This window comes from Dermacentor albipictus, chromosome 1, assembly GCF_038994185.2.
Source record: "Dermacentor albipictus isolate Rhodes 1998 colony chromosome 1, USDA_Dalb.pri_finalv2, whole genome shotgun sequence".
NCBI lineage: Eukaryota > Metazoa > Arthropoda > Arachnida > Ixodida > Ixodidae > Dermacentor > Dermacentor albipictus.
This window is the reverse complement of record NC_091821.1, coordinates 255768241-256008240: the sequence shown is the minus strand read 5'-3', so window position 1 is coordinate 256008240 and position 240000 is coordinate 255768241. Positions and strand designations below refer to the sequence as shown.

General features: G+C 46.6%; 2 protein-coding genes and 2 long non-coding RNA genes across 5 annotated transcripts in view; 3 read left to right on the top strand and 1 right to left on the bottom strand.

The window, feature by feature from the left end:
* Positions 1-25046, top strand: part of LOC135901684 (uncharacterized) — a 74819-nt gene extending 49773 nt beyond the window's left edge. Inside the window, exons 2-4 of the mRNA XM_065431533.1 lie at positions 4026-4119; positions 11413-11627; positions 23998-25046. Of these exons, the coding sequence (XP_065287605.1) occupies positions 4116-4119; positions 11413-11627; positions 23998-24246 (468 nt within the window). The 5' untranslated portion in view covers positions 4026-4115 and the 3' untranslated portion in view covers positions 24247-25046. The remainder of the gene's footprint in view (positions 1-4025; positions 4120-11412; positions 11628-23997) is intronic.
* A 70975-nt stretch (positions 25047-96021) lies between these two features.
* On the bottom strand, positions 96022-111982 carry LOC135901703 (uncharacterized). The gene is made up of 3 exons (XR_010564229.1): positions 111926-111982; positions 99292-99417; positions 96022-96157 (listed from the first exon to the last, which is right to left on the bottom strand). It is a non-coding gene; the product is annotated as an uncharacterized lncRNA (long non-coding RNA).
* Positions 105282-217752, top strand: LOC135901692 (WD repeat-containing protein 86-like). Of its 2 annotated transcripts, XM_065431542.2 has the most exons (9): positions 105282-105383; positions 108416-108493; positions 146822-147333; positions 148854-149066; positions 159687-159827; positions 170649-170813; positions 175934-176069; positions 187572-187675; positions 217299-217752. In XM_065431542.2, the coding sequence occupies exons 3-9, from the start codon at positions 146869-146871 to the stop codon at positions 217488-217490; spliced, it is 1416 nt and encodes a 471-aa protein (XP_065287614.1). In that variant the 5' UTR covers positions 105282-105383; positions 108416-108493; positions 146822-146868; the 3' UTR covers positions 217491-217752. The 2 variants fall into 2 exon arrangements, with proteins under 2 accessions (XP_065287614.1, XP_070387279.1); XM_070531178.1 differs by lacking the exons at positions 105282-105383; positions 108416-108493 and adding an exon at positions 115894-115944.
* LOC139054327 (uncharacterized) lies at positions 208391-212653 on the top strand. The gene is made up of 2 exons (XR_011511146.1): positions 208391-208816; positions 210639-212653. It is a non-coding gene; the product is annotated as an uncharacterized lncRNA (long non-coding RNA).
* Positions 217753-240000: the final 22248 nt, after the last annotated feature.

The window sequence follows — 240000 nt, the reverse complement described above, 5'->3', positions numbered from 1 at the left end:
TTGCTCATCTCCACGCAGCCCGGCGTCATTAGCAATGTTATGAAACTTCATCCGACCAGTATAAACGACAGCGCTGAGGTGACACGAACTGCTCCGCACGGCGGCGCAAGGTGGATAAATGACGCAAGCAACCTACTGCACGTGGCGGCGCCAAGTGCACGTACTGATGAAGTTCCGATCATTATAAGACGTTCTCGCTCTTGAGCGCCTTATCGATCCGCGTCGAACCATTGTGATCAACCGTACTCCGGCGGCGGCTGCGTATGGCGCGGCCGCGCGGGCCATATATCTTGAAAGCGGTCTGCTATAGAGGCAGATAGAGCGGCGCGTACTGACACCTTCGTGCGCGCTGTGTTCTTGCCGCTTAGTTTGCGTTGAAGCTAGAGGCATCACGAAGGTGAATTCGCTCACTGCTGCGGGTCCTATCTTGAAAACGATAGTCTTACGGGACGGACGGACGGATGAGTGGTTTTTCCCGTTGGGTAAGCTTAGAAATGCTTATAAGCACTTAAAAAACATCTTCGATGGACATTTAACTCGGTTCACGTAGCAAATGAAAGGGGCGCTGCAAAATCACACGTATTTCAAACCACTACGTTAAATACCTGCGATACAGAAAAGAACCCGGAAACAGCAGCGAACTACCAATCTTTCAGAGACAGCTTCTCGCGCTGAGTATCAGGATCAACCAAGCGATTTGCTTTTCCTCAGAGCCAGAGAAGGGAGTGTTTTGCTTCATATATTCGAGGAAGAGCCAACTGTTGCTCTAACTTTAGTTTCCCACGACCTACAAAGCGCTTTCATTCGTACAGCAGGCGTTTGATCGTGCCGCTCGATTCTTTTCCTTCAAGCTCAGCGGGGTAAAGACGGCATACACAGGAATGCGTGCTTTCAGTTGCTTCCTATAAGATCGCACGCACCAGTGATTCCAACGCGCAATAAATGTGCGCCGGCAGGGCTGTTTGATTCCGCGAGGATACGGATTTGCATACTTTTTGCATGTGTGTCCTTTGTATATACGTACGTGTGTGAGAGGGCGGTTGTGTGCTACACGCCGATCGCTCAAATCGCAACAGAACGACACATAACCTTTGTTATGCCGCAGACCTCTCGGAAAACTATAGATGCCAAACCCACGGCAGGTTCGGAAGCAAGGCTTGGGTACGAACTAGTTGGTATTCCATGGTATCCATCGTCACTTACAGCGCATATATAGACGAGGGACAAAAAGGACGACGAAAACAAGCGCCGACTATAGGGTCCCTGCCAAAAAACATGGATCCGAATTCACACAAAGCCAGGCAAAACGCTGGGGCAAAATATGTAGAAAAATACCTAGCAACCAAGCCGAACATGGTATACACGGACGCCGCGGTGTATCCTCGAGATCGAAGGGAAACAGAACAAAGAGTCGTCGCGGCAGTAATAGAATCGGACTATGGGGAAATCACTTGCTCGTCGGCACAGGATTGTGCGGTAACAGAGGGAGAGGAAATGGCTGTTGCTCTAGCAGCTGTGGAGGGCTACCGCACAAATAGATCCCTTCTAATTCTAACAGACTCCAAGGAAGCATGCCGAAACTATATCAACGAAAGAATCGATCAAAAAGGTCTCCAAATCTTCCTCCGCGCTGGCCGACAGAATAAACGCAATAGACACACCATCTTTTGGCTACCGGGGCACACTGAGATCGAGGGCAACCAAAGGGTTGATAGGATCGCTCGCGAGCATACAAACCGAGCGGACCTAAACAGAGATCCTGAGGATTTCATGACAGTGATCCCAACGTACTCTGACATACTAAATTACCATAGAAGGACGAGGATCAGATATCCCCCACCCCACAATACACTCACTCAACAACAGGCAGTTTGCTGGCGAAAGCTGCAGACAGGAACTTTCCCTAATTTTTTTTTATATATACTAAGTAAAATGTTCTTAAGTCAATACAGGGACACATGCCCATGGTGTGGCGCAATACCCGCACTTTATCACATCACATGGGAGTGCAATACGAATAAGGCATTCCACAAAATAGAAAATCCAAGTGCGGAGCAGTGGGAGAGCGTGCTCTCCAGCGGCAACCCTAGCCTCCAACGGAGGCTGGTGGATCGTGCCCGACGAGCAGCCACGCTCTGTGGTGCCCTGGAATAGGGGCGCCAACTATGCAGGCCGGAGATCGTCATCAACCAATAGAAGATGAAGACATCCGGCCTGACCGCTGAATTACTCTTTCTAGAGCAATAAAGTTTACTTCCTCCTCCTCCAACTGATTTTTATATTGAGAAACAAACATATATATACTGGGACACCAAGACAAAAGCGCCCCCTACAAAGCATCAACCCGACATGACACATGTCACATGACACATGACACATTAAAAATTCGTGACCTAAGATGAACGAGAGCGCATGTGCGACCTCACAAATACCAGTTCTTTTTGTGTTAATGCAATTGATGGCTCACTAACTGAGTCACCATCGGCAATCGCTGCTGCTTCAATGATAACTCTGCTGCATTCATTAGAATAGCTAGCTAAGATAGTAGTTTTTTCAGAAAGCGGTATACAGTCGCATTGTGGGCAATGAACTCTAAGAAACCTTTTCAGTTGGAAAAATCAGAAGTCAGCGCTTGTCTTCGACGTCCTTTTTGTCCCTCATCTATGTATGCGCTCTAAATGACGACTGATATCATGAGATTCGAAAATCCGGAAGTGCTGACGCTTTTAGACTTGCATGGCGTTGCGTCAGGTGAGATAATGCTGGTGCCGCGACCTCAGCGATGCGGCGTCAGCTTTTTCCTTTGGCCAACTATGGTGGCATTTGGGCAATCGGCAAGGCTGAATATCAATGAAAACGCAATGAAAGCCTCGCGTTCTGATATTTCACCATCGTGGTGGCATAAAAATTCACATTGTGCACGTGCGAATGCAGCCAGAGAGAGAGAGAGAGAGAGAGCACAGGCATGCATCACGATTGCATTTTCACTCCACTATATCTATATCAACGAGGCTATCGCAGCGGTATACAATATCGACCAGACACGTTGGTGGCACCTGCCCATGCTGCAGGCTGCATTCTTATGACGAATGCTGCCGCGTGGGCGCCAAACCAGGCCGGGTGTTCTGCAAGTGTTCACCTATAGTTGACATGTTCCTTTCGTCTGCTGCGAAAGTGTTGAATTGGTGGGGGCGCCTGTCTTGCCTTCGCGCGTACCCCAGCTTTCAGTAGCATTTCAGAAGCAGTCGAAACGGACATGTCCGCTAGGTGAACACTTACAGAATCCCGCCCCAGGCGGTCACAAAGCAAGAGCTCCAGAGGAAACTTTACGAAGAGAACGTTGCAAAGTGCAAACTTGGTTCTATATTCTTCGCCATGAAGATATCAAATCAATGTGCCTCCTTTCATTACTAACTCAAGATGAAGGATAGGGTGGTTCAATGCCTCCATGCTGTCGTCATTTCTGGTCTAACAGCTAGGTGGGACATCACATCGTCCACCATTTGATTCTGTTTCGTCAGTATTTTAACACGAACGTGTTTTATGCCGTGATCCCCCGAACGTGTGCGCCATGTACGTACGTCACGCGATCATCACAACGCAAATCCGCGAGTTGGCGATACTTTGCCGTTTTGTGCCTGCCTAATAGTTATGAAGGTAGGCATAGAAATGTTGGAAATATTTACTTTATTAGATGAATCATGCTCTTGACAGCGTATATTTGTTGCAATGTGGATATTCACGTTTAATTTGCTTTATCGCTAAGTGATTCTGCAGAAAACATGACTTAGCCACAGCAATATGCTGGTTTCTTATATACTTGGGCCAGCATTATGTAACTACTATGTTCCAAGTCTTTCTCTTTTTGCGTTTCATCATTGGTCCGAGCGGCGCTCCGCGTAATATTATCACCATGCAGGAGGGATTGGTCGTGAACTTTGGATAATAACAAAGGAGCAGAAGTGCGCGAAAGGAAAGCTTAATTATGCCATCGTTGTTTGAATAAAGCGTGTGTCTTCTTGCAGGTGTGTCTCTTAGACATCGAACAGGCATTGTACAGGCACAGCGATTTGGTTCCGAAAGAAGGCGCTACCTGTGCGTTGCAGTCTCCAGCCATGGGTAAGTATCGAATTAGGCAGACCCCGTTTAAGTTTCCCGACTATCGCTGACGGCGGATGACTCCGTAAGCTACTCGGGATTGCGAAGAAATCTTACAATGAATCCTGCAAAGGCTGTTCTAAAAACGTGCATTCCCCCATTTTTGTTTAACAATAATTGATGGCGATGTACGGGGCCTTTAGCACTTTGACCTGTAATGTGTGCGAAATTGAAATAATCCCTGATATAATAGTCAAAAGCGTGCCTTCAAAACCGGCATTCTATAGTGTCCCACTTCCATTGTACCAGCGTGCCAAAAGACGTTTTGTCAAGCCCTTCGTTATTGGTCCCGATATTTCTGTATTTATTATTCATATGGATTTGAAAGTAAGGTGTGTTTATTGATTGAAATTCAGAGTATCGACGAGGCTCAAATCCGCAATAGTGTCGAGGCATTGCGGTCGGCAGATTCACAGGAAGATAAAAAAAAATGCTACGCAAGTCCCTCCCACAATTGCCTGATTTACATAAAACTGTTTATGGAGCGAACTTATAACAAAATTTGTTTCTTGTGAAACTTACTGATAACGTAATAGTGCTCACTTGAATTTTGTGCAATGAACAGATTTCTGTGCTTTCACAACAACGAAAGAATGTGCCAATTTTGCGATATTTGGAAAATTAAATTTGATTATACGAATACCTACCCATGATTATGTACATTTTTCAGAAGCGTTGTCCGTGGGTCATTATGAACTAGATTTTTATGCAAAGTAAAGAAAATAGGCCAACATGCGCATTTTCGTACGTTTTGTGCTGCAATCTGCGTATTCACGGGTTTTGGAAAATGTTTTACGTAATGACATTTGATAAAACACTTTCCTTATCGTCGTCCGACTAATCAGGCCTACTATATCGAAAGAAGCTGCCCAAAAGGACTAACTACTCCCGTTTTCCACCAATCAAGTCCATTTTACACACGCCAGTGTATACTGACCACGATACTCCGCCCAAATCGCTTCAACTTCAAATGCGCTTCCCTTCCCTAGGCAGCCATTGTGTTTCGTTAAGGGACCACCTGTTATCTGCTTTATCTATTAATTCAAAATTTTGCCAACTGATAGAAATGACTTATTTGTTCTACGCATTACATTGCCTTCTACATCCACTTATTCTTGATACACTAAGAAAAATTTTAGTAAAAATTTAGGAACTACAGCAGTTCCTACTCTCAAATACCGTTACTCGCTCCTTATTATTTACTAACACAAGAGCCCCACAGGTGCATAACGTCTAAGCTAGCCCAGGCTACTACCTCGAATTGCCCGTGATTTGCCATGTTGTGTGGTGGCTGTCGTAAGGCTACATTTAGATGAAACGTAGTTTCTTTATGTTCCACTAACTCGGGGTGCATATGTGCACACTAAACTCAGAAATTTGGGTTCATAACTTTATTTGATTTTGTATTATATCCTGCGTTGCAGTGTTCACCTTAATCATAATTTGTTCATTTTAGTTCAGTTGTAGCTACCCCGCAGATGAATAATCCTTGCAAACAATACTATTACAGAGAAATGCTTTTGTAACAGAAGATACCCAATTAGAGTCATGGAATGGGTGCTTATGAACCAATTGAGAGCGCCGATGCTGCAGATAATGATAACGCAGTTGCGTCAGTAAGGATTACCGTATAGCCCCATTAGTAATGGTTTCAACTTTTTCTAGTTATTAAATGTTACTAATGCTTCTGTTGTAGTGACTGCAATGACTGAAGCCGTACTAAATCTTGTGAGAAACTGTCGCTGACTCGTAAGCTGTAACTAAGTGATCGTTTCTTATGGGCGTGTAGTATCAGCAAGGGCATGACGTGTAGATTTGTTTGAAACCAAAATCTTTCTCTTATAGCACCGCCCGTAAAGACAACCCTTAGAGAGATGTAAGGTCGCAGAAAGACAACACTCAGCACAGCGCTAAGATCATCAGATCGTGTACGCCCGTTCATCTGTAAAATATGTCGGGACGTATTTCGCATCTGCTGTTGCAGCATGTGGTATCTGCAAAGAGTCGAAGAGGGAGTAAGCATCGCTGTCAGATGTGTGGCTGTGACGCGAACATGTCGCTCGCATCCGTTTCAACTTAGATTTCAGCGATTACAAGCGTAAATCAGCTGCATTGAATGCGCTTCTCCCTGGTTCAGTTTTTGTGTTCGTATTCTTAATAATAATAATACATTGTGGGGCATTGCGGGCCAAAACCACAAGTTTATTATGAGGCACACTGTTCGTATTCTTCAGACACTACAGAATTTTGTGTGTCGGCACTTGAAGTATAACGCTGTGGGGAGCGCAATGCGCCACAGTTATTATGGCATTTGGCATCGTCGTATAATGCTTAGAGCGGCGACAACTCCGCACCTGGTCCGTGTTGAACGCCTCCTCATGAATTTCGAGGGCTCACACGGTAATCAAAGCAATCGCTTCGGCACACTCGTTCCGCAGCCCCCCTTGCACTAGTACTCTCGATTTCGACAGCTTGATGCCCGTTAATGCGCTCTCCTGCTTACAAGTATGCCTATACACAGAAGTCGGGCTCTTGTTCGTTCCAAGGCAAGCAGAATGGGGCAAAATAAGTGGTGGTAGCAGTGCGCCGGTATACGGGGCGATCATTCTTAAGATTTATGGAATTTTTAAAGATAGCCTGCTGCAGATAACATCCTTAAGGTGGATTATTCAGAAAGGCGGACAATGCTTGCGCGAGAAATCGAAACAGACATTCAACTAATAACGAAATTTATCTTCTGAATCGATTAATTTACGGCAGATATTGCAATTTACGAATTATAGCCGATGAGTTTGCAAGGTCTATCCACTTGGAATGAATTTCCAGAATGAGGCCAGTTTAGAGGTATGCGCCATCAATTTCGCCGTAAAAAATGGACTGTCGTTCCACTTACTTTTTAGAGCGCAGGTCTTAGGAGCCTGCTCCTGGGGCGAGCGTCGGCGTCCCTCGGCGTAACTGAGTAAACGAGTGGAGCGAAGGATCAACGAGCGAACGGAATTAAAAATAATTAAATTATGGGGCTTTACGTGTCAAAACCACTTTCTGATTATGAGGCACGCCGTACTGGGGGACTCCGAAAATTTCGACCACCTGGGGTTCTTTAACGCGCACCTAAATCTAAGTACACGGGCGTTCTTCGCATTTCGCCCCCATCGAAATGCGCGCAGCGGGGAATGAAAGACGGCAACAGCCAAGAGAGCGCGAGGAGGAAAGCGGAGGAGGAGGGCATTAGGGATCGCGAGATTAGGCCGTATTGTAATCTTCGTTGAATTTGTTTAACAAAACGCCATTTTATGCATTGAAACTTGTATAGTCCTGGAAATTCATTTCAAGTGGATAGGTCTTGCAAGCTCACCGGCTGCGATTCGTAAATTGCAATATGGGCCATAATTTAACTAATTATGAAGTTAATTAGTGAATTTCGGTTAATTGCTTGAATATGTGTTTCGATTTCTTGTGCTAGCAATGTCCGCGTCTTTAAATAATCCAGCTCAAGGACAAGAATTAGCCAATCTGCCGCAGGGGATTTTTAAAAATTCCGTAAAACCTAAAGGTGCTCACCCTGTATAAGCGTTTCGAACACGCTTCGCCAATTTACCGACAGTTCCCGATACCTGGCAAGACGCGCACTGAATAAAGCGTTTCGCCCTTTTTTTCTTGTTCAGGTTTATTATCTAATTAGCCGAATCGCATATAAAGCAATGTGAGGCAAATGTAAAAGCTACCAGGAATTAATAAAGAGAATAAAGATCTGCTTGTATTTCGGCTTTATGTGTTATGAGCCTTGCAAAAGTAAAGCTTGTTTCTGCTAAGTGCAAGCAACGAAGTCCACATAAACAGAATGACTGTGTGTGAAGGATTTCTTGCATTCCTTAAAGAAAAGCTGTTTACGGCGGCTGTCGTGAACCGTACAGCCAGTATAGGTTATCCACTCTACGCTTTTCACCTTGGTTCTGTATCTTGTAAGAAGACCTGCCCACTGATTCCATTCGTATTTTTTTATGCCGGCCTCTCTATTGCCGACCTCGGTGACAGCGTAGTCACCGCTTTGTGAGAACCAATCACGAATGCCAAAAAGAACAGAAAGTGAAAAGAAAGTAACAAATTATGGTACCAAAAGCCAAATAAATAGAAAAACAAGAATAAAAGTGTATAGAAAGTTCCGGAAAGGGAAGGATGGAGAAATATTTCTGGCGTGGTCGATGAGCAATGATGTTGCTCGTCGCTCATCGACCATTGCTCATCGCTATCTCGTGCAACCTCCAAATCACCCTATACGTTTCTAGTTTCCCTGACTTCACTCGTGCGGACGACAGTTCCATTACTGATCTCTTAGCTGATCATGTCCATACGTTTTCCTCTCTGCCAGACAGACAGGATATGGATGGTTTTGTTAAATACTTTGAACATCTTGACAAGTCATATATCTAACCATTTGTGCCCATTAAAACTAAGAAAAGTAATGCCAGCCTACCCTGGATGACTCGCGACAACTTGCATTTATCTCGTCGTGTCCGTAGGCTTCGGCGTTCTAATCGAACCAACGATCCCATATCCCCGGACAGGTTTCACAAGACAAAAAATGAACCTAATTTGAAATCGCAAATGGCCAAAGATTTCTTCTTTCGCGCTCAACTGCCTGATATGTTAAGAACTAACCCTCGTAAATTTTGGTCTTCTATTTTACCTCACGATGCTTCACCCACTTTATTCAAAATTGGCAATGACGTCATCAGTGATCCTTCAGTAATATCGGATGCTTTCAAGAAGTATTTTGAGTCCGTATTTATACCCGACAACAACTTTATTGCTTCTCCCACCAATATAGTTTGTTCTGAAGCAACCACTGACATTCACATTAACAGTGAAGGAATTATGAACCTCGTATTAAACTTGGATACCAAGAAATCGACCGGCCCGGACGGGATACACAATGCATTCTTGGTTCGCTATTCCTTGTGGTAATCAAGATGTCTGACGGTCAAATTTAACAATCTTTATTTTCTGCCACTGTTCCTTCCTCGTGGAAGTTAGCTAAAGTGCTTCATCTTTGTAAATCCGGTGATAAGCAGTCTTTATTGAACTACACACCAATTTCGATATCACAGTCTTGCAAAATCTTCGAACATATAATTCATAAACACATAGGGCTTTTCCTGGAATCACATAATCTACTATCTAACATACAACATGGGTTAAGGCGCGGTTTTCGCACGACAACGCAGTTCGTTAACGCATCGCATTTTTCCTTAACCTTGATGTTGGCAACCAGGTTGACGCTATCTTTATAGACTTCTCTAAAGCGTTTGACGCAGTATTACATTCTAAATCCCTCGCTAAACATTTCGATGTACTAAAAGATTACAAGGTCTCTTAAGATCTCTCTGAAGGGGTGAACGGCGAAAGCCTGCTCTACCTCCTCTTATCATTCGCTTCTTTCTATTTGCCTCTTCTCTTTCTCTTCTTTCTTTTAGTCATTACTGCTCACTACTAAGCATTTTAGTCATATGTAATCAATTGGGGTCATTACAAGCCGTCGTTAGACATGGTCATGTCCTACTCATCAATAGTCATTGCAAGTAATTTCAGTCATTATTAGTCATTATTGCTCACTAGTAAGCATTTTTAGTCATTTGTAATGAATTGAGGTCATTACAAGCCGTCGTGAGACATATTGGTCATTTCGTAGTCATTAGTAGTCATTAGTCATTACTAGTTATTATTAACCTCTACCAATCTCTATTATAAGGTTATCATTCGCTAACTGCCACCATCAATAATTTTTCATTCTTTAATCTGTCTTCATATGGCGTGATGACGCTTCGGCGGACACTCCGGCGGTCAGGTCTGCTGACACAAGATTCACCATGAGCCTAGAAAGGCCTTTCGCCTTAATAATCCTCAACTAGTCAAGTGGACTTCAAGCTTTCTTTAGCTTCGCTCCCGGATTCTCTCTTACAGCTTGACCGACTCTACTGCTATTTATGTGACGTCTGGAGTGCGCCAAGGCTCCGTTCTTGGGCCACTGCTTTTATTATTTACGTAAATGATTTGCTTGCTAACATCTCTTCTAACATTGATCTTTACGCCGATGATTGTGTTTTATATAAAGTTATTAACAGTTCTAATGATCATTACCGCCTCCAAGAGTCATTTGCTAGGTTTCGCACTTGGCGCAACACCTGGCAAATGAACATTAACTTTGATAAAATCGTCCTAATGCCCTTCGGTAAAAAATATTATCCTCTTTTTAATTACTCTTTCAATAACCGCGCTGTGTGTCGAGTATCTTAGTATAAGTATATCGGTGTAATATTTAGGCATAACGTGTCATGGGCTACTCATATTGATTACATTTGTAACAAAGCACTAAAAAAATAGGTTACCTACGTCGTACACTATCCAACTCTCCAAAAGATCCTAATCTACTGTTATATAAATCGCTAATTCGTCCTGTTGTTGACTACGCATCTGTCGTTTGGAAGCCTTATAAGCAGTCTTAGATTAACAGGCTAGAAGAAATTCAGAAAAAAAGCTGTAAGATTTATATGTCACCGCTATGATCGTGACTTTTCACCCCTTTCTGCACTTCGTTCCTTGAATTTAACTTAGCTCTATTCACGTCGCCGTAGAGCATCGTTACGTTAGCACAGCATCGTCAATTTTTCCGTTAGATTTTCAAAAATCAACTGTACTAATCTCGCGGCAGAGTCATCGACGAGACGACAACTTGAACTTCATGTCCTACTTTGCACGCACTAATATGTTTAAATTCAGCTCTCGTTCCATAGAAGACTGGAATTCGTTAGCTGAGTCTATTCGCTCATGCTCACCCCGAAGTTTTCTATCTGTGATCCAAGAAAAAATGGTGCTAGCACATCACCCTCATCGTTTTATTGTATTTTGCGGTGTACGACTTCCCTCTGTTAAACCACTCCTGCTATAGCGCTTATTGCACTGCAGTATGTGCAAATAAATAAATAAATAAATAAATAAATAAATAAATAAATAAATAAATAAATAAATAAATGCATTTTGTTCAAACTGCAACGCCAAAGCTGGCCTCCAAGCCGGGGCCTGAGCCCGCCAGGTCACCCGGCGACCAATAGACGCCATGCGCGCCAACACTATATTTTTTTTTTTTTACCCTGTGACACGATCAGCTACGCGTTTTGTATTTGCGAAATTATGGAGCGTCGTGCGTCATCTTTTCGTGCCGTTTGATTCGTTTTCTTTTTATTTGCTCCCCTAAAGCTCACCGAACTTTGACGGCGCCTGTTCCGTGGAGCGGGCCGTCCACGAATGTGCCCCACCATCCCACGCAGCGGGCGGGAATCTACTCGTCCAACAAGTACATCTCCTTCTGGCTCCTCGGGTCCCTGAGCGTCGCGCTGCTCCTGCTCATCATGCTGCTCGGCCTCTGCTCCAGGCGCATCACGCACCGCGGAAGGCGCTCGTCCCGTGTGCAGGTGCGCATTCGCCGCAGTTGCATCCGCTGTCGGCATCTGCGGGCGGTTACCATAGAAACCTACGAACCTACCCTTTCTCCTAATTGTTTTCTCAATATTGGGGCACGAATAACCTGGGGCGGCTTGCACGAACATTTGAAAATAATAACGAATTTAAGAACGCGTTCCTAAGTGATCCGTAGACAACTCTTAGTCCCCACTACAATGCGTTCTTAAATTCAGAATAAAAACAGGAACAGCGCAACACAGGACAAGCGAGTAAAGAGCGCAAAACAGCGCTCTGTCCTGTGATCTTTACTCGCTTGTCCTGTGTTGCGCTGTTCCTGTTTTTGTTCTGAATTTAAGAACGCATTGTAGTGCGGACTAAGAGTTGTCTACGGATCACTTAAGAACGCGTTCTTAAATTCGTTATTATTTTCGTTATGAAATATTTGTGCAAGCCGCCCCTGCTCAGTCTCTTAAGATAGCCCAAGCGCCATAAGATATTGCCCACTTTTTTATCTTTGGGTCATTCCATCTCAAGTGTACTCGGTGTTTTATCGACCATCTGCGTTTCTGCTGAAAAAAATCATACTGTATTACCTCAAAGTGCGAAGTAATTATTCAAGCGATTTTTCTTGAAAAAAAAATTTCTAATGCCCTGAGGACGCTTTGAAGATTGCGCACACAAGTGAAACTGTGCCAGGTAGCAAAATTTCTACAAAGTTATTGCTTTGACCTGTTACTGCGAATATTTTTTGAAATAGTCGCCAGACGGTGCTCTTTCGTGACTATTGTCGTTTATTACTTTTTGTTTTAATTTACATAATTTTTAGCCGTAAGGAAAAGTCGACAATTGCCCCTTTTTAAATATTTTTTATAAAAGAAAGTAACGTTTCCACGAGGAATATATTGACAATAGGGGCTTGGTATGTGTGTATACTAGATGATAAAAATATTCGTATAAGAAATAAAGCCTAAGCTTTTGCTTAATGTCATGGTAAATATGAAAAAATTTACGTTCTGACTCAATTTGTGGCTTCATTTTCGCAATGTAGCGTTCCAAGTAAAAATATGGCATAGTCGGCATCGGATAGTATGCTTTGCTGTCTATCTATATACAAAGATTCAAAAGATTAAATTTTGTTTTAAGCGAGAAAAAAATTTTTGAACTGCACAATCACAAGGTTGCGCGGAGCATCTCTTTGCTTCGCCTTCACTGCATAGCACGTCGGCTGGTGTTTCAGTCTCGCTCATTTTACGCGCTTCTTCTTTTTCTTTTTGAAGACGAGGTCTTTTTGGCGACTTCAGGTTGATTTGCGGTTCGTGGGGACTGAGTTTCTGGCCATTGTCATCTTGTAAGATTATATAATTGCATGCCTTCTAGTGCACGTAGGACAACTAATAGGCGTCTGAGTTAAGCTTGGAACGCAAAAGATGCAGAAAGTTAGTGTGCTAATATATACGGAGAAGTTATAACGCGTAATTCTTAAAAAATACGGTGAAATAAGTTCGATCAACATGCCACCAGTCACTAAAAACACGCCAGAACAGGAACCAGAACTGTGAATTTATATGCCACCTGTGCCACGCAAAAAGAGCAAGAAACGTAATTCAACTTTACGGCCCCGTTTTTTCGTTCTCCTACGAATGTAAGGCTGGAATTTTTATGTGCATCCGGCAACACAATGGCGTTAAAATCACCCCTTGTCCTGGAGAGGAAATACATGAACTAGAGACATCGTGTAGTTTAAACGTGCCATGAATTATTACGCAAATCCATGTACCTGAATTCCCAGAAGCTGAAGACGCACCAAAACTGTCGTCCAGTCTGTCGACTTGATACATTTTCTTCACACCTCGATCATCGGAAAGAAACTGTAAACATGAACGCCGGTTTGCTTCTGTGACAGCTGTAGCTTTGCCTGGGATAAAGCGGAGCAGTAACAGACGACACACCTATCGTCTGCTCGTAATGCACGCTCCTCCCGTCGTCTTGACGTCGCTTTCCCAGCCTCGGTGGGTGGCATCGCGGGACGCGTTTACGATACGAATACGTGTTCCAACCAGACATTTAAGGCCGCTTCGCGGACATTCTAGGTATCAAGCCGGCCAGTGGCCTTTTTCGTTGTTTTAGGTTTAGCAGAACGCCACAAATCGCCTGTTCGTTGAATAAAGCCACAGTTCTGGTTCCTGTTCTGGCGCGTTTTTAGTGACTGGTGGCATGTTGATCGAACTTATTTCACCGTATTTTTTAAGAATTACGCGTTATAACTTCTCCGTATATATTAGCACAGTAACTTTCTGCATCTTTTGCGTTCCAAGCTTAACTCAGACGCCTATTTGTTGTCCTACGTGCACTAGAAGGCATGCAATTATATAATCTTACAAGATGACAATGGCCAGAAACTCAGTCCCCACGAACCGCAAATCAACCTGAAGTCGCCAAAAAAGACCTCGTCTTCAAAAAGAAAAAGAAGAAGCGCGTAAAATGAGCGAGACTGAAACACCGGCCGACGTGCTATGCAGTGAAGGCGAAGCAAAGAGATGCTCCGCGCAACCTTGTGATTGTGCAGTTCAAAAATTTTTTTCTCGCTTAAAACAAAATTTAATTTTTTGAATCTTTGTACATAGATAGACAGCAAAGCATACTATCCGATGCCGACTATGCGACATTTTTACTTGGAACGCTACATTGCAAAAATGAAGCCACAAATTGAGTCAGAACGTAATTTTTTTCATATTTACCATGACATTAAGCAAAAGCTTAGGCTTTATTTCTTATACGAATATTTTTATCATCTAGTATACACACATACCAAGCCCCTATTGTCAATATATTCCTCGTGGAAACGTTACTTTCTTTTATAAAAAATATTTAAAAAGGGGCAATTGTCGACTTTTCCTTACGGCTAAAAATTATGTAAATTAAAACAAAAAGTAATAAACGACAATAGTCACGAAAGAGCACCGTCTGGCGACTATTTCAAAAAATATTCGCAGTAACAGGTCAAAGCAATAACTTTGTAGAAATTTTGCTACCTGGCACAGTTTCACTTGTGTGCGCAATCTTCAAAGCGTCCTCAGGGCATTAGAAATTTTTTTTTTCAAGAAAAATCGCTTGAATAATTACTTCGCACTTTGAGGTAATACAGTATGATTTTTTTCAGCAGAATCGCAGATGGTCGATAAAATACCGAGTACACTTGAGATGGAATGACCCCTTTATAACACGGTACACGTAACTGATCGTTGCAAATGACCGCGCGGAATGGTGGTAAATAAAAGGGATCTATTTGCAACGTGATTTCGTCTTCTGGAATTGTACAGCACAGCTAACCGAAACTAATCGTCTTAAGAAGTGTACAGGGGGACACTACGTAGAAGAAAAAACACTGACTGCGTAGTGTGACGCAAGCTGGAGCGAAACGTCCGGTCACTGTTGCCCGGGAATGGCGAAACTAAAATGAAACGAGGAGCCGAAGGTCGTAAAACAAACGCTTTCGAGAGAAAAAAAAAGAAGAACATAAGGAGATCTAGTGATCTAGGAAAGCCGTGAGAAATTATGGACGATGCTGCGTTATTAGCAATACTATTTGCGTAATGACGAACACGGTAAACAAGACATCGGTTTCCTCAACATTATTAAGCAACGAGAAAGCATAGCGACTGATGCGAAAGATAGAAGCGGCGGTAACGACAATTATTTGCCCTTTCACAAGCTTGCGGCCCGCTGTATGCCGGTAATTACTTACGTGCCTTCATTTTGGCATATAACTACGCCGTACCCTTTTTTAATTTTAACTTTTAATTTTAGTTTTTACGGCACTGGAAGCACTCTGCTTCGACATTTATTGCACATTATGGAAATGAAATTTTTGTTCGTTCGTTTGTTTGTTTGTTTGTTTGTTTGTTTGTTTCTATTCGTTTGCTCGCGCTTGTTCGTTCGCTCTCTGTTTGTTCGCTCGATTGTTTGTCGTTTGCGGGATTCTCATTTGTTGCTTCATACAAGCTCGATGTAGTCGATACTTTTTTCGTTATTATAGTAGCGATGAATACAATGTTTCTGCTGAAAATTGGAAAAAGAATGCCATATCAGGCTCATGTGAAATGTACCCGCAGCTGTTGTAGTGATGACAGCTGGCTTTCTTTGAGACTGAATAAGTATTTAAACGAATAATTTGGCATAACTTACCACGACGCTTCTATACTGCAGAGTCAGCTGAATGTTATTGACGGATACATTAGAGCGAAAGTAGCAGGGAGACTATGAAGACAGCAATAGTCAGAGCTTAATTCAATAAAAAATTTGTTCCTGAGAACTGGCATATTTTCGCCGACCGCATTCGACAATGCCATGTTCGGTACCGAAATAGTCGAGCGCCTGTTATGACAGACTGCTCCAGTAAACAAACTGCTGTATATGGGCATCGACCTAAATTTCGCCTGTATGCCTAATGGCTTGAAGAAGGGTCCTGCGTTTTACGTTGTCACTTAAGAATTCATTCTGCAAAGCTTAAAGAAGCATTCTGTACATAACAACTCGAGGCACTTTTATACAAATGACAGCACATCTTGATCTTTCAGTTTCGTTCTTGAAACAAGGACACTGCGCCTAGACGTTTGTGACAGGATTAAGCATTCGAGGCCAAAATTCGAGGCCACTCCGCAAGTGCGTGCGATTTAGATGAGCCTGATGTAGAGCTCCTCCCGGGCGCGTAATTTTCCATTGCGTTACACGACTATATAAGAAAAATTACAGCAAAACGACCCCCACACATGTCAGTGCGTGTGTGCTCAAAATAAACAGGCCATTGCTTTAAGCGATTTCCCGTATTTATAATAAACTACGTCAAATATTTCCGTGCGCGAGTCATGTATGATGGAAGAGTTCCTATCCGTTTTATGTGTGTGTGACTTAGCTGTACGTATAGCAATGTTTTACGACAATCATGCCTGCGTAGCAGTAGTTGTCCGAGAATGTTGACGGTGAAACAACGTCTCTTTCCCGCTGAGCTTCCGCCTCTCAAAGTTTGGAGAGTTCCACGGGGTCTATTTAGACACATCGACAAAGCAGATCCCCGAGCAGAATATAAATACTCAATATTCGGCACTTGGCTTTTGACAGGTTACAGCGCAGACAACGCGCTTTTTCCAGAATGGTTTGTCAACGCAAAAGGAAAAGCGTGGCAAGCTAGAACTAAAACACAAAATATCAGCCCCGCTGCCGTCGAAACTAGTGACTGATGTAAACCGACGCCAGCGCGTGTCTGTGGAGCGCGAAATTGACATGTGCCGGTTACAGCGGCGGCTTGAGTGGGCGTGCAGCCTTATTTTGCTCCCGCGTCGACGCCAGGTGAGGCAGGCCTCGTTCTTACTTGTTTCTAGTACATCACTGTAGCAAAATTATTGAAAATAATTGCGCCCGGTGTACTATTTCCTGGTCCTCCCATTAAGGACTCGCGAAAATAAATCTATATAAGGAAAGTACGGCAAGATAATCAAACATGCAGCGCCCCTTCATTCCCCGAAGCTTCTTATCTTGTTGCGCGGAAGCTTGCCACGTGGCCTGAAAAGTGAATAACGAATAAGTGCAGCATGCGAAGTCTTCTTACTACGCCCTTGCAGGAATTTGTTTCGTTGGCGGCGGCAGAATATCTAAATTGGTCTGATTTTTCTTCTCGTTTACGAAGTTGCGCGCTAACAGGGTGACTAAAAATTTAGCATACGACACTGGAAATGTCATATTTGACAAGCAGCAGCACTAACTAGACGAGCACGAAAAAAGATCACAACACAAGCGCTGACTTTCAACTAAAGGTTTATTCGAAGACGACACGTGTATGCTATAAAACAAACGGCAATCTGGCTACGGCAAAACGCCGTGCGTGCACAGCAGAAATAAGCCCGGTACAACAAAAGACACGTAGAATAACACGTGCGTCGAAAATCCAAACAAGACAGAGAAAACACAAGAAAAAAAAAGGACATTTCTTGTGAGGACCGAATGCGACCTAACGTAGAAAGATTTCGTTTAAGAACCAATTCACATCTTACTAAGGACAACAGACGACTTGCTTACGCATTTTCCCCTTGGCCATCAATATATAGGACCTTCATAATCTCCATTGTGCGTCGGTCCTTGTGACGAAACGGAAATGGTTTTTATCCGGCTATCGGTTGGCACCCAGACTCACAGCAAAGCGCAGGCCCCCAAAACCTTTCCATGAAAACAAGCGTTCTTTTAACCTAACATCTAATCTTTTCATCTAACTTTTAATCCAACACAACGGCCGGCTTGGCCTACGTATACAAGTCTGTGTGAAAATGGCAACCTGTAAATAACACAAGTTTTGAAGTGAACGTATCAATTGGCTAACTTGCCAGAACACAAACTCCAAGCCATACCAGAAGCCAAAATCTCTTTTTACAGGGAAAGCTGTACATGACTAACCTTCCGTAGTTTTTCTGTGTCCAGCAACAGAAACAGACTTAAAACGCATACGGGTACAGGGCGGCGGCGCAGATGTCAAAATGCTGAACAGATTAGAATGCTCGCCGTGAACACTAGCGTGAAATCAAGGTTATCACAGCATATAAGCAGGAGAGGTATCGGCGCTAAAAGCAGCTGCGTTATCGATGGGGCGGACGCGTATAGTTCGTACACCCGAAGAACAACATGCGGACGAGGAGCGCCGGAGGTTACAGCAACGAGAATGTAAACGGCACCGGCGCGAAACGACCACCGACGAATAACGTTCCCGCGATGCTGAACGAAAACGACAATCGCGAGCCCGGGCCCCTCCAAACGAGCAATGACACCAGACTCGTAACGCAGAAAATGGAAATCATTCCACTTTGTGAAGATGGAGTGGTAGCGAAAGCATTTTGATTTTCATTTCAGAGCTTTGACTGCCGTCAGCTTTCCGTGCCGTTCCATCTTCACAGAGTGGAATGGTTGTCTTTTAAGGCGAAAGGATATTTAGGCTCAGGGTGAAGCTTGTGTCAGCAGACCTGACCGTCGGTGTATCCGCCGAAGTGTCATCACGCCATATGAAGACAGATTAAAGACAGATAAAAAAATGAAAATAATTTATAGTGACAGTTGGTGAATGATAACGTTATAATAGAGATCTGTAGAGGTTAATATTGACTATAGTAATGACTAATAATGACTTGTAATGAATACTAATGACTTCAATATGACCAATATGTCTTACAACGGCTTGTAATGATCACAATTCATTACGATTGACTAAAAATGCTTAGTAGCGAGCAGTAATGACTAATAATTACTTGTAATGACTAGTAATGACTACTAATGACCAATATGTCTAACGAAGAGCTGTAACGACTACAATTGATTACAAATAACTAAAAATGCTTACTAATGAGGCGAATGATAAGACGAGGAACAGTAGGTTTTCGCCGTTCACTTCTTAAGGGAGATCGTAAGAGACCCTGTAAATTGTTTTTCTTTTTTTTTGCAAACGGGTACAAATACTGGCTAGTTTATCGGAAAGCACCACACACACAGCCATGCCTATTTGCTACGTTCTTCTAGCAGTGCGATAGCTTATGTATACATGTGCCACAACTACTGGCCTTTGATAATTGCACACGTGATCTTTTAATTTTTGTACATTATTGCAGCCTTTCACCCACTTGATCGAATTATGACAGACCCTCAAGATTTCAGTATTAGCGTAGCCAGCGAACAGCAATCATTCACTCTGACTCGGGAAACTTTCCTTTAGCGAATGTGCGCATGTTTTCCGGAGCACAGATGCTCGATGCCCTTCGATCAATCGGCCTGTAAGGTATTGTGAATAAATGAATAAAAATAGGTGGCACGGGCGCCACCTCTTATATTGGCCATGCAATATAATTACTCGTGTTGCGCTGGCTGAGCCCACCCTATGCTAGCAAATTTTCATGACTCGTCACACCAATTAGTCCTCTGCCGTCTTCGACCACGTTTTTCTTTCTTTCGAACACATTCCGTTATTATCATACATCACCATTTATCTATTCTTGGCATTACCCAAACCAACTTCTTCCTCTTGATCTGAACCAAGATATCTACAACTCTCGTTTGCTCTCTCATATGTCGCCCCTTTCCTCTCTCGCAACAATATACCTGCCATGCGTTTTTCGTTTCTTCGAGAATAACGAGGATTTTATCCGCAAAATATTACACCAGAAAAGCAGATTACTGCTGGCTAAAGACCGAAATTGGAGTCACTAACTGATAAACTTGAGCGACCATACTTAGACAAGCAGATCATACGGGGCACAACCTGCCGAGAACACCCAAAAACGGGAGGTTGGATTTGTTGGATTCAGTATCAAAACAGCTTTGGTTTTTTACAATAGAGTCTCATGAAAAGGCACTTCCTCTTCGGAACGAAAACAAAAAGGAAGGAAACAAAAGAGCTTGGCATACATAGGTTAATTCAATATCTTTTCGTTCTCGCCAGACCCACACCTTGCATGGATTATGGTATGGGCGGAGACCGAACGTGCAGCACGGTATCTTTTAAGTCACTTTCATTTGTCTTTACCTAGTAATACGTTAACATTCTTAAGGTACTTCACGCACTTTCCAGGGGCTATAGATAGGTATGTTTCTCTCTATTTGTGTGTGCTTCTATGTGTTTTAGTATCTTACCGTTTTCCCACCTACCTGGGTCACTGGTTAGTTAGTAATCGAATGGGTAGCACATCGGGCTACTGTGCTAAGGTAACAGGGTTCGAGGCCAACCATCGGACCGACTTGGGTCACTGAATATGTGACACTGTGTACATGCGTGCCGCTCTTCGACGAACCTCTTTCACGCCGCCACGGATCACTGAAGACGCGGGGCTGGGCAGGTGGCACCATTCGAAAATCTCTGAGGCCGACTTGGAGCACTCGGTATGCGCCACTCGGTCTGCGTTGGTCCCTGATGAACCTCTTTAATGCCAACTTGGGTCACTGAGTATGTGCCAGCAGGTATATGTGCCACTCTTGAATGAATGTCTTCGACGCCAACTTGTGTAACTGGGTATAGGCCAGTCGGAATGTGCCGCTCTACAATGGCGATTACGATTCCTTGAATTTATCGGATGCTGAGCGGAATCAAACCCACGTCACAAAGGTTCTTTAAGGACAGCAACGCGACGCATAAGCAGGCTGCGCCACAGATGCATTGGCTACGTGCCGTTTTTCAATGAAGGCCTTTCCCGCCAACGCTTTAGCGAGCTGCGCCATGAATGCACTGGGTATGTGCCACTCTTCAATGAATCTCTCATCCAACTTGGGCCGCTGAGTATGTGCCACTGAGTGTGTGAAAAGCGCGGAAATAATTCTCCGCGTTCGCAGGCACCGGCGTGCCTCGCTTCTCATCTCGGAGGCCACGCGCGGACTTCTCGGCTGCGCCACTCGATGGCGCAGCGTGTCCAGAAAGAAGCGTGTCCAGAATGAAGGAAATTAGAAGGAAAAATCTGTACAATAACACGAAGGGAAGTGCCTTGCTATTTGAGGCTCGATCTGGTTGCCTAAAGACCAAAATATACCAGAGCAAGTATTTGCCACAAGATGAGGCATGTGTATGCTGCAGCAAAAAGCCCGAGACCACTCAGCACATCCTAATGTAATGCTAAGAGATTCCCCCAGTGATGTCCGTACGTAACGTGTACCTTCCAGAAGTGCTTGGATTTAAATTGGACGGAAGTATCAGCCGGTCAGCAGTCGAGATAAGCAAAAGTCGTTTGGAGTATTGGTGGAAAAAAAGCAAGAAAGATAGATACGACTAGATTCGTTACAGGCACAGGTAGTGGAACAAGGTATCTAGATAGAGAACTTTTGAGGAAGAGAAAAACATCAAAGAGATGTATACATACAAAAATGCTAGAATGAAAAGCATGTATAACATTCCTGAGCAACTCAAGCAAGCTAGGTGATTATTTGTCACCGCCCCATTTCGAAAGGGATGCTAATAAGTCATCATCATCAACGAGTGCGAGAGAGGAGCCAGGTTGCCGCATGACGCATTTCTCAGCGTCCGCACGCACCGGCACGCCATGCATTTCGGAGGCCACGCACAGGCTTCGTGGCGGCGCAGCTAGATGGCACCGAGTGTTCTTAGGCAAGCCCGAAAGGCAAGCCCACTACAGCACGCACTTTACACATAAAACCTTTCGACGGTGACAATGCAATGTTTCGCTATCATTATGCTAACGCATTTCCGTCGACAGTCATCGGGAGACGGGTTCTGCGCAATTTTTATTTCTGCATTTCAAATAAACGTAAGAATTCACTTCTGTGCTTTCTCTGGCCTCATTGACTGTCACTTCGTATATGACTGCGACTAACAAAATACCAAATTCCTTGGACACCCTTATTCTTCTTGCTGTTACATATGAACACATACAAGAAAGTTTTCAGTTCACAGCAGCAGTATTGCCCCTCTTTTCCTTCTATTTTGCGTGTTGCACAAAAGCTATGTTCAGGGCGTCTCCCATAATCACAACTACCTGGTTTCTTTGTAAGCAGACCTTTTTATTTTTTTGTCACTATAATGCATAACTAGTGAGTGCTACACATAGAATAGCACTGTTAAAAGCAAGGCACCCGCGCATTTCTTTTAATAGTTCTCTGCCCTCTATACGGTGCCTCTTTGTTTGTTTCTTTCTTCGTTTTTTATGATTAATGTGTACGTGTTCAAGGGAGATTGTTAAGATTTGCAGGCAGTAGAGTCAATAAAGCAATGTACACAGCATAGCGTTGGAAAGAACGACTTGGCCATGTGTTTCTTTGAAATGTTCCGAGAAGAGTATAGTGCATTCATCACATTTTATGGGGAGTGCCTGCAAATGTACCTCATACACCCGCAGTTTACCATTCACACTTGATAGTGCGCAATCTGTTATGGCCAGGTTCATCCTGGCCCATATATATTTTCTTCTGTTACTTGATGCCCTTTTGTTATTTACCGGATGGGTTGAGTTACCGGGCGTGTTGTGTTGCCATATGTACTGTGATAATCTTTAGTCCCTACTGCTCATGATGATATGATGCTCGGGCGCAACAGTCACCGGTAGCTACTACAAAGCTATGCCCACTTGCAGTAAGCAACACTCCACCTCTTCCCCCTCTTGCTTGCTAATATCTGTGTACAATATGCGTACGCCATTATGCATGATTCTACAGTATACGTGTGTGTTATTCGTGTGCATAGACTTGTCGTGCATAGTCGTGTCGTGCATAGTTGTCGTGCATACTGTGCATAATCGTGTGCATTTGTCTCCCATGCCATTCATGCCAGAAGCTACCTATAATTATCACAAAGTTCTTCCTTTCGAGCAATGAAATAGCCGGTTGCACTAGATGAAGACGTAGCATTTCGGAGTTACTTTCAGTATTTGAAAGCTATTTCAAGTTCTAATGATAATAAATGGCGTGATACAGGCTTCTTTGCCTGAAGCGGCACTTGCTACAAGCCCTTCACTGTGCTTCACTGACTGGAAATCATGTTCCCTAAGCACTTGACATTTTTGTTCGGGTAGAGAAAAATAGCCCATCAAATCGATACAGAGAGCGCCTCTTTTTCGAGCCTTAGATCTTTCTAAGCAGACATAGTTTCTTGCGCCATTGGTTGAGAGAGTACTTGACTCCACGAGAATTCCTCCAGAAACGTCACGGCAGATTTGTCCTCGCGTATCAAGGTTGGAATTCACAAACGCGCTATTTAGACAAGAGCGGTTCGTAAGAGCCCCTGACGGTAAATTGCGATAACAAGCACGCCGACCGATGTCAAGCCGCTCTTGAGTACCCAATCTTTAAATACTTTCCTAGCGGCAACAACATCTCTTCACAATTTTATGCAAAGTACCTAGGCAGTACGCTCTCCAACGAACTTACCGCGCATAAAACCAAGATTACTAACGACACTAACCGTACCTTAGGTTACCTCAAGCGACATCTAGCACATGCCTCTCCTTCTGTAAAATTACTAGTTTACAAAACACTAATCCGACCCAAACTAGAATATGCTTGTTCTGTTTGGGATCCTCCCGAACACTCTCTAACAGATCTCAGTGAATCAGTACAAAATCGCGCCATTAGATTCGTATATTCTGATTACTCTTACGCTAGCAGCGTAAGTAACCTAAAAGGACAAGTACGTCTATCAAGTCTTCAAGTTCGCCATAAAATCGCAAGGCTGTCACAGTATCAAAATTTTTTTTTCATGTTTTGCCTCATTGTTCTCGTCTCAATCCAGCTCATCGCGTCTCGCAACGCATCAGCCATGTTAAAGTTGCATACCCCTCCCCCTCTTTAGTACGCGGTACACCTTGCGAAGGCAGAACCGTTTCCATAGCGACCCTTTCATCTCTCCCTTTCCAGGCTCACGTTCTTCCAGGTGGCAACGTTGCCGCGAGAGCGGGCCGCTACCCGCGGCCTCCAGTGGGTGACCCACACTCGCGCGAGATCCTGCTCTGCGCGGCCTGCCGAAATGCCCAGGACGAGATGTTCCGGTTGGCCAAGGCCGCGCCTGTTCATGGCTCGGCCGCCCGCTGGAGTCCCCCACCACCCTACACTGCGCGGCCTGTGCCACCTTCCGATACTCCGCCTGGAACTCCCTCGCACCTATGACGAAACGACATTGCGAGCAAGTTCTTTGCTGGCACAGTGCCAATAGTCAAGACAATCATCGTGGCTCTCGTCACTGATGGAAGTGGCAAACGCTGTCTACTTGTTGTGTGAACGTTTTTTCCGCACACAAGAGTGAGCGTGGTGTTCTATAGCTGTCGTCCTTCCATCTCTGCTATCTGGCGCATCTCGGTTTAACCCTCCGGCAAGAGAGCCTGCGAGAAAATGCAAACGTCAACTCTCGTCTGCGGCCCTTGCTAATGTACACTTTTAAGCCGCTCTCACAGTTCGCCCCACCCACAAGCTCACAAGCAAGCAGAAAGTGCAGTGTGCAATATCATTATAATCGAAGCGATAATATAGACCATAAATTACCGGTCAGACAAACTCAACCGGTTATGCAACGATGTTGCGTTTTAGATGCTAGCACCATGATAACCTAGGATTTCTCACTGGACCATTGTAATCTGGTGCATGTGTTAGCCTTTCTGTCACTGAGCAATGACCATCAACGATAACTAAAAGGGAAGAAAAGAGGACGCGCCACCACGCGATGATTGCGCAAGAGACCTGACTAAAAACGTAAAGCCCACGAACAGACGAGGACGGCGAAAGAAGACGGGAGACGCACGCGCGCTAGCTTGCAGCAATTTTTTGAGAAACGCAAAACGGAATATAAAGACATGTCGTGGCCGTAGATCACGCAAGCGTAGCCAGCAAAACAATCAGTGATGACGCAAGTAGTGTAAACTCTTCGAAGATAAAGCAGTCGACGGCTTGGAAAAAATAAAATATCAATCATCTCTGCCTCGATGATTTCACGCGTCATTTGCACATGCTTCTCGTAAAAATGGTGCATTTTTGATAGATTGGCACGCAGCACCATTTCACACAGGGGTCTTCACGTTGACCGGAACTGGGAACAGCACTCTGGTCATCACTACCTTTGCACTTCTTACGGTACACATCAAGCAACCCTCCGCACTTGTCCGTCACATTTCTACTGTGTTCCTGGAAGTGATCATTTGTACAGCCCCACTTTGGCCTATGTGTCTTACCACAAGAAATCGGTATGCAGTACACGAAACGATCAACTCCGGGAACACCGTAGAAATGTGAGTGACAAGTGCGGAGCGTTCCTTGATCTGTGCTGTAGGAAGTGTGAATCTAGTGATGAGTGTAGTGCTGTTCCCAGTTGCGGCCAAAGTGAAAACTTCGCATTGGCGTAACATAACTCAGACTTCCATCGGCACGACTTTTACTAATATCGTTTAGCGACAAAAGCATTGCACCCGCCGCGGTGGTTCAGCGGATATGGCGTTGCGCTGCAAAGCACGAGATCGCGGCATTGAATTTGGCCGCGACGTCCGCATTTACATGGGGTCGAAATGCAAAAATGCCCGTGCACCGTGCATTGGGTACCCGCTAAAGAACCCCGGTTGGTCGAAATTATTCCGGAGCTTCCCACTACGGCGAGTTTCATGAGATCGTCGTTTTGGAACGTAAAACCCCAGAATTTAATGTAATTATTAACAAAAACATGCGTGAAGTTCCTCTTCAACCACTGGCTGACACATTTTATTTATTTATTTATTTGTACATACTGCAGCCCCTATATGGGGCTATCGCAGGAGTGGGTTAGACAAAAAAAAGTCATACAAGAAACCAAGTAAACAATAACATTAAACATTCACAAGAAATAAGGCAGATGACACAAATGAAACTCAAAATAGCAGCAACACTAAGAAAAAACGAGAATGAGTAAGTACACTGTAAGAACAAGAAAATACATAAAATCAGGTGTGGTTAACTTTTAACAGGAAATCGTGTAGTGGCACTGACCTAATTGTTCCGGGAATTAGGTTCCAGAATTCAATGGTAGGTGGGAAAAAGCTGTATTTAAATTTATTAGATCGAGCAAAGTAAGGCTTAATATTAAGGTTATGGTGACTCCTACTTGACCGAGGAATTTCTGAAGGAATATATATGGGATGTGAGACATGTTAAGAAAAATTGACGATGCCATGCAGAAACTTCAATGACTCAGTGTGACGGCGTATGGATAAAGGGGTTAGGTTCAAAGAAGATAAGGCACGAGAGGGTGAAAAATAGTGATCATAGCGACGATATATGAACCTAATAGATTTGCGTTGTATGCTCTCAATGGAGTTAATGTCGCACTGCTTATGAGGGTTCCAGACAGGAGAAGCATAATCTACGATTGGGCGAATTAAAGTTTTATACATTAGTAACTTAGTTTCCTTTGGAGAATTGTTAAAATTGCTCCTCAAATACCCGAGCTTCCGGAGTGCTTTAGTGCAAATGAAATTAATGTGTTGTGAGGAAGAACATACAGAGAAGACGGTTGCTGTGCGCATTTTTATGCGGAACTGTGCTGTGTGTAGGAGGAAAGAGGTGAATAAGATAGTGTCCCGCATAAGGAATGTTTCGTGTCTATCCCTTGAGCAGAGAAGTAGAACACAGTGATGACGACCTCACGCCATTTGGCCACTTCATTTCTCGAAAATTTTTGGATAGCTGCCTTAAAAAGAGTTGGAACACAGCACACTGTGGGGATGCGCGACTCTCACGCGTCTCCTGATGCTCTGCCCGCATGGCTCCTGTCTCTTGTAATCCGGCTTCGCCGTGTGGCTTTACGGTAGCGGTCGGTGCGGTTGCAGACTAGTACGAGAGAAGACGCTAGTGTTGCGCTTCTAACCCCACCTACCGGTGGGGTTACTTGGGCGCAAAAGGGAGAAGGCTGTTCCTCTTCCGCTCGGTGTCGGCTAGCGGCGCGGACGTTCCGCCCGTGCGCCGATCTATGCTTCTGCGAGATCGTCTCGCGAGGCCTAGGAGCAGGAAACCAAAATGGACGAAGAAGATCATTCGAAAGCGCCACCATTTCCACGACCGTACACGAGAACGATCAGGCATTGGTGTCCAGCATGGGGGCGAACATATTCGTTCGTTATCCGGTCGCGCTGAGTCGGACTTCCTAGATTTGTGGCGAGCCATTCGGCTAGCAGGCATTAGTGTATGAAGAGTGCAATAAATGCCCTTGTGATTGTTTGGACTATGGTGGTGCCCTTCCTTTGTCGCAAGAACACGGGTGAGACCCCAACAACGCATGCCATTGAAGAAAAACAAAAGCAAACCATGCACTAGAATGCCCCGCGTACCGCGACGAGAGACAATTTTTTGAGCACCAACTGGACATGATTTGCCACGAACCGTTAACGTTACCGAGTATCTTAGTTCCAATGCCCGGTCCTTGAAAACAGCGACGGGTTTTGGATATATTGTACAAATACCTGACAGAAATTGGTCTAATAGGAAAGCTTTAAAAATTGCACACTTCCTATACAAAAGCCTAAATTTACCCGCCATGTCACCTGTAAATATTAGTATCAGGTCCACTCGGACATTTCATATTTATTTTTATCCTCTTTTTCTCCCACTCCCTTCTGGAATATTTTAATGCCATTCCCCATCCCTATACAGAGTAGCATGCCAGCGGTTATAAACGCGCCAGAAAAATTCTCTGTTTTTCTAATAAAGAGCCCTCTCACTCTCTCTCTCAAACCATGCACTCTGCTCTGAACAAGTGGTTACATGCCCATCGCCTAAAAATTCACATTTCCACCTGCGTTATACATAACTGAGGTTACAGTTATGTCGATTCTCAGCCTATAATCGTACAGAATAAAAAAATCGAATCTTTTATCTTTCATTTTTTCTTTTCCTTGTTTGCAGCGTTCAGGGTACAAGCTTTCGCTGCTACAGGATGCCTTGACTGCAAAGAAATCCTACCATGACTGCAAGAATTCATAAAATCAATAGAGATTTGCATCAGTAGAACCTTGGATCTTGTAATTTAGGATGAATACTATATTTCATTCCGCTAACAACTCTCGCCTTATGTGTTTTTTGGACGCACGGATTAGTTGAAAAACTGATGAACGTTGTTCTAATACTGATTTACGGTCAATTGCGCTGCGGCTCTTTATCCGTATATACGGGAAGGATCGCGCATACGTAAGAACTGTGGACCCATATATAAAACAAAGAAAGCTGATCATGCGAGAACTGTTAGTAGGAGGAGCTACCAGCCAATCGTGGTGTTGGGCATAGTAACAGCAAAGGCGGTCTGCCAATAGCAAACAGCAAAGAAGAATATTTGTAAATTCGGCAGTTGTGATTTATATGTATCTTTACAAGGAAGCTAGGATCTGATTCTATCCAGAAGCCGGTTCAAACGCCTCTCAAAATGCGCATTGTAGAACCGCGCGATAAAAATGAGCAATTCTCACGAAGTTCTGTATGTCTATAGAACTATGGACCTAAAGAACTTCGTGAGAATTGCTCCTCAAGTACTGAAGGATATGCTGACTTATAGACTTCAATATCATGCTTTCTGTGTTCAGTTCTAAATAAACGTTCTTGTAACGGTCTAGGCAGCGTTTTCTTCCTCACAGTTCGAACTAATTTTATTGTTACATCAGTTTTTCTCTAAGATTGTCTAAAATGTGGAAACAGTAACGACGCGTCTTGTTTTTCACGGCACACAACTTAAGTGTAGACTATAGTAATCAAAAATCGGTTTATTTGATATTTCATTGAAGGACTACATTCAGGTATATATATATACCGGATAATACCCATGCTCTCCTACGAAGGGGAAAAGTCTCAGCACTGGCATTGTAATGCGTCGAGCATAACAGACAACTCAAGTTAGATGGGATCACCAACGCGTGAAGCACTAATGACAATAATAAAATTGCCAAGTTGGCTGTCTTTTGCGAAATTACCGTGGTATGTACCATCTACAATTAAAGTATGCCTCCTGCTGCACTTGCGGAAAGCGAAAGGTGTGATCGGAGAGCAATACAGTAAAACGTTCACGGATTACGACGAGGAGGCCAAGGCGTCGGCGTTTTCGTTGAGAGATGACGGTACGCAAAGGCACGCGCGCGCGAACTCGAACCATCACTGGAGCCCGCGCCGCTGCAGCGCACATATGGGTTCGCATTATCTGCCATTTTACCTAGAGATCATCACTCCCGGCCGTTCGAGTGCAGGCTAAACTACACGCGTACGCTTGCTGGCGCGTGAACGCTTGCGCCCGCCCGCCTTGCGATTGCCGCGCCTCGCGAGTAATGGCGCTTTGAACCTACAACACGCAAGCCAGCACGCGCACGCTTGGCTTCGCTTTTAAAATTAAATTATGGGATTTTACGTGCCAAAGCCACTTTCTGATTGTGAGGCACGCCGTAGTGGAGGACTCCGGAATTCCGACCACCTGGGGTTCTTTAACGTGCACCTAAATCTAAGTACACGGGTGTTTTCGCTTTAGCCCCCATCGAGATGCGGCCACCGTGGCCGGGATTCGATCCCGCGACCTCGCGCTCAGCAGCCCAACACCACAGCCACTGAGCAACTACGGCGGGTAGGCTTCGCCTTTGCAGACACCGTTCCGTATTTTTGTGAAGCAGTTAGAGCACCGATATTCGTCTGGAGAAGGTAGATAGTTTCAGAATAGCCTTTGTTGCCTTGTGTATATTAAACCCCAGCACCTTTGCGGGACGTGTGGGTGGGCGTCCCTTCAAGATATTTAGTTTAACGTACGGGGATGCAAACGCAAGCAAGCTTTATTCAGCTGGATTTTGAAAAGTAATTTCGCTCAAAGAGAAAATCCCGCATACGTGGAGCCTTTCACTTCCAGATCCAGTGACCCAGCATAATGCAACAGGTACGTGATGACAAACTCTGCTAGCGCTGATGACAAACTCTACAAACGCTACGTGATGACAAACTCTGCTAGAGGAAAGAAACAAAACAGGAGAGGCCTTGACGCCACATTTCTGAAGCCGGAAATGCAGCCATGTTGGTGTGCCATTTTCCTTTGCACCTGCAATCAGCTCGCCGGAGCAGATAGGCGGGAGCATTGAACTTGCATTGCTACGAGCTGCCAGAAGTGTGGGCTGCTGACGCGCGTCAGAACAAAGCCTACTAAACTTATGTAACAGGTTTAGTGAAGCAGACGCCCTCATTAGCTTTTCCGTGGCACGTTGAAGAAGAGGTTCGTAGAAGCTTCGATATATCTTAGCAACTTGCAAACACGCGATGACGGATACCTGTATCTTTTTGTTTAACAAACTGACGGCTACAGATGACAGTTTCTCACTCTGCGTGCTTTATTTGTTGCGTGCCGACTGTCACAAGTACCACAAGACATGCGCCGCTGAGAACCGTTGTACTGAGTGCAGCGCCACTTTTGCGTCATGATGCGGAGAAGTGGCGAACTACGCTCCAGACGGGTCGGTCATGTATCTGTTTGTCTATGGGTCGGTCGGGACACCTACTTCTCTAGCTACCTTGTTATACATTGCTATGCATTGCTATGCATAGCAATGCATTGCTGTGCGGACGCGTGAATGCATTGCTATGTGGATTCGTCTCGATGGGCCTACGGTCACCGGAATCGCAGAGCGGTCTTACAATCTGTACGCGTTAAGCGCTCATAACTAACGTTTAAGGTGAATTTAGAAAAAGCGAAAGCTCATTTCAATAATTCCTGGCTGTCAACGGGAGTGAGAACGTATTCATCATGAGAATTAGCGCTGAATCCAAGCCTCGACCAAGCCTCGACCATGGGGTAGGGATAAGCGCCCTTGGCGTCGTACTTTCCCGTAAAGTAGGCAAGGTACTAATGCGGATAGGGGCACGCTTGACTGCATCCCCCTAAACACCCGACAAGGTGTAAATAAGGAGCCGACAAGGATGGATATGTTTAGTCTTTGTTGTTCGCCTTGAGTAGCTAGTTACAAAAGAATTGCCGTCCTAATGATGAGTTAGTCACGCTGCAGACGAAAAGGAGGTAAAGAGAAACAATGATTCCCTAGAATTAACCGCTCGTCTCAGCGCCATCCATTCGTGGCTCCTGGTATTCGGATGATGCTCGGGGATCGCGTGGTGGACGCGGCCTGCCGTGTCGCCCTGTGCGCGGTGGGTAACGCAACAGTATAGCAGTGGTCCAGCAGGCGACGTCTGTAGTTGCGAACACTGCCGACTGCTTTCTCTTTGTCTTTGTGTTCTTGTTTTTTCGTGTTCACCACCTTAGTTTTCGCAGCACTGTAGGCAAGCTTATTCACGAGTACCGGCCTGATCTACGGCTGCCTCGTGCCCGAGAGCACTTTTCCAGATACACAAAGCCGAAAACCCGACGACCAAGTGTAATTTTCGTCCCAGGTGAGGGTAGGGGGAAGGCGATAAGGGAAAGCAGCGGAAGTTACAGGACGGTGCTTGTCAACGGCCACATCAAAACAATAGGCCGAAGCCAGTCAAGACATAAATGCAGGCAAAGATAAGCGGAGCCTCCTCATCATGGGAGACTGTTGGTCTTGGGAAACCGAACCTTGTTCAAATATTTATCCGAGTGTTTCTCAGGAGCTCCGGCAGAAGACGACCACGCCACCGCTGGGACGCGCTTAGTGCGTGCTCCTCGGGGCAGGCGCTCACCACAGATCATCAGTTCCGATGTGTATAGATTGCCTCATCGCATCGTGACGCTGTCAGACCGCAGACCACGAGGCAAAACATGCCTACGGTACTGCGGCATCCACCGAAAAAGGCGCGCTCAGAGGAGAAGCGCTGCACTGACTCCCTCAGCCATCGCACCTCTTCCTTTTCTTAAAGGTTCTGCACAATATGTAGGGGTGCGGCTATAGCCTAAATAAACCTTTAATTTTTTTTATTTATTATTTCCTGCCTCTCACAAAATGACTCGTATTCCATAGAAGCATGTATAGGATAATGTTAATGAGAGAAACATACGAATAGCCGGCAAGACGGTTAAAGAGAAAAGAAAAACTGGTTTGCTGCCTTACGCATGGGGGACAGTATCGAAGGAGGTAAAAAGAGGTACGCACATAAAATAGAGAGGTACACACATAACAGTGCAACGATCAGAGCCACTCATGATAACCGCACAGCGTTGACAGCAGAGAATAACAATTACCACCAATTATGACTAAAACGTCCATGCAGGTTTTTATCCTTTAGAATTGCTTAAATGAGTTCGTTGCCCTTTGCTGCAATGACTTTGAGGACGCCATTCCGAATAACTTGTTCTGGCATTGGTCTGTGATCAACGTGCGCCAGCGCAGCCGCGAATGATCGTCTCTGTACACTGTATAGAGAACAGTCATACACGACATGTTCAAGGGTCTCCTCGCGACCAGTCATCACTCATAGCATTATTGACCATTCCAATGCGGAAGGCAAAATGCTTCGTAAAGTCCACTCCTAGTCATAGCCAGCAAAGGAGGTAACCTCGGGTAGACAGACCCCAGATTGGAGCCGAAACGAGGAGTTCAACTGGTGCAGTTGGTTATCTTGAAATCTTGGGTGACTCGACGTGTCGTACAAGCACGAAAAGTTTTGATTCCAGTGCAACGTCTTGAAGAGCTGACCGGGCAACGTCATCGGCGGGCTCATTAAGTATGAGGTCGCAATCAATTAGAATGTGGTAACCTTTCTTGGCCAAGGTATGGATGAGCTCTCTCTGTTCGGACACTTGTACGTGTGGTCGCGCAGCATGGGGTAAAAGTAAAGATGTCTTGGAGTCGCTGAATCAGGACCATTTTTGAGGTTGTTCTTGCCTGACGAAACGAAGGTCAGCGCGAAGAGCTATAAGTTCCTCAGCCGTTGATGTGGTCGGGTGGCATAACTTGAAACTATGGCTCCGGCCGATGCCTGGAGAGTCACTGAGCCGTCAGTATAAATATGGACATGGTAGGTGTGTAGCTCGTGCCAAAGGAGCATTTGCAGTTGCTCAAAAGCAAAAGGTGAGAGCTCACTTTTTTTTTCCTGGTAAGGTGAAACGCACTCTTAGTCGAACCAACTAACCCAACAATGAATATGACTGGTAAGTACAGCACGGGCCTACCTACCACTATACGTGTCACTGGACTGTTGGAGGCGGCTGTGTTTGGTCATTACTTTCTCCACAGAAATGTGGCCCTTTACATTCCCTGAAGTTAAAGGTCTCCCGATTAGACGAATGAAATCAGAAAGCATCTGGACCCGTGTTCTCAAAAAGCTCTTACGATAGAATTCTTCGTAAGACCAAATTCCAGACACTCCCATGCCGGACATATCATTGAAGGTAGCCGACCAATATCAAATAACACTTACGAACGAAAAGCTTGGTTAATTCTACCCTTCAGCCGACAGCCACAACAAAAAAATTTGTGTTAGTATTATTCATGAGAGAAAATTCCAGTAAATCCTGATGCTCGATATGCGATTAACGATCATACTAGGCCTAATGTTCAACCAGTTGAGGCAGCAGTTTCTGAACCCCATAATGACCAAAACATTTAACACTGCCCTGAATATCTATCAATTGAAAAATTTGTTGATCTTGATGTGCTTTTTCTATGACCTGTGCACTCTTCCATTGCTGCAATTTCTTTTATTGTTTTTACTTTTTTTGAAAGATTTTTCTTTCTTAGTTTTACTTATGTATGAAATGGTTTCATGTATCAGCTACATTAGACTACGTAACTTTGTTGAAATTTCAAACAGTGTCTGTTTCATGGAGTCAAACTTCAAACAGTGTGGATACTGAACACCTAATGACATATTGGCTACTGGTGTCCATATTTAGTATTTTTTGAACACCTCAATTTTGTTGTTTAATTTTGTTTTTTACTGATGTTTACATCGTCACGGTGCTCTACCTTAATGCGGTTGCTTGCGCCCAGTCAAGCTGTTTCGCCCAGCTTTCTGCCCAAGAGCTGCGACCATATGTATGAAAAAATAAAATGAATTGAATTGAATTGACAGCGGATGGCCAATGACAAACAGCCCTTCAGAATGAGTGCCGGTACTCACAAAAGATCTTACGCTGGAATTGTTCGTAAAAGTAGATTCGAGACAATTGTGATGTTGGGAATATAATTACCGGAAGCGGTTGACCAATGGCAAGCAGCGCCTGCGAACGAAAAATTTTCCGAATTCGGCCCTTGTTCCTCATTTTTCCGTTAGAAGTTGACGGTGCTGCTGTCAGACGAGTGTATACCGTACATATAAAAATAACACATTTTACGTTAGCTCTCCGGGCTTCTGTGAATTGTGGGAAAGAAAGCGTTCAAGGCATCGCCAAGAAAAGTGATCCCAGCAAGTGACAAATTGATGGTCATGGAGTCGTGGCGAAGACAACGATGTACGCATATATTGCGGGATTGTGGCCTCTCAAGGTGGCCTCACGAAACGCTTCGCGCGCTGTCGTCCCGCTACGCTTTTATGAAACTAGAAAGCTTGCGCATTTTTCTTAATAAATGACTTCTGACAGATTTTTCTTGTCTCTGGGTCATTATTCGTGGCGCAAATGCGGTACTCGAACAAAAAATATATATTTTTTTTTATTTCTGGGGTTTTACGTGCCAAAACCAAGATATGATTATAAGGCGCGCGATAGTGGGGGGCTCCGGATTAATTTTGACCACTCAAAATTCTTTAACGTACACGAGCATTTTTGCGTTCAGTGCCTATCGGAATGCGACCGCAGTGGCCGGTATTGAACCCACCACCTCAAGCTCAGCATCGCAACGCCATGGCCACTGAGTCTCTACACTTCGTGTTCAAAGAAACGTGAATAATGAATTCAACATGAACTTATAGCTCATGTTGCGGACGACTGCAACGTAGTTCTATACATACAAATAAAGATTAACCGACACAAACAGTATATAACACTAATACCACAAAGAAATATTGCAGACAACGTGCACAGTAATGCTTGGACATACGTTTAATGTATGTTTTACCTATTGAATACGTTGCATTAAACCACGCAATAAATTACTGGTTGCTCAACTGCCCATTTCCCGCAAAGTAGCAGCTGGCAAAAAAATGAAGCTTTCATTGAAAATCTCATGAAAGGAATGGCACCTCAAGCTGTATCTACGAATGGCAACGCTTCTCGTCAATTTGAAGAGGAGAAAAATAATCGCGGTCTCGTGAACACGTGCCAAGATAATGGCGTCTTCACTTGCCATAGAATTTGATTGACAGTTATTTGAAAAATTATTTGCTGTAGAGCAGAAAGAAATAGAGTGACCGAGGTAATTTATGCCACAAGCTAATCACAGCAAGCCATTTGTAAGAGGAACAAAAATTATTATTAGGCATTTTAAGGACTTATCAAAAGCCCTAGAACGCGCTTTGCATATTAGATGGGTTAATTAATTTTATTAATGTCCCCACGAAGAACCTGCTGGTATTGGCAAGGGAAAGCTTGGTTACTGGAATAACATACACAGCCGGACAAGTGCCCGTTTGAGAGCTGTTGTTTTCTACATAGCTTGCTGTGGAGAGATTGAGCTGGATGGTACCTCGGTGACTTCATTTCTCTGTTACAGAGCAGGAATAAAAAAATAACAATAACAACAATAAAAATGACAATGCTGCAACGGAGAAGTCACTTGACGCCTGTCCATGCAGCTTCGCGAATGGTTATGTGTGTGTGCGTGTGCGCGTGTTCAGAGCATTGTTAGTGTAAATGACCCACATACAGAATTCAACATAGTAATAAATGTCCCGCAACACATAGAAGCATTAATTCACAGGCTTCGACTGGAAGCGGTATAGACAGATTCCTCTTCAGTATCGGAAATATGCCATAGAAAAAAAAATGGCAGTGGCTTAGCTCGGCTATGCCAGGATATACGTAGTGAAAGCTAAGGCATAGCATGGTTAGGCTTGGTTAATCTTGATTGAAAGTCCAGGTCAGTCTGGTTGTCTAGCTATGTTGCGGCGTTTAGCCAGTCGTTCGGCGCACTGTTCGTCTGTTTCCTGGGCGATTCGTTTCCTCTTCATCTCGTTCCGATGGCGTTCCATGCCTCCTCCTGCTTATCAGAATTGTCGCCGTCCATACTGCCGCCTCAACTGTGGTTGCGGCACAAGCGAACTCTCCTTTTCAATCCTCCGACATGTTATCAGGCATGCGACGCAGCTGGCGAAGCTGGCGGAGGCGAGCGCAACGACGAGGAACGCGTGTGACGTCATACCAAACGGCGGCGGTGGAAAGGCGTGGCGCTGTGCAGCGGCGGAACACCTGTGGCTCACTGCTACTAGTGGCGCATGCGCAGTAGTGACTAGGGAGCGAGCGAGAGAGAGAGAAATATCCGCGGCGAGGCGCGCGTTGTGACGTCATGTGCCTCCTCGGAGCACCGCCACGGCGAAATCGCAAGTTCACGGCCAGTAAAGCTTTCGCTTTAAAAACGTTAACGAAAAAACTAGGAAGATTGGACAAGTCACTCACACTATTTGATTGGGTGCATCGAGCAGGTTGATTCACACAATGCTACTGTTACTAATTGAGGGCAAAAATAGGTAGGCTCCATACATGCATCAAACAGAACAGTTTTCGAAGACTTCTCGTGAGATGGCACTGTTAGACGCAGCAACATAAATAAGTAGAAAGCAATGCAGAAGAACAAAAAGTAAGCAAGTGCCAAAGCCACGGTATGGTTATGAGGCACGCCGTAGTGGGGTACTCCAGAAACTTGAACGACCTGGGGCTATGTAACATGCACCGAAATGCAAGTGCACGGGTAGAAGAAGAAGAAGATTTGTCGTGTATGAGGTTTTGTCTTTGTACTCCCTGAAAGCTAAATATGCTTTCCTCTTACTGCAATCTTCTTTCATGGCTGACGCAAATAGAAAGTGAAAAGAAAAAGGAAACCGTAAGAAATTTACAGGCATACTTTCGCCTTTTCTCATCCTTTCTCATCTCTAGACTCTATTACTTCCTCTATATTATATTTTTTTGTCTACTGTCAAGAATAATGAAGTGCCCTTCTTTACACAGTTCTTCAGCCTAGGCTTATGGGGTCCTGAGATCTCTCTCTCTCTCTGTATTTTTTTCTTCTCTCCAGTTTTTCGGAAGAAAGAATATGTGTACGATCTCAATACGAATGTGAATTAAACGAAAAAAATGTCATTGTGAAAGCTCCTGAGCCATTAAAGACAACGTCTGATGATGAGGACTTGGCAAATATAGGTAGGCCAACACAGAGAACCCGCTGACGAAACAAATTCGTTGATAAAAAAAAATCTCGGAGTCATTAAGAAAAAGTCTGCTGTGCAATCGGTAAATTGCCAAAGAATTGCGAAACTATAGGCTGCCTGCTTGCACAATTTGGACAAAATAAAGCCGAAAGGGTTTCTAAACTGCGTTTGCTGCGTGTCGAAGCTTACAAATCCCACCTGAAGTTTGCTTGTTCAGTGTATCCACGTAAGCCGAAAGGGGGAGGGAGGGGAACGCCTACTCAGCCTTTGCTCGCAAGAGCACGGGTCCTACAAATCACAAAGCGAATTATCTGCGTTTTCTGAAGCGAACCCCGACAGTCCATTCTTAGACTGGAATTTGCAGTGAAAAGAAGACCGGCGGACGGGATTGCCGCGCATTTGCATGCTGAGTGACAAGTATTTGCGATAACAAGCGCCCGCACAGCCCTCGAGCGGCTGTACAGAAGTCGAACAGTGTGCAATGAATTAGAAAGCGTCGGACGTCGCAAATAAAGGAAGACGCAGTTTACAGCCCAGGTTCAACACACGTCAGAAAGAAAACTTCGAGCAATTGGCTTATGCTGGGCCTAAGTTCGATGTTTCCTCATTCCTCGACATCGTTATTGTCCCTATGCAGTTGGAGTGAAAAGGAAACACTGAGCGCACAATTGCCAAGTAGAGGAATAAAATTCTGGGTTTGACTGTGTAACAAAGCTATACTATAACTAAACCCTCATTACTAAACCCTCATTTTATCACTTGCTTTCGTGCATCATACGGGATTCATAGTTTGTTTCTCCGGTGTCCTCGGTGAGATAAATAAGGCATCTTCTTCATATATGGGAAAATTTCTAATTCTCTCTTTTTTTTTTTGCAACGGCCGTACCTGGCAAAGCTTTCTTTTCAGGACAAAGGTGCTCATTGATGAACACTGCGTTACTTTCAGAGAATCCTATTTCGTTGGCCAGGAAACGCTTCTTCTTTGTGGCTATTAACAGAGTGCCACGCTTTGTTCGCGATATGAACTTGACGATGACGTTGCTTTTTTTGTTTTTGGTTGGCACACGATGAAAGACGTCAGTATCTAAGGCAGCAGAAGCTTTATGTGGGCTAGTTAGTTTTGCATACTTGAAGAAATGAGCGCTACGAAGACGCGGACTAAAAGAGGAACATGTACGACGGACAAGACGCTACTTCCAACTAAATGTTTTCTTGAACAAACAGGATTTTATATAAATACAACCTAGAATAGCACCACCATGACATAACTACCTCCCTATCTCATTAGAAAAGCTATCTCTTTTTCGGTAAGCGTCACTGATGGGCAGATAATGCACGTGCCCTCGGCCTTCGCAACGTAGAAAGCTTCTAATATCTCCCGTTCTAGTCTATCTCTAGAACGTGCCAGAAACCTGGTGTCACGAAGATAAGGACAAAAATTGTGACGTTTACAGTGTTCAGCCAGAAGGCCCCCCGCATTGTTATTTACTGCCTAATTGTGCTCACGTGCCCTTTCATTGTGCGCAGCTTTTCCGCACAATGAAATTACCCTTTCCTTGTGCGGAGCTCTAGAGAAGTCGTGCTGACTTTTGAACAAGGGACTTGGAGTAATGTGTACGCGTTTTTACTGGACGTCGAAGACCTGTATTATGCGATTCCTCATGACGGAGTGCTCAGCGCCATTAGGAACAAGATCGAAGACTTTGGTGAAGTTAGTTTCAGTTGTGCAACCGAAGTGAATAGTGGCCAGTTTCTAGAACTGTCGAACTTTTATCTTCATTCCACTGTCGTTAGTTTCAAAAACCAACAGTATGTACTCTCCCCAACCTCGTTGAAGAATGGACACAGTGGTAGAGAAGGATTCAAAGCCCATTGTTTCAGGACCAACTAAGGGCAGTCCAGAGGACCCATGATGTCGCTGAAAGGCTTGGCCTAACAGAGCTAACGTGGGAGCGGTCCGCCTTGGCTTAAGAAGTCGAGCCTCCGGACCTCATTACAATAAAAGTTTTCACACACACACACAACGCAAGGGTATTTCCTCCCTCGCTCCCATTCTTTCAGACATCTTTCTTAGCACCTTTGACAAGTGTGTAAGCAGCATTCTGAATTACTCATGTGGTCCTTGCATAATGAGGTACGTTGATGACTACCTCTTGGTTAACGTGGTTACACGGTCGAGGCTAGATGACACTGTAGAATCGATAATTAACACTTTTAGAAATGCATCGGAGGCTCTAAACTTTACGTGCGAAAGGCCTTGTGATAACAGCATTCGCTTTCTGGACCTCAACCTCACTCTAATGAACGCGCATATCTGTTTCGAATACCAGCCGAGGCTGAACAAGCAGCTAATTTCATACGACAATGTGCACTCCAAGTTAGTAAAAAGAGGAGTTGCAATGACTTGTCTAAAGGAGGCTCTAAATAAATCTTGCATCCACAAAGTACAAAGCAACTTTAATAACCTGATTTCAAGGCTACGCCTAGCCGGCTTCCCTTCACTTTTAGTTTCTAGCGTCTGCGATAAGCTTCTTCAAAAGATCGAACAGGTAAGAGAGGGCATTAACAAAGAAAAGTCAGTTGATAGGAAGAGATTACATGTGATTCCTTATTGGCACAGGATGTCCCACAACCTGAAGAAGGTTGCGCAAAGGCACAGTGTTAATCTTCTCTTCAGTGCACCATGTAAGTTGGCCAAGCTATGCCCTATGCTGACAAAGGCAAAACCCGAACCATGCTCTAAGAAACATGCAGCGCAGTCCACGACTTGCAAACGTAATATCGTGTATGAGATACCCCTTAGTTGCAAACAGGTTTATATCGATCAAACCGGACGGCGTTTCAATGAAAGGGCACGTGAGCACAATTGGGCAGCAAATAACAATGTGGGCGGGGGCCATCTGGCTGAACACTGTAAACGTCCCTATTGCCGTCCGCATATTCGTGACACCAGGTTTCTGGCACGTTCTAGAGATAGACTAGAACGGGAGATATTAGAAGCTTTCTACATTGCGAAGGCCGAGGCCACGTGCATTAGCTGTCCGTCAGTGACGCTTACCGAAAAAGAGATAGCTTTTCTAATGAGATAAGGAGGTAGTGATGTCACGGTGGTGCTGTTCAAGGTTGTATCTATATAAAATCCTGTTTCTTCCAGAAAACATTTAGTTGGAAGTAGCGCCTTGTCCGTCGAACATGTTCCTCCTTTAGTCTGCGTCTTTGTAGTGTTCATTTCTTCAAGACGCCAGCGTCTGACAATACAATACTGACACCTACTTTGTGTCAAATTTCCCGAACCACTTCCGCCGGCGATTCGTTCTGGTTCTGTGGGATGCCCTTTATGTCTACATCGTTTTTCTTTGTGTATTGCTTTAGTTTGGTAAGTTTTGTCTTTGTACTGGCCAGAGACTGTGCCAGTCGTTCCTTTTCTGCATTTAAAGCACCATGCTCTCGTTTCAAATCATGCAGTTCTCATTTACTCGCCCAAAGTTGTCCAAAAGTTCTATTCACATGTGTGACACTCTGTTTCACGTCATCAAGTTCTTTTAGAGCGAAGCTCTATGTGGCTAGCCGATTCGCCCGTCTGTCCATCCGTCCGTTTATCGCCTGTACGGCGAAAAAAAGGTCTGGTGGTCGCTAACGTTATCATGTTTTATCTACATATAAAGTACATTACCATTTCCGCGTGATGTTATCAGTCGCGGCGGTCGCTTTGAATGTTATCTTATCGACCATGTCATGGCGCATGACCTACAGAAAACATGGCCATATAGAAAACGTGGGATGGCGGCGCTGCTTCGTTTCCATTGGAGGTTCGAAAAGCATAATAAGACGCAATAGTGTATCCACCAATCGTCGACTTAAACGCCGAGCTATAGTGCGCCCCGATGGCGAAAGAATTGTATCCTTCCTGTTGGAACGGTTAGGAATTGAGTGCTACACGGACGTCAAAGTGTCGACAACACGTTACCGGTTGTGTATAGATTTAACGTTTGGCAAGAACTTGCCTAGCACAGCAGTGCAACCAATCGCGGTGTACCACAGCGACCGCAAAGCTACGGTGACTGTGGTAACGAGTGTGACACAAGTAACGGCACGTGGAGCTTTGCTTAGGCAGTTTAGTAAAAGCAAGGTAAAGAAAGGTCCCGATCGAGTATTTTTCGCGAAACATTGTTGAAATCACTGCAATGCAACCACATGGGATGCATTTTTGATTAATAATAATGCGGCACCGCCTGGCGTCAGCGCGTTAATTTGGCGCTGCGCCACAACGGCGTTGCAGAAAACAGCCGAAATGCGTACTACGGGACTGCCCACATTAGTAAAAAACACCCTTGGCACTGGTTTAAGCTGGACTACAGCACGCTCATCTAAGCCTAAAATGTAGACGCTATTTATAAGCTGCACAGTAACAGCAAAACTGAAATATTATACCGCATGTTGGACTAGCTCTGATCATATATAATCCGGATCTTACCGCCAAATTAACCGGCCAAGTTTTCCTGGAGGTCTGGCCTTAAGTAAGTTTCGTGTAGTCCTCCCGCCATAATATTTTTTTATATAAATGCAGAGATATGAAATGAAATTTAGTTTAGTCTAAACAAAAAAGGAAGGTAGGATTTTTAAAATTTTTATAAAAGTTGCGGATATGCAGTTAGTGAGAACATCAGGGTTCAAAAGCTGTGAACAAACACTTCTGTTTTTCGAAACACAGAATAGCGTTTTGGCTATTTATGTGGAGGAACTGGAAAAGCTGGTTTGAATTTCCACGTAACGTAATGTGGGCTATTGTTGTATTCTCAAAAAGAAACAGAATGCTTATAGACAGCGCAAAGCCAACCCAAATGCCGAAATATCTTCTCCTTGCAGTGTTTGTCGAGTACGACACATTTGTTTTGTCTTAAAACAATGGATTTTCTCCACTACAAGAGTTGTGCTGTCAGCGAACCGAGGAAGCCGCTTCGAGACAAGGTCTCGGAACCACGTCCACGGCGGGTGCCCAGACCCACTAAAAAGACGCAGGACTCAAATCTTATTGATTTGAAAATAAAGTTTACGCTCTCTCTCTCTCGTCCCTACAAGAGATTGGGCAAGAAAAAGACAGTTTTACATGTGTTCGTGGGAGGGGGAGGGGGACTGCACGCACTGTGTACGCGCGTGTGTGTGAGAGAGAGAGACAGAGAGAGAGGAAGCATAGCTATTCTCAGGCAAAGCTACCAACGAAGGAATCATCAGTTTCTTTTTCATCAAGGGAAGGGGTTTTTAGCCCTGAGCACGGCCTACATGGGTGATGTGAGAGCCACTAGCGTGACGTCAGGGCTAGAGCTCTTTTCTGTCATCTGCTAGAGGCCGACATGCGTATTAGAGGGTCATTGGAGAGAGACACATATACCGTTGCACATATCCATAGACCCAAGTTGGTGTCAAAGAGGTTCCTTGAAGAGAACCACATACCCAGTGTTAAAAAAATTCCATTCTGGTGTTTTACGTGCCAAAATCCTGAATGTAGCCGCCGCGGCCGGGATTGAATCCCGCGGCCTCGGGCATTGTAGCGCAAGCCATAGCCATCACACCACCACGGCGAGTACCCAGTATTACCTACCCAGTGATCAAAGTAGGTCCAGTGGTTGGTTTCGAACCCCGTTCCCTCAGCATAGCAGTCCGATGTTCTAGCCATTTCACCATTGAACCAAGTTGGCGTGAAAGTGGTTACATATGGATGCGCAAGCAAACAAATAGACAGGCAACCATACCGCAAACTTCGGGAAGTTCGCCGTTTGAATGCTCATCGCATTAGAATGATGGGACCATCTTCATCACTTCATTGTACTTTGGATTGACGAAGTTACCAGTACTGATCATATTTGAGAAATCTCAGTTTCGCCCGAAAAGCGAAGCATCGATTGCGATAGCAAATTAGTAGACACCTTTACAAAGTAAGGATAGGGCTTTTATCGGCCGTACAAACTTGTAAACATTTACTTACTATCTAAATTAACAAGCATGCACGGTGCCACGCGCGCACAGGTACACAAGAACACAACTCACTCGATGACCGCGAAAACTCGTCAAAACGCTAGAGTGAAAAAGCACGGCTGCAGCAGCGAGCGAATTGGCCCTCGTACTGGCTCTCGCACTGGCTGTCGCTTCAATTTGCACTATAACCGGTGAAAGCACAGCGCATATGAAGCTACTAGCATTCGGCGCACTTTGTGCATATCGCCGATCGCGTTGATGTCCACGCGACCGCGCACTTTGTCCACAACGCAGATCGCTTTCAAGACAGCGCGCCCACGCGGCCTCACTGTACGCAGCAGCCGCCGGAGTAGAAAGCCCGTGCAACTTCATTCTTCTTCATTCTTCTTCTTCTTCATTCTTCTTCAAAGCCCGTTCATCCCCGTTCATCTTTTCATGCCCAGGTGCCTCGCGCGCTACGGAAGACGGCACGCTTCTTCCCCACTTTTCTCCCTCGCGCGCCTGAGACTGAGCCGTGATCATCGGGTGACCTTCACAAATTTCACTCGCACAACAGCATACGGCGCACGGCGACGATGTTGTCGTGCTTAGACTTTATGCGGAACATCACGGCGGCGGCGACGCCGACAGGAGAAATGCGCCTGGAGTGTCCGTATAATTGATATCGCAATAAAAGATAGTTCGAAACATTGCACTGCACAAGGTATCTTTGTTTTCCTCTTTGGGCAGCTCAAGCTCGGCTTTGCTGCCGATCATCATGGTTTTGGCACGTAAGGCACTCCAACTGCGGTGGTATTTAGCGCATAATGCAGAAGCTTCGCTTTGCTTGCGCTCCGCATTGTGTACGTATACGCTCGGCAGACATATTGCTGATTAGAAAAGTTATTTATCGAAGTAAATAATTTCATAATACCAGCCTACGCTGTGTGGTATTTGCTAAGGTGAACGTGGGCTTCGGGCAAGGATGCTACGACAAGCGATGTCTGATACAAGTATAATCTCGTGTTTTGTTCACCACGAACGGTCAACAGAAAATAAAATTAAATAAAATGGCTAGGAAGCATTACAAAGAGTTACCATAAATCTTTGAGCATAAATTTCAGAAGCACTCCGATGGCTGCGTGATTACGCGTTAACGCAAATTAGGCCCTGCAGGCTTCCCGGCTAGCCGCACGCAGGCCGGCGGTGGATATTCTGTAAATTGCACGAGTGAGGTACTTCTCCGCTGCCGGCGAGTACGCTGATCGGTCTAGTTGTCACGTATGCCGCTCATAGTAAGCCGCTGCCGATAAACTGAAAATGCACAATTTTGTCAGCCATTTGTCGACTCCCGACTGCCGCATGCATCTCGGAAGCGCTGCATGCGAGGTTGCAAGCACACGTGCTACTTAATTTGCAACCTGAATTGCACTCTGGATTACAATATATATATATATATATATATATATATATATATATATATATATATATATATATATATATATATATATATATATATATATATATATATATATATATATATATATATATATGTGTGTGTGTAGCTGCGCTTATTTTACATTTTGGGCTTTAAAGAGAGGAAGTGTGACATTGTTCAATCTGCATGTATATAGTCTGGATGTTGCGAATATATTTATGCAGCTCTGTATTTCCAGCTGCATACACATCTGTGCACGCAGAGAGAGTTCACGTATGGCAAGTGCACGTAGAATGTCATTCCTGTCAAAATGTCTATCTCAGTTGTGTTGAAAATTATGCGTAAGTACGTTTTCTTAGCTCAGTTTCGCTTAGACAATAAATGCTTCCATCGAATGCGTTGCTATTTGTGTTGAAATTTTATGACTATCTTTATGGAGAGCATGAAGATATTTATTGCAATAAGATGGCGAGTTGGGCTAGTTGGTTGACGTTCATATTTGAATTGAGATTGAAGCTGTGGGGTCTTCGGGTCTCACAGGAGTACCGACCACCGCGGGTTCGAGCTTAGCGAGCCACAGGGCCGCGTCAGCCGTCAGCCTCTAGCGCCGCTGCGCGCGAACTCAGGCCACAAGGGGCTACCGAGCGACGCACGCAAGAAAACACAATATTGCCCTGAGTTAACTGATACCGTTTATTGTATCCGGCGGCACCCGACACTGCACAAGCGCCTGGTCCTGGGGCGGCGGGGAACCAAAGGGGTCCCGCACCAAGGGCGGAAAATACAGTCAGGGGCGCCTCTAGCAAGTCGCTGCTACAGCACAGGCTCAAGCTAGGACACGCCGCTAGGAAAAGTCCCGGCGGCTATGCTACTTGCTCTCGCGATGACCAATGGGCAAACTCGCGAGAGCTCGGGCAATTTCCTTCGGCTTGGGCCTCCGATAAGTGCGACTCGGCGTGGTACGACCTCGCGCGAGCACTAGGCACCCGCTCTTCGGCTTAGCGTCGGGATAGGATCAACACGACGTACGCGCTACCCGCACGGGCAATGGCACCGTGCGTGAGCTCAAGTCCTAGTCACAGAGGTGTCGGCGGACGAGAGGAAGCATGTACGTACCTGGCGCGGTCCCAAGAGGGAAGAGACACGCTACTGTCACGACAGTAGCCACCAGAGCAGGCAGTGAGGCGCAGGGATTGCAGAAACAGGTGAAATGCGCCCGTACAATGGCGCGTCGAATTCCCCAAATCCCCACAAAGCGCACATAAGACGGGGATACAGAAAGGAAGTAGACAGGACAGCGCTTAACTGCCGAACAATAAATCCAGTTGAGAGTCAAGTGCTGTCCTGTCTGCTTCCTTTCTGTGTCCTCGTCTTATGTGCGCTTGAATCTAACTTCAAATATGAGCATGAAGAACTAAAATAAGCTTCAGCTGTGTATCACCTAAATTCATTTTGCACACTGTTCCTTTATTTTTCAGGTCACATTTCGGAGCGAACTAACGTTTGGAAACAGGATTGATTAAAATGAACGAAAATTGAAAAAGTTCCTTCTGATCATGTCAAAAATACTAAAGTTTTCTGAGCCATCATACGTCGCTTGATTAAAATTAAAATATGGGGTTTTAGGTGCCAAAACCCCTTTCTGATTATGAGGCACGCCGCAGTGGAGGACGCCGGAAATTTCGACCACCTGGGGTTCTCTAACATGCACCTAAATCCAAGTGCTTGGCTGTTTTCGCATTTCGCCCCCATCGAAATGCGGCCGCCGTGGCCGGCGTTCGACCCCGCGACCTCGTGCTCAGCAGCCCAACACCATAGCCACTGAGCAACCACGGGGGGTTATACGTCAGTTGATACCGAGGGGCTTGTTTACGTTTTATGTTCCTTGGCGTCCTTGAAATGCGCAAGGGCTTAAAGCACCTATTATATTACATTCAGTGTCACCGGCGTCTTGCGCAACCTCTCTGCAGCATATTGAGCTTCTACTTAGCTGGCCTGCTGCCACTGCCATAGTGCCTTGGTCCTCGACAGTCTGCGCCGGCGAAGCAGAAGTTAAATAGGAGGACTGCGACGTGCTTCGCGAGCAAAGCGGAGAAGCGACCCAAGCCGACAAGAGCCGGTGCTTCTTTGTTGCCTCCCGCACAGGCACAGAAGAGGCGAGGGGGGGATGGGGCACAGTCCTCAACCCATTCCATTTCCCCCTCGGGTGATGTCTCTAAGTGTGGATAACGGTCACGCCATAATAAGAGTGGAAACAGAGCTCCCAGTCACGCCTGCTAAGCGTAAGGAGGGGCTGCTGGTCACTCCTAGCATGCGTGATTGGTAAGCATGGAGAAATAGCAGGCCTAGGTTAAGCGTGTAAAAAAAAACTGCAAACGCACGATTATATAAGCGTGGATTTCTTTAGAGCAAAACGTTTGTAAGCTAGCACTGAAACGTTCGTTCGGCCTCAGGTGAAATTCGCGTCATCGATCTGGACCGCCCCCCTAAACTAGATTTAATCACCAAGTTAGAACGTGACAAAAGTTGGTTGTGTGGCTCATTTCTGAAAACTTTTGTCGCAATTATAGCGTGACCTAAATTAAACTTGACATTTCACTCCAGCCTATTGATATTCATCGCTCCGCTTTCATCCTATGTCTGCTTCATGGATACATCTACCACACCAGGTCATCTCTTTCACTCCTGGAAATACCAGCGCGAATGCCTCGACGGTTCCATAATCAGCTAAGCATCAGGCGTATCTTTGGCAAGACACGGGCCTTTAACTTATCAGCATCGCCTCTTAAAATTTAGCTTTCGAACGTTGTTCCTAGAGACATCATTTTTATTACAGATAGCGATGTGTTTCGTGACCGTCTGCACACGTATTTCACGCCTAAATATTGTTCTAACTGCTCTGTACACCATCCCGTGCCTAATTTACATAGTAACAGTGTTCTTAGAACTGAGGTTAAACAGCGCGAAAAAGACGAGGACACAAGGAAACAAATACCACAGACGAACTAGCCAACTAGCCAACCAACTAGCCCTCATCAAGATCTTACTGACAGTGTTCTCTTTCTTTCTACAGCGAAGATGTGTATGGCTAGGATCCAGTGATTTCTTCGTGGCCTAACGTCGACAGAAAACTATCATCTATGGCTCATACCCCTGTCAGGCAGAGGCTACAAACATTCGGCAAAGCAAAGCGAACAGTGCGTACATTCTTAGAAATCACGCATACAACGTACAAAACGGTATGCGTTTCAACAAAGAACAAGCTCAAAACAAGCAGCCGAACCACATATTTGATAAGGCACTCCTGCGCCAATACATGCAATGCGAATCACGTAGCGCTCCCCGCATACGTTTCGCGGTAAAGACTACTGTTGCGCAAGCTTTTGCAGCGACGGAAGCTTGACTGGGGCCTACGAGGCAGGGAGTGACGTAACTACACTTTCGTACATAAAAGAACAACAGGCCTATAAAGTGATTTGCGTTGCCACAATGCTATGGGAAGGCTACTTATAGTGAGGACTCCTTAAAGAACAACGTGCATACGCGGCGCAGCGAATTTCTCTCCTCTCTGGTCCACTCTTTGCAGGCGCACGAAGTAGCGGCGCAAGCCAAGACGCAGGCCGTCGAAACGTCTTAGGCTAATAATTAGGTACAGCACATGTGAATGTCGCCACGTGAATAATTTCAACCTACGCTGCAATAGGTACTCGTTCTAGTTATCGTTTAAAGCTTCGCTGTCCAACCATCTTCACTGCAGCGTGGATTCCAGACCATTTTCTTTTTGTCTAGTAGTAGTTTGTGTCGTGTACAATTCTAAATAGCTTCAATTTCTCTTTACTATTTAAGTTCTTCTTTTACCACGGGCAATGTAAACATAATTTGCTCTTTACATTCCAGTCATTTTGCGCGCACTAATGTTGAATTCAATTCAGTTCAGTTTATTTTTCATTGATAATAATTTGTACAAAAGAACTTTTGGGCCAGTTGGCGAAGGCTACTGTAGGCCCATAGTCATATATATGTAGCAGCAGCTACAAAGTCAAGCGCATATCTAGTTATTAGTGATACAATCTATTACAGTTAGGTGAAGACATACAATTTCGGCGGCAGCGCACTACGGAGCCATACCTAAATATTGCATCTGCTTTTGCAGCCCGCAACCGGACTCGACCAACGTGCTGTCGCCCATTCTGACGTCTGCAGTGCCGCGTGTGTCTACACCACAACAGTGATCGGAATCCCGTGACCGGAGCTACTCTTCTGCGACTGCGCATAGGTCGGACGAGCGCAAAACCACAGCACAAAACCATCAACAGAGCGAGCAGCTGTCTCAGTTGGGCAGCAGTGCACTATGGAGCCATACCTAAATATTGCCTCTGCTTTTGCTGGTGAGCGGAATATCCTTATTTAGCCAATGAGTCATAGAATCTGTGCACTGCTGCCGAACCTATCAGCTTTCTTGTACTTGGTTGATTCTTGTTACTGGTGTTGTTAGTGCATTGACGTTCACTTTTGCTCTGCAATGTCGATAGAGGCTAAGGCCATTGAAGATTTGAGGCGGGAGCTCAGGGCAGACTTGAGGAGCATAAAAGATAAGTTTCAAGAGGTCACTGAGCTGAAAACAGAAATACAGCAGGTTCTAAAACTAAACCAGGATCTTTGCGCTGAGAATGCCAAGCTATCATGCAGAATTCAGGAACTGGAACAATACCAACGTTCAAATAACATTGAGATAAAGGGCATTCCACTTGAAGGCGAACTACTAATCGTTGTGAGGCAAATTGGCGAGCTGATTAAGGAAGAGGTCTCAGAGGCTGATATCGACATCTGCCACCGAGTGCTTACTGCTCGACATGATGAAGCAAATATCATTGTTCGGTTTGTCCGCAGAACCAAGAGGAATGTTTTTCTTAGCAAAGCTAACAAAACAGAATAGATACAAAGGCACTGGGCTTTCAATCGTCCTAAAAGGTGTTCGTAAACGAACACCTCACACGGTATGACAAACGACCTCTTGGTGACGCAGTAGAAAGGAAGAAGAAATTGAGATGGCGGTTCATATGGATGGCTGGCGGCAAGGTGTTCGTACGCAAGGACGACAATTCGCCAGCTGTTCGAATCGCCAGTATGGAAGACATTGATAAGATGACAACGTCAGCGCCATGGCTTACTTCTTTTTTCTTTTTTTTTACTATTAGTTTCATAGTATGAACTGCACATGTTATGATATTCAGTCGTTCAATAAATTAGTGTCTCATACCAGTAAATTGATAAAGATGTTTCACCTAACCGTGCGGAGCATAAAAAACAAAGAGGACAAACTGAATTGCTTATTTGGGTCAATCGCGCACAATTTTGATATCGTATTCTACTGTGAAACATGCCTTCGTGTGAATGATAACCCCCCGTACTGTGAAAATTACACATACCATGGTTTAGTAAGAGGAGTGCAGAGGAGGTGGCGTGGCTGTCTATGTTAAACAGTGCCTTGTACATGAGGTAATTCCAGAATTTTCACTTGTAACGAATAATGTAGAATGTGTAATGGTACGCTTAGAATATGCAACAGTTGTGTTTATGTATCGCCCACCGTTGGGAAACAAACTGACGTTCTTTGATTTCCTATAACAGGTACTACATTTCCTGAGCCATTCGTCCTCCCCCTTTATTATAATGGGTGACGTAAATATGGATACGTTGTCGGACGACCTATCATCGAAACATTTTGCTAGTCTAATCAATTCGTTCATGTGCACAAGCGTAATCTCGGAACCCATGAGACTAGCGGCGCAAACGGCTACCTTGCTTGATATATGCATAACCCATGTACACCCAACTGACTGCCTTGCGGGACTGTTATCCGCTGAGATAAGTGATCATCTGCCTGTATTTTGTTTCATTCCTTACGTGCATAAACGAGGGGAAGGACGAAAAGAAAGCACAGATTCGCAGTTTCCACGCAAGCGCATTGGAAAATTTCCGTGCTCTGATCCTATCAACAGACTGGTCATGTGTAATTGAAAAACAAGATCCAAATGCAGCCTACGCATTGTTCTTTTATAAAATGATTACGCGCTACGACGAAGCGTTTCCGTTGAAATTGTGCAATCAGAGGAGCAAGAAAATACGAAAACTCTGGATATGTGCTGCTTTGCTAAAAATGATAACAAGAAAAAACAAACTGTATCATTTGTTTGTAATATGCAGGAGTGCGCAATTGTTGACTGATTTCAAAAATACGGAAATAAGGTCAACGGTGAATTAAAGCAAGCAGAAATTAAGTACTATGAACGGTTATTTGCTAAAATAAAAAATGACCCTAGGAAAGTTTTCAGTGAAGTTAGAGACTTAACATCTACGAAAAGACAGAACGCGAGATAAACATAAAGACAGCCACTGGCGTGTTGACAGGCAGTGAAGCAGCAGCTGCTCTCAATGAATAGTTCGTCTCTAGTACCTAGTATCCCGACAGGGGGCAACCCACGGCCACATCTATAGTGAATAAATTCAGTCTTACTAAGTCGGTGATACTTACACCTCTTACACCTGCTGAAGTTGTGCAACTGCTGTTTAAAGTCAAAAACAACGTCTCTGCTGGGTATGATGATGTGAAAGCAGTACCAGTGAAATATATTGCAGATATAATTGCACCTGTTATTGTTCACATTATAAACAGAATGTTTGAAAGCGGCATATTTCCTGATTGTCTAAAAATAGCACGTGCATGCCCTATTTACAAAGGAGGTGATAAACATTTAATGACAAATTTTCGGCCGACATCTGTCTTACCTGTTCTATCAAAGGTGTTCGAGAGTGCCCTGAATGTTAAACAACAAACATTTTTCAGCAAATATAATGTAATCACTGACATGCAGGATGGATTCCAAAAAAAAAATATTGTGAAGCATCTTCTTAATATCTAACATAAAATAATATTAAATATTGAAAACAGAATCTATACATTAGGTTTATTTGTAGACTTTAGGAAAGCCTTTGATTTACCCGCCGTGGTTGCTCAGTGGCTATGGTGTTGGGCTGCTGAGCACGAGGTCGCGGGATCGAATTCCGGCCGCGGCGGCCGCATTTCGATGGGGGCGAAATGCGAAAACACCCGTGTACTTAGATTTAGGTGCACGTTAAAGAACCCCAGGTGGCCGAAATTTACGGAGTCCTCCACTACGGCGTGCATCATAATCAGAAAGTGGTTTTGGCACGTTAAACCCCATAATTTAATTTTAATTTAAGCCTTTGATTCAGTATGCCACAGTTCATTTATTAGCACATTGTAACAGTGCGGTGTACGAGGAATCGTATTGGAACCTTTACGACATTACTTAACCAATCGTTTTCAATATGTCAATGAATATAATGATGTTTCATCTTACGCGGAAATCACGACGGGTGTTCCACAAGGATAAATACTTAAAACTCTTCTGTTTATAATACATATTAATGATCTGTGTGATATCCCCGAGTCTTCTGAATTAGTTATGTATGCAGATGATACTAACATATTCTTTAAAGCTGCTAGTATAACAGAGCTTGAATTGAAAGTTAACAATTACCTGAAGCAAATCTGTTGCTAGCTAAAACATAATAAGCTACAAATGAATTCTTCCAAAACAAATATATGATATTTGCCCCTATTAATAAACCACGTAACTGCAATGCGGCTATTATTTTTCAATATAGGCTGATAGAGCAAATGTCAAAACTTTCTCGGAGTGTGGTTCCAAGAGGATTAGGCCTGGATCATGCACATCGACAAACTTCCTATGGAACTTAGTAGAACTGTTGGTTGCTTATACAGACTGAGTACTCTGGTTCCTCCATGGTTGAAAAGTTCATTGTACTACCCACTCTTTTATTCTAGATTAACCTACTGCATATTAATTTGGGGCACTACTTCGCAAAAAAATTATAAATTGATAGTGCTGCAAAAAAGAGTCTTACGTGCATTCAAAGGATATTACGGCTTCGTACAAAACTTTAGAACCACACCATTTTTTTATAAAACATTCTATGTTAATGGCAAACCAGGTGCATTATTACAAGTTGCTGCAATACATTAAACAAAACAAATCAGAGTTCATCTTGAATGTACCCACCAATCCGCACTACAGCCTTTAACAACATGACATGAGAACACCGAAAATAAGAACCAATTACGCAAAACTAGTCAGTTACCAGGCACGTTCACTATTAAATCGTCTACGTGATGTTGAAGATGAAATTATTGAATGTTCGGATAAATCACACAAAATTTTCTCATTCTGAACAATATTGAGTTTGTCTGATTAGAACCGCAGTATAAATTGTCGGTCTTTTGTTTCTTTTGTTTTAAATTTGTAGTTGGTCTGAAACAAAATGTATCGTACTTTGAGCATCCTGTCGGTTTCTCATATTTCTTGCAGACATGTCCTGCTTCACGAAAATAATATTCTGTCTCGCAACACTCCAGTTGACTTCGGTATGTTTGTATGATACATGTTGCTGCGTACGGCCTGCGTGCCGAATTGTTGTGGGAGCAGAAGCCTTTGTCAGGTCACATGGCCTTTAGCTTCTGCTTCTCATTCATTCATTCATTCATTCATTCATTCATTCATTCATTCATTCATTCATTCATTCATTCATAAACCACTAAAAAAGAAAACAGTGCATATCAATCACTAGTAATAAAACATAACTGTTAAAATACATACACACAAAAACAAAAAAAGAAATAGCATATTATACGTAGAAGTAACATATTTGCAAAGTTCTGTGCTCAAGTGTTTAGGCTTTCTGAATAGATTCAAAAGGAACAATTAGGCACAGCATGAAACAAGTGGAGAACCAGGTTGACAGAAAATCGCGTACTTTTTGATAGGTATAGCGTTTTTACAGCAGACACGAAATGGTTGGCCATTTTTACCTCAAGAGGTACTGTGTTCCAAATTTTGGCCCTATGAAACTCAAGTAGTCGTTGGCCATACGTGTTACCAGTGATTGGTTGGTTGAAATTTATATTTGTTGCACCCCTTCTATTGCGATTACGTGTAATAAACAGGCTTGGTGATAAGGAATGACTCCCACGTAAAATAGTGTTAATCAAAATGGCAACTTTCATTTCTCATGCCAGAGATAATGGTAATATACAGAGACGACCGAACAGCATGTCACTATTATCATGTGGGTTTGTGTATGTCATAATGCGCAGGGCCCTTTTCCGTAACCGAAAGACGGGATCTATGTATGTTTTATATGTGCCAGACCACGATTGGGAACAGTATATGATATGACAGTGAAATGTGAAAAAGTAAGCAACTTTGAGTACGCTAAGGTAAAGACATTCTCTGCATTTTATTAATAAATAGCAAGCCGAAGCTAATTTCGCGCATATACTAGATATATGTGGTCTCCAGTTCAAGTTGCAGTCCAATAATACCCCGAAATAATTCATGTGGTCGAGCTGTTCTATAGTTCCACCTAGAAGGTGAATTTGCATGCCTACTGTGTCACAATTTGAATAACGGGAGTTGAATACTGCGTATTTTGTCTTATCTTTGTTTAGTTTTAATTTATTACATGCAAACCAAATTGATGTTTTTGATAACTTATGGTCTCAGACAATAATCCTATGTTAGAGTGAATATCGTGTACATATGTATCTAATTTGCCATGTTTAGGGAATTTGCCACCATACGCACTTCAATCAGTAATGTAATGTATGTTCCTTATTGTATGCCTGTAAGTTATAAACTGGGAATAAATAAATGAATAGCTCCATGCGAAGCCCCTCGTTCTCGATGGCGGGTACTGAAAGATGCGTCTTCTGCTTGTCATCGCTGCAAGCCTCGCATGTCGCAGCCGGTTCCATGCACTCCGTTACTCGCCGGTAGATGTCGTGTAGGACGCGCTAGATGAGCTCGCCCTTGCCGTCGGAGCTTTGCAGGCCGCAGAACCTCAGCCTGTCCGCAAGCTGCTGCTAAGTAGCGGTAACCAGTATGTTTCTATCAACTGAGGTTAGAAGCGAATAGGCGGCAATTGTCTCGTATAGCGCGGTAAAGGTCTTCGTGCCGATACGGTCTTCTAGTGGTTCTTCAGGCCCACTGAAAGATATATTCATCGCCATGGCGCAGCCGTGTCACTGAATGCCTTGTCACACAATGATCGAGCGGCGATTCTAGAGCGCAAGAAAACCAACTCGTTTATTTAGTCCTAGGTTACGATGCTGCTGGGCAGCACGTAAGTTTCTCATGCTGGGATATATTGTGAGTGCTATAGATTACAATGAAGAAGAGAAAGTTGAGAAATCTTACGAAGACGTCTATGAGTATAGATATCTTTGATGATATTCTACTGTTTATATTATGCTTTTCTTTCAGTCGTAGTTTCTCACTTACTTCTAGAGCGCTAATTATGGATATATAATGTGAAGTTATGAACAAATCGTTCTCTTTTATAGCATCCGCCTTTTGTATTTCATGTATGAATGTACGGTTAAATTTCACAAAACTGGTCTCCTTCAAGCCCAACGATAACGCGAAGTATGAGATCACTCATAGTTGTGATAGAAACGTTTTTTTTTATCCCGACCCTGAATTCGCAGAGCACAGAAAGCAAACAACGTAGTTCGAATAGCGCTCTTCAAATAAGTACACGCGATCCAAGTGGCTGGCACCAATAATAAACCTAGACGTTAAACGCTCCGCCCCTCGCATGGAATTGAAATTTCAACGGCGCCCACGCGGCGGGCGCCGCGCGCCTTGATTATAGGCACGTGCGCACATTGCGCGTTTCTCTCTTTCTGGGGCAGAGATTTGAAGCGGAGCGCAAGCAAGCCTGATTGCAAAAAAAAAAGCCCGTCAAAATTTCTTAGCTTGTGCTTCACGCTGTCGAGACATCTCGCCACCTTCTGCAACGTGTCGCCAAGATTACTCATCCAATTCCACGAATCCATCATACGACAAAGCAGTGGAACAAAGATATGCGATTGGAGCTTTTGACTTGAGGTGTTCACGCGTTTGAGTTCTTGCGTAAGTTGTCTCTGCGACCTTTCCTTTATAATAAAATTTTAAAGGAGGACTAAGAAGCAGCCATCAATAAAGGAAAACCCCGACAACTGTCTTGCACAGAGGAGGACGCCTTAACCACGGCGGCAGGTGAAGTGAGGTGGAAAACAAGAAGGGAGACAGCGCGTAGCGGAGAAGTATCGTGAGCACTGTATGGCCAGCTCGATGGCGCAGTGACAACTCGAACGGCTGGAGTGAATGTCCGTGCAGCAGCCGCCTTCACGTGGGCCTAGCCAAAAAAAATATCACGGGGAACAAGGCGGACGTATAAAGAAAAGCTTGGGTAAATGCAAAGGAGCCTTTTATGCCTATCGCGAAGAGTGCTATGCGAACCAGTAGCCGCCATGAAACCCAGAGCGAGCAGTGAAATACAGGCAAATGCAGAAAAAAAATTCAGCAGATCCAACGCGTTGGAATCTACATAAGCGAAGCTTTGTGTGAGTGCACAAAGAGTCGAAACACGAGTGCACGCTCGCACGCGCACAAAAGCGTGGGCGCACACAAGTTATATCGAGCCATTTGTTAAGCGGATTTGGTGACTACAGCCAGTACGACGGACACCTTGAACGCACGATGGTTTCAGAGCCAGCATGCGCATAAGTACGGGACCTAATTCGCATTAATTCTATCCGAAGAAGCCTTTACTTCCTCATTACCGTGCAGCCGCGGAGGCCTAAGTCGAGCTTTCTGGTTCTATTTTGTTTTCGACACGGCCGGCGCTGCCACTTCCGCGGTGATGATGGCGATGATGATGATGGCTTATTGGCATCCCCTTTAAAACGGGGCGGTGACAAATGTCACCTATCCTGCTTGATTTAATCAGTTATGATATACATGTTTTGCATCCTAGCACTTTTTCCCTTCAAAACTTCTCTATCTGCCTTGCACCACTACCTATGTCGGTACATGATCCGGTCGTAACAATCTCTTCCCTGCTTTTTTCCCACCAATACTCTAAACGTCTCTTGCTTATCTCGACTGCTGACCGCTTGACGCTTCCGTCCATTTTAAATCCTAGCGCTTCTGGAAGGTGTGCGTTGCGTACTTGGGATGTGCTCAGTGGTCTCCGGATTGTTTAAGGTGCATGCACGTGCCTCATCGAATTCCGAATATTGCTGCGCTATATTTTTGTCCTTAGGCAACCAACTGAAGCCTCGAATAGGAAGGCACTTCCCTTCGTGCTATCGTAATTTTTTTTTCTTTTTAATTTCTTATTTCTCATTCTTGTAAAACTCCATGGTCTTTTATGCTTCTATTTTTTTTAATTGAATTCGCTGTCTCTGTTTCTCTCACTTTCTGATTCCTCCTGGTTGTCTATCTACATCTTCAATTACCCTGTAGTTGGATGCCAATTTTCCTGGCCTCTTCCTCAATTCTGTGTCCACGCTTTTTAGGTACGATAATTGTGCGCTTTACCCATCCATTTGTTTTGATCCATGTTCCTGAATCTTTCTTCGAAACTACTTTTGCTCTGCGCTTTTCTGACTTCAAACGAGGCGCAACACACGTCGCTTTACACTGCCTCATTTCTGGTTTTGCCGTGGGCTCCCAAATCCAACCGGTCCACCGATCTTTGGTTAACTTCCAACCCCGACAAGATATCCGATTTTAAGCATATAGGGAATGACATTAGTGTACGTTAGCGCTTGCACCATGACTCCTTTCCAGATCCCACACACCACTTCGTATTTATTGTGGCCTCAAAGTGCTCTATGTTTTATAATTGCTGCATTCCAATTGCCCTTTATCTTCGGACTATCTTGGTGGGTGCTTGAGTAAGTCTTTTCTTTGTTTATGTATACGCCAACGTATTTATATTTCTTGACTATGGGTACAACTTGCTGTTGAATCGACACCACGTACTTAGTTGTCTCTTCATTAAAACCATAATTCCCGATTTCTCTGTGCTAAATTTAGGGCCCAGATTTCTCGTTGCCTTGCTAGAAATATTAGCCAGTGTCTGTAAGCCTCTCGCATTGTCCGCTGGTAGCCCCGTGTAGACCTCATACATCAGTGCGGGTACTTTCTGTTGCACCTTTGTCCATTATGCGTGTATGGTAAATCAAATCCTAATTGACTGCTTTTCAGTTGTCTTTCTATGCCCTTTACATAAAGCACCAACAGTAGAGACAGAGGACATCCTTGCTTCAGTCGTTGGTGAATTTCCACCAATTAATTACATTTTCACCCTTCCCGTAGAAATTTTACTCGGTTGTCTTCATATATCTCCCTCAGCAGCTCCACGAAGTTGCCTATCTATGCCTTCGTGCTTGAGGATGTCCGATAACAACTCCCCGCCACGGATGCGAGGAGGCGAGCGCCACCTGCTGGTGAAAAACGGAACCTATCGGCGCGCGCGGCGCTCGTACTCCGCTGTGATTGGTTAGCCTATTCGGCAAAAGAACAGCCACGCCGCAGCCTCGGTCACGAAACCCAACGAGGTAAGTAATCATCATCAGCAACAGCAGCAGCAACAGCGGCAGCAGCCTATTTTGATGTCTTCTGCAGGGCAAAGGCTTCTCCCTGCGATCTCCAATTTACCCTGCCTTGCGTTAGCCGATTCAAATTTCCATCTGCAAATTTCCTAATTACACCACCCCACCCAGTTTGTTGCCGTCCTCGACTTCTCTTGGCACCATGTTGTAACCCTAATTGTCCACTGGTTATTCACCCTACGGACTACATGGCCTGCCCAGCTCCATTTTTCTCTTAATGTCAATAAGAATATCGGCTATCCCCGTTTGGTATCTGATCCACACCGCTCTCTCCCCGTCTCTTAACGTTACGTCTAACATTTTGCATTCCATCGCTCTTTGTGTGGTCCTTAACTTGTTCTCGAGCTTCTTTGTTATCCTCCAAGTTTCTGACCCATATGTCAGCACCGGTAGAATGCAATGATTATACAGTTTTCTTTTCAAAGGGAGTGGTAAGCTGGCAGTAATGTTTCACTTAAAAAAAGGGAAAAAAAAGAAGGCATGGTAGCTTTTTGGACTCGCCGCGCTGGCTCAGTGGCGCAGCATGATGTCATGGGTTTGATATCCGGCCGCGGGGGGCGCATTTAGAAAAAGTAAGAAAATGTTAATTTAGTGAAAAAAAAAGGTGCTCCTGTGCTTATATCAGGGAAACGTTCAAGAACTCCAGGTAGCCATGTGGTCAAAATTAATTAGGAGTTCTTCAATGTGGTGTCCCTCATAATCCAACGTGCAGTTTAGAGGTGTTACAACATAGAATTTAATTTCAACGTTTTCGTTCCGGCTACAGACACTTGGAAACACAGCAGTAGCAGTGCCTCCAGATCAAATTCCACGTAGGCGCAGCTTTTCTGAAATTACCGGATAAAGCAAATTTTCCGCAACTCTTCCCTAAATATCGAGCTGTCGCGTCAGGAGGACATTGCTCAGGATTAATTTCTTCACATTGGCTAATGCACTTAACCATTCTTAAGAGAGATTGGCAAAAATAAAAGTGTTGCCCGGAATTCTGAGCAGCCTTATATCGCTGTTTGCTCAGAGCTGTTGCGACAACAGTGAATAAAATTACATCCCATGACAGACTAAGTTTCAGCGCTCATCTGCAGTTGTTTGCAAAGAAGGCGACACGCACGTTTGTTTGCTTACCCTGGCGATCAAGTTAGCAAGTTAACGGCTTCAACTCGGGCTCAATCAGCCGGCTCACAGCGGACGAAACACGAGATGCTTTTCTCGCACCTCACCTAATTAGGATTCCACCTGGCCCAAATCGTTCCATTTAAGCATTGAAATTACGTAGAGCGGAGGGCATCAAGAGCCCTTGGCAAAGGGCTGCAGCCGCCCAACGTTTGCTGACCAGTGATTCCGAGTGTAAGTGTCCACCCGATGGCCGACCTCTAAATGCCTAGACATCTCTACGTTCTTCTGCCAGAATATCTTAAGCTCCAGGTTATTGATCGAGCGAGCCCTTTAACTTCCCAAGCAAAGAAATAGTAGTCAAACGGCTGCAAGTAATAAATGCTCATGGCGTTAGATTAATCATCTGGATAGTTATTGGGCGAATAAATTCGTGCACTGAGCAAAAGTTGCATAAGTTGACCTACGAAATTGTATTTGCCATTACTTTCAGCACCATCAACGGCACAGGGTTTTTTGCTGTGCCATTTAAATATGCTGCGGGTATTTCAGCCTGCATGAACGCATTCTTTTCCAGGCCAAGCTGCCATTGCTTAGCTCGCTCCAGTTTATTTGCAAGTTTTCATTTGCTGAGAAGCTAATTGTCCCGGATTTCGTAACGCTAAAGTATCATTGTTCGCACATTCACAAAGCTGTATCGTCACCTGTTCATGAAATATTCTTGAGCACCATTTATACAAACAGGAAACGGAGCGCAGTGCTGCTGCTATTGCAGAGTCGCGTGATATAGACGCGTGATATAGAACCCAACGTAATCAGTCGCTAAAGTATGTGTAAAGACCTACTTTCTTGCTCTAACTCAGTGACGTCGCGCTGTTACCATAATAATAGCACGCAGTTACGGTCTCGAAAGGAGCGAAATTTTGCTCCTAAGCGTACGCAGATGCATCGGCGGACTGCCTAATTATTCACAGAATGGCAACTTCGAATATATCAGTTTTACTAAGAGCAGCACAGGTTTTCTTTGTGAAAATTGAACTAGGGGGCTTTGTCACTGATAGAACCAAAAACGCGAATATACATTCTAAGAAAAATCTCGGGGAAAGCGGGACTAAAGGCTGTTTCACATGCTGCGACTGGAACGACGAGAATCGGTGCAGTCGCACGCGTCGCAATGCGATTTTTAGAGAGCCCATTTCACATGAATGCGATTTCAACAATGCGACTGGTGCGACTCCCAGGGTTGCTTACTGCCAGGTTTCGTGGCACATGCCGCATAATTCTTTCATTGTAATGAATAAAACGTTTACATTTTAATATTCTTGACTTTTCTTGATTAGGAGCAAATAATATGCACGTTTAGTAATTTAAAAACGTGTTATTTAAGATTTGTTTTGGAGCGCGCAACGGTGGTTTCTGGAGTTCAGTGCGATATGGCCCACATAAACAGCTGTTCGCAGGTGGTTCAGCGTTGTGTGTTGTCTCATCTGCCTCCTATGACCGTTTCGTTCTGCATGCGCTACAACAATCTACAAGATGACCTATCGACAAGTTCATATAGCTACCCGCACCGCATATGCACTATTCGGAATTCGGCTGCCACGAAGTCGTCGTGTCAGCCCAACAAGATCCTCGCGCTAGCCGTTCTCGGCGTCAGCTTCTGGAGAAATGATGTGTGTACATTGCTTGTGATTGCGCATATACGGTGCCTGCTCCTAGCCATATTCTTGCGCGAAACGCAACAACAAGCACCAACCCAAAAGCCCACGTGTACCCCTGAACGACGCCCCAAATGATCTGCCCCAAATTATTCATTTCGAAAGTGTTAAGCAATGACTGGACGTGGAATAAAAATTGTGTTGTGAAATTCAACCTTAGCGCTAGCCTGGATCGTCCATCGCCATGCGTGCGCTGCGGCTATATATATATGGGAGTCCTCTCCATATATTTCTAAAGGCGCAAAAGCCGACGCATCAAATGTTTTTACCAGTTACCGTCACTTTCGTAGAAACCTGTATGTTGTAACATAGCATTCTAAAAGACACGCTTCTCGTCCACTTTGCTGTCCTTTGTCTCGCGCTGGTAGTATGCTCGGAGCTTCTGACAAGAAGACCATATCAATACGCGCTATCATAATGTATGATCGTAGGCCCACGGCATGCGCACTTGCCGTAGGGTTTTTCAGCTTTCTGCTCAGCCTCACACGCCGCTCACGGTTAGCCTGCTTTGTGGAAATAAATATTATTGTTATATTATTAATGTTATTAGATATTATAGTTTATCCACTATAACTTATTCCAATCATTCAGATTTCTGAAGCTAGTCATGCATTTAACCTGTATTAGATCAACATCGTTACGACGTGCTTATGCGAGCCATCTCGAACTAGATTGCTCAGCCAGAGAAAGTACAAATGAAAGTCTCAATGTTCATTCTAATTTGGTATTCCTAAACAGATTACATTGGCAGAATTTTATGCCTGCTTGCATTGCGTGCAATTCAATGTTCAGAGCTGGAAAAACTGATTCCTTTTCTTGCTGCCGAAAGGCTGCTTCAATGTCGATAGCAAGCTATAATTATTCATTTCGAAAGTGTTAAGCAATGACTATATCTCTAAGCTTATCAATGGGTTTTTGTTCCACGAACACAATTAAGTTTTCTTTCTCCATCTCATTGACAGCCACGGAATGAAACTGTTCACTTTCAAGTATCAGGACGCAAACATTCTGGAGTTTATCCTGAGCATTTGTCTGCATCCTATAGTGTGCATGTTTGTATCAAGTCCTGGTGTTGCCATCGAAGTGGTGTACGCATATTTTTATATTGCAACAAACGAATTTATTTAACTTTGTATTCAAATCTACAATGTGGCCATGCAGTAACGACCACATTAATAAGCAAAGAAAAGCTGCATATTCAGTGCACGTGTTGGAATCTATACGAAGTGAAGTTTTTGCCAAGGGGTCAATTAAATGCTGTTAAACTAACTGCGATATATACAATTTATATATACAATTTTCATGCCGCCTTTATCAACGGTACAATGCGCTGCTTTACGTCCATTCGTAAAGCGGATCAGTGTCTTATATCAGAACGTGTTCCTTGTATAGCTTTAAATGGCGCCACATTAAGCTTCCGTGCGTATTACGCACTGAAAAGGTTGCACGTACATATAGGTAGATAACAATGCTCATAAACAATACACCGCGTTGTATAGATTTTACGTCTAGGTGTCAGTAAACGGCAGCAAATATAATAGCTCACGGCATGGATGTATCGAAAGATATAAAAACACTCAAATGCTAAAAAATGAAGCTTGGTGAGACGTGTCACCATTCAGTTTCAAAGTGGATGCCCAAATCATCACATCGTTATCATCACGACTGCAGAGTGGTTTGCAACAACGTTCACTGTGTTCAAAGTGTGTGTAGCATTAAGTTAATGCTGAAGCTCAAGCTGGAGCAGCATATATGCCGCTCATTTCAGAACGCACCGCGGTAGTACCTTGCTACAGCGTTTACACATGGCGCAAAACTGGATATATATCTTCCCGTTAACCTCCCTGCCTTTCGCATCTCATTTATCCTGTCTGTGTGTCTGCAATGGCGCATACCCTTCGTCCTAAGTAAGTCGGAGTCTGTTTCCGGAGAATGAGTTTCGCCCGTTAGCACCGAACACACGCCGGCAGCCGTCTCACGTTTCCGCTGCGCTTCCATGCAACAGACCAGTGTTTACGCGCACCTCGTGAGTCGACTGACGCGTTTTGATCTATACCCTACCCTGCGGCAATAATTTTTCATGGTTGCGCCAGCGTGTCTTGACACGGACAGGGTATACAATGGAAGTAACACCACACGGCGCTGACTATACATATATCAACTGAAGTTTATTTCAAGATAACACCTAATATGAAGATAAACCAACTCCATGAAGCTGCGCCAACTCGCCCGATTTTTCATCCTGCTCAATAAAGCGATGCGCATTCCTAGCGCTTTGCCGTAGTTTAGATACATATGCGATGCGCTAGAAAAGCGACGCAATGCGCCACTGCATATGAACGCAGCTTACATCGGAATGCCTCAAGTTTTAAAGGGACACTAACGAGAAACACTCAATTAGTTTATACCTGATGGAGAATATTCGCTTAAAACTGTCTTTTCGCTAATTTAGCGGTAATAAGTTGAATATTAGAATAGAAAATGAATGTCAAAATTGTGTTACGTTTATTATCCCGCCGAAACTCCAGCGGCATGTATTTCAATGTATCCTTTAGCATTCGAGCCGTTTCAGCTCAGGAAACCTTAAAATTTGGTAAGTTCAGTCCTGGGCTGCTTTAGGGTTGGAACACAGTGCAGTTCGTTTTTTCTGATAAAAAAACACAACTGCGCCCGAGCAGACGCCGTCAAAATCAATGACGTCACGCCGAGCTGGTGCCGGAACTCCCAAGCAGCGTCGCGACCCATCTTTCGTTTATATATGCGTCTTTGGCATTTTTTGATGTTTTACAGGGGCTATACTTACAAATACAGCTCAAATAATTTTTTTTCTCTTCGAGTCTCCATTTCAAGATAGTATAGGAGAAAAGCAAATGGACGCGCGGTGGAAAATACTTGAAGACGTTTGGTGTTATATAGGGTTAGCACAACGACGGCATACAGACACAGCAGGCTCTGCATTCGATTGCATGTACACCTTCTCACGCTGCTCTCAAATTCTGAAAGCGGCCGAAATTCTCCGACTCACGTTATGTAGATGATTACTAATGGTGCACTATTACCAAATTTAGTGCAGCAGCGGCGAAATAACACGGCAAACAGCGTCCTTTAGGCCACGTGACTTCAAACATGCAGCAGGCTGACGTGGAGGGAGATGTGCGACAGCGGCGGCCGGTAGATTGTGGCGAGCAAAAGTCCAATTAAACAAAGCCATCTGTTATTTCGATGGTAATTACACTAAGGCCCGATGCGCATTTGCATCATCACCGTTGCTGTCGCCGTTGTCGAGCTGTCCCGCTATTGACGACGCATGCGTAGCTTGCGCGTGGAGGATTAGAAGGTCTCCGGAGAAGCGCAGTGCATTTTGTTTCAAAAGCAACGAAATGAAGTAGTGGCACTTTCACGCTCCACTCAGTCAGTTCTAGCTACCGGAGCCAGGGCAGCTTTCCGGCTTCCGCCGCAGACATCAGTATTGGCCACATAGAGTATAGCGTCCGTGATAAGAAGCTGTGCGCGAACTACACCTCGGTCACCGTCAAGTTAAGTTTATGTAATCCTTTCTTTGGACGCTGACCGACACCCACGGTTTTCCTTGAATCCCATCTCGTGCACCATCGAGCTGCGACAGCTGCAACGCCGCTGGAACGCTCGTCGCACCAGCGTTCGGAGGCGCCTTCAGTGCAACGCTGAACCTTGCTATCGCTTTCAGTATACGCCTCCGGGTAAAACGCAATCTTTCAGCGTCTCCTTTTGCAGCGTTTAATTCTATCGCGAAGTGTCTGTGCGGGTACTTATCGCTGACTGGATCAGTGCTAATAATGTGCAATCAGTGTGCTTAAAATATGCAGCGATGTGCATTGATGTTCCAGATAATACGTGCCTGCATCTTAAAATACCGTGCGTGAAACTGTAGTGGGAACAACAGTACATTTCACGACACCTGCTCGGTCTGTGTTTCTTCAAACTGGCTATAAGCACAAAGTTTCTATCAAAATGGTATGCTATAAGCACCGGTTTGACTTCCAATCTGCAGTTCAAACATTCTATCTAACGGCTAAAATTTAAGAAAAGCTTATTATTAAAATATTATCCGCGAATAATACTAGTGCTGCACAGCATTCAATATTCCCGGTCGTATTATGTTAGAAAAATGAGCTAGCATAAAGATACCGCTGCTGAATAAATTTTAACTGCCTTCAGTTTCTCTGGATGTGTGTATCTTGTTATACGTGTATATTGTATCTTAAGATACACGATACTTCGTATCATGTATCGAAAATGCAGATACTGATACATATGAGTGGGCACGGTGGACCATCGACGGGCATGTGGCTTAACAGGCCATTCCTGTGCTTCGTGCGGGTGCTCGTTCTTGACCAGCCCGGAACGGATTGCATTATTATAACGGCAAAATCTATACAATATATACAACACAATATACAACGGCAAAGCCAGCAAAATCTGTCGGAACCTGCACGCGTATTCACGACATAGCTGCTTCATCACTGCCTTATCGTCTGCCTATTGACGTCACGCCGACATTCATCATGGAAACTTACCTCAAGCACCACCTGCATATCGTATGACGTCAGCGCATGCACTTATAAAGGAACAGCTGCAACCGTATACTTTCAGTGGGTATGGCGAACCATCGACGGGCATGTGGTTTAGTAGACCATTCTTCTGCTTCGTGCAAGTTAGTTATTATTCCACTTCAGTTAAGAGTGATTGCCGCTGCCTTGTGGCCTTGCCGTGCCCCTGGTGATGTGCTATTGTTGCATATGACATGTTCTTCACATTTCTACTTCTACTGTCTGGAGACATTGAATTAAATCCCGGTCCGGTTGTTGAAACACTGCTGCAAGAATTACTAGCATGGTAAAATAAGCTGGCTGAGGATGCATCGGCGCTTAGAATGCACCAAGAAAATTTCGAAAGGCTATTCGCCGATTTGGGTAGTCGTTTTTCTGGCTTAGAAAAACGCGCCGCACGAGGGGGTGACCTTGAACGCACCGTGAAATCCGTCGAAGCCAAAATAGTTGACCTGGAAGATAGGAGTGCACGTTCAAATCTGGTAGTCTTCGGCGTTTGCCAAGACGCCGCTGAAACAGAGGCTGTGCTTAAGGATAAGCTCGTGAATGATACATTTTCTCACAAGCTTAACGTACCCTGCCTCTCAATCGGAAGAATTCATCGCCTAGGTAAACCAGGTAAACAGGCCAGTCATCCTTTTCCTACAGGATTTCAATGAGAAACAACAAATTTTAATAATGCCCATAAGTTAAAGGGCCTGATGATTTACATCCAAAATGATTATTCATGGGATACTCTCTGGAAGTGAACGCTGCTGTGGGATAGTGCGAAAGAGGGCGAAAAAGTAAAGGAAAGAAAGTCAGCTTGATAAAGGACAAACTGCGCATAAACCAAGATTTGTTCAGATGGGACGAAGCCTCGAACACACGAATTCAAATTCATGACGTCAGCAACACTTCGAACAATGATTAACTTCATTCCACTAATTCCAAAGAACTGCGACTCCCAAATATCAATGCCCGCACTATTCTGAACAAGAGCGATCAACTTGAGGCGATTACTCTTACACACAACTCGCACATTGTCGTAATCACTGAAACGTGGCTGCATCACGGAATTGACAAGGACGGCATTCCCCCAAATTAACGGGCCTTCCGTCGTGACAGATCTGCGAGAGGCGGCGGTGTAGCGGTCTTGTAAAAGAAAATATTCCAGCAATACTCTTGTGTCAAGTTGATAGCATCGAGACCATCTCTATAAAACTTTCTTTGCGGAACACATCTCTGTTGCTATTTGCGCTGCACATTTCCTGCATGATCTACATGAATACATGGCGTCTTTTACACGCGAAAAAAAAAATGATTCAGTGATTTTAATCTCTCAGGAATTGATTGGGTACATGGCTCATTCAGTTCCATAATGAATTCACATGTTAATTCCTTGCATGGCATTATCTTGAAGCACAACCTATACAGCAAGTCGTGACACCACCGACACGAACTTGTGCTGAATCGGCCCCCATAGTTCATCTTGACTTTGTAAGTCGGTCCCTGGAACAGTTATCTGTTTCCGTTGAAAAAGGGATTTCTGATCAGGAGCTTGTACCTTTTTCTTGCTCCTATGAAACAACCCGAACTAAACAATCCAACGGGGTTACTTTCAAAGATTTCTCGCACGCCAGGGACAAAAGCGTACTCGACTATTTGGACTTGCATCTTAGTAGCTTCAATGGCTGTGAGGCCGTTAAGCTTTGGAATGACTTTAAAAACATTTGTGCCTACTGCATCAATAACTTCGTCGCTAACAAAACTAAGAAAATGTATAAAGCTACTCCCTCCATGACGCGCGAAATCTTGCACATCAAAAGGATAGTCAAGCGTTTAACACGGCAAAGTAGTTCTCGTCTCACAGTTGCTACATTTCAAACAGAATTAAACCAAGCAGTCAGCAATGACAAACTACACTACTATCAGTATACGTTGCCGAACTTCATTCGGACTGCTCCTAACAGGTTTTGGGGCTTTCTAAGCAGAAAACGCAAATCAGTCGACCAGATTGTGAACGACAGAATTCTTATCATCGAGGAACAGGAAATTGCAGAACAGTTCCACAGGTACTTTAACAGTATTTTCTGAACTCGTCATATTTCCCTCTTTCTGACCGCATCACACACAATTATGAACATGATATAGCTTCAATTTCTGGCCTTTTTTCGATGCTTTTAAATGTTAAAATGAAATCGACTCCTGGGCTATACAACATACCCAATGCTTTTCTTCATAGGTACGCTGAAGTGTTATCCCATTTCTTAGTCATAATATTTCGCGAATCTTTGTCTTCAGCTCTGCTTCCTAGAGACTGGCTTACTGCCCGTGTTATCCCGGTGCTAAAGAAGGACGATTCCACACTAATATCACTCACCTCCTTTTGTAAACTTTTTGGAGCGTATATTAGCTAATGGAACTAAGACGTTTCCTGGAGACAGAGACATTTTGTCACCCCTGCCTCACGGTTTCCAAGAGGGATTCTCTGCCGTAACGCAATTACCCACCGTTTTTCATGATTGCGCTAGTATACTAGGCAAATATGAACAAATTGACGTCATATCTTTGGATTTCGAAAAAGCATTTGACCTCGTCACACACTCAAAGCTAATAAAAATCTTCAGCTGCTCAATTTACCCAGGAGTATTATAAATTATATTACTGCTTACTTTGCCAATCGCAGGCAATTCGTTGTTACTGATACTTACTCTACGAGTGAACTTCCCGTTACTTCTGGTGTTCCTCAGGGTGGTGTCTTAGGGCCGTTGTTATTTAATATATAAATTAATGACACCACTGACCCTGTTACTTCGCCTGTAAAAATTAAATTGTTTGCCACAACTGTTTGCTCTTTGCCGAAATTGCTAGCCCTCAAGACCAGATCACAATAAATTCCAGACTTCAAAACTTGCAGTCATGGTGCGCTCGTTGGAATACGGAACGTAATACAAGCAAAACAGTCTTCATGAAAATTACAGAAAAAAAGTTAATAAGCTATCATTTGCGTCCAGCCTTGCATCTCAGCCACTTACCGAGGTTAGCGAATAATGATGCCTAGGCGTTTCATTAATCAATAACCTTTGCTGGAACTCCCACATTTCTTACTTATGCGACTCTGCCCGCAAACTTTGCCCGCTCAGACACAAGTTAAAACATGCTCTCGCTGAAACTCGTCTTATTGCTTATACGCCCCTAGTCCGTCCTAAACTGGAGTATGCAGCTACAATATGGGATTCTTATTCTCAACATAGCAATGACGCCCTACAGATACTTCAGCGTAAAGCAGTAAGGTTTATCTTTTCGAAATATCGCTTAACTGACTCCCCAAGCCAGCTAATGATTGAACATAATATTCAGACGCTGCATTTAAGAAGAAAATTTCACAGACTTAAATTTCTTTTTTACTTAGTAAAGGCAAATTGTCTCTACCCCCCCCCCCCGCCTTACATACATCCACTTCTTCACCACCATCATCATCAGCAGCAGCAGCAGCCCCTTCTATGTCCACTGCAGGACGAAGACCTCTCCCTGCGATCTCCATTGCCCCTGTCCTGCGCCAACCGATTCTAACCTGCGCATTATATAGCCTGCCCAGCTCCGTTTTTTTTTTCTCAATGTCAATTATTGGTATACCCGTTTATCCCAAGTATAGATACCGGGTATACCGGGTACCAAGGATACCGGGTATAACCGATACCCAAGTATCGGTTATACCCATTTGCTCACTGATCCAAACCACTCTCTTTCTCTGTCTTAACGTTGTGCCTAGCATACTTCGTTCCATCATTCCACTTACAGCCCGCAGAACAAGGCATCGTCACCCTGCGTAATTAACACCTTACAGTGCCAGAACTAACGTTTTCATGTATTCTTTCTTTCCTTGCACAAAAGCAGAGTTGAACAGTCTACCCATAGAACCATTGACCAGCATTGACTCGACTGGACATATATCGAATTAAATTGGCTGAGTTTTTCATGTTTAATTGACCTGTTCTTGAACCTGCTGCCTAATGAAACTGTTATTGTTGCTGTTGTTTTTCTAAGTTATGATTTACTTGTACTTTTGCACTACTGAAGCTGTGTTGTATACAATGATTTTGTATTGTTTGTATAATGTAAAATTTTCTTTCATTTTCTAGCGTGCTTGTCGCAATATATTTGTGTTGTACTTCGATTCTACGTGTACTGCTTTATTGTATATGTGCTTTACCCCTCATGCTTGGGCCTTCCAAGGCTTGCAGTATTTCATAAATACATAAATGTCTTGCCGAATGCATTATGGTACAGAAACAGGATACCAAAAAGGTATCTGAAGATAGTTTGTAAGATACATGTATCTTCGGGCCCTATAAAGTAAAACTATTCAGAACTGTTTTATTACAATCTCCTGACGTCAAATTTGCGTAACCACGGACGCAAGCATCGGGCGGTAACCCGGAGCGTTGTTTGAATAGCTCGATCAAAAGCGCTTTTCGTTTTTAGGGGGTCACTTTTTTGCTTTCAAAGTGAATAGCACTGCTTTCATTGAGCGGTATTTGTTTTCTAATTGGCTGACAAGAGGCGGGGAGCAGGCTGAAGTGAGGACTGTTTCGATGGGGCCAAGCCAGCACAGTGAAAGAAGATAACCGAATGAGGAGGGTGGTGCCGGCGTCTACGATTGGTTCGTTTCCCCATCCTTAGCTTGCGGTGGCTGGTCAAAAATGGGGCGTGCAACAGACGATTAAAAATGCCACCGGCACAGATGCTCAGCACAGAAGAGTTGGCAGAGCGATCTCGTATACATTCTGAAAAGGCTCGATAACGTTATGCTAGCTGCCACGCCTTATTTCTATTATACGCAAATACATCCACGCTCCCAGGCAGCTCCGAGTATATAGAGAGTGCCAGAGCGATTTGCGAGCAGCCACCTTCTATTACTTTCGGAACGGGGCCGTATCTGACTATTCAGAAGAAAAAAAATCCCTTTTGTTCGACATGTTAATGCGCCTTTAGCACGTACTCGTCACTTTGACGCGGTGAGTTTTCGCGGTTTTGTGATGTCGCATGACAGACAGGCGAAGTGGACGCAGCCCGAAAACCTTTGACCAATAGCACAGGGCTAATGGTGAAAAAGACGTTGAATCAGAAATAATTATTTTCCTATCATTTGATCTAATCATGCATAATCAATGTGCAGATATATCAGATAGGAAGTTTTCGCGGTTTTCGTGACGTCACGTAACAGACGGGTGAAGTTGGGGTGCTCCGAAAATTTTTTGAACAATCGTGGATGACTGATTGCAGAATTGCAACGTTATAGCGCCTTTCGATACTGCCCAGCCCTGATTGTGGACGCCACGCCGAACCACAGGCCGCACTGAAGCGTTTCTACAGCTAGCCATATCCCTGGCGGAAGACGGAGCTGTACATTGATGCCGATCCAAATATATATACTGAAACGAGTGTTAAAATGATGTTACTACTTACAACTATCAAACCCCAAGTTTGCGCACTTAATGGATACATGTCCACTTTGCAATACCCGCCTGTTTTCTATGGAAATGGGGCCACTGTTTATTTTCATGGCGCAGAGTTCAGAGGTTACAACGCGGGACGAACATGCAGTTGGGCTGTTTTTTTCTCATACAGCTGTTCATTCAATGAATTGATGCATGAGAAAAGACACTACGATGAATTATCATCGAAACTGCACGCTCGTCACCCACTTATGAGCGTTGCCATCTTTGAACGCCTGAGTGCAAGCCGCCAGTGAGCGCCTTCTTTCTGGCCCTTCCCCATAGCGGACGGCGTGACGAGAAAACGCAAAAGAGCATTGTTTTCGCTTTCTGGGTGAATTATTATTCGAGAATTATGCGAGACTTATTTGTTACGTAATCATTCTTTCTGCTTTCAAAGAGATCCCGCGAGATACGAAAAAAGAAACGAGCCTGAAATGCTCACTTGCGCGCCGTGATTTGCAGTTCTGTATGTGGGCTGGCTTCCGTTTTGCCGAGTATAGACAACTTGGGTCACTGGGTATGTGCCACTGGGCATCTACAATTGGCGTCAAATGAAAGTTGAACAGCGGAGGGCGTGGCCCAAGCATAAGTGAAGATATAGTGTGCGCCGTCCAGTCATCACCATTGACAAGCGCGCACATTCGATTTGGCCGCACTGCGCGATCCCCCTTGGGTGAGAAAATTTCGCTCCTGTCCTGGTTCTTGCATTTGAAAAGGAGAAAATAAAAAATAAAAAACGAAGCTAAAATATTGCAGTTTACGGCGAGTCTTGTCGCACAGATCGCCGAAGCCACAAGTGCTGTCAGCGCGAATAGCGGTGCGCGTGGTGCAGTTTGCACCGTCATCGCCTGCACCGCGCGGGCGAATCTACCTTGCGATGACGGTGCACGGTGCGGGCGATGACCGTGCAAACTGCACTACGCGCACCGTTATTCGCGCTGACAGCACTTGTGGCTGAATTCGCCGATCTGTGCGACAAGACTCGCCGTAAACTGCAATATTTTAGCTTCGTTTTTTATTTTTTATTTTCTCCTTTTCAAATGCAAGAACCAGGACAGGAGCGAAATTTTCTCACCCAAGGGGGATCGCGCAGTGCGGCCAAATCGAATGTGCGCGCTTGTCAATGGTGATGACTGGACGGCGCGCACTATATCTTCACTTATGCTTGGGCCACGCGCTCCGCTGTTCAACTTTCATTTGACACATATGTGCAAACGTGTCTGTATGTGTCAGTGTGCATGTGCCCATTCCTGGCCAATCCCCTAATATGGATGTGCCAAGGTGACACAATGGGTATGAAGCCCCAAATGTGTTTAAATACTGTTCGGACTTCTCTGTACACGCACCTCTCATCACCATTGTTCCCTCGACAAGCGCCATACTTTGCCTTCGCCCTCGTGACGGAGGCAACTTCAGGCGACGATGCTGCGACGCGTGTCACCACTACGTGGCTACTTCGCTAACTCAAACAAGCTTCGCGTCATTTAGGTTCGAGTATTGCGTCGCAGCTGCTTCGTTTTTATTTTTGGGCATCTTTAGGGTTACTATAGAGCGTAGTAGGCGAAAGAGAGCAACGTGCTGGTGAAAAAAATCGCACAAAAGTCACGTAAGGTCTCAATTTGGCACTCCTCGATGGGGAACATAAGCTGAATACAAGCCCGATGCCGTTCCTGGCAATTATTTAAGTGTCTCGCAATTGTTTTGGTTACTACCACATGCACATCCAGGAAAGAAAAAAGGAAAATGAGTTTACTAGGTGGAACACAACAGTATGCTATCTTTTTCTCCTTTTTTTCCTCTCTCTATTCCTTTCTTCTGGTGCAGAGTAGCAAACCGGACGGGTGCCTGACTAACCTCACTGCCTTTCGTCTCTTGTCTGTCTCTTTCCACTTAAGTGGTATTGTGTTTTATCTAGTAGCTAAATATTTTGGCAGAAATACCGGTCTGGATGGGTGAAATAATTACAAAGTAAATATCGTCTGTAAAAAAAAAACCTAATAAACTCGGTTATTTGGCGCCAACTAGGCTCCTTCTTTTATTATTATTAATACCTGCGTTCACGGAGATGCTGGTGGCTGTAGACGGCGCCGGCTATTGCTCTTAATTAGGAGGAGCGGACCAAACGACAAGGAAGTTTCACACAACAATTACAGAAAAAAATATCGGTAGGGAGAGGTGATCTAAAGTTACCATACACGCGCACAAGGAACCTTATTCAAGAGTTAAATGATGGATGGCGGTGGAGTCTAGCTTTATACAATACATTGATAATATGATGATATGAACGATGGACGCGTAAGACATAGGGCAGAAAAGGTGCCTAAGCCAGTGATTAGAGTTGGCAACGCTGAAGAACCTGCTGTTGGCATGCGTCGCCTCTTGCTTTTTGTCCTGGAGCTCAGGCAGTGAACGTATACGAGTATATTGGGGTGGTTGCTCTATGAACGATTGTCGGGTTCTTTGTGTACACTGACTCCAGTAGCACATCAAGAACTCATGTAACACAGCAAAATACTTTTTGCTTTCTTTATCTTCTTTTTCCTTTTTTTTTCTTGAGTTGGAAGGGGGAGTTGCGAGGAGGGATGGTGGCTCATTCCGAGGCACCATGAAGATACAGAAAACTTCTCACGACTTCCTACCCTAGTAAGGTAGAATTTATTAGGAAATACAATAACATTTAACACCACTGCACTCGGAAACGACAATGCAGTACATTCGCTATATCGTCCCGCTGAAACACGAGCACGACGCGACGGCTGAAAGCGTGTTCTTTCGCAAAAAAATAGGAACTGAGAGGCAACGGCAGGCATGATGACGTTATTTCTAGGCGGGAGGCACAACATTTCTGCCTTTGACGAATTAGCGCGACTACTACAAGAGAAGAGAGAGAGAGCAAATGATAAATGAAAGGTAGGGAGGTTAACCAGGACTGAGCCCGGTTGGCTACCCTACACTGGGGAAAGGGAAATGGGGACGGAAAGATTAAAGAAAGAAGAGAAAGTCCACCGGGGATATCGTTCAGTCACTCAGTCCGGATTACAGACGCTCACTCAATCCTGTATCTTTCAAATATCGCAGCAGCGCTTTTGTGGCCTTTTGTAGCTGCGATATACGAGGCCATGGTCCCAAGATCTTGTTCAAGGTGAACGGTTTTCTATCTAACTTGTTGAGAGCTGTGCAGAGATCTTGTCTTTCATTTTCAAATGATGGGCAGTAGCACAGTAGATGGTCTATAGTTTCTTCGACACCGCAGGCATTGCACTCGGCGCTATCAGCCATGCCAATCAAAAACGTATATGCATTCGTGAATGCGACGCCCAAGCGTAAGCGGCACAGCATTGTTTCCTCATTACGCGGAAGCCCTGGTAACAGCCGCAGTTGCATAGATGGATCGAGGGAATGCAATCGATGTTGAGTGAAATCAGGTGTGTGCCACTTCTCCAATGTCATACGGTGCGCCAGCTTGCCTAAGTGTTGGGCTGCGTCAGTACGCGATAACGGTATAGAAACAAGGGTTGCTCCTTCATGTGCTTTCTTAGCAGCGTCGTCAGCGAGGTCGTTGCCGGAGATACCGCAATGGCCAGGCAGCCACTGAAACACGACGTCGTGCCCTTTAGCAATCATGTGATGGTGAAGTTCTCGTATCTCCGATACGAGTTGTTCACAGGACCCGCGACGAAGAGATGACAGAAGACATTGTAAGGCCGCCTTTGAATCACAGAATATTGCCTACCGATTAGCCGGTTGGTTGCTAATATAATCAACGGCACCTCGGAGGGCAACAAGCTCCGAACCGGTCGATGTTGTCATGTGAGAAATCTTGTATCGGATGCTTAGTGATCGTGATGGTATAACCACTGCCCCGGTGGAGCTGGTCTGGGTGGAAGAGCCATCCGTATATATGTGGACTCGGTCAAAGTAGGAAGTGTGCAAACAATCCAGAGCTGCTTGCTTCAAGGCCAAGGTAGATAGGTCGGTCTTCTTTCTTATTCCTGGAACCGTAAGACGCACTTCAGGTTGTTTTAAACACCACAAAGCTGAGGTTGAACGTGCTGATGGTGTAAACCCCGATGGTAGGGAGGCACGATACTTGCTGACCTCGTTGGAGAAGGATGCCTGTGGTCGTCGTTCTGGCAGACAGGCAAGAAAGCTTGATTGAATCCGTGAAATATGACGAACATGGGCCCTGAGCGAGTCGGTGCTGATGTAAGTCGTGATCGGATGGTCTTGAGCCATTATAATGGCTCCTGCTGTTGAGGCGCTCCGCGGAAGGCCTAGGCAAACACGTAGTGCCTGTGCTTGCACGCTCTGAAGTTCTCTAAGATTGGACTTGCATATTTTAGCAAGCACGGGAGAACTATAACGTAGAAATCCGATAAAAAGTGCTCGATATAACTGTAGCATGGAGCCTATTGACGATCCTCATGTTTTGCCGGCGATGAACTTGAAGATGTGAACAATAGATGTGAGCCTCTTCTTCAAGTGGGCAACCCGAGGGCTCCAAGACAGGTCCCGGTCAACAATGACACCCAAAAACCGATGATTTTTCTTGTAGCTGATAGGCTGGCCATTGATATATACTGGATAACCAGACATTGCTTTTCGCGTAAAAGCGACTAACGCACATTTTTCTGTTGAGATGGTAAGGCCTTGTGTCTGAAGATAGTCAGATGCCTGTGTTTCTGCTTGCTGTAGCCTTGCGCGAACCTGCAGGCGAGTGACCGCTGATGTCCAGATGCAGATGTCGTCGGCGTATATTGAAACACTCACTGTTTCCGGGAGGGATTCAGCCAGCCCCAGAAGCGCGAGGTTGAAAAGAACAGGGCTTAGAACACCGCCTTGGGGAACGTCTCGGCATGTGTAGTGGTCGGTAGTCGGACCATCTTCCGTACGCACGAACAAGGACCTTTGTGTCAAGTAGTTTCTGATCCATCGATATACTCGCCCTCCTAGTTCAACTGTGAGAAGTGCGTCGAGAATGGTTTGGTGGGAAACATTATCGTAAGCGCCTTTCACGTCAAGAAAGAGTGCGGCTGATAATCGCTTCCGAGATTTTTGTTGTTCTACAGAAGATACCAGATCGATGACACTATCTATCGAGGAACGGCCTCGTCGAAATCCCGCCATTGAGTCAGGGTAAATTTTGTTGTGTTCAAGGTACCACTCGAGACGCATGAGGATCATACGTTCCATGAGTTTCCCGACGCAGCTGGCAAGTGCTATCGGCCGATACGATGCCAGTTCAAGCGGTGACTTTCCTGTTTTTAGTAGTGGTACCAGGCGGCTTCGTTTCCATTCCTGTGGGACGACACCATCTCGCCATGAGCTGTTAAAAAGGCTGAGGAGTTGTCTTCGTGCTTCTTGACCTAGGTGGCGCAAAGCACTATATGTTATCCCATCGGGCCCTGGTGAAGATGACCTCCTACAGAGTGCCATAGCAGCTTCTAACTCCTCCATAGAGAATGGAGCGTCCATACTTGTATCTCGTGGACCGGGGATGTCACCTGAAGCCATGTCAAAGGCTAAAACTGTGCCACCGGTGACTTTCGCACAAAATTCCTCCGCAATTTCTACCTCACGGCGGTTTTCATAGAGAGAAAGGGCGTTGAAAGGGTGTCGTTGCTCGGGGCTTGAGCTAAGGCCCCGTAGGGTACGCCACACACGGGATAATGGCTTGCGGGGGTCCAGTGACTCGCAAAAGCATTTCCATCTTTGATCCGCTAGCTTATCCATTCGCCGCTTTATCTTCTTTTGCATACGCCGAGCTTCTCTGAGGTCATGAATTGACTTCGTGCGCCTGTACCTCCTTTCAGCTCGGCGACGAAGTGCACGAAGCCTTTCCAACTCAATGTCATGCTCTGTACGCTTTGATGAATGTGCGAAGCAACGCGTGCAATCTTACATTGCGTCAGCAATTATTTCTTCTAATTTGCCTGCGATACGTTTCTTGCATGTGTCTTCTACACGAGCTTGAAAGACTGACCAGTCGATTTGGCGAGATACAACCGGTAATGCGGCGTTTAGTCCATCGATTCTCACATAGGTCGGAATGTGATCACTTCCATGGGTTTCAATATCGGTGAACCACTGCACGCTCGAAGTCAGGCAACGTGACACAAAAGTCAAATCAAGGCAGCTGCTGTACGTTGTTCCTCGCAGAAATGTCGGGCTTCCGTCGTTTAGAAGACATAGGTTGTGGCCTGATGCAAATGATATTAGTGACCTGCCCCTCGAGTTTATCCTGGAGCTTCCCCATATATGGTGGTGGGCGTTGAAATCCCCTGTTATTATCCAAGGACCGGGAGTAGCAGTCATAATATCTTCTAGTCGTTTGCTATTAAACTGACTGGTTGGGGATAGGTAGACGCCAATAAGAGTAAAAGACAGCCTCTTCTTTTTCACAGTAACACAGACGTATTGGTTACCGTCGTGTGGCGCTACGGGTACTACAAAGAACGCAAAGAAAAAGGGTGCTTGGTGAGCGAGATTGAACGCCACTAGTTTGCTCCATTACCGCCTGGAATAAGTGAAAAAAAAATTGCGCTAAGCCCCGGCCGGAACGTTTCGAAAGCAATGTTCCACGACATTTCGCTCGTTGTCCATAATGGCTGAAGGATTTTAACTCCCCTTCCGCGCATCAGCACCGAAACATGAGCTAAATCTTAGTCAAGGAACTGATCGATGCTTTTCATCCAACACACCTTCTTAAAGTTTATGCAATATGTCAACTGACACGGTTAATCTGTTTCTTTTTTGTAGATGTTTTGACGGACCTCAGGTGACATATTGCGGTTATTGTGTCATAGAATAATTGCTTCATAACTGGCGCACGCTCAGTTTACATTCTCCTCACTCAAAGAGCTCTGGCGCTGCGTCGTATTCCATTTTTTTCTTCTTCCTGCTGTAGCGTCTCTGAAAGACTGCATAATGAATAGTGAAAAAAAAAATTCAAGTTCTGTACCTCTGTGGCCGTTGCAAAGTTTCAACTTCATCTAATAATATTAAGCTGTCGGGCAACTTCCGTAGCTATCTGACTAGGTAGTACGTATACTATTATACAATATTACTATACTACATATATAGTAGTATACTACAATACTACTATACAATAGTAATACTACTAGTGCCTAGGTACTACGGAGGATAACTTTCTTTGCTCGTGTTGTATGCTTTGTATGGTGTGCTCCGACGTACCTTCAGACACAGCGATCATCAAATGGGGCGTCAGTGCCGACTGCTACACCTGGTTCACCGCTCCGGCAGCCAGCGCCGAAGCGTAAACAAACTCGCGCATGGGCGTGGCCAGCGGGCGACCTCCGCAATGCCAGCACGCCCAAGGACAAACGCTAACAAAACAAGGAAAGCTTCTCTTCCGTAGTCACAAAGTCACATATATATTCAAGGAGCAAAAGCCCCCAGATTTTCTCTCTCGTACCCGTTTTTACTCACGCCTGTGCACAAACATCGGGCGCCACCGGAAATGCCACGCGCCGCCGTACTTGCTAGCAACCGTAGTAGCAACCAGGCCATACCAGGACATGAATGTAACTGAACGAGTCAACGGCCTTTTTAACATCAATTAACACAGCCACAGCAACGTTGGCAGAGCTAACCTAGTGGCCAAAAAATGTTACCAAGTCAAAGATGCAGTCCACTGTACATCTACGTTTTTAAAACCATTCATTTGATCTGGTAGACAATCGCTGGATTCTATCCACCATTGCAGTCTAACATCGACCATATTATTTCGATAGAACCCGCCGTGGTTGCTCAGTGGCTATGGTGTTAGGCTGTTGAGAACGAGGTCGGGAGATCGAATTCCGACCCCGGCGGCCGCATTTCGATGGGGGCGAAATGCGAAAACACCCGTGTACTTAGATTTAGGTACACGTTAAAGAACCCCAGGTGGTCGAAATTTCCGGAGTCCTCCACTACGGCGTGCCTCATAATCAGAAAGTGGTTTTGGCACGTAAAACCCCGTAACTCAATTTAATTTATTTCGATAGCAATTATATGTACACTCCAGGCACATTTATGCCGTCGGCGTCGCCCTCGCCGTAATGTTCTGTATAAAGTCCAAGGGCGATAGAATCGTCGCCGTGCGCCGTATATTTACTGTATGTGCGAGTTAAGGCCGGGTTACATGGAACGTTTTTCTCGGCGAATTTCACACAGCAGAAAACGCCGCGGCGGTGTGACGCCCAACTTCCGCAGGCTGGGGATACATGGAGCGAAAAAGCGGCGGGTGCCGCCTCAGTGTGGCCAGACAAGGCAAAACTGCTTTCGCCAACATGAAATGCACAAATAAAGTTTATTGACCTTTGTCTTTTCTTTACAACAAAATACAAAAGAGAAACCCTAGAACTTTGTCTAAAGCTCCTTCAGTTGCTTTTAATACTGTATCAGCATATTTTGTGCCAGTTTAGCGGAGAGACTGCGTTGGAAATAAGCGGTATGGCCACGCTGTGCGTAATCGGAAAAGGTTGACGTACAGACGTGTCTCCGTCTTTATAATCTTCATAATCGACCCTTCCACTAACAATATGGGAAGCTTCTGCACCGCGCAGATAAACTTATCGTTAAATTCCACGCGAGCTGCCTTTGAAGTCATGGCCACGTCGCTAACACAAATCGCAAAGCCCGCGAACAGAGAATCGCGCGCGCGAAAAGCATGTGCCATCTAGGAAGACAGAAGTGACGGAGTGTCGGCCAGGTGAGCCATGATTTGCTGCGCTTGCTGGCCGCATCCGGCAGCGTCCAATGACGCGCGTCAAGTATCTGACGGGCCCTGATCGGCGGCGGCGGGCGTCTTTTTCGATGCCGGGCGTCGAATGCGCGCCGTCGGGCGAAAGTCGCAGATTTGCCGCCGCCGTAACAACCCTCCATGTACCTCGGCTTAGAGTGTACTAGAAGAGGGCGAGAGGGGGGAGGGGGGAACGCGCGAGGGTGAGCTGGCGGACGCGGCTCAAACTCGCGTGCGCGAGCGAGGAAGGCGGGCCGAAAGCTCGGCCTCTCCAGTCGTGCGCGAAGCACGGGAGTGAGGCGAGGGAGGGAGGGTCGGTGGGGAGGTGTTCTCCTCAGGCGGGTGCTGCTTACAGCGCGACCGTGCGGGCGCTGTATCTTGAAAGCATGGAGGAAGGAATTAATAGGAGGGAGCATGCCGCAACGTGATTGAAGCCGATATGGCGGCCCAACGCGTGGTAAAAACGTCAGAACGAGCGTGAGGTTTTAGTACTCCTGATTTCTTTCTTCCTTTCGATATACATTCGAAACCATTTGAAACTATTCAAAAAAAAAGGAAACATGGCTACCACCGCGGCACTTTCGCTTAATGCCGGGCTAAATTGTCTGGATTGCGGCATCGAATCGCGGTGTTGCGCTATGCGTGTCCGTTCGGCGAGCCGCATCAGGGAGAAAGCCTCTCAAGCCTGTCGGAATTTGAAGGCAAATGTTGCAGGCCTCTCAGAAAGGTGCGCGACGTTACTACACTGCTGACTGCTTTTGCGGTAAGTGTGCGCTGCGGTTCGTGTTGCAGTAAATCGCATGATAATGTATGTTGGCATTTCAGAAGCTAAGCACACATATCCTTCGCTTATAAAGGGAGGCTAAAAACAGTTTTGTAAACTTGTCAGTTCTCGTGTGAAGGATAAATAGGTCTAGTTTACGAGCTGAAGTGCACCTTTCTCTTTTGTTCGCCGATACGTGTTATGTTTTACCCGCCCTGGTTGCTTAGTGGCTTTGGTGTTAGGCTCGTAAGCACGACATCGCGAGATCGAATCCCGACCATGACGGCCGCATTTCAACGGGGGCGAAATGCGAAAACACCCATGTACTTAGATTCAGGTGTAACTCCGAGTGGCCCAAATTATTCCTGAGTCCTCCACTACGGCGTGGCTCATAATTAGATCGTGGTTTTGGCACGTAAAACTCGAAATTTTTTTCTTAACAAGTTCGTATGCGTCCGATGACCTACCACTTGTTCGTGTTCGCAGTACGTAGTGTTCGAAGCAGGGTCAGTGATGACCCGACCACATGACCCGGTCGTATATGGGTCTCAAACTTGTCGGGAGCTTGGGCCCTCCTCTGCAGCGTGCACGGGGGAAGCTTTTGAAACGCGCGCCAGAACAGCACTTATCGCATAGAGCATGCGTACCGATGGCGTTAGCATAAAAACTCGCTCGGGGGTCGCCGGGAAGGCGGCTGCCCGATAAGAAGGCAGCGGAGACGGCACGCTGGGCTTTTTCGGGGGGCGCGGGCCTGGTGAGGCGCTGGTGGGGCGTGGCCTGTCTACGTTTTTTTAGAGCGTGCTGCATAGCGAGGGAAAAACGTTTTTTGCATTGTGTACGCGTGAAAGAGTGCTTTTGTTGTTCGCTGTTTCGACTGTGTCTGCGCGCCCGGTTCGGTGCTTGCTTGCTTTTTCGCCTTACGAATTCTGTTATCGACCGTAAGATTCTGGTGGCTGATGGTTTGTAACGGCCGTTCTTTCGTCGCTTCCTTTTGCCTGTAGATTTGGTTGCCTCGCTCTTCTGCTGCATGCTTCTTCGCCTTGGTCGCGGCCGCGAGACTGGGGTAATTGTTTGAGTGCTTCGTTACATCATAAATTAAAGCTGTTTCTGTTCTTCGCGCCACTGGTCCTTTGTCGTGCTGGTGACGGCTCGCGGACCCCCTGAGCGAAGACTATAGGGGCCTTCAAATTCCAAAAGCTGGAACAAGCGCTGTTTGCAGTAGCTGCTGCTTTTCTTGGGAGCAGATAAATTGAAAACGCACCACGTTTCACGAGAAAAGATCATAGCACGTAGGTAGGAAATGCAACTCACCGTTTCTTGCGGGAGTCCGCGTCATCTGAGGCAATAAGCTCGACCGCGTTTGGCGTGCAAGGAAGAAGGATCGACATTTGGGCGAGTTGGTACTGGTTGAACATCTTGAAGGGGCAGCGCAAGAAGACGAAGACAGAAGACAGGCACTGTCCTGTGTGTTCCTGCCTTCTGTATTCGTCTTCATGCGCTGCCCCTTCAAGATGTTCTGCAAGGAAGACTCCGCTCCCTCAGTGCGATCAATAGCACGTATGCAAACCCTCATGCGTAAGATGCCACTGATCTAGCGACAATGCAAATCAATAAAGCTGGCATAACAGGACAAAGTACACACGGGCAAGGCCTCGGTCAAAAATGTGACGAATAGTTGCGCTTCTTATTGGTGTTGTGATCGACCCTTCACCCCGCGACAACCTCCTGTCCCGGATGACGCGATTATGGGAAACGGGCCGACGGCCTCGCCACGGCCGTTCTCAAATCGGATGTTGCATGGCCACCACTGGAGTACCTCGGTCAGGAGAGGTTTGGGCAATCAGCAAGAATACGGTCCATCACCTGTCCGCCACCCAAATTCGCACATCCACGGCGGAGACTCGGTCAGTCAGTCAGTGTACAATCCCCCTCCCCTGTTTGTGCCCAGTGATGTGCGCGTGTTTCCGACAAAACTCCCTTCGGAGGGAAATGGCAACAAACCTCCGGATTGGTGGGACCTGAGGTCATCGGTCTCCTGACCCCGGATTGGGAGAGGCGACTGAGCACTGAACACGCAAGGGGGAAAAGAGCGACGGACGGCTGGAGTCATCGGCTATACTACAATTTCTTCTTGAACTTTTTCTGTACTACTTTGAATTTCCTTGTGAATACGCAATTAAAACTTGTGTGTAAAATGGCTTGGATATCGGGCCCAGCCCCACGTTCCCTTACTCTTCCACGAGGAAAATATACTCCACGTCTTCGGACCCCCAGTCGCAACATCGCACCACAACGGCCTGTTTACTTCGGCTGAAGTATGCGTGTAGCCTAAATGCGCTGACGTTGGATTGTGAACTTTTCACAACTCGCCGGAAGCGCGGAACATATGCCTTGCAGGAAACGACCGAAGCGGAACAAGCATACAGAGAAAAATGTGACCAGAGATACAGGCAGAGCAGCTAAGCATCCACGGAGGCCTCCATCTGAGCAGCTAGCAGCTGCCGGCTACACTTTTAAAACGGTTGCACCCTTTGGGGTGTATATTTGTCCCACAACAATAATCGTCATCTGCCTTGCTTGCTTTTCCTTTCTTGAAACTCGGCGCTCGCTATATACTTTCCTGTCGAGAATGCTCCATCACACTGATAACGCGCATACCGTTCGTGACTGGGAAGTACCGGGCTCGCAGCGCTAAAGAAAGGAAACGCGGGCAAGAAAGATGACGATTATCGTTGTGGGACAAGATACGCCCCAAAGGGTGTAAATTTTTCTAAGAGTATGGTGCCGGCCGAGCGGGCCCCGAATAAAAACTACCGATAACCAAACGTCTCGGCAAATCTCGAATTTCCTCCGTGATCTCGACGCAAGGGGTGACGGGTTGGGCCACCACTGTGGCTTCTCAAAGCGTTCGCTTGTCAACACTCCAAACACAGTTGCATCCTTTGGGGTGTATATTTGCCACAGAACAATACTCGTCATCTGTCTTGCCCGCATTTCCTTTCTTTGACGCTGCGAGCCCGGTACTTCCATTGTCACGACCGGAATGCGCGTTATTAGCATGACAGAGCATTCTCGTCAGGAAAGTAATGAGCGCAGCGTTTTCAAGAGAGGAAATGCGGGCAAGACAGATAACGATTATTCATCATCATCATCAGCAGCAGCCTGGTTACGCCCACTGCAGGGAAAAGCCTCTCCCATACTTCTCCAACAACCCCGCCAAACGCACCCCAGCCCATTCTTATTCTTCTGATTATTTCCGGATCATGAGACAGAAATAATCAGAAGAATAAGAATGGGCTGGGGTGCGTTTGGCAGGCATTCTCAGATCATAATAATGATCTGAGAATAGCTGGTACTGGTAAGAATAAGAATAAGAATGATCTAAGAATAGCTGGTACTGGTAAGACGCAGCTGTATAATAGCTGCGTCTTACCAGTACTCACCTACGGGGCAGAAACCTGGCGGCTTACGAAAAGGGTTCTACACAAATTGAGGACGACGCAACGAGCTATGGAAAGAAGAATGATAGGTGCAACGTTAAGGGATAAGAAAAGAGCAGATTGGGTGAGGCAACAAACGCGAGTTAATGACATCTTAGTTGAAATCAAGAAAAAGAAATGGGCATGGGCAGGACATGTAATGAGGAGGGAGGATAACCGATGGTCATTAAGGGTTACGGACTGGATCCCAAGGGAAGGGAAGCGTAGCAGGAGGCGGCAGAAAGTTAGGTGGGCGGATGAGATTAAGAAGTTTGCAGGGACGGCATGGCCACAATTAGTACCTGACGATTATTGTTGTGTGGCAAATATAAACCCCAAAGGGTGTAAGTTTTCTTATATAGAGTGAAGGCTGGCTGCGTGACGTACTGCTCCGTGCTATCTTTTTCCTTCCTCCATGCTTGAAGACCAAGTTATACACCAGCATTTTCAGCTCCACAAACCACGTCGCGTGGGCGACGCTTCGCTCGGCGGAAATTCGACGCTCTACACTACAATAGGCTCCTACTGCACCGTGCGCACCAAGATCGCGCGTTGCCACAGCAACCATCTCAACGCATGCGCAGAGAACCAACACCGCGGACGCGCGCGGACGCTAAGATTTTTTTCTTTTTTTTTTTTTGCGCGAACGCGCATTTTTTCTTTACGCGCCAACCAGCAAGCATCGTCGCGGTCTTGGATTCTCCCTTTTCTTGCTTAGTAACATTGCACACCTTTCGAAGATGGCATGGAGGAACCCTGCACGACGGAAGCTGGTGCTGACATCGTTGCTGCATCGTCTGCGCCACAAGCGCAGGCGATGCAGTATTTCAGGTAGTTGAGCACATGTTATAACCCCGGAAGACTGGCGAGTTCCAGGACTGTAAAGTAAGATCCCTATAAAATTCCTGTGCTTGCAGTTTGCGAGTATATGAAAGTGCCGAAATAAGATCAGCTTTTCATTTCCTAACGCAGGATGACAAAGGCTTCTTTTGGGGAGATACTGAGTGATCTGGGACGTCGCCAAAGTGCGCGCCCGCGTGGGCCTCGTGTTCAGAGCGATCTGCGATGTTTAAAGAGCGCGTGTAATGCCGGTCGCTTCGTACGCGCTGTTCTTTCGAAGTTTCGATCGCGTCTAATCAAGAGGTGCACGAAGGTAAATTCGATCGCTGCTGCTTCCACGATTCCTCACTCCAGCACTTCGACAAGGAGTTTCCGCGCTCAATGATTTATTTATTTATTTATTTATTTATTTATTTATTTATTTATTTATTTATTTATTTATTTGCTACGTCACAGTACAGTGTAACAGGACGCGAAGGGAAAAGCCGTTCAAATGACGGCTTGAGGTATCCTTCGCCCCCTTTGTGAGCGACACAAGGTTTTACGTAAAGATCAAGCCATAAACGAAAACTGAAAACATAGTTTATACGTAGCTTATACAACAAAGAAAACTGCTTGAATCTTCTGCTCTTAAATAAATTGCTAGATAGTTTATACAACAAGAAGAGCCGATAATTCTGCAACACTTAAATGGGACACATCTGTAGTTTTGCTAGTGTAATGAGCGAGCTGAGTTTATGTTTACCTGTGCGTTCCTGATACCGTGCTTGTTAATTTAGTTAAAACGCGTTGACGGGCTAGCTGGTTTCAATCCACGATAGGATGTGTAAGCGCAACTGAACGAGGAACATAGAAACAGACACAGTCTCCGTGTGTCTGTGCCTTTCTACGTCCTCGTTCCGTCGCATTTACCCGTTATATCCTTGACAATTTAGCTAGTAAGCGAATGTTTACAAGTTTGTACAGCCGATAAAACTACTCTCCTTACTCGATATAACTATCTACCAATTTTCTATCGCAATCGATGCTTCGCCTGTCGGGAGAAACTGCGACCTTTTTTTTTCCAACACCTATGAAACACAGCTGGTTAAGCTGACAAGACCGAAATAGTCAAGAGACATCGTCCTTTTGCCAGATTTTAGCAACGGGACTACGTTAGCGATGTTCCAAATCTCACGAATACGTGCTTTCTCCCACATCTTCTTGAAAACGTAGAGGAGGGCGGACGTGCCTGTTGGGCCAAGGTTCTTCAATTTGCGATACCATATGTTGTGAGGACCAGTCGCTGTTCTTTGGCGTGTGTTCGAAAGAGCATGCTGCAGTTCTTGTAAGGAGAACAAAATATCCAACTGGGCATGAAGTAAACTGCAAGCAACTTCCACATGTTGCTGCATCGACAAGATATATTGATCTTGAAATGAGACAGGGTGTACGAAATTTGCTAGCGCTGCGCAGAGCGCGTTTGCGATTTCGCGTTCAGATGAGCGAAGAGCTGTAGCAAGTCTCATGAAAGGGCTACATTGTGACACTGTATGGTGAAGCGCGTTTATTAACCTCCAGATTTTGGGTAAAGGAGTGAAGGCAGTAAGTGACGTACAGAACTAACCCCGCCACTGCTGTCCCAGTTTTTGCATGTCCCGGTTAGATTATCGGTGTGCCCCTTGTCTCTCTTGACAATCTTCAAGCCGTCCGGAACGACGAAATCGATGCTCTGCTCTCCATCTAACTCCTCGGAGTTGTTCATATTCTGCGTCGACACTGTAATGGCCTTCTGGAATAGCTGTGTATCGGTAGCCCTGGAGTAATTATTAAGCACTATAAGCATTATGAACGTGTCCAGGTCATCAGTACCGCAGAATTATATTCTCGAAATAGTTGCCAATTATTAACTTTAGTGACTAAAAGATGTTGCCGGATGCATAAGTGAATGCGCTATGAGAATTGTGTAGTCGGCACTACCCCATGTCTCATAACTGTGCGCCATCTAATACAGATCGTACAGTCAGGGGAGGCTATATGTAGTAAGATCAAGACAACTAGCGAGATTGTAGTGCCTTAAAAATGTAATCGATCCATCATTAGGCACAAGAACGCCGCATGCGTCTATAGTCTTTTCCAAAGATCTGCCTCTTGAATCAGTGTGGCTGCTTCCCCAGGTAACGTTATGAGCACTGAAGTGGTCGCAGAATAGGATTGGTTCTTGAATCCTTTGAGTGAAATGCACGAAAGTTGACTCAGTAATACGCGATACTGGTTGCATATAAGTGAAAACAATGGTCACTAGCAGCTTTTTGAACTGAACTCTACGGACAACGAACTCAGGCCTATCAGAGTCGGAGGAGAAGCCATGACGGTAGATCCCGTCTGACGGATAACATTGTTCAGCTACGGCTCAGAGTTCTTGAACATAAGCATATTACATAGTTCGAGAGACGGAAATCACGTTCTACGCCGGCTATGTTAAGATACACAACGGGGAACTTGTGTTGCGAAACAAGCTTTCTGAAGTCTAGGGCGCTATAACGTAAAGCTATTCCAAACTTTTCTATTCCAATTCTTCAATCAGCCCTCCGCGATTGGCCACAAACTTTTTTGGACCACCCCCACTTCACCTGCCTGTCCCGCGGCGTCACGAAAACCGAGATAGCTCCCCATCTGATATGTCGTGTACACACTGATTATGCATGATTTGGCCGAACAAAAGAAAAATAGTCATTTCCGATTCAACGCCTTTTCGATATTAACCCACAGCTATTGGTCAAAAGTTTTCAGGCTGCACCCACTTCTCCTGCCTGTCCCGTGACGTCACAAAACTGCAAAATCTCACCGCGTAAAAGTGACGTGTACGCGTTAAAGATGCATTAATATGCCGAATAAAACGGAATTTTCTTCAGAATAGCCGCAGGCTGCCCCGTTCCGAAAGAAATAAAAGATGGCTGCCGCCGATCGCTCAGGCACTGGCTACTTGCACCTGCTGGAGAGCATGGGTTTATTCTCGTGTACTAAAGCTTTTTGCGTAGCCGCGCAATGTTTTTGAGTTCATTCGGCACCTCCACGACCTCGTTCTGCCAACTCTTCTTTCCTGAGGATCCGTTTTAGCGTCATTCTTAAGCTTCCGTTGCATGCCACCGCAATTTTCGACCAGCCACCGCAGTCTAAATAAGGGAAAGCGGACCAATCGCAGATGGCGGCACCACCCTCTTCATCCGGTTATCGATTTTCAGTGCAGTGACTCGGCCCCGTCGAAACCCTCTCCACTTGAGCCTGCTCCTCGCCTCTTGTCAGCCAATTAGATAAGACAACCCGCTCAGTGTAGGCATTTTTTTCCTTTTTAAAGTAAACAAAAGTGACCTCCTATGAACGAGGAGAGCGTTTGATTGGTCTGTTAAGACAACCTTGCACGTGACCGCCGGATGCGCAAATTTTACGTGAGGAGATTGGAATAAAAGCATATTGGAATAGTTTTACGTTATACGGCCCCAGCCATCCGCTATTGGTCAAAAACTTCTTTGGACCACCCCCACGTCGCCTTTCCGTCACGTGACGTCACGAAAACCGTGATAGCTCCCCATCCGATATAACGTTACACACTGATTATGCATGATTGGACGAAACAAAAGAAAAATTGTTACTTCTTATTCAACGCCTTTTCGCCATTCGACTTCGACTAGTGGTTCAACGTTTTAGGGCTGCATCCACTTCACCTACCTGTCACGCGAAGTCACGAAACCGCGAAAACTCCCCGCGTCAAAGTGATGTGTACGCGTGAAAGATGCATTAATATGCCGAAAAAAAAAACTGATTTCTTTTTCTGAATAGCCGCAGGCTGCCCCGTTCGGAAAGGAATAAAAGATGGCTGCCGCCGATTGCTCAGGCACTGGCTACTCGCACCTGCCGGAGAGCATACGTTTATTTGCGCAAAATAAAGCTTTTTGCGTGGCCGTGTAACGCTTACGAGCACTTTCGGCACGTTTACGACATTGCTCTGCCAACTCTTATTTGCTGCGGATTCGTTTTAGCAGCATTCTTAACCTTCCCCTGTGTGCCGCCGCGATTTTCGAAGAGCTACCTAAGCTAAGTAAGGGAAAGCAGCCAATCGCAGACGTCGGCACAACCGTCTTCATCTGGTAATCGATTTTCAGTGCACTTGGTCGGCCCATCGTATCCCTCTCCACTTGTGCGTGCTCCTCGCCTCTTGTCAGCCAATTAGATAAGACAACCGCTCAGTGTAGGCAATGTTATTCGTTTTTAAAGCAAAGTGACCTCCTATAAATGAGGAGAGCGTTTGATTGGTCTCTTCAGACAAGCCTGCGGGTCACTGCCCGATGCTTGCGTCGGCGGTTACGTAAATGTGACGTCAGGAGATTGGAATAAAAACATATCGGAATATTTTTACGTTATATGGCCCCTGTACTCGTAGATTGAATGCCGTTTGCATTCCATTGAAATGCGGTTTTCTTTAAAAAAACGTATTTGTATTTTTTATGAAAACCGTTACCTATTTGGCTAGCCATTATGCTATGTTGTAAGCCGATTGTGCAGTGCCAGCGGTTCTAAAGAAAGAACAACGCTCACCTCTGGAAGGTTGTTCGCCAAAGGAAACGCCCGCAGAATTTCTTTTAACGCAAGAAAGAGTATAGACACCGTCATATGCTGTTGAAATGATTCCGGTTCACGTGAGACATGAGCAGGTGCTTGTGTTCTGAAAGGGATGAATGCCTGTTGAGATTCATGTTGGCTGTCAACAACACTTAGCGACGTCTTTCCTTGGCTATCATTCCGGCTTGGTTTGTCTTTAATCTACTGTGAACGATTAGCCATCATCGCATACGTTTTCTTGCGCTCTTCTGTTTGTAACAGAGGAGTTGTTTTCACTGGGTTGACAGCATCTAAGTTCGGAGGAGGCAAGCCTTGCTTCGGGGTCCAATCACGTAATATTTCTTGTCGTCTCAGTAATAAAGCCGCTTGGTGCTTGAGACATCCGGCGTATAAAGCTGTGTGGTCTCCGTTGCAGTTGGCGCCCTTGAGTTGATTTTTAGAGGTGCAGGCTATATTATCATGCGCTCCAGCGCAGATCATGCATCGCCATTGGTCATGGCAGGACATTGCAACGTGGCCAAATAGATGGCAATTGTAGCAGCGCGTTACAGGATCTAAATATTCTTCTACTGGATGACTTGTGAATCCAAGTAGAACGCGTATTGGCAGTGGTATTGCAGACAGGAATTGTACGGTGGACGCTCCCGAGTGCATGAGTCAACTCAAGCAGTCTCGTAGAGGCAGCGAGAGCAGACACATTTGCGGAAAAATTACCTTCACTCCTTACACGAAAAGATTGTAGCTTCTCTCTTGCCGTGATAAAGATATCGCTGGCCAAGTTGTTTCGATTCCCTTTCCAGAACGACGCTTCCGGGTCAATGAGCTTGAAGATCCCTGGTATTCCAGCTTGGCGTGATTTCTTGTATGTAACCGCGGTAAACAATGTGTTCCGCTTCCATGTCAGTGGTTTCAACTAACGTGGCATCGCTACACGACTCATGATCGTGACTACGTGCCCTCTTTGGAGAGGTTGTCTCGAGGTCAGCATCCGTTGTTGCTCTAGGGTTGAAGTGGTGACTGCCAGCCGGTTGCACAGCGGGTATTTGCTGTTTTGCGGAGGCATTCATCTCTCTACCTTCACCAGGCAAGCTCTGGGAGGTACGTGGTCCGTTCTTTGCCAACTCCTTCGGTCTCTGTGCGAGCCGCTGGTACGGCTTGGAAGCCAAAAAGTCATCCCGCCTGGTGAGGCAGGAAGTCGTCGACTGAATTTTGGCATCCGAGTGCCGAGGTAAAGCGATGAAACTCACACATTAAGACGAACAAGTGGGTCCCTGAGAAGCTCACGTACGGTGGTGGCACTCCGTCTTCTTCTTCTCCTCTTCTTTCTCTTAACTAAAGATTGATTTTCGATATTTTATTCCGTAATCTCCTTTCGGTTTCTTGTGAAAATGAGCTATAGCGACACTGTAAATTCGTTCAGCGAGCTGGAGAGAAGGGTTGTGCTGTAACGTACGATCACTTTGCTCACAAGATTGCGCATGGTTACTCAATGCCATGGTGCTCGATTCTGGGTGCTCTATATAAAGTGCACCGCTTCATTGGTGCTGGGGTTAGAGGAAGGCGCTCCCGGTAAGGCCAGTGAAAAACTGAAACATCGTCCCATCGTCCCTAGCACCAACGTGCGAAGTGGCCATCGCTGTCGAGCCATAGAAGTGGCGTTCAGTTTGTTGGCCCTTCACTTATTAGCTATTTAGACTCGAATGCTAATTGTAACGGACGACAGCAAACGTTAACGTTCCTTCAGCGAAATCTGCAAACTAAATAATAATAATAATCATCATCATCATAATTTATTAGACACCTAAAGGCACCTTGAGGGGCATTACATAAAGGGGGGAGGGACATCAGTAAGAACAGCAGAAAGCATGATCAGCGTAAAGCGAAATGACAATTTGCGTGGAAGTGGTGTCATAAAAAACGTATGTACACAGAATGCTCGAAAAGTAACATAGTAATTACCTAAACGCTTAACCAGTTACAATAATTACAAACATACATGAATGTCACATATACATATATAAAAAGGCACATAAGCGTGGGCGGAGTAATAACGAGATTCTGAGCAAAAATGATTTACTATTAGTTGTTTGAGTTTTAGTGGGTCACGCTCTGCAACGATCGATTCAGGTAAAGTATTCCATTCCTCAGCGGCTACAGGAAGAAATGATTTCTTAAATGCTGTGGTTCTACCAAGAAGTCATTGAATGCTCATAGAGTTTAACAGGCGATCCGAATAGCGGGCGGGAGGTAGTAGTAAGGAGCTTATGCAAGTTAGGAAAGCAGTAATAAAATTTATGAAATAAGCAGAGCCGAGATAGCTTGCGTCAGACGTCTAGAGATTGCAGTTCGAGCGACTCCCTAATGCTATTGATGCTCGAATGGAAGTTGTAGTAAGACGTTATGAAGCAAGCAGCAGGATTTTGCACGGATTACCGTAGCTTAATTAGGTAGCTTTGATGAGGATTCTAAATGGATGACGCGTATTCAAGTTTAGTCCGAACGAAGGGTACATATGCTATTTGGCGGACTAAGGGTAGGCACAGGAACAACGTTCTTCTTACATAACCAAGTTTCTTTGGTGCATTAGACACAAGTTCCGTAATATGAGCGGACCACTATAATTTGCTATTGATTAGGATCACAAGGTAATTGTATTTGTCTACATGCATTAGGTTCGTTAAATTTAATGATTAGTCGTATTCCAAGGTTGAGTGCTTGCGAGATACTCGCATGCCTTTACATTTAGAAGCATTAGTGAGCATCAGCGCGAGCACCAGCTTTCTATCAAACAGAGATCGTTTTGCTGTAGTTCGCGTTCTTCAGTGGTGGTTATGCGGCGGTACAGGACACAGTCGCCAGTGAATAGTCGAATGGATGATGAAATTTCTAATAGCAAGTCATTTACATAAATTAAAAAGAGTAGATGGCCAAGCACTGATCTCTGAGGGACACCACAATTTACGGGAATAATAGCGGAGTCATACATATAAAGTTGCACATTAGTTAGCCCTATGTAATAATACCGTTCGCGTGTTACATACGCAAGAACAGGTATATATGACTCACGTATAATATATCAAACAGATACATACATATGCTTTTTAACGTGCACACTTTTCTGTCTAGAACAGAGAAGCCACTGACTGCACTTTAAGCGAAGAAGAATTAGGCAGCAACTGTTAGCAGGTATGAACGCCGCATTAAGGCGCTTTCAGGAAGCAGAGAAATAAATTTTATTTAACAGAAACGCTGAGAGATGGGGACTTCCAAGGGAGGTGTGCAAATCTGCAAGTCCGTCATGTTCAGGTGATCGAGATGCCGCTGCAGCGCGCCAGTTGTGGGAAGGAGCTAGCCCACGTACATATCTTCTCCACTTTGGACACTGCAGTTCCTGCCAAATTAAAGTACTCAAAGCTACTTCGCCTGTTACAGCTTGTTTCGTCAAAAATGTCCCAGGTTAAATTTCATTAATTACTGAAAATAGTAATTCAATTACAGTGAGCGTCACTGCGTAAACAAAGTAATCGTTAAATTACAAGATGACTACAAAACGTAACTGAGTGCAAGTAATCAATTACACGTAGTTCGTAACGTACAAGTCTGTCAGTGAGGTAGCCCGAGCCGGGTCGAGCTTCATGCACGTTCCGCATCATATACGACGACGAGTACGCTAGACTATTAAAGAACTAGGGCGTCAACGGTACGATTCCCCACCCAAACACTTCACCCGGAACGAAGCTGTCTCACTGTGACGGCTTGAAACTAATGCCTATCCCAGCCTCCTCTTTCTCCCCAGCAAATGCTCCGCAGCCAACGACTGCCCAGGCGGCAGTGCGCCACCGACGACGTTTCACGTCAAGGCGCAGTGTTGACGACCACAGACAGAGACCTCCGTCCTATACTCTCTCCGGCTTATCAAGGCGCTGTGGGAAGGGATCCTCCCTCGTTTCGAGCCCCGGGTTTAGCTGGTCCTGATCCGGCGAGCACGAGCAGTGGCGACACCCATTGAAGACCTGGACTAATAGTTTGGCGTGAATACTTTGATTATCATGCTTTCCATGAGTCCATCGTCCTTACGCTTTACCTTCAAACATTTTCGCGATATCTTTTCGAATCTACGATTACAGGAAAGAGCTTGCAATTTCCCGCCAGGAAGCCCAACCCCTATACACTATACGTAAAAATTTATCACCACAAGCGAAACAGCATATTACATATTTCCTTGCTTTAGAAAGCAAACAAGATGCAATGGAGACAAGAGAGGAGAACCCACGTTTCCACAGATAAATGTCGTTGTACAAGCATTTCAAAACACGTTTACACCTATTACAAATTGTGGACAGCATATTACGACGTCTCTACAAAAATAAGCGCGCTACTCCGCAGTCGTTTCCGAGCCCGACAAGGCGATGCCTAAGCTCGATCTGACCAATGAACAGCAGCGGAAGCAGCGGTGCGCATGTCTTAATTAGGGACTTAATTAAGGTGTTTTATGGTTGGAAGCATGTATACAGGGTGTCCCAGCTAACTTTCGCCAAAGTTTAGACATGTGCGAATCCCGTGTAGGTGGACAGAACCAAGGTAATGTTGCTTGCTGTCTCTTGGAGATGTTCAGATTATTTTTTAAAGTTCTACCTAATTAGATTATTAAACCTAATTAATTAAACAACATCTCAAATATTACAGCTAGATGAAAAGTGTCAACCAGAAAATTGTAGAGAAACACGAAAAACTCCCGAGACAGCTTTCTGTTGCTCAATACGTGCTGCATAAAAGTGTTTTTCCGAGCGTGAAAGGAGCCCGCAAATATAATGAATTGAATGAATTGCCTCGAGTACTCTACCTTACCTCCTCCTCAGATACAGGCCACATTGCGTACGACGTCAGGAGTGTTCCATGCAGAGCATGCCGGGATCATGCAGACGATAGCGACGAGAGCGTCGAGGAGTCGACGATCGTGAGCTAGGGCATGGCGTTCAACGCGATTCAGAGTGATGCAACGGTGCTTACATGCACGAAATCTGCCTGTTTTTATATCTTCTGACATTATATTGATGTCACCGATGAGCTGCTAGCACATATCTCAAGCGAACGACGAGTGGTCGCTGTACCTGCCGATGTAAACATATTCACCGTTCGGTGCTTTGGACTGTCAGCGGCGTTCTTGCGGGATACAAATGCGGAAATTCGTGCTCCACATTTCACAATAAGCTTCGGCGCGCTTCCCTGAGGAGGGGTAAAACACCTAAAATAGCAAGCAGCACGTCTGAAATCAGTGGTTAGGGCTAAGCTTGGTCTTCATGTTGGAGCACGTTATGTAGCGCACGGGCGCTGGCTGTCATGGTGGCGGGTCGAATGCGAACGGCGATTCGGGGCTATTGAATTCGTCAGAATCCTAACTGTCAATATTTGAGAGTTCCGAAGAGCTGGTGCAGCTGAAATTGTCACCCGAAGGTTCGGCGCGGTCACGAATCAGCTGAGCGTCTGCTATTCGCTGGTTTCGTTCGCACAGCAGGAGAGACGGGCACGCCTTGCGCGCCTTCCCCGCTGGGGACACTCGTGACGTCACACGAAGAGGTTCGCTCGGCTGGTCAGGTTTCAGTTTTGTTTTTGCGCTTTTTTGCTTATTTAAACTCATTTTCAAATTTGCTGAACAATTCTACTGTCAGACGCGTGACAAGGGGGTCTCGGGAACCTAAATATTCCATTACCTTGGCTTGACAGGGTGAAAAAAATCGCCGGAGTTGCCATTTAACGGCGAACTGCACCTCCGCCGCGGGCCGGCCCGACATTGCACTATCTTCGGGATTCTTTTCTACTCGCGGACATGATAGTGGGGAAAATAGCCCTTGACAGCTTCACTGTAAAAAAAATCTTGAGTCCAAGGCTGTTTCCCATTCTACAAAGCTTCCCAATTAGGCTGCAAGTTGTGCGGCAATCTTTATAGGCATAACAGCTCCATGACCTAAATTACAGGCGCATGCCGCAGCAGACATTTTACTGAACAGAGCTTTGGCTGAGAGTGAGCTCCAAAGTTTCAATGGTAGCAAAACAAGGTCTTGCACGTACAAGAACATTGCTCTGATACTCTAGGTGAAACTATATTAGAGCTGAAAAGAATGCCCAGCACTTTGAATTTGTCTGCAAAGAGAATATTCTCCAAGTCTGAGTCACGGAAGGCGCCGATACGTAGTGCCAAGTTTTTGTTTTATTCAGCTTTGCACCACAAATAGCTCCATAGTCTTGAAAAATTTCCAGATATAGCCGAAAGTTTATCATCTGTGAGATAAAGTGAAATACCATCTGCAGAAGCCGTCATCTTTAGTGTCTAGCTCTGTCATGAAAAACTGTTTATATGCGGACACATAGGCACCGCATGCGGTAGAGGACCTAACGACAGAATAAACAACGTTGACGACAACAACGATCCCTTTTCCCGATTTATTGTAACCAAGCTCGCCCATGCTGAGTCGTGTGAAATACATCTCAGAAAGAGCCTATAGCTCTACGTCAACTTTCTTGATCTTGGAAGAGCACTTGGAATTTCCTTTTGCTTCCTTTAATGGTGTTGTTGCTGTAATTACAAAGCAACGCCACAAAAATAAAGAGTAGATAAACATATGTTTTTCATCTAGCATCAGATAGGGTCATGTGATGACCATCACGGATTCCATGCTTCTCAAGTCAGCTGCTGTTTATGTTTTGCCATGATTAGCCACATTTTAACCTTTAAATGTTCTTCAATATATTTCCTTCTGTTTTACACCTCTACAAGTTGCTTCCTAGTAAATGCATAGAGTAGCAGCCTTATCAAAACAGAACACTGCCATGCCACGATACTGTACGCGAGACGCAACAAACGTTTGCTGCATTTTGAGGACCTCCTCAACCCGCAGCGTTTTTCATGCTATAGGGCAAAGTATATTTCATATGCACCAGGCTATAGAATATGCGATGCAAGTATAATAAACAATTTTACGAAAAGAATCGATTGATTCCTTTCATATGTATGGTTGATTGTTTGGTCGATCAAACGCTTTCGTTGCCCAAATGCAACAGCAGCTGGCTATGAGAAACGCCGCAATGGCAAGGAGCTGAACCCACGACATCGTGTTCAGTCGCAGAACGCCGTATGCGCTGAGCCACTGTAAATAAAGCTTGGTACAGCCTGTACTTCTAAAAAGCCCGTCTTCCCTCTGCAGCACTTCAGATTGCTTCTTAATTCGTGGAACAGAAACTGCCAAGTTTTAGGACGGAGGTTGAACAGCGCGAATAAAACAAGGACACGGGAAACAAGTATCACAGACAAGCGCTGTTTCAAGAAGGCTCTACGAGACCAAAAAAAGGCTATGACTTTAGGTGGCAGGACGCGTCTTCTCAGGTCCTAGTTTCATCTGTCCTTGTTTTATTCGCGCTTTTAAACCTCAGTTCTAAATATGAACCAACTAGCCCTCATCAATATTTTATTATTGTGAAGTTTTCGATGTCTTGCGATTCTTCAAAATGTGCCGTCAAAATTGAAAATCACGGCTTGTATAGAAGAATTAGAACAGATTGTTGCGCACTTAGTTTGTAGCCAATTATGCATTGAAAGATCTCGAAAGAAACTCGGAACAAAAAAGCATACAGAAAATTGCCAAAAAGACCCCCATCCTTAGCCTGACGTTCTAAAGCCAAGTTCGCAATTTTTTCTTTGTGTTGTGTACTTGCCCAGACAGTTGAGTTTACCTTATCTCCGTTACCAAGTTGTGTAAATAAGGTGTAAAAAGAACGAAAGAGTGGAAGTGTAACAATTTTTCATGCTGAAAGTCGGAACATAATGCATCCCGTACGCCACATTTTCTAGCTTGTCTCAGTTACAATGTTTTCATGCTGAAAAACAGTCGCGCGCTGAAAAAAAATAAGCTTGGTTCGAATGGGTGGAGGGATTTCTGTTCCAATGGGTGGTGAAATCTTGAAGTCAGAGGCAGTCGGGACTTCGCCTCCCCCCCCGTCTGACTATCCTTAACTGAAGACGCCCTAAAAGACACTGACGAGAAACGACAACTTAGCTTTTCTTGGTGAAGTATGTTTTCATGAGTAAATTTGCGTTTATTCCACAGATAACAGTTGCTTATTAGCGCAGAAAATAAAGGGCAAAGGTTCTCTTTCTGAATTCCTCTCCCGGCCCGCAGCACGAGCACGTTATTATAAGGTCACAGATTCAAAATCATTATCGCATGTACGTGCCATATTATTTATTTATTTATTTATTTATTTATTTTTATTTTATTTATGTTCAGCTTACTGCTAGCCTCTGAGGAGACCTTAAGAGGTGTGGTTAGAGAGAGAGAGAGAGAGATAAATGAGATACGAAAGGCAGCTACGGAGGTTAACCGGAAGGTAGATATATATAGTTTACTCCCCTGCACTAGCGAAGGGGTAAGGGGAGACAGAAAGATAAAGAAGAAAAGCACACACAGAGAAAGAGAGGGAGATGAATAAAAGATTGCTGGCTCTTTCGCAATCGAGAGCAGATGTAAACATGAATTGGTAACCGGCAAAACGGATTGGTTGGAGATGATACTAGCCACTATCTTAACGTGGGTGTTGTGCATGTTCGCGATGGCACATCACACCACACCACGCCATACTGCGCACTGGTTCATATCGACGCTGCCCAGTTAGAAAAAGAAAACCGGCTAAAGGGGGCACGTCAGGCAGCGGAAAACGCCAGGGAGACAGCGCACTGCCAAGCTAGAAAAAGAAAAAACCTAAACTAGGCTTAGAACGACAGAAAACTGAGCTAGTTGGTGAGGATTCATTATGCAAAAAAGGTGAGGCGTACAGACAGAACACAAGAGAAGAGAAGTGGACAACACGAAACCTAAACTAGGCGCCGCGCAACGTGGTGCCGTCTCTTGAGGCGACGCTAAACCCGTGCCGCGGAACTCACGGAACGCTGGCGTTCAACAGAGCGCAGGCAACCCTGTCTCAGCGCTAAAAGATGACAATGAGGCGTATGGTGGGCTGTATCTGCCTTTGAACGTCGCTATTACAGCTTCAAGTTACAGCTTGAGTGAAGTAAGTACAGCTTACACAAGTTACAGCTTGAGTGATATTGCGAACAAACATTAGGAAGACCTCGGAAGCAACAATAGATATACACAAACTCATACTGAAATGCCATAAAAAGAAGCAAACAAAGAGAAGGGAAGCATATTTAGCATCTTTCTTGGGGCTGCTGCCCCGCACAGTTACATAGAAAATGCACTGCATCCAGGGAAAAAAAATAATAAAAAATTGCGCACAACATAAAGAGTGAATAATTTCTTCGATAGATAAAATGAACAGGAAGTTGCTGGTGTTGCGCTAAACATGCATGACTGTGACCGCGATAACTGAACTAAAAAACCACTATGTTTAGTTGTTCATTGATATTGCGATATAATCGTTGTTTATTAACTAGTTACGAGCAGGCATTGGCCAACTTTCATGACATAGCGAAGAACTTCAAGCCTGTCTTTCGTTTCCGCGTATTTATGGGCTACTCAGTCTTACATTTCCGGTAAGACTGGCTTTTATAGCACTCCGGAAGTGTATGTCACCAATTCAGCTGAATACTCTTCCTAATGGTCATTCACACAGTCGTTACCGGTGGTTCCTAATGCCAAACATTTTACCCGCGGCAGCAGTACCAGTTACCAATCGCAGTGATGTTCATTATACCTGGCAGATTTCAGCGTCATTGGAGAGAGAAGTGTCAAGACGGTCCAGTTTTTCTCTCCAATACGTGAATTGAACTGGATCCATTTCCAACGCTTTCTTCCTGCTCTCTGAACACAAACTGGTTCGCTGCATTATAATGAGTATGAATAAAGATAATACTAGCAACAAAGACACAAGAAAACAAAAACTTTATAGCACTACAACGAACTTTTACATCTGGTAACACAGATAAAAAAGTGAGAAAAAGAAGTTATTTAAAATAAATTGGTGAAAGCATACTTAATGCTATCTAGAACCTAAAGCACTACCAGACCGGCGAGAACAGCCGCTGTTCGAATTATGCAGACATCTTCATACAAAAATGAGTGGGCCATCAGGGGCAACACGGCCAAACAGGGCTCCAGGAATTGGGTTCTGAAAACACAGGTGCACAAACACGACTGCGCTGAACTTAAAGACGAAAAAAAAAATGCGGGCCGGCATAGCATCAAACGCCTTCGCTATTGCTCTCAGGCGGAACCTTTAATCTTTCTCGAACAGCATCATTAAAGTTTCCATCTTCTTTTGATCTATGCAGAATGGGCCCGTGTACACAGTGGTGCGTTGGCAAAAGATCGAACAGCAAGAGAGATAATTTATTTATTCACATTACCTTACAGGCCGACTGAAGGGCATTGAGTAAGGGGGGCAACGTAAGTATATGAGAAAAATAGCAAAGTGCAACGTCGTCATACAATATTAACACGCAACAAATTCAGGTTATCACGGAATCTTTCACGATTGGAGATGGATGCAATGGGATCCGGGAGACTGTTCCAATGTGCAATAGCTCTTGGTAGTGGTGATGAGTTAAATGCTTGGGTTTGACCGTGAATGCTCATGAAACTAAGTGCGTTGTGAATGCGACGAGATGTGCGCACAGGAGCATCAAGCAGCAAACAGTGAAAGTTATTACTATAAATGTACCTGTGAAGGAAGAGAGGGAAAGAGAAAAGCAGAAGGCAGGGAGGTTAACCAGAATAATCTCCGGTTGGCTACCCTACACCAGGTTAATGGGAAAGGGGAAAACAAAGACGACAGGGAGAGAAAGGAGGGAAGGAAAGAAAAAAATTAGCGGTGAGTTCGCTGACGCGTGTGGTCTTATAGAAATTGCCAGATGTTCGCACAAACCCGTCGTCCTCAAGAAGCACAAAAGCGCCTTCACCGTTTTACGAGCCGACGAGCGATGGGGGTGTTGTTCCAGCAGCACCTGCACAGGAAGCGGCCGATTGCCCAGTTTTTGGAGAGCATTGGCAACTTCTTGTCTTTCTGGGGCATATCGTGGGCAGTGCCACAGCAGGTGGTCGATATTTTTTTCGGTGCCGCAGACCTCGCATGCTGCACTGTCAGTCACTCCAATTAATGTAGAGTATGCCTTTGGGAAGGCAACTCCTAACCAAAGGCGACAGAGAAGCGTAGCTTCACGTCGAGGAAGTCCGAGTGGAGGTCGGAGTTGTAGTGAGAGGTTTAATCGATGCAGTCGTGTAAGTCGTAGGTTTGGCCAGTTCTACTCGGCCAGTGAGAGACTGCGTACCAGGTGTCTGTCCTTGATTGCAGAATTGGAACGCTGTGCTCCTCTTGATGTGCTGTGCGAGCAGCGTTATCGACGGAATCATTGCCACTGATTCCACAATGGCCAGGTACCCATTGAAAAAAAACCTCGTGACCTTTTTGTTGGAAGTGATGGTGAAGCTTGACGATTTCGTATGTCAATTGATCATGACATCCGCGTCGGAGAACTGACTGCGTGCACTGTAATACCGGTTTTGAATCACACAACGCAGCCTATTTTCTAGGTCTTTCAGAATCAATGAATTCCAGTGCACGACGCAGAGCCGTTAGTTCTGCCGCCATTGAGGTTGTGACATGCGATGTCTTGAACAGCATGTGTTATTCCTCGCGTTGGTATAACCACCGCACCACCAGAACTGGACGCGTAGTCAATCCATCGGTATAGATGTGCACGTGGTTGCTGTACTTTTCATGCAAAAGAAGTAAGCTCAGCTGTGGAATAACCTGTGAAACAGACACAAAAAAGCAATGACGCGGCGATCTTCTAATGACTGAAATGCAAGATCTTGTTTTATTCGGGTAATGCTCGAATGATAGCCGTAGTTGCCAGAGATGAATCTGGCTGCCCTATCCTGAACGGCTTTCAACATACAGATTAGATAATCTTGATATGGTGACCATGTGGATGAAGCGTATTCTAGTTGTGGGTGAACATAAGTAAGGTATGCCGATTTTCGTACATTAGAAGGCGCGTTACGCAAGTTTCTACGCAGGTAGCCGAGGGACTGAGAAGCTTCGGATGAGACAGTTGCTACATGTGTTGTCCAGGACAAGTCCGAAGAAAGATAAGCGTCGAGACATTTGTACGATGGGGCAGTCGAAACTACGGTAATATCAATCGAATTGTGAAACACAGTTAGTGCACTTTCGACTAAACGAGATTAACTTGCATTTGGAGGCGTTAAGGGACATGTGCCAAGTACGCACCAGCTATAGTTTAGTTTAAGTTCATTTTGGAGAGTAAGATGATGATCGAAATATTTAATATTGCGATACATGACGGAGTCATCAGCGAACAACCTAACTGAGGATGAAAGGTTAGAGGGTAAGTCGCTAACGTATATTAAAAAGAGCAATGGACCTAGCACACTGCCTTGGGAAACACCGGACGTGACGTCGCAAAGGTTGTTGACCACTGTAAATTGCTGACGCGAAGACAAGAAGCTACATAGCCAAGAGAGTGTTAATGAATCAATACAAACGGCAGACCATTTGGAAATTAAACGGCGATGAGGTACAGTATCGAACGCCTTAGCGAAATGTTAAAGTGAAGGTCAGTCGTGAATTTAAATAAATGTGTGTCACATGAGTAGCCTTTTTTGAAGCCATGCTGATTAGAGAAAAAAATGGCTGTGGCTTAGCTAAGGTTAAGCCCAGGATGCGAAGCATACTAGCCTTTATTTTAGTTGTTGAACCACTGTTTAGCCTGGTGAACTGCTGTTGCTTGGCTATATTTGGTTCGGCTAGACGAAGAAACAACTCGTGCGTTACTCTGCTTCGCCTTCAAGAGTGGAACGCCCCTTACAAAAATGACTTTAGACTGTCTATAGAAAGTCTATAGACTTCTTATAGACGACCTTTCCTTTCTATAGATTTGGACTTTTGTTGATACAAAGTCTGTAGACTGTCTATAGACGAAAGTCGATAAAGTTTCTATTTCTTTTTGTCTATACGCAGTCTATAGACGGTCTATAGAAAAAAGTCGATAAGGTGTTTGCTCTTTTTTGCCTACTTCCCCTCTATGGACTACCTATAGACGAAAGTCGATACAGCTTCTATCTATTTTTGTCCATACTTTGTCTATAGACTTTCTATAGACGAAAGTCGATAAGGTTTCTATTTCTTTTGCCTACTCGCAGTCTATAGACAGTTTATAGAAAAGAGTCGATAAGGAGTTTGTTTCTTTATTGTATCCTTCCCCTCTATGGACTACCTATAGACGAAAGTGGATTACGGTCTCTATCTATTTTTGTCCATACTTTGTCTGTAAAATTAAATTAAATTATGGGGTTTTACGTGCCAAAACCACTTTCTGATTATGAGGCACGCCGTAGTGGAGGATTCCGGAAATTTCGACCACCTGGGGTTCTTTAACGTGCACCTAAATCTAAGCACACCGGTGTTTTCGCATTTCGCCCCCATCGAAATGCGGCCGCCGTGGCCGGGATTCGATCCCGCGACCTCGTGCTCAGCAGCCTAACACCATAGCCACTGAGCAACCACGGCGGGTATACTTTGTCTATAGACTTTCTATAGACGAAAGACGATAAGGTTTCTATTTCTTTTTGTCTACTCGCAGTCTATAGACAGTCTATAGAAAAAAGTCGATAAGGTGTTTGTTTTTTTTTTGTATCCTTCCCCTCTATGGACTACCTATAGACGAAAGTGGGTACGGTCTCTATCTATTTTTGTCCATACTTTGTCACAGACTTTCTAAAGACGAAAGTCGATAAGGTTTCTATTTGTTTTCGTCTACTCGTAGATTATGGACGGTCTATAGAAAAAAGTCGATAAGGTGTTTGTTTCTTTTCTGTCTTCTTCACCTCTATGGACTACCTATAGACGAAAGTGGGTACATGTCTCTGTCTATTTTTGTCCATATACTCTGTCTATAGACTTTCTATAGACGAAAGTCAATAAGGTTTTTATTTCTTTTTGTCTACGCGCAGTCTATAGACGGTCTATAGAAAAAATTCCGTAAAGTGTTTGTTTCTTTTTTGTCTGCTTCCCCTCTATATGGACTACCTATAGACGAAAGCCGATACAGTCTCTATTTATTTTTGTCCATACTCTGTCTATAGACTCTCTATATTAGACAGTTAATAATAATAGTCGGCTAAGGTTTCTATTTCTTTTTCTCTCCTGGTGTATTGAATGTCTATATAAGAAAGTCGATAATATGTAATGCCGAGTTCCCATACTCCCCGCCCTCTGCGAAGGCGATGATATGGCACTGGTTCATGCGCGACCGGCACCGCGTGCAACCCCGGCGCGGCGGGCAAACCGTGCAGACTGCTAGTCGTCATTCGGTGCAGCTGCACCGAACGAGGATCGCGGCGGAACAGGCAACGTCCGAGTCACAAAGGTCTTCCAGGCGCCCGAAGGCCCTAAACCTGGCTGCTTCCCGGACGTACACTTCGCGAGACCAGCTGGTGAAGGTGAGATGGTGATGATGTGGCAAAGGTGGTGAATAAGTCGCGAAAGCCGGCAGACCAGGTGGTGAGTCTGCCTCTGAGTTGTCGTGGTATTGCATGTCTATAGATTAACAATAGACAAACATCGTTAATCTGGGCCCAACCCGTGTACGCTGTAACCAAGCGCAGGTACCGGTGGATAATACGTAGCTGCGTTTGATATAAGCCACTGAAGTTGTATACTGCTGAGATTGCTGTAGAGCCTATTTGTAGACATTAGTATACACATAGTGTATACCTCCGCATTTGTTGACCACATGATATGATCTACGTAGTCGGTCTCGGCAATCCCAAGGCAGTCTTCACAGTTGTCGCATCACTTTTTCGGCAGTAGAATAAAGAAAGCAAAACGCCGATCCAATTGTTATAATAGTTGTTATGAACGCCAGCTTCAGCTACAAGTGTATTCCAAACAGGCATCGAGCTAACAGCAAGGACACTTGTAATGTTTGTAGCTGACAACGCGGACTTTGTGAATGTGAGATGAACCGATGTCGCGCATGTGGTGTTCGCGTTGTGTGTCGTCCGATTCTCGGATACTTTTCACATTTTCTTCATACCTCGGCTGCGTCACTAACATAGGGCGGCTTTTTGTTGACTGATATCCTGCACTATAAATCCATCAAAGTTTCTCATTCACTTAACATAGGTGCCAAATCATCAGAGCCCACCCAGTATTTCGCCGGCGGTATGCCTGGGCAGCCACGCATATGAGTACCTCAATGCTGTACTGATTGCTTTGACCTATCACCGGAACAGAAAATTAGCACTAACATACGTGCGGGCATCACATTTGGTGGTACGCTGGAAGATATGCTACAAGTACGCTGTATTACTAATCGACGCTGGAAATAATGCGTCTGAAACGTTTGAAGGGCCCTGTAATGGCTTTTACAAACAGCGCATTCAAGTTAGCGTTCCAGTCTCATACGATAGCCCACAGCGTTTGTCATACAACCTGCCAGCGCATTTCCTTCGTCCACGAAAAAAGATGAATAATGGTGATAAAGATGAATAAGCCACCCGTTCCGGCGCGCATGGCGCGCAGAGAGAGAGCGAAAAAAAAAATGAAGGAGGAAAAGGCGCTCACACTCCTCCGAGCGCGCGCGCCCTCGCGCGCGGAGCTCCTGCGCATGCTCGGAGATCTTGCGCATGCGCGGCGGTGCGCCATCTCAACGAGTGCGCCGGGCACGTAAACGGTTGTACCGGTGTGCGGTGTCCGCCTGAACGTTGGTGTCTGTGTATGCGTGTCATCTTTGTGACATCACACGTCAACTACACTGAACGGTAAGCTTTAGCAAAGATGTTTTGCGTCAATAGCTCATGATTATGTGAGCGCATTTCGTAGCGCGAAGCGGCTGCATGTAGCGCAGGCGACTCGGGTATAGTGTCGGTTTGTCGTTGACATGGTTTCATAACGCGTTCTTGTTCTCGCTTCTACTATACGGAATGTTTTACGGCGAGCGATCGCTCGGGCTTGTTGATTTTCGCATAATACTTTAGGTGCGTAAAGAAGGAAGCTACACCATGTTTTAACTTGATATTGAGCTACCACTAAGCGGATTGTGTATGTTGGGCAGCCAGTGTGGTAGATCTCATTTCGTGGCGCTTGATCCGGCCGCGATGAATGCTGCGCCGCATGTGTAGTGAAATTCTCGTGACACGCTTTACGTATATATCTCGAAATTGTGTTAGCATCAAGAATGTTCTGACAGACACGTATGGTTAAATAACTGCTAACGTACTCGGATGAAAGGCCGTGTTTGCGGGGCATGCATCAGCAGTGTGTGCACTGCCGTTTTCGCATTGTTTAAAGGTAGCAGTATTTTTAAGGTTTCTGGCAACCAATCTAAATAATTTTGGGAAGTTACCGCAAGCAAAACACGAGACTTGAAGAAATGTCAAGCGAAAATCTCTAGATTCACCCAATCAATTTATATGCAACCACAAACGCTTTTGGAGCATGAAACCTGCGATAAGCTCAGTCACTCGCAGCTTCGCAACTTAGCCGAAAAAATTGGAGCACAATAAATTAGTCGCTCCGGGAAGCGCCTTTACACGTTTCAGACTGAAGGCATTGCGTTTGACGGTAGTTGGAAGATTTGTTTTTTGTCTCTTTTTTAAACAGTTTAGCAGCAGAAGTTATCTTTCGAGCTATATGAAAAGCGTTAAGCGCCTTTCGATGCTTCGGGGTTATGCAGTTTACGTGCTCTTAATCTCTAGGCAGCTGCTGGCGCAGATTCGCATTGTGCCAGTCGTGCACGGTATGAAGCCCTTGTCGTGCACAATAAGTGTTCCGGTTTTCGTTACTGTTGCATGTAGTGCCGTCGTCTTGGACAGACTGCATACTATATGCGCTGTACAAAAGAAAAAAGAGCCAGATTATCAATTTGGTGGTCTTTTCTTAGTAGTTATAACGCACAGATTATTCAAATAATTCAGTGGACATTGCATTTGTTCTACCCTTATTAACACACCTGAGAGATCGTAACATGTTTTAGTTGATAAGTGACCTGATTAGTACGCCCCCATTCATGTTCATTCTACTGAAAGTGTGGCAAATGTATTCATCTCGAAGTATGAGAAAAGAGACAATGCAGACTGTTCTAAGCGGAAATAAATTGCAAATGTTAACGTGATTGTTCAAAACTGCAGTCAGTATGCTGAGCATGTTCAATCGGCACGGGCACATTGCATTAACACCTGAAAAATGTGCACAGTCCAGCAGGGTATCTTTGTTTCAACAATTATTATTATAGGAATCGTTTGGGATTCTCACATTTCTTTCATTTTTATGAGTACACTGTGTGTCACATGAACCTGTCTTGAAACGAAACGTACCGTTGCTAACACTGGCGACCATTATGGTTGTCTAACTGCTTATCATACTGTAATATAACGAAACATCATAATGGTACTGATTAATATTGCCATGTAGTCTTTAGTCATAGGTAAACAAAGTTAACTAGAGGCATAAGTGGTGAGAGCAAATTAAATAGAAAACTACTATTGAACCGTAAAAATAACTCATTGTGTAGTTTTCCCTCACATTGTTGCATTTGTTTTACGCGTGTCTCTGTGTCTTCCGTGCTGTACTCGTGTGGCCATCGATTACGAACTTGCCGAAGCCCTTGTCAGCTTTATTAAACAAGGGATTCAAGTCAGTTGCATCTAATACTACATGTTAAGTGACTGACGTGTTATTCGTTTTATCTAAATATTATGGACAGGCACTACTTGGCAAGCATTAAACCATAGTATTTTTTATTGCACTTAAGCTGCAGGCGTCATAGATTGCCAGAAAATTTTCATGAAAACAGCCAGGAAAGGCTTGGAAAAAGATTGGGAAACTTTAAATTGGCCACATAGGTATGCTGTCTTGTTACATGTCAAAGTTTCCAGAGAGTCTCTGTGTTAAATATATTTTTAAAACGTTTCACTTCATAAAAATTGAAGGAAATTCGTTCTATTTATTGAAAAAGAAAGAAAGTCAAGCAGACTGACAAAGCATTTCTTACTCAATATGTTTTTTTTGCGTTAACTAAACGTCCTGAACCTCGACAGCCTAGAAAAAATTTTCATCTTTCAAAGCACCTTAAATAATTTACTGTGATAGAATTCATTCGAACTATACTATCAGTTCTGTTTCCTAGGAGGTGCATATCTGTCGTGCCATGACACAAAGTGCACTCGTGTGGTATTTCGGGTGCTCATGTGGTATACCTAACTTGGAAACCTGTTAGCATGCCCACGAGGCCTCATTACCTGCAAGAAATTAAGGTACCATATCAATAAAATCAACCCATCTGCCATCTGTTGAAGTTATGGCCAATGACCCATTCATTTAAAAGTATGAGAAATACATTTCAATGTGTACTAAGCAAAATAAATTACAATCTTAGGCATGATACTGGGAATATTCCAGTCACGTCTTCTGAAAACATCCCTCTGCACGGGCATACTTAACTACCAGCCAAAAAAACTGTACAGACAGCCCAACTGGGTAACGTTTCCGCAATAAATATGGGGACCATTTGGGATAAGTACATTAATGCATCATATATGAACTTGTCATAAAAGGGAACATACTGTTGCTGACACGAGCAGCAGTTGTGACTGTTTAATTGTTCACCATACCATGCAATAGAGCATTGCATACAGGTACTGATTTGTATTGACAAGCAGCCATTAGTCATAGTTAAACTGCATTAAGTATTGACTTAGATGGTTTGAGTAAATATATTAAGCTGCTTAATGAACATACAAAGAATACACATCTGTTATTTTTGCCTCATATTGATGCATGTACTTATTTGCAGCATACACCTGCAGCACCTTTGGGACTCATGACACAAAGGTCAAGGCCAGCCTGGCGACCATGCTTGCCAAGGAGTAGTGTAAATATTTAATCTGTTTCCATAATAGCATAAGACAAGAATTTAAGGAATTCATGTATTATATCGAGCAATAGAAACGGTTAATGCATTGCCGGTGCATTTGTTTTATTTTTTGCACTGCATGATTCAGCACTATATAAATTCTTTCTGTTTATGCAACATATATGAAAGTACAGCTGGTTCAGGAGCTTTATTAATCTACTGACGGTAATGCATAAGTGCAGATGAAAAGGAACAGGTGCACATGCATAATATCTGCATTCCATGCATTTCATATCTATAAAATGAAATGAAATACATTCAAAACGTTTTGCTACCGCATGTAATGAAAAATGTAAACTAACTTGTAGATAGCCGCTATGGAGTTATGGCCTTATACACTCTTTGTAGACTTGTCTATAAAATGTCTGTGTCTATAGAGTGTCTATAAATTAATGAAAATGCATGTTTGTTGGCAAGTGTATGCAGAATGTCATAGAAAAAAGTGCATTGGATTATAAAGTTCTGTTTTTGTAGACTGAAGTCTATAGAATGTCTATAGTATATATACAATTGTCTGTAGATATTCCATAGACTCCAGTCTACAAAAGTAGAACTGTAAGCCTATACACTTGCCCATAGACATTATGCAGACAGCTGTCTACAAACATGAATTTTAATTAATCCATAGACACTCTAGACTCAGACTTTTTATAGACTAGTCCATAAAAAGTTTATGGCCATAAGTCTATAGACGGTCTATAGACAGTCTATAGACTCAGACTTCTTATAGACTAGTCTATAAAAAGTGTATGGCCATAAGTCTATCGAAAGTCTATAGACAATCTATAGACTCAGACTTTTTATAGACTAGTCTATAAAAAGTCTGAGTCTATAGATTGTCTATAGACTTTCGATAGACTTATGGCCATACACTTTTTATAGACTAGTCTAGTCTATAAAAAGTGTATGGCCATAAGTCTACAGACAGTCTATAGACAGTGTATAGACAGTCTATAGACTCAGACTTTCTATAGACTAGTCTATAAAAAGTGTGCGGCCATAAGTCTATAGACTGTCTATAGACTAGTCTAAAGAAATGTCTATAGACAGTCTATAAACTCAGACTTTTTATAGACCAGTCTATAAACAGTGTATGCCATAAATCTATAGACTGTCTATAGACCAGTCTAAAGAAATGTCTATAGACAGTCTATAGACTTCATAGACAAATGTCTATGGACTGTCTATGGACTTTCTATAAAAATTTTTGTAAGGGGCGACAGCGTTCCCGTCGACCCGCCAAGGGGTGTGAGACAATGGGCTACGGCGCAGCGACTACGCGCCCCGCATTGGACGCGGTGAGTGTCGAGCAACGCAGCGTTCGGCGCGGCAACGAAATGTGCGCCTGAGCAAGCGACGCACGCCTGAGCCTTAGAAACAGCTCGTTTCTAAGGCAACACCGCATTCACTAGAGGCGCTTTTGTACCGCTTTGAAGCATCGTACTCGTGGCTCAGTGGTAGCGTCTCCGTCTCACACTCCGGAGACCATGGTTCGATTCCCACCCAGCCCATCTTGCAAGAGTTGAGCCAAAGCCACCTAGAAACAAGCGCAGCTGCTTATATACCGCCGCGACGCCGCGAGCGACGGCGCGAGTTGGAGCCCCGTTTCTCCTCTGTCGTGACGTCACGGTGTCACGTGGTATGGCATGGGGTCAAAGGTCATTGAAGGCGACACCGCCGCGCCTGAGGAGCTGGGTTGAGCTCTCGTAATATGCTTCGCATAAAAGTTACTTGATTCAAGGTGACCGTACATATGAGAAGCTATAATAAGTTCAAGTAATTTGTAGCATATGCATGTTAGTGAGATGGGTCGATAATTACAGGGAGAGTGCTTGTCACCGGATTTCAATAAGAGAACTACGTTACCGATCTTCCAGTCCTTAGGCAGCTCACCTGTGAATACAGACTGGTTAAAGAGAAGACACAGAAAGTGACTGGAAATATCAGTATTCTTCAGTATTTTAGAGTTGATGTGATCAATGCCAGCTGAAGCAGAAGCTAAGATTCGTGATGAGGTTCGCGATACTTTCGGCAGTGATGGTGATCGGAGCCATGAAAGGGAAGGAATGTTCAGGAACAAATGGCACATTGGAACAGTCTTATTGTGTAAAAACAGACGCGAAATATGCATTGAAAGCAACCGCAGAACCTTCATCAGAAAGTGGAAATTGTTTGGATAGTGTATTATAATGCGAATAGAAGACTTATTATGGGGAGAAATTATTTTCCAGAATTTTTTAGGATTATGTCTAGTAAGTCAGAAGCAAGTCTTGCGGATAATATTTCATCTAAACATCTAAATAAGAATGTCTAAATAAGAACACAACTCATGTTAGTAAAAGACACAGATAAGGACGGTGACGTTAAATGACTCCGCTTACGCGTGCGCGTGTTAGCCTGACGCTGTCTCGTAGACAGCACAACTGCGTTGTTAGAATTATCAGAAACGTAGGTATTAGTATCAATGTGAAGCTTATCCACGGATAGCTTGAATGGTTTGTTTTGGGCCTTTGCGCATTCCAGAAGCTTTCGGTGGGCTTGTCGCGTTTTCACAGAAAAAGCTTCGCATATGTAAAAAGGGGATCCTACGTGCATTTGACAAAATCGGTTCTTTGTCCCTGAAAAAGGTAAACTTGGCGATGACAGGCCTTTGTTTATCCGTGATAAATCTGCCCAGCCTGTGCACTCGCTTTAATTGCGAACTTGTTGCGGAAATGCCCAGGTGACCGGAACAAAATTTCACTACCTTATCTTCTGGGACTGCCCAATTTTCAATGGGGTCGTCATCTAGGTTAAAAAAAAGAGAAGGTTAGACCAACGCAACCTATTTTCCGCATCATCGCACTTATTCGTAATTTTCGACAGCCGATACGGCACATCAAGTAAAACGTCAGCCGAACCAGAAGGTGCGGTCCCAAACAGAGAAGCATTGATTTCTTCCAGGGAATTCACCTTGGTGCTTAAACTTTTAATTTCGTTGTCATCCGCTTTCAATTTGTCAGGCAAGACACGAAGGGCGTCAGCAACTGCACCAGCCCCGTCTGCAAGACGTGCAACATTGGCTTTTTCAAGCATTTCTACTTTGCGCTTCAGCTGTTTAATTTCTATCTCGGCGGTAGCATGTTTAGAAAGTGAAGCTTCGTGGCTTTCCTTGAGGTCACGTATTTCATTAAGGGCAAGCGCGAATGCGTCGGCCTCCGACTTACTCATAGGACCAGGATTCCACTCCACATCACCCGCTAGCATTAATGAAAGTTCACGCATGCTACTACATACATACGCACGACACAAGAGTCGCTTTAACAAACCCTTAAGCTCTGGTGGGCACGACAACGAAAGGAAGCAACGGTTGCTACGTCTTATACAAGAAGCATTATTAAAGTAACTAACCTGAAAGAGCAGAGGCTGTAAGCGTGGCATAGCGTAGCAAAGGCCGTAAGCGATCCCAGACCGGCAAATGACAAACTGACGCTTGTGCCCGGTATTGCGCAGACCGTCTATCGTGACGGAAGAGGCATGTTGCCAAATGAGAAGGTCATTTCCATCCAAGGCTGGAAGACCAAGCGTCAAAGGTCGCAAGTGCAGATGCCGGGAATCGGGTACAAGCCAAGACGAGTCCGGTGTGCGCAGCACAGGAAAAGTCGGTCAACAAGGAGGAGTTTCAGTTTTGCCAGCAGGCGAAACAATTCACTGCGCGAAGATTAGGCGTCGAACACGATGATGCTGGACTGTAACAAGGCACAGGAACCGAAGCAAGCCAGAAGGAGCCCAGCAGCCCGCAGCACACAGCCCAGTAAACAGTGACCTGAAAGAGCATTGGTTGTAATCGTGGCATCCTCACCGCGGTGTCGAGCCCTCAAGATTACCCCAGTGATTTTGGGAAGGTTGTGCCGCAAGACGATTACGATGGTTTGCGCTAGATATCGTTCGCATTGACAGAAGTAGCTGAAGTGCAGGCGCCTACGTGCTCCTATTCTTCCTTTCGCGCCGAGCCTTGCAGTGAGAGCAAGAGGTTGGACAACCAGTATGACTTTGTATACTTACACTTGTAAACGTTTTTAACCCTCCCTTCTCCTCTTATGAACATTCGCATATAGGCTTCAAGACATTGCAATTCAGCGCCCTATAGCATTTGTCTATGCGAAGAACTGTCTTGCATAAATCATGTATCATTACTTGCAAACGACCTTATTATAAAACAACATTTCCTGCCTCATTGCAAATAATAATAATAATAATAATAATAATAATAATAATACAGCTTTGTCGTCCTCGTCGTCGTCGTCGTCGTTGTTGACTTATGACGCGGCCTTGCTGTCCACTCTGCAACCAGATTTATGTATGAGTTCGTAAGCTTGAAAGGCCTGCTGAGGACTTTGCCCTGTGTAATATGTGATTGTCACAGCTACTCGACCATGCTTCCAATGCTGGCGTATGTAGTCGCACTATTTGTGCGCTTGAAACAAGGTAGAGGTTCACAGGAAGATGAAGCCTGAGACATGCCTTTTTCGACCACTGTTGATATTCTTGCGCTTGCTTTCTGTTACTTTTTTCCTCTTGCCTATGTACCGTGTTTACAATTTTGGGATGCCGGGGATTCTTAAGGCTCAGCTTTACATTTTCCGGCATTGAAATATTTTAAACAGGGGGAAGAACTCCGCACGTGTCTTACTGACCAATATAGGGCTATGGGACGATGGAATACTCTGGCAGGAACGATACTGACCACGTCAGAATTTTCCTTTTTAACGCGATAGCGTTAAGGAGCTCGTGTCGCAGAAAAGCCGGTGTCGTCGGCGTCGGTGTCGGTGTCGGCGTTTTGCGGCGTTGACCATGAGCGATAAATCACGGCAGGCACTCCATAAATAAAAAGCAACTTCCAAGATGGGCTGGGTGGGAATCGAACCAGGGTCTCCGGAGTGTGAGACGGAGACGCTACCACTCAGCCACGATTTCGATGCTTCCAAAAGGTACAAACGCGCCTCTAGTGAATGCGGTGTTGCCTTCGAAACGAGCCGTGGAAAGTTATACTGTGGTGTATATCGGTAATTATGAACATGTAACTTACAGAAGTCGCAATTACACGAGTAGCGAAGTGCGTTTCGCTGCATTTCTTCTGCGCTTTCCGCACACGGAGAGCCATCTTGCGGCAAACACAGAAGACCCCCTCCTCTCCATGTACGGCGCTGCCCCGACAGATGGCGCGCCACGCGCGCATTGGAGCTGTCGCGGCTCGGACTCTCTCCCCTGACAACGCTTTGCCTTGCTCCCTCTGTAGAATAAAGCGTCCTTCCTTTCTTTAGATCACTATCTCTCTATCTCTCTGCCCGTGCCGATCACGGCGTTTGGCTGGCGTGCATCATTTCCCCCTCCGGGATACCGAGTTCTTTGGTTCGCTCCGCTTGCTCAGGCGCACGTTTCGTTGCTGCGCCGAACGCCGCGTTGCTCGACCATATGGCTCGACGCTCACCGCGTCTGATGCGGGGCGCCTCGTAAGTGATGGCTGCCCTGTAGCCCATTGTCTTACACCCATTGGCGGGTCGACGGGAACGCTATCGCGTTCCACTCTTGAAGGCGAAGCTTAAGCGTCCTCCAATTTTTTTTGTTGATGCTACATTCTGTTAATGCATATATGTTATTAATATTTGCTTTTAAATGCGATTAGAATCGTTCGATAACGATATATAGCAGTTTTCACACTTTTCTAAAAAGAACTAGAAAACTGATAAAGTTTACATTTTGAAGATATGTGGGGATTACTAGGGACAACTTTCAGGATAAGTCTTAAGTTCTTGTCTCAATTAGCAGTTGAACTAAAGTTGCTAAACTCTCATTTTTGCGCCGTGTAAAGGCGTTATATGAAACGCTTCAAACGTTTCTCCGCTTCTCTTGGAGTACCGAAAACGGCAGAGATTTTTCATATTGTGAAGAAATGGGTTTGAAGTGTCTATGCTAATTAGGTCCTTGGAAAATAAATACTGGTTACTCGCCCTTACACAATGTTTATGCGAAATGTGAGGCATTTAGTTGCTTTTACCCGCTCTCCTCGGAGAAGTGTGCAAGGCACGATGCTTATATTTCGCTAAAGAAAAAAAACATGTTGCGAGTGACGAGCGATAAATGGTTAGCCTGTTTAAGTTAATTACAGCCTATGTAGAAAGTTACTTATTCAAGCGTTCCCAAGTGTCATACTGCCACCATGTGCAATGCTTCCCTGACTCCTAAAATAACTACGAATGACAGCAACTTCAAATTCCCTGAATTTAGAGGGACGCTTAAGTGTATTGTGCGGCGAAACTTTCGCGATCTTGGCCTAAATTAAAGCGGTAAAAATAATTACCGAACCCTTGTTTTCTTTTTTTTTGTATTTTCATGTGTCATACGAGCGCCTTAGTTGGTTTCTCCAGTGTCGCCGGGGAACTAAAGAATGCACCTTGCTTTGTTGAAAATAAGGGGTAGGTTAGGGGTAACGTGTAGCCAAAGTTCGACATGTGGGGGTTAATTACGGCCTACTCTATAAATTACGTATGCAGGTCCTTGGGAGCGTTATGACTGTTTTAAGAACAACGCAGTATTCATTCCGCTGCCCTGGAAGAACTGTGAAAGCAACCGACATCATATTTATGAAGAATCAAGGGGGATGGGGGAGAGAGAGATACACTACAGCCAATGTTCTGGCACAGCAAATGTTTGTAAATGAGTTATAGCCTTTGTAAAAATGCCTTAACCAAAGCGTTATATGTAGGCAAACCTTCAAACGGAACATATAAGGCTAATGTTCTAAAGCATGTGATATAGTTACAGACAACTGAAACTTTTATTGCAACCGTTCGAAAAAAACAGCTTCGCTGAAAATTAAGTTGTGGTTCTGCAAAGTCGCACAAGTCTGCTGTCATTTTTTTTCCTGGCCATTGAAGCCTAACCACACAGAGAATATTACATCCTGCCTTCTCGGGAATGCGGTCGGGAATTGAACCCACGACTTCGCCATCAGCAGCAGAACGCTATCGCGGCCGAGTAATCGTCGGTAGGTGCATCGCACAACTATACACGACACCACGCGCGCCACAGGGCGTAACGAGGAAGTTCCGTCCCGTCACAGAACGCGCACGCAACAGTTTCGTAGGCATGCGTCGGTTGACCGCGGCTCCTGGGCATTTCGTTGACTGTCGCCGCCACAAGCGACGAGGCAGTTCGCCGAAATGCAGCAAAGGGCCGGCGCTACCGCGAGCGCGGCTGAGTTCAGCGGCGCGGAGCGCGGGTCGCAGTTCTGCATGGCTGCAGTTCTCGGACCCCCCGGTCGTCACAGCAACGCGTCCGAGGCCCTCTGCCAGAAAACCCACGCCGCGCCACCGAACCGCACGTGGCGACACCGAGCCGCGCCCCAGCTGCGTGCGCCGGAGCTTCAGGTGAGTCGCCTCCATCAGGTCGCGCCCTGGAGCTCGGGCTCCACCGATGGCTGTGGACGCCCGTTTCTTCCTTTTATGTCCTGCGTATTTGCTGCGTATCCTGCGTATATCCTGCGTAAATCCTGCGTATTTGCTTCCTTCTTGTCGCCGTGCTTTACTCCCGTGTGCTACGCACCCATTCAGATTGTCTTGCAAATTCGCGCAATCCTCGGAATCAACTTCTCGCTCAACGTTTTCTCGCTGCAAATCGCGCGGTTTACTTCTGTTCAGTGTTGTCTCCGAAAGGAAGAAACGTGAGGAGAGAGATTCACGGTACATGTCTTACGCTGTGCTCGGACCACCGAGAATGAAAGGCAGTACATAAATATGAACCTCTACATAAATTCAAAACTATTAAAGTGTATGCGTAAATGAATCATGCTACGTCGCCACTCAGCTTTTGCGGTCGCACTGGATGTCATGCTTTATCTGTCCTGCATAAACCTTCTTGTTTTAATATTTGTGTTCCATAACACAGAAAAGTAAGAGCCCAGGTTACGTATTAGAACAAACTCTGTACAGAAAGACATTTGAAACATAACTCAACGTTTCTTTCGGTTTATAATAAAAGCTTGAATCAGGGACGGTGACTTCGGCAGATGATTTTGGCTGCAGTGCTTGTCTAGGTAGACGTTTCTTGTTACGTGAAGAAAAACGACGTTACAGCTTTGAAAAAGAAAAGGTAGTACGTCATTCGATGGCATTCAATGAATTATCGTTGTCCAGTAATGAAACCTCAAGCTCCGACTTTCCGAACAGCTCCTCAGCCATTCAAAGCTGCCCAATCTAAAACCGTACAATGCTCGCTCGAAAAAGTTGCGTTGACTATATAGGGTGTGTACCCTTGATCTGGATCACTCGAAGAGCCCGACACTTACACAGAATATTGAAATACATAGTTGTTTCATTAACAGTGTTTCACTAAAAAAAGCTTTGAACTAGTCACTTCGGGACACTTTGAACCTGGCAAACTGGAGCCAATGTGTTCGCAAAAACATGTCCAGTGAGGCGCAATTCTAAGGCTTGCACTAACTAGTTTCTAGCTTTCAAATTGGACGGCGAAATGCACTTTGGTTCCAGTTAAATTTATTAGATACTGCTTAACAAGGTGTTTGTTAGAAGCACTGCATTTTGCGTCAACTTTGACGGTGGTTATCTCGGAACTGCGGGTAGTTTTGACATTTGTTCCAAGTAGAGGCGCCTTTAGACGTCACCGGCTTGAATTAGGAAATTGCAATATGTGCCCTGATGTTTTGATAAAATGTTATTTAGTAAAATTTTGCTAGTTAGTCAGAAATGGTCGTTGAACATCTTGTACAAGTAATGTCCGCTTCTTTTAGAGATCCCAGTCAACCAATAGATTCGTGCTATCTGCTACCGCAGACTTAAATGTTCTCATAAAGGGGCACCAAACAGACACGTTAAAACCGTTTATACAGATCAACTATCCTTTCAAGTTGCGCTTTCGTTAATTTTGTTGTAACAGGTAGCAGACAAAAGAATGTGAGAGGTCTGTGTTCTAAACTTCGTGCCGAAATCCTAGCGCTGGTATCTGAATGTGACGTCATGGGTGTCAATCAATTTTCTCATATATAGACCGCTCCTGCGCAGTAATGCTTATTGAAACTTGCCAAGTTCAGTCGTGGGTTCTTTCAGAATACAGCACAGTCGGTATTTTCTGACAAAAAAATAACTAGGCCCAAGCAGACGCTGTCAACATCCGTGACGCCATGCCGTACTAGTGCGGGAATTCCAAGATGGCGTCGCCCCCCGTCTTTCATTATTGCTTCTTTTCTGGATCTCCAATCCTGCACTCACGCTAAGAGTGCATTTGTTGGTATTGCAGAAGGGTAGTTTACAGCTCAAATTAGCTTCCCTTTAGGATTTGAAAAAAAAAATCCCTATATCCCGTATATGCGCCATTTTAAGATGTAAGATAATGTAAGCACGAGCTTCACCTTACAAAGGTGCATTAACCACTGTCGGACACATGGCGCCATAAAACAGGAATCAAATGATTCTTTCAGTCTCGAGTTCCACATATGGAAGGCCTGCTTGTCTGTTCCTAATGTCCCGTTCCATGAGATAACCGTGAAGTCATGTCGCGTGAAAATTAATCCAAAGCCCACCACTACGGCGAGCCTCATAATCAAATTTTGGTTTTGGTACTTAACACCCGCGAATTCAATTTCAATTCAGTCATGTCCGGTGAAATTTGTGGCATTCTTTCCTTTTTCTTGTTGCTCTTGCAATGTAATAAGTCAGTTTAACAGGCAACAAGGCGCTAAAACGTTTCATTTCATTTCAAAACAGTGCTGCACACAGTACGCGAGGAAGATGTAGAAACTAAAATCGGGGCCTTGTTGGCTTAAAACATATCTTCTACGTATTACGCCGTGCTCCGGTTTCAAACAACTCTTAGGGAGTTTCGCTACAACTAACGACAAAAATGAACATGCTTGTTTCATGTAAATACCTCTCAAGGAGAGGATAAACAAAGGAAGGGAAAGGAAAGTAAGTTAGCCAGCGTAAGCACCGGCTGGCTACCCTGTCCTGGGGAAATAGTTAAATGAAATTAAATGTGGTAGAATTACGCCTAAATTACGCCTAATACGCCTAATATTGCTTGCTTACCTGAAATTATTTTGAATCTTTAGGCATAGAATACGCGTAAAATCTTCGCATGACCGACAGGGTTCAGCAGACAAAGACCAACATTATCTTGGCAGGGCTAGAAAACGCATCAGAGTTGAGAATCACCAGAACATCGGACTACTTAAAGAAACACGTTTTCCTTCAATCCACGAGAAATATTTTGTTTAAGCACGAATAAAATTACTTCGTGCCACCATCACCTCTTCTTTTATGAATTTCAGTTTACTTGTATATGTAAGATTTATCTGTAAATAAATGTAGAAACTACGATCAACGAGATTACTATTACACTATTACACTACTATTACACTAATATCTCAGCCGTAGAACCTACTTTGTTCCTCATCCGAACCTCAATAGAGCGCAAGCACTAAGGCTCCGTCTACTACAAACGAATACGTATCCCAATCCGTCGCTCTTACGTAAAATCTTTCCGGATACTTACAGGATACGCATACCACCACTCCCGAAGAATATGCATCCCACTCACCACCAGGACAGGAGGAAAGACAGGGTTAAAGCGTTACAAAAATCACTAGATAAACAGCAAGGGGTGTTCTACACGGATGCAGCAGAATATGAAAGCAGACGAGGTTTTGTCTCAGTGACGACACAGGTTAACGGTGAGAACTCAAAGAGCTGCAGTACCCCGCAAAACAGTGTGGAGGTTGCAGAGGAGGTGGCCATAGCCCTAGCTTTGACTCAAAAAGGGGTGAAAATCATAGTGTCAGATTCCAAAACAGCTATCAGGAATTATACCGCAGGGAGAATCTCCAAAGAGGCGCTCAACATATTGGAGAAAGGACCAATTCCAGAAGAATTAGTGAACCTTATATGGACTCCTGCCCACGAAGGCTTGCCCGGCAATGAGAAAGCGCATGCATTGGCCCGAGAGCTTATTTACCGGTCCACCAATGCAGCCTCTACAGCCAGGGAGCCCCTACAAAAAGAGGAAGGTATAAACACTTACAGCGAAATTCTCGATTATTATAGAATGGGAAGGAAAACACTGCCAGAGGCGCATAAGAAACTAAGTAAGCAGGAAGAGATAACATGGAGGCAACTCCAAGCGGGGGTGATCTGCAACCCTTACATTCTGAAGAGATGGCACGATAGCATTGAGGCCATGAGTTGCAAACACTGCGGGGCAAAGGCGGACATGATCCACATACTATGGACATGTCCTAGATACAATAAGCCAGGTAGGGATAGACAATCCTGGGAGACTTTAATGACCAGCTCAAAGGAAGCTGACCAAAGAGAAGTCATCCGCATGGCCCTGGACACCGCTGAGCTCCAAGGAGCATCAGCCAGCTGAAAGGGGAGGAGTAAGCCGAGGAGACAGGAAGACTCTTGCCTCCTTGGGGCTCTTTTTGCGGGTGCAAATAAACGTTATTTCTCTCTCTCTCCGGATACTTACACCGATGGTACTTGCCACGATTGTGGAGAAATAGCCAGGTTAGAGCACATATTCTGGCGGTGTGCCCGGTCACGCTCTATCATCGATAACAGCTCGGCCAGATAGGAGGCGGTTCTTTGCAGTCCTCTTCTGGCTGACCAACTCCGGGCTGTCCAGCAGGCCCACGATGCGGCCGAGAGGCCTGGCCTTCCAGTTCCCACGTGGGAGCGGCTCGCTTCGTGATGACTCACGATCTGCAGGAGCTCAATAAAGTTTTGCCATACCATACCATACCGCGATCTTGTCTAATGTTTTCGGGCATTTTAACGTGTCAACAGAGTGGCCAGTGCTGGCGCTCCAAGCTATGGAGACTGGAGGACCCCCAAGCCATCCAGAGACTTGGAGCGCGTGCACCATATGTGACATCTGTCGCGGCTCCAAATGAGGCGCGCAGTGTTCTGCATGCACGCGCCCATAGCGGCGTATTCGATACGTTTCATCTTATTCGTGCCTGTACGTGGGAACCTGAAAGCCGTTTCGAAGTATGCTCAGGCGTAACCGAAAACATTTTTGGAAGGTTCCTTCGCCGCAATGACACGTCTTGTGCGGACAAGCCCACTTCTCTATTTTCCTTCGCAAAGCAATAGCTTGCGCGTTGGAAGCATTTATGCGGTAGTCGAAGACGTTATCATGGCAGCAGTAAGCGTCACTGAGAATAGTTTATGAGCATTAAGCAACGACGCATCAACGTACACCCAAATATGACCCTCTCGATTATGGGACCAGCGCTGACCCACTGCACATGGAGGACTTCCATCCCTCGCAATCTATCGACCTTCTGCCTCCGAAAGGGTGTCCTCTACAAGAAGTACAAGAAGCGACAAAGAGTATCTATTGGTCGTACCTGCCGCCCTCCGTGATGACATTCTCCTAGCCTGCCATGATGAACGCACGTCTGGACACTTGGGATTTTCACGTACTCTTGCAAGAGTACGCCAGACGTACTACTGGCTCAGACTTTCTACCACGGTGAAGCGTTACGTGCAAAGCTGCCGTGAGTGTCAACGCAGGAAATCACCGTCTTTGAAACCTGGGGGGTTACTCCAACCCATCGCACCACCTAGCACGCCGTTTGATCAAATCGGCATGAACCTTCTGGGACCCTTACCCTTGTCAGCCAGCGGAAACAAGTGGATTATAGTCGCCACAGACTATCTAACACGCTACGCCGAGACGAAGGCTGTACAACGTGCCACGGCCTACGAAGTTGCCCAGTTCTTTATCGATTAGATAGTCCTCAGACATGGTGCCCCATCATACGTCATCACCGACAGAGGAACTTCCTTTACAGCCCAACTGATAGAGGACATATTCGAGTTGAGCTGCACGCAGCATTGCAAGGCCACTGCCTATCATTCGCAGACCAACGGACTGAAGGAACGGCTAAACAAAACCATTGCTGACATGCTGCCTATGTATGTAGACGTCCAGCATAAAACATGGGATCAAGTCCTGCCGTATGTTACATTCGCGTACAACACTGCCATTCAGGAAACAACACGATTCACACCGTTCCGTCTTGTCTACGGGCGCGAGGTCCAGACCACGCTAGACGCAATGCGCCCCCACGGCAATGACGCATCACTTCCGACGCCGAGCAACTTACTCAACACGCAGAGGAAGCTCGTCAACTCGCGCGCATACACATCACGAAGCAGCAGAGTACAGACGCACGACGCTACAACCTTCGACATCGGCAAGTCGAGTACCAGCCAGGTGACCAAGTCTGGGTGTAGACTCCAATCCGTCGCCAGGGATTATCTGAGAAGCTGCTTAGTAGATACTTTGAGCCCTACAAAGTGATCCGCCTTAGTGCAGTGAACTATGAGGTCATTCCCGACGGTGCCCCGTCGCCTCGGCGTCGACAGCATCACCCGGAAATAGTGCATGTTATTCGCCTCAAGCCATATTTCGCGCGTGAAAGCGGCGCCAACCCGATGTCATACGACTTCCAACTTCCACTTTCTTTTAGTAAGCATCGCAGTATGGTAAGCATCGGGGTCGACGCTTTTCTTTTGGCGGGGGAATAATGCCGCTAGGTGTCACGCGCCAGCGCTGAGAAAGAAGTGACTGGAATGCGCGCTCGGCGAGAGGTGGGCGCTGAAGAAGAAGTAGAGGCTGAGGACGCCGGCTTGAGTTTTGTGTACGCCATCTTGTGCAACTGTCTGTCTCGCCGACGCCGGGTGCATCTTCATTTGTCTTTTCGTGACAATATATATATATATATATATATATATATATATATATATATATATATATATATATATATATATATATATATATATATATGTAGACTTCTGTAGACTTCCTTGACGTCACGATTACCATTGCCGATGGACGCCTAATCACAAAACTCTACAAAAAGCCAACTGATAATCATCAATTTCTTCATTTTGAAAGCAGCCACGTGCGTCATTGTAAGACTGCGATTCCATATAGCCAGGCACAGCGCTTTAAGCGCATATGTTCCGAAGAAGGCGATTTTAATTCTTGTTGCCAGGAACTCAAAAAGAAACTTCTCAACCGTAAATATCCAGAGAAGATGATCGATGACGCGATACACCGAGCGGCAGGATATGACCGGATGGACTTTCTTAAAGGCAGAAACAAGCCCAGTGGCTCCCAGTCGGCTAATTTGATACTCACACATTCCGCATCTAACCCTAAGGTCTCAGGCATACTCCGCAAACACTATAACATTCTTACCCAAAGCGACAGGTTAAAAGCCATTTTTCCTGAGCCACCTGGTGTCGTGTATAGACGTTCGAAAAACATAGGTGACATACTAACGTCCTCAAAAATCGCCACTTATAACCCGACCGGTTGCAGCCGCTGCAATAAACCACGTTGCAAAGTCTGCGCTCATATAACGCCTACATTGACTGTCACCAGTACAGCCAGCCAATTCATGTTCACTATTAAAGGCAGTTTCAACTGTGATTCATATAACGTAGTTTACTTGCTCGAGTACGGCACTTGCCACATGCAATACATAGGCCAGACTGAAACACCTTTCAGGATCCGTTTTAACAACCACAGGTCACATGCCAAATCCCAACCAAATCTACCACTCTCGAAACATGTTAACATGCCGGGCCACTCATTTAATAATCTCAAAGTAACAATACTCGAATCTGGATTCCGCACCAACCATGACCGCGAGCTTCGCCAATCTTATCTGATTCACAAATTTAACACTGTCTCGTCTGGAATAAATGAAAACAAAGGAAAACTAACCTGTCTAACTTTAGATTGAGCACAAATATACACTTCCCACAAAGTGTACACACATGATTTCAGCGCTTTTTTTCTGTCTCCTATTTTACATGTGGCTTTTTGACGTATGTCGCTGTGGGTCGAAGTTGTACGTTAACATATCAATTTTTAGATAATTCGAGGTTGCACTTAGAGATGCCATGTGCTAAACATCACGCCTTTGTATCTGCATGTGTAAGTCATTCTGTTTTCACTACACATAACCATTGTAACCACTGGCACTTATTTGAGAGTCATGTTTGTATGTATTGTATCGTGAACACATCTGCATTTCATTTTTTGTATTTTCCAAAATGCGTGTCATCGATAATCATTTATAATGTGCAATGATTATGATTTATGATGCGCAGTGTATGGTCTAGTCAGTGTAGATAGCGCGCCCTCTGCTCGTGATACGGTGCCTTTAAAGCTGTGTATGTGTTGTACATGCGTTACTGTACTCTGACGAAGGCTGGTCCACCAGCCGAAAACGTTAAGTAAAAGAAGTCTTCCAAAAAGTTCGTCGTCTCTTTCCTGCGTTTATATATATATATATATATATATATATATATATATATATATATATATATATATATATATATAATATACATATACGTTAGCCAGCCCAGATGCCTCCCCCCCCCCTCCTACGAGACCACGCATATTGATTCATACAGGTCTGTCACGTAAACAGGTTCGCTCTAGAAAAGGAAGGATGGGAGTAGATAAGGCATAAAATTTGATCTCATCACTCCCGCTGTTCAGCGCTGGAATTCAAACCACTTCCGTCAGACAGAAAATCTGCCACCAGAAAACTGTGAAAGGAACTTTCTAGGTGGTTACGAAACCATTAAGAGCTTCATCGTTACAGAGACAGCGAGTTCGTCCATTTTAAAGGCGCCGAGCTTTTATTCCCAGTTTTCAGTGCACGCGCCATGAATAGCGGTGTAAAGAAATAGCGCCTTGTTCTTTTTCTTCTTTTAAGTAGCAAAATATTGGAGGAAAAAAACTTGTTTTCATCGGGCTACCTCGATCACGTTCTGTGCGTTGTGCAAGAGCAGACAGCTGAATTACACATGACACACGTCCTGATGCTGCTCACTGGCGTGACACGTGTAGACATTAAATGGTGAAAGTGAAATAAGCTCGTCTATCGTAACATTTGAGACAAAAGTGACGAAACTGCTCTTGAGGCGACCAGTTCGGAAAAAGAATTTGAATCACGCTCTAGATTTACAGAATACTAGATTGATCACTTTGCTAAGCTATACGGGCTCACTGCTTGCACACTGTGCGCAGAAGGATTATGCGAAATGCTCTCAATATCGCCACTCAAGCAGAAATAATCGCTTCGCTATCGTGCTGCTCGCCACGTCATCGGACGGGCTCACTCACTTTTCAGAAAAGGCCGCTGTGGCTAGGAAACCGTTGTAGAGGTACGTGTATGCAACAATGATAGCAACACGCGACGCTATCTAGAGGAAATTTATGATCCCTAGATGTATTTGTGTCTATGTGCTCTTATCGCGACTTTGCCTTGCCGTTCGCCGGAATGACTTATAATTCCGAGGTGATTGCTCACGTGGGAAATTAAATAGTCAGCAAACAAAGCATCGAGTACTAGTACATCAGAATACAAGCTTCGAAGATTACCAGAACGCACACAACTCACGCGTGCATGTTGTTCTATTTTCTGCACCATATCACGTAGGCGCTAAATTTCCATAATTGACGCAATATCTTCGTTGATAGCAGTTCAAAAACTACAGCAACTTGAAAAAAGAAAGTCGCAGTTTCTCCCGAAAGGCGAAGCATCGCTTGCGGTAGCAAATTAGTAGGAAGCTATTCGAAGCAAGGATAGTGGTTTTATCAGCCGTACAAGCATGTAAACATTCGTTTACTAACTAAATTAACAAGCATGGCGTCCCGCGCGCACAAGCAAACGTTAACACATCTCACTCGATGTTTGCGGAAATTCACTGTAAACACACTCGAGTGAGGAAGCGCGGCAGCAGCAGTGAGCGAATTGACTTTCCTGCAGCCTCCCGCTTCAACGTGAATTAAGCGGCGAAAAAACAGCCCACACGAAGCTGTAAGCACTCGGCGCACTATGGCCCCATCCCAGATCGCTTTCGAAATAGGGCTCGCGCCATACACAGCGCGCGCCGGAATAGAACGCCCCCCACCCCACTCTCTCCTGTCCCCAGTGTATTGCGCGCGACGGAAGACAGCGCGCTTCCTCTTCGCTTTCCTCCCTTACGGGCGCGAGATTGAGCCGCCATCGTTGGATCACCCACGCACGCTCTCACTCGCGCATACAGCACACTGCGCGCGGCGACGATGTTGTCGCCCTCGGGCTTTATACGGCACATCACGCCGAAGACGACGGGGTTGCCGACGGCGACGGCAGAAATGAACCTGGAGTGTCCATATAATTGATCTTGCAATAAAATTCGGTCACTAGTGACGATTTCAGCCAATGTCTCCGCGCATCACGATAAAGCCATTCTAGAAGATTATATGTGTCTTTGTGGGCCTGGCGACAATCACGTTGTTGAATTGCGTCGACCTAAAGTAAGCCGTACGTCGACTTCAATAAGCGAATAATTACAAAATAGATTCGTACTCCTGGTATAACGATCAAATCATGTCCTTCTACACATGTTGCTCGAGGAGACCTTTAAAAGACGGTGCAGGTCGCTTCCTGATGAAAGGAAAAGATCGCATCTCTATATGGGCTTCATTTTATCATTATTCCTTTCCAGTACCACTCAGCTCGATGTTTTTATCGCTTTCTGTACGCATGTAATGGCGTCCCACCCGACAGCTGCGTTTTGGCGACGTGAGACAATCGCACGTTGCAGCTTACGCCGGGAGAATGCAGCCTCTGTATGTAAGCGTGTTGTGTGAATTGGCTGGTATTGATTTTATGCTTAGCTAATACGACTAATATCTAAGATTAAGCGCATTGTAATAAAAAAAACGAGTAATAAGTAGAGTAATAAGTAAAATAACACGTTTAGTCGAGTAAAAGCTATAGAAAATTCATCTATGACAGCTCTGTCTCACTCAAGTGAGTCCAGGGTTAGAGCAAGAACACAAAACGGGTGTCCATGTGTTATAGGGCTGCTTAATCCGCCAATAACCAACCAACTTCTGGGTTCCGCCTTTAAGGAGACAACGCAGCACAGAATTAACGCTAGCTAGCTCTAGTTATTTAGCTTTTGCACGGGCCTATACACATGACACTGCCTCGATCTTTGGAAGATACCGCAGCTACTGTAGACATAATCCAAAGACGAGTCCCAAGCCCCATTAATCTGCTTCCGAACATCACTATTTACGATGTCCTGGCATAGCTACTGCGCAATATAGCCGCTTCTCTTTCAACGCACGTTATATGTCCCCCCCCCCCTCTTTTTAGATTTTAGCTTTAGAATAGTAAGTTGTTGGGCTAGTTGGTTTGACATTATTTTTGCAAAGGGGAGCGCAGAGCGTCCATCTTTCCTGTCCAGGTCTCCTTTTTCCACAACGCTTCTGCACTCCCCTTTGCAAAAATCATAACGTTTAGCTGTTGTTCACCCAATATCTTGCCACGCCAAACAATCTAGCCGCTCCAATGTTCGGCCACCACAGATTGTTATTTTTTTTCAACATTCCGTAATAGTGATCTTGCACCCAGAATCATTCGTGCTCTCTCTGGACATGACCGATTGTCACCATGGAAATTAACAAGACAGCAGCCTGTTGCCGCCTTCAAGCGTAAGTGGAACGGCGGCTCTCATGATGGCGAGCTGAGGAGGTCTGCGACTGTTTTCGTCGTGAAGGGATGATTTCTTGAAAGTCGCGCATGTCTCTTTATTGAATCTCCGCGAATAAAGTCACAGCTCTTTACGAAGGAACGTCCATGCTGCTACAGCTGATAGCGCAAGTTATACATTAGGACGACTGCAACGAGATTGTCATCTAAGTATATGAGGAGAGCCCCAAATAACATAATAAGAGAACAGCAAGATACATCACTCATGTGCCCTGCAAGGTTAGTCCATAGAAATGAAAGAATAAACTACGCACAAATATAGGACACAAGCAGAGTTGTCTCGATGTTTTTTATGGTCTTTTGCGTTTGAGCTGCTTGATCACAAATATGGAAAATCGCTCAACGTGAAAGCAAACAAATATTACGTAAATTAGAAGAGCGACTCAGATGTTGACCTTCCCAGTTTGAACGTTGGCAGTAGCCATTCATTCCTTGGTCTCGAGACCACCTAAGTCACGCTATATCAGCAACTGGTTGTTACGAAGGCGTCCTTATAGGCAAATGCCCACTATGACATGCACTACAGTTTCATAAAAAAGAACGAGGCCGCTACCGCGAGCAACTCATCTTTGAGCCCAATTAATGATCTTTCTTTTTCAATTTTCCAACAAGCTCGTATATATTAAATTGAGGAAATTATGCACGTAGACATAAAGGACAACGCAATGATGACAGAAACCGGAAACAGTTAATGATATTCTGTTCTATACCAAACAAACACGACTTGGAAAATGTGATCTGTAAATACATTATGTGTGTCGAACTGCACACTCACCAGAACAAACTCTAGGCGCCGATGTCCACGACCAACCGGGGCAATAATTCTGCCCTCCCCATCTCCACCTTCTTTTTCTTTTTTTTTCCGCTGCAAGATGGTAAACGCTTTTCGCTGTAATTTTGGCTGCCAAGCCACCGCACTCATGAGTGTTGCGTCCTTCATCTGCTTGGCCACGCTCCGTGAGGTTCGTAGTTGAGGCGCGCCATGCCCCCACTTTTCACGACCCGTTCGATGGACTGAATGCACAATTGATTTCTTTCGCGAGAACATTTTGTAATTGGCCGAAAGGGCTCACTAACCGTATATGTTCGTTTTCCCCATTGAGCGACGCCTGCTTTTATGAATCACGTTAGCGTTCCAACGAGAACACAGGGAACTGAAGGGCCAGATTTTTATTAATCATATCTAAGAAGCCAACAAAGAACGACACCAAGGACGACAAAGGGAAATTACTTGTACTGAATAATTGAGTTACAGAATGATAAATTAATGGAAATGAAAATGGATGAAAAGGCGTACGAAGCGCTTTTTTGAATACGGGTTGATGTTCCTGAATGCAGGATCCGGTCCTGCGATCTGACATTCACTGTAATAGGACACGAACCTTACGCCACTATGCTATATGACATAAAATTCTCTATATATATAGGTTCGACTGTGCCCAGTTAATTGATATCGTTCTGGGCACGGCATTCTGCTCATTAAAAACGGGTTTCACCGTATACAGCGAGAGCGCCATCAATGACTGCGGGCGGCCCTTGAAACAAACAGCAATATGAACGCCGGCGAGCGAGCGCTCGTTCACAAGGCCATTAAATGAGCAATCGACGAGGCATTCAAATGAACCGTGTATCTCAGGTCTCAAGTTTTAGTTGTTTTTTTTCATTCTCTATACACGGCTGCACGCATACGGCTACACGGGCTGCACCGCAGGTCCATCGCATGGTGCGCGGCGCTGCACAACTGCGCACGCAATTACGCAACCTTAAATGCGTACTTATGGAACGTGCCGTCCAGGCTTCGAATTCGCGACCGACGCGTTTATGCGCCTCGTTACAACCTATTTGTACTTAGCGATGCGCGCTTGCTTTAACTACGCACATGAGGCCGAAATCTCTAATGACGAGCCCTCAATTCTACAGGCATATGCCCAGCCCTCTACGCGATGCTCTACGTAGGGAATGCTTAGCGTAGGAATCGTTGACGGGAAAAAGGTAGTGTGAGTGCTTGCGTGTGTGTGTTGGTCGGGGAGGGGGAGAGGGGTTAGATATAAAAAGACAGACAGACAGACAGACAGACAGACAGACAGACAGACAGACAGACAGACAGACAGACAGACAGACAGACAGACAGACAGACAGACAGGCAGGCAGGCAGGCAGGCAGGCAGGCAGGCAGGCAGGCAGGCAGGCAGGCAGGCAGGCAGGCAGGCAGGCAGGCAGGCAGGCAGGCAGGCAGGCAGGCAGGCAGGCAGGCAGGCAGGCAGGCAGGCAGGCAGGCAGGCAGGCAGGCAGGCAGGCAGGCAGGCAGGCAGGCAGGCAGGCAGGCAGGCAGGCAGGCAGGCAGGCAGGCAGGCAGGCAGGCAGGCAGGCAGGCAGGCAGGCAGGCAGGCAGGCAGGCAGGCAGGCAGGCAGGCAGGCAGGCAGGCAGGCAGGCAGGCAGGCAGGCAGGCAGGCAGGCAGGCAGGCAGGCAGGCAGGCAGGCAGGCAGGCAGGCAGGCAGGCAGGCAGGCAGGCAGGCAGGCAGGCAGGCAGGCAGGCAGGCAGGCAGGCAGGCAGGCAGGCAGGCAGGCAGGCAGGCAGGCAGGCAGGCAGGCAGGCAGGAGGCAGGCAGGCAGGCAGGCAGGCAGGCAGGCAGGCAGGCAGGCAGGCAGGCAGGCAGGCAGGCAGGCAGGCAGGCAGGCAGGCAGGCAGGCAGGCAGGCAGGCAGGCAGGCAGGCAGGCAGGCAGGCAGGCAGGCAGGCAGGCAGGCAGGCAGGCAGGCAGGCAGGCAGGCAGGCAGGCAGGCAGGCAGGCAGGCAGGCAGGCAGGCAGGCAGGCAGGCAGGCAGGCAGGCAGGCAGGCAGGCAGGCAGGCAGGCAGGCAGGCAGGCAGGCAGGCAGGCAGGCAGGCAGGCAGGCAGGCAGGCAGGCAGGCAGGCAGGCAGGCAGGCAGGCAGGCAGGCAGGCAGGCAGGCAGGCAGGCAGGCAGGCAGGCAGGCAGGCAGGCAGGCAGGCAGGCAGGCAGGCAGGCAGGCAGGCAGGCAGGCAGGCAGGCAGGCAGGCAGGCAGGCAGGCAGGCAGGCAGGCAGGCAGGCAGGCAGGCAGGCAGGCAGGCAGGCAGGCAGGCAGGCAGGCAGGCAGGCAGGCAGGCAGGCAGGCAGGCAGGCAGGCAGGCAGGCAGGCAGGCAGGCAGGCAGGCAGGCAGGCAGGCAGGCAGGCAGGCAGGCAGGCAGGCAGGCAGGCAGGCAGGCAGGCAGGCAGGCAGGCAGGCAGGCAGGCAGGCAGGCAGGCAGGCAGGCAGGCAGGCAGGCAGGCAGGCAGGCAGGCAGGCAGGCAGGCAGGCAGGCAGGCAGGCAGGCAGGCAGGCAGGCAGGCAGGCAGGCAGGCAGGCAGGCAGGCAGGCAGGCAGGCAGGCAGGCAGGCAGGCAGGCAGGCAGGCAGGCAGGCAGGCAGGCAGGCAGGCAGGCAGGCAGGCAGGCAGGCAGGCAGGCAGGCAGGCAGGCAGGCAGGCAGGCAGGCAGGCAGGCAGGCAGGCAGGCAGGCAGGCAGGCAGGCAGGCAGGCAGGCAGGCAGGCAGGCAGGCAGGCAGGCAGGCAGGCAGGCAGGCAGGCAGGCAGGCAGGCAGGCAGGCAGGCAGGCAGGCAGGCAGGCAGGCAGGCAGGCAGGCAGGCAGGCAGGCAGGCAGGCAGGCAGGCAGGCAGGCAGGCAGGCAGGCAGGCAGGCAGGCAGGCAGGCAGGCAGGCAGGCAGGCAGGCAGGCAGGCAGGCAGGCAGGCAGGCAGGCAGGCAGGCAGGCAGGCAGGCAGGCAGGCAGGCAGGCAGGCAGGCAGGCAGGCAGGCAGGCAGGCAGGCAGGCAGGCAGGCAGGCAGGCAGGCAGGCAGGCAGGCAGGCAGGCAGGCAGGCAGGCAGGCAGGCAGGCAGGCAGGCAGGCAGGCAGGCAGGCAGGCAGGCAGGCAGGCAGGCAGGCAGGCAGGCAGGCAGGCAGGCAGGCAGGCAGGCAGGCAGGCAGGCAGGCAGGCAGGCAGGCAGGCAGGCAGGCAGGCAGGCAGGCAGGCAGGCAGGCAGGCAGGCAGGCAGGCAGGCAGGCAGGCAGGCAGGCAGGCAGGCAGGCAGGCAGGCAGGCAGGCAGGCAGGCAGGCAGGCAGGCAGGCAGGCAGGCAGGCAGGCAGGCAGGCAGGCAGGCAGGCAGGCAGGCAGGCAGGCAGGCAGGCAGGCAGGCAGGCAGGCAGGCAGGCAGGCAGGCAGGCAGGCAGGCAGGCAGGCAGGCAGGCAGGCAGGCAGGCAGGCAGGCAGGCAGGCAGGCAGGCAGGCAGGCAGGCAGGCAGGCAGGCAGGCAGGCAGGCAGGCAGGCAGGCAGGCAGGCAGGCAGGCAGGCAGGCAGGCAGGCAGGCAGGCAGGCAGGCAGGCAGGCAGGCAGGCAGGCAGGCAGGCAGGCAGGCAGGCAGGCAGGCAGGCAGGCAGGCAGGCAGGCAGGCAGGCAGGCAGGCAGGCAGGCAGGCAGGCAGGCAGGCAGGCAGGCAGGCAGGCAGGCAGGCAGGCAGGCAGGCAGGCAGGCAGGCAGGCAGGCAGGCAGGCAGGCAGGCAGGCAGGCAGGCAGGCAGGCAGGCAGGCAGGCAGGCAGGCAGGCAGGCAGGCAGGCAGGCAGGCAGGCAGGCAGGCAGGCAGGCAGGCAGGCAGGCAGGCAGGCAGGCAGGCAGGCAGGCAGGCAGGCAGGCAGGCAGGCAGGCAGGCAGGCAGGCAGGCAGGCAGGCAGGCAGGCAGGCAGGCAGGCAGGCAGGCAGGCAGGCAGGCAGGCAGGCAGGCAGGCAGGCAGGCAGGCAGGCAGGCAGGCAGGCAGGCAGGCAGGCAGGCAGGCAGGCAGGCAGGCAGGCAGGCAGGCAGGCAGGCAGGCAGGCAGGCAGGCAGGCAGGCAGGCAGGCAGGCAGGCAGGCAGGCAGGCAGGCAGGCAGGCAGGCAGGCAGGCAGGCAGGCAGGCAGGCAGGCAGGCAGGCAGGCAGGCAGGCAGGCAGGCAGGCAGGCAGGCAGGCAGGCAGGCAGGCAGGCAGGCAGGCAGGCAGGCAGGCAGGCAGGCAGGCAGGCAGGCAGGCAGGCAGGCAGGCAGGCAGGCAGGCAGGCAGGCAGGCAGGCAGGCAGGCAGGCAGGCAGGCAGGCAGGCAGGCAGGCAGGCAGGCAGGCAGGCAGGCAGGCAGGCAGGCAGGCAGGCAGGCAGGCAGGCAGGCAGGCAGGCAGGCAGGCAGGCAGGCAGGCAGGCAGGCAGGCAGGCAGGCAGGCAGGCAGGCAGGCAGGCAGGCAGGCAGGCAGGCAGGCAGGCAGGCAGGCAGGCAGGCAGGCAGGCAGGCAGGCAGGCAGGCAGGCAGGCAGGCAGGCAGGCAGGCAGGCAGGCAGGCAGGCAGGCAGGCAGGCAGGCAGGCAGGCAGGCAGGCAGGCAGGCAGGCAGGCAGGCAGGCAGGCAGGCAGGCAGGCAGGCAGGCAGGCAGGCAGGCAGGCAGGCAGGCAGGCAGGCAGGCAGGCAGGCAGGCAGGCAGGCAGGCAGGCAGGCAGGCAGGCAGGCAGGCAGGCAGGCAGGCAGGCAGGCAGGCAGGCAGGCAGGCAGGCAGGCAGGCAGGCAGGCAGGCAGGCAGGCAGGCAGGCAGGCAGGCAGGCAGGCAGGCAGGCAGGCAGGCAGGCAGGCAGGCAGGCAGGCAGGCAGGCAGGCAGGCAGGCAGGCAGGCAGGCAGGCAGGCAGGCAGGCAGGCAGGCAGGCAGGCAGGCAGGCAGGCAGGCAGGCAGGCAGGCAGGCAGGCAGGCAGGCAGGCAGGCAGGCAGGCAGGCAGGCAGGCAGGCAGGCAGGCAGGCAGGCAGGCAGGCAGGCAGGCAGGCAGGCAGGCAGGCAGGCAGGCAGGCAGGCAGGCAGGCAGGCAGGCAGGCAGGCAGGCAGGCAGGCAGGCAGGCAGGCAGGCAGGCAGGCAGGCAGGCAGGCAGGCAGGCAGGCAGGCAGGCAGGCAGGCAGGCAGGCAGGCAGGCAGGCAGGCAGGCAGGCAGGCAGGCAGGCAGGCAGGCAGGCAGGCAGGCAGGCAGGCAGGCAGGCAGGCAGGCAGGCAGGCAGGCAGGCAGGCAGGCAGGCAGGCAGGCAGGCAGGCAGGCAGGCAGGCAGGCAGGCAGGCAGGCAGGCAGGCAGGCAGGCAGGCAGGCAGGCAGGCAGGCAGGCAGGCAGGCAGGCAGGCAGGCAGGCAGGCAGGCAGGCAGGCAGGCAGGCAGGCAGGCAGGCAGGCAGGCAGGCAGGCAGGCAGGCAGGCAGGCAGGCAGGCAGGCAGGCAGGCAGGCAGGCAGGCAGGCAGGCAGGCAGGCAGGCAGGCAGGCAGGCAGGCAGGCAGGCAGGCAGGCAGGCAGGCAGGCAGGCAGGCAGGCAGGCAGGCAGGCAGGCAGGCAGGCAGGCAGGCAGGCAGGCAGGCAGGCAGGCAGGCAGGCAGGCAGGCAGGCAGGCAGGCAGGCAGGCAGGCAGGCAGGCAGGCAGGCAGGCAGGCAGGCAGGCAGGCAGGCAGGCAGGCAGGCAGGCAGGCAGGCAGGCAGGCAGGCAGGCAGGCAGGCAGGCAGGCAGGCAGGCAGGCAGGCAGGCAGGCAGGCAGGCAGGCAGGCAGGCAGGCAGGCAGGCAGGCAGGCAGGCAGGCAGGCAGGCAGGCAGGCAGGCAGGCAGGCAGGCAGGCAGGCAGGCAGGCAGGCAGGCAGGCAGGCAGGCAGGCAGGCAGGCAGGCAGGCAGGCAGGCAGGCAGGCAGGCAGGCAGGCAGGCAGGCAGGCAGGCAGGCAGGCAGGCAGGCAGGCAGGCAGGCAGGCAGGCAGGCAGGCAGGCAGGCAGGCAGGCAGGCAGGCAGGCAGGCAGGCAGGCAGGCAGGCAGGCAGGCAGGCAGGCAGGCAGGCAGGCAGGCAGGCAGGCAGGCAGGCAGGCAGGCAGGCAGGCAGGCAGGCAGGCAGGCAGGCAGGCAGGCAGGCAGGCAGGCAGGCAGGCAGGCAGGCAGGCAGGCAGGCAGGCAGGCAGGCAGGCAGGCAGGCAGGCAGGCAGGCAGGCAGGCAGGCAGGCAGGCAGGCAGGCAGGCAGGCAGGCAGGCAGGCAGGCAGGCAGGCAGGCAGGCAGGCAGGCAGGCAGGCAGGCAGGCAGGCAGGCAGGCAGGCAGGCAGGCAGGCAGGCAGGCAGGCAGGCAGGCAGGCAGGCAGGCAGGCAGGCAGGCAGGCAGGCAGGCAGGCAGGCAGGCAGGCAGGCAGGCAGGCAGGCAGGCAGGCAGGCAGGCAGGCAGGCAGGCAGGCAGGCAGGCAGGCAGGCAGGCAGGCAGGCAGGCAGGCAGGCAGGCAGGCAGGCAGGCAGGCAGGCAGGCAGGCAGGCAGGCAGGCAGGCAGGCAGGCAGGCAGGCAGGCAGGCAGGCAGGCAGGCAGGCAGGCAGGCAGGCAGGCAGGCAGGCAGGCAGGCAGGCAGGCAGGCAGGCAGGCAGGCAGGCAGGCAGGCAGGCAGGCAGGCAGGCAGGCAGGCAGGCAGGCAGGCAGGCAGGCAGGCAGGCAGGCAGGCAGGCAGGCAGGCAGGCAGGCAGGCAGGCAGGCAGGCAGGCAGGCAGGCAGGCAGGCAGGCAGGCAGGCAGGCAGGCAGGCAGGCAGGCAGGCAGGCAGGCAGGCAGGCAGGCAGGCAGGCAGGCAGGCAGGCAGGCAGGCAGGCAGGCAGGCAGGCAGGCAGGCAGGCAGGCAGGCAGGCAGGCAGGCAGGCAGGCAGGCAGGCAGGCAGGCAGGCAGGCAGGCAGGCAGGCAGGCAGGCAGGCAGGCAGGCAGGCAGGCAGGCAGGCAGGCAGGCAGGCAGGCACTTTATTTAATTCTGAGGAGCTACTGTCAGGACCTCCTAACGGGAGGCCATTGTAGCCGCTGGCCGCGCCCACGTAAAGGACAGAACGCCGTGACGCTCCGCTCTTTCCTGGGCCCTCTGGATAGCCCGTGCTTGCTTTTGGCGTACCGTGCTTTTGATGGCCTCCTCCCATTCGGCTTCGCTGGAGACGAAGTCGTTAGGCAACGCGGGACATCGCCAGAGCATGTGAGCCATTGAGCAAAAGGTTTCACTGCAGTCGGGACAACTAGGGTCCACATTCGAGTACATTCTACTGAGGAATCCCCGCGACGGGAAACATTTCGTCTGCAGCATTCTAAGTGTAGCTGACTGACCTCTACTGAGCTTCGGGTGAGGCAGAGGATAAATTATCCGACCAAGTTGGTAATCTTTAGTAATTTCATTAAATGTGAGGAGTGGATCTTTCTGCTGAGTCCCTTCCTGCCCCTCCGTAGCCTCCAGACCGTCGCGGCGCGTAAGTTCTCGCGCACGGTCGTGGGCAAGCTCGTTGAGGTTTGGGAAGCCCTCGAAAACGTTCGTCCCCATGTGTGCGGGAAACCACGTGATATAATGAAATCCGGGGCAAGCCCTTTTCTCTAAAATAGAGGCCGCTTCTCGTGCGAGGTTACCCGATTCGAAAGCTCTGATTGCGTCTCTCGAGTCGGTGTAAATGTAGGAACGCTCTGGGTCAGACAAGGCCAGCGCAACCTCAATTTGCTCTGCTATACTCGTGGTGGCCGCTCTGACCGAGGCCGAGGAGCGAAGCAGCCCCCGCCCGTCTACAACCGACAACGCGAACACTCTCCTGTTCCCGTACTGCGCCGCATCGACCAAGACCGCGGAGTCTCTGTCATCGCTAACTTTCTTCAATATGGCTCGTGCACGGGCTTTACGTCTACCCTCGTTATGCTGTGGATGTACGTTCTGCGGGAAGGGAATCACCAGGTAGGTCGCCCTCGTTTCTCGTGTCAGTGTTATGCGCCGGTCCTCCATTATCCTAGGAGCCATGCCAACCTCGTCGAGAATTCGCCTGCCAGCTTGGGTCGACGATAGCCTAACCACCTGGGCAGGGACCTGTGCCTCTGTGATCTCGTATATGCTATTGTGGATACCGAGTTGATCTAGCCTGTCGGAGCTCGTGGCAAAAGGCAAGCCTTGCACTTACTTGATGCTCTTGCGCATGACTGTATTTAATTTGATCTTTTTCCGTTTTTGTCCGCACTAGAGCTGACGCCACATAGTTAATATGGCTCATGAGAAACTCGTTGTACATCCGAAAGAGGTTGTCTTCACCTAACCCCTTCTTTCGGTTGGACGTCCTAGCAATTAGCCGCAACATATTCTCCGTTTTGGCTGTAACGTGGGTAATTGTTCTGGCATTACAGCCCCTCGCGTCTATGAGCAGGCCTAGGATCTTAACTGACTCGACTCTAGGAATTTTCTGCCCATTAATCGCGTATAATACCACGGGTAGCTGGTTGAGGGGTGTCAGACCCCGAACCTCTTGCCTTGCGGGTCTGTAAAGTAACAGCTCCGATTTACTCGTAGACAGCTTGAGACCTGTGTCCGCGAGGTAAGCCTCCGTCTCGTCTAAGGCCGCTTGTAGAGCTTGCTCCATTTCAGCTAGGGAGCCCCCTGGGCACCAGATCGTGATGTCATCTGCGTAAAGTGCGTGACCTATGCCCTGGAGGACGCCCAGCCTATCTGATAGACCCTTCATGACTATATTGAAGAGCAGTGGCGAGATGACTGATCCCTGAGGGGTACCCCGAGCTCCCAATCCGTGCACGCTCGGCCGAATCTGTCCCACCTGAATAGTAGCAGTTCTATTCATGAGAAAGGACCTGACAAAGGCCTGGAATTTGACTCCCAGGCCTATCCCGGCCGTGTATTGCAGAATGTATCTATGTAACACTGTGTCGAACACCTTAGTGAGATCCAGGGCGAGAATCCCTCTCACGTCCCGGGTGCCGCTATCAAAGATTTGCTTCCTTAGCATTAGCATAACCTCCTGCGTCGATAGGCCGGGTCGAAAACCAACCATATTATATAGGAAGAGGTCTCTGCGCTCTATGTACCCGAAAACCCTGTTCAAGATCGCGTGCTCCGCTACCTTGCCTATGCATGAGGTTAGTGATATTGGCCTCATGTTGTCCAAATGAAGGGGTTTTCCTGGTTTAGGGATAAGTGTCACTATAGCCGACCTCCATTCGTCAGGCACCTGTCCTGTCTCCCATACCCTGTTGACCTCTTTAGTTAGTAGTTCCACTGCCTTATCATCTTGGTTTCGTAACAGCCTGTTAGAAACTTTATCCGGACCCGGAGCCGATTTGCTGTTTAAATTGTAGATCACCACCCTGATCTCCGATTCTGTGAAAGGTGCGTCCAGTTCCTCTACCGTCGCGCACTCGATCTGCGGATAATCCTCTTCCTGCGTCGGCCCTATAGGAAGGTATCTATCCGCGACCGCATTCAAAAGTGACTCTCCAGTACCTCCATCCTGTTTGTGCCGGTGTATGACTTTACTAAGTGTTTGCCTTTGATTATGCTTTGTCTGCGCGTCACCCAGGAGGTGCTTGAGGAGGTTCCACTTCCCTCCTGAGCGCATGGACCCGTCTACTGCCGCGCAGACCTCGTCCCATTGTAGCCTATTGAGCTCCGCGCAATATCTCTCGATCTCTCTATTAAGCTCCGCAACCTTTTTCCACAGCCTACGATTTAACATTTGTGTTTTCCACCTCATCAGAATTGACGATTTCGCCTCCAACAGATGCGCTAGGTGCGGATCCATTCTTAGGACCTCCGCTCCTGTTTGTACTACCTTAGTAGCCCTCTCGACGTCCTCCGTTAGCGATTCGATAGCCTCGTCAAACGAGGAAAATGTGCTCGTTCGCTCCTTCCTAAGTTTCCTGAACTCCTCCCAGTCCGTGACTCGAAATACCCTGGCCCGTCGGGCGTCCCCCCTAATGTTACCGCTACTATGAAGTGGTCACTGCCCAGGTTCTCCTGCTTATTAGCCCACGCTACGTTACCTACGTTCCTTACGCAGGCCAAATCAGGCGTTGTGTCTCGCGCAACTGACGTGCCCAGCCTAGTTGGGAACCCTGGGTCCGTGATTACCGAAAACGCAAGATCATCCAGGATCCTCGCCAGGTTCTCTCCTTTTACAGTCCGTCTGACGTAGCCCCATGCATTATGAGGGGCGTTAAAGTCCCTGGCAACTATCAGAGGAGAGTGTTTGGCTATCGACGTCGCCTTCCTAAGCAGGGAGTTAAACGTCTGTCTCTGGTCCGATGGCGGGCTATAGACACTAAGCACAAAGACGCTCTGCTTTAGACGCCCGTGCGATATAACCTCCACGAAAAGGGCCTCCATCTTACCCCGTCCAAATTGGATTGTATGTTCAATAAAGGCTAGATTTTTTTTTATCATCGTAGCTAGTCCTCTGCCTCTCTCGTTCCTGAACGGCACAGTGTTGAAGCCAGAGAGGGTAGGGTCGTTACATAGTGTCTCTTGTAATAACAAAATCTGCGATTTTTCCACCTCATTCGCCAAAAATTGCCGTAGCGGAGCCTTGCGCCTATGAAAACTAGCGCAGTTCCACTGCCATATTACCAGCTCTTTGTGATCGCCCGCCATGATGCTACAACAACATACCTTGCTCCACAGCCGGAGCAACCTCGGAGTGGTTGTCATTGAAGAGTCGCACATACCCAGTAGCACATAACCAGTAACACAAATTGGCGACAAAGAGGTTCACTGAAGTGCGACACATACCCAGTGTGACACGCCCAGTGACCCAATTTGGTCTGATGGCTGATTTTGAGCCCGGTTCCCTCAGCTCAGCAGCCCGGCGTTCTACCCATTTGACCATAGACCAAAGTAAGTGTGAAAGAGGTTTCATACGGGCAGACAAACAAACAGATATACAAACAACAACACCATGAAATGGATGAAGTTCCCGTTTTAAGGCTAATAGCATTAAAATGACGGGACCATCTTCGTCACTTAGTCGCACTTTGCTGCTCTTCTCTCGCGGTTGTTGCGATCTCCGGTCCGCACCGTTTCCATTTTTTATTTAGTCTTGCTTCGTGAGTCTTCGACGTGAGGAGCCTTCCCTTAGTCTGTGAGCTACCATGAGTGTCGTTCCTGTAGGTTTTGACCCGTAAAACGTCAGACCTTGTGGCCCGCGACAGTTGACGCTTGTAGAGGTTGCCTGTCTGAGCTACAAATGATGCCGATGGAGCGCACCATTAGCATCAAAAATGCTGGTAAAACTGGACGAAATAATATGTCGCCTGAATATTTGTACTCACAAAGTAACATTTAATCCAATTTTCGCATGATTTACACCAATGCAAACGATTTTATTGGGCCGATTCGGACCGTTCCTCTTTTCTTACAGCGCAGCTGTAAGTCTCTAGTTGGTCGGGATTTTTCGCGGCACGTCCTCACGGAAAAGAAATACCGCGATGGGGGCGAAATGCAAGAAGGCCCGCGTACTTCGATTTAGGTGCACGTTAAAGAACCCAGGTAGTCGAAATTAATCCGGTGTCCCCCGCTATGGCGTGCGTCATAATCATTACTGCGGTTTTGGCACGTAAAACCCCATAATATAAAGAGTATTTCAGCTAACTTGGGCCATGTATTAAAAAAAGAAACATAGGTGTGCAATTGCCGCAATATTGTTCTGATCCATATGGAGCATATTTTCTTTAATTTGCCAAGCTAGGTAATTAACAAAGATTGTTAAATTAACGTTTTAAACATTAACTCTACCGAAAGATTTTCAATACAAAAGTTGTAGCGCTTGTTCACAGACACCGGATTATTTCATCTGTATTAACTGGCCTGTTTATTTTTTTCGAGCCTTTCTTTAAAGTGCGTGAAGATTTAAAATTACCGCGTGAGTACTGGCTAACGCGCCGCGCTTTTAGTGTCCTCAAATGTAAGTTTAAAAAATTATCAAAGGTTCCTCCACGTACAGAGATCGATTGCATAGGCTGTCGGTGACTGCCATGGACGTTAAGTGACCACAGGGGCGTACCGTTTTAGGAAAACTGTTTTTCAACGAAAAAGGGGCTGCCATTTGCGAATGAGATATGGGACCGGAGGCAGCATTTGACGCAGCGCACGCATTTTATTCTGTTCTTTTCGGACCAATAAAGAAAGGCGATGATGGGAGCGAGGCTGACAGTGCGATCAAAGACGGAGATAAAATCCATGCTGCCTCCGGTCCATCGCAGTCCATCGCAGTTACCGACAGCCTATTCAATCGATCTCAGTGTGCGGAGCATCATTTGCTATTTCGTTCAACTTACATTTTAGAGCAATAAAAGCGCGGCGCGTTAGCCGGCAGTCACGTGCTATTTTAAATATTTCTAACATTCTTGACAACAGTATAGGATTGTTCCTTTATAGTACTACATCGCCGTGAAAAATACTTTATATCAGAAATACCAGACGTGTTAAATACGCTTGCCGCAGCTCTAATAGAGCCCTTTTGCTGTTCAACGCTCCCTCTCAGCTTTAAAAAGAAGCAGGTTTGGAATACTACTATTTTCGTCTGATGTCTTATTAACGTTATATATTGTTACTATCCACGCTTATGGAGCTACCCCGTGTTGATGTGAATTCCTCTTTAAGCTCCTGCATTCACATAACGAGCTTATGGCTGGCAGTGGGGCAAAAGAATAATAATAAACAAAGGAATCTGGCTTTTAAATGTACAAAAACATGTGTTAATAAAAAGTGTCTACATCAAAGCCTGTTACAGAATTTCCGGCAGCTCTGGATGGCACACAAAATGTTTCATTAACGTCTGTAAATGAAATTTTCACTGCAGTCCTCTTACAGCAATCCCAAATAAGTTAAGCTGCCATATTAATTCCCTAGAAGAAACTATTAGGCCAGAAAGATTTATGAAAGTGTACAGAAAGGATTTCCTAGATGGAGACCACCGTAAGAGCACCGGACGGCCCCTTTTCGCTATTACGGTCCTTGCCCTGACAAAGTTGCTGCAACGGGCTGTAAATATAAAGAATTAATGCGTTCGTTAATGGAGGGTTCCTAGGATATAGTTACTTAACCGGAGCCTCCACCGTGTGTTTGTGACAAAGCCGTTTGCTCTCTTTTCATGCGGCATTACTTCACGCACACAGGTATTTTCCTTAACGCAATTTATCCCTCGTTAAGCGTCCTTTCGCAGCCATAGAAAACGTGCCAGCATGCCGCAACACTCTCGTACGTGAAGTAAATTGTTTTGCCACTTGATGATCAAAGCCATCAATGGCACAATTAAGCCTATTCTGGGGTGTTTCAATATCTCCGTCCACCACGAGCATTTCTCATTTTTGATCCCTTGTGCCAGCTGCCAGGTAGTATGGCCTGTTGGAAGGAAGAATTCAGCTAGCATTTTTTTTCTTAGTTTTTTTTTAACATATGCATATGCTGGCGGTCTGCTTAGAAAAAAAACTTGGGTTTTCTGAGTAGCTTTTATGCGCTGTTCTGCGTTGTCTTGTGTGATGCCGCGCTGCTGCGCTGTGGTATACTGTGGTACAAGCACTGAAGCGTTGCAAAGCTAGCATCTGGGGCTGAATTCACCAAGCTTTTCGTTCGTAAATGCTCTTCGCTAATACTACCAGAATTCACAAGAATGCCGTTACGGATAATTCTAGCGTAAGAGCTTTTGCGAATACGTTCCCTGGTCATCTCAAACACGTGAAAACGCAGCAAAGCCAAGCTAAACGTGTTGAGCCTCGGCTTACAAACAGCATTCAGAATGTTGAAAAGCTGGCAAGTTAGAGGCGGACTCTTAGCTACAGCTGGGCAGCGCGATGGAACACATACATAAGACAAACGAAAACCTATAAGTGGGACATGTGGTCTACTCACAACCAATTTTGTTTTGTTTTGTGTTTTAGAGTGATATGGACACTCCTGGTGAATTTTCGCGGTCGTCGTGACGTTCCACCGCATGCGAGTGCAAGGGCAAGTATGCGAGGCCGAGCCGAGAAGGATGGCGGCTTCATTCGCGCCGTCTCTCCGTGCCTCCAGTGCTGGGGGTCAGGTGATCGAGCCTACGCCAGGGGAGAATAGAGCGCGTCTCCGCCTTTAGCCCGGTCGTGGGGGCCCGTGGCTGTTCGCATTGTTGTTGTGCGCCTCTCACAACTTTCTCGTTAGGTCTCGCTTTTTCCTTTCCACCATCGTAGGGTAGCAAACCTGGTATAATACCTTTTGCGTAGCTCCATTTTCTCCTATTTCTAGCTCTTTTTTGAAGCGTCGCATGAATGTCTTCACTGCTGTATTAGTGAAAGTAGACCACCAAGTTGTGCGGCATGCACTTCATACCATACACGTCCCGTCTTGCAGAGTGCCTAGAGACTCCTGTATCGAATATATATATATATATATATATATATATATATATATATGTGTGTGTGTGTGTGTGTGTGTGTGTGTGCGTGCGTGCGTGCGTGCGTGCGTGCGTGCGTGCGTGTGTGTGTGTGTGTGTGTGTGTGTGTGTGTGTGTGTGTGTGTGTGTGTGTGTGTGTGTGTGTGTGTGTGTGTGTGTGTGTGTGTGTGTTTATTCGTTCCAAAAGTCAGTCGAAACGTGCATCCGAAGTTAAAATTCACCGTTGTCAGCCCTTTCCAGCCGTCCTCATCGAGTTTGAGCCGGTGTCGATCCCGTTCAGTGCATGGATGTTAGCTTTAGAACAGCCGACGAGTTTGTGCCCCCACTACCGGCAGACCTCAACTAAAGGATAAGCAATTAGAACGAAGAAATCGGTTTTTTATAGAGTGTCATAGCAATTTGAAATTAACCACTCTTCACTTCTTGTGGTGTGCACACGAGCGAGAAGCGGCGACACGGCGCACTGCCAACATGTGACGGTATCGTTCTCCATCGAAGGCTGCCGGTCGCAATCGCCGTCGCTTGCATGAAAAGTGGCGGCTCTGCATGCATTATTGTGCTGACACATTTATTCGCCTTTTATGACAAATAGGCAACAAGGGGCAGCCCCTACTTTTTGCAGCGGAAACAAACGCCTCACTCAGTTGTCATGTGCACTACTACATGCAGGCACGGACATTTTCGTGTGAAATCTATGCGCGCAGTGGTTCCCTTTAACAATACATTATCGAACAGGCAAACTGTATACGCCTGCTGAAGACCACGGAAAGCGAGTGGGAACCAGTTATGAAACTGAGCAGTAATAGACCTGCGTATGTATGCTATGTACATATACGGTCTCCCAGCTAGTCACCATTTTCGAAGGGGCCCGGCCACACATGCATATCGGTTCGTCTGAGTGGAATGCCACGCTGCTCATGTGCATAAACGTGCATGTTTCGCAACATGTTGTCGTTATTTCATGTCAGCACAGCGTGCTTTAAGCCGTATTTGAAGCGAACGATTGGCATGGTGGCCGTAGGTGCATGCCGGTGTAAACAAATACGCCGCTCGGGTAAACTGGTTTTACGTCGTGGAATGTTGCACCCTAATGTTTCTTTCCGTGAATACGCGAAATGTATTTTTGAGAGAGCGACATCGATATAAAAAAAAGCGAGCAGCACGTGTAAAAAATACGCCGCAAAAATTCCACTGCAGCGGCGTTGGCTCGGGGCCATCGTGTCCTTGCAGTGTGACAATTGTCCCACTATCTGCAAAGGAGTCCCCTCATGCCGACGTGCTGTCGACGCCGCAGTCGGCGGACCATCTGCAGACTATTGCTGGCTGCGCAGTGTGACAGGGGCACCGACCCTACGCAGTCCGCTGTTGAAAACCAAAATCAGCGTCGTCTGGGGCCTGGCGTGACCGGGCCTAATGATTCCCCAGAATTCAAGCACGACCTCAGAGACTCTCAGCCAAATTATTGTTGCTTAGGGTTTTCACAACATAATTAATTAAATCTCTTATAGTTTGCAATATTCCACCTACAACTTCTAGGGCACAGGGGACCATGGAACAAACTTTTTTTTTCGGAAGTGTTATTTTTCACGGGCCGATCACCTTCACTAGTAATATGACCATCATAATGACTGGCTGGCATCTAGTCTTACTAACTATCCTGGCGTACACGTAGTTTTTTTGTGAATGCGGGCCCACACTGAAAGTTACGCTAATTAGCTTGTAAATGAATTGTATTTTTTGACTACCATACGTCATGCTGGTGGTCGTATTCAGCGTGTTGGCTTGTCCTTGCTCAAAGCCTCTAATGGAAAAACGTAAGACGTACGTTGAATTTCCATTAGATTTCATGTGACTTACGAGTTGAGACAGTAAAGTGTCCCAGTCTTTTATACCAAATTTTGTTTGACTATACGTTTTGCCTTTCCGGCACCAAAAAACACGCGTTTAATTGTCGCCATAACGTTACGAGAGTCTTGAACTCAGCGCTTTGCTTTTAAATGGCCGATAAGAGCGCGGACGAGCGCAAGTATGACATCAACACGGGATGCGCCCCGTGTTCTTTACTCGAAGCAAGTTCCTGATTCTCAATTTTTTACTGATACTACTCTTCACGCATTCCTTTGATGTTCGTCACTTTGATCTTCGCGTCGTTAGCGCGTTGCAGGGTCTCATTTGTGCTTCTCTTAAATATTTTATGCTGCACAAGACCTCGTACCGAAATCTAGTTGGAGGCAAACAGGTCGAGAACACGCTAAGTATATCTACGGGAATGACTGCAGCAGTCTTTCGAAATCTTTGTGCTAATATTAGTAAGCACGTATCGTTCTTCGAGATGTATACGGGAAAAAAGAGAGGGGTAGGTCCTATAGAAAAATCCTGAGCAATCTTCAAAAAGTAGCCTGTGCACGATTCGATTGAGCAATTCGGAGGCTCCGGCTAATCGTGATATGGAACTGTGTTTCACGAGTGAGCTGGCCACTGACATACAGTTCTTACGAACTGAGAGCCGAGCTCATAAAGATCTTCGTTTCTAAGTGTACTTAGCCAATGACCGGTTCTTCGCCATTGAAAAAAAGGAGTACTCGTGCGGATATTATTAGATTAATTGTGCACGTACTAACATTCCGCTGAAAGCAAAAAAAAATCATTGCGTAAATTTTATTTCATTTCGGAAGCACTCGTCAGTGACCTCTGAGGTTCAAGATTATTTTAATTGCTACGCTGACGAGCTGCTTTGTACCTGGTTGAAGCAACGAATGACATTGCATTACGCTATATTAACGGCAGATAGTTTTGGAAAAACAAGGGGCTGCCAAGGCTAGCAACTATTGGCAAGATCCATTGAACGTGCCAGTAGCGATTCGGAATATACTCAACACATCGCGCGAGACGCGGTGGTCTTTCCGTGTCGCCTTTACTTTTACTTATAGCCGAAATAAATTTAAGCTTATATTCCATGCATTATCTTGACAAAGTAAGGGATGATCAAACTCGCTCTTAATTCCTAAACCTGGATGTTCGTCGAGTTCTTCCTATGTCCAGAACAATTAGGTTATTTACCACTGTGGTGGCTGCACTCACTCTAAGCCCTTCTCGACATTTCCGGCACAAAAAAAGAAGGAAAAAGCGCAGATGTCAGCTCTTGTGCTAAGAAATTAAACGGTACTTGTAGTTCTGCATGAAAGGCATAGTCAACGCCTTCACGTTTACGGGGTCGGTTCTGGTTCCTCTAAAAGCTCAGCTGGTGTATATCATTATCTAATTCAAAACAACTAATATTACGTCATCGACGGCTGCAGAGCTCGTGTCTATACATGCTGCTCTGGAGATCGTTGCTCAGGAGTCATCCTAGTCATGATTGGTCCATCTTTTGTAATTTGAAGGCAGCCCTCCCGTATACACTGTCACGGTTCCATCACGGACCTACCGAACAGCTAATCGCAGACATCTGACCGCTTCACCATCGCGATGTGCTACTGGCTACCTCCCCTTCTTGTTTCTTCCTTCTCCTCCTCCTCCTGTCGTAGGGTCATCTGTACTCAGTTTCTCTCAATGCGTTGTCATTGCTTAGAGGGGTTATGGTAGTTTGCTGTCAAAGAGAAGCCTCTTTTCTTTTGGGGGATGGGGAGAATTTTTTTCTTCATTTTTTGAATATTCCTCTTAGCAAAATAGCATTGTGATTAACATTATGTGATAACCATTGTCTGTAACACTGTCAGGCATAATAAACATGTTTAGCACTCGCTTTGCCTTGAACAGCCAAGAAAATAAGGAATGCTCAATCGATCGATCAATCAATCAATCAATCAAGCAATCAATCTAGCGCCTACTCTCTTGTGCAGTTAGCGCTTAATATTTTTCCACGATGCATCTATTTTTAATTCTCACATTAGCATCTAAAAAACAAAGGACTCACAAGAAGATAAAGACATGAAATGATCAACAGCGGCCTAACAACATCGTAATTATAAGCCTGAAGGTTCCAGACTGACGATTCTCTTGTTCAGCCACTGTTGATCACAATAAGATCTGTTTCACAATACGGTAGCATTAACTCTAGTGTCCAACCTACCTATTATAACGTATATGCTATACATTGAGTTTGATACCTAAAAATTCAGATTTAAGCGCGGTGAATTCGACGCTTAGTATATACTATCGTTTTTGATACGCCGGAGCGAGCCTTAGTTTATGGAAATAACAATAGTCAATGAATTGTGATACTAATAGAGATTTTTAACCCAAGCAACATTTCATTTACTTTTTGTATAAGCGAACATTTACTTTCCACGCCCAGAAAGAAAGGTAGACAAGTGGCTCAAGCTTTCCTTAATGTGAAACAATTTTTGGACATCGCAGGGTAAATCGGCACCGCAGATGCCAAAGGTTGACTCGCTGTATGCATACGTGTGCCTTCCAGGGCGCCATCGGCAGCAACGAGCTCGGTGGCCCTGGCGGCTTCGGCTCATGGGCAGCGCTTGCAGCGTCCGCAAGCGCGGGGCCTCCAGGACGGCTGACAGCGCGGACTCGGCAGGCGTGCACTGGCCGTACCTGAGCGAGCGGCTGGAGCAGCACCGGGGCGGAATCAATTGCCTGTCGCTGAGCGAGGACCACTCGTTGCTCGTGTCCGGCAGCGAGGACGGCCGCGTGCTCATGTGGAGCAGCCAGTCGACGCCCGTCGAACTGCTCGGCACGCTGAGCGGCCACGAGGGCTACGTCACACACTGCACGGTGCACGGCAACTTTGTGCTCACCGGTTCCGCCGATGGCACGCTGCGGAAGTGGTCCATCGTGGACGCCAAGTGCGTGCACGTCTTCGTTGGCCACGGCGCCCGCGTCAACCGGGTGCTGTGCACGGGCGACCTGGTGCTCAGCACGTCACACGACAAGACGGCACGCGCGTGGCGCTTCAACGCCGACCTGGACGAACAGGTGCGCCTTCCCTGCTCCCCGCGAAGGGTCACGCGGGGGCTCTCTGAAGCTTAATTCCTTTGGCTCCTTGTGATTTCTTTTTCGTGCCATGCTATTTCTTGTCATACCTTGCTCTTTCGACGGAGAAGTTTATTTCTAGATATTATTAAATAAATAAGCTAATTTACCATATACTATATAAAAAATTTCACACTTGAAGCGCAAGTTTGGACATCGTCTCGGCTGTGCGCAATCTACAAGGCTGGCGTGGTGCTGCCCAACGTATGTTTGTGTCTTTTAGGGGTAAGACAGAAAGAGGGTAGACGATTTGTCGCCATCGGCTTCACCGTGATGTCCCCAGTAAAATCCAAGTGCGATGAGATTCAGCAGCCTGCTAGCCGCGTGTTTCGGGTACGAGGGCAGGCATGCGAGAGTGAGCCGAAAAGGGTGGTGGCTTGCTGCACACCGTCTTTTAGCAAGCCCAATGTTGAAGAGATTGCGCAATCGCTAGGAGAGGAGGGCGTGCGTCTCCTCCTCTAGCCCTGCCGTAGCTGTTCGCGCGTCTGAGCGCATGCGTTGTCCGCCCGCCGTATGCTGCAGGGCATCTGCGGAGGGCGCTAAGGGCGAACCGAGATGGCTGGCAGTTTCTTGGGCACTGTCTTCGCACCAGCCTAGTGTTGGAGATCATGTAATCTAAGTCTTGGAGATGCGGCACAGTTCAAACGCTAAAGCAATCGGTAGCACGAAGCATTCACTTTTGGGACTAGCACGGGCGCTCCACGCGGCCGGCACTCCTCGTCACGCCAGCCTTGTGACAGCGAGTGCTCGCGGTCATCGAACAAGTTTCGTTTGCCTCTGTGTGCATGATTGTTTAGTTGGTAAGTGAATGCCTGTTTAGTTAGTAGGTGAATGTTTAATGCAATTCATAGAGACTGGCGTCGTCCCAGCTGATGAAAGTTGATACGAGATAAAAGCTTAAAAACTCTAGAAAATGGCCACTGGACATCAAAAAGTCCTTCTGGAACCCTGTGGTACCGTATTTGTCAATAGACGGTTCCGCAACCACCTCTTCAGCCTCCCCTTCACACTCAGTATTCGGTTGAGAGCCCCGCCACCGCCACTGAATCGAACTCACACCCATGCGATATAATGGGCACTTTGGAGCCGGACGCTTTATCTATAGTGACTTCCGTGTTTGGTGAATTTCACTTTGATAATTGTGGGGTCTGTGCGTATACTTCTAAGTCTACTGCAGGTAATATACTATAGCGGCAATATTGTGTGCATCCCCTTGCCCCTCCCCCAGTACAGGGTAGCCAAGCGGAGGTAATCTCTCGATAACCTCCCTGTCTTTCCTTTGCCTTTCTCTCTCTCTCTCTCTCTCTCTCTCTCTCTCTCTCTCTCTCTCTCTTGTGTGCGTCGCAAAGATGCAGTTGTTCTTCAGAAGATGGCGGTATCCGTTGTGACAGCACACTGTTGTGGCAGTTCAAAGCCGGAGGAATTGAGGAAGTCTGCCGATTTTCATTTTTTCTTCTCTACAGGAAATGGAAGAGCAGCGGCTGCTGCGTCAAGTGGCAAGCAGCGGCCGCAGCAGTCAACACAGTAGCGCCACCAAGAAGCGGTCAGACAGCCAGGCAAGCACCGTAAAGAAGGACTCCGAAGGGGACGACACCTCCACCTCCTCGGGATTCTCGGAGGGGGCTGACTCCAGGTCGCGAACTCACAGAGTCGACGACCGCATCACCGTCTTTCGAGTAAGGAACAACGACACTTGCTCAATGCTCTCTCTATAGCAAGCGCCTGGGGACACTGCAGATTCGGTAGTCAACAAGGCGACCACCTACCAACTGGCATCGTATCAGTAAATATATCCAGCAGCAATAATAACATGTGGTCGCCGAAACAGGGAGAATTCGCAGCACAAGATTCCACTGTTTACCTTGGAATGTTGACACGCGCGCTCTCTGGACCGCTGTGAACAGGCGAAGAACACGCTGCCACTTTTTTTCCTGCTCGCTAGAGCGCACTCAGAACAGAAGACAATATGGCAACGCAAGACGTGTTATTCGACAGTTTTTTTTTCTTGGCAGTTCAAGCACGGAGTGTCCGAGTCAGGTGTTGTTTACTACATTCACACAATGCGAGGATACGCCACTCATAGCCCGCTATAACAACGATTCCTGGCTATAGCACTGCGTAAAAAAGAAAGCATGAAAGAAAAAGGCAAGCCAAAACAAGCTATAAGCATGTCACCGCAAGCCTACGTACAGTTCTGTGCCACGTATATCATGGAGAGGATATGAGCCATAACTTCTAAGCCATCAGCGGCTTCTTGAATTGCTCCTGTGGACCATGATATGGGATATCAGGATATACTACAACAGCGGCTGTTTGTTGTCAGGGGCAGAGGCGCTCTTTGTTATCAGGGGCAGAGGCGCCTCTGCCAAGAGGCACTCTTGGCAGAGACACTTGCTTTGTTTGCATAGCGTTGGTCAACTCAAGTGTCCATCTACCTGTGAACCCATTATCTAGTTTGAATTATAACGGAAATTGGGTTTTCCCCTAGTGTGCTTAACACGTCGAGTGCATAGTTAAAGCAGCTTATGAAATTAGGCCATACAGCACATATTCATGCAATCTAACGCGACAAAATTACCACACACAGGTTGGTTTTCTTTTTAAAGTTTCCTAGCTTCCGTGAAAAGCCTGAATGGCTGACTTTTTTCCGTGTTTGATCTTTCTTCACTATTTCTATACCAACTTTTATGTTGGGCTCCTCTTCATCGATCCAAGCTCTGCCGGATCGTTGGAGGCGAGGTGTAAGCTGCTTCAAAAAGCAATTTTACTTCCCAAAATAGATTAGACAACTCGTCATCATTAGGTTTCTTTTTCTATTTTCAGCGCGCATTAACACCAGAGGAATTCAGTGTAACGACAGATGGGAATGCCGCGGGAAAATTACTAGTACTGTACTTGTTGATTAAGCTGTTTGAATTATTTCCCATAATTTTGTATCAGGTGGTGAAAAAAGTAATCGTAAAGCGGAAGCAGGTCATTCCTCCTGCCACCAAGGTTTCCTTTTTTTTTTTTAATCGCACGCATGGACTATCAGGCATATTCTGCACGTGACCCATGTTCATGGTGACCTGTGCGTATGAAAATGCCCTAACCGAGCATTACACGGACCACATCCTTGACCTATCACTTCTTTTTTTCTTTTTAGAGGGGCCCTCACCCCTCGGGCTTGGTGAAATAACCTATTCCGCAGGCTGAATACGCTGCTGTGAATATCTCAGCCAAGTTTTGCTATGATACGTGGTGCATGGAGCTCGCAAGCGGAGCGCGAAGTCACCTTTTTCTCAAACGCTCTCTTTTTAACCAAAACCTGCTCCTCGTTCGTTTCTGGAGGCTTTATAACGTAATAAAGCGGATTCCCATACGCGGCCGCTATCGGTAGCCGTGGTCTGCTACGTAGCGGAGATACCGCGACTTCCGCGGGGTGCTGCCATGAGTCCACTGGTTAAGCGCACTGCGGCTCGCTGAGAACAGCGGCGTTTGGCTTACGTTTAGCGCGTAGCCACCAAAATCGGAAGTCGTGGCGTCTACTGTTGTGCCATTACCACAAGCCCGGATTCCGAATCTGCAAGATGCGGAATCTATCCTGCGAGCGCCCTAATTCTCCCTTCACAAGTCAAGATGCTGAGCCGTCAGGCAGCGGGGTCCTGCGGGAGAAGCCTCGGCGAGCCGCATGTTTGGACGTGTCAGCGTGTGCCAGACAGCCCGGCGCCGCACCTCCCTTTGCCTGGAGGTCACCGCGCGCGCGAACTTTGAACCGGGTGGCCAGCGCGGTCGCTGGTTGGACCCCTCGGACGACCGTCGTGTGCTGACTTTGTATTGGGCCGTTTGAGTGACAATGGTTCCTCGGGGATTATAAAAGCAGCGACGCGCTGCCTGAAAAACAGGATCCGCCGACCCACCGGGAGACAGTGTCGCTCCCGACTGGGGTGAGATGTGTCACGCGTTTTCGCCGGACGTCGTCGTGCGAGAACAGTCGCGTTTGTTGTGAGCACTCGGCCCCAGTGCCGACCCGTTCATGTCCTGTATGATAACCTGTATATAATGTATAAAGTCCCTTTTGTTATTCTCATCGACGCCAGGCTCGGAGTCTTCGCTACCAACGCTCTGTCACGAAACGGGTGACGAGCGCTACGGGACCACAAAGTCGTAATCGTGGTGCAGCGGTGCAAGTTCGTAACACTGCTGGCACCGGTTGGATGTCGTAACACTGGATGGCAGCTACGGGATTGACCGGCATCAGCTACCTCGGCGCGGTGAGTGCCTGAAGTTTACCTCAAGCACCAGACTTTCTCTGACAGAGGTTATAGTAGCTTAGGGAAGGATTTGGTGTGGCATTGTGATAACCTTGTGTGTTTCAAGCCTAGTAAGAGTGTTTTGAAAACCAGGGGATGCTGAGGGGGTAAACAGGGCAGTGTGTGAAATACTTTCATATGTCTTACTAGAAGTGTTATAGTAGCGTACGGCAGGTATATTCAAAAAGGGTAAACAGCAGGAGGACAGTGTGAACGATGGAGAAGTACAAGGTGAAGGAACTTCTCGAAATTTGTGAGGAGTTGGGCATTGAGTTGGGCTCAACCAAAAGAAAGAATGCGATCCTTGAGGTCATGAGGACTGGGGACGTAACGGCTGAGGAAGCCGCAGAGGCCTTGGCGGGTATCAATGAACGTCGGGAAAGGGAGGAGAAGGAACGTTGCGAGCGGGAAAGGAGAGAACAGGAACGTCACGAAGAGGAAAAGGAGGAAAGGAGAGAACAGCAACGTCGCGAGGAGGAAAAGGAGGAAAGGAGAGAACAGCAACGTCGCGAGGAGGAAAAGGAGGAAAGGAGAGAGATTCGTGAGCACGAGCTTAAAATGAAAGAGTTAGAGATCCGAAATAACTCGCCAGCGCCTAGTCTCACTTCTAATGTTCCAAGAATACGCGATCAACTTCCACCCTTTGTCGTCGGAGAGGATATGGCCAAATACCTCGTGAAATTTGAGCACGTGTGTGAACGGAATAGCATTGAGCGATCCCTTTGGGCACAGAATCTGTTAGCCTTGCTTCCTGGGGAGGCATCAGACGTAATAACTTGCTTATCGAAAGAGGCGTTTGAGAGCTACAGTGATGTGAAGGAAGCGCTACTGCGGAAGTACAAATTGTCGCCCGAAGCTTTCCGGCAGAGGTTCCGGTATGCAAAAAAGGGTAAGGAGTCGAATGTTGACTTCGCGTTTCGTCTAAAAGCCGACTTGGTGGAATGGCTGAAGGGCGAAGAGGTTTACGACGACCGCGACAAAATTGTCGAATGCATCGCGTTGGAGCAGTTCTACCGTTGCATTGATGAGGATGTCCGGCTCTGGCTGCAAGATAGGCTAAAGGATGTTAAGCTAAACAAGGCAGCAGAGTTAGCGGAAGAGTATTACACACGCCGCAGCTTGCACAGCAAGGCAGTGCGCGTAGAAAAAGCTGATAGGAGAGATTGGTTTTCCGGGAAGCCCGACGAACGGAAGCAAATCACGCGTCGCGAGTTTCGGGACGACGAATCCCTTACCAAAGAAACTGTAAGGGAAGGACAGAATGCATCTCAGAATGATGACGATGGTCCGAAACAGCGAAACGAAATGACGCGTTCTTTTGAAAAACGGAAACCGTTAACCTGCTACAATTGCAAAAAGCAAGGGCACATCGCTGCAAGCTGCCCAGAGAGAATTGCTTTTGCAACGATACAGGAAACTCACAAGAACATACGTCTATTGGAGCCCTATGTGCAGGAAATTAAGGTAAACGGCAAGAAGTGCCGAGCACTGCGGGACTCTGCAGCAACTATGGACGTTGTTCACCCGTCTTTCGTCTCCTCGAGTGATTTTACGGGAGAGTGCGTTAGGATACGGCAAGTGGCCGAGAAGGAGAGTGTCTGTTTACCGATCGCAACGGTTATCATTGAAGGAGAGTTTGGGAAACTTAACACCGAAGCCGCTGTGTCAGCCGCCCTCCCGGAGCAATTTTCCTACCTCTTCTCAAATAGCTCGGAGCAGCTGCTGAGGGATCAGGGCAAATCATTCTTTGCCGACGTGGCGTACATGGCCCCCACGCGATCCAAAGCGCGCCCGCTGTCGAGGGAACTTGACTTAGCGTCGGTGAGCGAAAGGCGGTGCGGCACACGGACCGATCACAGTAACTCGAGTGGCGAGCAGTCACGGGAGAGGCAGAGCTCGGAGGCTGGCCTAGACGAGCGGGTCCTGGAAGTGAGTGGGAGTGACGCGTGCAGTGCTAGCCGCGATATAGACTCGACGCCGCAATTAGGCGACGCGGGCTCCACACTCGCTCCGGTTTCCGCCAGCCGGCAGGAGCAGGCTGCAGCTGAAAGAGAAAGTCTGATTCGCGAGCAACAGGAAGGCTGTTCATTAGCGGATCTGAGGAAGAGCGTCAAACGGGGAGTGAAAAAAAAGAGGGTTTCATTTGGCAAGGAATCTGGCTTATTGTACCGCCGCTACACGGATAAGCAGGGTCGCAAATATAAGCAGCTTCGGATTCCGCGAAAATATCACCGGGAAAAATGAATGACCTCATTTGCTTCCTCAGAAGTATGTTTTCGGTCCAAGTGATTTCAAGGGGACCATTCTATTTGTAATTATTATTGCTGATTAATAATTGTTTCTATTTTGTTGTGTTGTTGATTTGAAAACTGATTGTTTGAGCCTTGTGTGCTAGATCGTACACCTGCCTCTTGTTGCAGCGGGAGCAAAAAGAGGGATAGCAATTTAGTTAGGTTGATTTGAATTATGGCCTTGTCTGGTGTTTGACGGGAGACAGAGGGCACTTGTTCGTGTTGGGTGTTGCCTTTTGCCGGTCGGTTTTGCAAGCTGCAGAACGACCAAGCGGGACCAGTGGCGAGAAGCAAGGTCTTAGGAACGACCCGAGCGGAGCTGGTCAAGGTGCCTTGGCGACGACGCGGTGAGCAGAGCTCCTGTCCTGGCGAGTCGGACCTGGGCACGTGAAGTTACCTGGCGTCCCGACACTGGACGTGAACTTGGACGAGCCTGACGAACGTGCGCGCCCGGCATCCGAGCCACGTGGAGGCAGCTCGTCTTCCCGGCGCCTTATCTGAGGGCGGGGATGCTGTTGTGCCATTACCACAAGCCCGGATTCCGAATCTGCAAGATGCGGAATCTATCCTGCGAGCGCCCTAATTCTCCCTTCACAAGTCAAGATGCTGAGCCGTCAGGCAGCGGGGTCCTGCGGGAGAAGCCTCGGCGAGCCGCATGTTTGGACGTGTCAGCGTGTGCCAGACAGCCCGGCGCCGCACCTCCCTTTGCCTGGAGGTCACCGCGCGCGCGAACTTTGAACCGGGTGGCCAGCGCGGTCGCTGGTTGGACCCCTCGGACGACCGTCGTGTGCTGACTTTGTATTGGGCCGTTTGAGTGACAATGGTTCCTCGGGGATTATAAAAGCAGCGACGCGCTGCCTGAAAAACAGGATCCGCCGACCCACCGGCAGACAGTGTCGCTCCCGACTGGGGTGAGATGTGTCACGCGTTTTCGCCGGACGTCGTCGTGCGAGAACAGTCGCGTTTGTTGTGAGCACTCGGCCCCAGTGCCGACCCGTTCATGTCCTGTATGATAACCTGTATATAATGTAGAAAGTCCCTTTTGTTATTCTCATCGACGCCACGCTCGGAGTCTTCGCTACCAACGCTCTGTCACGAAACGGGTGACGAGCGCTACGGGACCACAAAGTCGTAATCGTGGTGCAGCGGTGCAAGTTCGTAACACTACGTTAACATCCAAAATGAGATATGAACTGCGCGCCACGGTGACATTTAAGGCGGAGCGTTGTGGGCACACCCCACTACGCCGTTGCCTTCGCAGTGCAAGGCATTGAAGAAGGAGTGGAAGCACCATGGCGACCGTGTTTGATTGTCACAAACTCCGCTTCTGCTGAACGTATTGAAGTACTTTTCCCGGCAAGGTATTTCTAAAATAGCCTATTTTAATTTCAAATGCATTTCTCCACTTCGATAAAACGTAGTTCAGGGCCCCCGTTACCGAGTCCTAATTGCAGCGAAATGAAAAATCAGGCTCATGTCATCACATTTGACGTCACGATGTCCGCCTATATTATTCTATCAGTGCACTTGACTGACGTGACGTGTACATAACCCGGAAAGGGAGTGTGATGGCCGTTCGAAGCATCCCTCGATAGTTCTATGTGCTAGCCATTCGCTGCAATACTCTTGATTTCTATGGTACCGGAAATATGACAGACGAACAGGGCATGACCTGAGTGTCATCTACATTTTTAAATTGGAGCTTTCTTTGCCAACATACCCATGGTTTGGTGTGGGTCGTCGCTTTCTCACCAGGTATATTTGTGGATACGTATAAGAAGGTTAAAAGTGCTCACAGTGCAAGTACCTGCAAACGGGCTAGATAAGCCCTGAATGCAGATCACCAAAATATAGTAATAAGCTCACCTGGTCTTCTGCGTAACAAAAGAAAAACAAATTCCTACATAAAACCTGAACACATAATGTCGGCTCATAGGCATCTCTGAAGCACGCCGACCTCTTAATGGAATAGCACATTTTATTCAGCGGCTTCATTGACTTGCTTATATTCTGTGATTTTGCCATTCGGTATATGCTAATTAATAGGTGAGTGCCTATTCTTGGCTAATCCTCCAGAACGGACATGTGCCGCTCCAGAATGCGTATACTCCACATCTGAACAACAAACGGTGCCATGTTATAGGTTGGTGGCTACTGGAGATTGTGCGACAATAAACTGGACTAAAATTAAATTCTGGGGTTTAACATGCCAATATCACAATACCAATATCACAATCGGATTAAGCGCCACGCCGAAGGGAGCGGCTCCGGATCAGTTTTCGGCACCTGGGCTTCTTCAACGCGCCCCTAAATCTAAGCACACGCGCGCGTTTGTGCGTTTCGCGCCCATAGGAATGCGGCCGGCGCAGCAGAAATCAAGTCTGCTGATCCCGGAGATCTCGTGAGGAAAAGTTGGCCGATCCCGCAGACAGTGAAATCCGCGGGTCGCGTGCTGGTGCTTTCCGCGTCTTTCTGATTTTCCGAGCAGGCACAAGGCCGCTATGCTGCAAAACGCGTTGGAGAAGATGAACGGTTTTATAGCATTTCGATAACCGTCTGCCGAGAGCTTTGCCGAGTTTGCAGGGAGTTCCATATGTGCACCGTCTGTCCAATCGCCTCAAGAAGGTAGCCGAGAAGTGCGGCGCACACCCGTCGAGTTTTCAGTGCCAGATAATCTTGCCAAAATGTGCCCCAAAGTAAATAACGGGGAATGAAAACTGCTCCGGCTATTCAGAAAAAAAAAAATCAGTTTTGTTAGGCATATTAATGCGTTTTTAAAGCGTACACGCCATTTTGACGCTGTAACTTTTGGCGGTTTTGCGACACAAGCGATGTGGGCGCAGGCCGGAAACGGTTGTTCAATGGCAGAATATTACGGCGAAAAAGGCGCCAAATCAGAAATAATTATTTTTGTTTCGTTTATTTGGTCTAATCATGTATAATCAGTGTGCACGCATCGTTTTGGACGGGGCGTTTTCGCGACGTCACGGAGAGACGGGCAAAGTGGGGGTGGCCCGAACATTTTTTTACCAATCATGGAGGACTGATTGCAGAAGTGGAATAGAAATATTTGGTATAGCTTTACGTTATAGCGCCCCTGGTCGGCGAAAAGGTGCATGCTACGAAGTTATTGACTTAGGCAACAGGTGTGTTATTTATGAGATGCCGCTGTCCTGAGAAAAGGCTTATATCGGACAGACGGAGCGCTGCCTCAACGATTGGCTCAGGGAGCATTGCGCATCTGTAAAGGCTCAAATGGCGGGTGGGGGGGGGGGGGGGGGTGGAGGACACCTAGCCGATCATTGCCGAAGATGCGAGTGAACTACAGTGCTAGCAGCTATTCGTGTACTACGAAAATAAGAACATGAATCAGAAAGAGAGAAATCCGAGACGTTTAGTGTCCACTAAGACGCAGATATATGTGTAAGCGTTGCCTCAATATCGCCAACAGACAGGTAGATATCGTATCTCTGCGAAACCCTGCCTAGTTCCCATGCAAATAATAGTCTGTTGTGTTGATTTTGTTTCACGTGTTTTATGTACTGAAAATGACGTTCCTTCCACACACTTGTACATTAAGTAGTTGAAAGTCTAGCGGTTTTCCTTTGTGTATTTAACCTGCGTCTAAGCTTCTTAGTCTAGTAAACAGGCATCTCACCAAAAACTAGTTGGCCAACTTATTACGCTTACTGTCTTGACACCGCATATACACGGTAAATATACTTAGACCTATTTCCCTTTTTTTTTCTATTTACATATAAACCAAAGCTATGCAGCACGAATCACTATACGCTTGTACGGAGGTAGGATTCGAGTTTCTCCATTTCTTCACAGAATAATTTCAAAATGTGCATTGGATAACTACATCCTTTTTGTTTTCTATGAAAACAAAGAAGATGCATTTTCTATATTCTGCCAAGTTTATCCGGTACTGAAAACTCGACAGGCGTGCCGCACTTCTCGGCTGCCTTCTTCAGGCGATGAAACAGACGGTACATATATGGAACTGCTACAGGCTTAGCGTTGTCCCGGTATCTATTCATCCCTCCCCGTCCCTCACCTAGCCTTACCCCTTTTGCAAGGGTTTCACACACCGAGACCACCAATTCCTTCGAGTAGTCTGCTCTCTCCAACTGTGCTACTTGGTCATGTACTCTGTTGGCCCGTCTGTGCGGACAAGACCTCTGGAGCGCATTACGAATGCAGTGTTTTACAATCCACTTTTCACGAGCTTTGACTGGGTGGACTCATAGCTTATAGACTGTCTTTCCTACAACGGGCTTTCAAGAAGCAGGACACAATTGATAAATTTTATGGTTGTAAATAAAATCCAAAGGTTCAGAAACCACTGGCATCGTTAGGCCATTTTCTGCGCGAGGCAATTAACGGCTCGACAACGACGCCTGCGGTATAACGACGACGTCAACAACGAAGGCGGCTACATGACAACAGTGGCGACTACCGCAACGGCACGACCACCGCACTTCGGTGACGGACATCCGAGGCAACAAAGAGCTGTATGAGTTGAACGCTGAGTATGTGTGCTGCGCTGAAAACGCCCGATGCGAGGATTACCCTTCACTTGGCCAAGCAAGTCAAAGCATGTGCCCTTATATAGCAAATAATTAGTTCTGTGTCTTCTTTAGCAAATAATTATAGCTGTGCCGATTATCCACCATCGTCATAATTTGCAAATCTCATCTCCAGTAGACGGAATCTGTCTCTGGCAACGTTATCTCCGCCTCTTTTTTAGGTTGTCCATGGGAACAGTTCAAAGTCCGCACGTTTATCGTTAGACGGCAACGTTACAAATTCCATATAAAAAGCTACTAATTATGCCCATGCATGCTGGAACACCTAATCTTCAGTTCCCCTGTACTTCATGACTGATCTAACCTCTGCATCTCTGTTACTCTTCACGCGCACTGAGCGTTTCATTATGAACACTCAAACTCGGTTTTGTAAGTCGTTAGTGCTTCGCGCAGGAAAAGAAAAGTCGCAGGTTCGCCCGAAAGGCGAATCATCAATTGCGACAGCAAATTGGTGGACAGCTAGCTATACGAAGTGAGGATAGTAGTTTTATTCAGCCGTACAAACTTGTAAACATAGGCATACTTATTAGATTAACAAGCATGGGGCCACGCGTGCACTAGCCAACATGAACACATCTCACTCGATGACCGCGGAAACTCACTGTCAAAACGCTCGAGTGAGGAAACACGACAGCGGCAGCGAAGGAATTCACCTGCATGCTGCGTGTCGCATTATCGCGAACGACGCCGCAAAAACGCAGCACGCGGTGAACTCTGTCCCCGTGGCAGATCGCTTTCAAGATACAGCAGCCAGGGCAGGCGCCCGGGGCCGCGCGGAGTCGAACGCGCCTCCCCCGTCCCTAACCTCCCCCTGGATCCTTACGTGTGACGGAAGACGGCGCGCTTCCTGCCCTCTTTCCTTGCTTGTGGGCACAAGATTGAGCCGCCATCGCAGGCTCACCCTCGCACGCTTCCACTCGCACACACAGCACACGGCGACGATATTATCGCGCTTGGACTTTATGCGGAACCTCACGGCGACGCCGACGGCAGAAATGCGCCTGGAGTGTCCATATAATTGGTATCGCAATAAGGAAGCAGCAATAAATTGGAATGCGAATTCAACGCTGAATGTTTCTAACATTGCCTGCAGCGTCTGACCGTAATATGTTTCGTTCCAGGGCCACACGAAGAGTGTCTTCCCGGTGATATTCGTGCCGACGGATGGACTCTCGGATGCTGACGCCGAGGACATCGTTGTCACAGGCTCCCACGACTGCACGGCTCGAACCTGGGGCCTTTTCTCCGGTGATTGCTTAAAGGTACTCCCTCCCATCTTTCTTATTAATATGGTTAAGCTCTAAGTGCGTGCAGCGTCATTCAGCAGAATTCAGTCAAGACCTGGCATAATCTCTAGGTCCCAGCAGAGCCTGGTCGTCACCGTCAGTCTGTAAGGGCTTTGCTGACATCGCACAGTTTCGTCGATGTCGCAGTCTCGCGAAACAGTACCAGTAATCCGCCTTTTAAAGCGAAGCTTTCTTTGCCTCTTTCTTCGACTTTGACGCTGCTGCTACTGTTACTGCTGCTTTTGTCTGACATGCCGCGTCGAGGGTGGTTCAGAACGTACATGGCAGTAACACGGCAGAGAGGAAAGTTGACGCGAGAAACTCGTTTGGACCTTTCCATCGCGTGGCATGTCCACAATGTCCTCTGGAGCTCCCTGGGTTTTGCCACATTAGCCTCTTGACAGCTGTAATTATCCGTGACCCCTCTCAAAAGCATTGCAGCAACTTCAACGCTTACCTTGCTACTAACGTGTAATTCTAAAGGGGACGTGGATAGAACTGTAAGGAGGAGGGGGAGAGGAGGCAGACAATGGGTAGAACCAACGTAGACTCTAAACGAGTGCATAACATCTTTGCCTCTCTCGCAGTTCCCATGCAGGGAAAAAGGGCGAGAGAGGGAAAAGAAAAGCGGTTGCGGGCAAACTGAAGGTACGGTACGGTACGCTTCTGCTATATCTGAAAAAAGAATACCATGCACATTTGTCAAGCTGACAAATGACGTACCGCGTGCAGATGCAAAGCCGCATTAAAACAGCGTAGGGTATAGGCGACACTGCGGAAGCGGTCGCACGTCTAATCAGCCTTTCTGTGCCCGAAGCGGTAGCTTGACGGCCATCGTATTGCTCGAGGCCACGGATTTAATCCTGACCATGGCAGCCGCATTTCAGCGGGAGCGAAATACGAAAACACTAGTGCACTTAGATTTAGGTGCACGTAAAAGAACACCAGGGTGTCAAAATTAATCCAGAGTCCGCCACTATGGCGCGCCTCATAATCCGATCGTGGTTTGGTCACGTACAGCCCCACAATTCAATTAACATTTACCACTTTTGCCACGATGCGACGTGCAATGATAGGCAACGATAATGTCCAACCCTCTCGAAGATTATGAACAATGACGCACAACAACGCCTCAAGGAAACATGCCTTCCTGTGTTTTCTGTGTACTGCGCAGACAAACAGCAGTGGTGCAGACAAGGTAACGTTTAATATCGTCTGACCACTATCATATTGGACCAAATGCTGAAGAAATTACATCATCGCCGTCAACATCACCACTAATTATCGTCAATCAAATCAAACAGCACAGAAAGCTTCGTTTACATCGATTCTGTCCGCATATTTTTTTTTATTTTCCTGTACTGCCCTCTGCTGCACTTAGTCGGAAACGTTTTGGAAGGGTGCCGAGGCTTTATCCTGGGCCGCGATTTCGTAGCGTCGCCTTTTCAGTCATTCATTCATTTTATTTGTGCTTCAAGTACACATTGTGAATGGAGCCAAGGGAGAAGGCCGTATACTTCATGGCATGAGGAAATCCTTGGTCCAGATTTTATTTTCCTTTTTTTTTTCTTTGGCAGCCACAGAAACAATATAGTCAATAAATGAGACGAATAAAACAGGTGAACACTTTGCTAGAACACGCTTTTGTAGTGGCTGCACGTCTACCGATAACCTACACGTGCGCTACTGCGACACGCCCCTTTGATAAGAGCTTATATACCGCGGCGCCGAGCGTAGCCGGCGCACTTCTTCCCAGCTTATCACAGTCGGCGGCCCAGCTGTGCTGGTGCTCGCCAGTCACCTTGTGTGCGATCTTGTACGCGTTCCAAAATAGAACGGAGGCGGTTCGTTCCACCGAGCCAAATATGATTCGTCAATTTTAACCGTGCCGAACGCCGTGACGTCAATTGTGACGTGATATCTGCTGTCAGTCATTCCGTGTCGCCTGCTATCGGACGAACGGAACGGAACATAGCGCCTATTTCGTGACGTAAAGAACGAACCGCCTCCGTTCAATTTTGGAACGCGTACAAGATCGCACCCCTTGTCAATGGAATAAATCAATTCCCTTTGCGTACTGTCCCTGCAACCGCCTGGTTCCTGCCTGCCTGGAAGAACACCACAGCTTTACACTGCGACATGAAAAAAGAAAGAAATATAATAACCATAGACATACGATGGAAGCCCATGAAGAAACATTATAGGCGAGATTTGGTGTAGACTGGAAATGTCAGCGATAACACACATGTCACTCGTGTCACTTGTTTTAACCAGTAAATAGCATCGCTAATTCTGTGAAACTGAAGTTTGCGATATCGATTGAAGATTTCCGGTAATGATCATTCTAGGGAAACAATTTCGGAGCCTCTTTATGCCGTAGTTAGTTCCACAGTGTGTGATTATCCACTTATCGGTATTTCTAGCATGTTGCATAGGATGTCCGATGCTACTCCTTTTCGCGCTTTTTGCGCTTCGTCAGTGGTCAGAGCGGCGCTCCGCCAGCGTCATTGTTGGGGTCAGCTGGCCATTGAACGCTGAATAAAAAGGGAGGCGTAAAATCGAGTGGAAGGCATCGCTACAAAACTACGGCCCGTGATTTGTGTGTATACGCGTGACCACAATGTTGAATGTGCGTCAGTTATCCGGTTCCTTGATCGCGATTAATTAATGCTGTGTCCCCAGAGGCCAACATGTCGTTCCCGAAAGCTATTTAGCGTTGACTGATTACTGAGTGAGTAGTCCTGGCCGCGCTCTTGTTCAAACAGAGTGGTCGATAAAAACAACCCACCGATTTCGGCATTACCGACGCGGCTGCCATGAAATTTGTTGTCACTGATTTCTGTACGTGCAGCTCGCCTTTTTTATTCGTTTTACCCATTCTCTATGAGACATTTGGCATATTCGCTTATTCGCTTGAAGAAACCTTACAGCGCAGCTTTCCATCTCTGATTACCGATTTAGATGCAGAGCGGTGCTTTTGTTGACATCGGCATATATGGCCACCGCTCATCGTTTGCTTAAAATTGAATGTGGGCGAATATAAACTTTTTTCGAATACGAATAGCAAGTATCGAATACCAAATCGAATATTAAATAGTCAAATGCAAGCGCGTAGGTTACAGCAGAAATATTTATTTCGGTCTAGTTAGGTACCATGCCTGTGCTGACTATAGTGCAAAAAAATATCGCTTTGAAACACAAGATTGTAATCGTCATTAAAAAAACTGCAAGAATAAAATAGAATTTTGGGCCAGTTGGTGATGCATATTTGAGTACGGTGAAGCGCGAAAGACGGGACAATGCGAGGCGAGACATACAGGACAAGCGCTGTGTCCCCCGCATGCTTTTTGGCAGCTTATAGTTCGCGTTGATGCGATGCAAAGCGCGCAGGTCAATTCGCTCGCTGCTGCTGCCGCGCTTCCTCACTCCAGTGTTTCGACAGCGAGTTTCCGCGGTCATCCAATGAGATGTGTTCATGTCTGCTTGTGTGCTTGTCCTGTCTCGCCTCGAATTGTCCCGTCTTTCGTGGTTCACGGTACTCACGAATAGCTTCTCAAAAGTTTAAGGCCTGATTTCAAGCAAGCTCTCCAAGAATGAATGGCTGCCATATATGACTAGCTTTCTAAAAAGACTAATAAATGGTTACCAAAAAAAGATAAATAGTTGTGCGGGGGAAAAGTTGCCGAAGCTCTTGTGGGTCACAAACACACGTAAAAATTAACATTAAATTATGGGGTTTTAGGTGCCAAGACCACTTTCTGATTATGAGGCACGCCGTAGTGGAGGACTCCGGAAATTTTGTCCACCTAGGTTTCTTCAACGTGCACCTAAATCTAAGTACAAGGGTGTTTTCGCATTTGGCCCCCATCGAAATGCGGCCGCCGTGGCCGGGATTCGATCCCGCGACCTCGTGCTCAGCAACCCATCACCATAGCCACTGAGCACACAAACACACGTAAAAGGACCCCTTGCAAAGGAAACATGACAGGTTACTGCGTGAATGGTGATGACTGTCAAGCACACTAAATGACAGTCTATGCAAGCAAAAATCACGCCTCTCATTGTAAGCTTCTGCTGGGAAGCCGCTAACAAAGCTGGCCTTGCCCATTCTATTTCTGCGTTGCTTCGAGAACTTAAGTGATTGTTTCACTTCTGATAATCTGCGATATATTATTTGGGAGATGGAGAACAGTAACCAGACTTAAACATTCGCTTGTTGCAAAACATTTGGTGAGTCTCGATATTCGAAAATACCAAATACTTCCTTTTCGAATATGAATACTTAGTGTGTACTATACGATGCGTATTCGAAACTTCGAGTAATCTCCCACGCCGACTTAAAATATATTGAAAACAGTGCAGCGCTAATACAAATGTCAAAACGTTGCAAAACATACATATTTACGCATATGAGCCGCGTACAGTCACCCTGAAGCGAGTCGATATGAGCAGCCAAGCCCCACTAAGAACGGCGACCGGAAAACCATATAGTAGAGGCTCTTATACTACATCGCTGATTATGCTCATTACATTAACTTCATCATACTTAACAGTTTGGGCATTACGAAAACATTGTTAGAGGAAGTTGTGCCCGTATAAGTGCTCATTTATAGCGCGTGTAATTTTCTCAAGAAAATGCGGACGCCAGTGCTCACTCCGTTATTGGGAACTCAGCGAGGCGACTTTCCACGCCGCTGTATACCGTATAGGCACCCTCACTTGTTTTGCGTTTGACATAAGAGGTAGACAGTGCACCTAGGGAATTAAGAAATGTGTGAGCATAACAACGCATAGAGACATCGTAGTACAATGTATACGTATACGCAGGGTACGCGCCGGCGTGTCGCGAGTGCAAGTGACAGCCACCGAAGTGTGACGCATACACCGATGTCGGTACCGCGCTGTGTTGCCGCTTCCCGTTTATTGTACGCGCGCCATACAACGAAATGAGCAGTGCTTTATTTCAAGTGACCAGAGCAAAACTGAACCATAAAAGTAGTTTCCTTCGTCCTAGCTGCTTACTTTTTGCTCAGCTCCATCAGCAGCGGGTGCGCGAACTCGTCGGCTACCGTATAGGACTAAACCTTCGCTGAACGAGATCCACATTGGCTATAAGTTAATTTGGACGGCTTGGGTGGGCTGAAGTTTGTGCATTTCAATTGTAGAAGCATGCTCCGACTCATTTTTATGCGCGAATAAACATACATACAAATTCAGGCACTGTGGCTATTGCGTTGTCGGTTCGCTCAGAGGCCTATCGCACGGGGATCGGTCGAACGATGGTGGGCAGATTGGTTTTGTCGGAGTCGTCGGCACGAAAGCTCGTCACGCTACGACGACGAGGGCTCGTCGGTTGCGCCTTGGTCAGCCTATAGTATGATAAAATGATCTATCAGCGACATGGTGGGCTGACTAGTCGGCCGACCGTCGGAGGCGGCGTCTTTTCAATGTCCTATCGGACCAGTATTGCCGAGGCATGTGCTGTCCCAGCCACCAAAAGAAGGCCGACACTTGCAGAAGGCTCGGCCACTAGCATGATGTTTAATGAACCATTGTCACAGGATAACGTAGGGCTTTTTCGATCTATTTTCTTTCCGTAAGGGAAAGACGGCTGTACTACGTGGTTTCCGAAGAAGCCCACCCTGTTTTAAACGTAGAGTGGCAGCCGCACGCTGCTCAGGTTGTTTGTATCGCACCAGCGTGGATCTATGGGTGCAGCTGCAAAGGGGCATCTGGCACGCTCGCTTGCTACGGTACGCGACTCTGCGCATCCAGAATCGCTCACAGCCTTCCATGGCATCATAGATTGGAACGCACGCGCGGACCCTTCCTAAAATGTTCGAGAACTTTCCTCAATACATAGGGTTGCGATCATCTGCTGCCACACCGTGACAGTGTAACAAAACCAAGCAAAAAAAAAATCTGAACCACCGGCTGAGATAGAAAACGAAGCCTGGGCCTGCTACGGCACATCAGAGATATTGTCAGTACCAGCTTCCGGCATTCAAAAGAGCTATACTGCCCCTGGCTAGGTAAGTGGAGCATGTCGGAGGACGATGAAGTACCCACACCGAAGACGAAGCGGAATCGTGAGGAGGCCGTTGAATTCCGTAGTGACGAGATACACGCTGACGTTGAAATCAAATAAGTTCATTTCATTTCATTTATTTCTCACCCCAAAGGCCCGGAGGCAATACATAAGGGAGGGCTTTAATCCGTTTTTACGCACATCAACTATGACGATAAAATCAACAAGCGTGAGCGATCGCTTGCCGTAAGACATTACGTATAGTAGAAGTGAGAACAAGAGCGCGTTATCAAATCATGAAAATGAGAAACCGATACTATGCCCGAGTCGCGTGCGCTACATGCAGCTGGTTCGCGCTACGAAATGCGCTTACCTAATCATGATCCATTGACGCAAAACATCTTTGCTTAAACTTACCGTTCAGTGTAGTTGACGTGTGATGCCACAAAGAAGACACGCATACACAGAAACCAACGTTCAGGCAGACACCGCACACCGCTACAAGCGTTTACGTGCCTGGCGCACTCATTGAGAATTCAAATTGACGCGGACAGATGGCGCACCGCCATTGCGCATGCGCAGGAGCTCAGGGCGCCGGGTGCGTGCGTGCTCCGAGGAGACCGAGTGCCTTTTCCTTTTTCCTTTTCTTTCTCTTTCTCTCTCTCTCTTTCTCTCTTTCTTTCTCTTTCTCCTATCTTTTCCTTTTTCATTTTTTTTTCTCTTTCTCTCTCTCTTTCTTTCTATTTTTCTTATTTTTCCATTTTTTCTTCTTTTTTTTATAAAGGAAATGCGCTGGCAAGTTTTATTACAAACGCTGTGGGCAATCGTATGGAACTGGAATGCACACTTGGATGACTGCGCTGTTTATAAAAGCCGTTACAGGGCCCTTCAGAGGCTTGCATTATCGCCAACGACGATGAGTAATACAGTGCATTTGTAGCATATCTTCCAGCGTACCACACAAATGTTTCTGTTCCGATGATAGGTCAAAGTACACAGTACAGCAATGGCGCACTCATATGCGTAGCCGTACAGGCATACCGCCTGGGAAATACTGTGTGGACTCAGATAATTTGGCACATATTTTAAGTGAATGAGAAACTTTGATGAGGTTATAGTGCAGGATATCAGCCAACGAAAAACCACCCGATGTTAGTGATGCAGCCGAGATATGAGGACAACGTGAAAGGTATATGAGATTCTGACGACACACAATGCGCACACCACATGCGCGACATCGGTTCATCGCACACTCGCAAAGTCTGCGTTGTCTGCTTCAAACATTACGAGTCTCTGTGTTGTTAGCTTGATGCATATTTGGAACCCGCTTGAAGTAAAAGTTGGCGTTGATAATAACTATTATCGCGATTGGATAGGCGTTTTGTTTTCTTCATTCTACTGCCGCAAAAGTGATGCTATGACAAATGTGAAGACTGCCTTGGGATTGCCGAGAGCGACCAGGTAGATCATATCATGTGGCCAACAAATTCGGAGGTATACACTATGTGTATACTAAAGTGTACAAATCGGCTCTACAGCAATCTCAGCAGCATACAACTTAAGTGGTTTATATTAAACTTAGATCCGTATTATCCACCGGTACCTGCGCTTGGTTACAGTGTAAACGGGTCGGACAGAGATTAACGATTTTTGTCTATAGTCCATCTATAGGCGGCATGTAAACTTGAAGCAATAAGAATTTTACAGTATCGGCTGTTTTCTAGTTCATCTCTCGCCTTACCACAATCTGTATACGGGCTGTTAGTACAAGTTAACGTGACCTTTGGGGATGTCCCACCCTATGGCCTTCAGCGGCGGTGATGTAGGAAACCGTGGAGGATAATTCGAATTGCAAAGAAACATACAGGGTGTTTCACTTAATTTGAGCCAGACATTAAGATATGCAAATTCTACGTAGCTGGAAAGAACCTAGGTAATGTTGTTTGCCGTCGCTTAGAGATACTCGGATTATCTTTTTGCATTCCCCCTGATTAGATTAATAGTGTCAATGAATTTCTCAATTACTATAATTAGATGAGAAGTCTCAATGGGAAGATTGTCGAGTCAGATGTGAAACTCCCGATACAGCTTCCTGTTGCTCAACACGTGCTCCATAGACGTGTTTTTCCGATCGTGAAGAAGCCCGCGATCCGCGATTACACGCAATGTGCCTCGAGCGGCCAGTCGTGTAGCGATATATATATATATATATATATATATATATATATATATATATATATATATATATATATATATATATATATATATATATATAGTGTGTGTGTGTGTGTGTGAAGAACTACTTAGACTGGGAATACACAAAAATAATCAACACCTTACCAACTCTCGTCTATCGACAACGAATCTATAAGGCTAAATGAAGACTACATCGAATTTTGTCTGCAGGTAATCTATAGGGCGGAAGTAGACAAAACGAAACAAGCATCATATCGACATTTTTCTGTAGACCATCTATATAATGTGAATAGACGAAAACAAATAGAAACCTTATGGACTTTCGTCGATAGACAGCCTTAGACTGTATCAACAAAAGACCAAATCTATAGAAAGGCAAGGTCGTCTCTAAAAAAGTCTATAGACTTTCTATAGACAGTCTAAACTCATTTTTGTAAGGGGTCACCATTACGGCACCGGCGTCCGTCACGAAACAGGGTTTTCTTGCCAATTTCTCCTCAAAAATAGCACACCGGTGACCTTGGGTGATGTTCCTAAGGTCACCGATATCTTGTTATTCGCCTGCAGTGTTTTTTTATTCGACTTTTGATTTTAATGCATGGGTGCGCCAGCACTCCGACCATAATGTTCTTCCTGGGCACGTTAAATAAACATTATTATTATTATTATTATTATTATTATTATTATTATTATTATTATTATTGATATTATTGCTACTACTGAGAATTTGAAGAGGACGATCTTTGTTCGGACCAGTGGCGTACGGCCTGCCCAACATCCCCTGTCCCCCTCACCATCCCCGCCCCGTGCTTAGGTGGTGCCCTCCGCCGAAAAAATTTCTCTCTACGCCAATGGTTCGGACATGGCGTACTTTAAAGAAACCAAACCCTGAAGAAAAATGTCGTGCCCCAGCCTCTGCTGTACGTCTTTTTTACCATATATATACGACGCGCCGCACTTTTTCCTTTCTTTCTTTTCTTTTTTTTTCAGCCCGCTGTATACACCCATGGGAACTGTAGAACGATTCTTGCCGGAGGCTGCACGAAACTTTGCGTGTACGCAGGCTAGCCTTTTGCAAGTCGCACTGCGGCAGATTGCGCACGGCGCCCTCGACACCAGGGGGCGCAATATTTCACCGGCTAGGGCGTGTTATTCACGGCAGGAAGATGTCTGCGGCGATGACCCGCTTCCTCGGGGTTGAATGCCTCTTTCGGACAGGCAGCCACAAATCAACGGCTCCTCTCCCCTGCAAACCCCTTCCTGCCACGTCGGGACATGGGTCATCTGGTACAGACTTGTGGACGGAGAGCGCACCGGCAACTGAGCAGTTAAATTTATACCGAAACATTAAGCCGAAAAACACGGCTATTCCCCGAATCGCAACCTTTTTGCCACAGCTGTCCACACGTTGCGCTGCGAGATCAATTGCGGCAACGCGCGAGACACCAGCAGTAACGCAAGGGCTGCCGTTAGAAGACGTCGTGCGGCACACGCGCAAATCAGCGCTGCCCTGGCTGCTCTGCACTGGCGGATCGAAACAGCCTGCGTCGGGAACGGAAGCTTCCTGCGGAAGACGGTTAGGAATGGCCGGATGGGGGCACCGGACACGCGGGCCGCCGGAGGGCGTGCGCGGAACCGCAGGCGGCCGCGCTTTTCTTCGGACCCCCTCCGTCGTCGACGCGAGCAATTACCGCGGCGGCTGACACCACGCTCCATCGAATTGACGTTATTGGGTCGTGCTACGGAGCTTGTGGGCTCGCCACGCTGATGGCAGGCATCAGCCACGAATGCACAGGGAAGCGTACGAGCGTTTGGACGACCATAAAAGTCGTGAGTGTCTCGAGAGAAAAACCAATAAACACTCAAGCTACACATTTTCGCAGTCAAGCACTGTAGCGTTGTCCCGTTGGCAGTAGGGATGAAAAGCCTTGAGCCTGCCTCGCAGCAGCAAGCACGTCACACGATTCTGTTAACCTGCTTATCTTCTCGAACGCAGACTCAGCTATACCAGGCTAAAAGCGCGGTAAAATCCTAAATTCCTCTCCTGTCTAGTGCAACCCACCGACTTCTTATTTTCCTTTTTTTTAAGGATTGCGTGATGCGGTTACATGTGAGGAGACAACCCGTGGCAATTAAGACAAAGGCATGTATGCCGCCATTTTCCTTGTTCATTTCTCTGCTTCTCTTACTGCACTGTTACATGATCCGACGGCGATGGGTTTACTTTATGGTGATTGATTGATTGATTGATTGATTGATTGATTGATTGATTGATTGATTGATTGATTGATTTGATTGATTGATTGATTGATTGATTGATTGATTGATTGATTGATTGATTGATTGACTGATTGATTGATCATCGTGCCCGCCATGATTTTGATTTCCTGTTTTCAACTGCCAGCGGCGGCGACGTTCTGTTTTCTGCCACTTTCATTTCCTTTTCACCTTGCCCAGCTCACAGTAAAAATTAAAGAAAAAAATTATTTGATTCCCGGGCCGAAGTCTTGGGACTTGAAATGGATCTGTGCAGGCTGCCGTTCACCCACAGTCAAGTCGCGGCCACATTGCAGATTCTACGAGGCCACACAGCGCCAATCAACGCCATGGAGGTGGACGCTGAAGGAGTCTACATGTTCACGGGCGGCGCCGATGGTGTAATACGAAGCTGGCACGTTCGCAGCGGTGAATGCCAGCACGTGCTCACTGGACACCAGGGACCCATCGTCTGCCTGCTAGTGAGTTGATGACACTGACAACGCAAACCGCGTTATACTTCATTTCTATCAAACGTGCCGCTGCATACATGGAGGTAAAAGGACAGATTGATTGATTGATTTTCACTATCCGAAGGAACGCCGGGACAATGAGGGACGCCGTAGTAGAGTGCTTTGAAATAATTCTGACCAGCTCGGTATCCTTGAAGGATAGAGTTTCATACAATAATTACTTGAGGGAACTCTGACACTGGTGGCTACAGGAACTGCGATGAATACGGGAGCTACAATGAAGCATGGAAATTACGGGAAGTACATGGATTTGCCTAACCTTCGTCTTTCTGGCTTCAAACGGCCTCGCCATTGTGTAAACTCGTCATTTTCAACAAAGCAATGTGTAATAAATAATTAAATAAACATTATTAAATTGTCCGATGGTAGGATTGGAGCACATTGCATCTAGCACCGATGCCCGATAATGAAAGCATTACGCCACGGACGGATGCATTGACAAGCTGCATAAAACGCCCTTATGAATTTAGTGCGGGCAAGCCAGTGCCTTGAGACGCTTGGCGCGTTTCGATTTGCCCACCTCGACAAGCTGAACCGTTGCAATTAGTGTAGCGAGTGTGCGTGTTCGCAGCGTCTTCTGCACGTCGAAAAGTATAGATTTTTCTGAAATTTACGACAATGAAGGCATACAAAGTGTAATAAACAAAGCTACAAGCACGAAGATCAGACATACTCGTGTGCTTCCCATCGTTCCCATGGTGGCTGAATGATTGCAGTTCCCTCTAGTAACTATGGTAGGAAACCCTATGCTTTGAAGTGCACCAAGGCCTACGCACATGTTTTTTTTTTTTTCGCGTATGCCCCATAGGAATGTCGTTTGCGTGGCTGAGAATGAAACCCTTTAGCTCGCACGTGGCAGCAGAGCACTATAAGTACTACGTCAACACGGTGGGTTGAAAGACGTACGCCTAAAATGCAGAATATTGCCTACACCTATAGGCCATTTGGTATTCCGTCTCTCTACCTACGTGTCAACGCAGGCGGGAGGAAATAGTTCAATTTGCCGGGTCACCTTCTTTATCTGTTCCTTTTTCTTGGGTTGGTTTCACGTTTTGCAAAAACAGTGTGCTACTACATCTGTCAGCCCCATTTTTTATTTTGGATTCCCATGCCAGCTGACGATGATAGGGTAAGTGCTGACGGGGTAAGTAAGCGACGAACAGGGTAAGTGCCCCTTGTTATCCTTTGCCCATGTAGCAGCCCTTGGAGACAGTCAGTACAGATACCTGAAGGAACTCTTTCCACCAGCCCCACACGCGCCGTACAAAGATACCTGAGTGGGGCGCAAACACCAGGTATTATCCCGCTAGTTTGTGATACGCCAGTTGACACCACACACTTCATTATCAATGTAGGCACAAACAACCTCAACACACAGAGCACCACAGAAACGATCGAGTCTACGAATTCAAGCCGCTCGCCCAAACGCACACATAACCGTAACAACTGTTGCTCCCTGCTTACAAAACAAACACGGCCAATTAATCCACCAAACTAACGCACTCATGAAGCACAATGAAGAAACCAGCAAACTCAACTCATTAATTTTGAACTTACAGCACTTCCACGAGAACGTTGGCACAATGAACTACGCAGAAATACACGAAGCTCCGCCCGAACACCTAGCTTGGGATGGCTTCCACCTAAACCGCAGAGGAATACATACATTCTCTGGACACATCAAGTCCTTTATTAAGGACAAGTACAGAAAAACATTCGTTGAATCAACCTCAGAGACCACCCAACCGACTCCGCCGACCATGCCACCCCGAACAACACAATTTCGACAGTCACCTCAAGAACACTCGAAACACACACATCGGAATGTGAAATGAGCCACGGGACATACATTATTCCAAAGCCGATATCAACGGCAGTACAAACAGACACAACTGTACGCAACAGCAAATCCACTACTGAAGTGTTCACACAGACACCCACACACCCGCCTGCACACGCATAGAGTGAAACAGAAACCGAGCTGGAATTAAGTGAGGTGTGCGAAAAATACCTGCCAAACAGAAACACACCCCACGCAGATCTACCCGTAAAAAGACAAATAAATGACAGCCATCGCATAATAATGCCTGGCATGCATTATTAATCCATGCGTGGCAGTGAATAACTCTTCTCTGCCACGAAGACTAGAAAACTAGTCAGAATACAAAAACGTCAGAATACAAATTTCTTAAACCAAGCAACAAAAATGCCGGGCGCTTCGACCTCCTTCCAAAAATTCATAAATTTCCACCCACTGAACTATTCACCGCTAATATCGCAGGGCGCTTGATAGTATCAAACAACATCCCCACAGACACCATCTCAACATTCCTTAACCGCTTCCTTGGTGGCTTTCCACAAAACACTTCCGTCCTTTGTACAAGATACGCCCCACGTACTGAGAATTATGGAGGACATTAATACTATAGGCACACTACCCCAAAACATAATTCTTGCAACACTAAACGTCACGGCCCTGTACACCAACATTACAATTCCCGATGGTTTATCTTCAATAAAAGAAACGCTGTCTAAACACAATGCACAACACTCTATCGAAGTCTACTTGTCTCTCCTTGAATTAGTTCTAACACACAACCCCTTCGAATTTGAGGAGAGTTACTACCTACAAATACATGGGACAAGTATGGGTACGCCTTTTGCACCAACCTATAGGAACATATTTATGGGGACTCTAGAAACAGATTTCCTATTGCGCTGCACAGAAGAGCCGCACACATTCCTACGATACATAGACGATATATTAATAATATGGGGACATGGTCAAGACAGTCTTGATAAATGTGTATCCTTTCTAAATTCTTTTCACCCTACAATAAAATTCACATCAGAATCTTCAACGGAGAGCATAAACTTTCTGGACATAACAATATACATTGACGATGGGACAATAAAGACAACGCTATATAGGAAACCGTTCGACAAACAACAGTACCTAGAATATACCAGCCACCATCCCATACATTGCAAACAAGGCATCTTTAAAGGCCAAATCACACGACTACGTCGCAGTTGCGTTGAAAACCAAGACTACATAGACTCGGAAGCGTTTGCGTGCGAGCTAGTTGGTACAGCTCATTCATATTAAACAGCGGCAAAAAACGCAAGGACAAAGAAGAGCACAGGAGCAGTACTGACTGCCAACCATATCTTTATTAAAGTGCGCAGAAATATATACTATTTGCAACGGGCTGAAAGAGAGAAAGGAAGAAAGGGCAGGCGAGCCATCGTCAGTCAACTCCTGCTGCACATGCATCACAAACGTAAAACTATAGAAATGTAAAATACACAATAAGGACACAATAGAAAATGATGAAGTTCTAAGGAACTTAAATTCCCTATCGCAAATTCCTCCTAAGCCACAAATTGAAAAGGCCTCAAAGATTTCCCTGGCCATCTGACCGCCGTATCTTCTCAGCACACGCGTGTCCTTTAGGCAAGGTGAACAGCCACACTTTGCACAATGAACAAGAACACTACCAGTCTTAATTTTGACACAGTGCGCATGCTCAAGTATACGTTCATTAAGGCAGCGTCCCGTTTGCCCTATGTAAGTGCAGCCGCAAGAGGTTGGAATGGCATCAACTACATTAGTATTGCAATCTACGGGCTTGGCTGTATGTCGCTTACTACACAGTCCATGCATTCGCCGACTATCGTTGATTTTTTTGCGCAACCGTCTCAACTTGTTAGAAACGGTAAACACCACCTTAACACCCGCGGCGTTCTTGATGCGGTGCAACACACAGTGGATGTAAATACAGGATCGCAACAGTCTTGGATATGTCCTTTATCCCATCGTGCGGTTTCATGGGGGAACGACCTTCTTGCAATAAGACTTCCGTGCAGGATGACAGCAGCTGTGCTGGATAGCCACTTGCCTTAAGCCAATGTACTTGGTTAGCAAAGCTGCTGGACATCAAGTGGGGGCAATAGCGAATGATCAGCATTTCTGAGAGCCCCCAGGGCTATGGAGCACTTCACCACTTTTCATTGATTGGAAGTGTAAGGGAGATGTTTTTCGGAACATGATGAATACATCCAACACGTGTGCTCCTCCTGGAGGTGCAGTGCAAGGTCAAAAAACCGGATTTGGACATATTCAAGGAATTCCCTTGAGAACGTCAACCCTCGAAAAATGCTCTTGAATTTTTCAAGAACGTGGTCGAACAGAGAAGTAGCTTCATTTGTGCGGGCAGAAAATATAACCCAAAAATATCGTCAACGGAATGAAACACTTTCACAGGACATGCTGTGCCGAGGTGACCGAGGAGACTATCGTAGTGCGCCAACAATAAATCACTCATCGCTCCTACATCACATATCGGTATTGGATTCATCGATATACGCGACCTCAAGCGATATTTGCACGCTTTTCTTGATCGCTGCAATTCGGTTTCTTTATTATTTCTTTATTCGGCGTTCAGGAGGCGGGAGAGATGTATTGTCACTGAGCGAGTTTAATTAATAAGAATAGAAAGCGACAGTTGATGCGGGACTAACAGCAAAAACGGGGTGTTACGCCTATGATGGAAAAGCTGCATGCCTCGTAGACTGCTGCGCTTAACGAGTAAGAGCTTGCCACTTCAGTGTAGCCAGTCTTGGACGGTGATTAGAGAGTGTGAGCATGTGTCCTTCACCATACTCTCTACTACAAGGATATGCCATCCCTCTGATTGAAGCATTTGTCACCAGAGCAATTTCTTTCCGTCTACCGATGATTTTGTTCGTTATCTGCAATAACAGAAATAGCCATATCCAAGGTGTATTAGTCACCGCCTATCTCAAGTCTCTACCAATAAAAGGGCGTCTTTAATCCGTGTTGGTGACCGGAAATGTTCGTTCACCTTTTGAAAGATGTAATAGCTATAAACGAGATAAAAAATCTCAGCATTCTGGCTAAGCACTGCAGAACGTCGTGGTCACGGAACAGCTTTGCAGCGCTCTCAATGTTTCTCGCAGCAGTTCGGGTCGCATTGCACCTTCGCGCGACGGCTGGCTGTACTGTAAGAGTGGTGAAACGACGACGAACACTGCATTGTGCGCAGGCGCACAGCAAGATGCTCTACTCGGGCAGCTCGGACCACACCGCCCGAGCATGGGTCATGGAGTTCGGCGAATGCACCCGCGTCTACCGGGGCCACCAGCACACGGTCGACTGCCTCTGCTACCACGACCGGATGCGTACGTTTTCCTCCTTGACGGGTGCGCATTGGGAAAACAGTTTTAAGCTGTATCCACACAAAGGGGTAATTCTACTCCTAGTTGGATTCACACAACGAGCCCGGATCGCTGATTCGCACTACAGACGAGCATGACGCGGCTCGGATTTCACGAATCGCGAAACGTCGCCTTCGGCGTCCTCGTGAGCAGCGAGATTCCGTGGCAATGAGCTACGTCGTGCTTGCGCGCGTAATTCGGTGCGTCGTGTGAATCGAGCTTTATTTTGCATCTTCACGGATACAAGGGGCGTGGCCGAAAAGCCAGCACAGAAGTTGGCTTGGTTGATATAATGTAAATGTAGCACGCGAGAACAAATTAAGCACCCAGGTTACAGCAGAAAAAAAAGATGAATATTACAGTAAAAAGGCACAAATAAAGATATAGTAATTTTTTGCAAATAAAGCAAACTGCGGATTATATATCTAAGTGAAGCAGAAGTAACGCGACTGCCTGTCCCCTGTAATCCTTCGTTGCATGCAACGGCAAAAATGCCACAATTCAATAGTCACTTTTCATCGCATGCGAAGGACAAAGCACGTTGAGGGGACAGGGTTTCTATTAGAGCAATTTGCAAAAATAAGCACCGAGACATCCTCATAGTGAATGTGGCCGGCCAATCGCAGGCAGTTCCTGTGCACAAACTACTTTGTGAATCCAGAGGGCTGCTATCTTGTACGCGTTCGAAAAGCGACGTTCGGTTTCACCTCCCGCGATTGGCCTTGATTGGCCTAGGCCGCGATATTGGTGCGGCCTAGGACAATCAAGCGAGGCGAAACCAAACGTCGACTTTTTGAACGCGTACAAGATAGCGGCCCAGAGCATGAAATACAGTATTTGAGCCACAAAAAGTAGTGCTGCGTCCCTGGTCTAAGCGCTTATCGCGCTTCGCAAGTTCAGTCGAGACCGTGGAATGTACTAGTCAAATGTAATAGTTGTGCGAATCCCAGAGCGTTGACCGAAAGAGCTCGTTTATCCTCCCCCTGTGAACACAGCCTTCGCTTACATACAGTACGCGATCTGTGAGGAATCGCGATTCGTCCCTTATAAGGTGCCTGCCTCGCACGCACCGTGGACGTTGTGCACATAAGCACAAGAAGCATGCATAATACGGAAACGTGACAAACAGGAGGAAGAGGAGAAAGCACGGGAGAAGTGCAGGCATTTTCTCCGCTCACAAGTCGCAAAAATTCTCTAACTACAACAACTTGCAGAAAACCAATAGAAAACTACAAAGTTATCGTACCAGAAAACACGCCGCTCGAAGTACAATGCCAGCATAAAAACGGAATTACCTGAGGCCCAATTCGTAAAGCTTCTCGTTGGGAAGTACTATTTTCCATTGGCCAGCCGCCTACGCTAATAATATGTTCAGCATTACGATTGGCTGGAGAGAGATAAAGAGAGCGAGAGAAAAATGGGATGAGAAAGTTGGCGAGGTTCACCGGAAGACTTTCTGGTTTTTGCCCTGCACTGTGGGAAGGAGAAGGGTAAATGAAAGACGGATATAACAGAGGAGAGATAAAACAAAGGCACGAAAACAATAGAGGAGGTGCATGGGAAAAGCTTTTAAGAGCTATAGTGTTTCTAATAGGCCGCTCCAACGCAAAAACTTCAAAAGTTCCTTGACCAACTTGTGGTGTGACGTCTATATAGGCCAGCGCTCCAGAATTGTCTGCTTCGAAAGCAGATGGTCGTCAAGACGGGCCAGCGCGGTCGCGAGGGGCTGTCTGAGTTTGTTGTGTCGGGAGACAGCGGCAAAGAACGTGTTCATTTGTTTCCTCGCCGCCACAATGGTCACACGCTGCACTATCTTCCCTTTTGATGCGCAAAGCAAACGATTTTGGAAAAGCGGCGACAAGCCACGGTCGGCAAAGTACTGTTGTCTCGGGTCGGGATAGTCCAGGTAGAGTACGAAGCCTAAGGCAGGGGTCCGGCAGGTTCAGACGCGTGTGCTGGAAACTGTAGGTGTGTTCAAGAACGATTGTATGGCAATTTTCGACAGCACTCGATGCTTCGCTGCAGCGTCTGTTCTTTATAGCGGGATTGGTTCTCGCACGCCTTCTTCATGAGCAGATCAAGTAGCTTGATCGGCATGTTCGTTGCTCACTATGCCACAATGGCTCGAGTGCCACTGAATGTGACGTCGTGTCCTTGCTCGACGAGCGGATGAAAGAGCTCTCGGATTTCTAGATCTAGTTCTTCGTAGGGTCCATGGTGTATGGCAGAAAGCAAGCAATGTAGAGCTGCCTTCGAGACACTGGAAACACTCCAATTTTGACGGGGTTCCTCGCGAATCATGCGAAGTGCGCCACGAAAAGCAGCAAGGTCCTTGGCTGTCGATATTGTCTGGTGAGACGTCTTGAAGTTTCCGGCGGTGAATTTCGTAGGAAAAATCTGTGATCCTGCAGACCCGTCCGCGATATACATATAGTTGAACTATCAGTGTACAAATGGGTATTATCGTTGTATTGTTCTCACAGCAAAAGCAGCGAAAGTTACTTCTGGTGATGAGAGCTGTGCCTTCGTTAGAATTCCTGGTACTGTCAGTCCAACTTGTGGCTGAGTCAAACACCAAGGGGGAAACAAAACTCTTGCTGCAGCTGTGTGATCTGATGGAAGGTAAACACGATAAGGCAGTATCGTTTGACAAAAAGAGGCGCGTGGTCGGACTTCCGGCAGTGAGGCGAGATATAGCGTAAAGGGGCGTGAACAAAATGCCTGACGTGTGCTCTGAGTGCTTCCATAACAATGTGAATCGGGACTGGGTAGTCATGCGTAATTGCAGTGGTTTATGCTGTTGATGTACATCATCGCAGCCCTAGACAAACACTAAGCGTCTGGATCTGAGCCCTTTCGATTGAACGGATATACCTGCCGATTGGTTGGAATTTTTTGTTACGAACAATTCTAGCTTAAGATGTTCTTTTGAATACGGGCCCTGATTCGGAAGCACTCCTCAGACAACGGCCGTCGCCTAATTTCGCGGTAGCAGGTATGACCACGAGCCAGATGCCCTTGGTTGAGTTTTTGAAAAATCCTTCGTGGGTTGAAAGGTGTTTGGTCTACGGCCGTCTAAACTACGAAAACCGGTAGTAAGCTGCCGAATAAGAAGAAAGTTTTGTTGCGGTCAATATCACTTCTATCTGCGCTGTTTGCACCCATAAATTCACCGCGCAGACTATAGGCGCATTTCCCGTAAGTGCCTTTCGCCCGTTCTTCCTGCTAGCTGAACGCTTACTATTGCAGACTATATTGTCTTTATCTTCTCACATGCTCTTGCTTTCCGCAGCCCTCTCAGCTTTTCTTTCCCAGGATATCCGTAAACATTTAGAAAACAGACGGAGCGGTAGGAATATAATGAGTTGTCCTTTATCTAATTAATTACCGCTCGACAGTCACTCTTTAACGAGCACTATATTGTGCACAATCTCGAACAATGAGTGGGTTCGTCATCCAAAGCGCGGTCAAACGTGCTTTTTTTTTGTTCTTTTCCTGCTTTTTTTTCGCTATCGTGGCGACAGATGGATGGAGAAACAGTCCAAAGGCACAAGTAAGAAGACCGCATTGACTAATTCTTCGGCTCTCTTCCCTTTTGCCGCTACCGCCTTGCAACACATTTATAAATCGCAGTACTCTTGCAGCTCTCTGCTAGAGGAAAAATGCTGACGATTCTTTCACATAATATTTCTTCATTGCGAACCGTTCTCGGAAGCACGCCCATGTTTTTGTTAGCGCTTCCCCCAGGCGGCTCAACTTCTTTGTCCGCTTGCTTTTGGCTGGCTCGGGTGCAAAAAAAAAACGAATATGGTCATGAACGTTCCATTGTTCACACCAGCCGCGATTCCTTTGTCGGAAGCAGACCTGTACGAGGCTCAGGTCTTTGGGCCCATTCAGAAGTCCGTATACCAGCATCGATGGGCGGGATTTATTGTTCCCGAAACTATTAAAATCCTACTTCCACCCTATGACCACGTTGAATACTGCACAGTGAAAACCACACTGTGACTCTTGAAATTCTCAGCAAGATATATAGGATGTTAAATCAACCATAGTTACCAACTTCAAGACCCTTCCGTTAGCCAGCAAGAACCCAACTTCAATGTAGGCATAACAGTATTTCGCTTTCATCCGCCTCTCGATTATGCTCCTAAAATGTTCTGTAACAGCCGCACTTATTTCATTTCGATTTTGGAAGTAAATACTACCGCGCAATAAAACATAGCTGACCATACTAATTAAAAGAAGCACAAACTAGAAACAACGAAAAACAAGGAAACAAATAAAACAAAAGTAAGAGAAGCATATACCCTAATTCTTATAAAGCAGCTTTTGAAATAACATTATAGACCCCGCGCATTGCAGTGATGACCAAAAAATATATGAATTCCTCAAATAACCTGAGTGGATCGTAGGGGCACCAGGGTCCATAATTAACAAACATTCCTTTCATGTTTCATTTCATGTTCATGTTTCACGCCCCCGCTATTGCGAGGTATCCGCCACAGGTCCACGCAGGTGGTAAGAAATGCATTGAATCGTCAGCGGGAAACAAGGTCTCACAATGTGCGGCCCCGACTCGGGTGTTTGGCATTGCGCCATGCTTTTTTCTTGCTACGCAGCTTATACTGACGTAAATAGTGTGCCAAAGGCGGCCAAGCGTAAAATTAGGCGTGTCGTAACTGTGCAAATATTTATGTTTCCTCGTATAAAAATACTTTAGCCCATTCGGCTTGACGTCATAACACAGTCGCAACGCGCATGGCGTAATCACTTCGTATTTTTCTGTACTCTTTTCTTTACCATCTCGAGCAGCTCAATGCTTCAGTAAGGACCGATGGCTGGGAAGTAACACCATTCCTGCTACGGTATTGTTCGAACATTCAGAGTGTTACTAGGAATTCGTTTTGGCCTACGCAATAGCTGATGTTGAAGAAATACGTATTGTCTTCTTTCTTCCTGTTTATTATATATATATATATATATATATATATATATATATATATATATATATATATATATATATATATATATATATATATATATATATATATATATATAGCACGAAAATGCGGTAACAATGACAACACTGAGACCATACGCCTAATAAAGATGTTGGAGGCGAATCTATTTCGCGCAGAACGATGGCAAAAAAGTATTGCGAAGACCAATGTTATGAGAAAACTCATACGCAATGGTTGCGTTGCTTTCTTCCACGAACTACTTTAGGTCATTTCGGCTGACGCCGCAAGCATTAACACATCACTGACCACTTCGTGTGATCGGATCGTTGGCGGACTCCGCACTGATATGTGTGGTTGAAATCCACGGAGAAATGTAATGGTGGTGAAACTTTCTCCCAAATATTGCTTATACAATGCATCGTTTGTGGAGGTGGAGGTGCAGTTGCTATTTCTATATGTTATCATTCCTTATTTCAACCTGGGAGAAGGTTATTATTGACAAATTAACTAGCAAGCTTACCTGCTTTTAACATCGTGCATTTTATTCCTTGCGGCTTGACTGCTCACTTGAAGTAGTGCAACCTGGGAGAAGGTTATTATTGACAAATTAACTAGCAAGCTTACCTGCTTTTAACATCGTGCATTTTATTCCTTGCGGCTTGACTGCTCACTTGAATTATCCCTTGTGGTAGAGACCGTTCAGCATCGCCGACCTGAGTCGTCTATCATCCCCACTTGTTCATTTGTTTCCTCCCTAAGAGACGCCGACTAAATGCTGAAGTGTAATATTTAAGGCGTCAAGCTAGACAGACCATTCTAGAGGAGTCAATGTGACGAGTACACTAACGTGTACCGCCTGTTGTGGACTTTCCCTTGCAGACGACATATCTGGCAGCCCTTGCACAGACGGTCTGGCCTTCACGATGCGGTGTTGCATTCATTTTGCTAAATTGGTTTTTCTTAAATTGTGCCTTATGCCAGCCCACCTCAAGACAATTATATATATATATATATATATATATATATATATATATATATATATATATATATATATATATATATATATATATATATATATATATATATATTGTTACGGCTGAGATGGGTTTATTTACAAGATGATCGAGGGGGCGTAGGGACGAGATCGCAGGGAGTAGTTAGGAAACCAAAAGATTGGTAGTGCTTGATTCCGGAACCCTATGATGGTAGTGCTTCAGGCGGGCGACATGAACCACTTGTGTCTTTTGCGACCGGCGATTACTGGAGGTTAGTTTTGCTGACGTAGTTCACGTCACCTAATACTATTATACATATTATAGCATTCGCCCAAGGCAACCTGGTTACTGAACACCTCATCGAAAAGCACGCACATTCTCAGGCAAGGCGAGTGAATGAGGGCGTCGAAGACTGGTCGAGACACTACCAGAGGGTATATATTAATATTAATTACGTGAATATGTTCTCAGCCTTGCACATCTCAAAGTGAACTTCAAGAAAAGTGCCTTCTCCCAAGGAAAGGTGGTGTTCCTTGGAATAGTTTGCAAGAGTTAGGGGGTGTAATCAAAGAAGTCCGGAAGAGTGCAGTGACCAGTGCTGGATGCATGATAGAAGACGAACAAGTGGACTAAAAAATTTAAATTATGGGGTTTTACGTGCCAAAACCACTTTCTGATTATGAGGCGCGCCGTAGTCGACTCCAGAAATTTTGACCACCTGGGGTTCTTTAACGTGCACCTGAATCTAAGTACCACGGGTGTTTTCGCATTTCGTCGCTATGGAAATGCGGCCGCCGAGGCCGGGATTCGATCCCGCGACCTCGTGCTCAGCACCCAACACCATAGCCACTGAGCGACCACAGCGGGTAAATGGACTAGGGGAGAAGTGAGGACGTAGACGTTAAAATAAAATGGCGGATAACATCCGCCTCACTGAGATTATGTATTTTCTACTGCCGTTCTAGTTAAGAACACTACATTTTGGTGCAGCCAACAGTTTTCGAAGACCAGACATGCGGGTGACGTTTTTCGTCGACCTGGCGTCCTGATACCAAGTGCATGGTGAGCCAGCGATGGACCTTCCTCTCGAAGTTAGTTCTACCATGCTGATCAACGTGGTGCTGCGACAAGCTGCAATCAGCCGCCAAGCCCTGATGCAAACAGTATCGGTGACAGTGAATCTACAGCTCGAGACACTGAGCGAACTCGTTCTGGCACCCATACGACATGCCACTCTGAAAGAAAAAACGCCTGCCGGGAAGGTGAGTCCAGACTTGACTGTTATAGAACAACTGTAAACGCATATTATGCAACAGAATGACCTAATGAGAACTTTGGTACAAGCGCTTAATCGAGAGAAATAAACACGAGGTATTGTTGAACCGGATGTTCTTGAAGGAAACTCGCAAAGTGCGCACTACTGGCTGCGGTTTTTCGAGTACGCCTGTGACAAGAATATGTGGCACTCCGACAACACAAAGATTTTGAATATGCGTCGCTATTGGGCGCTAAAGCAAAAAATGGTATGATGTGGATCATACCATTTTTCAACTCATGGATCATGGAGCAACATGTTGGGAACTGTGGAAAAACAACTTTTTAGCGGCTGTCGAAGGCAATGCAGTGGAAAGATGGGATGCTGCACTACGATTCAGATATACATGTGGCTCTCTGCTTGGGTACTGTCTTGAGAAGCGTCGCCTATTGTATTCTGCAGAACCGAAGCTGTGGTCTCCGGCTGCTGTAGCTTTGATAACGCAAGGGTTGTGTATCGAGATCCACAGTCGTGTCGAGCTGAAAGGTCCAAGAACATTTGATGACCTTTTGACCTTTCCACAGACCTCAGTGCCAAGAATTACATTGAGGAGACAGCCAGGTGGTAGAACAGAGCAACTTGATTCTCGTAAGCTGAGTGAACATCTTGAGTCGTTGCCGTCATCTGAATGTGAACATAGCTTCATAAACAAACCCCTGGGAAGCGTCAATCATGACTGTGAGGATGGTGAAGAACCAATTGCCGCTGTTCACGACCAACTACTTCCACATCATCTGACTACCGTGGATCACAAGCCCCGGAAAAAGAGCTCCAGTGCGGCGGTGTATTTCGTGCCGTCAAGCTTACTGTATGCCTCCATTAAGGTAGATGGCATTGAAGGCTCTCGTTGGCAGTGGGGCTTCCGTATCAATTATGAAATGGCGACCTTACAGGCATGGTACAAACTTCTGGATCGCCAAGACTACTGTGAGGCATTCCAATTCGGTGACAGTGTGACTTTGCTCCGCTATCGTCAGTGTCCGACTTGCGTACACGACGTGCTGGCGCCCATGATGAAGTTTAACGAGGACGGCACCAACGCCCACACCGCTATAGCATCAGTTTGTATAGTCAGTAATGGCCTCTGGAACGAAATGGCGCAAGAGTGGCCCAGAAATTAGGAAATATTTCAGCTGACGGAACGCGTCCTCGCACCCTGTAGTCCATACGTACGGACTGTCTTTGTGGAGGAGGCACGTGAGTGGGTGAGCAAGTTGTGCGAAGTTCTTCATAAACCGACGGAAATACGAACACAGGCCAAGAAAACTTCTGAAGTCTTTCGCTGTGTGTGGTTGGCTAAAATCGCGCACTGCAGCGATCTTTTCAGGGTCAAGTCGTATGCCACCTTTGTCAAAACCGAGCACGAGAGCCTGACGTTCACCGAAGTGACACTCCTTCGAATTTAAAACCAGTCCAGCGTTTTGTATACGGTCCAGTACGATGCCAAGCCGCTATGATTGTGGTTCATCGAGATAGCACATGCCTATCTCCCACTTCAATGCCCGCATATATATATATATATATATATATATATATATATATATATATATATATATATATATATATATATATATTAAGCAGGAATACGCGTAATCGGTGGATTTCAGAAACTGGGTTTCTTAAAATCATTACGCAAACATTAAAAGTTTGAGATGAAGGCACTCCGGACAGAGGTGACTTTGCAGCGCAAAGACCGCCATAAAGTAAAGACTCTCCTTTCAATCGCTTCTGTTCTTTCCTTGTGATCCAACACCCACGCCTGGCCGATACTGTTGATACGTAGACGAAGTGCCATTCGGACCAACTGACGAAGCGTGAAACGGAAAATAATTAGAACCAACTCTAGGCCCAAGCATCCTCCACGGTGAAAGCAAATACGCGTGACATCCTACTGAACTGCTATCTTATATTTATTTCTTACGAACATGCTCGACACTTGTAATTGTGGAGAACGTTCTTATAAAGGTAGAAAGAAGTTAAATTAGCAAATAAGTGTTCCTTCATAAAGCAGCATTCGTATAATTTGTAAGAGCAGCCGTCATTTCCAAATATTCTTATTTTTTGTTCTTTTCCGCTCACTTAAGCTTAATACTCACTGCAGCGCACTCGGCTTTTCGTAGAGTCCGAACACAAACGCTGTACGCTTACCCACTGACCTATTTCAGAGCGTGCTCAGACGGCATGTGAATGCTGCCAAACTACAATTCAAGTAACTTCGCGTTTCCAAAGAATTTCAAGCCTAATTCCATCCTTTGTCGACTAACTCTAGTTCATGGAGAACGTATTCTTCTACCTGTCTTATGCCGGCGATCGCCGAAAGGAGCACACAATCATTGTGAAATATCCAACAAGCATGTCTAAGAAGACAAGGCGCCAACCAAAGGTTAATAAAGTCGTTCGTGCAAAGCGTGTGTGTGTGGGGGGGGAGGGGGGGGCGAGGGGCACGCTCAAGTGGAGAGGGCTTCGATAGGGCTGAGCCAGCTCAGTGAAAGTAGATAACCAGCTGAAGAGGGTGGTGCCGGCGTCTGTGATTGATCCGCTACCCCTACTTAACTTGCGGCGGTTGATCGAAAATCGCGGCGGCATGCCACGGAACGTTAAAAATTCCGCCAGAACGGATTCTCCGTAAAGAAGAGTTGGAAAAATGATGTCGCATAAGTGCCGAAAGGGCTCGATAACGTTATAGTGCCACAGAAATATGTTTATTATACGCAAATAAATCCATGCTCCGCAGCTGCTCCCAGTAGCTAGTAGCCAAACCAATCGGTTGGCAGCCATCTTCTATTCCTTTCAGAAGGGGGAAGCCTCCAGCTATTCAGGAAGAAATTCAACCTTGTTCAGCATATTAATGCTTGAACACAGCATATGAACACGTCACACAGTGAACACACAGCATATGAACACGTCACTTTGACGCTATGAGTTTTAGCGGTTGTGTGAGGTCGGGTGACAGACAGGCGAAGTGAGCGCATCCAGAAAACATTTGATCAATGGCAGAGTATTATGGAGAAAAAGCCGTCGAATGACAAATAATTATTTTTCTTTCGTTTGGTCTAATCATGCATGAACATTGTGCACACATCATATTAGCAGGGGCGTTTTCGCGGCTTTCGTGACGCAGCGTGAGAGACAGGCGAAGTGGGGGCGGCCCAAAAAATTTTTGTCCAATCATGGATGGCTGATTGCAGGATTGGAATAGAAAATTTTGGAATAGGTTTACGTTATAGTGCCCAACATGTCCTACATCACTATTGGATCGCACGAACGCTTTCAAAGTAAAAAGGTTTTGTGAATTCGGGCCCACGAGTCTGCCATTGTGCCAAGCATGCAGTTACTGCGGTTTCGGACAGGCTCCTCATCTGCGCAGATTTGGGTACAAATGGTGTCCAATGTGCGAATGCATGGGTAATTTATTTCGTCGATAACACGGGAATTTGATACTCCCAGAAGGCGACGTCATGTGAGGTTGAGATGGTCTGTGTAGCTGATGTCACGGATGGCGCCGACGTCTTGTCGAAGCTAACTACTCGCACATTATTAATACGATGTCAGAAAATAACCACTCTGATTTCGTAAATAAAGTAATTTATAATCAGGCACGTATAGGGGGTTTCAGCAACAACGGGCGCGAGCACAAGTAAAACACAAGTAAAACAAGTAAAACAGTACAACGCGGCACTTACAACTGAAGTTTTCTACGCATGCGTGGCGAAGATTTGTGGAATGTATTCGCAACAATCCTCAGTTGTAAGTCCAGCGTTGTCCTATCCGTTCCTTTTACTTGTGCTCGCGTCCGTACTTGCTGGAACCCCCTGTACGTTCACCATGCACAAACTGGCCCAGCTAACCACACTAATAATCAAGCACCTTTTGTGCGCGCTGCCTGCTGCAAAGGGACGGCCCACGCGTTTGACGTAAAGTTGCGTACCTGCAATGTCACGCTACCACGTAATGAGTGCCTCAGTTAGGATGGCAGAGAAATTAAGTAACGATTATTCGACCTTCAATTACGTTTTCTTTGGGCTAATGAGTCACCCTTCTGCGCTGAATAAATGCAGTCTTACGAAATAGTAGCGAAGAAGTGCAGCCCGAATTAGGTTTTCTTTTTTCTTTTTTTCACTCCCGCAACTTGGCGTCGAAAATTCTCTGCGCCTGCCTTCTTTTTTTTTCTCTCTCTCTCTCTCTTTCACAGTGTACACGGGATCCGGAGACAAGGTTGCCCGCATGTTCGAAGCCAAATCGGGCACACTGAAGCGGTCTTTTCGAGGACACGAACATGGTGTTGTCTGTATTGAGGTAAATATGTAATCTGCCACTAACTGACGCTGCCTATAAAGAATTGTAGACCGGTCTTGTGTAGAAGGTGTAACTTTAAAAACTATGAATGGATGGTTTGGTGAAATGTCTTCACGTCGCTCATAACATTTACTTATAAGAAAAATTACACCGGCTGCTTCCAGGGCAAAATTTTTAGAAAAAGGAACTACAAGGAATGTGACCCTTTGGAACAAGTCGTGCGTACAACGAATCATCAGTAAGCATCGACAGGCTCCGACTCTGCATAATAAACGTACACCTTAAGCTCGGTTATTAACTAGCTCGCAAAAATTTATTATGCAGCGAACTAATCGCTCCAGTGTACAGCACAAGTCTTGTCCGCTTCTCCACAACCCAGTGGTGAAGGTGGAATAAAGACATTTTGCCACACCCGCCCTGCTGGCTTAACGGCTATGGTGTTAAGCTGCTAAGCACGAGGTCGCGGGGTCGAATCCCGGCCACGGCGGCTGTATTTCGATGGGGGCGAACTGAAAAAACCCCCGTGTCCCCTGCATTGGGGGCATGTTAAAGAACCCCAAGTGGTCAAAATTAATCGGCAGTCCGCCGCTACGGCGCGCCTCATAATAAGATCGTGGGTTTGGTACGTAAAACCCCAGAGTTTATTCACATTTCTCCCTCTAAAGTCTTGAAATATCCTCAGAGACCATCTAAATAAGCTATGTCGAGAGCAGCTTCGTTACCAAGCATTAAAATAGAGTAGAATTGCAAAATGACACACAGTGCCGGAACCACCTGAGCTAGTATGGACATTACGAACGTTGCAGCATCGACCGGGTGCACGAGGCATTTAGGGCATAATGACGACTTCAGCAATGAGAATGATATTTCAGACATTACTAAATATATTTGTTCGGAATGTTTTACACTGTTTTTTTTATCCATTTGTCCTAATACTGCTCATTAAAAGCATCTCCAGCCTCTCAATGATTGACTGAATTCTGTTTTAATAACGACTGTATGCACGTACCAGATGGTGCGTTTTAATATTGGCCAGTGTTTCCACAATATTACCTATGAGTGAGCTTTTAGCACTCTGTGGCCGTTTGTTAAACTGTGACATCCCCTTCTCCCCACGTAGATAGCGGCGTAGCACGCTTAAATATTTGGAACTATGACGTCACACTGAGGATGACGTGGCCACACAGGAAACCACACTAGGGTAGCGTAGGCTCTGTGAAAGGAAGCAAATCAATTACTACAAGTGGCATGTAATGACATAGTACACAGAAAGCCTAAGGGCCAGACAATGAAATCTTCCTTACCTCAGTAAGGAAGCCTTCATTGCAGTGAGGCTACCTTATGTCACTCTGAAAGCTTCCTTACTGAGGCGCCCTCGGTGAAGGCTTCCTTGGTACTTCCTCAGCCAAACAATGAAATCTTCCTTACCTCACTAAGGAAGCCTTCATTGCGGTGAGGCTACCTTATGTCACTCTGAAAGCTTTTTTACTGAGGGGCCCTCGGTGAAGGCTTCCTTGGTGCTTCCTCAGCATAAGGTAGCTGCAAAGCTACCTTCATGCATCCTTACGCCGCTCCTGGCCCTGAACGAGCGCTTCACCTCACTGCTTAACCAAGTGGCATTCGCTTGCGCATGCGCGCTGTCGCCCACCTGCGGAGAAGCGCGAGCACGGTACGTCTTGCCAGGCATGTTCGTTTCAGTCACGCGTGCGGCATGAAAGCATTGCTAGGTGTTGCTAGGCGTTGCAAGACGCCGGCGTGCCAGTGTTGCTGGAGCACATCAAGTTTTGCACTGTAAGGCGCAACTTTTTCTTAACTTTAGTAAACAAAACTAGAAGAAAGCGTCCACGCTTCTCTATATTAGCTATTCAATTTAAAGATTGTGCAACGATACATTTTTTAATAGAATAATGGTGTTCGCGGAAAGATTTGAAGAAATAATCTCGAACCCAGGCACGCGGCCACCGCTCCTTAGGTGAGGATGGGTGAAGGGAGCTTTCAGAGTACGCTTGCTTCCTCCATCGCTCCTTCGCTGTAAGGAGGCCTCACGTAAGGTTAGGAAGCGCTCGAAGGAAAGGAACGTTTTATTGTTTGGGCCAAGCTACCTTCATGCGTCCTTACGCCGCTCCTGGCCCTGAACGAGCGCTTCGCCTCACTGCTTAACCACGTGACGTTTGCTTGCGCATGCGCGCTGTCGTCCACCTTCGGACAAGCGCGAGCACGGTACGTTTTGCCAGGCACGTTCGTTTCAGTCACGTGTGCGGCATGGAAGCGTTGCTAGGCGTTGCATGACGCCGGCGTACCAGCGTTGCTGGATCACATCAAGTTTTGCACCGTAATGCGCTACTTCTTTAGGTTTAATAAACAAAACTAGAAAAAAGCGTCCACGCTTCTCTATATTAGCTCATCAACTTAAAGATTGTGCGACGATACAACCTTTTTTATTGAATAGTAAGTAGTGTTCTGGTGTTCTGGTGTTCGCCTAAAGCTTTTAAGAGATAATCTCGAACCCAGGCATGGCGGCAACCGCTCCTTACGTGAGGACGGGTGAAGGGAGCTTTCAGAGTATGCTTGCTTCCTCCATCGGTCCTTCGCTGTAAGGAGGCCTCACGTAAGGTTAGGAAGCGCTCGAAGGAAAGGAACGTTTTATTGTTTGGGCCTTACTGTTGACTCTGCCATCTGAAGTCGCATGGTAATGGCCATGATTAACTTTTCAGCCTTCTGATGCTCAAAATGACCTCCGCCTGCCACAGAAACTCAACTGCCTGAATGACATCTGAGCAGTGGCAACACTTATTTATTTTTGTCGACGGTGACAAATGGCCATGGACTCCCCTTTCACTCCGAAAACAAATAAGTTTGCTATATTAAAGACGGTGGCGATCACCAAGTGGCTGTGCTCAGCGTGTAAGGTGATAGGTACAGTCTTTAGCATGCAGCTAAATATCATTTGTCATACTGAAAGCTGCTACCCTGGAATAAGTGCGCTAGATAAGTAATAGATATGTTTACGACGACCAAGTGTAGCGCCTTAACGTTTTAAACAGAACAGCGCGTATTTTGACAGGGACAAGGAGGGGGACATTACACGGACAAGCGCTGACTTGCAAGTGAAGTCGATTGTTTGGAACGAAGAATACGTACCAGCTCCAAACGACAGGAGAACCAAAAAAAAAAACATTCATAGATTCATAGTCAATCATACATGCCGCACTTAACATGGGAGATAACTGTAACTTAAAATTACGATGTCTAATACCGCAACTAAATCTGAACGTGAGTACGTGTAGGTCCGCACCATCGAACCTACACCTACTCATGTGCGCCATGTGGGGATATAGTGAAAACACCGGAAAGGGCGGGAGATGGTAATTCAAGCCGACGAGCAAAACGAGAATGAGGTAAAGGCGGAAGCCAACGCTTCGACAAGCGGGCTTGTCTTTCTTCAAGGCAAGTCCACCTGTCGTAACCTTGGCTCCCGCTTTTACCTTGTTCTCGTTTTGCTCATTTGGGGAATATCGAATCATTAGACCATTTCCTCATCTTTTGCCGAAAATACAACTCCGCAACAAAGACCTACTTAGACCACTGAAATTGACTTCTTACAGTTCCTGGTCTGCGAAGTAAAAAGAAACGTCAACGCAGCACGCTGCCACGTGGTTTCTGTTTCTCTGGTTTCTTCAAAGCAGCGGGTTCGCATCCGTTCTTCAGCGCGTACCTCTTGAAGGTCGTCTCATTCGCCCTGAATTCTTAGTAGGAGGGGGAATACATAGGAGCCGTCTCGCCTTTAATGCCCGCAATGGGCTCGTTTCTGATACTCTAGGAATGAAACACTGTTTTCTTTTTTTTTTCAAGAGGAGGAAGGCGCGCGGTCCCACATTTAGGGTTTAAAGCGAAAACCACTGAAACGCTGCATATGCCTCGTGTTAAGCAAAAGGAAGTTTCTTAATTTCGGGTGCTAAGCGTGGGTGGCAGAGCCAAGTGCGAGTGCCTTGATCCCTCTGATCAAGTGCGTTTCTCAACCCTTGCGCTCTGTGCCGATGCGTTCACTTGGACGGCCGTTCAACGTGTTTCGCACTTTGTTCCGCCGTCGTAGAGAACAAATTGAGACGCGTCATTCCCGCGTCTAATTAGGAGCGTAACGAAAAATAACGATCAAGAAAGGCACTCTCTCAGTTACAGAGGCGCAGTCTGTCCATCGCCAAGTGCAATTATCGACTTCATTTTTGTTTCCTTATATGTTGACGCCTGCAGAAAAAGAAAGTAACCCTATCCATTGACTGTAGTTCCTGCTGTATTAGTATAATCTTGTAATTTTTGCTCGTTAACGCAGGGATTCAACATTATCGCCACTCACGGCTAATCAGTTGTTGCTTAAGGTCCGAGAGGCGCCTCCACTGGTCAGTGCACTTGAAGGAATCAGCTCACTGCGTTAGCTGCCGCGGTTGCCAGCCTGTTGCTAAGGGACCCAATGTATTGAAACCGTAAGTTTATTTAATGCTGTGTGAATTCTCCGCTTGCCCGTGAGCCAAGATAAAACGTCGATATCCCTGCCACGACCCTTGTTCCTGCCTCTTCTTTTTTTGTCTTTTTTTATCTCTTGTCATGACCTGTCTGAGAAAATTATTAAAGTTTAAAAAACGTATCCCTCCAGAAAAGACCATTTTCTAGATAGTATTAAACAGGGCATGCACAAGACAATAAGGCAGATCTAAGCCCGTATTCGTAAAATTTCGTGCGCCAGGAATTGCTTTCAAATGCAAATTCCAGCAAATTCTGATGCTGGACATATTGTTACGTCTAGCTGATGTACAAGTCTATTTACAATATATTTACACGTAGACCAACGGTGGCAAAGATGGCGACGCCATATCAAGCGGGGGCCATGTCGTCTTCTTTCTCCTCAGTGCAGCCACACTGTGGCGGCTGTTCCGTAGCATCACCCCCGGCAGTAGAAGCACCGTCCCGGTGCTTAATCTACACATCCGCGGTGAAAGGTGTGTGGTATGGCTTTAGTCTCGCCACGTGAACGATGTCACTAGCAGCCGACGATGACGCTGAGAGGTTGGCGGGGATGACTTCATAGGTGACATCGGTCACTTGTCGCACCACACGGTATGGGCCAGTGTAGCGCGACAGCAGCTTTTCGGAAAGGCCCACACGTCGAATTGGGGACCAGCGAAGCACCAGAGAACCCGGAGTAAATTGTACGTAGCGATGGTGGCAATCATAGAGTCGTCTTTGATGCTCCTGCAAGGCCTCGAGACGGGTGCGGGCGAGCTGGCGCGCGTGGTCGGCGTGTGCGATCGCGTCGCGGGCGTATTAAGTGGCTGAACGTGTGGCCGAGGGCAACAAAGTGTCTAAGGGCAACGCGGTTTCTCAGCCATATAGGAGATAGAATGGTGAATAGCCGGCGGTGTCGTGACGCGATGAATTATACGCGAACGTCAGATATGGTAAGTGAAGATCCCAGTCGTGGTGGTCGGTCGTGACGTACTTGGATAGCATGTCGGTGATGGTCCGGTTGAGGCGCTCCGTGAGGCCGTTGGTCTGTGGGTGGTAGGACGTGCTGAACGTGTGCTTAGTCGAGCAGGAGCGGAGGATGTCCTCGACGACTGCCGACAGAAAGCTGCGTTCACGGTCAGTGAGTAATTGGAGCGGGGCACCGTGCACTAAAATGATGTCATAGAGCAGAAAGTCAGCAACGTCAGTAGCACAACTTGTCGGGAGGGCTCTGGTGATTGCGTACCGCGTAGCATAATCAGTAGCGACGGCTACCCATTTATTTCCGCAGCCCGAGAGAGGAAACGGTCCAAGAAGGTCTAGACCAACACGGAAAAAGGGTTCCGGTGGGATGTCGATTGGCTGAAGACATGCAGCTAGAGGTGTGGAGGGCTTCTTCCGGTGCTGACAGTGCTCACAAGCGGCAACGTAGCACCGTAGTTCCGTAGCAATATTATTAGCGATGGCGGCCAGCCAATGACAAAGATCTTACGAACGACAAGCTTTGTGAATTGCGCCCCTAAGTACTAAAAGGACAGAAACACACTTTGGTGTGCCAGAGTGACTGGAACCTATCCGATTTGCTGTGCCAGGCATTTATAAGTCAATCTCTTGACGACTTGTTCATAACCTAAACATTTCTACATATCCAGATAAGAGATTCTTCGTTGTTTTTTCTCGTTTATCGCGATGTTACGACGGCACCTTTTGAATTCTAACACTACTCGCAATCAAGAATACTGGGTCGAATGCACAAATACTAGTTCGTAAGTGATCTTTGCCATTGGCCAGCCGGCTTCGCTAATATGTGCAGCCTGAGGATTGGCTGAATTGTTTTTCTTCCGGATAATTCTAGCGTAAAACATTTCTTTCTTTTTTTTGTGAATACGGGCTCAGGGACGAATTCCCAAAGCTTTTCATTCGTGCTTCCAATGGCAAAGCGTTCACTAACAGAAAGCTCTCAGTTATGTACTTTTCTACAAATACGATACCTTTCCTTCAAAACACAACCAAATCCATTCTTGTTAAAACGACAATCCTATTTGATATTAAAAAAAGCAGAGAAACGAATGCGGCGGAGAAAATAGGGTACAAAACGAATAAACTTTTAGTTCGCAATTGCTAATAATATGTTGAGCATCAGGATTCGTTGGAATTTGCTGCTCTCGTGAACAACTCTAGAGTAAGAGACTTCGGGCCCTAAGTGCGTTTACGAATAGGGGCCCTAAGTGCGCTTACGAATACGGGCCCCTAAGAATACGGGTCCTAAGTCCGTTTGCGAATAAGAGCCCTAAGTGCATTTACAAACACGGGCCTTTACAAATACGAGCACTAAGTGCGTTTACGAATACTTGCCCTTACGAATACGGGCCCTAAGTGCGTTTACGAATACGGGCCCTTACATATGCGGGTCTTAAGTCTGTTTACGAATCCGGGCCCTAAGTGCGTTTACGAATACGGGCCCTAAGTGCGTTTACGGATATGGGACCTAAGTGCATTTACGAATAAGGCCCCTTACAAATACGGGCCCTAAGTGCGTTTACGAATACGTGCCCTTACGAATACGGGCCCTAAGTGCGTTTACGAATACGGGCCCTAAGTACGTTTACGAATAAGAGCCCTAAGTGAGTTTGCGAATAACGGCCCTTACGAATACGGGCCCTAAGTACGTTTACGGATACGGGCCTTAAGTGAGTTTACGAATACGGGCCCTAAGAGCGTTTAGGAATACAGGGCCTTATGAATACGGGCCCTAAGTGCGTTTACGAATACGGGCCCTCACGAATATGGGCCCTAAGCACGTTTGTGAATACGGGAGTCCTAGAGAACTAGGAGTCGGATTCCTGATTAATAAGAATATAGCTGGTAACATACAGGAATTCTATAGCATTAACGAGAGGGTGGCAGGTCTTGTGAAACTTAATAAGAGGTACACAATGAAGATTGTACGAGTCTACGCCCCTACATCCAGTCATGATGACCAGGAAGTCGAAAGCTTCTATGAAGACGTGGAATCGGCGATGGGTAGAGTGAAAACCAAATACACTATACTAATGGGCGACTTTAATGCCAAGGTAGACAAGAAGCAGGCTGGAGACAAAGCAGTGGGGGAATATGGCATAGGCACTAGGAATAGCAGGGGAGAGTTATTAGTAGAGTTTGCGGAACAGAATAATATGAGGATAATGAATACCTTCTTCCGCAAGCGGGATAGCCGAAAGTGGACTTGGAGGAGCCCGAACGGCGAGACTAGAAATGAAATAGACTTCATACTTTGCGCTAACCCTGGCATCATACAAGATGTGGATGTGCTCGGCAAGGTGCGCTGCAGTGACCACAGGATGGTAAGAACTCGAATTAGCCTAGACCTGAGAAGGGAACGGAAGAAACTGGTACGTAAGAAGCCGATCAATGAGTTAGCGGTAAGAGGGAAAATAGAGGAATTCCAGATCAAGCTACAGAACAGGTACTCGGCTTTAACTCATGAAGAGGACCTTAGTGTTGAAGCAATGAACGACAATCTTGTGGGCATCATTAAGGAGTGTGCAATGGAAGTCCGTGGCAACTCCGTTAGGCAGGATACCAGTAAACTATCACAGGAGACGAAAGATCTGATTAAGAAACGCCAATGTATGAAAGCCTCTAGCCCTACAGCTAGAATAGAACTGGCAGAACTTTCGAAGTTAATCAACAAGCGTAAGACAGCTGACATCAGGAAGTATAATATGGATAGAATTGAACATGCTCTCAGGAACGGAGGAAGCCTAAAAACAGTGAATAAGAAACTAGGAATTGGCAAGAATCAGATGTATGCGTTAAGAGACAAAGCCGGCAATATCATAACTAATATGGATGAGATAGTTCAAGTGGCTGAGGAGTTCTATAGAGATTTGTACAGCACCAGTGCCACCCACGACGATAATGGAAGAGAAAATAGTCTAGAGGAATTCGAAATCCCACAGGTAACGCCGGAAGAAGTAAAGAAAGCCTTGGGAGATATGCAAAGGGGGAAGGCAGCTGGGGAGTATCAGGTAACAGCAGATTTGTTGAAGGATGGTGGGCAGATTGTTCAAGAGAAACTGGCCACCCTGTATACGCAATGCCTCATAACGTCGAGCGTACCGGAATCTTGGAAAAATTCTAACATAATCCTAATCCATAAGAAAGGGGACGCCAAAGACTTGAAAAATTATAGACCGATCAGCTTACTGTCCGTTGCCTACAAACTATTCACTAAGGTAATCGCAAATAGAATCACGAACACCTTAGACTTCTGTCAAGCAAAGGACCAGGCAGGATTCCGTAAAGGCTACTCAACAATAGATCATATTCACACTATCAATCAGGTGATAGAGAAATGTGCGGAATATAACCAACCCTTATATATAGCTTTCATTTATTACGAGAAAGCGTTTGATTCTGTCGAAACCTCAGCAGTCATGGAGGCATTACGGAATCAGGGTGTAGACGAGCCATATGTAAAAATACTGAAAGATATCTACAGCGGCTGCACAGCCACCGTAGTCCTCCATAAAGAAAGCAACAAAATCCCAATAAAGAAAGGCGTCAGGCAGGGAGATACGATCTCTCCAATTCTATTCACAGCGTGTTTACAGGAGGTATTCAGAGACCTGGATTGGGAAGAATTGGGGATAAAAGTTGATGGAGAATACCTTAGTAACTTGCGATTCGCTGATGATATTGCCTTGCTTAGTAACTCAGGGGACCAATTGCAATGCATGCTCACTGACCTGGAGAGGCAAAGCAGAAGAGTGGGTTTAAAAATTAATCTGCAGAAAACTAAAGTAATGTTTAACAGTCTCGGAAGAGAACAGCAATTTACAATAGGCAGCGAGGCACTGGAAGTAGTAAGGGAATACATCTACTTAGGGCAAGTAGTGATAGCGGATCCGGATCATGAGACAGAAATAATCAGAAGAATAAGAATGGGCTGGGGTGCGTTTGGCAGGCATTCTCAGATCATGAACAGCAGGTTGCCATTATCCCTCAAGAGAAAAGTGTATAATAGCTGTGTCTTACCTGTACTCACCTACGGGGCAGAAACCTGGCGGCTTACGAAAAGGGTTCTACTCAAATTGAGGACGACGCAACGAGCTATGGAAAGAAGAATGATAGGTGTAACGTTAAGGGATAAGAAAAGAGCAGATTGGGTGAGGGAACAAACGCGAGTTAATGACATCTTAGTTGAAATCAAGAAAAAGAAATGGGCATGGGCAGGACATGTAATGAGGAGGGAGGATAACCGATGGTCATTAAGGGTTACAGACTGGATCCCAAGGGAAGGGAAGCGTAGCAGGGGGCGGCAGAAAGTTAGGTGGGCGGGTGAGATTAAGAAGTTTGCAGGGACGGCATGGCCACAATTAGTACATGACCGGGGTTGTTGGAGAAGTATGGGAGAGGCCTTTGCCCTGCAGTGGGCGTAACCAGGCTGATGATGATGATGAATACGGGCCCTAAGTGCGTTTACGAATACGGGCCCTTCCAAATACGGGCCGTACGTACGTTTAAGAATACGGGCCCTTAGGAATGCGGGCCCTAAGAGCGTTTACGAATACGGGCCCTAAGTGCGTTTACGAATACGGGCCCTCACGAATATGGGCTCTAAGCACGTTTATGAATACGGGCCCTAAGTGCGTTTACGAATACGGGCCCTAAGTGCGTTTACGAATACGGGCCCTTCCAAATACGGGCCGTAAGTGCGTTTACGAATACGGGCCCTTCCAAACACGGGCCCTAAGTGCGTTTACGAATACAGGCCCTTACAAATGCGGGCCCTAAGTGCGTTTACGTATACGAACCCTTACGAATACGGGCCCTAAGTGCGTTTACGAATACGGGCCCTTCCAAACACGGGCCCTAAGTGCGTTTACGAATACGGGCCCTTACGAATACGGGCCCTAAGTCCGTTTACGAATACGGAGCCTTGAGAATCGATAGAAAGACAGGAACTGTTTATTCGGATGTTTTCTAAACCACTTTGCAACTTTCTAATAGGAATTTCTTTCCTAGCTTCATTGCTTCAGTAGTTAGTTAATCAATCTTGACTAATTATCTAGATAAACAAAATACAAAAATAGCGTGACAAACGGCATACAAAAGTGAGCAACATGCAATTTGTTGCGTCATCTTAGAGTGCATCGGCATATTTTTAAACTCTGGCTAAAGTTATTTAAAACACCCTGTATAATGCGTCAAACAAGGAAAATAAACATGTTGCGCTATCACAGATTCAGATATCAAAGAACCCTAAGACACCCCAGAGTGCGTTAACGAATGGGGGCCCTAAGTGTGCTTACGATTATGGACCCTTACCAATACCTAAGTGCGTTTACGAATATACCCTACAATACCCTAATTGCGTTTACGAATAGAATAGCGGTGGCCATCCCGACGCGTCGTGGGCACTTACCGCGACAAAAATGTACGTGAGAGGATGAAAAGTGGCGACGCCAGACGCGTGGCCTGGGCCCTGTCAGCGTCAGTTTGCGCGTTACAAGGCCTGCATCGCTGCATCTTTGTGCCTCTGCATCTCTTTAAGGACTTACGAGGACAGACCCAATTATCCCGCACGTGTGTCCATCGTCTTAACTGTTGTATTTTCCTGTGGCGTCGACATTGGCGCAAAACTGCTCTGTAATCTTACAAAGCTTACTGCCATTCCTCGCAACGTTCTCCGCGTTGCTGGGTTCTACCGACCCTCTTATGCACGTATACCGTCTTAATCAGACCATAAGAGGCAGAAGTGCACGGCATCATGTGCTGCTAGGCAATATCTAATGGCTGTCAATGTTGCAGCCTTTGAGTATAACGTAAAGAGTGTTTTTTTCATCGCGCGCATCAGACCATGTGACGCTGCTGCTCTGCGACACATACCATTCGATTGAGCTGATAGTGCACAAAGCCAGGCGCTAAAAGTTGTTCCCTTTAAGTGCGATAACCCGTTAAGTGCGTAAGCAGCTCGGGGTTTTCAAAGTTTTTCGCTCGTAAGTGTTTTTTTGCCATTGGCTGGCCACGTTTGCTAATAATATCTCCAACATCGCGATTGGCTCGCAGCTGCTCTTGTGAACAGTTATAGCGTAAGAGCTCTTTTTGTGAATGCGGGCCCTAACCGCCAGCAATACGTACTTAGCGGTAGCATTTAACTGAGCAGAAAGGAGCAAAAAAAAAGTGATTTTTTAACGATACTGCAGAATGTGGGAGCACTGAAGCGAGAACAATGTAACCGCATGCGAAATTCGCAAGTAGTGTTGCCGAAAACTACAGGGGAAGCCTTTCCTGAAAAGAGCAGACTTCTCCCGGCCTACGTCACGGCGAACCAGTCACGTGATATTCGGGCACACGCAGGAGTGTTCGGTGGGCAAAAAGAGGACCGCACGGGCGGACAGACTCGTGTATCGTGGGTGTTCTTCCTTTTTTGTTTATGTGTTTTTTGCGTGTCTGCCGAGCCGTTTCGTCATGCCGGCGGTGCCCTATACGTATCGCTACGTGGCTATATAGACAGCTGCCGAGTCGCAAGTTCGGCCAACACTGCGGATCGTTTTTATTGCGATAGCAATTATATGCACACTCCAAGCGCATTTCTACTGTCGGCGTCGGCGTCGCCGTGAGGTTCCGTATAAAAGTCCAAGGGCGATGACACCGTCGCGGTGCGTCCTACGCTGTATGCGGGAGCGAAAGCGTGCGAAGAGTGCCGACTATCGCGGCTGCTCCACCTCGTCCGCCGCCCAAAAGCGACGAACGCGAAGAGGAAGCGCGCCGTCTCTCGCGCCCGAGGCACCCAACGTTGCGAGGCGCCGGGGAAGGGGAGGGAGGGCGGCGGCGTTCTCTCCAGCTTCAAATGCGCACGTGACGGCTTGCGCGCGGCCGCGCGGCGGTATCTTCGGAGTGATCTGCGTTTGGGGCAGAGTCTAGGTGTGTCGGCGGCTCGTAGCTTTGCGCTGATGCGATAGACAACACGAATGTCACTTTGCTCACTGCTGCTTTATCATTGAAAAGGAAGGCGTACAATCAGTGCATTTTACCAGTGCTGACATATGGCGCAGAGACTTGGAAACTAACAAGGAATCTTGAGAACAAGTTAAGGACCGCTCAAAGAGCGATGGAACGACGATTGCTTGGCATAACATTAAGAGAGAGAAAGAGAGCGGTTTGGATCAGAGAGCAAACGGGTATAGACGATATTCTAATTGACATCAAGAGAAAAAAAATGGAGCCGGGCAGTTCATAACCATTGGACCATTAGGGTTACAGAATGGGTACCAAGAGCAGGGAAACGGCAATCGAGGACGGCAGAAGACTAGGTGGAGCGATGAAATTAGGAAATTCGCGGGTGCTAGTTGGAATCGCTTGGCGCAGGACAGGGATAACTGGAGATCGCAGGGAGAGGCCTTCGTCCTGTAGTGGACATTAAACAGGCTGCTGCTGCTGCTGCTGCTGCTGCTGCTGCCGCTGCTGCTGCTGCTGCTGCTGCTGCTGCTGATGATGATGATGATGATAATTTTCACTGACGTTGTTGCATGTCGCACATTGAAGCACTCCACCGCATAACGTATATCAGTTTCCCTCCCCTCGAAGAAAGTGCGACATGTCTGAAGCGATGTTATTCAGAGCCCTTCTTCTTGCTCATTCAATCGTCTTTATATTCCTGTATTACAAAAAATATGCATTATTCATGTACATATTCAAAGCCAATTTTTTTCGAATAGTCGCATACGATGGCATTCGATTTTTTTTCCTTTAGCATTCGAACAGCCGTAATTCTCGCATAAACGCTCAGCATCCTCGAGCAAAAAGACCAAAAAAAATTATAAGAAGTAAAAAAAAATAGAAACAAATCTTTCCTGCCTTTTTTAGATCATTCGGGAGTTCAATCGTTTAGCGCGGCCGTACAACTTAGCGGCATGCGAATAACGAAAAGACACTCGAAAGCAGTACATAAGGGTTGAAATCTGGGCCAGTTGGTACATACTTGAACGAAAAAAAAAAAGTCAAAAACACAACGTGAACCTTTCCTCTTGTCATTTGTGTTTTTGACAGGTATTTTTTTGTTCAAGCAGTACGTACACACACAAAAATAAAAGTATATCAGTTGAGATTTATCACTAAACGCGAGAGGAATGCATTAACATTACGTCGCGACTCTCTGAAGTCCCGGATTCATGATTTAAACGGCGTTCACCATATTGCAAAGTGTTCTTTAGGAGCTCACTCGACACACGGCCTGCCTCTTCGAGTAGTGACATGCACCTGACGGCGGTCCGTAGCAGCATACCACCGCCAATTGCAACATATATATATATATATATATATATATATGTGTGTATATTCACTGTGTGACCGGTTACCGCCACTTCACACACGCACATTTTTTTTTACTGTGGCACTCCGAATGCTACTGCATCAACTAAATAAAAAAGGAGGGGGGAGGGGAGAGGTGCGTAGGCAAGGGCATTTGGTAAGCCTTTCTGCACAGCGAGGGCAGCTCATAGGCAACACTGTGTTCTCTATGGTATCAATTATTTCCTGGATAGCGCGCGGCTCTGCGCCTAGGCGCTTAATTATGAATCAGAGCGCGAAACCCGAAAAAGAGGTGCTGCCGCATGATCTTTCGCGGGTAAGCTGTTGCAGCGTATGTGAAATTGTTGTGAGGAACAAACAAGGTCGTTTGCAAATGACTAATGGTGTCCACGTGCCGAAGGCCTGAAACCCAGCGCGCCTCTTGCGTGCTGAAAAACTTTCTATGATAAATGGTACGAAAATGCCATTGGATAATGCTCGTTGTTTTATACCTTTATTTGCAGTTGAAGCTCGCCGCTATAATTTCTTAACGCCTGGTTGTGCGAGCACTCGGCGACGGGCAAAATGAGTCTTCACACCACTGCCACGCGTTAAGGAAACGCAGGAATCTCATTCACTGCTGTCGTGCTCTATCGTGCGGATTGGGAACCGTGCACGTTCCGAGCGCTGGGGGGGGGGGGGGGGGGGGGCACGAAACGACGGTCTTGAAGACGGCCGTGTGAGCTGAATAATAAATTATTAGCCAAAAAGGAAGATAGTCGCAACTGAAATATTCAACTAAAGCTTTCTGGCCAATAATTGAGCGTTGCAGTCGAAAGAGAGCGCAATCGCAGCCGACCATGCTTAAATACCGAGTTATTATCCGTGAATAAATAACGTAAGAAGGCCGCGAGTTTAGTATCGTATGTTCTAGGATTAAGGAAAGTTGATCCAAAGTTTCACTTCTTGTAACAATCCAGTGGCTCTTCTTTTCCAAAACAAAGGACACTTTACTGTTTCTTTTGAAATATTTAACGGATGCACTTAATGCATATTCGGAGAAGTTGAAAAGTGCAGGTCAAAGCTTCTAGAAAGTAAAGACGCAGACTGCTGCAAGCAGGGAGGACACTAAATATAATATTGCATTAATTAATTAATTAATTAATTAATTAATTAATTAATTAATTGATTGATTGATTGATTGATTGATTGATTGATTGATTGATTGATTGATTGATTGATTGATTGATTGATTGATTGATTGATTGACAAACCTTTACAGGCCTTGTTGCAAAATAGGGGTCCCGGTCTTGCCTCGACGCACCGCGACGTAGTTTCCGAAAAGCGCCAACACGTGTGTATAGGTTGAATGGTACGCATCACAGCGAGTTTTCTTGAAATGCTGTATGCGCGAGTTCATATCACGAGATGCACTGTTTCAGTAAGAGACCGCGAGTTGAGCGAAACGATTGCAATACTTCGAGGTCAGTAGAAAACCCCTCTTGTACGTGTTGTTCTGTATCCCAGCGAGCCGCCTGTACCCCAGAACTGGAGAACAAGTATGTTTGGTTCTTGCAGCGGAGGAAAAAATAATAAGCGCCCCGTTGTACCTCAACCCACGCGAGATCTACGAACCCGCGAACGACTGCCGCCGTAGGGCACAGCTGGTGGATGTTGTGTCGGCCTAGCATTTTTTTGTGCAGTGTCAGGGAAAACGTTCACAAGAGCCGTAGGCTCTGCTTTGGTGCAAGTGATCAAAGCTCGGCGTATAACTCAACGTCCGTGCACAAAACGCTAGATATTGGCCGGTGCTATTGCAGTCTCACTTTCTTGCTTTGGCGAAAAATACAACAACCTGCTTTGATCGACCCCACGACCGGCTGCAAAGTCTGCGTATACTTTCTTTTTTAATTTCCAACCAGCCTCGATCACTTTTCTTCCTTCCTTTCTATTCTTTTTTACACAGACCCGCAAAGAGTTCAGTGGAGATTCGAGACTCGGAGAAAGCGGCCTTTGATCCAAAAATGCCCAAGTCTAACTTGCATTAGCTAGGTTTGCCGGCTACCGCAGCTTTCCTACACAACCGTGCATCATCTCAAGATTTCAATCATCCAGCGTCCATCAATGGCTGTTCAAAAAAAGAAAAAGAACATCGATATATTACAAGCACGTTTATCCCGTCAGATATATGTTTCCCACCTGAATGAAAAATCTGCATCGACTGATTTTTGCATAACAAGGGCCGAACATGTGCTATCAGTAATAGTACCCTAAGCTCTCCTCTATCTTTTCTTCACCTTTCTGCACCTTTCTCACGGCCGCAGGACAAATCAGCTCTCCACTGAGGAGTGAGACACGATGTCCGTCGCCCTTCATTGGCTACCTCCTTTTCTCCTTTCACTCTAACAAAATTATTACTATTACTACTCTAAAGTGTAAGTCTCACAATTGATTTGTGCGACATGTAGTTCTTCAACATGCTAGAGAAATCTCATCACGACGCCTTCACTCCATCTTCTCCCTCTCTCTCTCTCTTTCTTTGCGCATTTTCTCCTCTCGGAAGGCAGCTTTTGGTGACGGGAATCCGACCCGCTTTATACACTATACCTTGGGTTCACCAACGAAACCTTATTGCCGATGAACTATCGGCACGAAGGTTACTCCGAAACTAACATGTAAAGTTCGCTTCGTGGTCAGCACAAAAGAACAGAGTTCACGTAGACATGCGCCACGCAATGTCAAAGCGAAGCTTTTACCTCTTACCCGGGATTTCGCATTCGTAGGCCTCTCCTCACCGGATATATTTGTGGACATACGTATATAGACAACTTGGGTCACTGGGTGTGCAAGTGTGCCAATAGGCAACTTGCTGCTGGCTGCTATCTGGCTTAGCAGACAACCTGGGTATATGTACCGATTTTCGACCAGTCCCCCCTAGAACGGATGTACCACTGTGACACAATGGGTATGACGCCTTAATTGTATTCAATTGTGCGTCGTACTTCTCTGTACACACCTCTCATCACGATCCTTTCCTTGACAAGCATCGTCTTCGTCCTTGTGGCTAAGCAGGTGTTTGTGTAATCCGCCACTGCTACGTCGCTCATTCAAGCAAGCTTCGCGTCATTTGGATGTCATTATTGTGTTGGGTCCGAGTGCGCCTTTCTTCTACAGAGTCTAAATCTATGGAAGCCCCGCATAGGCACCAAAAAAAACCTGAAAGCGAGCGGAGAAACACGTGTCCTGCGCCAAGGAGAGAGCATAAAATATTTATAATACAAGGAATTTAGAATTTAGAAATTTAGCACAGAAAATGTTTCGTGTAAACGAAGACGTGTCGAGGCTAGTTGCTTACAGCGGACTGTAGGCTTCAACAGCGGAATGCTGACGCTAATGGGCGTGTCCCTGTACGTGTCTGTACGGCGCTGCACGACTCTATACACGTACATGCTAGTCGGCTAACGCAATTGACTGTTTGCAGGCGTTGCGTAAACAAGGTCTCGTGATTAACGAGCGACAAGCAGCGCTTAAACCAGTGAACTGAAATTTTCGCGGTGACCGAGACCATCTAGAAACGCTTGGCGGGTCCCAAAGGCGCAACACAGGAGAGACAAGCACAAGACGCCTGTTTGCGACATTCTTTATTATTATTATCCTTTTGCCGTGAAAAACCAGGCATACCAGCCTAGCAGGCGAAAGTTCAGGGCTTCTGCGCTTACTGCAAATCACCCCAGCTGTCACACTTATGTGCAGGCTCAGGCTTTCTCCCTTTCGCAACGCATTCAACTGCTACTGAATACTCTGCAGATAGCTGTCTGGAGCGCAAACGCCGATTGCCTTTCCCTGTTTTGCCTGTAAGTCTTTTAGGCCATGACATTTACTTCTTCGAACAAGGCGGCAGGTTTACATATTCATGTGCCAAGCAGCCCTTGTGCACATACAAAATAGATACTGTTCCGCTGCTTTCCTGTAAGGCAACGAAACATCATGTATGTTTAACACAAGGCTGCCGTCACAAGCAGACACGCGAAAAAGGTGCTTTCAACACATTCTCATTGTGCCGACAGCACTGCGTAACGCCGTTGAACTGTACGTGCTACGACGTATGCGTTAAACTTACTAAACTGTCTTGTTGCACGTAACTACGTCCATAAACGAGTCGAGCGGTAGGCAGGCACTTCGGTGGGAGGCAAGAGCAGAAACATAAATGATTTACTTGAAGGCTGCGTACTCGAAAGCTAATACCTTCGGCGCATGTGCACGTTTCAAGAATATAATCTTTTGTGAATAACGCAGTGTTTTTCCTCTTGTATGAATGTCTGTTTGCGCAATCATTGTCAGTTACATTGCCAATCGCTGTGCCTTTCCAGCGCAGCCCTGTGAACCTACTTATAGTTGACTATCTTGTTGCACTGAACGCACCCACGCACAGTCGCGTTCAATATGACCTACAGAAAAGTAGCTGCGGTCTTAGGGGCTCCGACTGCACGACGGCGCCGGCACACGAAAAAGTGCATTAATAAATAGCGGTAATTCGAAAGGTGTTCTTCAGTTATTCGTAGGTCCGCGCAGCCGTGCGGTCTCTGAACAACTTCGACCACGGGCAATGTGTTCATATTGAACAAGCAAGCTCATATTCAACCGCAAGCTCAATATTGAGCAAGCTAATATTCAACCGGATTGTACCTCGCAGTCCCAATGACAGCAGCCCCCCCCCTCCCCAACCCCAACCTCCCTCCGCTCAACAAGGGCCGAATTCGCACACATTTTCGTTCGTAAGTGCCCTTTGCTATTTTGGCCGGCCGCCTTCGCAAATAACATTTCGAGCTTCAGAATTGGCTGGAATTTCTTTTTTGATGCGAAAAATTCTAGCGCAAAATGTCTTTCGTCTTAAATCCATGTGGAACGAATTCTGAGGATGGCACCGGTTTCGAGATATAAACCGTCAAACGTTCAGTCAAAATGCATTGCTGTTCTCTAACAGACCGCCATTGTATGTATTAAAGCGCAAAAATATAACTGGAACGCCAATATACGTATTTCGTCGCACACTTTGGGAATGAGTACCTAGAAACCGATGTCATCGTGAGAATTGCTTCCAAATGGCTACACTATGCCAACTCACTGGCTACAATTCGTAAATGACCATATGTGCCGCATAATATTTTGAAACTTGTTTAGTATAATTTTGTTAACTAGTCGAGATTATGCATTTCGAGTTCTTGAGAAAGTAATGTCCGCCTATTTAAGTAAATCAACTCAAGAAATAGAATTGCGCCATCAGGCACAGGCTGCCTTGAAGAGCTAGCAGGTCGTCGGCGGCTCGTTACCTATGACAGCAAAGAGGAATCAATGTCGTTATCATGGTCAGATACTGACAGAAAACTTTAAGTGCTTACACGAGACATCACGTTCTCCATGTGAAACACCCCAAGTTTTCAAAACAACTGGCTACACCCCCTATTCGCTCCGCTTTCGATAGACTGATATTCCCATTCGTTCCGCGCGCGCCCTCTATATTTCTTTCGCGTGCTTGCTTATTTCTGCTATTTCGTTTTTCGTTTTTCTTTTTCGGCTTACCCTTCCTACATTGTAGGGTAACAAATTGAAAGCTTCTCTACCGCTTGACATCTCTGCCTTTCCCATCTAATCTCTCTCTCTCTCTCTCTTTCACTTACGTCCCAACTGGACTCCACCAACGCGAGGGCCACCCTGCTTTTTCGGCTATGTCCAGGATTGGCCTTTACGAAATATATTGTTTTTCGTGTTGGAATGAGGCCTATAACGCTACGTGCGATGACTGTGGTCGCGCGGAGAACCTTAAACACGCTCTGTGCGACTGTCCTTGCTGTAGCTTGCTCGCTTTGATAACAGACCATTATTATAGCAAACCATTTTGTAATGCCCACCTCATAAGCTATCGCAGGAGAGGGGGACGAAGGAACTGCTGCACTTTTTGAGCACAACAGGCCCGCACTAGCTGCTGTAGCCTGAATTAATGTTCCTTGTGCGGCACGTGATCTGGTGCAATGAAGCTCTGTAGTGGCCGTGACCGGCTGTGATTTTGTGTCTGTGCTCTCTGTCTCTCTCTATTTTTTCCTTATCCTACTCCCTCGTTCTCCAGTGTTAGGTAGCAAGCCGGATTTTCCATTCTAGTTACCCTCGCTGCCTTTAAGAATCAAAATTAGAATTTATGATCAGAGTTTCAGTAATGTTACCAGCACTTAGTATACAGCAGGAGGTCCCATATTCAAAGACTGTACGGGACCACCTGTTCAAAAAAATTAACGAAGATGACAAGTCAAAGCAACAGTAGCATAGTATTGAAAGTGGTACGAGGAGATAAAAAAGCGAATTGAACAAAATTGATTACAAATAATAACAGCGTACCAAGATATAATATCAGCGTGAGAAAAATTGCATGTACATGAGAGAAAAGACAATAACTAACATTGCTCCAAGAAACTCATTATATATATACAATAAACATTATCCTTAGTCTGTCCATAATAAGTACCTTCTTACTTATCTTTTACCTCTGTAGAAAGATCTTACGCATTTTATTATGAGTGGTAGTGTGTTTATTATTCATATGGAAGTAAGTTCTATACTCTGCTTACCATGGTTCTTACGGACTCTCGACAAAATAAAATTGTTATTTAACGCGAATTCGGTCGTATTAAAAATCATAAGGTGAGACGGTAAGTTGCGATGGGCGGTGAATCATTATTCACAGATCTGCGGAAGAAAATACCCGTGTTGCATTTGATTAGCCCTGAAATCGTTAGGATATTTGTTGTATCCTTCTTTCTTGTTTCAGTTTCATTTCTTTCAGTGTACATATCGTCACCGTCATTCAATATGATTTCCTATATAAGTTGCTTTACTGTGACGAATAAAGGGAGTTGCAGACTGCGCTTGCGTGGTCCCGTGTCATGCGTCTGGTCTGAGCCAGACACCACATATTGGCGACGAGGGTCAGTATCGGAGCCATGCCGCTCGGGTGTTTCCCAGCACCGCCCCCTTTCTTGCCTGCACCCGGTGACCCGGCTGTACCTTGGCAGCAGTGGAAACGCGTATTCCTGAATTTCCTGGAGGCCATTGGCGGCGATGAACTGCAGCCGAAGCGTCGCAAGGCAATTCTGCTCAACTCGCTCGGGGTTGAAGGCCAGCGAATATTCTACAGCATCCTTGCACAAGGAGCAGACGTGACCGCGGACGCCAAGGCCGAGGACAAGGTGGACCAGTTCAAGGACGCGCTTGCTACACTGGATACGCATTTCGCAAGCGCTACGTATGATTTGGTGGAGCGGCGCCGGTTTCGCCAAAGAAGACAACTGCCTGGTGAGACCTTTCAAGCATTTACAAACAGTCTTCGGGACCTTGCGTCTACTTGCAATTTTGGCAGTGCTACCGATAGCATGATTCGAGACCAATTACTGGAAGGCACTTCGTCACGAACAAACCGTGAACGCATGCTTTATGAAGGGTCTTCGCTTACACTGCAGCGTGCTGTTGACATCGGGAAGCAAATTGAGCAAACGCAACAAGAGCTCGGGGAATTCGCGCATAGCACTGTGAACAAGATTCAAGATGTGCGAAAAAGGTCAGACTGAGCAAGGAAGTTGCTACAGGTGCGGCTCGTCATCGCATATGGCTAACTCGACTGCATGTCCGGCGAGGAACAAGCGTCGCCACTCTTGTGGAAAAATTGGTCACTTTTCAAGCATGTGCAAATCGAAGAAAAAGAAATATGCCGTTCGAAAGCCCGAGAAAGCCAACGCCGTCACGGTACTTCAGATCGGTGACCGTAATGCGTCGGCGAAAGATATTCGAGCCAACATTTCTATCGGGAAGATAAGATTGTCGTTGATTGTCGACACGGGCGCTACGGTTTCATTGCTCAGTGAAGAGCACTACCACAAATATCTAGCCAACACCTACTCATTGCGACCGCCGACTGCCAATTTGTGTAACTATTCCGGAGAACAAATCAAGTTAAGCGGTTGCTTTCTTGCTGACGTATCTTACAAGGGAAACAGAGCCAGTGTGCTCTTTCATGTCACAACCAAGGGCACTTCGCTGCTGGGGCTTGATGCCGTTCGGAGCCTGGGAATCACTATCAACGGCTCAACCTTGAATTGCTGCCAGGTGACATGCCCTGATTCACTGCCTTCAGAATTCACGCAAGAGTTTGCGCACTTGTTCACGGAACAGTTAGGGCATGTGAAAGGCTTTGTTCACCATGTTAAATGCCGTTCATCTGTGAAACCAGTCGTCGCGAAGCTCCGACGCCTGCCACTCACGCTACGGCAACAGGTATCGGTAGAGATACGACTGCTGGCCGAAGATATAATTGAACCTGTCGACGCATCGGAGTGGATTTCACCGATCGTCGTCGTTAGGAAGAAGGACGGTTCAATTAGGTTGTGTGTGGACCTACGTGAAGTGAACAAGGCAGTAATTGCCGATGCTTTTCCTCTTCCGCATACAGAGGAACTACTTCATGAACTAGCTGGAGGAACGTGCTTCTCAAAGCTCGACTTAGCGTCGGCATACCACCAGCTAGAACTGACTCCGGAAAGTCGGGGACTAACCACCTTTATCACACACGAAGGATTGTTTCGTTTTAAGAGAGTGTGTTTTGGCCTTGCATCTGCCCCTTCAGCCTTTCAGAGAATGATGCAGCATATTTTGAAAAATTGCAAAGGCGTACTTTGTTACATTGATGATGTGATTGTGTGGGGCAAGACACGTGAGGAGCACCACAAGAATCTACACCAGGTGCTAAAACGCATCAGTGATTCAGGTTTAAAGCTCAACCAGAAATGCACATTTGCTGTTTCAGAACTATCCTTTTTAGGGCATACGGTGAGCTCAAAAGGGCTTACACCATTGCAGTCTAAGGTTGACGCTATTGTCAAAGTGCCTGCTCCTCACGATGTTGCCACTTTGAGGTCATTTTTGGGTCTCGCTGGTTACTATGCTCGGTTTGTGCCGCGATTTGCTGATCTTGTCGAGCCACTTAGAAGGCTCCTGCGGTCTGGTCAACAGTTCACGTGGGATGATGAGGCTGAGCGTAGCTTCCAGCTTGTTAAGACAGCTTTGTCTTCAAGCCCAGTCATACAAATGTTTAACCCTGACCTTGATGTAATTGTTACGACAGATGCTTCTGATAAGGGACTGGGAGCCGTTCTTCAGCAACGCGATGGTGACAGCGTACGCACGGTGGCCTTCGCATCGCGTGCCCTGACTCCTGCTGAGCGGAAGTACTCCGCTGGGGAACGTGAGGCCCTTGCTTGTCTCTTCGCGTGCGAGCGCTGGCACGTCTACTTGTGGGGTAGAAAATTTTTGTTGCGTACGGACCATCAGGCACTAGTGACGTTACTTTCAGCTGCCGGTACAGGACGCCGACCTTTGCGTATATCCAGATGGTCAGCTCGACTTTTGTATTATAACTTCGACATAGAGTACCATAAGGGATCGCAAAATATCGTGGCAGATGCGCTTTCACGCCTACCTCTTGACTGTGATTCGCTGCAGACGATGCAGGAAGAAATTGTGTCCGTTGTATCAGAGTGCCTAACAAAGGAACGGCTGCAGGTGGCCACTGCTGCAGACAGCACACTGCAACAGGTTGTTGTACACGTGGTACATGGTTGGGCGCCTAGAAAAGCTTTGCCAGCAGAAATAATGCCGTACTTTAACGTGCGGGAAGAGCTTTCTTTCGTTGATGGCCTTTTGATGCGCGGCGAGCAGGTAGTTGTTCCGAGTGAATTAACCTCGCTCCTTGTTGGTTTTGCGCACGAAGGTCACCCAGGAATTGTGAGGACGAAGCAGAGACTACGTGATCTTTACTGGTGGCCGCGTTTGAATAAACAAGTAGAAGAAGCAATCCATTTTTGTCATATCTGCCAGGCCGCGGACAAGTCCGCTAAACCGTCGTTTGCACCGCTGCAGCCGGTGACGTTTACAGCGCTACCATGGCAGAAGTTAGCAATGGATATAGTGGGACCGATTGACTGGGCCCCTTCAAACTGTAGGTACATGATATCGCTGATCGATTATCATTCCAAGTGGCCTGAGGTTGCCTTTTCATCTACAGTGACGTCACAGAGCGTGGTCGATTTTTTGCAGACTGTGTTCAGCCGAGAAGGCTATCCGGAAGAAATTGTCACAGATAATGGGCCTCAGTTTAGATCGCAAATGTTCGAAACATTCTTGAGAGAGAGGGGTATTGTGCATCGTTGTTCTTCTCTGTACTATCCACAAGGAAACGGCGCGATTGAACGCTTTAATCGCGTGCTGAAAGATTTCATGCAGGTTGCCCGACTGGAACAACGGCCCCTCCAGGCTGCTGTGGTTGACTATCTCGGCATATATAGGTCGACGCCGCATGCGACAACGGGTGTGTCGCCAGCCAAGTTGCTTCACGGGCGCCAGCCAAGGACAAGACTCAATACAGTGGGTTTGCCGACAAGAGAGGGCGTCCATGCCAGTTCGAATAAGAATGTTCCTGCTAGGGTTAAGGCGAAGCAGACGTATGCAAAGCAGTATACGGACAGGAGGCGAGGTGCGAAAAGACCAGCCTTTTGTGTAGGGGACTTCGTTCGTGTACGCAAGCCAGCAGGCGGTGGGAAAGCGTCGGTAAACTACATGGGCCCTTTCAAGATTGTCGGCAGAAAAGGCAAAAATAGCTTTTTGATGAGCGACGGTCGTTGCTGGAACGCGTCTAAACTAGTTCGGGTTCCCTGCAATCAATCGCAGACAACAGAACAATGGGCATGGGAATTGCCTCACGACTACTCGGGTACCGCTGGGGCTGAAAGCCGCGCAGACGCTGAACATGGTGAACTGTTGCGATCGCCGGAAACAAGGGCTGAAGTTAATGAAGTGGTCGCTCCTTTAGAGGATTCGGCGGAGCAACCTTTGCGTCGCAGCACTAGGGTACGCCGACCTGTCGAAAGATTTGGGTTTTCTTTACCTGAACAATAAGTGTTTAGTTCGTGTTATTTTGGTTGTTGCAAATTACTATGTTGTATTTCAAGCGGGAGGTGATGTTGTATCCTTCTTTCTTGTTTCAGTTTCATTTCTTTCAGTGTACATATCGTCATCGTCATTCAATATGATTTCCTATATAAGTTGCTTTACTGTGACGAATAAAGGGAGTTGCAGACTGCGCTTGCGTGGTCCCGTGTCATGCGTCTGGTCTGAGCCAGACACCACAATATTGTTAGCACCTAATAGGAACTTGGCATTAGCAAAGTATGAATTGGATGCAGTAGTTTTACGGCTTCTATCTGAACTATCTGAAGAGATGCAAGTTGAGTGTGATAGGTGTTTCCCCAACATATTCTTCCATATTTAATACTCGAGTGAACAAAATAATTTTAAAGTGAGTGTAATGTGGCAAGTGCGAAGAATATAGGTGTCTTTTAATTAAGCTCTACATACCATATGCCATTTTCTTTTTCATATAAGCGATATGATCCTGACGTTTCAAGTCGCAATATAGTAGAATGCCACGGAGTGATGAACATGAACTTGGAGGAAACCAGCGGTGACTCAAAATGATAGCGGAATTGACCCTAAATTTCGCTAATGTGTAGTGACTATAACAAATCTAGTTTTCGTGGCAATAATAGATAACATGTTGGTATTACCTCCATTTCGTGCACTTTCTAGGCCACAATTTAGTCAATTAAAAAGAGATCACGTGCTGCTTTGCGCCCTTCTTGCATCACCAGCTGTGCATCACCGTGCTATGCATCACTAACTAGAATTACAAGTACTCCTAAAACGAGGTGTTTTTATGAAAGATAAATATAGTAGTATCATTAGAGTGCAGAATATGTCGTGAGGAAGAAAGAGTCAGACCAAACATAAATATTTACCAAAATATTGAAGTGATCCAAGGATAGTCTTGAGGCACAACCATATTAGTGGTTAGCTGTCTAGAGTAAGCATTATAAATAGAAGCCACTTGAACTCTGTCGTATAAGTATCTTTAGTAGCGAAAGGGCAGGATCACAAATGACAATTGTCTCGAGCTTAGCGAGTAAGATATTATGGTTTATGGTATCTAACGCTTATGTAAGGTCGATAACTATCAGGCGTACAAGAAATCGCTTATCGGCAATTTTTTTAATTGTTCATTACGATAGATTAGTGCCATGTCGATAGAATATCCACGACGAAAGCTGAACTGGCATGAAGAGATTATATGAGGGCGAATCAGAAAGTCTTTGCCCCTATCTTTTATTAGCCAAATAAGGTACATACAGGTAATTACAAATATACGTACTATTCTACATACCTTACGCTATATTTCTCCATGTCAATTCGTCAGCACCAGCTCCTTTTCCATGTGGTTCTCTTTCATGCACTTTTCTTCTTCAAATACAACCTCGTAATTGCCTTGGAAATATTCGGCTGTTATTCTTTCTGAGGTAATTTAATGCCGCTTCCCCTTCCAGTTTGTTTCCATTTTCGTCTAGGATATCTAGTTGCATTGTTGTTGACTTTTTGCCTAATAATTTTATGCGGTTCCAAAATATTCTAGGTGCGGCCTTCTTTTTCTCACGTCTTTCTGACAAACAACGTTCACTTTCACCTTTTATTTTTGCTTGAACCAGTAATTAGACCCCAGACTTTTTCTCCCGGTATATTTCCCATTTACCGGCTACTTCATCCTGCGGCAACTGCGCCTTCTTTGCCTGCCTGTGCCCTCGGGATGTTTTCCGTCGTTCGGCGATCGCATCTCGTATCTCCCTGTTCCCCCAGCTTCTCGGTTTCTTTTTTCCTTTCCCAAGAACTCGTTGTTTCTCTTTCCGCATTTCTGTCGTTATTATACTTAGAAGCTGACTATATTCCCGCTCTTTAATTGGTCATTTGCCAAGTTCGTCCTCGACTCTAGTGACTATATTTGTTATTTGCTCAGCGTTCAAATTTGAACTGGCCGTTTTGCGCTTCTTGCTCTCTTTCCCAACTACATATCCAATATTCAAAATGATGCGTTTATGCTCACTTCCTATGCTGCTATACTCTTCCTCGTCAATGACCATTTCTCTCAGCTTATCCTGAATTCTTTCTTTCACCAGACAGTAATCAATGGTCGATTGCCGGTTTTCCACTTCCCACGTGATCTGCCCTTCACACTTAGGCCCTGTGTTCACGATAACGAGGTTATATTGCTCGCAAAGATCTAGCATTGACTTCCCGTTGTTGTCGGTATAGCCATCTAGATTCTGTATGCGGGTATTCATGTCACCTAATAGGATAATTTCGGCATCATCCCGAAACCTTTGATATCAGTACTTATGCATTCCACTAACTCTTGACTAACTCTTGACTCTTCCACTAACTATCCCAGCCGTCAATCAGCGACGCAAGCGGCCTCCCCGAACGCTCATTGTCGTGCAAGCCTTCACGGATTTTTGAATACTTACAACACCGCCATCTCACGCTTCTCAAAGCGAAACATGGGGGCTGCATTTCCCGGTGTATTTCGATGGGCGTTCGTCCTTCGCTCCATAAAAAACGAATCACACTTCATTGTTCGTACGCCATAGACATGAGAAGCACAATCGCTATCTTCAACAACTGACAGCAGAGTCGTGCCGCGGAGCTACAACCAGATAAGGCTGGGCCGGTCGAAGAAAGGTCCACTGCTGGGAATGGATATGTTCAGTTCGCATTTATAGCCGTAATTTGGCTATACAAAAAATAGGAACACTCTTTCTGATTCGCCCTCGTACTAAATTTGGAAAGGCATTTTGTTTCATTTCGCCATTTCAATAATAATCTCGATAACTTTCCCAGAGCTAAATATAAAGCACCCGGTAGCTATAGCCATATCGCTAAGGAGGGAAAGGGGACACGCTGCACGATTTCATCTTTTCGTGATAGGGGCCTAAACAAATAACATTCGCGAAACTTGCTGGCTTCTATATTGCGTCACTTGGTGCCGTTTGCTTTTTTCGAACACAGTAAGCGAGTCCTTTTGCAATGCATTAAATGTTTGCTGATATTGCATGCACAGCCTTCAAAATCAGGTGCGTAGATGCGTATGTAGTTGTGGGTGGCCACAAAGTAACTTTATTCTTTACCCTATGCAAATGTAATTTTCGCCTGCCTGCCTACGTTCCCCTAAAAACGTAACCATGCAAGTACTTTTCTCTCGCTTTTCCTTCTCTTCGGTATACTCAGGGAGACGAGGAGGGGGGGGGGGGGGGGAGGAGAGAGGAGAGTGAGTGAGGGGGGTTAGAGAATGTTAAAGAATATCCATCGCTTATTTAACTATTTGTATCCCACACTGTTCGTAGACGAAGAAGACGATATTTAATGGTTGACTTTCCAAAAAATATCACAAAGTAGTAAACAAAAAATGCTTAATGACAACGTGGAAGAAAGTTCAGGCAGATACCGAGTCGAGTACATGGAGGGAAACTGCCGCTTTACTTTCTCTCGCTGCGCTGCTATCATGGCAAAATTAAATTATGGGGTTTTACGGGCCAAAACCACTTTCTGATTATGAGGCACGCCGTAGCGGAGGACTCGGGAAATTTCGACCACCTGGGGCTTTTTAACGTGCACCTAAATCTAAGTACACGGGTGTTTTCGCATTTCGGCCCCATCGAAATGCGGCCGCCGTAGCCGGGATTCGATCCCGCGACCTCCGTGCTCAGCAGCCTAACACCATAGCCACTGAGCAACCGCGGCGGGTCTGTCATGACAGGCAGTGTCGTATATAAGGTATATTTTGAAACGTTGAAGTGCCGCGAAAAACGAAAGTGGTATTTCAAAGTCTGCCGACACGCTCGAAATTCGCAGTGTTATTTTACATCCCCACAATATCTGCTGCCACTGGGATAAAAAGGGTTAATGGCGTTTCATCATGGTCCGGCGAAACTAAATGTGACCCCTGCGAAGGACACCGGAGTAGAATGCCGTAGAGTAGCTATACATAATTTCTTCTCTTGAGATAGAGAACACAGAAACGGGAACATTGGATATTCCACACTGCCTCTATAGCATCCAGGGGAACAGGAGAGAAGGAAAGTAAAGTAAAAGGCAGGGAAAAGGGCACGGTTCGAGCAGAGTCAGGGCCCGTTCGCTGGAATGCATATAACCCTTGATAAGTTTACAACGCTGTAAATAGTAATGTCAACAATAGGACAAAGCTGTCCCAGGACACCCGCAGGCAGCGCCAGACGTGTAGTATACGCTTGGTACCGCGCCGTACGGCTGTGCACGTGGCGAAATTGTCGAGCAAGATGTCTATCGCGCTACAAAAGGTGCGCTGAGCATCGTTGTTTTATTCGAGGCAGCAGCGTCGCCGCAGCGCGGGCGTTCCTTCCGCCGCGCACAAACCCGTATCCGTAAGCTACGCGACCGGTAGCGTCGCTGCGGTATTATGCGACGGCATCGAAGTGGTAGTGGCCGAGGAGATGCTCGACATTGTAGCTTACAAGTGGGTCAGTGCGGTCGTGGGAGAAACGCTAGCGCCGCAGTGAGGCTTCGACCTCCATCAAAACCAAGTGCAACTCTGCCGCACTGCTTTTCGGGCGCCTCGGTCAGCCGTGTCGATATGTGTATGCTCCATGCGCCTGGCGCTCTCCACGGACGTGGTGCTATCGCTGTCGACGTTTCTTTACCAATTTACGATGGCGTAAATTCAGTCCGGGTAAACGCTTTCTACACACGGGCCCAGATTCCTAACTTCACGTCCACGACAGCCCTAACCGCCATCTCTTCTACGCCCATGTTAAAGGGTAGGCACACTTCGGAGTATGAGCGTGAGTTTGATCGCAGCGGGCTTTCGCAGGTGGTGAAGGGCAAACTGTTCACCGGCTCGTACGACGGCAGTCTTTTCGTGTGGGACACAACGGGCGTGGTGGACGAGACGGTGTTCGGTGACGAGGTTATCCAGGAAGAGGACGACAATGAACTGCCTGACGACAGCGAGGAGGTGAAGATGGCCGTCAACTTTCTGGAGCCTTTCATCCACGAAGGCTGACGGCGTCCACCCACATCGAAACCGAAGTCAGCAGTTCAGAGGACCAGCTCGACGCTACTTCAGCCGGTAGAGAAAATTTTCAGGGATTCCAAATGAACGAGATTCGTGAGCAACGTGCACAAACGGCCAAATAATCTTGCTGCCGGCGCCACAAGCACTCGAGGAGTATCCGAGGCTTCTGACAGCTGAACAGATGTGATCTCCTTCAAGTATGGCTTTTTTCTACAATTTGTACTGCCCTATTCTAGTCAATAAACGCACGCTAAAACCTGTGGTGTGTCGTGTGGGAAGGAATTGCATATTTTTTTTCCATCAGTCAGGTCGTAGAAAATATTACAATGCCCTACGTCAGCAAACTCTCACATCTGATGCCTTTCACTTTTTGAGGGGTGTTTTTGAGGGGTGTTTTTGAGCATGTTGCCTTCGAATATTTCCAGTTCATTGGGAATAAATTTTAGATAACAGCTCCACCAGTTTTCTCAATAAACTTCAGTTACATAAGCTTCAACTGCTCCTTCACACAGACATTACACAAATAACGCTCAAACCAAATATGTTCAAAAAATGTAATCAAGTAGAATGTACAGTAGCAACATGGCATATGCCACTGAGGACTCTAAGACCCATAGGTGACATTACGTCTGCACGAAACATTCATGTGTTGTACGAGGACCAACCTTGAACAGGGAAGCAACTAGCAACATATCGACACGCTGGGTTCCAAGCCGGCATGGAGATTAATCGCTGGTTGAGCTCCCCGTTATTTTGTATATTACACAGGATCAGGTATGCACATTGTTCGCTGAATGTTGTTCCACTATGCTAAAGCCAAGCCGTGTGAAATCTTGGTAGAGCATTGCAGGCAGTTTCGAATGTTCACTGCAGTCGGTAGTGGGAACGTACTCGTACTCGGTGGTGCTGTGCTTCTCGGCTTCCTTCCTTTATAATACAAGGAAGCCTCAGTGCCGAGAGCAAAATCCTTTCTGAAAGCCCACACAGCCAAAGCGTTTGACGAATGGCTGGCTGTTTCAACGAAAGTAACGAAGCTTTTCTAGCAAAGTGATCCTTGAGGTCGCTGTCGCAAGTATATCTTAATGCGTAAACATTCTAAGCGCCTGATATTGCAAGGAGGTGTTTGGATGGAATTCAGTTTAAGAAAAATCAAAGAAAAAAAAAGCGACACGGAGGGGAAAAAAAGTAAGAAAAATGCCCCGTTCCTGAAGAAGATTGCTGTAAGCGATGAAAACGAACACTATCGATAAAGCAATGTTCTTAATCTTATGGCGCGTTTATCATTGTGCGATAGTAACGATATAACGCTCCACTAGTTTTTGTTTTGTGTACATATGTCGGTGCCACAGAAGCGCTTACCTCACATCAGCTACAACTGACACTTGACCGGCAAGGTTTCGCAACGAAAGTTTGAATGTTTAATGGCTTACTCTCTGAACTCCGAATGTCGAATGCGTCTATTCCCCGAAGAAAAACAAGCTTCAGTAAAGGCTGCACAGAATCCAGAAAAACGGAACACGAGGACCCGTCGGCCACAGGTGGAAGCGTGGACTTGCAAAATTCAAGGTGAGCGCATTTTCGAGCACGCGAAGTATTTTAGCAAGCGCGTGTCTTCACGCTCGCTCCATTTATGTAACATACCTGTGTGCCATATACATCTCTTCGCCGGCTCTGCGCTGGAAAAACAAATACAATATTTACCTAAAAGCACACGCATTCGCGCAGAGTGAAATAAATATGAAAGTATACTTAAACATGCCATAACATATATTGCTTGTAAACCAATCATTTTTAATATCCAAGTACAGATTATTTTTCCATTTACAGAAGCAACAGGCAGTGAAGGCAAATTTCTCTTGCGTCTTTTCGTCCGGTTTGTCTGACGAGCTGTTTATGTAAGGCCACGGAGGAAATAATTGACTCTAGGCTGCAATGATGGTATGGTATGGTATGAAGAACTTTATTGGGTCCTGAAGGTCACCCCTAGGTTGACGCGGGCCGCTCTCACGTTGGGATTATCAGGCCGAGCGCTTCAGCCACATCGCGGGCCTTCTGAACTGCCCGTAATTGGCCAGAGAGGGATTCACTGTGTAGCATTTGCCGCCAACATTCTTGTTCCTCATTTTGTTCTGCAATGATGGTGTGAGCAAACAAAAGCACTTCCCTATCACATGACAGAATTTCGAAGGCGGCGATGCACCATGAATGCAATTTTGGATATCGTTTCCTATATTGCACATAAACGAGCTAGGAGAAATGTCATAATAGCGAATTTTTTTTTATATTAAAAGTCAGCCGTGCCAAAAATCAGCCATGCTCATATATTGTGTGGCCTACTAGTACTGGGAGTCTCTGGAAGTGCGCTACGCTGGAAATCTAACTTCTTGAATGGCAGATCAATATTTATTCCAACAAGCGGAGGAAAAAGTTCCTCTCATAATCTTATTCAAGGATTTCCACAAGGCAGTGTCTTAGGCCCGTCTCTCTTTAACTGTGGGATGGTTGATTCACCACGGAGATTTGCACCTACACTACACTACCCTATATATGCGTATGATATTTGTATTTGGCGCTCTGGTTCATGTGCCAACCTTGTTCAACCAACTTTGCAGGAAAACCTAAACACTGTGGTCAAATTCTTAAAGGAAAGGGGAATGGAACTCCCTTATGTAAGGCGCCTGTGCTACCCTCCATCAGAGGATATCTAAAAGGCTTTCAGCTGTGCCTCGAGGGACAGCCTTGAGACGTAGCAAAACAACACAACTTTCTGGGGGTTATGCTATGCAAACAACCATCTTGAAATGTTTATTTATTTATTTATTTATTTATTTATTTATTTATTTATTTATTTATTTATTTATTTATTTAATCATACTGCAGGCCAAAATGCAAGCCCATGCCGGAGGGATAATATGTACGTTGATAAACTAATCACAATAAAAAACAGAGAATATAAACAGCGCATGTAAAGGATGCAGCCTATAGACATGTTACAAAGCATCTATGTCCTTGTCTTAGCAAGAAACTAAAGTAAACAAAATGAACCGCACGTGGGCAAAACGCTGTTCCAAACAATAGAGCTCTACACATAACAAAATACAGCAAATTTCACATAAACATGAGAATATAGTTACAACCACTGCTTAAGGTAGTGCTAATTTATGGGACAGATGGTTTTGCAACTATTTTGTGAAGTTCCTTGAATGTAATACATGAACACGGACGGATTGCATTCGTTTATAGTAGGCGCATAAAAACTATTCAGGTGAGATTTTGTTTTAGCGAATATTAGCGTAAGGCGAAAGTTGTGTCTATATCTTGTTGTTCGTGCATTAAGAGGCGTTACATAATGAGCCATTACGGAATCAGGGTGTAGATGAGCCGTATGTAAAAATACTGAAAGATATCTATAGCGGCTCCACAGCAACCGTAGTCCTTCATAAAGAAAGCAACAAAATCCCAATAAAGAAAGGCGTTAGTCAGGGAGGTACGATCTCCCCAATGCTATTCGCAGTGTGTTTACAGGACGCATTCAGAGACCTGGATTGGGAAGAATTGGGGATAAGATTTAATGTAAAATACCTTAGTAACTTGCGATTCGCTGATGATATTGCATTGCTTAGTAGCTCAGGGGACCAATTACAATGCATGCTCAAGGACCTGGACAGGCAAAGCAGAAGGGTGGGTCTAAAAATTAAACTGCCGAAAACTAAAGTAATGTTTGACAGTCTCAGAAGAGAACAGCAGTTTACGGTAGGTAGCGAGGCATTGAAAGTAGTAAGGGAATACATCTACTTACGACAGATAGTGAACGCGGATCCGGATCATGAGACTGAAATAATCAGAAGAATAAGCATGGGCTGGGGTGCGTTTGGCAGGCATTCTCAGATCATGAAGAGCAGGTTACCATTATCCTTCAAGAGGACAGTGTATAATAGCTGTGTCTTACCAGTACTCACCTACGGGGCAGAAACCTGGAGGCTTACGAAAAGGGTTCTACTTAAATTGAGGACGACGCAACGAGCTATGGAAAGAAGAATCATCGGTGTAACGTTAAGGGATAAGAAAAGAGCAGATTGGGTGAGAGAACAAACGCGAGTTAATGACATCTTAGTTGAAATCAAGAAAAAGAAATGGGCATGGGCAGGACATGTCATGAGGAGGGAAGATAACCGGTGGTCATTAAGGGTTACCGACAGGATTCCAAGGGAAGGGAAGCGTAGCAGGGGGCGGCAGAAAGGTAGGGTTGGCGGATGAGATTAAGAAGTTTGCAGGGACAACATGGCCACAATTAGTACATGACCGGGGTAGTTGGAGAAGTATGGGAGAGGCCTTTGCCCTGCAGTGGGCGTAACCATGATGATGATAATGATGATGATGATGACATAATGAGGCAGTTGATAGCCGATTTTCCCATTTATAATGCTATGTAAAAATGGAGTCGACTAACTTTAGGCTTATGTACTAGTGAACTCTTCTATTTCTAAGCTATAATAAAGCAGGGGAATAATCTCTTCATATTTTCCAAAGATAAATCTAACACGCTCCAACTTCTTAAGGTCATTTTTGGTATGCGGATCCCATACAACCGCCGCGTATTCGAGTTTCGATCGCATGAATGTGTTATATGCTAGAATTTCAGTATTTACCGGTGCCTTTCTAATTTTCCTTTTCAAGAACCATAATTTCGGCAAAGCTGCTAGACATCTAAGGGAAATATTGTCTGACCAACATAACTTGTTAGTGAATGTGGCGCCTAAGTATTTGTATTTTTCAGCATCAGTTATTATTGTGTAGTTTAGAACATGAGAAAATATACTAGGTTTCTTTCTTCGGGTTGCTAGCAGCAAGGCTGTTTTGTGTACATTGATTTTCATGCCCCAAAGTTTACACCAACTAGAAATTGCGATAACTGGTTTCTGTAAGCATGCGCGATCGTCTCGTGGAGCTATTTTTCTAAATATGAGAGAGTCATCCGCAAATAAATTAACATACACATCATCAGGGATATTCTTTATTATACGATTAATATAGATTCGAAATAAAAGTGGTCCTAATACGTTGCCTTGCGCTACGCCCCAAGTTACCTGACGGACACTGGAGAAACTTCTACGAACTGCTGTCGGACATTAAAGCCCTCGAAGAACAAATAAACTCAATACTAATGTTCTTCTTTTTTTCTCTTAGCAGCGTATCAGGAACGACATGGGAAAGGTCGATTTCATCACTATTAAAAGTACATAATGCACTTATAAAGACAAAGATAGCATATTCCTCACCTGTTCTGCATGGAATCTCCCGTTCATCTGAACAGCGACTTCAATTATTGATAGGCAGGAGCTCTAGGCATGCTTAGGCGTTCCTCGAGCAACCTCAGGTTCCTTGGTAATCGCAGAGGTACGTCATCCTCCATTTCCTTTTATGAGGACAGTTGAAACCTGTCGACACTGCTTCCGCGTTTCAGTGCCGCACAAACGTCATCCACTAGCAATTGTACTTATTGGGAGAGACGATGATTCAGGCGCACAAAAGCCTACTACTACATCACGAATTTTGGATCTCAAATATCTCCTGCTCACCATGGCTACTAGTCACCCCAAAAATTGAACTTTCGGTTGAAAGAATGATTCGCAAACGACACATGTTTATGCTAGCAGCCCAATTATATAGCGTTATACCAAATATACTTTCGATGCGCTGGACTATACTGAAGCGTATACAGATGGTTATTGTCATACAAATTATTCTACAGCTGCCTTCGTCATTCCATGATGGAACCGAATGCAAGAATTTGTCTCACACGACATCATCGACTACAGCAGAGCTATTTGCAATATTGTCTTTCTTACGACACACAAATTCAATGCTAAAAGGGAAGCAATGAATCATCCTTTGTGACTCGCGGGCAGCGTTGTCGTTACTTCATGGTGACGTCAGCGATTCGCAAAACATGGCGTTACTTTACGAGACACTAAAGAAACTCACAAAAGCGAGTGAATTGAATCGCACAATAATGTTCTAATGGATACCTGGCCACTGCAATATCCCTGGGCATGTTGCAGCAGACAAGGCAGGTGGACAAGCGCATTTTAATAACGCCACATATGGTCTCCCTCTAACGCAGGGCGAATTGCGGCACATACCAAGACAGATCTTATCCGATGGCTGCAAAGCGAGATTGTTTTATCAGACCTCGAAATCTGCAGATTCATTTCACATTGACCTTTCGTTTCAATTTAACATCCCGTCCACATTGGACACAACCGTAGACTTTGAAACGCTCATTCACTGTCTGCGCCCCCCCCCCCTCGGTGCTGCGTACACAAAACACTTTCTACAAAAACAAAATTCCAAAGCTCGCAGTCCGCAATGCACTTGTGGCCACGCAGATGGGGATGTCCAACATGTTCTGTTAAAATGCCCGCGACACGACACACACAGACAACGTTTAGCACGTGATTTATTGGCACTAGGCCGCAGACAATTCAGCCTGAGGAAGCTCTCAGGTCCTTGGCTAACATATTCATTTCAAGGAGGAGTGTTACTGGCCCTCCAAAGGTTTCTAGAAGCGAGCAGTATTCTCCGAAACTATTGAGTAGAGTGTTTGTCTGTGATAAGCTCACTCTATAGAATTTTTTTACTCGACTTCGGCCAAATTAAACTCTGGATTCATGTATCTTTATTTGAATCTAATCCGTGCTTTCCTATGTGCCCTGATTTTAGTGTAGCTATGTGACCGGACTTTAGTGCAGTTGTGTGACTGGACTTTATGCTGTAGTGTTTCTGAGATGACTCAGTTTTAGAGTGGCGTTAGTGTACTTATGTGACTTAACTTTGTGTTACTGTGAGTTGGAGTTGACTTTTAATTTTAGTGCGTTTAGGTTAATTCTTTTTTTTTCATTCGCTATGTGAAAAGATGAAGCGGCGCCAAATAAAGGGAAAAACATCTCATAAGTAACATATAATAAAAAAAGGCAATTGAAACATAGGGGACAGTTTACAGTTCAATAAGAAATAGACAGTTCATTTCCGGTGAGCTTCCCTTGGCCTCTTTGTCTATTGGCTTCGTATGGTTGTGACAAAAAATGGAGTCCCTCGGTTCCTCGGAGACTTCCAGTTGGTAGCTTTATATCATCCAATCTCATTTTGACATGAGGTCACTGATTATTTTTTTTATTTATACAGACTGTTGGCCGCAGTAGAGTCCGAGCAGGAGTTGCGTACAATAAAAGAACCATAATACATGAACGGCAGATTAAGCGTATAAGAATACAAAGTCACAAGAAAGAAGAATTTTAGTATGAGAAATACAAATCCTGTCGCACAGTGTTGCATTATGAATATTTTACGCACCTGAGTTGATGTCCGTAATATTATTAACAGCTACTTCTGTTAGTTTATTCTAGCAGGTAATGGCGGCTGCAAACAAGTGATTTCATTCAGTCTCCCTGTGAATTATAGGTTGTTCACAGAGCGGTTTCAATTCCGCAAATTTCTACGTGTTCGCCGCAGTCATATTTATTAACTTAATTATTGAAGTTTACTTGCCTTTTTGGCGATAATCACAATTTTCTTTTCGCCACTGCTTTATAATGTTTTGGCGAACTAAAACTACCATTTAGTCCCGGATACCCCATCTTTACTGATCGGAGGTAGTCGCCATTGAAACATCCCAATGGACTTGCCGTGTTGCAGGCCGTGTACTCTGCTCTGCTTCAGCCGATTCTAAAACCGACTTGGTCCGACGTTTCCTCTGACGGTTTCCTCTGAGATTTGCTTGAGTCTTTCGACGTTGCAAAGGGTCATCTGCGAAAAGAGTGCTTCAAGGTGCTTCTGCTGTACATCAATCCGCCAGAGTAGAATGGTGAATACAATATGCAGTAAAGCATTGTGACAAACTATCAGCGTGCAAAGTGTTGCACGACGCTAATCACCCAGTTTTGCATTGTAAGCGTGAACACTTCAAGATAACATGAAAATACCAATCCGGGTAGCGGTTCAATGGCTGTGGCTTTCTGCTCCGACCGTCGCCGTTTCGATTCCCACCAGTGGTGGCCTCATTATGGTGGCAGGACGCAACAGCGCTCTTGTGCCGAGCTTTGGGCGCACGTTCAAAGCCTCAGGTGGTCGAATATAATGCAGGGCCCTCCACTCGGAGTCCGCCCTCGTAACCAGAGTGTGGCTTCTGCATGTAAAAACGCGTAATCTAATTTAGACCACCGAAACATGTGTATTACAAAAGACGGTTCGACGTATATGTATAAAAACGAAAAGTAAATGAAAAACACGTGTGAGAGCTTTGGAAGTCTGGTTAGCACAAACTTTATAACTGTAGGCATGCGAAGTGCGAGACGCAGGTGGCTCTCCGAGAGAACAAACATCGTTCTTACATGTGCGCAGCTTGTCGCGCTGCGTGTGCGAGTCCTCACTCCCGGTCGACATACTTGCGCTACATAGACGCGTGTTATTCCGACTAAAGCGTCGCACACGTACGTTCAAACGTTGTACCCCTCGGAAAGTCAACACACAAGTCCCAGACTCGCGCGCACTGGGAAATGTACACAATTCGGAATTGAAGTCGTACTTTCGTCGTAGGCTGTGAGACCTGCTCGGCGAGAAATAAAAAACCAACGCTACGAAGCAGGAAACTGACGACATTGATTTCGTTGCCACCAGTGCAAATAAGTTGCTTCTGTCACATGATTGAAGCAGATAAGGGCGTCGTGTTTCCGCTTCTTGTCGGCAAGCTAGGTAGTAAGTACGGTAATGAATAAATCATTTCTTACGAAGAAAACCGAGCGATACACGGAATAAAGCCAGGGAATATCAGAACAAGAATTCCAATGTTGAAAAGGCAAGGACCGTACAGACACGTAGCCTCGAATTCTCACAGCGGAGGCTTGAATAAAAAGCCTTCCTGTGATGAAAGGCAGGACGATAGGAAAGATGAGAGTGTAAAAAGATGAGACTAACGAAGTTCAGCAGGCCGACATCTTCTCAATTAAGGAGCGCACGGTTCGCAGATTACGTAAAGAATCACTTCGGTCAGTCAGAACCTGTCAAATCAAACACACAAAAAAGTGCAAAGGGTGGCTGTGGCCTAATGTCGAGTGTTCTTATTTCTAGGTGGTTTTCCTCATTATAGTCACTTGCATCATTTTATTCCCTTGCAAGGAAAGAAGTACCGGTTTCTTTTACTTTTATTCATGCCGGTTAGGCCTCCACAAAGAAAGCGAGAGGGGCAGACAGAAAGTCATCATTACTGTAATGAACCACAAGCTGGATAAGGAAAATTTCATTTCCAAGGCTTCTACGTTTTTATTTCACATCTATGACTGTTGTAGTCTTTTTGACAGTCAGTATTTTTACACTAACCTGCCTACATCGTCCAAAAGGTAGTAAGACTGAGTGCCTTGGTCAGGTAGGAACAAAAGTCACGTTTGTTAGTTCATCAGGCGCTTCTGCTCTTCTCATAGAGAAGGTCGTCGAGGTTAATCCCTTTCCAAAAAAAATATTCATCTAGTGCGTATCTCGAAAGTGCTAAATATTTAGCACACGACAGCCGCGAGTGCTTCCGGTCGAAATGCCAAGAAAACTTCATTTACACTTCGGTAGATCAAGGAACGTGCGTCCAAAGACGAACGCATCAACCAAGTTTCTCACTATAGATGAAGGAGCGTGTCTAATCTTCAAGGTCTCTTTATTATTCAGCGTGATTGTTTTAACGGCTCGTAAGGTATTACCGGTAATACGGAGGACTTAACACTCCTTTTAAGACTGAATAATTTATCGGATTACTACACATAGACGATGGGAACCACGGTTTATTCATGGCGATTTGGCGACGCGAAAATAATATGAAACAATCTGCAAATATCTCGCAGTGAGCTGCACCTAAGCGGACTGCGTACAACCTTTACAATGTGCAGCAAAGCACGTAGCTCAAAGCAATAATGTATCTGTAAAACGCGATTCCAGCTTTTTGTACAGTGGAGAGAAAGCAAAACGGAAAGTACACCATCAGAAAACGACCGCCGAAAGTACTGACTCTATAGGTGTTTTAGCAAAGTCGACGGGATGGAAGAACATTTACGAAAAGAAAGGAAGGCTTTGCGGGATAATGAGTTTCTTTCCTTGCAGCACTTAGGAAACTCTCCTCTTTTTCTTCCTGTCTCTCGCTTTTCCTTGAAAGTATGTGTATTTCGTTGTCGAAGTAACAATGATGTGGAAACTATATACAGCAGGGCTCAAGGCAAATTACATGTTGCTTTACTATGAACAACAAAATAAAAGATTAAAAGCGAAATCTTCGAAAGTGTCTATACAGATCACAGATAGCAACAGATGTAATACCAGACGGTAGTGTCAGGAGCCAAAAACTAGTGCATAACCTTTAGGGGCATTAGTAAATCTTGCGGCTTTTCTGACGACGGTGATGATTAATGTTGAACCTTTCAAGGTTACACACGGGCTATGAACGATGCCTTAGAAAGACAGAAAGAAAGATAAAAAGACAGAGAGAGAGAGAGTATGTGCGCGTGTTCCTCCAGGCTCCTCTAGTGGGCTCACTATGGAGCAGTGCGAACACGAGCGGCGCTAGCTGCGCCCCTATTGCCGCATTCTCCAGACGACATTCACAAGTCCACCTTGTCAATGAAGCGCATTTTCTACAAAATAGTAGCGCCTGTATGCAACGCGTGCACGTGGCGTCTTAGTGCGATTTTTTCCAAGGTTGGTCGACGAGATAGCCGAACTTGCCTAAGCCCACTCATTGCCAGTGCATGCGGCCGAGCAAAAACTAAATGTAACACAGGACAGCATGGAAAATGAGTGATCTTCTTTCGCCCCTCCAGGCCTGCGTGTAGGAGGCGACGTCAAGGGTCATTTGCGCCACGCGCACTCTACCCCTTTGTTTGGCGCCGCGGTTGTATGAGAGCCCGTGGTCCGCACAAGGCGTGGCTGCAGAAAGGTCACAGTTCAAGACACTGAGAGAGAAGCGAGAATACCGAAACTTTAGTTTCCAATTCTTGGCTGCGATGTCTACGCACCATTGATTACTTCCGAAAAAAACTTGTTTGGCTAGTTTTCCATGACTTTTTTTTTATAAAAGCATTGAGCGCGGTGCATAAAAATCTAAAAACATTTACGAAAAACTGCATTTAATGTTGCGAGTTCTATTGCAACTCCCCGTGTTGCACCTTTCTTTTTCAGAATTTCGTCATCTAGAGCACCAAAGTTTTCTTGACCCCCTAATAATAAATCTTGAATAATCACTCCTGGAATGGTTATGCAAAGTTTTGGTTGTGTAGGGAGTTTATAGGGCCATGCACTCATATAACCTTAACTCTGAATATCACAGGAAGGCTTCTAAATGCAAGAAAGCTTCACGTTGTTTTGTGCAACTCGGACATTACTGCAGTTGTTCAATGCACCTGCGCGGCACAATTATCACTATAGTGCATACTTCTTCATGATGAAAAAATTACAGGGCCCATTCACCGTGATTCGCCTTTAGTCCATGTCGCACGCCCTTTAGGTTCAACTCTACTACTGATCAGGGCGGACTCTGCGACCGTCGAATCCAGAATCGTATCAGAGCGAGTCCATGCACTACCCATCAAACTGGTTCCGCTGTTGGAACCCAATCTTGACAGTGAACTCACATCTTGCTAACGAGCCTTCCATGTACTGCAAACAAAAAAACTATTCAGACAATTCATCACGCACGCATGCCGCGAACGTACTCTCTTCGGCGTTTGCCTTTGGAAGCAGGCGCTGCGACGCGGAAGTATAGCTCAAAATGTGCTAATGTTCCAGTTAACATTTATCGGTAGTGGGAAAAAAAACGAAATGCTAATAAGTGTTATTCGAAACGTCGACACATCTCGCCACAGATTTTGACGGCATGATTCTTGAAACTGGTGCAGAGCAGGATTTCTGCTAAATGAATAAAACTAGATACTTCTCGCCTTCAGTTCATTGATCGGGACAGGGGGCCTAATGTAATTAATAAGAACGTCAATTACTGAAACTTCCTTAACTAGCTAACATGGCACTGCGAATTAACTTGAAAGTAACGTCCACTTCTTCAGGCAATTTGCTTAAACAGAGTTAATAGGAGTGCCCACTACACGCTATTGTTTCACAGGGAGGTACCTGGTGCAATTCAGTTGCCCTGTCATCATCATCATCATCATCATCATCATCATCATTATCAGCCTGGCTACGCCCAATGCACGGCAAAGGCCTCTCTATTCGCTAACGTGCAACCGGGCTGCTCGGACGCACGCGCTCCGCAGCAATACTAAACAATCGTTAGCACGTTAGCATGATTCCGCCAAAGAGGGCAAAATTTCCCGCGGATATTCCTTCGTCCGTTGCCATTGCCGTGGCGCGTTACATTGCGTACAGCGTTGCATGCGCGTTCATTTCACGAACTTTAGTTCCTACTGTCCCACCTGAAAACAGCAAGATCCTGTAGAGCGCGGTCCAGGTAACGCAGCGCAACAAAACACGGAGACCAATGCGAACCTGCCCGCACGGCGCTTTTGCCGCGGTACGAAACCTACGGAGCAACATGTGTGACTGCACAGAACAATAACAAAGCCGCCATTGTGGCCCGAAAGGCGTGGCCACTACAGCAAAGAAATCAAAAAACAGCAAAAAAAAAGGAGAACCTTCTACGTCATTTCCTCCACACTTTTCTCCCAGCTCGCGGAGGTGGTAGGGCCTCTCCTCAGTTTCCTTCCTCCATGACCTCAGCGATAGAACGGGCGCAGTAGCGCTCAAGCCACAGCCTGAGTAGAAGCGGAGAAGTGCGCTACCCTGCCCCTCTTCCTCCCCACCTTGCGCGCTCGAAAAGCAGGCGCGCACCCTCGCCGTCTTGCACGCGTCAGAAGACACCGCCGCACCAAGCCGCCATAAGCTTTCCCCGCTCACCCTCGCATGCTTTCCTTCGCACCTATTGTACACGGCGCGCGGCCGCGCTTGGCCTTTATACGGAACATTCCGGCGACGGCGGGAATTTGCATGGAGTGTCTATATAATCGGTATCGCAATAAAAGTCGTAATCAAACGCAGCCGCGTGTGGAGAAAGAAATGAACAGAATGGGGACCAGGGCGTGTTTGAGGCAACAACAGCGTGCATCGAGCGAGAAGCATTGAGCTACAGAGAAGTGACGATGTCGGTAACAAAATGTTGAAGCAATCGGCTACACAAAAGTGAAGAATTTGGCAATACGGTGTGTCGCTAAATTGAATCAATACTAATCGCACTAAGGTCGACATTCACCGTGACATGGGTACTGGAGGAATTTTTTAGCATTCCTTCGAGCGCCATTTACAACTTTTGAGGTGTAGGGTATTAGCTAGACATATTGACACGTGTACTTGTTTATCTTTCTCGGGTGACCGCTTTTTACCGTCAAAAAAATGGTATCGCTCAGCGCGGGACGCGCACGTATGTGTTGAAAGTTTCTCGAAAGTTATCGATAGTTCAATCTGCTGTCTGTTGTGACCGAAGCTTCTCTAACCTGATTACATGTGCGACGCGAATCATGCACAACTTTCTGGAAGACACGCGGGCACCAGCGATTACGCTGGAATCTTCGACGACTCACGTATGTAAAAGCCGACTAGCTTGACCGGTAGATCAGATTTGCCGTTGTTCCTTCAGTGTAGCCTGTTTTTGAGGGCACAGGTTCGCCCAATAAAGCGCTAGTTTCGTCACTCACAGTTTTGCTGCTTCCTTCACCGTCACTACCACGTGACAATATGACAAGCCTTGGGTAGCATTATTGCCACATGTACCTTGCTTGTGCCAATTTCTTACATTCATCGAATGTATGTCCCAATTTCTTACATTCATCGAATGTATGTATACTTTCCTATAGTTTTTTCTTTGCCCCCCATGAGTTCGACATTAAACGCATCTATGCATTCTTCTTTTGTCTTTCTTGTTGTTTGTTCCTTAGGCCGCCCACAGGCCCTTCGTGTCAGATCGTGCGATCGTCGTGATACTTAGTGTTCTGTATTCGGCACGATGACTACCGGGTTATGATTGATGCGTAATATGATACCTTATAAGTGCTTAAATGAGGTTGAGCATTCGCCCCATAAACAGCCTTCGTTTAAGTACGTCTGCCTATCTGTTTTTGTTTTTTTTTCACTGCCACAACAAAGAGGCACTTGGCCAGGCTCGTGCGACCCTTTCCGGACTCCCTTCGAGCCCCGTGATGTCCGCGCAATCGACTTGTGTACCAGATGGATTGAAAGGAAACGTCCGAGAAAAAAAAACGAGGCAACAAATGAAAGCAGGACATCTGATGCACCCGCCCTTAGCAGCCGCTGCGCCCGTTGACTTTTCGTCTGCACCATCAAATCTCGAGGCGAGTACCAAGCATGCAACCGTGGAGGTTCACCAGACTCAACAGTTAAGCCAGAACATGGCAAACCCTGCTTTCAGATTATGATCTAGAACGTTTTCAGGGGCTCTGTGGATGCATCGGCGGCAGTAGGCAACGAGTACCCTCTCACCACTATGCGGACCACGCCTAAGCCTGAGATGGTGGCGCAGAACACGGACCTAGCAGTGGCAGACGTACATCCCATGTGCCTCGTCAGAAAAACCAAACACAAGCTACCCAGTGCGCTACCCACAGGGGCGAGCCGCAAAAAATCAGTTCCGGTCAAGAAAGCCATGGGCACCCATTTTCTACCAGACTGTAGCCATCTCGATGTCAGTTGACGTGTACAAAATCCTGGAGATCGGAAAGGCGTGGGAAATGACACAATGTGTCCACAAAAAACTAGGAGGCAGGAAACCTCCAAAGCGGCATGACAACTGGCCTTTAAAGAAGGCCTTCACCCAGGTAAATTATTTCAGCAGCTGTCTAATGCAACTTATCGTGTTCAAGGACGAGATGGTTACCCGAAGCGGTTGCTTAGTGGCTGTGGTGTTGTGCTGCTAAGCACGAGGTCGCGGGATCGGATTCCGGCCACAGTGACTGCATTTCGATGGGTGCGAAATGCGAAAACACCCGTGTGCTTAGTTTTAGGTGCAGGTTAAAGAACACCAGGTGGTCCAAATTTCCGGAGTCCCCACTACGGCGTGTCTCATAATCAAGTCGTGGTTTTGGCACGTAATACCCCGTAATTTAATTAATTAGTTTAAGTACAAGATGAAGAAGAACTCCACCTTTGGAGAAACAGCGTTATCAAGTTGCATCATGTCATCGTGCAAGAGTGTGGCAACCAAACTAGACACCTTTGGGTGTACGCTGAAGCACAACGTCGAAAATGTGTACAGCGCTGTCTACAGCGTTCAGCACGATTCACGTGACTTGTATTCTACGGAACGAGCCCGTTCACGATCTCAAGAACCAACCAATGTGTTCAACCTAACGTTACGCCGCCCTCTACAATCTTGCACCGTGCACTGACTTAAACCTGCAATGGTAGTCTTCGCTGAGTGTCCCGGTCAGCAATGGTTTCCAAAGGGGCGTCTGCTACGTGTAGAAGAGACAACCATGCAGTGATGAACAAGCGTATGCGTTTGGACAGACAAACAGAAAGAGGAAACGAGAGTGGATTGTGGCGATTGAGTGGGCGCAATAAAGCAGTGTGCAAGCAAAATGTTCTATCCACGTTACATTTGGGGGCAGTGGTGGGATGACAGAACACGCGGAGGGAACTGCAGCTATAGAGCTTTAAGAAAAAAACTGGGGGCTACCTAGATCTTTCGGCTGTCTATGATCAAAAATGGAACGTGATTAGTACAGCAGGCTGTAATTCGCATGAATAATATCGGGCCTTGCGGTGCTGCCATGTGTTACACTGGAGCGCTGAGCGAGAAAGAAGTCGTTTGCGAAGAAAGGACGTGAGCCTCACGTGACAGGCGGAGAGCATGGGCCCGTAGGAAAGCAGGACGCTTGTGAGATGCCTCTATATACCGTTGATAGCTGTCGCTTCAGCGACTTTGACACGTACTCACGACGCAGGTGTAAAATAAAGTGCGGAAGACCAGAACAACAAGGGGTTCGTGGAACAGTCCATGGACTTGTTTATGACAGTCGCTGCACGTGTTACCTAGTCGTGGCGAATGGTGTGACAAGCGCCAAGCACCACGTACGCGACTTCAGAGTACAGCCGCTCTCCTCACCAGCGACACACGAACACAGGCCCAGCTACCGGGTCACAGCCTACAGTGGTTCTCAAAGCCACGATGAGTGCCTTGGTGATCGAGGGAAGCATCAGGACCACCAACTTTACTGGTGACACCAGGTGAGCTGGCGAGCTGAGGCTAACAGAAATGAACGGATCTCCCTCAAGGGAGAATGGCGCAAACGAACAGGGACGAGAGAGAAAAGACGGACGATTGCTGCCCGTGTTTTCTATCTTGTTCCTGTTCGTTTGCGCCATTCTCCCATGAGAATGGATCACCGACACGCCCAACAGTCAGTACTTCTAAAAAGGCATCTCAGTAGGCGAGCACTTGATTATCCCATGATGGCACACTGCCGATTAACCGGTGTCTTTGTCCAATCTTGTTCGTCTCCCTGTTTCTGTGCATGAGAGCCACATGCGCCTTCGTGCGATCAAATGTTTGAAGACCACAGCAGAGGCGATAAATACCAATTTTCTTCTGGCGCGGCCGCACAGCCTGGAATATGTGCATGCATTGCGTTGGTCGACCAAACACGAGTGCATTGTACCACGCGGTTTCCGGCTGCGTGTGTAGACAGTTATTATGATAGGCCTACTGCACAAGAAACCGTACCCGCTGATTGGTCACTACAGCCGCCAAACCCTATATTTAACCCTCAAGGTACACGAGACTCTAGAAACGAAGAACTTGTAAATATTTCGTAAATAATAATGATTCCGTTTTTCTTTCTCTTTTTTTTTATTTCCTCGTCTTCCTTTTGCTGTGAAAGTCGCCTCGCAAAGCCGAGATCGTATCAGCGGCGAAGAAGAGTTTGGGTCACTATTCTGCCTACTATATATGTACAAAGTGTCCCAGCGAAAGCTAGCTCAGGTAAGAATAACGCAGGAAATAACGCGAGTATAACTCAAGGAATACGCTCAAAATCACATTCTCTTTTCGCCTGACACCTGGCAACATACGGTCTTCGCGCCTTGCGCATACTGCGGCACAAGAGACCGTTGCAACGGCCATGACATTTTCCAGTGTGAAAGGAAAAAAGAAACAGAGCACGAGTGGGGAGAAGAAGAAGAGGTGCCGAGCAGTGCAGACGTATCCACGTCGGCTCCCGCGTTTTTAAATATTTTTGGGCGTCTTTCCAAGAAGAAGCTTGGATATATATACCTCACCGGAACCGCCAAGTTTCAAGGAATCCACCGATGCCAGAGTTTTATCGGTGGGTGGACTTTTCGCCATATTCTGAGGCTTTCGCTCTACGATCACGCCGACGAGGGAGCTAGCCCTAACGGGCACAGCCTGCTCTCGGCGCGGCGGTGCAGGCAGGCCTGCCTGTAGAGGCAGTCCCACGCTCGCGTTTTCCCGTCTCTGTGCGCGACTGAAGCGACGACACGTGCGTTCATCGAAAGCGACGCAATGCCCGAAGTCGTAACTGTGGAAGGCATGGACGTAACCCAAGCAGATCTCAACGGTGCGGGGTGGATCACTGCCCTCAGCAACCGTAAAAAGCAGGAGACGAAGAGGCCGCCATTACGAGACGGCCAACGTGGTACCGTGAACAAGACGGCTGGCTACCGCACTGCCAAGGGACCGGCTAAAAGTCTGTTGTCGCAAGTAACGGCAGCTTCGCGACTTCCGAAGCTCCCGAAGGAACAGATCAAGGTTATCGTGCGCCCCAAGGGAGGCCTCGACGTATCAAAAGCCGACGTAGTACTGCTCGCTCAAGCCCTGGCCATGGCGGCGGCCCTGCCTGAACATCAAACGAAGGAAGACACCGTGTGCCCAAACAAGGTACAGAATATTTTAATCATCGCCACTCCGCACGCCTCTAATGCGAGGGCCTATGCGAGACTAAATAAAATCCATACCAAGTATGGCGCCTACGAAGTCTCGGCGTACGTCGCCGCCCCCGAAGATACGTGCAAAGGCGTAATAAGGCACATCGACCCCTGTCACGATGAAGCCACGCTCAGAAACATGATTGTGAATGAAAGAAATCCCACGGCACTAGAAGCCAGACGAATCAAGGACTCTCACGTAGTCGTGAGTTTATTCAGAGGCATGCGCGTGCCCAACCACGTGATCTGCGGCACAGCCTTGTTGCCATGTTCTTTATACCGACGCCAAGTCGACGTTTGCCATGCTTGCGGCCACGTAGGCCACCGTGCCGACGTTTGCATCAGCAGCGAGGAAGAGAGAGGTAAATGTCGCGGTTGCGGAAAAGCAAAATCGGACAACGAAGAAGAACATCAATGCACCCCCAAGTGCGAGGCGTGCGGTGGGCCCCACGTCACCGGAGACCGAACGTGCAAAAAGCGCTATCAAATCCCGTACATCGTACGATGCCGACGCCGAAGACGCCGACAAAGAGCAAGGAAGGCACAACTGGACGAAGAATCTGACGTCACCGAGGTAATTGGCGACATCTCGTCGGTTGCACCAGCTGCGCGGAGCGGTTCCATCCTAGGTACCCGATCTCTATCCGGAGGGCGCTCACGCTCGAGAAGGAGAGAACCCAAACCGAGGCAAGGCTCCTCCAGATCGAGATCCCGGTCTCGCTCCCAGTCCGTCAAGCGGGCCACTTGGGCTGACAAGGTCAAGGGAGCGACACAGCCGTCTGGGAAGAAGAACGCATCAAGCAAAGGAACGACAGGTGAGGCACAGCCAGAGCATAGGATCGATCCCCGTATCCAAGCGCTCGAAGCAGAAAATAGGGAACTTAGACGCGAGCTCGCAGAGCTTAAGGAATCTCTTAACAGCATGAAAGGAAAACTTATAAACCGGCATGAGGTTAGCAACAGTAACCCAGGCCCGTTAGCCGGGCAGTCGAAACGCAAGGCGCCCAACCCGGAACCTTTTAGCGACACAGAGGAGGAAGAAGAAGGTGACATAACCGAGGTCAACGAGTCCCCGTCCGCCACCTCGGCTTCCCCCGTCAAAACCGAGGGTAAACTGGAAAAGACCCTGAGTAGGATTATGGAAATGCTCTCCGCCATAGAGTCGAGAGTAACGCTATTAGAGAGACCTAGGGCTCAACCCAAAAGTAGACAAACAACACCTACTGAACCGCTCCCGACTGGATCAAATCCCGACGGGGGCGCCATAGGCTTCTAAAATTTCATAGTAAACAGGATGGCTATCACAAATAACAATACCGTTAAAATTTGGCAGTGGAACTGCGCTAGCTTCCAGAGGCGCAAGGCTCCGTTAGGTCAGCTCGTCAGATCGGTGACAGACAAGCCACAAGTCATTTTACTGCAGGAGACGCTCGCGGAAAGGGAGATTACTCTGTCGGGGTATCGTGCAGTAGCGTACAAAGGCGAAACGGGGAGAGGCATCGCTGCCTTAGTTAAAAAGAGCGTTTCTTTTGTGGAGCACACCGTTCCAAAATATCGTAGCGGACTAGAAGCACAACTGATCGAGCTCGTGCCCAGTAGATCGAGCAACGCGAATGTCTTTATTCTTAACGTCTACAGTTCGCCTGCAGATAAGAACAGGGACTTTAATGCACTATTCCATTCCGCAATCAGGGCAGCCAGAGACGCGCCCCTCTTAATTGCGGGGGACTTCAACGCTCCGAACACGGAATGGGGATACGGGTTTAACAGCAAGAAGGGCACAAACTTAGCCGGATGTGCAGCCGATTTTAACCTCACGCTTGTTACAGATCCTAGGTTTCCCACTAGGAGGGGTAATTCGGTCAGTCGAGACACAACGCCCGACCTCACATTCTTCCGAAATATCGAGGGCACGTGGGATAATCTCCAAGAGGACTTGGGTAGTGACCACTACGTTCTCGATATCGCGGTGCGGGTCAAACCCAAACCTCCGGTCAAATACGAATACGTCGATTGGGATCTTTTCCGGAAAATTCGAGCCGAAACCGCCCCCTCAAGCGAATCCTACAAAGAACTAATTACCAATCTTAAACAGGCCGTCAAAAACGCGACCAAAGAAATTAGCACAGAACTGGAGGTCCCCAAAATGGACTCGCGGCTAGCGCATCTCCTGGAGGCTAAACACGCTCTTAGAGAGAGGTGGAAAACACAGAAATTAAATCGCCGACTGCGAGCAAAACTAACATCACTAAACAAGGAAATAGAGTGCTATTCCAAGCAACTGGCCCTGCAACAGTGGGACGAAACGTGCAATGAAACGGACGGTCGCATGAGAAGAGGTAGTAAGTGGAATCTGCTTAAAAGCCTCCTAAACGATAAACAGTCCCGAAATGCGCTAAATCTCGCCGTCGATAGGGTCATACATAAACAGGTCACCTCGGGCCTCACAAACGATGCAATTGTCGACGACCTGGCGCGAACTTACCTACCCGTCAAGGAAGGAGATTCGCAAGGCGTAAGCGTGAGAGCGGCTTACACGGGGCTAGACAGGCCAGAATTAGACGAACCTTTCACGATTTCAGAAATCAGAGACGTACTCTTCAACCTAAATGGAAGATCGGCCCCGGGGCCAGACGGGGTCACCAACAAGCTCCTCCGGAACCTGGACGACAAGGCCATCGAAATCCTAACGGCAGAGATAAACGAGGTGTGGAGCTCGGGGCAGGTACCGTCGGAATGGCGCACCGCCAAGGTGGTGCTCATCCCCAAACCGGGGAAACCTCCGCACATAAGTAACCTGCGTCCCATCTCTCTAACATCGTGCATTTGCAAAGTGGCGGAACATGCAGTGCACAATCGAATCGTCGAACACATAGAAAACCAAGAACTATTTAGGCATAATCTAATAGGTTTTAGAAAGGGACTCTCCACACAGGACGCAATGCTCCTCCTGAAAAGATCTATATTCGATAACGAAACGCGGGACGTACGAGCTATCATTGCACTCGACCTCACTAAGGCCTTTGATAGGGTGGCTCATGAACACATCTTGACCGAAATTTCCAATCTCAACCTAGGGCGGAAATTCTTTAATTTCACTCTCTCGTTCCTATCGGAAAGGACAGCGTTCCTTCGACTGGGCACGATCTCGGGCGGTCCTTACGAACTGGGCAACTGCGGAACCCCTCAGGGCTCGGTCCTATCCCCGCTGCTATTTAATATCGCCATGCATAAACTGTCCGAGAGGCTGGCCGCACTCCCAAAAATAGGCCACGCAATCTATGCAGACGATATTACAATCTGGTCCCCGGGGGGATCTCTGGCCGATCTAGAGCAATCTCTCCAGGCGGCCATAGATGTAACGGAAGAATTTCTTACAAGCACGGGTCTCAAGCTGTCACCGACCAAATCCGAACTCCTCCTCTACAGACAGTCGAGGCAGGGCGTTAGGAATCTCGAGCCTCTGGAAACGCTGCCAGTCAAAATTACAACACGAGAAGGGCACCCCATTCCAAGGGTGAACTCCATCAAAATTTTAGGACTTCTAATCAACGCCAAAGGCTGTAATGCAGAAGCTCTAAACAAGCTGGGTGCGCAGGCGAAAAACATATTAAGACTCATAACTAGAATCGCAAACAAAAGGGGGGGACTCAAGGAGGACAACCTACTCAGGGTCTTCCAAGCTTTCTTCATCAGTCACATTACTTACACGGCACCGTACCTCAAATGGAGCAAAATTGAAAGGAACAAACTCGAAACGCTCATCAGGTCCGGCATCAAAAGAATACTCGGTATCCCACAATCCGCTAGCACAGTAAAACTACTTCAACTCGGAATTCACAATACCACAGACGAATTAATTGAAGCGCAGTTTATTGCACAGATCTCCAGGCTTTCGTCAACTAAGCCGGGAATCAAAATTCTCGATGAAGCTGGTCAGCTCCCTATACAGGCACCGCTCGACAGACACCCCCTGTCTAAATTAGCCCGTGAAGGTATAAAGGTTGAGCCCGTGCCGAGGAACATCCACCCAATATATAACGAAGGTCGCAGAAGAGCGCGGGCAAAACCATCCTTCGACGAATCGATCCTTACGGGGCAGACGCATTCTTCGTCGACGCCGCCAAATATGGCAGCGGAGACAGGTTTGCAATCACGGTCGTTGACGCGCGCGGTACACTTACCAGCGCCGCATCAATTTACGCTAAACACGCGAATGAGGCGGAGGAAACCGCGATAGCCTTGGCTCTTCAAGCCGCAAAAGGCCCAGCGACGATTTTCTCCGACTCGCGCACGGCGGTTAGGGCTTTCTCGTCCGCTCTAGTCTGTAAATACGCAGCCGACATCGTCAACAGATCCTTTCGTATTACTACGCGAGAACACATTGGAGGTCATACATTAGCGTGGTTCCCGGCGCACATGAACGATGTAACTAACCAAGCGGGTTGCAACCCTAACGAGCGGGCCAACTGCCTGGCGCGTGAATTCACGAACCGCGCCC

Excerpts from the sequence above, each read along its gene's own strand:
- LOC135901692 (XM_065431542.2), top strand. The coding sequence starts at position 146,869 with ATGGGCAGCGCTTGCAGCGTCCGCAAGCGCGGGGCCTCCAGGACGGCT. Across the intron at positions 159,828-170,648 it reads TCTCCGGTGATTGCTTAAAG|ATTCTACGAGGCCACACAGC; the intron begins GTACTCCCTCCC and ends GCCACATTGCAG. Across the intron at positions 170,814-175,933 it reads GACCCATCGTCTGCCTGCTA|GCGCACAGCAAGATGCTCTA; the intron begins GTGAGTTGATGA and ends CATTGTGCGCAG.